This window comes from Camarhynchus parvulus, chromosome 5 (assembly GCF_901933205.1).
Source record: "Camarhynchus parvulus chromosome 5, STF_HiC, whole genome shotgun sequence".
NCBI classification, from domain to species: Eukaryota; Metazoa; Chordata; class Aves; order Passeriformes; family Thraupidae; genus Camarhynchus; species Camarhynchus parvulus.
The window spans coordinates 9,159,757-9,410,255 of NC_044575.1; the positions used below are offsets into that span (position 1 = coordinate 9,159,757).

General features: G+C 49.0%; 13 protein-coding genes across 18 annotated transcripts; 9 read left to right on the forward strand and 4 right to left on the reverse strand.

The window, feature by feature from the left end:
• Positions 1-452: 452 nt before the first annotated feature.
• Positions 453-27,070, forward strand: PAK6 (p21 (RAC1) activated kinase 6). Of its 2 annotated transcripts, XM_030949454.1 has the most exons (10): positions 453-728; positions 1,040-1,238; positions 10,540-10,748; positions 14,626-15,228; positions 18,365-18,856; positions 19,099-19,232; positions 21,893-22,019; positions 22,209-22,334; positions 23,006-23,140; positions 25,098-27,070. In XM_030949454.1, exons 2-10 carry the CDS (start codon positions 1,151-1,153, stop codon positions 25,263-25,265), a joined length of 2,082 nt encoding a protein of 693 aa, XP_030805314.1. In that variant the 5' UTR covers positions 453-728; positions 1,040-1,150; the 3' UTR covers positions 25,266-27,070. The 2 variants fall into 2 exon arrangements, with proteins under 2 accessions (XP_030805314.1, XP_030805315.1); XM_030949455.1 differs by lacking the exons at positions 453-728; positions 1,040-1,238 and adding an exon at positions 6,921-7,013.
• Positions 27,071-31,263: 4,193 nt separating this feature from the next.
• PLCB2 (phospholipase C beta 2) lies at positions 31,264-65,778 on the reverse strand. Its single transcript, XM_030949437.1, has 32 exons — positions 65,371-65,778; positions 61,764-61,841; positions 60,177-60,245; positions 52,829-52,969; positions 52,065-52,144; positions 51,725-51,778; positions 49,568-49,643; positions 49,111-49,211; positions 48,636-48,802; positions 48,283-48,429; positions 47,868-48,025; positions 45,748-45,830; positions 45,298-45,382; positions 43,984-44,155; positions 43,129-43,226; positions 42,338-42,434; positions 42,136-42,220; positions 41,741-41,865; positions 40,619-40,773; positions 40,098-40,262; positions 39,032-39,131; positions 38,666-38,770; positions 37,639-37,724; positions 37,451-37,547; positions 37,225-37,278; positions 36,494-36,704; positions 36,135-36,306; positions 35,064-35,140; positions 33,353-33,448; positions 33,005-33,062; positions 32,322-32,408; positions 31,264-32,099 (listed from the first exon to the last, which is right to left on the reverse strand). The coding sequence occupies exons 1-32, from the start codon at positions 65,452-65,454 to the stop codon at positions 31,827-31,829; spliced, it is 3,636 nt and encodes a 1,211-aa protein (XP_030805297.1). The 5' UTR covers positions 65,455-65,778; the 3' UTR covers positions 31,264-31,826.
• A 5,767-nt stretch (positions 65,779-71,545) lies between these two features.
• On the forward strand, positions 71,546-72,570 carry INAFM2 (InaF motif containing 2). The gene has a single exon (XM_030949753.1). The coding sequence runs from the start codon at positions 71,694-71,696 to the stop codon at positions 72,078-72,080; it is 387 nt and encodes a 128-aa protein (XP_030805613.1). The 5' UTR covers positions 71,546-71,693; the 3' UTR covers positions 72,081-72,570.
• An 11,413-nt stretch (positions 72,571-83,983) lies between these two features.
• Positions 83,984-103,930, reverse strand: CCDC9B (coiled-coil domain containing 9B). The gene is made up of 12 exons (XM_030949690.1): positions 103,810-103,930; positions 101,445-101,558; positions 100,939-101,043; positions 99,613-99,771; positions 96,233-96,382; positions 90,337-90,411; positions 88,339-88,523; positions 86,927-86,988; positions 86,367-86,420; positions 85,838-85,943; positions 85,206-85,263; positions 83,984-84,828 (listed from the first exon to the last, which is right to left on the reverse strand). The coding sequence occupies exons 1-12, from the start codon at positions 103,828-103,830 to the stop codon at positions 84,046-84,048; spliced, it is 1,872 nt and encodes a 623-aa protein (XP_030805550.1). The 5' UTR covers positions 103,831-103,930; the 3' UTR covers positions 83,984-84,045.
• Positions 103,931-122,299: 18,369 nt separating this feature from the next.
• Positions 122,300-134,698, forward strand: DISP2 (dispatched RND transporter family member 2). Its single transcript, XM_030949518.1, is given in 8 exon segments — positions 122,300-122,452; positions 122,455-122,936; positions 125,252-125,281; positions 127,144-127,267; positions 128,126-128,241; positions 128,509-128,627; positions 129,542-129,639; positions 130,355-134,698. Coding segments are annotated over 8 exon segments (4,542 nt in total). The 3' UTR covers positions 133,775-134,698.
• Positions 134,699-135,612: 914 nt separating this feature from the next.
• On the forward strand, positions 135,613-139,993 carry KNSTRN (kinetochore localized astrin (SPAG5) binding protein). The gene is made up of 8 exons (XM_030950138.1): positions 135,613-135,739; positions 136,678-136,810; positions 136,955-137,011; positions 137,224-137,311; positions 138,385-138,505; positions 138,812-138,864; positions 138,992-139,066; positions 139,621-139,993. The coding sequence occupies exons 1-8, from the start codon at positions 135,676-135,678 to the stop codon at positions 139,750-139,752; spliced, it is 723 nt and encodes a 240-aa protein (XP_030805998.1). The 5' UTR covers positions 135,613-135,675; the 3' UTR covers positions 139,753-139,993.
• On the forward strand, positions 139,673-154,739 carry IVD (isovaleryl-CoA dehydrogenase). 3 transcript variants are annotated; one of them, XM_030950137.1, is made up of 12 exons: positions 139,673-139,748; positions 143,107-143,196; positions 144,431-144,482; positions 147,103-147,272; positions 148,671-148,764; positions 149,000-149,136; positions 149,663-149,759; positions 150,827-150,920; positions 152,058-152,139; positions 152,606-152,710; positions 153,349-153,421; positions 153,534-154,739. In XM_030950137.1, the coding sequence occupies exons 2-12, from the start codon at positions 143,119-143,121 to the stop codon at positions 153,665-153,667; spliced, it is 1,116 nt and encodes a 371-aa protein (XP_030805997.1). In that variant the 5' UTR covers positions 139,673-139,748; positions 143,107-143,118; the 3' UTR covers positions 153,668-154,739. The 3 variants fall into 3 exon arrangements, with proteins under 3 accessions (XP_030805997.1, XP_030805995.1, XP_030805996.1); XM_030950135.1 differs by lacking the exon at positions 139,673-139,748 and adding an exon at positions 140,080-140,227; XM_030950136.1 differs by lacking the exon at positions 139,673-139,748 and adding an exon at positions 140,393-140,822.
• A 17,167-nt stretch (positions 154,740-171,906) lies between these two features.
• BAHD1 (bromo adjacent homology domain containing 1) lies at positions 171,907-207,295 on the forward strand. 2 transcript variants are annotated; one of them, XM_030950188.1, is made up of 7 exons: positions 171,907-172,190; positions 191,924-193,567; positions 196,612-196,973; positions 198,555-198,714; positions 199,676-199,752; positions 201,800-201,891; positions 204,121-207,295. In XM_030950188.1, exons 2-7 carry the CDS (start codon positions 191,941-191,943, stop codon positions 204,308-204,310), a joined length of 2,508 nt encoding a protein of 835 aa, XP_030806048.1. In that variant the 5' UTR covers positions 171,907-172,190; positions 191,924-191,940; the 3' UTR covers positions 204,311-207,295. The 2 variants fall into 2 exon arrangements, with proteins under 2 accessions (XP_030806048.1, XP_030806050.1); XM_030950190.1 differs by having other exon boundaries at positions 196,615-196,973.
• An 11,105-nt stretch (positions 207,296-218,400) lies between these two features.
• Positions 218,401-220,430, forward strand: CHST14 (carbohydrate sulfotransferase 14). The gene has a single exon (XM_030949364.1). The coding sequence runs from the start codon at positions 218,448-218,450 to the stop codon at positions 219,417-219,419; it is 972 nt and encodes a 323-aa protein (XP_030805224.1). The 5' UTR covers positions 218,401-218,447; the 3' UTR covers positions 219,420-220,430.
• A 10,201-nt stretch (positions 220,431-230,631) lies between these two features.
• On the reverse strand, positions 230,632-233,119 carry LOC115904528 (prolactin-releasing peptide receptor-like). Its single transcript, XM_030950004.1, has 2 exons — positions 232,934-233,119; positions 230,632-231,784 (listed from the first exon to the last, which is right to left on the reverse strand). The coding sequence occupies exon 2, from the start codon at positions 231,716-231,718 to the stop codon at positions 230,633-230,635; it is 1,086 nt and encodes a 361-aa protein (XP_030805864.1). The 5' UTR covers positions 231,719-231,784; positions 232,934-233,119; the 3' UTR covers position 230,632.
• A 2,844-nt stretch (positions 233,120-235,963) lies between these two features.
• CCDC32 (coiled-coil domain containing 32) lies at positions 235,964-240,568 on the reverse strand. 2 transcript variants are annotated; one of them, XM_030950068.1, is made up of 4 exons: positions 240,511-240,568; positions 240,079-240,316; positions 239,253-239,409; positions 235,964-237,630 (listed from the first exon to the last, which is right to left on the reverse strand). In XM_030950068.1, the coding sequence occupies exons 2-4, from the start codon at positions 240,305-240,307 to the stop codon at positions 237,492-237,494; spliced, it is 525 nt and encodes a 174-aa protein (XP_030805928.1). In that variant the 5' UTR covers positions 240,308-240,316; positions 240,511-240,568; the 3' UTR covers positions 235,964-237,491. The 2 variants fall into 2 exon arrangements, with proteins under 2 accessions (XP_030805928.1, XP_030805927.1); XM_030950067.1 differs by having other exon boundaries at positions 240,429-240,517.
• Positions 240,259-244,647, forward strand: LOC115904571 (protein-L-isoaspartate(D-aspartate) O-methyltransferase-like). Its single transcript, XM_030950066.1, has 9 exons — positions 240,259-240,337; positions 240,873-241,007; positions 241,741-241,845; positions 242,184-242,215; positions 242,661-242,765; positions 242,988-243,108; positions 243,233-243,318; positions 243,431-243,600; positions 243,878-244,647. Exons 2-9 carry the CDS (start codon positions 240,893-240,895, stop codon positions 243,888-243,890), a joined length of 747 nt encoding a protein of 248 aa, XP_030805926.1. The 5' UTR covers positions 240,259-240,337; positions 240,873-240,892; the 3' UTR covers positions 243,891-244,647.
• Positions 244,648-244,808: 161 nt separating this feature from the next.
• RPUSD2 (RNA pseudouridine synthase domain containing 2) lies at positions 244,809-248,865 on the forward strand. The gene is given in 4 exon segments (XM_030949588.1): positions 244,809-244,902; positions 244,905-245,279; positions 245,749-246,045; positions 246,989-248,865. Coding segments are annotated over 4 exon segments (1,485 nt in total). The 5' UTR covers positions 244,809-244,881; the 3' UTR covers positions 247,781-248,865.
• Positions 248,866-250,499: the final 1,634 nt, after the last annotated feature.

The window sequence follows — 250,499 nt, forward strand, 5'->3', positions numbered from 1 at the left end:
TCATGGTGAGGACAGGGGAAAAGTAAAAGCGCCAGGTCATGTGCTGCTCATTTGCAATGCAAATAAATGGGATGAATTCTTCTACAGCGAGCCATAAAGCAAGCAATCAAAGCTTTCCTTCCTGGAATGACAAGGGATTGGTGGCAGGTCCTGAAATGTGCAGCTAGGCGACACAGGCGGAGATGTCGGGTTTGTTAGAAGCTTCAGCAGCTCCCGGCCCCGAGGCTGTGGAGCTGAGAGAGAAGAACTGACGAGTGGAGCTTTAATAAGTCACAGTGAAGTGGGGTGTGAAAAAGGGCGGAGGGGAATAGGAGATGATCTCCCCAAAGTTCTTGCCTGAGACGTGGCACATTGGGGTGCCCAGGTGTGACTCTGAGCTCTTTCTCTCTCTCATCCCCTCTAGGGACCCAGAGAGGAGACTGTGAGAAGAAGGTGAGATGGTCCCAAGAGGCTCTGATGTTGGCATCTGTCGTTTTCTGTGGAACAGGAATCTGAGTCTTCTCTACGCTGAGTGCTCCCGTGTCCCATCTGCTACCACACCCTGAAATCAAATCGGCAGCTTAGGTGAATCAGGCACTGTACAAACATGTCAGACTTGCCTCCACCCCTTTTTCTTCTCCCGCTTTCTCCTGCCGTCTTTCTCTCTCAAGTTTATCGACGTGTCAGCGGATTCCAGTGGTGGAGCATTCTCACTTCATCTCTGGTCACGGAGCAATGAGGAGTCAGGGGTAAGCGCCCTCCCGCAGATTTGGGGATCAACATTGATTTGCTTGCTTGCTTTAAAGCCAGAACAACCGTCCTAATGGCTGCTGTTTCATGGGATTTGTTCCCTGTGTTTACGGAGGACTGGGTTTGTCAGTTTAAACTAAGTCTCTGCTTCCCAGTGGCTGTGCTGCCTCGGCTTAACCCCTTCTCGTCGGAGCTGAGCCGTGCCACTGCCATGGATTAGTGTAATGATCACACGTGTGTTGGCAGTGCCCGCCTGGGGTGAAGTGAGAGTGGAATAGTTCAGGGGGTCATACAATTTTTTTCTCTCAAGGGATGTTTCTGGAAGAGAAGAAAAACTGGGAGCTGGATTCCTCTGGGAAGGAGTTTGCTTCATCTTTACTCCTATAGCCCAGCAACACCGTCCTCCAATCGGCTTTGCTGCATGACAGTGGGAGAGTTTACCTCCAGACCCTTCTTTCTCCTCTCCCTTGGAACTGTCCACCACCAGCATTGTTGCAGCAGGACTGCCAGTAAGATCTTGTGGTTTTTACTTTCCAGGGTCTATGAGGTGGGACAACGTGTGGGGCTGAGGTCTGGCAGTTTAGCCAACTGACACTCAAGAGGATGGGGAATGTGGAGGGAAAATGCCTTGTTCAATCTTGCAGGGTGATGCTCTTAAAACCTTGGGGTGAAGAAGGGGTTAAAAATTACTCGGGATGATGCTTGAGAGAGCAGACAGCATGTCAGTAATATGCATACTCATCACCTTTACAGGAGACAGAGCAATATCTGCTCTTAAGTATCTTCTATCTGCAAGGACCCTCACCATACCTTACAGTGAGGTCTAGTGAAACCCTTCCTGTGTGTATTCCCAACCTTCTGGCAGCTGTGCTGGCCAGGATCCTTTCAGAACACCTCCTGAAGCGATGTTGGAGTACTCGTGTGGGGCTGAGTGTGTGTGTTTTGGCTGGCTTGAAAGCTGCCTAATCTTGTCCTATTTAAGTTACAATATACAGATTTATTGGGCATTTGTATTTAATTATTTTTGTCAGGTAACCAGTGCATACAGGCAGGTATTTGCAGTGACAGAAAACAGTCCTGTCTGTTAATATTTGCTTTCTTCTTTGCCAGGGCATTAATGCTTTAATGTATTTGGGGACAGAGCACTGAAAAAACAGAAGAGCAATTTGTGTCTGGTGAGTGTGAGCTCTCAGGTGAAGCTGGGGGGTATATGGAGAGTAAGAGACCTTTGGCCACTCTTTGTCTGCTTTTCTGAGTTCTCTGTTTGGGTACAACCTGTCGGCCCCTAACATAGCTGCTGGGGAAGGGAAGCTGCTGCCTTGCTCTCTCTCCAGCCCTGTCCCACGGAAAAATCTCATTCCTAATGATGTGATGAAGTTTTACATTGCTTTTAACATTCAGTGCTGCCTTGGTATGTACATCCTGCATGCTGTGTGAACAATGATTTAGGAATCTAGAAGCAAAGCTGATCAAATAGTGGAAAGCACTATCAGTAAATAGCTTGCTGGATTAGTAACTGTGCTCCCAGATGGAAAGTCTGCTCTGTGCACAGGGGCTGTTTCTGTCTAGCTGGGTGTGAGTATGGATGTACCTGGGAATGCCACCCTGGGTCCTGCTGCCAAGGCTTGCAAAGTGAGAAACAACACTTGCTTGGCCACAAAATGGTTTTCGTTCCAAGGAGAATGAAATTAAGGAGAATTCTTTAAAGTTTGCCTGTCCTGCCTCCAATCTGAAAAAAAGAGCTCTTTTTAACCTACTTCTGTAATATGCTTAGGGAAATTCACAGGCAGAGAAAAGAGCTAAAAATTTTGTAAATTGCTTTAAACAAAATTGCTTAAAGCAGCTTGGACTAGCTTAGCCCAACTGCAAGTAAAAAACACACAGCCAGGCTCTGAGCTCTGTATTGCACTTGAGGGTTTTTGGGCACCCACAGGGGTACCCCGCTGAAGTTCCATCCTGTTCAGAGCAGCACATGAGTGCTGTACCTGGACAGGACACAAGTGAGCAGGAGCAGCTGAAGGCTCACCAGGAGTTGTGCTGCTCAGCGCTGAGGGCTGCAGAGAGCCCAGCAACCTCTGACACCTTGTCAGGAGGGGGTTCTGGATTGGGGAGCAGCTTCCTTGTCTGTGGCACCAATGCTGCTCCTGCACCAGTCTCGCTGACTTTGAGTTATAATGTCACGGACTTAGTGCAATGGAGCACAAAATCAGCACTTGGCTGCTACAGGTCTTGTTTTTAAAGAATTCCTCATTATGGTTTCTTAAGCTGCAGGATTACCACGTGGTTTGAGGACTAATGCACTGCTATTCGGTCTCACCAATGGTACTGCTGTTCTTAGACTGACCTTCCATTTGTCAGGCAAAAGAGAACAGTGTGAATGGAGGGTGCCCAGAGACAAAAAGTTGGAATCTATTTCCCTCGAAAATGTCTCAGGAAATTACACTTTCCCTAGGGCTCAGCCATTTAACTTGTAGTGTTAGTAATTAGATTATTTTGTAATTAATTGATGAACGGAATGTAGCTGTAGCCAATAGCAGTCATTTATCTCGTGTTAGGAGCGCACCTCAGGTTTAACATACAGAGGGCTGTGTGAACGCTCACAGTTGTGGCAAACAGAGCAGGATAACTGATATTCCCTGGGAGAAGACTTGTCTGTTGTAATTTAAATTTGCATCTCAGTGTTGGCAGCAGTGAGCAGTAAGGCACTGAGAGTCAGGCAGGTTGTGGGGTTAAGCAAATCTGTCCTTCCGTGTTTTGGGGAGCATTGCCTGGGCTGGAGTTTTCCCATCAGTAATCCTGTGGGGACAACACAAGCAAACTGCCTTGCAGGCTGCTGACAGCAATTAAATATATTTGTACCTCTCTTTGGGAGAACATGATGAGCATAACTAGGGACTGAGATTGTTTAGTATTGGCTGGAAGGAAGTTTAACTCTTGCATCTCTATACTTGGCTCATCTGGGGAATTGCTGGGGTGTCTCTGTCAGCCCTTTGCTGTGCTACTGGAGCGAGTATGGTGATCCAGGACGGTGGTCACCAGTGCCTCTGCTGGGACAGGTCTGCTTGTGAGAATCCAGCCCTGCTCCCTGAGTGTGTGACTCTTCCTGCATTCAGTGAAATCTGTGCTGCGCCCATTTGCACATGGAGCTGCAGCTTCCCTCTTGTAGCCCTGCATGCCAGAGGCAGCTGGATCTGAGCAGTGCAAGAATGCATTGAGCTTCCAGGGCTCACATGGAGCTGCAGGATGTGGCGCCCAGTGTTGCAGCCCAGTGCCTTGGCTCCTTCCCCTGCCATGTGACCCCACATGCCAGATGTGGCCCCTTGGCTTGTCCTAATGTAACCTCTTGTCTGATATGTAAGATGTTGCTATTCTTGTGAATTTTTGGACACAGGACCTTAAACGTTCTTATTCTAATCTCAGTAGTACTTTTATGCTGGTTTTGAATGGATCTGTCACACAAGACAGTGAAGAGTGACGCCCTGAATCCATCAAGCCCTGTCTTGAAGCTCTGTGGTGCTTTAGATTAACAGCAAAATACAGCAACCTGGTTTTAACCCTGATGCATCCTTCATAGCAAAATAATGTGGGGAAATCCATATGGAACAATGCAGCTGCTCTTTGGACAGGGCTCAGGGAGGGATGTGGGTGTGAGGTGAGTGTCGGAGGTGCAGCACAGCGTGGATGGTATAGCCAGAACAGGACATGAGCCACATGAATCATGTAAAAGGTGGGGGAGAAGGGTCAGAGTTGTTGTGGCTTTGGTCTCAGCCTGGTGACCTGCAGCACACGTCCTGCTGGCTCTGTGTGCCAAGGACACGATTGGTGATCTGCCTTCCCTGGTGCTGCAGCTGTGTTTGGTGGCTGTACCCTCTCATACACTGAGCTCAAGGGGGAGAGGCTGGTCTTGTAATGAAGGCACTGCAGCTGAGGTTTGGGTGTGATTTCTGTCTGTGCTGCTTAGTCTGTCAAGCCTTCTGGACCTACATGCTGGTGTCCAGATCAAACATGTGGTCAGAGAGTGTCTTGGGGCCCTGCACCCATGTTTTCCATCCAAGCCAGGGTGTGTTGGGCCTGGATCTGGCCTTGATATAAAGCAGCCAGGAGACATACCTCGAAGATGTTGTGATCTGCTCATCTAGACATAGGTGGGAAGAAACAGGGCTAGTAATTTTTTTTTGTCTCATCTGCAAATGAGGATAATAATTCCCTTTCCTCACCTTTAGTCTGTTTAGATTAAACCTTTAGAAGGTGGGGCCTGACTTCAGAGACAGACACAATGGGATGGTGACTTCAGCTGGGATTTCTAGGGGACTGTAAATAATGGAAAACTTTGTTATTTGTTAAGGAATAAAGCCCATTAGCATTTGGTACATGCCTGTGCTGGTTTTGTAAAGTTCAAGAGGTCCTTTCTTTGCAAGTGCTTTTATATACGTCCCAGAATGAATTTGGTATGGTATAACTAAAACACATCTAAAAGTATGTAACCCAGCAGCGTCCCAAACAAGCTGAGCAAATAGGCGTTCACTGGGATTTAGTCCTAATTTATGAGCAAGGAAATGGAGCAGAGGAGAGAGAGGCAGCACCTTCAGACCCTGCTCAGTGGAGGCATGGCCAAAAATGTCAAGCCAGTTGTGCTGTTCTTCTCATTCATCAGAAATAAACCCACCAATATAACAAATATGTCTTTCCCTAAGCTTATTTCTAATGTAATATTAATCTGTGCTCTCGTGTGTGTTTGGGCAGGATTTAGAGCATTACATCAGTTTGCTGTGCTGTTGCTTTGCTCCAACATGCAGCTTTGCCATGGGGGGCTGGTGAGGGAGAAAGAAATAGAAGGAAAGGACTTGCAATGCGGAAAGAGATAGCACAGCAAGGAAATACCCACTCTTCCTTTAGGAGGAAAAAAAGTACTTCAACCAGTATTTCTAAAACTAGAATTGCAGACAAATGTAGAAGGTGTCAGGGCAGTGCTCTTAGATCCCATTTCAGATTTTGGATCGCTTGGCTTTTCTTTTTCCCTTTCACTGACCCTTGTTGCCATTCCCTGCTGTGTGAAGTCACGTTTGAGTTTGTCAGCTCTTCAGGGACCTAACCTGTCATTTCCCTTTATTTGCAAACTGCTGTGATAGTTTATGGCTTGTTATAAATACTAAGAGTGTTGGAAACCTCAGGAAGGCAAACCTGAGTATTTTAGAAGGTATGGGATGCAGTGAAATTCCATGTGTGCATATTCACACATATATTTGTGTCAACGCATGCATATGACATGCATGGATAATGGCCTAGTTAACCTGTAATCCATTTCAAATGCAGCACATGACAGTGACCTGAGTAGCAGAGTATGGAAATACATTTTTCCTTTTAATTGGTGTGTTCTCTGGGATCTTCATCTTCCCACTGCAAAATCAATCTGCATATTGCAGTTCCTCAGGTACTGTAGGAAGAGTTCTCCTTCTCTCCCTCTCCTCTTGGAGCTGGCCAGAGCAGTTTGGCAGATCAGCTGTGGGAGGACTTGGAAATTATGGGAATGGCTTTCTTGAGCCCAGGGACCAAGCGTTATCTCTCGTCCGGGGCAGGAGGAATGTAGGGAACTGCATCCAGATCTGCGATAGCGACGCAATGAGCTGATGAGCGAGTTCAGTGCTGCAGCAAGAAGGGGGAGGGAGAGCTTATTTTTAACTGGAAACTGCACAAGTGAGACTGAAGTAGCTCTGTGCTGCCGTGCTATCATCAAGTGCATGTGTGAGTGAGGGAGGGTATGAGCACGGCTCCGAACGGCGCGGTGTCCTAGTGGAACGTGTGGCTGGACGTGAGCAGGGCGGAGGCAGGTCGGGTGAAAAGGCAGTGCATGCTGCTGCTTTTGTCTGGGCGTTGGAACGAGCCACTCCTGATAACATTTATCTACTTTTTTTTTTTTTTTCTTCCCCTCCGGGTGATGTTGCTTCTTTTCTGTGCCCTCCTCCTCGGGTTGCCTGTCTCCCAACCATTCCTCTCTCCCTTACTAACACTCATTCCCCTTCCCTCCTTAATCTTCCCACCCCTTCCTCTCATCTAAGGCTGACCCCTCTCTCTTCTTGCCCCTCCTTCCCAGCTGATCCCTCCCCCTGCTCTGGATCTGCTGGCTGTGGGATTTTTTTCTCGTGCTCCCTGGCAGATGTGACAGCTTTTGGAACTGTATCATCCAGGAACAGCTATATCTGGAGTTGAAAAACCTAACGTGGTTTCCCAGGCAGCAGGAATGGATCGCTGAGAGAATTTCAATCTCCGACTGCTTTTGTCTTGTGGTAGTGACTTTTATTATTTATGTTTGTGACATTTCTTACAGTACAGTTGTCAGCACTGAATGAAAGACTAAAGTCTAGTAGATTATTATAAAATCATTGTCACAGTATTTGTGTTGTTATATTAAAGGGATGCTGTCTATGTTTAAATACAGGTTTGGCTTGATTTACAAAATCTTATATGCATAAAATGTTCTTATGAATTTCTCACTGACTTAGAAAAGGCCTGGTTTATGTGTTTTATTTAACAATAAATATTCTTTAGCTGGGCATTGGAAATATAAGTAAATAGATCTTGCATGAAAACCACAAAGTGAAAGGAGACTGGTTAAATACAGACTTCCTCAATGAGATGCAAAACCTACCAAGATTATTAGAATTCATTGGATTTCAAATAACTATTTTTAGTGTATGTATTTCATTTGATCCTAATGCAGTTTACCTTTAAACCACCTGTCTGATCTCTTTATAATCAGGGATTGATGCTGACCATGTAGAGCAAATGCCATTGGATGCCCAGGGGTGTGTTGTATTTGGAGCTGATTACATTTTGTTGTTTTTAAGCTGTCTGTTTTAAGCCAATAAGGCAGATGCAGACCATGCCAACCAGTCACTTAAAACTGACCAGGAGCTCAGTAGGTGCTCCTTTCTGGGTTTTGGAAGCATGCTTTTGGCTATGGGATCCAGCTGTAGTCCACATGTTGATTGTCAGGGATAGAGATTTTATGTAAATATACAAATGTAGTGTTGTGTTTATGAGATGATGAAATAGAGCCACTTTTCTGGTTGGGGCCAAAATATCACGTGGGCTTTAAAATTTTGCATTTTGAAATACTTAAGCCAGAATCATTCTTGTTATGAGGAAATACCTGACATGTTCAGAAAACCATTGATGCTGCAAGTGCTAATGATTGTGGCATTTGTAACACCGTGTTTTACAGGAGCCTTTGCCACATGAAGCACTTAAAAAGCAAACTTAAGACTGTCTGCTATGCCCTGGGTATCCTCTCATTATGAAGTGAAGCTGTGAGAGTAGGAGCAGAAGAAGAGGTACTAGTTGAAATAGTAAGATCCCTGGGATTGCTGTGGCTGGGTGAAGGTGGATCAAGGAGCTGTCATAACTCGCAGGTAGTCAAGGATTCAGAACGGAACCACTTGCTGTAATACTACAGAGATACTCCCTGCTTTCCTTGGAGGCTCTCAAGCTCCTCAGCAGCTCCAGCTGTTGGTTTGAGCACTACTAACACCACGAGCTATTAGAGTATCTTTCCTTTCTGGGATTGTCTGCACTTTTTTTTCCTTAAAGAATTGCCCTCTGACTTTAGTCTTCATTATTAGTTAATAAGCAGCACCTAAGGGGCCTGAGAGATGAATCACTGTGTTTGAGGAGCTGCAATACAGACCTGGAGCATAGACACCCTTCCCATAAGCTCTCCATTAAGATCTATTTGGGTTTTCATTGGAGCTTGTTCTAAGCAAAGATTATTCTGGCTGAAAAATCTCTTCTAGGCAGAGCAGTTACTTCCAGTGTCTTTTGTAAGCTTTTTGGTTTTTTCTTTTCTTTCCTAACCTTTTGTTTTCTTTTTCACCTGTGAGGTATCTTTAGTAGGCTGTTGAAATAGCCAGTGCACGTGAAGTTGGTGTTTCACCAAGGATGGATTGCATGAATGGGGGGTTAGATGGAGCAAAGTCCTTCTCTGCCATACAAACACTTCCTATCCCTGTGACTGCAGGGTCATTGTAACCAAACTGGGAGCCATTGTGTATTGGATTTTCAATCCAATCCCAGTCTAGCACCAGGGAGCAAAGTCATTGTTCAGGTGGTGGCTGCACTTTGCTCCCTAAACAAGTTTAGAGTGGGACAATCTGGGAAATATTTGACATAGATTTCACTGGGATGTGCTGATTTTGGAGACTGGTGTCCTCCAGAAGTGTGTTCATGTCTATACTGCAGTGGGTTATCTCTCTATGCGGTCTGTCTCTCTGACCCTTGTAAATATTTACTCAGCACAAATAGTTGGAAGCTGAGGTCCTGTACAGGGGAAGAGTGACTGCTACAAAGTTGAAGATTAAGTGGCAAAAATCCTAAGCCTGATGTCAGGAAGAGATGGCATTCATGGCTGTAAGCAGTGTTAGTGGGAGGCAAATGCCAATAGGAATGTTGTCTTTGGAAAAGGAAGAGCATATAAATATTGTTATTTTTGTTTATTGGCAGATGTTAATTGCTTTAAAACCTGTGCAGCTTTTTCCTAAAGCAGTAGAGTCAAAGAACATTTCAGGGGAAAAGGGACCTTGAAAGATGCAGCCCAACCCCCCTGCTCAAGGCAGGGGGCAGCTTGGAGGGTCAGGCTGGATTACTCAGGGCTTTGGCTTTGAGAGCAAACCCCTGAGAATGGAGCCTGCCCAGCCTGTCTGGGCAGGCTGCTCCAATGTTGGACTCTCCTGGTCACAGGAAAGCTTTTCTTTCTATGCTGTTGGGACCACTCCTGTTTTGATTTATGCCTGTCTGTCTCTGTCTCTCACTCCCACCACTCCCCACTGTGAAAAACCTGGCTCTCCACAGAAAATCTCCTTACCTCACCCTGTCTTCCCTATCTGGTTTTTGTGAAGAGATTGTGTCAATCCACTGCAGTCCTCCAGCTTTCCCACCTCTTGTCTGCATTCAGAACTCTGGGTCTTCCTTTTCCTTCATATCTTCCTGATTTCAGAAAGGTCCAATCTCTGAGCTTGCTGTCTAAGTATCTTCTTTTTTAGTTATAAATTTGTTTATAAATTCTTAATTCAGATTTTGAAGTCTCCTGTGTTTGGGTATATTTCAGTGTTAGGTGCTTTTGGCTTGTTGCACTTGCACTGGCTGTTCACACAAGCTGTCTCTCTCAAGCCCCCAAGGGAAAAGAATCTTAGTTTTTAATTTTAGCTTCTTCAGCTACCTGCTGACAGAGCTTGATTTCCACCTACCACCTCCTCCCTCTCTCCCGAGCCCTCTGTCTAAGCAAGAAAAACTGAGATCCAGAGTCAGTCTCTGGCAGCTCTTCCTTTGGCAACAGCTCTACTGTCTTTAAATGGGAACCAAGTAGGTATTACTTACTTGGAGTAAGCAGTGGAAAGACGACCTGAGCCCTGTTCATTGCCACCTCAAATATCAGGCTTGTGGTGGAATCAGTGCTGTTTAACTGGGTGGATTCCAAAGCCATTTAATATAGGTATAAGCAGGTAAAATATAAGTATGTATCTCGTAATTACTTTTTAAATAGTTTTATCAGGCAATATGAATTTGTAGAAATAAGGGAAGTCACTAGAAATCCCATCTGAGCCATGAACCTGCAAGGTGGCCTTGGGCAAAATCATTGCTCTCTTGGTCCCTGTTTCCTCATCTATAAAAGCAGGTGATCAACTCCTGATAAAGTGATTTTCACTGGTAAATGTTCTTAATACAACATAATTAACTCATAGAATTGATACCTGATTTTAACTGCTTGGGCACTTCAGCCCTAGACAGGCACTGACCGTGTTGCCCTCTCCCCCTCAGGCATCATGTTCCGGAAGAAGAAGAAGAAACGCCCGGAGATCTCAGCCCCGCAGAACTTTGAGCACCGTGTCCACACCTCATTTGACCCAAAGGAGGGCAAATTTGTGGGCCTGCCACCTCAATGGCAGAACATTCTGGACACACTGAGGCGCCCCAAGCCAGTGGTAGACCCTTCAAGAATCACAAGGATGCAGCTCCAGCCTATGAAGGTGAGGGAGGCAGACAGTTCTTTCCTGTTCCTCAGGGAGTTGCCTCCAAGTTGAGGCACTGCTTCTGGTGCCCCATGAATGCGACTAAGGGTGGTATCTGTATGGAATTCAGTGCATAGCAGGCTTTGATAGCCCAAGGTGATAGTAACTTCATCAGGAATAAGGACAGTAGGATCCTGACCTGTTGCTGTCGCTGTTGAAATAACCAGCTGGCTGCCTGTCACAGTGATGGGGACCTGTGAAAGCTCCTGTTGTAACTGACAGGACCCAGGATGCATTCAGCTGTTGAACAGGGAAGCCAAGAGAAGAATTTGTGGAGAGACCTGTTTTAGAAGGCTTGTCATTCTTGTGGGTGAGCAAATTTGGCTGGTAATTAAGTTGCCAGGGAAGTCTAAGTGGGAGAGAGAGAAATGTAGCACTGCCTTGCTGTTCATGGACAAGTGAGGAACACAAGGACTAAACTAGGGTCTGGGCTAAAAGGGTTAATAAACCAGCATTTTAATGGAAAGTGTGACACAGTAATGGGACAGTGTCTTTCAGTAAGGAAAAAGTGATTCCTGTAGATGGATGGGTTTCGATGGCTCTAGTACTGGCATCTGGAGCCTGTGTAAGTGACAGCAGGAACGTGCTGTGGGAAAAGGCAACTTCATGGTGACCTCTCAGGAAAGGAAATGAAAGATGATGACAGAAATATTGTGCTTAAAATCTTGCTTGCTTGGGAGAAGTTTTTGTTCCCAGTTAAAAAAAAAAATCCTGCAGGGGTCTAAAAACTGGAAGGTGTGTTGTAAAACAGAGATGTTGCTACTTGAGTTTTAGGAGGGATATAAAAAAGAGTTGGCTATCTGATGAATATATTTAGCTTTTTGTGTACAGGTGCTTAAAGCATGGGGAATAAAGGGGACTATATTTGGTTTAATGTAAGCTTCAGTACATAATCAAACCTACAAATGAAATGGCTCATCAGGATCTTTGAGCAGAATGCTGGTTTATAAAGGAAAAACTTGCTTAGGAAGAATAGGTGAAAAAAAAAAAAGACAGGAGGTACTGCCTGGTGTCCTGAATGTGCTTTGAGGTTCAAAATGTAGTAGAGGATAGGAGCACAATCCAGAGGAGAGATAAAATGTGTAATAAGAGACCAACTTGGTTAGATCAGGAGCTCTGTAATGAGCTTAAACTGCGGGAGGATTGCTCAGAAGAGTGGAAACTAGGTCAAGTTATAAAGGGCAAAGAGAAAAGAAATTCATGTAGGAGCAAAACTGGAAGGGCAATGCACAAAAAGAGATGTTATTCTCAAAGAACATAAAGGGCACTGAGGACACATCATGAGGGCAATGAGGAGGAGGAGAAGGATGAAGGAAAGAATTTGTTCACTGCGGGTTTTGGAAGAAACTTAACAGATGATACTGAGAATTCGTAAGTGTTTAATGATTTTTCTCTGGTCTTCATTAAGTGTGATCAGTGGACTGACAATTAGCATGAGGATAAAGGGATGAGAATGCAGACCAGAATAAGAAGAGAACAGGAACAGAAATGAGACTTAGCTAAGAAGTTGCATATTTTCGAGTCAGCTGGGCCTAATGAAATTCAAGGAATTGCAGATCAGTCAGAATAATTTCTATCCCCAGAAAGAGACTGGAACAAATAAGCAAGTAATCTATTTGCAGCCACTTCCAAGGAGATAGCAGGGTAATAGCTGGCAGCCAGTATGGATTTATCAAGAAAAAGAATCACATCAAGCAACCCAATTTTCATTAATCACAGGGTAGGGGGCTTTGGGTCAGGAAGAAGTGATAGCACTCCCCTGTATCTTGACTTCAGGGAGCCTCTGGGCACTGCACCGATGGCGTTTCCAGAGCAAGCCAAATTTCCTCAAGTATTAGGCAATGGATGCTCAAAAAATAGTGAGGCATCACTGTTGAAACAGAAATATGTGTGAAGAGATTTCCTGGAGTTTGCCCTGAGCCTTATTCTGGTCAGGACTTTCATGTCTGACTTACTAAACCCAAGGATGGTAAAAGCTGAAAGGAGGTGCAAATCCTTAAGAGAACAAGGACAGAATACCCAACAGGCTTTAAAAAACTAAAGAATCATCTTAAACTAACACTGTTTTTCCCAGTAATTCCAAATGCAAGCACTCTCATGGACTGCATAACAAAGCTGACTGTTTCTGGTAAACTCCATTTGAATTAACTCTGATTCAATGATACCAATCAATTAGATTTTTTTTTCTTCAAGTGCTAGTTGGCCAAGCCCTTGTATATAGTCCTGGATTAAATTACCATAGTAGTTCCGGGGTTTGTGTGTAGCTTATAAAAAGGTGCTTTTCTTGTTAGAACTTCTCAGTTTTGGTCAGTAAGGCATGTAAGAGCACTCCATATACATTTGGCTCAAATTTGGATGTTTCCTCATTAATCTGGTGCAATGCTTAAACACAGCAGCAAAGCAAGATTAACTCCCATCTTCCCTGTCTGCTGCAGCTAGGCCTGACTTCATGGGAGTGACCTGAGTCTAATTCTAGGGAGTTTTAGCTAGAAGGGGAGAAGAGCACTGCAGTGGATTTTCTGGAGGGGCCATAGCATATTGTTGGAGGCTTCTTATTTTGAGAATACCCATGTCTTTCTGGAATTACTTTTGTCCATTTTGGACAAAAAGTTCATGTCCCCAGCAGATTGTTCTGTGACAGCAGCTGGGCTGTGGAGGAAGGGGGTGTGTGTGTGGTGAGAGAGTAGGAGTGAAGACCAGAATTTCCAGCTGCAGCTGGTGTGTGTGCCATGGAATGAGTTGAGTTGTCCTTTCTTCACCCTGTTGAACAAAAATCTTCTGTTCTGCTTTTCATTCTCAGACACTGAGCAAACCAGGTGCTCGTTTGTGCACTGTGGTGGTGTTCTGTTGAAATTACTGGAGCTACTGTGTTGCACCAGCTAAGTATTAGTCTCAGTGTAATTAATTCAGCATGTTTAGAAGATCCCTGGAGCTCAGTTAGCAAACAGAAGATTGCTGTCACTCCAGGGAAGGACTTTCCTCAAGCAGAGGTTCAGGAAAGTGTAGGAGTGATCCTGTGCTGCGAATTTCTGTGGAGAAATGAAACATTTTGGTTCCCAGCACTAGAAAAGCTTCTGTAAGCTTTTCAGTTCCAGAAAAAAAACAAGGTAGAACACTACCTAATATACCAACAGCTTCAAGTGTCCTACTGTACAGAGCTGGTGCCTGTTTGGATGGAAGCCTTGTTCTTCAGTGTTTGCTTACAAGGCAGTTGTGAGCTGCTGTGACCCTTTGTTCATCATTTTTAATTATAATAGCTTGGCAGAGTAGAGCAGGGAGGCAGAGTTGGAACAGCGCAGTCTGCAGTGGTCAGGATTAGGATGTATTAGCAGAAATTGTAGAGAAGCCGACTGAGGGATGCTGGTTACAATGCTACTGAGAGTGCTTCAGGGGAGAGATGAACCTTGTGTTGGCACAGCAAAGGTGAGTTTTGCAAATGGAGCCTGCAGCATGCTAGAACTTCTGAGAACTAATATTTCAGGAGCTTGCTGAGTGCATTAGTGATGTATGTAGTGTCACACAGTTTCAGCACAAGAAAGCCAGGAGTGTTGAAATACCCCAGTTTTGCTCTAATATAGTCTTTTAGAATGTGAGCACAACAGCAGAATTGACTGTTCTGGCTGACAGCACTGCTGCTCTGACAGCAGGATGTAACCCAAGGACTTTTATTTTCCCTCAGTAAAGGACATTGAAACAAAAGACAAAAATTGGTAATTTTTCCTGAATTCCTTGAGTTGTCTTTGGCTATATGTACAAAATCTAACCTTTGGTAAGACAAATTGAGCCTTGATTCTTACAACTCTGACTTGTTTCTCACCTTCCCTGTGTTTCCCAGACTGTGGTGCGGGGCAGCACTGTGGAAGTGGAAGGCTACATCTCTGGGTTGCTCAATGACATCCAGAAGCTTTCTGCCATCAGCTCGAACACTCTGAGGGGCAGGAGCCCCACCAGCAGGAGGAGAGCCCAGTCGCTCGGGCTCCTGGGAGATGAGAGACCCCCAGACATGTACCTTCAGAGTCCTGAAGGAGACTGGGCAGACAAGTATGGGAACTACCTCAACTGCAATGGTGGGTCCAAGGTGGCCCGGAGGCAGACCATGTGGCCAGATTACAAACCCCGCCTGGAAGGGCAGTCTCATCCCAACGGGATGGTGACAAAAGCCCAGTCCCTGGGGCCATCGGAGTTCCAGGGCACCGATGGCAGCTGTCTGCAGCGCACCTCTGGGCTGCAGCACGTGCCTGCTGTGCCGGGGGAGAGCGAAATGGCCATGAAAAGCCCGGAGGAGGGCTGGCTTCAGCGCCAACCCAGCGCCAGGCCCTCGGGGGAGGGCAGCCCCAGCTCCAAATCACGGGAGAACAGCCTGAAGAGGAGGCTCTTGCGCAGCGTGTTCCCCTCGTCCAGCACCTCAAACAAGCCGGGCCCTCCCCTCCAGATCAAGGTAAGAGTTATTCATTGGACTGCAGTGTTGACTTTACAGTTCCAGAGGTTACATATGCAGCCAATTTAATTGCAAACATCGGGCAACCATCTGTTCTTGTTATGATTAATGTTGGAATCAAAATATTCCTGAGCAGAGGAAATGTGTGGTCCGCCTGAGCTCCACGAGATGCTGCAAGGCACAGCTCAGGATGGCAGCCAGATCTCCAGCAGAAGGTTTGGCGGAGCTGCAGGAGCGTGGGCTGGGAAGGACGAGGGGTCTTAGTCACTACCTTCTGTGAGGTAAAGGCATAACTGCAATGCCATTCTGCTGGCCCCAAAAAGCCTTTGCCATTTGGGAAATTGCCACGATTTACATTAGCAGTGTATTCTTCTGCCTGTGTAAACCAGAACTAACCTGGGGGAGTGTGTTGGTTATAGCTCTATCTGCCAGGCCACTACAGCAGCAGGGTTTGCAGCAGCACCCACGGTGCTGTCACACAGGAAGTCAGATTGTTGGATTTTGTAAAGGGTGGGACAGCTCATAGCTACAGCTCCCCCAGGAAAGCTGTCCTGAATGGATGACTCATTTCTTGTTAAACTGAAAATCTCTGGTTCCTGGTACTGGATAGGAAATGCAGCCATTGCTTTTTTTCCATTCTGGGCTGATCCAGCATCCGTCTTCTGTGCGTGGCTTCAAAGCTGATACTGGGCCTGGCTGATTCCCAACAGCTGTGAGCTGGGAGGATGATGACAAGAGCCACTGTCCAAACTAACCTGACTGTTCTGAAGGGTGTTGCAGGGAGGAGATGTCTCCAATCCAGTTTTTTGCAGTTTGTATAAGGACCCAGGCTCAAGGCTTTGGGCACAGTAGGTTTCCTTTCCAAAGGAGAGGAGTTTGGAAGAATGCAGTCCTTGTGTAACACAAACTGCACTTATTGCTGTCTCAGTGACTCTGGGCTGATTTACATTGCTTCGAGGCCTATCCCCTTAGTACCTAGAACTGGCCTCTTCTCTCTTCCCCAGAGTGTCTTTGCCATGCTCAGCACTTCCAGGAGCAGGAGCAGAAGTTACCAGCCAAGTGAATGTGCTTGGGAGTGTGTGAACTCCAGCTGTTTGTCAGAGGAGAGGAATAGGGAAGACCTTTAAGACTAATCTGTCTCCCTACTCCAGTGAGGGATCTGTGCCATAGTTGTTTATCCAAGATGTTTTTACCAGCCTCTGATGATGAAAACCTGGGTCTCCTGCTCTAATGGAGCTGATGGTGTGTAAGAAATGTGTAAGTGCAGATTAAAGGAACAGTAATATAACTGAATCATGGAATCCCAGACTGGTTTGGTTGGTAGAGACCTCAGTGTCCATCGGGTTCCACCCTCTGCCATGGGCAGGGACACCTTCCACTAGACCAGGCTGCTCCAACCTGGTCTTGAACACTTCCAGAGATGGTGTATCCACCACTTGGCTGGGTAGCTGGCTGAAATGAAAAGGTGGTGCCTTGAAAAGCACCATGGTAAGTTTGAATGCACCTTCCTTATGAGGGGAAGGAGTGGAAGAACCAGTGACACCTCAAAATGTCCCAAGACAGAGAACATGTACATGGGGACTGTCAGATTACAGGAGCAGGAAATAAGACTTACGTGTGGTTAAGCAAACCTGTGTGAGCTTGCATGCGTGTTGTGTGCCCTTCTGCATGCTCTGGGTTATGTAAAACGTGGTTTTTTTCTCTCTCCTGAGACAAAACAAGATTTGGGAAGTAAATTCTGTGTTACTGTGAGCATGTCAGCACAGGACTGCAGGGGTGGAGCTGGTGTACATGGAGGAAGGAGCTCCTGACAGACAGTTGTGTTTGTGCTGTGCCTGATGCTGCTAAATCGCGTATTCCAGGGCCTCTCTGTGTGTGAGGCTTATGCAGATTCTGCTCTTGACAAAAATCCTTGATTAAAACCCAAAGTGCATAGAATTAAATCCTACACAATTATTCCCTGTCTGAGACAGAGAAAATGAGTGCTCTTGTAAAAAATTCTCGATTGGCAGTTTTCAGTTCCCATGCCCATATTATTAACTTTATTAATAAACTCTCTGAATTGTGAGAGAGAAAAAGCTTTTTGCTTTGAAGTTTCTGTTTTGCCCTATAATATAAATGATGGGTTTGCTCTTTCTGAAGTTGCTTCTTTGACAGATCTACTATTATTTTGCATATATTTATATACATATAGTATGTATATTATACATATACGTATGTACGTATATAATGTATTTTGTACCTCACCTGCTAAATGTTGTTGATTTTAATTAATCAGCATTTCCAGGGTGAGTATTAGCACGACAGTGTTTATCCTTCCTGGCATGGGAATGCGTATCCTGAAGCCACATTCCCACAGGCTGTGATCTTACTACATCTTCTACACTAAATAGGGTTGGGCCTGCTTGTCATTTGAGTGGGAGGTCTCCAAAAACCTCGAGCATTGCTAATCCAAATTCACTGCAGGTTAGTTTTAAGCCAGCAAGGGGGCAGGTGGCTCTGTGTAGCTGGAGTCTTATGTTGGCTGCCTCCAGCTGTCTTGGTGCCTGGTGCTTTTCCCAAAGTGGAGAGCTAATTCCATGCCTGATCGACAGGAATGCTCTGCAGGTACCAGTGGAAAGCGCAGAGAGTGTTTTCAGTAGGCAGAGTGTAATTACCCAAAGGGAATTAGGCCAAGACTTCAAAGTGATTTACAGCCTTGGCATGAATCCCCTTTCCTTTTATACAAAGGAAGATCAGAGGCATGGAGGGATAAAGGATTTTCAAATTCTCTGCAGCACAGGTTGCCCCTGATTTTTGATGGCAAGGTTGGAATGCTTTTTAGCAGCTGGGGTTTTTTTCTGTGGGTTTTGTGTCTTGGTGTTTTTTTTAAAGCATGTTCCCTTTAAACTGGCTCGATTTGGAGGCCGCTAGAGCATAGCACCTATTCACTAAGGGATTCTTGAAGATCTGCATCTAAGGAGATCTTCATCCAAGTCATGTGTTGGGCAGACCTGGAGACAAGAACCTGAAGCTCTTGACTCCAGTCTGCTCCAAGATGTGCTAGGGCAGAGTGGGATGACATAGAACTGATTTCTCACCTCTCTGCTTGTTAATCCAACCATCACTTTGTTTTTCCTCTTTGTTCTTCTTGAAGCCTAATGCTTTCTTCAAGCCCCAGCAGTGGGGTTCCCCCCACAGCCCTGCAGCCAAAGCCCAGTCTCTCCCCCCAGACCAACCTGCCTCCGAGTTCCCCAGGATGATCTGCGAAGCTGGGACCCCCCAGAAGTCCCCAACAGCAGAGAAGGCTGTGGCAGTGCCACCAGGCCGGCCCTCCCCAGCGGGGTCCCCCAGGAACAGGCAGACCCAGACCAGTTCCAGCAACCTCCACCTGCCCCAGGACTCTGCTGGGAAGGGGCAGCCACCCAGTGAGGACCCTGGGGTTGTGACTCACGAGCAGTTCAAAGCTGCCCTCAGGATGGTTGTGGACCAGGGAGATCCCAGGACACTGCTGGAGAATTACATCAAGATTGGGGAAGGCTCCACAGGAATCGTGTGCATCGCTCGGGAGAAGCACTCGGGGCGCCAGGTGGCCGTGAAAATGATGGACCTGAGGAAGCAGCAGCGCCGGGAGCTCCTCTTCAATGAGGTGAGGGTGCTGGAGACAGGGGGATTCTGCTGTCCTCCTTGGAACCATCAGTGTGGCAAAAAGAAGGGAAGAGCAGGATCATCTTCCTTTTAGTAGTGTTATGCTCATACCAAGAACAGCTGTTGCTGGGGGGATGGAGGCTCTGTGCTGTAGTTGCAGGGCTGTGTGTACTTACTTGGTTGGATAGGATGAAGTGTGGTGAGTGATTTTGTGGTGGTCACTTGTCCTCTATGGTTTTACAGGTGGTGATAATGAGGGACTATCAACATGTCAACGTCGTGGAGATGTACAAGAGCTACCTCGTGGGAGAGGAGCTCTGGGTGCTGATGGAGTTCCTGCAGGGAGGAGCCCTCACAGACATCGTGTCTCAGATCAGGTATAAAGCAAAATCCCAGACATCAACATGGGAGAGCAAGGACAGCAGAGTGGGGATTTCTGGGACAAATTGGTTCCCTCAGAGATCTTGTGTTTGCAGTGCCTTGAAACTACTACAGTTTATAACTGTTATCAATTTTGAATATGTGATAATACTTCTGATGTAGAAGGGACTAATTTAAAGTACTGATCCCTTTAGATACCCACTAGTCATCTCCTTGATGACCTTCCCTGTAAAATACAGTACTTAAAAAAAGTGTTTACTATATCTGTTGAATCCTGGCCAGGAACTTCATTGAATAAGTATTAAAAAAATAGTTTTCAGTGATGCAACCTTAGCCACAAATTCAACCTCACTAACTCCCCTGGAGAAGTGCAGCAGAGCCTTGAGATCTGGACTCCTTCCCAAATTTCACTGCTTAAAGATAGCAACGACTGGACACTCTCCTAAATTTGTTTCATTATCTACACTGCTTGAATTCAATAGTACCCAAGGCATTTCTGTAGGGCAAATAAGTTGTTCTCAGATGGCCTCTGGTCCCTCTCAGAAGGTGGTCTGATGTTGCATTATGGTGATTGTGTCTTACCCATGACTCTGGAGCACCCTCCAGTCCTGCAAGGCTGGAAACTGGGACAGGGAATGCCAGTGGAAAGACTGACCAAGAAAGTCTGTAGGATGAGAGTTTCTTTTTGGAAGATTCAGGATCTTAACTGGATTACAGTTAGGCAGTATTGATAGTTCAATTGTATTTAGTTTTTAAAAAACCGTAGTATACCTTTAGCTCACATATGTGCTTGGCCTAGGTCCTGTGGTGGGTTTAACGCAGGTATCTTACTCTGCTTGGTGGATTTAAGGCATGTATCTTGCTCTGTTGGGTTATGAGGTTTGGAAGTACAATTTTGAGAGCATCAAGAGCCACGTTGTCCTCTGTAGCCTCCACAACCCCACTTGGAAGGAGCGCCCTAGAGACACTTACCTGGGCAAGCCCTTCCAGAATTGAGTTCAGGGGCATCTCAGGGTCTGCAAGCCAACATTTAATCCTGAGGAGTGCTCAGTTACAGCTTACAGGGCCAATGAAACTCTTGTAGTTCTTGGCTAGTACTGAATTACAGATAAAAAGTGATGAAGAGGTTTATGAAGGGTCTGTGTATTTATATCCACCAGTGAGACCTCAGCCTAGATTTGTTTAAAGAAGCTCCCTTTAAACCTGTTAGTGAATGCTTTTTTTTAACCTCATGATGGAAGAAAGATCTGTTATAACCATAACATTTATCAGAAGTAAGCTGCAAACCTTTATCAGTTTTTCCCAGGAAGAAAAATGCCATCATTGCAGTCATTAAACTTTTGCTGAGGGGGATAAGTGATTTACATCTCCAGGAGTGAGGTAATCCTCCAGTAATCTGTTTTACACTATGCAGTCACTCGACTGAAACCAAATTCCATACGTGACAGGGTGAAAATGCACCTCTTGTGATCTTTGGGAACCCCAGGGCTTTCAGGTGGATCAGCTCAGGCACTGTGAAAGGAAAACACTGTTCCTAAAGGCATTGGGTTCTGTGCTGGGAAGTGCCACAGGTAGCCTTTGTCCCTCTCCCTTTTCAGATTAAATCTTAAAGGCAGAAGTAGCCCCCTGACATCCCTCAGATTTGGTTGCCATCAGTGTGGCACAGTGCAGCTACAACCTTGTAGCTGTCCTGGTTTGGAAGAGTAAGATATGGGATGCCAGAAAAGCAGCACAAGTGTAGGTTTCTCAGCTGATGGTGTAGGAATTGTTATGGGTTTCGAAAGTACTGTTCACTGCACAGTTCTGCCTTCTGAGTGCTCTCTTCTCCTTAGGCTCACTTGCAGATCCAAATCTGAGGAGGTTTCATTTCTGTCCTCAACCAGGGGTTGTTCAGAACAACAGCTAGAGACAGGCTGAGAATCCAAAATACTCAAATTGGTACTTCAGCTATTCTTTGAAATCATTTACTTCTAGCATTGCTTAGTATAAACATGCAGAGCTGTCACTGTCCCCTGGTACAGGAGAGAATTTTCATTTCTACCATTTTCACTTGAATGTGAAGGTTTCTGTATTGCTATTCTACACAGCAACAGCTTCTAAAGAGGGGCTTCTTGTGGCTCATATTCCATGTGCCAACAGTGGTAGAAATCAGTAGTGCCTTCCCTGCTTGTAGCCTGTGCTATCTTTAGTTAGGTGTGAGTGTACCCCAAGTGTCTGCAAACACCTAAAGGATCCTAAAGGATCTCTGTATTCACTGTCAAATTATGCATTTGGATGTTTTGTGGATACAGTTGCATAATAAGCCTTGTGAATAATGTCTTTACTGTGTTTGCTTAAAAAAAGCTGTCTCACCAGTTACTGCAGCACCTTGGCATCAAGCAGCACTTCTGCCTGTCAGAACTGCTTGAAACAGCATCTTGCAGAATGAATTTAGGTACAGAACTCGAAATGCAATTTCTCGGTCTTAAACCTATGAAAACTTTAAAGTTGTCAACCATCAAATAAAAAATGTTTTCCTCAGTAACAGACGTGGAAGAGTGGTGAAGGTGAGATGGTGATTGTCACAGGGAACCAAAGTGTCTGTGTTCAAACCCCTGTGTCCCTGTGAAGGAGCACTGTGCTCTGCACAGTTTAAGTGCCCTGTCTGTAATTGCAGGCTGAACGAGGAGCAGATTGCCACAGTGTGTGAGTCGGTGCTGCAGGCTCTGTCCTATCTCCACTCTCAGGGGGTCATTCACCGAGACATCAAGAGCGACTCCATTCTTCTGACGTTGGATGGCAGGGTGTGTTTCCTCAGACAAATTGTTTCCTGTCTTCTGCTGCTGCAGCCTCTGTCCCTTACTTCCTTTCTGGTTCCCCATCCCTTGTTTTCCCCTTGTCTTTTTACTCTCTTTATCATCTTTGTCTGTGGCGTTTCCCTCTGTGTTGTTTAAGGCTTATTTTTACGGTTGGTTGCTTTTCTCTTTGTACAGGTCAAACTCTCTGATTTTGGCTTCTGTGCTCAGATCAGTAAAGATGTACCTAAAAGAAAATCCCTGGTGGGTACTCCTTATTGGATGGCTCCAGAAGTCATTGCAAGGATACCATACACCACTGAGGTAAGGGACCGCCTCCCTAATAGCAGGAGAGGAGGTAGTATTCTGAAGTGTCACAGGAAAATAACTATTGGCTTTTCTAGGAAGTCTCTAGATTCTATTTAGAAAATAAACCCAACTATGACTACAGCTTTGATGGTGATGACATCAATATTTCCTAAATCAGTAGAAAACCAGATTTTTCTGCTTCTAGGAACAGGGCATCAACTTCTATTTTTACACCTAAAGCTTGGCCTAGACTTGTGTCTGCTGTGGACTGATGTGAGCAAGGAGCAGCCTGTGACATTATAGGGATCAGTAAATCAATTCCATAAAGGGAGGCGGTGGCGGGGGGAGATGTGAGCTCTGAGAGGCTCACCTCAGGGAAGGCAGACATGGGAACTGTGGAGTTCTGGGCAGGTGGCAGCAGACTGACTAGTTTTGTTTACCATCCAGCCAGGTACAAGCAGTTACTTGCACACCTTTACATGTTGCAACACCAGCATGGCTCAGTCCTGGGTGCAAAATTGACTTTATTAAACTTCTGTAAGGAGCCCAAAAGCATTAAGGGCATCAGTGTTGGACTGTCTTGGTACCATTTGTCATGGATGGGGTGTTGTGGTCTTTGTGAAAGCAACAAAACAAAGACCTGCTCCTCTGGAGTGTGTGTATTGATATGACATTGTCTCCCACAGGTGGATATCTGGTCCCTGGGGATCATGGTGATAGAGATGGTAGATGGAGAACCCCCCTACTTTAGTGATTCTCCAGTCCAGGCAATGAAGAGACTCCGTGACAGCCCTCCTCCCAAACTGAAAAATTTCCACAGGGTGAGCATGCTGCCAAACACTTGTAAGCCTGATGGTTATCATGGGCAAATAACCATATCAGCTGTTCCCAGTAGAGCTGGCTGTGGAAATGGTCTTGCTAGGACACGTTTCTTGGGGAACAGCTTTGGCCTCGGGGTCTTAGTGGCTGCAAGCTGCTGCTGACAGCTGGTGGCTGCTTTAGGGAACAGCCCTGGCAGTGTGAGGGCACCTGGGCATAAATGGAGAGTGCAGGTTAGAGCTGCTTCAGGTGGACCCAGCAGTTGCCAGCTTACTGATGTTGATTGAGTAGCTTATCTTCCAGGGGAGGGAGCAGGAGGATCCCTGCTCTTGGGAGTTTTCAGCTTCATGGCCTTTGGGACTACAAAGGATGCATTATGGTCAGAGCAGGTGAGCTCAGGACAGATACCAGCTCATGGAGACACTGCAGTAGCTCAGAAGATGAACTTGGCTCCACGGTTTCTTAGGAAAAAGTAGCAGTGACATAAGAAATAGTGATCACCTTTCAGTGCCCACTTAAAGAAATCTTCTTTTCATTCCATGCCCAGCCTCTGAGATCAAACAGCTTCTGCAGCATCCTGAGTACCCAGCCTTTCCAATTAATCAGAGCATCTGCAGCTGCTAAAACTGAATTATTTAAGAGAGTAGACTGCTGAACTAACAGCACACATTCCAACATCAACAGCTGTTCTTTCCTTTTTGCCTTAGCAACATTAATTAAAATTTCACGGTCACATTCTGGACCCAGTGCTTGCTCTCCTTGGGCAGTGTAAAACCATCCTGGTCTGTGTCACACCTTGCTTGGTGACATGGGCATGCCACAGGCTGTGGCAGCCAGAGCTGGTTACGGTCTTGCTCTGCTCCACTTTGTACTGGGAAGCAGACTGGCTTCCAGCAGACTGATTTACAAGCTGGTGGGCATCCTCCCCAGTGTCCTGCTGGAGTGCGGCTCCAGCTGTGGATCCAGCCCTCCATTCTGGTGCTCATTCATGGCTCACTGTCGTCAGTGACTGCAGTTCTGGGGGCAGCAGGTTAAAGGGATACCACCTAGGATAATCCCTGCTGCATTGCTAAAGCATGGGCAGATTTATAGACAGGGATACAGGCTGGATCCTGGCACTCATCCTGAGCTGTGTGGTGCCTTCTCCAGCAATTCCAGGCAAAGTCATCCAAAGCACTCCTGAGATGAGCAGTTCCTCAGTGTGAACGGTATTTCAGGATCTACTGAGGGAACCAGAGCTGGGGAAATGCCCCCAGTCTAAGCTGGATGTAATTATCAGCATTACAGTAAATAAATATATGCCAAGATCATTTTTTAATTCCATTTTAATGATGAAGAGGATTAAACCAGTCAGAGATGTGCAGGGTCATGAAGTGATGCCTGGGGCTGGCTACTACCAGGCTTTTACACTTCTTTCAAAGGACAAACCTGTGAGGTCGTTCAGCTTTTTGGTACTGGTGCTGGTGCTGCAGCTTCTTCATCTTCTTGTACTATTAGCATGAGGGTTTTTCAGGCTCTCAGAACCTAGGAGAGGACTCTATTTACTACCTTTCCATAATCTGTGACCAGTAAAAGAATGGATTGGTGCCCCCTTCCCACCCAAGTGATGTGCCCAGGTAGCAGGAGTCCTGCAGAGTTTTTGAGCTGAAATCCAGGAAAGTTTAAGTAACAAAATGAGAAGCAGAAGTAACTCAAATGGAAGGATGTGGCAGGTAGTCTTAGTTTAATTGACTGTATCCCATTCAAAAGAAAACAACCTAAGTGTTGTGCCTAGCAGTGACAGAAAGTTATGTCCATAGCATAAAAAGCATGTGACCTGTGTCACATTGCTGGAAAAACAGGGATACAGATTGAGAATGTGCAGGATCCTTTTAACCACACCCACCTTGGCAGCCTGGTGTTGCATGAGCTGTGCCTGGTCCCTTTGCAGGGTTGACTTGGTTGGTTGCTTTTTCACAGACCTCTCCAGTTCTGAGAGACTTCTTGGAGAGGATGTTGACACGAGATCCATTGGAAAGAGCAACAGCACAAGAACTTCTGGATCACCCCTTTTTGCTCCAGACGGGACTTCCAGAGTGCTTGGTGCCCCTTATCCAACAGTACAGGAAACGCACCTCCACCTGCTGACTTTATATGAGGGGAAACTCTAGGGAAAAGGAATGTTTATTCAAAAAATATATAGAAAAAATTAAGAGCCCAGGCAGTCTCAACCTGTGAATGGTGCTTGGAACTTGCCAGTGATTGTTTTGGAGGACAAATGTGAATCCTGTCCATGCATCCTCAGCCTCCTGTGGCTTCTTCTTTGCTGAAGACAATCAATACAGACTGGATCTGAGTGAGACCAAGTCTGTCTCAAGGATAAAGCGGGTATTCCATGGCTTGCGGATCACTGCTGCCGAAGGATGGCGTTCAAAACTGGAGTCTGAAGTTGTGTTTCCGAATGTCTGTGGGTTTCTGCACACCCAGGCTGCTGACTACTGAGCTGGAACGATATTTCCCACTTAGAAATGTGATCTTTGTTTCCTTCATTGTGCACTGGAGCCATGAGCTGACTCACTTTGGGGCACAGACCCCTTTAAACTGTCAATGCACAAAGACTTTTTTTTTTTCCTCTGAGACTTTTTCACAGATTATTTTAATTTCCCTTGGTTAAATATGGACCTAGAAACCTGCACACACTTCCTTAGGGAGCAGATGTGATATGTATATATTCGTTTCTAAGTGGCTCTCTTGCATCAACATGCTTCTCTTTTGCTGCAGAATGTGTATGGTTTAGTGGTCAATCTTGAATCCATTTCATGATTTTAAACTTTTGGAGGGGGAACCCCTTGGATATGGTCCTCAAAGTGGACTCTATGAAGACCAGGTGCTCTTACCACCAGGATCTTATGGTTAAAAATTCACCATTTGCAACACCTTGTGTGCTGGTTGGAATGTGAACAGCATGCTCCTGTGGCTTGCTTTTCCAGTCCTTTCTCTCTGGAGAGGCTGAGAAGTGCTGCCCCGGGGCAGTTATTGGGTAGCATTTTGGGGATGCTGTAGGAGACCAAATGGAAATATTTGAGCTGTCCTGCATATCCCAGGACTGATTTTTTGTGTTTGTGTGCTGCTGTCTGGCTATTGGTCTGCCCTTCCCCATCAGCCCTTTAATCTGGAAGGTTTCTGGTTGTCTTAAACAGTTCTTTCAGTTATTTTGACGTAGTTTTAGGTATTTTGTATGCTGCACTCTCTGATCAGTGAGATCCTCAAGGTAATTGGCCTCTAGGTCAGGATTAACATTGTACAGTGATGGTGTGTGTTGTTGTGAGGTCTCAAGAATATATTTGTAGATGTGGAGCTGGGATCTTGTTTTGAAACTCCAGATACCAAGATTTTGGACTTTTAGTTATTCTCAGGACAGTCCTGCTGTCTCAGAAACTGACCTCAGAACTGCGTTTTCTTCAGAAGATGTTAATAACCTCTGTCCTCTGCTATTTGCTCCAGCTACAGATCCTGCTTCAAAATTGAAGCCATGGTTGATTACTTGAAGTAATTTGGGATGGAATTCATCTGCACTGCTGCCAACCATCAAAGGGTGGGCACCCAGTCTGCGGAATGTGTAGGTTGGCTCTGTAGCCCATGGGGAGAGGAACACCCCTGGGGGAACAACTCCAGAGGTGGTTCATCCCCTTGGTTCAGACACCTGCTGAAGGACAAAATCGCTCTCTCTCTCCCCCATGGCAGGTAGAGAGGTCATAGGGGGTTTCTGTAGACTGGATGTCTAAGTTTGGGCTGATGGAGTTGGTTGAAATTAATTCATTAAGCTCCTCCTTAGCTGCACTGGAAAATTTTTGATGTAAAATGTTTCTGTATTCCAGATATATTGCTTTTTTTTAATGCGAAAAAAGCAGGGCTTGGAAAAGATTTATAATTTGAAACAAACAGTCCTGCTCGTCTTTAGTTGTGAATCCTTTGCACTTGTGTTTTAAATTAAAGTAGTTCTTGATTTATTCATAAGTCTGTTACAGTGTTGAGATGCTTAAAATTGTGTCTGTAGTTCAGAGATGCGAGTGTGAACCTTGGAGTCTGCTCTAACTTCCCTGTTCTGTGGCTATATGGCTTCTAAAATTAGCGAGACTGGGGCAGGAACATTGATCCTGAGTCCTGAAACAAAGGCTTCTGGGAGACAGGGATGACAGGTTTAGCATTTAACACCATTTTATACTTTAGCCCAAATCTGACTAAACACAGTGAGGGAAGGTCCTGGAAAAATTGCCTTCAAGTATCTTATAAAATTTTAAATTCTCATTACCATATTTCTGAGGAATGCAGAAAGGATCCATCTTCTTGTGCAGTGTAGAATTAAATTCCTGCTTCTTATGTTTCTCTCTTTGCAGTTCATGCATGGCCCAGCACCAATTAACTGCTCCATTACTTAGATGAGTGTGGAATCAAACATAAATCCTAAAATAAGTCTAGATTAGCTGAGAGATTGAAGCTCCGTCTCCAGGGCCAACAGCTCCTTCCCCAGGAACCAGGCAGCCAGGATGAATGAGGATGGAGAGCAGGTTTGGAATTTGTATTGCAGTAGTGTTCAGGTCAGGATTTCACGTATGCTTGCTTACATCTGATTGTACAACAAGGTGTAGCCTCTTCTCTGACGAGCTCAGAGCCTACTCAGTGGGTAATTATGCTCAGAGATGCTGTTTTCTCTGAGTATCTTTCCTTTTCTACAAGGATGCACTCATGTCTCAGGGTTTGCTGCTGTTCTGTCATGTTTCCCCTGAATCCTTCCCTTTTATTTTCCTTCCTGTCAGCTTTGCTGGTATAGAGCCTTTTTCCTTGCTGGCATAGCTCTGGCAATCAGCATCCAGGAGGCCTTTGAAGATGGCACATGGTATTTATATGAACAATTTGCTGAATCAAACAGGGAGTCTGTCAGTGCTGTCACATCCCAATTGCACTGGTTTATCTATAATGGTGCCTGTCTCCCTCCAACAGGCCTCTGATGCTGGATGCAGCAGCTTATTGTCCCATTTATTTTGGAACAGAACAAATCTCTGTGTAGAGGCCCCTGTTTTTTAACCAGTGGCAACAGAAGGACCCTGGTTTAAATGAGGTTCCTGAATTTGATATTGTTCAGTTTGGTTTGAGTCAAGTGCCATCCTTCCCCTGCAGACTGGGGAGAGCTGCTGGCTGTGCCCAGGTTATAAATGGGATAACAAGTAATAATCTAGATAATCTTGGGGAATCTTGACATGTGAGATACATGTGGGGCAGTGAGAGTATCTCTAAAATGGAATAGATAACTGTGCAGCAGCTCCTTCTCTGAGTGCCTTAGGCACATCAGCAGTACCTTTGCTATGGAGATAAAAAGGACTGGGGTCATCTAGGTACAGTGTCTCCTGTTTGTGTCCCTTGCTGGGGTTGGAGTTGTCCTCTGCTTTAGACATACCCATTATCTAATTTTTAATTATCTACTAAAAAGCTTAGCCTCACTTAAATATTTTGGGTGCAGGATGAGATCTAGAATATGCCATTTGAAAGATGAAAATCTGGAAAGGATCAGAGATTGTACCTGAATCTGCTGCTGTTTAGTGTCTGACTAGATGTTATTGTCTCAATTGCCATTGAATTGGAGTTCTGTGTGTAATGACAGGCCTGATGAGAGGCCTGTCTGAGCAAAATCCCACACTGCCCTGTGCTTGGCAGGTAAGTGAAAACACAGGCAGGGCTGCACAGGAAGGAATCCTCAAGATGTCTCAATCCCGTGGGAAGAAATAGTGCTGGAAAATCAGATGGCCTCTCCCTCTGGAGTCTGTGAGTAACCAAACCATTATGTGACTGAATTGTGCTGCTGGAGGGATGGTTGGGTTCAAGATGTGCTCGGGAACCCTTGCAGTAATGTTTGGTTTAGTGCCTTTATTTATTATGATTTATTATTTATTTGTTTGTCCATTTCCCATCTTGCAGAACTTTCCCCCATTTTGTGCAGACAGACAGGGAGGTGTTGGAGGCACCACGGCACATGGGCTCAGAGGCACCCTGGGGAGAAAGGGGGTGATACAGAGTATGGTTCATGCTTCATGGGAGCCCTGGCTTTGCTTTTAGTGATGCTTCTGTGTGCACTCTGAAAAGTACATTTGGAAAGTGTTTTTTAGCACTGAGGTGAAATCTATGTAAAAGATTGCAGCTGTTTTTCATGAAATTTGGCATTAACCCCTGTGCCAGTGTTGGGTTCCATAACAGAAGGGTTGCAATGCAGAAACTGTGATGGGGTTGTGTGAGGGCACAAGTTGTTGCGGCGTTGTGTGAACCTTGCTCAGGTTTCAAACATCAGTGGACATTAATACCACGAATTCTATGTGTTGAAGTTCCCTGTGTCATAGTCCAGCTGAGCTCTGGTCAATTTTGAAATGCCCATGCCTCAAGGAACCCCCTGCAGAGCATTTTGCTCCAGTGCTGTGTCAGGCCTTGCTTTGGCCTCTGGGTTTGTGCTGTTCAGAGCTGTGGGGACACTGATGCTCTGCATGGGGAAGGGACAGAGGAGCTCAGCTTGAGGAGGGCAGAGCAATGGGTTCTGCTGGCTCTCAGATGGCTCCTGGGGGAGCAGTTGAAGCAAGGCAGGAATTAGAGGTCTCTAGGCTGGAAAGTGAAGCTGTTTGGGAATTGTGGCAGGATGGAGGGAAGGAGACTGTAGTGGTGCTGTCCAGTGTCACACCTTGTGCCGGTGCTGTTGGTAGGAGCAGCCTGTGAGATTGAACCTGGCCAGCCTGACTTGGAGTGTTTATTCTGTCATGTGCTGTGTGAAGGGACAGAGTACGTCCTGCCTGCCACTGTCCCTGTGCAACAAAATCTTTAGGGTGCAGCCCTGGAGGAAGGAAAACTCCTGCAAGCCCCGGCCCTGCCGTTGTGCCCTGGCTTTCCATGCGTCTCTCTCTGACTCAGGTTTATTCTGCAGATTCATTTCCAGAGATGCTTTGAGGGAAAAAAAACAGCCCTGAAACTTTGGCAGTCTGTGGAAAAGGGGCCACCCTGTGCCCATGTTCTGGTCTGACATTGGTGTCTGGGTTCCCTCCAGGGAGAGATGGGACAAATTTTCCTTTAAAATAACCTCTAAAAAGCTCCTCTGGAGGGGTTTGAGTGGCCAAAGCTGGTGACACACTGGTGTAGGATGCAGGGCTCAGTGCCCCTGTGCTCTGCTTTAGAACTGCCAGTGCTGCCTCTCTGGATTTAAGGTAAAATCTCCAACTGCTCCCTGGCTGCAGCTGGACCTTGTTCTCTGATGAGGAAGGGCCTCAAACACCACAGGGACAGAGACAGGTGGACAGACAACCACACAGGGACGTGGACACACAGACTCGCAGACAGATACGTGCACAGAGACACACATGGAACAGAGATACACACCCACATGGGCACACAGGGACACACACATGGACACAGCCACACAGGCCCAGACACTGTGACATTGACACGAACAGACAGATGTGGAGACACAGGGACATGGACAGACACACAGAAGATAGATGCAAAGACTGACATACACACCTGGCTACAGAGACACAGACATGCAGACACATGCACATGCTTGCAGACATGGACAGACCAGACAGACATGGACACACAGAGATGCATGGATACAAAGACAGACACAAACACGCACAGAGAAATACACAGGGACACAGCTGGATAGATGGACGCAGACAGACACATGGACACACACACAGTCCCACACTGAGACATGGATCACACACACACACACACGTGTGTGGACATACAGACACAAATGGACAGACACCAGACACACAAACACACAAATGGACACATGCAGACATACACGTACATACCTAGACACGCAGACACACACATGAACACAGGGCCATGGATACAGCTACAGAGACACCTGGACACAGACATGGAGATGGACACACACACATACACACTAACTGCAGCTAAGTAACAAGTGACCCCATTGTTTAAGAACTGCTATGTTTTATTTTTTTTTAGAAAATAAATAGCTCAGAAATGTACAATCCATAATTCCAGTACTCTGGTGACACCACAGGGGAGAGGTGGACTCTTGTTGGGTGTTCAGACTAGGCTTAGAACATGCTGTCTCATACCTGCTTGACCTGGGGTTTGGTTTGTTTATAGCAGCATTTGTAATTGTTTATTAATGCAGCTTCAGATGTAACTGTTCTCCTGTAGGACACACAGCATGGTGTGGTTTGCTGTGACTGAGCCCACTTCCCACCCCTATCCCCACCTGTGGTGTCTCTTTGTATCAGTGTTTAGGTTTGTTTATTGCTGTTTCCTTGAACCATGTGGAAGATATTAGGAGGAGTTGGGCTGATGTGAAGAGATGCATGTGAGGAATGATGAGGGAACTGACTCTAAAAACTGTTCTGAATGCAAAGTAAATATTCCTGTAGCTGCTGCTGTGATGCCAACAGGGAGTGTTGGTCTGCAGGCACACGCCCTTTCCCACTGCTGAAATACCTCAGAGCTCAGGCTGGGGAACACAGAAGGTGCAGTACCCTGAAGGGTGAGCTCTCCAGGCTGCTTCCAGATGTCTGGAATAATGTGGTACATTCCTGAAGGATTTCAGGAGCTCCCCAGAATGGAAAGGGATAGCAGTAGTTTGTGAAGCTGGTTGTTACTTCACCATATAACTTCCTGCAATCAACAGTAAGGAAGGGCCTCATCTCAGAATATGCTCTCTTCTATCTCCACATCCATTGCGGCTCCTGACGGCTCAGTCATTGCCAGTGTAAGCCTGGACACCTCTGCCACTGGGATATTTGCTTCCAGTCGATCTGTAGAGCCTTGTTCTCCCTCAGGAATGCTCTGACCTGCTTCCTTCCCAGTCTGTGGCTCTCCAGGAAAGCTGGCTTTGGTGTAGTTCTTCACGATCTCCTGAACCTCCATGTTCAGAGCTCTCAACTTCTCCTCATATTCTACCCGTACCTGCTGCTGGAGCTGTAAATGGAGAATCAGGTCATTCCCACACACTGGAGTCAAGCAGAGAGACCAGGAGCTCTGGGATGAGCTGTTGGTCCTTCTGGGGTCTGTGTGGGTTCTCTCATCCACTTTCTCACCCCCTGGGAATGGGTGGGCTGAGGGCGGCCATCAAGATTGATTCTCTGGGGGTTTGGACTTCTTGTGCCAAGGAACAGCCCTGACCCGAAATGTTGTTCTTACCTGGCTTTCCCTCTCCTTGATGGACTGAAGATTTGCTGCCTGCTTCTCCTCCAGTTTCTGCTGGAACCTGCCAGTCTTCTCTGTCATCTTTAAAAAGAATAAATTAATCCCCCTCAGGTTCCAGTTTTATAAGCAAGGGCTTTATACATCCCAAGCTCAGCCTAGCAGGGTGGGCCAGGAGCAGCAGCCTGGATTCAGGGACACCACAACAGCCTGGCAGGCTGAGTGCACGTGGGCATGTGGGACATAAGGACAGGGACACAGACATACAGGGGGACACACACAGAGATACATGGATACACACACTTGCATAAGGACAGACACCTGGACACACACAGACACAGGGATACCTGTACTCACACACAGACAATCAGGCACAGCTACACATGGACAGACACACAGATGGACATAGACACAGCTGGACACATGGCCACTCAGACACACATACATGGACACACATGGACAAATGGACTCAAATGCTGACACTCACTGACAGACAGACATGAACTGGCACTGGATCTTCAAAGGGCGCAGAGCTGGGGTCCTTGAGGTGTCTTTCCTCCCACTGGGCTTTCCCATTGTTCCCGCGTTGTGAGTTACAAATGCCCGGGACGCTGAGTTGCCCTGCCCACCCCCCCGCAGACCCCAGAGCTGCTGGGGCGGCCTGACCCCCCTGAACTCACCCGTTTGACTGTCTGCACCACTTCCTGAATGTGGGCATTGTTAATTTCTTTCTTCAACCTTTAAAGAAAATTATAAAACCCTGTAAAATCCAGCTCTTCTCCTTCCATAAAACCCATTTGTCAGGACTGATCAGTACTATACTGACCAACAGGTATGTTACATTCCCACCCTGTCCTACCACAGAGAGAAGCTGCTGTACTTCTAGAAAGGACAAATAAAACACCAAAACACCACTAAGAGTTGGCTGAGCCATAAGGCAAATAACTGGATGCAAAATTCTACTTTCACATCTTCCAAGTCAACAGGAGACCCTGCATGGGCAGAGCCAGGAACATCCACTCCCGCACCTCTCCTGAGCAGCCTTGTCACTGGTATTCCTCAGCATGGCCTGGACCCGCTCCACTCTCTTTGCCTCCATCCGCTTCTTAATGTCTTTAATGTTGCTGTGGAGAGAAGAGAGGAGATACAGCCTGGTTACCAGCCCCAGACAGCAGAGCAGTCCTCCATCCACAGCCCTTTGGAGTGTTCCACTGTCCAGAAACACCAAATGTGGGAGACTGTGCAGGAGGAGGTCTGGAGTCTCAAGGATATTTTAAGTGCTGAGTCAGGATATGTCCTAGCCCAGCAGTGGAGGCAGCACATACTAAAGGCAAGTGTAAGAAAGAACAAGTGTACAGGAAATTTTCCCTCCTCTACCTTCCCAGTTTCCAGTCTATCCTCCAGTATCTATGCAAGTATCGTGTTCCATCATGTCACTCGTACTTTAGAGTTTACCTTCACTTTTGGATTTCACAGCTCTTTGCTGTGAGAGGAACAGCACTTAATTTATACACAGTGTGACAGACATGCCCAAGACATTCACTGGATGTCCCATCCTTCCCTCCACTGAGAAACAGTGAGCAATCACTTCCCTCTTCCAGACCATTCATGACTTACACATTGCTGTCACATTCCCTCAAACATCTGTTCTCCTAGCTGTCCCATTTAATTCCTTTTTGTGCACAAATTCCTCCCCAGTGCTGGCTGTTCTTCTTGGCCTTTCAGAGACTTTATTTGTTTGAGATGGCACACTAAGAAGGGGACAGCTCTATGCAGATGGATCCTGTGGCTGACAAGGCTGACTCAATCTTTTTTTTGTTTCCCTGTACAATTCCCAAAATCCTGTTTGTCACTTTGGCCACTTCAGAGCTGGGAATGAAGAACATCCACAGCAGCTGATGATCTCTTACCTGAGTGCCAAAACCAGTGCACTGATGGGCTGTGGCCAGGGTTTTCCATTCACATTATTTTATATTCATTCCTGCTGAACTGAACTGCCATTTCATTGCCTGTTGCTGCAGATCTTGAAATCTTTCTGGAGCTTCTCCCAGCCAGGGAGATGTGACGGTACTAATGACATCCTACTGTCAGCAAACCATTACCTGGCTACTCACCTGTTTCCTTAGACTTGCCTGAATACACTGAATAGCTGAGTAAAGAGACTCTGGCTTGGGACAGGACACAAAAAGAGGCAGTTCTATATGAATTTGCAACTAAAGACTGAGACAGCATTTAATGGGAAGTAGGAATGAGTGAGGATTCCAGCTTCAGGACAAAGTTCTTGTAAGAACAAATGGATACATGTCTGGCTAGAAATTGGTCAGTTGGTTCTGTCAGTTTGTTTAAATACTGGAGCCAAGATGCTCAATTCACTTAGAAGATAGAGCACATCAGTCCCTGGAAGGGATTAATGTGAGCTCCTGACTGCAAGAGACAGAGGTGGCAGCCAGGGACTAGCAGTGTATTTCCTATCTTTCCCCATCAGTGGCTCCAGGCTGCTCACTGCAGATGGAACACTGTATCCTGCTTGGTGCCTCCTGTTCCTGGCAGGAACACTGTTCTGGGAATCACAAGAGGCATCTTCCCCCATACCACTGTGTGAGATCTCCTGTCACATCCCCCTGCCTCAATTTCTTACCATCCTCCCTCCCTGGCTGCAGAGCAGAGCTGTGAGATCCAGCAGAAAGTGCTGCTTGGAGCAGAACCTGGCATTGTTTGTGATTCCACTGCCATATTTACCTTTCCGATGTGTCCCTCAGCACCTGCAGCTCAGCTGCCTGCTTCTCCCTGGCCAGCTCCAGGATCCTGGCAACTTGCTGTTTAAGGGATGAACACAAGACCAAAAGGGAACAAAGCAGGATGAGACACTGCACCTCATCTGTATCCAGTTGCACCCAAGCCAGCTGTACACCTCCCTGCACTGAATTCCAGGAGCAGCAAATTCTGAAACCCCGAGGCTCAGTGCAAACATTGGCACAGGAGTGAGCTCAGCTCTACATGCAGCCCCACTGTGCCAGTGGACTGCACTTGTGAGACAGGAAGGTTTCATCCCTGGCTCCTCTCCCAGGCAAGAAACCTGATTCCCAGGTGAGCCAGAGCCCAAGTGTTATCTTCCCCTCAGGGTTGCACACAGCTTGCAAGAGGCCTGTCAAGCCTAAGGTGCACCAGGGAACTGAAGATTTAAGATATATCAGTGCAAATTCCTTCAGAAAACACTAATGGGAAAAGGCCTCCCAAGCCTGGAATCACTCCCCTTTCATTGGAACAGATAGCATATGCTGGATTTACCATCACCACCATCCCATGGCCTGCACTCTGTCCCCAGGCACCACCATGGCTCCTTCTGGCCTTGGCTGAGCTCAGTCTGCAGGACTCCCCTCACCTGGACTCTGACTTCCACCAAGTCAAACAGCAGAACACGCTCTGATGGTGCCACTGGTGAGCCCTCAGCCCACCCCCACATCACCCCAGCCCCCAGGCTCCTGGAGAGGTGGCACCTAGCAAGGTGTGAAGCCACTAAACACCACATTAACTCCATGCTAAGGCATCGGAAGAGCTGGAGCAGATGGAGTGTGATGTGCTCCAGGGCAATGCTACTCTTGTTTTAAAAAACAGCAGACATATAAAAATGTTTCTTCAGGATTTTTGGGCTTCTAACAAATAAGCTTCATGTCTTCATTCTCAGTTACCTGGCGTGTGCATGTGTCAGGTATGTTCTGGGCCCACATTCCCAAGCTCAGTTTAGTGAATAACTTCGGATTTTTGGGGCTGTCCCAGTACATGTTTTCAGGTGACACTCGCAGCCCTCACCTCGGTAGCATGCTGCTCTTTCTTCCTTCGGATGTGATTGTGGTGCTCCTCCCCAAGGTGGATGAGGTCCCTCTCCAGCTTCTCCCTCAGCTCCACGAGCCAGTGGCAATCAATGCTCTCTGCTGCTTTCACAGGATTTGCACTGGTACCAGCATCACTTGGGGTCACGCTCCTGCAGAACAGAAACAGGGGCCATGCTGCTTCTCGCCACGCCGATACAATCCCAACCTTCCCACCCACCCTCAGTGAGAGCAACGCAGGGACATGCACATGCCTGCACTGCTCCATCTTCCTGCAAAGAAGGGTTTCCCTGGGCATCCTTGTTTTGGTTTGGGAAGGTGATCCCAGGCTGTGGTTACCTCTTCTTCTGTGTTTTCCTTGTGCGTATTGTCCTTTTATTGCCCCCAGGGCAGGCCAGCTCCGAAAAGAGCACAGAGTATTTCTGCAGCAGCTCCTCCCTCTGTTTGCTTCCCTTCCACTCCAGCTCCCTCAGCTCCTTCTCCTGCCTCTTCAGCAGCTTCAGGAAGCGCTTCTTCTGCTGCAGCTCAGCAAGGGTGATTGTCTCAGGCTCTGAAACACAAACTGAACAATGCCAACTCCTTCCCAAGGCTTGGAGTGGGGAAACTGGAGCATACAGCTCCAATACATGTTCCTCAATCACCACATCCAAACCAGAGCCCCCTCTGCTCCACACCTTGGGATGCCTCTCCCCAGGTACACATTCTGTCCTGGCAAACCCTTTTCTTTAGGAATAACTTCTAAAAAAGCAATGTACATAACAGTAATTTGCCAACATATCCTGAACTAAACAGGTTTTCTCTTGTGCCTTCAGTTCAGTTTTGAGGCACAATTAGGCCTCATGTTTGCAGGAATTGGTATCACACTGCATTCAGGCACCCAGAAGCAGGTGAACAACATGTTGCACAGGGCGTGCAGCTGTGCCGAAGGAAACCTGTCCTGGAGCCCCAGGATTCCTAGGATTTATCTTTAGTGCTGGCTACACCAGGAAGGGTTGGGACATGTCTTTTTAATGTGGAAATATAAGATGACAGGCAGGGCCTCAGCCCAGGTGACCAGCATGAGGAGTTACCTGCCATCTGCATTACTTCTAACACAGCTTCATCCTTGGTGAACACTGCTGCTCCTGAAATTCCAAAAGAAGTTCCTGTTAATGTCCCATCTTGGATGTCCAGGTTGGAAATGGACAGAGGAGAGCTCACCAGAACACAGCCCGTGTGAAGGACGTTGGTGTCAGTACAGAAGAATTAATTAAGCTGCCAAGATGCTTAAATGCTTGGAAGCTCTTGGAAACTTACCTGTGGACCTGTTAGAGGGAGGAATGCTGGGTTTCCTAGTGGAGCCTGCCACCCCGTTAGTCTCAGCAGATGAGAGGTTTGTCTGTGTGCCAGGCTTCTAAAACAAAGATCAGAGGTAATGAAAGCTCCATTATTTCAAGCTGAATCCATGCAAGGTACTCTAGAGAACAGAACCTGGAAAAACTCACCTCCCCTGAGGTATCCTTGAGCTTCATCAAGCACTTGTCCTGCAGGTTGAAGAACTTGATGGGGTTGGAGAGGGCAATAGTGAGATCTGGAAACAGAGAGCAGGGCTTGGCTTGGATAGCAAACAACTCATGGACTCATTTCCCTGCCCAGTGCAGGACACTGTGAAGAAGGAGTAGTTTGTGTTCTCTGCTTGTAACACAGTGTCCCTGACAGCACAAGGGAGGGAGGAAGGGAACCTCCTTCACCTCAGTGCCAGTCCAAGGCCATGGCTCACAAATGATGTTCAGGGTAGCTCTGTGAAGTGATTTTGGAAACGCTGCTCCCAAAAGCAAGGGCCAGGTTAGGATTTTTCCCACCTGCACAGCTGCTTGCTCCAGTTCCAGCCCAACATTGTATAAACCTCATCTTTTTAATAAAAATGTGATAAATCAAATTTCTCAGGATTTCTCCAGTGAATAAGGTTCATTTGTATGAACATGGGGGAGGAGAGAGCAAACATGGGAAGTATTCACAAGAGCTCCTGTAGCTGATGCCACTGCACTCTGGTTTGGTCATGACAGTTGATCCCTCTGGTGAGGCTTCTGTCACATCCAGCTCTGACCCTTCTCAAAGGAAGGTCCCCATAGCTCAGTACCAGCAAGAACCTCCCTTCTCTTCCAGTAGGGAAAAGCATCACTCCTAAAATCTCCCTAAAGCCCCTGTTCTCTGCAGCCCCTGAGAGATGTCACCTATTCCTTCAAGGAAACTTCTCCCTGCCTCCAAACAAGGGTAGGGCCGAGCCATTCCACACTGGAGCCTGGTCCACCTGCACTGCACCTCAGGTGGGAACCAGGCACAGCTGCAGTGGGAGCCTCCACGCTCTTCCCAAGGCAGCGAGGCTGTGACAGGATGCTGGCATGCACTCAAGTCCCACCCTGACAAGGAAGTGAGGGTGCAGCAGGAAAGCACTTCCCATGCTGGAAAAATACTTCTGAATCAGAGTTTGGAGGAGGCCAGAAGCACCCCCCCCATTCCAGCACTCCCTACCTGCCCAAGCATCTGGCACGTAGTCCTTGATCTCCAGGAACACGAAGAGGGCAGGCATGGTCAGTGGCATGTTGCTCTCGCTGCGCAGGCACACGTGGTGGTAGCCTGGGGCACAGAGGGGAGGGAGTTGAGCTGGTGGCATCCTGTCCCTCCCTGTCTGCTCCAGCAGCCCAAGGCTCCTCTTTACAGGAGGAGCCTGTATATCATGGGATAAAGCCAAGGCTATAACAAGATGGATTTCAAGGTTCCTCTGCCTGTGGGCATGAAGATTAAGGAGCAAAGTATGCAGCTGCTTGTATGGTCTTTATGGCTCCCACTGGACAGGTCTGAAGGGCACAAAAGCTGAAGGAATTTCCACTGATTTACCTGGGTGCATTGCGATGATGGGAATGATACGCTGGCCAATGAACTTCCCTCCTTCTTCCCAAGCCACAATTTTGAGAGATGCCAACTCGGGCATCATGATCTAAGGGAAAAGCAGAGTAAGGCATCAGTATCCTCACCTCACTCTTGATAGCAGCATCCTCCTCCTTCCAACCAAACCATTCCATGTCTTCCAGGATGGCACTGCCATCCTGGAAATTGTAATCCTTGTAATTTAAGGGCACAGTTTATCATAGACATCATAGCTGAATGCCCAGAAACTCCACCAAACACAGTCTTCTCAGCCTGCCCAGGATCACAGGTTACCTAAAGACAAAAACAGGGCAACAAACCCTCCAAACCACTGCTTCCGGGAAGAACTCACTGGAATGAACTGCGATGGATAATTTAGCAAACACGGTAACATTGCTAATAAAGGCTTTTGAATCCCTCCTTCCCTGTATTCTTGTGCCATAAAATGAACTCAAAATTATTCTGCCAGGAGTGAAGCCTCAGAGTGTTTCTGAAAGGAGGATATTTTAGCCAAGTAGGCTGAAAATATCTGTAGCTTCATACTGTGCCTGACAGATGAATTGTATAATGTATACTTGACTTATCTTCCCTGTGCCCTGCAGCTGGATTGGTGATCACTGAATTCCTGGGGAGAGACAGGGCAGCTTTCCATGTTCTGGCACAACTGAAAACTGGTCCCATTACTACTCCAGCTTGGCTGTTTCTCACTGACAGTTTAACCATAGAAATTCAGTTCCTTTCTGATGCTGGAAGTTGTCCAAACTGATCAGTCTGAAGAGGTCATCATAGAGGGGAGACTTTGGATGCCTGTTATCTCCAGAACCATTCCCAGCTACCCCTTGTCTGTTCTGGGAAATACTGATGCAGAGTTGTTTTGGATATTGTTGTTTGGATGTTACCTGAGAGTGTCCAAAGCCAGGCCAGAGGTCTCCAGAGGGGAGTCCCTTCTGCTGGAACTGACCTCTGCCAAGGCAGTGCTCATGGCCATCGGGAGCTTTTAGGATTCTCTGCCTAAATTACTATCAAACATTCTCACCTTTTCAAAAACAAAAGCCTCCTCCTTCCACACAGGGTTAATGGAGTTGGCCGTGGAGGTCAATTTGGTTCTGTGTTTGCGTTTGGCATCCCTTGGCAGCCCAAGGAGTTCCACTTCCACGTAGGTCTTCACGCTGCGGTCCGAGAGGAACTGACCAGAGAGCACCTGTGAACAACACAAACGGAGTTAGCAACTGCTGGGAAGAATAGAACAGGGGGACCCACACATTCCTTCACCCTAAAGTCACTCTCCCACTCCAAAACAGCTTTTCTGCTCCAGCTCTTCTTTTACCTTCACCTCTATTTCTTGCTTCAGCACTTCCTCTCTCCCTACCAGCACAGCCTTGGCTCCCTCTGCATGGCAGATGCTCATTTTCCATTTTCATGTGATTATGATTAATTTAAAATAGCGACAAGCCTGGGAGTTGCCACAGTAACGCTTTCTCACAGGACTCCACGGGTTCATGTGGCACTAAGAGTCCCCCTGAGTGACACAGGACGGGGTCCCCAGGCTGTACTTGCCGTGACACAGACAGTAGTGGCCACCAGCCCGTCGATGCGATCCACAGAGAAGGGGTCCAACTGCTTGTCGGGGCGCCGCATGAACTCGTGCTTGAGCAGGTACCCACACTGCCCATTGAACTCAAACAGGGCCATGTTCTGCTGCATGGGGACGTCTGAGAGCAGAGCAACACAGTGAGACAGGGCTTGGGGGGACAGGCAGCCTGTGTGCTGGGAGGGAGCTGAAAGCTGCCGGAAGCTCCCAGCCCCTGCCAGCCCACAGCTCGCAAAGCCATCTTGAAAACTAATTAAGCCTCTCAGCACCCTACAGGGAAAAGTATTACAGCAGCTGTTGTAAGGAAGGGAAGTGGTTTGCTTGAGCTTGCACCTTAAGTCATGGGCAGAACTAAATTAAAACCTGCTTTAAGGAGCACCTGCTATTTTTGGGTGGGAATAAGTAACTGTCTAAGCTCCTCTACTCCTTCCCCCTTTCATTTTGGGCCTCCTCTGAGGCCATCTTCTGTCTGACACTACTGAGGACACTGCCTGGTGGTTGCTGCACCTGCCTGCACTGTCATCCTCTTCAGAATCAACCTTGCACACGCTCCCTTTTGTCTCCTATGCTTTATACATAACACAGCCCTCTGAGGAAGGACGAGGGGTAAGGTACAGCTTTCTCTCAAGTCTTTTCTTTCCTTCTTATGTTGGTTGTGCAGCAAAGAAAGACCTTTCCTCCCTGGTCAGGTCGAAATCCTGGAAATAATGGCACAGACAGGTCAGTGCTGTGGCAAGATGGAGCTCTGCCTCTGCCTTGTAGAGATAGCAACTTGGGGGATGGGAGCTGCAGGTGTCCTCATGGGATATGATTAATTGTGACACTGTGGAAAAGGACAGCCAGGGACAGTGCCCAGACACAGGGTGACAGCAGTCCATATGTGTGCCTGCCAGGTCTGTGCTGGGCATGGAAAAGTGCTGTTGGTCTGTGGGAGATCAAATCAGAGGAGAACAGCACTTTGGGAAAAGGCACATGGAGTAATGACCAGGGAAATGGCAGAAAAGGAAGAGACAGAGACCAGGAGCACCTGGGGACCAGCAGTGCCTGACCTCACCTGCTCGGAGGCTGGAGCACACCCCGACACTCACCCATGGTCTGGAAGTTGAGTGCCACCATCTGACAGCCGACATTCCAGAACATCTGGGGCTGGTAATTGGAGGAGTCCATCCGGGTGCCTTTGGGGTAAATGCGGCTCATCTGCCACTTGTTGTATCTACAGGCTCTATAGGAAACACCATTCCTGTTGTGCCTGGGGCCAGCCCACATATTCCTATTGTAAAAACTGTTGGAGCTCTGCTACCAAATGCTCAGAGCTTTCCAGACAAGACCCCAGGGAGGCTCAGGCTCCTTGTCCATACACTTTTCACTTAAGGACAAGCCTCTGGCAGCCTTGACATTGGCTACAGCAGGATGCATCCTGTCAAGCATCTCCCTCACACTCCAAGCACCCAATGGCACTGGAAAAGGGCTGCCAAAAGGATACTCTACAAACTGCACAGGGAACTTGCTCACTAGATCACAAGCCTTGGTCTCAGTGAAGGAAGAGATGACGTAACTCCGGTTCTTCTCTAGAAACAGGAGATTGCATTTAGGAGCAAGGCACGCCCAGCCCCTGTTCTGCATGGGGGCCTGGCAGAGGCAGGAAGCGCTTGGCCTGCATTCCAAAGGGACTGAGGCTGACTTACTGGCAGAGACCTCGAAGGAGTTGAATTTGATGGGCTGTATGTAGTTAACCAGGCTGGACATCTCCTCGTACGCTGTCACTTCCAGGCCAGCCGTGCCCTGAGCAGAGAACAATTCAAAAGGGAACAGATGAAGAGACCTTCCCTGGAGATGAAACAAACTGCACCAGGCCCTCCCAGTCAAAGAGCTCTGGTGGCTGCCCTGACCAGAGCGCTCCAGTTTCTCTGGCTTCCCAGACCTACAGCTCCATGGTGGGTAGGGGCACAGGATCTCCCTGTGGCTGGGCAAAAATGGAATTAAGGCACATGGAGAGGTTCCAGGGAGGATGTACAAAGCCCAGGATCTCTTTGACCCCTGAGAACATGGAGTCTGGGATAAATGGGGATATTGTTTTTCCTCCTCTCCAAAGGATACCAGGGAGATGGAAATGGGAAACAGATCTTTTATTCAAGGAAATGCTGATCTCCTCCCTCCCCCTTCAGCAGCAGCATTTTCAGTAACAACTTCTCAGACCTAGGCTACGCCTCTCCAACACCCCCAAGGCAAACAGTTATCTCCAAATCATGCACAGTCAGCAGTAACTCCTCTGCCACATTCTTTATGCTTGCAACAAAATTTTTCTTTTTCAGTTTTTACTGCAAAGGTCTTGCCCTTGGGGGATGGAAAGTCCCCCACAGATTCATTCCTCTTTGCACTTTGGGTTCATCTCTATTCAATAGGGTGAGACCCCAGAGAAAAATGGAAGCCAGCAAAAATCCAAACAGAAAAGGAAAAGAACCAACAGTGACAGTACCTCATCTGACTGCATCTTTTTAATTTCCTCTTCATCCAGATTTCTGAGCTGTTCATCCTCTTCCTCTGGCTCCTCTTCAGCAACATCACCTGCACAGACTAAGCACACAGGCCCTTATCAGTGGTATGGATCAGGAGGACACAGACAGGACCCTGCAGGCTGCTGGCAGTGGAGGGCTCTGCCAAACTTCACCACCAAGTAATGCTGGAACACTGAGGGGAAGAATCTTACAATTTTATTGGCCAAATCCAAACATTAACTGGTACACAGAGGATGAGCACACCCAAGAGACCAAACCATTCCTGCTACAGGCTCCCCTCACACTCAGGAGCAACAATCACTGGGCTGTTTCCCCTCCTAATAAATGCCCATTTCCAGGTGTTCTGCAGTGATGCTCATCTTGTCCTCACATGATATCATGTGTTCTTACTGTGACTGGGACTGTTCTACCACAGAGGCCCTGAGCCCAGGAGGTGACAGGAAGGGAGGAGAGAGGGGCTGAAGGTTTTATGAACCTCCAAGACCCTCATGGTGAAGAACTAGGCTGTGGTGAATTTGTGGTTATCAGAGAGCTACAAGCAGTAACAAATTATTCCCCCTCCCTCAACCCAAAAGCCAGAGTGTATCAGTGGATCACTAAGGGATGACCTGATGGGCAGGTAAATGATCTTCTCTTTTGGTTGGACTAAGTGTTCAAAGTATTCGGAAAATTTAATTTCTCTTCCAGTTTTCTGCTGCTGCTTGGAATAACTGATTTAATGACTAGTGCTGGCTTGTCCCAAACTCACCAGGTATTGAGTGATTTAGAAGGCTTTGCCCATCAGTTTTGTTAGTCTCCCTTCCCTTCGGACATACCAGTATCTTCAACATCCACAGAGGCTGGCTGCTCAGTGGTTTCTGGTTCCATGTTCCTCCCTTTCTTCAAAGAGCTCTGCCTCTTCCCAGACATAGATTGGTTCTTTTTGTTTTTAATCAAGATTTTCCTTAAGAGATCCTTAGGACTTGGGAGAGGTACTCCTGGCTTCAGCTGTAACAGATAAACTTCATCACAGAATTCAAACACTCACCTCTCCTGTTTCCCTGGCCAATTGCCAGTGCATAGACACATCTCTCACCCACTATATTCCTAACTTCCTCCATCTGCCAGCATATCCCACTAGATTAATGCAGAATTTTCCTAAGATTTCACCTGTGGTTTCAGACCAGCATTTTGCACCTCTCAGGCTCTGCCATGCTGCCTAGCCACCCATTCTGCTAAAAAAAACCACCTAGATGGCCTGAAGGCATCCACATACCTCTGGCTTCCCATTCCACCTACTTCTCTCATTATATCCCAGATCCTCAGTCCCTCCTCAGTACTCAGGCCACATTAAAACACTGCCTGCAGCAGATTTAAAAAAGATCCCAGAGGAGGTGGCTCAGGACAAGGACATGTGACAGACTGCACAGACAGCAAAGACCTGTAAATAGCTTAGCTGATCTCTTGAACTGTTCCCCCCCCCCCATCCCTCTGTTCCTATTTCCTGGACATGGGGCTGGACAGTGGGCAGTTGCTGCTGGCTCACTGCTTCTTTCCAGCTCTTCTTTGGGTCTCAGTGCTTTCAAACAGATGCTTGGGCCAGGTGCCTCAGCTATCCCTCCTCTGTGCACCCCAAGGATCTGCCTCGTGTCCTGCAGAACACAGATCCTGCTCAGATGTTTAAAACCATGTCTCCTGGCAGGGCAGTTGTGTCACCAGAGGTGTCACTGGGGCCACAGAAATACCTGTTGTACGGGTAAGATCAAGACTGAGGTCAAGCAGAGGGGGACTTTCCTCAGCTATTCCAAGCACATGACACTGACCTGCCCACCTGTGTCTGGAAGGGAATATTTCCAGGCTAAAAGCAGGATTAGGCCTTTGCTCCTGTTTCCAAGTGCTGACAGACAGAGCTGGACCAGTGTCACATACAGAGCACACCTGGAACCCTTGGTACATCCTTGGCCACCTAGAGCTTAGTACCCGGACCCCCTCAGGTGACAGAGTGCTAAACAAGTTTTGCACCTATCCCTATGAACCAGGATCCAGGTCCATGGCATCGTATCTGTTGTTGTGGCACCTCCCAGCACCAGGAGTGACCAAGTTTTCCAGAAAAGCCTCCCCAGTGGCCTCCTGCCCCAGCTCCCTCATACCGGGTATTTCTCCAGTGGCTCTGTCAGCAGCATGTCTCCAAAAATTGTTCGGCAGTACTCGGCCATCTTTGCCTGCTGCTTGGGCCTAAGAGAGATCAGGCAGGAGTGAAGAGGAAAGCAAATGCCCAAAATCAGAGTTTGGCATGAACAAAAGATGTCCATGTCCTCTACCCAGAAAGCCACCTCAGCTATGCAGGTGTTAAGGTCCCATTTCCAAGCCAACTCCTATGTTCATACTCTGCAACCCTTAGGTAAAAGGCTGCACAACTGTGATCACCCCACTCTACAGGTTAAGGCTCATCTTTCAGCTCTGACCCACCTTCAGTTGCTTCAAAAACCTCAATTAATGCTTCACTTCAGCTCAGCACTCACTTAAAACCCAGCAGCCCTTGCCTGTGGGTTTTCTGCTCTGGACATAGCAGCCAGTTCTCCCAGTCACCAAATACTCACGAGTCCACGTGGTTCTCGAAGGACAGGATCACAGGGTACGGAGATGTTTTAAAAGCACTTTCTGCAATGGCCTCAATGGCATCCTGAGGGAGAGGCCATGGTCAGAGAGAAGCTCAGCAGTCATTAATAACAGAGACACAGCTGACCTCCCACTGAACAGACACCATAACTGTCTCTCAGGAGCTCCTTTCAAAGTCACTAAACTTCTCCTAGTAAGAAGGTGAGAAGTGTCATCTTTTTCACACCTGCCCAGATTTCCAGCTCCAGAGGATCCATGCTGAGCTAAACTCAACAGCTTGCACCAAAAAGAAGCTGAAGATGCAACAAGGTGAGATTTTGGTTTTGCTGCACAGATCAGCGTACACATTACTGCACATGAGAGCGTGTGGCCAGAGGGACAAACCCCTGCCCCAAGCACCTTGAACTGGCGCAGAAAGGTGTGTGCAGCACCACATTAAACCACTGCAAACTCTATCCATACTTACCTCTGAACCTGCCCAATTTTCTATCATTTCTGCTACTTATAAAATCCTTTTGCCTGGCAGCAAAGAGAGCTGGAGTGTTCAGTTACCAGCTGTGCTGACATTTCAAATGCAAATACCATGGAAACCTTTTCAGCATTAATGATGTAAGAAAAAATAATATTTTCCCCAAGCCCCTGTTAAACTGCCACAAACTTTCCACTATTTTCCTTTCTGGTCCTGCTAATTGGTAAAGAAGTGCCATTTGCTCCTTTGCAATTAGACTCCCCTGATCATCTCAAATCCTGGATCAGCCATGACCTCAGCAAGGAGGGAGGCTGCCACAGCTGCTCCTCCGTGGACCACTGGGAGTCTGTCACAGAAGCCTCAAGGCTCTCAGGAGAAACCTCAGACAATGCTACTAAAAGGCCAAAGGAGTTGTAGTGGAAGGAAGGACTATGTGTTATGTAAAACCAAAACCCAGCACATGCTGTGTTAGCAGGTTATAATTTCCTTGAGGAACGGTCCCAGGCTTCAGCAGCACTCTGCAATTACAGCAGCTACAAATGCCATTATTTCTGTTCCATCTGCAGTGAACTGCTGTGCAAAAAGCAGCAGTGATACCACAGGGCTGTGGAAATAACTGAGTCTGAGGACAATACCTCTGACCTTAAGGACTGCTTTGGTTTGTTGTTTTTTTCCCCTTCACACATAAGTATTTTAGTAATAGTGAAGTGTGGGAATTGGGGGGATGATACAGAAGAAAAATAAAGAGCTGGAAAAAACCATCTAAAGCGCCTCTACCTGTTGGCAGCAGCTGTGTAAAGGAGTGCAGAAAAAGTCAATGTGATGCCTTTATTTGTAACTTGCAAGCTGTGGATAAATGCCCTGTACTGCCTGGCTTTGTGCTGTGCTTCCAAAGGCTGGGAGCTGAATCCTCAGGGAAGCCAGCTGCTCCACAAAATACATTCCAACACTCAGATCATTAGGAAGAAATTGAACCCTGTTCTTCCAAAAGCCTCCACTTGAGGCAGTCAGCCATAGAAACCTGCTGCAGACCAGAAGATTAACTCATTTTAACTGTTTTCTAAAAGTCATCCTGTTCGCTCCTCTGATGTGCCTCTGTCTATAAACCCCCCAGCCTCATGCCAGTTCTGTGCATCCATTCTGTGACACAGCCCTGTGTACACACACACCTCTGCTCAGCCGTCTCTCCATGGCTTCTGCCTGACTTCCCACATCTCCCTCATCCATCCATCCATCCATCCATCCATCCATCCATCCATCCATCCATCCATCCATCCATCCATCCATCCATCCATCCATCCATCCATCCATCCATCCATCCATCCATCCATCCATCCATCCATCCATCCATCCATCCATCCATCCATCCATCCATCCATCCATCCATCTTCATCCTTCTTCATCCATCCATCTTCATCCAGCTATCAACCTCTCTTCTACTCCTCCGATTCCAAAATTGTACAAACTCCAAGCTAGTGTTTATCTGTTCACTTTTCCTCTACCCACACATTCATTCACTTGTCACCTCACCATCAATCTTTTCCTCTCAAACATCCTCAGCCATCTGGCTCCCTCAGCAATCAGTCTAAAAGCAGGCAGGGGAAAGCATCCATGGAGAAAGCTCTTCACTACCTTGAAGAGGATCTCAGTTGTCATGGTGAAGCCGTGGGTGATGATGGGCTCCTCATCCGGGGGCCGGCCCTTCCAGCAGTCCAGCTCCACGCAGCGGCAGCCAGCCAGCAGCGTCTGCCGGTACATTTCAGGAGAGGATGTCCCAGAAAACTGCCCAGCTGCAGGAGAGAGGCTCAGTGTTAGCTACTCACACAGGACAGCTCCTGCACACACAGGGGCAACAGGAGTCTCTGCCAGCCTTCAGCAGGTGGATGCAGCAGACTGACAAGATGTTTTTGGTTGCAGGGTGACACTGCTTCATGTCACACAGCATCTGGAGTCAGCCCAGCCCTCAAATCCCCCAGGGCACACACATCTGCCAGGCTGATTGTGTCCCTCCCTGTCCCTGGGTGTGCCTGCCCTGGCACAGCCTTACCTGTCAGATAGGTGTTGTGTGAGGAATTGATGTAGTAGTGCGAGAGTGGCTGGGTCATGTCCTGATACAGCATCAGCTTGTCCAGCACTATCAGGTTGTTCTCGGGGCCACAGAGGAACCAGACCATCCCCTCTGGAGACAGCTGCCCTGTGTGGCAAACAGAGCTGTTCAGGGTCACCAAATAGAACGGTTCTGGCCCCTCTTTGGAGGTGGAAAGAGAGTTGTGGGAACAATAGGGAGTTGTGGGAAGCAGGCTGACTGCTCCCCTGGGAAGCAGGATGGCAGAGGGCACAAGATCTTCTGCTCTGTCATCCCACTTGTATAGCAAGAGCTTTGGGCTGAACAAGACTCACCTCTCTGGATGTTAAATTGACTGGGCTCATACTTCTCTATCAGACTCTGCACCTGCTCAGGTTTGGCTGGTGGGAAGAGGATGTCATTGAGGCGGGTGTCACGCTGCTTCTTGTTGATGAACTTTGCCAGGTGATCTTTGGTCATGTAGGGCTTTGCTTTTAGATGGCTGCAGTGAGAGAATCACAGAGGGGCAGAGGTAAGGCTTGGGAATTACCCCAGAAATCTTTTCACATAGGAGAGGTTGATCCTTCCTCAGGTTGATCCTCCCTCTGGGCCCATATATTTCAGGGTCCTATAGCACACTGAGGTCTCATCCTTTTTATTCAGGCCATGAGTGAAGGCATTAAGTGACCTGGGATCCTGCCCTTCTAAGGCCTAAGGCCATACAAACCCCATGACACTAAATCCCCTCCTTCCTGTCTATCTTTTGCCACAAGAGACCAAGTTCTGGCCTGTGGCTTGAGGGAAACTTACTGTGAGGTAAATATCTCATCAATCTCGGGCCGTGGACACAGATTCATGAGGAACGTCTTGTACACCGGCTCGGGGAAGTCCTCGGGGTTGATGGCATCATTCTGAGAATGCAATGAAGATGTGTCAGGACCACAAACCCGGGACAGCTCTTACCTGTCATGAACACCCACAGCTCAGCACTTGGCTGTGACAACCCCAGTAATGACTGGAACATCTGGCCAGGTGTTGCTGCTCCTTGTGCCACACAGTGCACGTGCTGGAGTCACAAGTGCTACTGGAAGACACTAAGAGCTGATGCCAGCAGGCCAGAGTTAAGGCCTGGCGGTGGTAGGGTAAGGTAAACAACTGTGAGCATCTTGGCTGATGGTTTTTCACAGCCAAAGGCATCCCAGTCAGGGCAGGGAAAAAGATCCTTCTCAAGCTCATGAGACTTCTGGATACCCAGAGAAACCTTTACCTTGCCATTTGGCAGATGACAAGCTCTTAATGCTTCTTCCACCCTTTTCTTGTCTGCAGGGAACATCTGAAAAATACTGACCAGACAGGCAAACAAACACCATGGGACAAGACAGAGGTTGGGGGGCTGGAGCTGCAGGCAGTGCAGGACACTCCACATACACAGCAAGGGAGACAGGCAAGACAACTGTAAGCATGAACCAGCAAAGACAGACAGTGTTTTTCCAGGGCAGTAACTGAGGGACTGACTTTGATAAACCTACACAGCATTTTTTGACTGCTGATTTAAAGCAGAAGTTCTGTATTTCTGCAGTGGACTCTGTAAGAGCCCTGTCACTCAAAATCCCTCTCCTGTCCTTTTCTGCCCCTCTTGGAGGTGCTTCCTATGGTGCTGTGGAGAAGAAACAATAACTGAACTTCCCCTCCTTTTAGAACATCCCTGTCAGCAGCACCATGGTCTCCACCACGGATAAATCCACATGGATTTATAAGTGCACGGAGGCACTTAACAGCCTGTTAAGTTCCTGGAGTCACAGGTGCACATAGCAAACAGGAGAACAAGGAATGCCCTGTGCTGCCAGGTGGGAGTGCCTGGTGGGGACTGCAGCAGCTCATGCAAACCCTGCCCTTTGCAAGGCAAAACTACAGCAGCCTTGGTATGATTCCAGAGGGATTTACATATTTAAAGGAAAGGCAAATGCTTGTGGAATTTTCAGAATTTTAGTAGTTTTGAAAGCCTTATGTTTACCTATAGCCTTTACTGGAATTTTTTTACCCTACAGTACTGAGTATTTTTATAAACCTTGCTCTTAATGTGGACTATTTAATGGTCTGCATTTTTACCATTCTGCAAGAAATGGGCACTGAGGAGAGGTACAACCTGTATCAGATATTTTTTCCTAGCTTGTTCCAGAGGACTAAGCTGGTTTCTCCCTGCAGCAATGCTACCTTGCTTGCATTTTAAAGATTAATTCAAAGCATTCTTCCCTAGTGTGCTATTCATTATAGACCTACACATTTTTAACAGCCTTTTGATGAATATTCTGGTTTCTGACAATGAAATTCTTCTGGCTGGTGGTTTAGAAAACAAATAACAAAAATGTTTAGTGTTGAATAAAGCTCAGCCCTCCAGGAGCCCATTTAGTCAGCGTAGCCCTAATCCAGCACAGCTCTGCCTTACAAGACACCCTGGAGCCTGTATTTATTTGGGGTAATTAGTGCTCACCTCTTGTGATGCTGTAACACAGCACAGACCTAGAGCAGAGTGGTTCAGAACTTCCCAAATGCACTGTCTGCAGCTTCTTATTCTTACAACAAAAGGTAATTTATGGACCCAAAAGGGAATTCAACATGGCAGTGCTGCCTTTTGTCATTCTATGAGCTAAATCAACACAGAGGAACCACAGGACCAGCCCTGGAGCAATTTTTCTTGGGAAGACACTGAATGGCACAAAATCAATTCCAGATTCATGCCACATACTGCAGGGGAGAAGGGACAGGCTGGGCCTTGTTTCCCATTCTAATAGGAGCCCTACCTGATGCACAAGGCCAAGCTGGGGACAGGGAAGGACAAATCTCCATCTGTTCTGCTCCTAAACCAGCGCTAACACTGGCCCAGAGGCTGCTTCACTCATGCACATCCAGAGCAAAGGCTGAGGGATGGAGGAAGTGGGGTGGGACTGGAGTGCTCACACAGGGAGAAAGGAGACAAGAAAAGCAAGGGAGCCCTGCTGCAGGTGAACTGGGGAGTCCAGCAAAGAGCTCTCCAGATGGAGAACTCCTTACAGGAAAGGGAAACAATCCTACACCTCATCCACCTTTCAGCTCAGGTTTGTGAAATAATCTGTGATCAGAATTTTACCAAAGTTACTTTGTTTTGTTGTTTTTTTCTTGCAACAAGCAGGAAATTATATCTGTGCTATTTAAGCCATTTCTTGCTGTAGATGAAGGCCACAAAGTCTCCTTTCCAGACTCAAATTATGTGTCACCTATGGCAGTGCAGCAGGAGCACTTCCACTGCCTGGACACAGAGGGAAAGTTCTCCTCCTCTTAAGTGCAGGAAGAACAGACAGCTGGAGCCACTGAGCAACCATCCTCTCGGCAGGTGCTCTGCCTGTAGTCTGACTGGACACACAATGAAACAAATATCCACACTCACTTTCGGACAGGAATCTTTCCCTCTTCATTCAGTTGCAACTTCAGCTTCACTAGACTGTGAAAAAAACCCCAAACAAGATTACAAAAATGCATTTGTACCATCTTAAGAGATCCTACTAAGTGAGAGGAAAGGAAAAACATGCAATTGGGAAAATAATCGAAAAGTGAACTAAAAATCGGGGTCCTGTAGACCATCAGCTTAACCTTGGCATGACCCAGGCCTTGGTCTGGAGACTGCCAAGGGACCTGGATGGTTTGAAGTCTTTTTTTTTTTTCAAGTACTGTCAGAAAGAGCAGGACATGGACATTTCAGAGAAAAAAGTTACTCAGAAAGAACTTACATTTTCTCTAGGAAGGTGTAGCGGGGAGCATTGTACGTGAGGGGATTCCGGGCAATGGCCATAATATCTTCAGCCCAGTCCTGGAACAGACAGGACAGAGGCAGTTGGGCACTACTGAACTGCTCCAAGAAGTACACAGCAAACATGGAAAGGACACAGAATCCTGGAATCATTGGGTTGGAAGGGACCTTAAAGCCCGTCCAGTGCCACATCCTGCCATGGGCAGGGACACCTTCCATTATTCCAGGGTGCTCCAAGCCCCATCTGACCTTCAACACTTCTAGGAATGGGATAGCCACAGCTTCTCTGGGCAACCTGTGCCAGGGCCCCCCACCCTCACAGGGAAGAAATTACTCTCACATCCAATCAAAATCTACCCTCTTCCAGTTTAACACTCTTACCCCTTATTCTGTCTGAGACTTCTGGGCTTGACTCCATCACCTTCCTCCTGCCTATAAACACTAAGTGCTGAAACTTTGCTACTTCTTAGCTGCCCATTCATCCATGCAAAACACAACAATGACCAATCTTCCACAGGTCCTTCTCTGTGCAGGGCAGAAGCTTCTAGAACTTTGGAGATACCACACCTGACTGGAACATAAACCTGCTTGTTTATAACCTTGTCAGTAATGCTGAAAGAGCTCAGCATTATGTTTAAACTCTTATCTTACATTATCATGTCTCCTCCTCTCCTTTTCTGCTCCCCACTGAATGCCCCAATCCTTAGGGGTTCCCAGTACTTCCAAGACCTCAGGCCCTGATACCTTGCAAATATCCTCCTTGTAGGACACAAAGTTATGGAAAGTGAGGTCAACCATATCAGAACCAGATACAATTGTCAGGTTCTTCAGCAGGAAGGTGCTGTTAGGGTGATCCAAGTTAAAAACTTCTCGAAGCTTCAGGGACTGCAAAAGAAACAGAACACATGGGAGTAACTGGAGAATGAGGAAAAACTGTACCCAAAAAAAACACACCCCAGTACACACATTGGTTCAGATTCACAGAAAGCATCTCAAGGGTTGCAAAATTGCTTAGTGCAATCTTCCTTTCCTTGGTTTTCCTTATTTTTTATCTTTATTCTGGAGTCTGCATTACTGGATCCTCCATGGGACAAATCACCATAACTAACATCCCTGCACAAGCCTGAAAAAGTCAAAGCTGGAGACTGCTCTTAAAGAAATTTCTTCTGAAACTTCAGGGTGGACTTGCAAACAAGCAGGGGAGGGTTTGGCCTGCTTGTGCCAGAGGTGTGAAACCAGTTGATTTTATCAAAACACACACACTAGGAAGTGTATTAGTGTGACACCCAGTTTTTGGGACCCCCTGTCACTTCAGAGTTGGCTTCTTCCCCTCCAAGCCCCATTTTCTGCTGCTGTCAGTAGGTAGTAGTGTTTTTTTCCATAGCAATTCCAGTACCCTACAGCAATGGCTCACCAGAGACTTGTTTTGTTAAGTGTAAGGCTCATCCGATTAGTGGTACTTGGATTGCAGCACCATATGAAAGTATTTATAGAATGCTTTAAATTATTCATCATTTTCTGCATTCCTGTGCATGGTGTCACTAAGCCAAGGTATCCAAGGTATCCTAGAGTTTTACTGATGGTGCTATTTATAATGGGAAGATAAAAATTTCCATTCCTAGAATAAAGCACAGGAATCCCTTATCTAAAGTGCAGGACAAATCCCTGTCCAAGCAAACAGGGAGCTGTCAGAGCACCTGCTCTCCTTTAGAAACAGGGCAAATCCACAATCTAGAATTGTTAGAGCAGATCAGACTTGGAAGCTAAACTGGAGCTGGAATCTGAGAGCACCTTTAGGTTTCAGCACTTTCAGGTTTCAGCACCACATCACACACAGAGCTGAATACACATTTTATAAGGAACTGCAGAATTTTTTACTTCAATTTTCCTAATTTCTGAAGCATTTGCAATTTTGTAACAGCTGTAGCAAACAGGCATCTTTAAGGAAAACAGGACAGGGTGGGTTGTAACTCTGGATGATCTGACTGCTGTCTCTTATTTTGGAAAAGAACCTCTCCAAGGGGATAACTCTGAAACCTGTTTACTCCCAGGGCATTTGGAGGGAGGAAGGGAAGGAATATGATTTGCCTATTTTCTACAAGGGAATTTCTAAAATGGCTCCTTCTTGCCTCATGAGCCATTTTCCTTCACAGAACTTAGCATCACCAAACACCCACATCTCCGTCCCATGCTTGTGGCAACTCCTTGTTGGAGCTCAACTTTCCAGTGCCAGCAGCAAAATGTTGGGATTTGAACTCCAAACTTGATTTCATCTTGCAAATGCACCAGCATTTGTTCAGCTCCAGGGCTGTACAGGAGAGGAGACCCAAACAATGGTGAACTTGTGGTTGTGCTGAACTCATTTCCTGTATTTGTTATCCGGGGCTCCTCCCACCCCTTCCTTCTCTGCACGCTACTCTCGCTACTCTCTAGCAGACATTTGTCACCTGGCTCTCTCCAGACCTCTCTGTCCAGGCCATGTCCCCAGCAAACCAAGCAGTTTTGCTCTTATCCAGGCAGTGATACATCCAACACCCAAGGAAAATGTGGAGAGAGGACCAGAGACTGTGTGCAGGAGCTCTGAACTTGATGCCACATCCTGGCTCTTTCACAACCTGCACTCCTTAAGTGCCTTGTGCCACAGCTTCACTCTGGGATTACTCACTGTTGCCTTGCAGGTAGCCATAAAGGAAAAACAGGAATTGCTGCATGAAAAGCAGGACATGCATATTAGCCATGCAAATCAGAAGGGAAACACTCTTAGCAAATCCCCTTTAAAAAAACCCAGACAAGCAGAAAACAACCTACTAGCAGAGTGGCTGAAATATGGAGTCGGCTGGAGTTTCATGTCCCACCCTCCTGATTTCCCTAAAGTCCTCAGCTGTACAGAGATCCATAGTCCAGAGAGAAGCAAATTCTCATGCAAATATAAACAAAGAGTCAGAGACAGACACAGGACAGAGAGGGACAATCCTTTCTCTGCTTGAGAGGGGGCAAAGCCGACTGACTGCAGGACCTGTTGTGTCACTGTGCCCTGATAGAGCTGTGTCTTGTGGCACAAGGACAACAAATCCTCTCTCTTGGAGAAGAGAGCTCTTGTTTGGTTGCCAGAAAGGAAAAAGGAAGCCCCAAGATATTTGGGGGATGCCTTTGACTCTGGAGGTAACACTCCTGTCCCTGTTAGCCCTGCTGCTCCACTCTGGACATATTGGCTGTGGAATGGGGAGGGCCAATCTGTCCCTGTGCCAAGCATCTCAGGGACACAGGAATACAAAAATCCACAGTGAAGCACCCTCAGCCCTCAGTGTTTTACCTAAAGGAACTGGAAAATCAGCAGCTCAGACTCCCAGGCACAGAATAGCCCATGGTGTTCTGCAATCCAGCAGGGACACACTGCCAGGGACAGAGAAGAATGTGTCACTGTGGATGTTGTGGCCCCAGAAATCACTGCACAATGATGGCAGAAGCAGGAGGGCCCAGCGTGGCAAAGGTCATCACTCACACGTGCCCATTTATGAGTGCTCCACCACTCATAAATCCTTTGCCAGACACAGGCTGGTACTTGCCTCTCTCATGCATGCTCACAGATTGGTGCCTCCTTACAGCTCTATATGATCACTCTCCAGTTGGAGGGCTGGAGTTAGACTTAGTTCAGCTCCATCCTCGGCTCACAAGTTGCTCAATCCCAATGCCAGAGCTGGTCATCCCCTGTGCTGCAGCAGAACCACTGACCACCCACAGTGTTTACAGCCTGTGGCTCACAGCCACAGCTCAGCTCCGAGGGCACTGTAACTGTCCTGCATGGTTCCTGAACGTTCCCACTGGCTTCAACTTTATCGTCTCAAAACATGATGAGTGAAATGCTTTGGTATCATTTTCCTCTTGTACATGTGCAGTTCAGGCTGTAGCTCCAGGTTCAACACCAACAGAATGAGGACAGAGCATGAAGCTGGTTTATAATCATGACAATCAGAAAGTACAACTTTTGTTTTTATTTAAAAATATGTCTGTCTCAAAGCCAATGGCTCCTGAAACATCTAAACAAACCCCAAGACACAGCCAATAGCCACAAGTCTGGCCTAAAACATCATGTATTTTGGCCTTTATTATTATTAGATTCTCTGTCAGCATTCCAGGGTCTTGGTGCCTTAAAAAAGAAACCACAAAAAGCCCCACAAATGGAGCAGCCCTTATTGTTCCTCATTACTGAAAAGAAAACACAGACCTGATTGTAAATAACAGCCCAATCTGTATCGGCACACTGCTGAACTACAGTCAATAGCTTTTTAATCTTGTCTCTTTGCTGTTCAAAGGCACTGCTTATTCTTATCTTTATTATTCTCTTGAACACACGCCAAAGTTCGTTCTGCCTCACATTAAAAAAAACCCACAAAGAAAAGTCACGGCAGAAACGCGGAGCCGCTCTCAAAGAACCTCACAGGGGAGGGTGAGCAGGGGAGCCCTGTGTAGGAGGGGCTGGGGAAGATTCTGCTCTGTGGTGAGGCAAGGACTGGGGAAGGCAGGCAAGGGCCATTTCCATTTGGAGGCTGCTCCTATGGCTGGCAGCCCTTGGTGAGTTCCTTTCCACGCTTCACCTGCTCCCTAAGCATCCCTAACCATGGATGGGGTTCCAGCTGTGACCCGTGCTGGCAGTGCACACAGCAGCAGGTCTCTTCTCAAGCGGTTTTTCACGTGGCTGCTTTGATGTTATTATTCTTGCTGTGTGTAGAGGTTACAAAGAAAAACCCCAAACCTCTGAGCAGGCAGCAGTGGGAGTGCTACTGAAAGCAGGGAACTCTCAACACCCATAGTGACCCACCCCCTCCCAGGGAGACCTCTCAGTGCCACGGGACTGGAAAACTGAGGGCAGGTTACACCCTTGAGCCACAGCCCAAACCTGCACAGCCCCTTGCTGTGGAAAGCAGTGGCACAGATGCTCTCCATACAGCACTCTCCTTCCTCTGGACTTCCTTCAGTCACAATCCAGCAGGAAAACCAGGCCACAAGCTTTGCCTCAGAGCACCTGCAGATTGACTGGGGCATCACTTGCAGGGAAGGGGAAAGGATGTTCCTTTTATTGCTTGTGCCATCCACAGTTCTTCATACAGTTGTGATCCTGCTCTCCTTCTCCTAAACAAGGCCGATGGCTCATTTTTGCTTCACCTTCAGGCAGTGAAACAAGTTAACTCTTTGTATTAATTCCAACAGTTCTATTCTACAACCATTCCAAGCCACTATTTTGTAATGTGGCAGAAGAGCACCCATGGTCATTCTTCCACCTCTAAACAGATTTTTATTTGCTTCACCACACCAGTTTTTTATATTAACACTTTTTGTAACAACGCCCCAGACACAGCTGCCCCATGTGGAGGGTGTGGTGGTTCATGTGAAGAATTTTTCCCTGCTTTCTGCATTCCTTTGTGAACTTCTGCTCTCACATCAGCCAAATGCACACGACCCTGAGGGCTTTAAGCCAGAGGCATCAAGGATAGCAGAGCTATGTGTAAGTAACAATCTTCCAGACCCAGATGGCACATATTGGTTCAACACCCCTTCAGTGCCCACACAAGACCTCCCAGGATCCACAAGGAAAAGATGGATAAGGAGCCAATCTAGTGCATTTTACTACAGGTTATCACAGAATTCCAGAAAACTCCCTGAAACAAAAAGGGGACTTATTTCAAATGAGCCTCTGTAAAATGCAGAATTCAAAAAGCACTTGGGATTTTCACAGCAAAGGTTGTCATCAAGTGCATCACTTCTGCCCACTGAGAATATTTAATAAATCAGTCAGTGCTTGACCCTTGCTTCGTTGTTCTTCAAAAATGAGCTGCAGCCAATTCCCATGGCTCTAAAATCCCATCCCTGGCCTATTACAACAACTAGAACAGAGCAGCTCCATCCAGGTGCCTAGGGAAAAGTGCTGGAACAGGGCATACACACTGGCACTTCTTTGACACATTCCTGCAGCTCTCAGCAATCTAGGATTCAGCAGCTTCCTAACCCAGAGGCATTATCTCACATTTAATAACCCCCTAAGGGCATTCCCTTCTTGCACTGACATTTTATACTCACATTTCCATGACTGGGCAGGAAGCATCACCAATGGCATGGTGATCTGAGGTGGGACAGCAGCAGCACCTCCTGCTTGTGCCACTCCTACCTCTGGAAAATTCCACCTTATATGGAGATCCTGCACTGGAAGAAACCCTGAGAAACTGCTTCAAACCCTGAGTAAGTGCTTCATGCTCCCCTTCTCCATTCGACTGCTGATATTACAGCACTCCACATCCCATTCACCTTACTCCCTCTGCCAGAATATGGTCCCTCCTACTCAGATGCTCTGCCCCCAGCAGCCACTTCATTCCTTTGTTAATCCTGCTGCTCTTCCATACCTTTTTCAGTTCTCACTAAATTTGAGAGTACACTAGAATTGCACATAAATTTGGATCCATTTGGGGTGTACACAACAGCACAACTTCCTAATGATTTCCTTATAATCCCTAACATACAATTTACTTTTAGGAGGCAAATACTGCTGAACACTACATTGATATTTTACCATACACCCACGATGTTTTCTGAGTAGCAACAGTCAACTCAGGGCCTGTTATTACAGAAGGATGAGGGATTTTTTCTGTATGCATTGCCTGATTTTTATCTGTGTAAAATGTATCACTCATTAGATCATGCATTCAATCAGCAATTCAAGGTCTTCCTACAAACCAGCCTGATTTTATTATCCCAAATAACTCTACCATTGGCAAACTGTCTTCTCTTGGTACTCTCCAATTAGTCTTCCTTAACTAATTCTTAAAATCTAGGACATCTCCAGCCTTCTGTTACCACCAGGACATCCAGCCATGACCTCAGTGCTTCCCCCAGCAATTTATTATCTATATCAAAGATCAATTCATTTTGTCATTTCTCAATGTTTAACACCCTAGAAAAGAGTATCTCCTTTAAGTCAGCCTCTTAGTGTATCCCATCTGGAGGGCAGCACCAACTCAAACAGCCCCAAATATTTTATTCTCTCAAATCAAAATCCAACCTCTAACAGCATTTTTAAAACACAATTCCCACAAAACGAGTTGCTGACAAAGTTTTAGGCTCATTGAAAACTGAAGTATGTTCCATTCTAGTGAGCTTCTAAGGAGAAAGGCATTTCTCTCAAGGAAATATGATTTTATGATGGGTGCTGTTCTTGAGCTCTGCTGTGCCTTTAGCACCCACTTTTTAATGGTATTTTGAAAAATACTGGTCTTGGGGAGCTCTGAATAGACATCTTCAGAGCAGATTGAGAAAACAGCCACACAACTTATGCAAAAGGCTGCTTGAGGCTCAGGAGATATTGCAAAACCTTTCCCTTTTGCCTTAGAGAATCACCTAAGTCACCACATGATGCATCAGCTTTACTTCTTTGGTCTCTTTTCCACCTTTGTGCTTTACTGCAGTTTTCTGCTTGCCTTTTCCATACATGGAAAAGTCAAAAACAAACAAAGTCCCAGAAGCAAAGTCCTAACAAGGACTGCAAGAATCTTCAATTACAACTGAAATCAAGAACAAAGCCCTGATCATGTGCAAATGTAAAAATATTTGGGGGGGAAGGGGGGGGGAAGAAACAAACCACTTTTTCTGAAAATGCATTTTCTTCCCTTTAAAGTGAAAAAACCCAGCATACACTGTTGGAATGGCATTGTACCTCCAGGTTTGTGGGTACCCTGTGCATCCTTACACAAGAGCAGCTCTGGTGTCTCAGTGCAGGAGCATCAGAGTCTCCAGCATGACTTAACAGTGCAGCAGGGCACTTGGAAGGGGAATTGGTTGTCCTGGCGTTCTGACATATTCCTTCCAATGAGCCCATCTACCATAGTCTGGAAGTGCTGGTTTTGGGAGCACAGAGGGCCCCTGGGAGGTCAGGGACAAGAGTCAAGATGGCTTTTCTGTATTTACATAGCTGTGATGTAAGGAGATGAGATCCTCTCTAGCTTCTTCCTACAGAAATCCAGGACAAACTGCCTGAGCTCAGCAAAACCTCAGGCAGCCCTGCCTTCCCACTGAAACACAGGACAGAAAGAAGCTGTGGCCTCACCTTGGGCATTTTGGCAAATCGCCCTGCTCGGGTGTCTCGGATGCTGGTGATATCCAGAATTTCTCTTTCCTACAAACAGAATAAGAACAAGGAAAATGAGGAAAGACAAAGGAGGAAGGAAAGCACTCCATGGCTTAGTGTCTTTCCCTGTGGAAGAGCTCTCCCAGCAAGAACAAGGCAGGGAGGGAAGCCATTCCCACAGAGGACACTGCACAGCCTTCCCTAGCCAGCCCCTCCGTGTCCTCACTACTGGCTTGCTGTCTTGTTTGTTGTTTTAATATCCAACCTGAATTTCCTTCCTCTGTTACTAATTTTTCTTCTCACCATGGATCTGGAGAACAAATTATACTTGTTGCAGCAGATAATATTATTTTCCAAGAACACATTACAGGACAATGTGGATGCCATGTCATCTGGCTGTATCCCCATTTTATTGTTAAGCAGGAAGTAATTTTACTCCTAATCCCACTCCTTTCTGAGTCCCTAGTGCAAGAGCAGTTCAGTTTAATTTAGCTGCTAACCAACAGCATTTTCCAGGAATGTGAGACCCCTTCCAGTCTGGCTTTCCTTGTGGCAGCTGTGCTTCCTTCCCCCAGCCCCTTTCCCAGGTATCCCAATGAAGTATCTCCCTTTCCATGGTGACACCAGCTCCCCGTCTCACTTTGTGCTCCACTTCATCCTGCTGGCACCCTTAGAGCAGATATTCTACTGCCTGAGTGGACCTTGAAAGCAGAACAGAGGTGACAGAGACATCAAGGGGTGTGACAGTCCCTAGTATTGTGACACTGTTCTCAGGGGATGTGGCTGTGGCAGTGCCCGGTCCCAGCTGGCACTGGGCACAATCCCTGGAAAGGCAGAGCCCACCCAAACACACCAGGTCCCTGGCCAGGGCCTGGGCAGGACTGTCTGACTGCCATGCCATGTAGGTCTGGCAGAGGAAGTAGAGCTGAACCACAGCCTGCTCTGGAAAGCGGAAGTAAGGCCAGCCTTCCACCTACCTCCCTCTCCATCATTTGATGTACTCATCAGTGAGGAACTGAATTCTCTTTCCTCCATGTGTTATCTCTCCCTCTCCTCCAGCAGCCTGCAAACATCACCCTGAGCACAACTTGCTCTGCAGACTCCATGTAGGCCCTACATCACTACAGTCACTACTTTTTAATTAAAGTCTAAAACTCCAGTGAGTCAGTTAATGACCCCACTGTACAGGTTAGGAGAATCCTGTATCTTGCTGGGTGACAGGGATATCAGCACTGTTTTTTTACTGATATCAGTAGTATAAGTAAAACTATTCTCCATGAAGTCCTTTGAAGGACACATAATGAGCTTTGCAGGAGTCAAAAAAGGTGAAAGTGTGAAAGGCACAGAAAAGCCACACTCACACCTTCAGTTCTTGCACTTTCCTGGTGCTGTGCAGACCAACCTGCCACTGAGCAGCTCCCACTCCTTGGTGGGGTGTCCCTGCTAAAAGGAGTAAGTGTGGCAGTTTGCTCCTGAGTGCATGACTCAAGCACTTGCAAGTGTTGTCATCTCAGCCAAACCTGACCTGGCTGGCTGGAGCCCGAGCTGTGCAGCCTCAGCGCTTACCGTGCTCTGATAGGTCCAGTACACATAAAATCCCTGGGGATCCACTCGGAGAATCGCAGGGGAAGCATTTGATGTTTCCTGACAGAAAAAAAACAACAAAAGAAAGAATGTAGGCACCTTGGGTGACTTGGAGAAAACATCCTGGGACACGAGGTTCCCAGTTCAAATACAGACCCAGCAGGTGAACACCCTCTGGGATTTATGAAAATGAACCCAAGGATTTAAGGATGCCTCCGCAGTAACACCTGTGAGGCTCTGGAAGCTGAATCCTGAGTCTCACCTAACCTGTGCATTTAACAAGAACAGCTCTCTTGGAGTTTTCTACACAAAGAACTGAGATAAAGTATCTGGAAATTCAATTAATTGTTTCATTTGAAGAGTCTTCTTTGACCTGCTTCATTCTACAAGTTCAGGAGTAACCCAGGCCAGGCAGAGAAAGCATTCATCCATGGCGTCTCCCATCCAGGCGTTCATGCAGATTATCTGGGCTCCTTGTCAGGAAGGCTTCAAGAAGGGGATACATCAATGCAGCATCATTATGTTGCTTTAGAGGGGCATTCTGAAACTCCACAGACTATACACTCAGTCTCTACACTGACTATAGCAAGAAGCAGCTACACAAACACCCACACCAGAGGCAGCAATGAGATGAAATCATTTGGGGCTGATCCTGAACCCCACACAGCCATTTGTGGGAAGGCTCCAGATTCAATTCAGGAAGCTGGAACACATCACTGCTAATATGAAACCAGTAATGAAATCTGGAAGTTGTACTTATCTGCTGGCCTCAAATTCTTCAGTTTTTTACTCAACTCATACTTCATTCTAGAGTGTATCTATGTTTTCAGGGACCTCCACTTCCATACACAGTATTTGCAGTAAAGTGCTCATTGCACAGCACATTGTGTGTGGTCCTTTTACTGCCTCTTGTCTTCCCCTGCTGTGCCAGGGCCAGCACCAGCCTGCCCAGCACCATGTCCATGTTCCCAGAGCCCTTGGCTGCTCCCTGCACACATGGCCATGGAGAGCAGAACAAGCCCCACGGTACCACCACAGAGGATTGTGCCATGGTCTAGATTACCCTTATCTCCCACAAAGCAGCTTTCTGGAGGGCAAGCTGAGGCTGCAAGGAAGCTGCTGCCAGCCAGACTCCTAGGCAGGGCCAGGCCTGCCAGGGGGTGCAGGCAGCCTCTCCAATGGGGCAGCTCCTGGCAGCAAAGGAAATGGGCAACCCTACAGAAGATGGTCTTGCAGCCAACCTGGTTTCTTCTCACTCCGTGGGGCAAAAAGCAAACACTGTCTGCTAAAATCCTGTAATCCATAATCTTTCAGAGATAGGAACAATTTTGACTCTACTATGAGGACTCAGAGGCAGCACAGAGCCATACCCATCTGTCCTGCTCAAGAGGTCAGCTACTGCCTTGTGCCCTGCATGGGGTTCTGCCAGTGTTCCCAGCTGGTTCTTTAACTCAGCTACCACCCATGTAGCAGAACTCTTCAGTCTGTTTAGGAGCCCCAGCTTGCTGGATGCTGACCACAGCACTGCAGAGCTGCTCCTTACCCCAAGGTCCTGCAACTAACTCCATAGGACAGGTCAGAACAGTCCTGCCTGTCAGGGACCCATTGCTCTCTCCTCTAGACAGTGCCTTACCAAAGCTGGACAAGGTGAGGGCTCTGTAGAAAAAGTGTGGGTTTGCTTTTTTGCTGGAAGGCCCTAGTTCAGTCCCAAGCTGAACAGTGATTTAAGAGGCCAGTCTGATCTTCCTGAACTCCTTTGCCTCACTTATCCTGGAGGGAGTTCAAAACTGTTACCAACAGTACAGCCATGTCAATTGAAAGAGATACAAAAAACTCAACACTCATGAATTCTAAAGTGCAGCAGTCCTGCAGTCTGGAGCTCTCACCATCATCCTCTGCAGCCTATTCTAATCATGGATTGGGAAAGCCCAATGTGATGGAGCAATGTCACCAGAACAGCCCACTCATGGAGAAGCCTTTCTTTATTGGTGGAGATCAAGCCTGTAAACTACTTAGTTGAGGCAACCACTTAGAAATGTTTACAAATATATATAAATATATAAACCTTAAGGAAAGATCCAGATGGGAATTGAGCTCACTAATCAACAGCTACAGCAGGAAATAAACACTTGGTGGGTCTTGGAAGCCCAACTGACTCACGTTGGTTTTCAGGGGACCCTAACCCAGGAATACCCAGTGATGTACTTAACAGCTTCCAATTCTTGGGAGAATGGTCCCCAAGGACTGAACACAAAGTCATCAGCAATTTTAGACAAGTTTGGCTACTGTTATTCTGAGAAAGCAGATTTCAAATTCTGAGAAGCCCTAAGTGCACTCTGCAGGGAGTAGGCCCACAGGAAAGAGGAAGGCTGTGCTTTTCACTGTACCCCGGTGTCATCCTCCTGTTTATGTACTGCTCACAGGGGAACTGGCAGCCATATTCCAACTCCTGTTCCTCACATCCATCCTTCCTGCCAGCTGCACAGTACACTGCTCTCATTCTCAGTGCCACTGGACCGCCTCACTGATGTTGAGCACAGGTGATCCACTCCCCCACATGCTCCTTTGGGATTTAACACTCTATTCCAGTTTCACACCCACAAAAGTGCTAATCCCTCCTGCACTGCTGCTGCAGGCTCCTTCTGATCATCTCATTTGCAACACCACATGAACCATCTCCCCAGATCCCTGTGAATAACCAATAATCTGGGTTTTCCCCCTTTTATCAACATCCATGCCCAACAACAGACAGTCCATCTCCAGACAGCACAGATGGGCAGCAGCTCTCCTCCTGCTCAGGTTTGTGGGTGCTGGAGTAAGCACTCCTTTGCCTCCTTAGAAAGTGAGGAGGGGAATCCTCATATTCCAGTGAACTGCTGCTGCTCTACACTTTCTTCCCCTCACACAGAAAGGCAGTGACTGCAAAGCAGCTGTTTTGAAGGTATAGAGGACAATCAGCTGGAGAGAGCAGCAGCTTGCTGCAGCACCCTGAGGCTTCAGCCTTGTTATAGCACAGGCCCTTTGCTCTTCAGTCATTCCCAGACCCCGGGGCCAGGCAGGCGTGGGAGGCCACGGCCCACCCCCGATCCACTCAGGCAACAGGGCCATAAGAGGAAGCAACTTGGAGCCTGATTTCATCTCTATCTGAAAAGTGCAATGTGTGCTCTTTGCTCTGGAGTAGATCCTACCCTACCCCTCATGCTCCTCCAGAAAGTCCAAATGTGGTGTTTGCATATCACCCCACAGAGACTCCCAGCAGCGACCACCTTCCTGAGGCTGCATCTTATGTCCTACACCAGGGGCTGCACACACAGGCCCAGAGCACACTCACTCCATTTGTTTCCATCCTCCACTACAAGAGATGTAGAAAACATATACCCAGTCCCTTACACACACACACAACATCCCCTTAACTTCAGTCCGCAGCTTTCCTGTTCTTCCCAGTTCCCTCTCCCCATCTAGAGATCTCTGCTGTCAGGTGGGATACCACACTGAACACAGGCTCCCAGCCTCCCCACAAACCATGACCCAACCAGTGTCTCCCTGCCACCACAGGCACAGCCCAGGGAAGGAACACCCCAGTACTCACATCATCCCATTTGATGAAGCGGCCGCCCTTGCACAGGTACTCCTTCACCTTTGTGGGCTGCAGGACAGGGTTCAGCACAGACATGGTCCTGCAGACGTGCTCCTCAGCTACCAGAAGCAAGAGCAACTGCACAGTTCACTCCTCCTTAGCCCCCTCTCCTCTATCTCTGCCTCTCATGTGGCAGGGCGTTCTGCCATGGCCTCTGTTGGCATCGGAGAGCAAACAACCTCTTATATCCCAGCCCAATTTAGGAGGGGCAGGGACAGGCAGGCGAGGAGCGATGAATCTGCATTGTAAATCAACAGCTCTCCAGGCAAGCAGAGCCTCACCCAAGGTCACCCAGAGGAAGGTCGGCAATGGCTGGGGTGCCAGTGGGCACAAACACCCACCGTCCCTCCGGGTGGGATCCACTCCTTGGAGCTGTGCTGGTGAGGCACCCGGCTCAGTGAACTTCCGCAACTCAACTTCCTTAAATGCTCTCTTGACGAAGCACAGGCATTGCCAGAAATGCTCCAACTGCTTCAGCAGCTGTGGTTACGGAGCAGCTCAGCTCTAGCTACAAGCAGACTGCCCCCTTCATGTAAGAGGCCAGATGTCCCAGAAAACAAACTCCTTCCTTGCTCTGGACAGATGCCATTTCTGAAGCCACTCACTGCACTGTCCAGTCTTAAACAGTTTTCCTTTCTCTTATGGGCTCTTCTGAATGTCAGCCTCAAAGTGAGACAGACCAGCAGGGCAGCTGGAAATTCCCCAGATGAAATGAAACATTCCCAGAGTCCCAGGAACTGCACTATTCCACACACTCACTTGGCCCTGTGGCAGATACATGGGACACAGAACAGGAGAGGTGGGCAAGATGGGGATTATAGTGACAAAACAGCAGGGAAGGGACTAAAAGCAGAACAGGTCAGAGGCAAACAGGGCCAAAACAAGTCTCTGCTTCTGACCTTGGAACGAAGGAATTCCATGTGGGCAGCAGAGGAGGAAAGGAGCTCCACTGGCTGATGGGCACTGGCTAACCTGGAGAGCACCTTATGAAAAGGCCTGACATGGGCAAGATCATTTAGTCAGAGGCAGAGCCCCACAGCTAATTACAAGTGGAAATAACTGTGCTGTGATTCCCAGGCACACGGAGGTGGGATGTCATCCTCATCTCCTATCAAAGCCAAGGTTGCCATGGCTCAAAAGGGACAAGCTGCTGGCAAAAGTAGCACAGAAAAGGGGGGAACAAACGCCTCCTCCACTCTGTAAGAGGAGACAGCTGCATGTTTTGTTCCTTCCTTTCCTCCCAGCCCTGATGTGATGAGTCTGGCACTTTGGAGCAGCCTGGACAACTGGGGAATGGTCACTGAAGGAATCCTAAGGGCATTCTCAGGTGCTAGTGGCATGAGGCTGGAGAGATAAAGTGGAACTTTAGCAAGTGCTCCAACTGTAAAACAATAAAGGCAGGAATCAGAGCTCCCTGCTGCAAGAAAAGAGAACCCTGAGCAAACGCAACATCCTTTCCTTAGGGTCACTGGGATATTCCAGGCCCAGCCAAGCCAGTGTCACCAGGATCCCACACTCAGGAAAAGTGGTTACTCCCAGGCAGAGAAGCAGAAGATGATAAAGAGTGCAGTGAGAGTGAAAGTTCTACACTCACTGATCTCTTCTGCAAGCCAAAGCAGTTTCGGGTTTGCTTCCCTTTAAATTAGGGAGCAGCAATGGAGACAATAGGGAGCATTAATCTTGCTCAGAGGTGCTGCAGTCCTTCCAGCCTCTGGAACACTGACAGCACTGCAGGAAGGCCCTGGAGGTCACAGCTGCAAAGCACTGAGAGGTGGGATGAGCTTTGCCACCTGGAACTGCCAAGGGCAGGTGAGATCAGTCATAGCTACTGGATCCCATGGCTTGACTGGTACTGTCAGTTATCACAGCTTTGTGAAGCAAGTGTGCTTCCTGCCAGGGCCTCACTGAGAGGCTGCTTCTGTTCTTCTCTCACACCCGGATAATCATCAGCTTTCTCTGCCTCATGAGCAAAGTAAGCAAGAATCCTGCCACAGCTTAACTCACATGTTGCTCAAGGTCAGCTTCCCCTAAGGAATAAACCCTTAATTCAATGAATAATGAAATCATAATTAAGACTCAACCAAACACAAGAAGCATGAAGAGCTGTGCCCAAGTTGGTAGATGCCCTGCAAGGCCACATGATGTCCAACAGCAAGGGCCAAACCACCACTTGCACAAAGGTTGTCACAAAAGCTGCAGCTCCCTTCCTCTTGCCCAACCCAGCCTCCTTATCTTCCACTTCACACTCCCTGCTCTGTAGGAGCCTCTGTCCCTTGCATGCAGAGATGGCTGATGGAGCTCTGATAGGATAGAGCAGCAGTCCTGCCCTCTGCAGAGAGCTCCAACATCAGAGCAGGCACGAACAGCAGCACTTGAGCAGTATTTGTTTATCGAAAGCATCCTTTATTCTCTGTCTCCTCTAAGGCCCATCACCCAGTGCACGCTCATCCCACATCCCTGTCTCCTTGCTTTCCTCCCATACCTTCCCTGCCAGGCAACCCACCACTTGCTGCAATAGTTTTGATGTGCAAACATTTCCCTTTTTAAAATTTAATATTCTTCCTTCTCTCCCTGTGCTACCTATCCTGCAGCCAGTACCCCCCCAGGGTGCATGCAGCATCAAGGCAGGCAGCATCACCCTTCAGACAAGGTTTAGTAGACAAGGTTTCCAGACATTCATTTAAGCTACACCGTTAAACCTCCCTCCTGACTCTGACTTCCAGCAAATTACTGTAACCTCCACCCCAGCTTACTCCTGGCACAGAAAATCTGTAAGAAATCTCTCCCAGCATTGTTGCAGGAGAATTTGCCATGTGTAATGCTGTCCTCTAGTGAAGAGCTGTGACACTGCACATCAGCAATGAACTCCCAGCTCTGCAAATGCCAGCCCATCCCACTGCTCCTGTGGCTGCTCTGCCCTCAGAGCGCTGGCAATCCGGAAAGGATTAACAATACCATTAAGACCACAAAGCCAATATTTTCTTACCACCCTGGAGAGCAGAATTGCTGAGTGTGTGTACAGGGACATATCTTGTGTCCCATTTCAAGCCGAAACCACAAGGCCAAGGACTCCTGACAGCTCTCAGCATGACTCTTCAGCTTGATCTGCAAAAGTCAGAGGACAGTGGACTGTGGCACAGAGAAGTGGCCACAGATGCCACAAAACCATAAAAGCAGTGAAGTCTTGTGCAAAAAAAACCCCAAACCCCAAGAAACTGTCTGTCCAACCACCAAGACATGGTTAGGCCTGTAATTAACTGCTCACTGGGCAGTGTGTTGTGTTTACAGCACTGACAGCTTTCAGTGTGTTTCCAAGCAGTGCAGTGAGGCTGCAAGCAGGATCACATTTAAACATCCCATACCTTCCTGCAGTGCCAGGTCACTGCTGCCCAGGGCTGGCTGAACCATGCTATTCCTGACTGCTGGGAAAAGAACAAGACTTTCCAAGACAGGTCATTAACAGGAAAGGAAGCATGAGGAGCAGTGGCACACAAACATGCCCATCTCATGGTACCCTTCAGTAGCAGAGTAACAAGAAGAGAAAAGCAACTTGTACCACACCTGGAGGTGAATGCAGCCTGTTCCTGCCTGTATTCACCTCCAGTGCAAAACACTGCAGAGGAAATCAGGATACTGGGGGAGAAAGCCCCATTCTACTCTTAAGCTCATCTACATTTACTTCCCACTGCACCAGCCCAACTTACTCTGTTTGCCTACTCGGTTCATGAAACTGAACAGGTGTCAGCCATTGTCTTCCTTTCACTTCTCCACATGCTAGCCCAAAGCTCTCATTTTTGTAATATCCAGCCTCAACCTACAGCATTCTCCTCCTCCCTGCAAAGGCCTTTGCACAGCTCAGAGAGATGTCCCAGGCATCCCATCCAGTATTCTGCTACTCTCAGAAGCATGGAGAGAATCTACCTCAGGCCAGCAATCTTCCCTTAATTAAGTTTTCCCTATCCTGCAGCACTAAGAAGCTATTCACTGACTGTGATTGTGGGAAATCAATAACACAGGTTCATTTAGCTACATCCTTCAGGAGCCCTTGGAGACCAAACAAACATCCCACTGCAAGAGGTAGCAGCAGAATTCAAGCTTTCTAGTGGACCCTCAGACATGAGAAGTCAAAATTAAAGGAGCTTATAAAGAACAGGAGCCTGCAGAGCAGTTTTTGGAGTGCTGGGAGGAAGGCTGTTTAGGGACTCTGCAGCTCTCCTTCCTTGGCAGGAGTCCCTGAGGGCATCATGTACCCTTGACTTTCTCTTCAAGTGATCTCTTTTGTGCTCTTGAGGAAGAATCCTAGAGAGGGATAATTTGCAAGCTGTGTCTAGTGTCGGACATAGTCACCGACTTTACAAGACCCCAGAGCTTCAGATTTGTACCACAGGAATCCACTCAGAGCACAGCTTGGTGTTTTTGCTAAAACCCCAAGGACAAAGCAAGCACAGTACTGCAGCTCCTTTAGGGGTGGTTGTTAACAAGGAGCTCTCTTTAGGAAAGAAGGCACAGACCTGCTCACAGTTGCCTGCAGAGAAGCTCACACCCAGTTATTCATCCACAATAAAATGAAAAGCCTTCACCTGACCTTGGCAAAAGCCAAGACTTCACACTTAATGAACACAAGCCTGCTCCTACTCAAAGCCCTGACAGCAAAGGGTTGGCAGGGAGAAGAGTGCCTTAAGAATACTGAATTTCTTGAATATTACCATGGAATTGTGTCTTTTAGGAAGGGCAAGTCTCCACTGCAGCATGAGTGAGCCACAAATAAATGCAACAGGGAGGTGAGGCTGTTGGGCTGAAGGCAGAACATTGCAAGCCCATCACACTGTACATTTGCTGGGAATGTTCCAACAGTTCCCCTGCACATCCAGCCTTATCCGGTTCCTAAATAGGGACAGGTGAATACATGTTTTGAGAATGAACAGATACATCTATCATGTTGCTAATGGTATTGGTTGATATGAGTGGATACATACAACATCTGGTTGGGAGGTTCATCGAGAGGTCAGCTTTGGCCTGTTGTTCAGGCCTCAGTACTTCAACCCGACAAGCACCACGCAAAAACTGTCGAGACCTCAGTCAGCCCCAGAGGCCTTCATGGTACATGTCAACCCTCTGCCTCTTAACTGGAATTAAGCAAGAGCATAGGGAAGGGACTGTGGGAGGTAGTAACTCATCATCATTTCACCTGCTGAACCAAAAAAGAGAAGGAGCTGGAGCAAACCCACCACTGAGGGAAAACACATTGAAAAATTACTAGAAAGTCCATTTTGTAGGAATTGCTACAAATTCCCTTCCCAAGAATTACAATTATTTTAGAGCTACTCCATTTATTCCATAACATGCCTTCTTGGGGAAGCCTCTGGGTAACAGGCAGTTCTCCAGTTGCTGTAGCTTCCTCCAGATCTACAAGTCCTGGTTTATAAGAGGTTTTTTGCTGCAGCCACTACACCTGACTGACCTCAGATTGAGGGGAGGGAGAAAATTATTGCAGAAGGCACAACTACATCATTCCCAAAAGCAATTTTCTTGCACCATAAAGAAAAAAAAGCTAATTTATATCCCAGAGCAGCATTTTAGTTGCATTTTGAACAAGACAATCGAACAGTTTTGTAGGGAACTAACACCTGTGGAGTAAGGTGAAGCCTTAACTTAAGAGGAGGTTTAGATTGTATCAATAACGGGCTTGCGAAGAGCTCAATTTGGACAAAACTAAGGCAGCCTTTCCCTCTAAAAAATTGCCGCTTGGCTTGGGCACCCGTGCAGCCTCACAGTGGTGCAGGCAGCACATACCTGCATCAGGGAGAGCGCAAAATCTAACTCCCGTCGGGAAGCCAAGGCAGAGAGGAGACTCCTGACCTCCTCCAGCGCTGGGCACGTTCCAGGAGGCCGTGCCAGAAGCTTTCCTACGGCTCGGCGAGCACTGCCCATGTCCCTGAGGCACCGCTCCCCGCCCACCCCTCACTCCGGGGCCGGTAATGGGTACGGTGACACGGGCATCGGGGGAGGGGGCTCATTTTAAAGGTGGCCCAGGCTCCTCCCCCTGCCCTCCCCTCTCCTCTCCTCCCCTGCCCTCCTCCCCTCCTGTCGTTCCCACCCCTCAGGGCGGGGTTGCCCCCTACGCTCCGCCCCTCGCCCCCGGCGGGGCAGCGCGGGCAGCGGCACCGGTGGCAGCACGGGCGGTACCGGCATGTCCTGAGCGGCGGCGGCGGCCGATCCGGGCCGGAGCCAGCACGGAGGGCTCGGTGGAGCAGCGGGCCAAGGGCCGGGCCCCCATGAAGGAGAAGGAGGCGGGCGCGGAGCGGGGCAAGCCCGCCACTTACACCGGGGACAAGAAGGCGCGCATGGCGGCCAAGACCAACAAGAAGTGGGTGCGCCTGGCCACCGTGCTGGCCTACGTGCTCTCCGTCTCCCTGGCCGCCATCGTGCTCGCCGTCTACTACAGCCTCATCTGGCAGCCGGTGCGCGGCAGCGGCGGCTCCTCCAGCCCCGGCCCCGGCGCCGCCGCCACCCCCGCGCAGCTCCGCGCCGCGCCCGCCGGACCTACGGCGGGGCCTCCGCCCGCGCCGCCGCGCACCGGCCCCGGCCCCGCCGCCACCGCCCCGCCGGCCGCGTCCCCCTCGCCCGCGGCCGGGAGCGGGCCGGGCGCCGGCAGCCCCTGAGCCGGGCGGGCCGCGGGAGGCCGCGCGCCGCCGGGGATGCGGCCGCGGGGCTCGGCCGAGGATGGAGACCGATGGCTCGCCCGTCCCTGCGGCACCGTGCAGCGCCCGTGGAGACTGACTGGAGACTGACCTGGAGACTGACTCGGCCCCGTTTGGACTCGGTGGAACTGCGGTATCTTCTTTTCCCCCCGATTTTTCCTCAAAAGGGAATTTTGTGGCTTCGTTTTCTTCCTCACCAGGGCTAGCTTCTCCCTTTGAACCCGCATTGAATTCCTGCGCTGTTTATGCCAGTCTGTTACCTATACAAGGATATCGGTGTCCAAAATTCCTCGCTATTTACAGGATCAGCTGGGAACAATACGAATTTAGAGGCTGTAACCCATTGTTGAAGTAAAAACAGTTTTGTTTAACGATGAGCATAAACTTATTTAAAATATGTGGAAGGTAAATTGACTTGTTTACTATATTAAAATATTTTCCCAATATGAAAGTCTCTGTAACAAAGTATGTTCTCTTCGGTGGTGGGAGGAGGAATGCTGAACTGGAAGGGGTCTGAGTAGCAAAAATTTGGCCACTGCAATAGGCAGCTATGGTACATGATGTTGATTCATTTGTCATTGGTCTCCGTAGGTGAGGCTGGAGAAACCTCTGTATGTGGCTAATTGTGGAAATTAGGCAGTGGTGCTGGAAGGGTTTGATCTGTGCTGGCAGAGCAGGTGTTGCTGTGGCGGGGGGTGCTGGTGGGCTCTGAGCTGCGGCGTGGTTGTACCCTGGTGCTGCTGCCTGCGAGGGATGGCAGCGCTTACACATCGTCCCCGCACCTCTGGGGCATGCAGAACCAGGGTAGGTCTGGCCCAGGCAGCTCCTGGTGAGTCCTGGGAAGGCTGTCCTCCCAGCTTCATGGTTTCCTGCCCTGTGATCCTCAGAAATCTTCTGTTCCTTGATGAGCAGGGTGAAAAAATGGCCTTTAATGACTCTGGGATGTGGGATATAAACTAGGAAACCATAAGAGCCTTGTTGTTCCAAGCTGCTGCTTTCCAGATGGATGGATTCAGCTGAATCTGTGAGGCTGCCAGGCTGTGCTGCATCTCTATGAAAGAATCACAGCAGTTCAGATTCCTTCTGCTGAAGGATGCAAATGTGGTGTAATGTGGCGTACGTATTTGAGTCGTGCAGATCACAAAGGTACCATAAAATACAGCACTTGGCTGCTTGAAAAGAGCTGTTTCATATCACAATCGGAGTTTGGGACCAGGGTGGTTTGTTAAGGCTGCATCATCAGCTGGGCATTGCCTTTACAGCATCTGTGAAAGGTAGAACTAGGAGCAGAGGGTTTGCAGGGAGAAATGAGGTGAGAGTGGTTTGTGATCTTTTCACCCTCTTTTCCAGTTTTCTGGGGAGCATGCAGGGAATGCTTTGTGTTGTTGGAACAAAAAGCTGGTGGGAAGGACAAAACGATCCCGCTTAGTCACTTTAGCCAAAATCATGGGATCACTGCCACCCGCCTGCGGGGCAGGTGGAAGAGCTGGAAGCACTGTGTCAGCAGACAGGTGCCCTGCAGCTGTCACCTCCTGAGGTGCTTCTCTGCTCTCCCTGTTCATTCGCAGGAGGAAGGCTGAGTGTCCCGGAGCAGCACCGGCTCCAGGCCCCACGGGTGTCTGTTCTGTGAGTGGGGGATTGTGTTCCTTTGGTGGTTCTGCCTGCAGCATGTTGATCCCCTCTGTGGGGCTGCTCATGCCCACAGCAGTTCTGGGTCCTGGTGACATCAATGCCTTTTCCTGGCCTTGGGGTACGCCTTTGATTGTGGGGGAAAGTTCCTGCAGCTTCCAGAGGGAAGAATGAATGACAGAGAAACCAAGCTCATTGTGGTGCCAGTTGAGTTTAGTCTGCTTCTCAGCTCGGGTGGTAATGCAGAACCAGTTGGGAAGTGTCTCTGAGAAGGAGCTTGTGTTTAACTTGTAAAACCTTGGAGATACATAAAGCTGCGTGCAATGACATGGATGCTGGGATTTCTCTGCTGCTGGCCTGCAGCTTGGAGCTGGTGACTGTAGCAGCTCTGAACAGTGCATCCAATGTGCACTGAGTACCCAGGGCCTCCTGGCATCCTTCACTTTAACTACAGTTGCTCTCAGAAGACTAATAGAGCCTGGCTGTGTGGTGCAGAGGGGAGAGGAAGTGAATGGAATTAAATGGGCTGTGTGGCCCTCTTCCAACCTGTCGTGTAACTGCTGAGAGATGCCTTGTACTCAGGAGCAGGAACAACCTAAGGTTCTTTACCTGGTTTGTGGTTTTGGTAGCAAAGGATCTCTGGGACAGAGACAGTGCTCAGATCCACTGGATCAAAGGGAACAGGCCCTTTACTGATGGCTGCCTCCCCTTCTGGTGCTAAAAATAGTTGATGAGCCAGTATGAGGATGGTTGTGGCTGTCTGCATTCCTGTAGGAAAGTGCAGGCTTGGTGAGTTCCCAGACTGTGTTTTTGCATCTTCTCCTCTGCTGACAAACAGATTTCAGTGAAATGCTGCTATTTCTGTACCTATTACAACTGGCTTTGGAGCATCCTGGGGCTTCACTCCGGTTGTACTGAGTGTGCAAGGGAGGGGAAGCTGCCTGAGGAAGACGCAGAAGGGTTGTGTGCTACCGGCCTAGTGGCCAGGGAGCTTTGGTGATTGCAGCAGCCTGGTTTTCCAAATCTTCTGCACCTATTTTCTTCAGCTTTCAATCTTTTCCCCATCCTTTTCCTAGCCAGGAGTCATAGCCCTCTGGAGGCAGATGTGTTCCCATTGGGATGCTGTTGTCAGCCTGTAATGAGCCCGCTGCTGTGCTTCTTACTCTTGTCATGACAGACTGTCGAAGAAATGGGTGACTAAGTGTACTTTGCAAATACTCTAGTAACAAAAATGGCTCATCTGGACTGGTTTCTAGATGTAAGCTAACTTAAAATTCAGGGCACTAGGGATTTCTTGGGAGGTAGATTGGCTGCAACAGATACTTGGACTGGGAATTTTTGCATTATGTTGCTATCATTGTACTGAGACAGTCATCTGCATCTCAGCAGAATTGCTTTAGTGCCCTAAAATGGTGCAGTCACCAGTCTGGGGTAAAGCTGAGGTTTAAAAGGCAGATGGTTGTGTCGTCTGTTGTGTTACTTCAGCTCCAGTTCACCCTTTCCCTTCATTGCTCCTCAAAAAAATAATAAAATTCAGGTTCACTTAGTGTGATCGTATCAGGCATGACAAGGCACGGGGTTGTGTGTTGCTTCCCAGGTAGAAATTACTGTAACCTTGTGATTCAAGATGTTGATGCCTTGGAATTGCTGGGGAGGGTTATTCCCTTCACACAGCTGCTGTCCTGCATGTCACCTACCAACAGAGCTGTGCCATGTTCCCATGTGTACACATCGGTGAGGAAGGAAGATGTCTGGAAGTCAGTTGGATGAAGGAAATACTCAAATGTGAGTGAAATACCTTAAAGCTTTTTGATTTTGTGGTAGACATCTAATACCTGGCCTCTGCCTGTGCAGACTGGTCTTGTCCAAATGAGTCCAGTTTGTTCAAGGAGAGCATTTAGTGTAACTCCCATGCAGAGGGACCAGAAGGAAGGGCAGGAAAAAGAGTTACTGGAGCATGTAATGTGCTCCAGCAGCTGGCTCACGTTTCCATCTCTAAAAGCTCTTTTTTCCCTGCGCGTGTTCTCTTGCGGGCTCATCTGATGCAATGCACATCATCTTAATCCTGGATTCCTGTGCAGTATTTCTGACAGGGAATCTTGGCTTAATCCCTGAGCGTAGCTGAATAGCAGTTGTGTGGTGTAGGGATGATAACAAAACCAGTGGCTGCTTCTGGCCATCGGGGATTTCCCCCAGAGAAGTCAAAGCTGATCTTGGTGGGCTGCTCAGGGGGGTGTTACCAACGGCTGGCTCTGAGTCCTAGAGCTGCTGGAGCACACAGAGAGGGCAATGGCGTAAGAAACAATCATAGCTGAGCTGGAGCATGAAGCTAAGGGGATGAAGCTTGGCTTGTGGCTGTTCCACATGTGTTCAGAGGCAGTTTTGGGAAAACTGGCCAGATGCTGTGTCACTGCACTGGGATGGTGTGAGCAGGAATCATCCACGGACTTCCCAATGTTGCCTGCCAGTGCTGCAGAACCTGGGAGCTGGTTGAACTGTTGCTGTACAACCTTTCCAGGGAAGGCAGCAGGCTGCCTGAACTTCCCAGCAGTGCTGTATCCTTCTGTTGCTCTGGGCCTCCCACTGACTTGAAAAGCACTAATTACTGTATTATGCACTTAAAATACAAAATTGATAGCTAAGTGCCAGTGTCCTCAGTGTCCTCTGCCACTTGCAACCAGTTTATCTGGAGGGAGATAGTTGTGGAAAACCAGTGAAATTTTTTGTTATTTTTATATCTAGAGACTCTGTATTGGGCTTTACTGGTTAGTGGTCTGTGTGCATGCTCCTGCTGCAGGTATTGGACTTGTTGAGATAGGAATGGAGAGCTGAACTGCCGTCAGGATTTTGTGTTATTGCCTCCTTCAGTAAGTGCTTTGGAAACAAGTATCTCCAACTTTATCCAAATGTATTTTTGTCCTTGGCTTGAAGTTTCTTAAATTACCTTCTTTATGCAAGAGCTGACTCACTAGTCTAGGATCAATTCTGATACTTTTAGCTACAGAGTGGCTGTGTTGAAATTGATTCCCAAATTTTTAAGGAAAAGAACGCTGTCTTGTGGCCAGTTGATCTTTTGGTCTGAAGGAAAAAGCATTCTGCCTGGGAGTGTTGCTGCTTCCCTTGTGTCTGGAAAAGCTGGAAAAACTTCCACGAAATCCCTGAGCTACTGGCCACTGCTGGGAAGGAACAGGTCCTGTGCAGGCAGGTGACTCTGAACTCTGTGAGCTGTCCTTGCATTTGCTTGCAGGAAAAGTGCAGTGGTGGTGAGGTGGTGGCTCTGATGGCTCAATGAAAAAGTGATCCTCATCTTCCTGGCATTGTTGTAGGAAGCTTTTGTGGTGAGGAAGCTGAGCTAGCCCAGGAGTTCAGTGCTTCCCGAAGGAATCGGTGCTCTGAACAGGAGCTGTTGCTCTAAAAGGCAGAGATTACTGATTCCGTTTAGAAATCTCTACATGTGGAACTGAGAAATAGTAAGACACAGGAGGTTTTTCCTCATTCCAACTTTTATTTCATATAAATAATCCCTCTACATCAGATTTGTCAACTTTTCTATTTTTTCTCTCACCATAAAGAAGAAACAGCTAAGCCACAGTTGTCTGAAAAATCACAACCCAGGCACCAAACAAAGTGCATTGAGCAAAGTGTTAATGAGCAGGAAAAAATACACTTAGAACAGGCACAAGCTGTCCAGTCCCATTCCCAGAGCCTGGATCAGACTCAGTCCTTCCTGGGCATCATTACCTGCAAAGTCACTTGGAAGAAAGGAAAGAAAGGAGGGAACGGAGGACCAGTGATGGTTTTCCTTTCAGAATGGAGTCTAGGGCAGTAAGGTTTTTTATCTCGTTTCAACACAGTCCTGGACCAGGGCAATGTAAAATTCCTGCCTGGCCATGTGTCCAACTGTTCCTGGGGCACAACAGCTCTTGAGCTGAGACTGTGTGTTCCATGGACCATGAGGCAAGCTGCCTCCTGGGAAATGCTGGTAATGACTCTGTCTGACTGGACCAAGAGTCAGGTCAGAGACCTGATGTACAAAATAATAATGAATTAAAAAACTAAACAATTGCAAGCAGGTTTTTGAACCAGTCAGATAAGGAAAATCAGCCTTTAACAGTGATGGAGAAGCTCCAGGACCTGGAGCAGTTTTACAATCTTCTATTTATCTGTTTTATCTGTTGGATAAGTCCAAATAAACCCAGTCTGGGCTTTGGTGGGGTGGAGATGTTTCTACTGATAAAACACAAAAGCTGCATGCTCTGTTTCTTGATAATACCTGGTGTAATGCCAGTAAAGTCTCCTGAATTTGGCACATGGAGGAAATTCCCAGGCTTGTGCTTCACGATAGGTGTCACGGGTCTAAGTCACGTGGGAAAACAAATGTTTGTCTGTGCAAATATCAGTTTATTAAAGCAGCATAGAGTATTTCAGTCCACACGTGCCAACCTGATCTCCAGGGCAGTCTGCCAGCCCGGTCAGCCAACATCCCGCAGCACATTCCAGGCAGTCTCCACATATACCTGTCCCAGGGACGCTTACTCTGGCATCAGATTTTAGAGCAGCCTTGAAGTGAGGGTGACACCCACTCTGCGCTGTCATTCAGAAGTCAGAAATTATGTTGTGTTATTCCTTGTGCCTTCTCCTTAACTGATAGCTGTATTCCAGCTGGGCCCTAGCTTGCTATAACTGGAAAGCCAAGCAGCTAGAATTCCTGCATGTTTGTGCTTGTAAAGCTCCTCCAGATCCTCCATTTGAAAGGTATCTTTAAGGCCAGGTCAGAAGGTCTGCAGAGCAGCTTAGAGAGGATTCCTGCTCTCTTAATGAAACACAAGGCTATGGAAGGCACAATCAGGAAGGTGAAAATGTTTAATACAAAGTCTTGGACCTCCAGCTCCAGTTTGGCCTGGGTCCTGCTGCCAACTGCTTTGGGCAGTGTGGTGGGGGAGGAAGATTATTGTGCTGTCCCCCTCCTCGCTGTGCTGCAGGGATGCCCAGTTACGCTTGGAAAGGGGGCACAGAGTTAGCTGGGTTATGCACACACCTGGTCACCCAAGCAGGCACCTTCCTTGGCACAAAGCACTGTCCTGATGTGCTCCTCAACCTCTAAAAGGGGAGGACAGCTGGAGGCTCTTCAAGGAGGAGGTGCTGGCTTGATCTGTGCTTGTCAGAAGCGCTCCATCCACCCATCCATCCACCCATCCACCCATCTTGCTCATGCCCTGCAGCCCCTGCCACTACCATACACCTCTGCCAACACTTCTACCACATGCAAACCTCTAGTACAAGAGCTCTGAACAAAACTTCTTCACCCACCTACTGAACTACACCCTAACACTTCACCCCTCTGCTTTGCCAGTCACCTCTTCCTGCTGTTCCAGTTGCTGGCACAGCCCCTGGCACGTGCCTCCAGCCTTTGGGGAAAAAACAGCGTGTGTGCCCAGAAACCCAAGCCATAAGTTTAAAAAGAATTAGTCATTAAATAAAATAAAGTGCATCCAGTAGACATTTCCTTGGCTTGCCACGCAGCTGCAACATATGCCAAACAAACAGATAAGTGATGGTGTTTTCTCTCTAGGGTGGAAGTGTGTGCACCCTTCCCTGTCCTTTGACACACGGATAGGGAAGGGGGATGCCAGAACTGTGAGTGGGTGGTGATGGGGACCCCACATTGTGAATGGTGCTGAAGGGCACTGCACAGGTGCTGAAAGCTGATTTCATAGAAGGTAAAAGAGTGAGGACAAGCTTGTGCTCCTCTTCTCCTCCACTGCCTTCAGCACGTTATCCTGTGAAACAAGAGCAGAGACAGCCGCAGGATTATCAGTCTCCAGGGAACTGCTGAGCTGTAAATTAAAATGTCTGCTGAGTTCCACCCTGCCCTTCCTGCACAGCTGGGGCTGCTTGGGAGGCACCACTGGGGCATAACCCAGATACCTGCTGCCAAATCAGAATAGGAGCAGTGGAGGCTCTGCAGCCCAGGGGACGAGCTGACTACCAGTTTGGATTAAACACTCTCAGTCCTCCTTTGGGATACATCAACTTTACTCTTTCCTTATATCTCAGGAACAATCCTGATGTGTTCTTGTGTGTGCTGGTTCAGCACCTGGAGCACCAAGGCTGATTTCAGGTAGGGCTTTGTGATCCTCCGTGGTGAACCTGGCCTGGGTGTGCAGCACGTGTGAACTCCAAGGGCAGAGGCTGAATAAGCTTTTCCTAATGGAAAACTATCCTGTGAGTGGAGCCTGCTGTCCTAGAGCTGCTTCCAGACCCAGACATGCTGATTTTAATTGGGAAATGCAGACTTTTTTTTCTTTTCCAGTTACCAGATGCTTGGGTGCTGCTCAGAATTGCTGAGCTGGCATTTTCCTGCATCCATGTTTAAATTTGTAGACCAGCCTTTTGCTGATGCAGATTTCAGCACCCAAAGCTCCCAAGAAAGGTCAGGGAGAGGGATATAAAAAAGAAGAGATTAAATCCTCCGAAGGCAGGAGAGACCACAGGAAACTTGGCTTGCATAAAAAAGAAACTTCTCAAGGAATCATTTAAAGACACAGCCACATATATTTAATAAGGAACTGCACTGAAATCAGACCTGAGGTGCTGACACAACTGATGCTGTGTACAGCTGAGATGAGATTGTTGCTGGAGACTTAATTCCTTCTCCTGTCTGTGTGCAGCAGTGAGGGCTGGCTGTGTCCTGCTCCCGAGGGCTGCTCAGTGCTGTGGCAGCACACTCGGATTTAATGAGACTGGGAAGGGCCAGAAGCAGACTGTCAGTCACACTTGGTGGTCCAGATATTGTAAAGTAATGTGGTTTATGAGTCTGAGCTGACTCCAGCACGAGTTCCTCCTATTGTGGATCTATTTGATCACTGATGCTTTCAGAAGGCTCTGACTGTCTTTCAGTGCTGGGAGACAATTCCCTTTCCTGCTTTGCAGTACTATCCTTTCAATACAGACACCTTCTTCCCATGCATGAGTGACTCTTTACAGTCAAGACACTGGTGGGCTTTAAAGTCATTACTTCTCTTGGTAATTAGCCAAAGTGATTAGCCTTTCTCACATTTCCCACTGTATCCTCTTTCCCATACATAACTCCAGGGCCAGTGAAACATGGAGCAGCTGTGGGCTGGCTGTGAGCTGGGGCTCAGGGCAGCAATGCCACCGTGTACTGCCTGGGCTCTGCCACCAGAGTGGGAATTCTGTGGTGGCAGAATTCCCTCTGTGTGTTCAGTGTCACAGGAAAGGACTGTCACAGATCACTGCTGTCTGTCTCACACCTCCCAGCCTGGCTGGCTGGGAGATGTCACTGGGATGGCCTTCACAGCCAAGCCAACAGCAGGGCCTTGTGGGACCTACTGGTCAGGCCCCATGTGATGGAGGGATGTGCAAAACTCCCTGAAGCTGCAGCTGAACATAGCTGATGAAGGTCTGGGATAGCAGGAACAACTGTGGGATATGAGAGCAGCTCCATTTCTGGTGTTTGGAATGACAGCAGCTCGCCCATCAGAGCCCTGAGTTATGTTTAGACGTGTTAAGCTCCAGTAAGTGGCCCTCAGGATTCAGCCATGGCGAGCTTCCAAGTGCTCTGGAAGCCACCTTTTCCTTATTTTCCCATATTTATTCTTGGGCTTCTCCGATACATTGGTCCCTGCCCCAGCATTGTGTTCTGGCTTGGATGTTTCTTCCCCTTTGCTGATGCTCGCTACCCACATATCTACAGAGATCACAATTCCACTGCTTTCTGCCTTCATTTTCCTAGACTAAACAACATTCCCTCAACAGCCCTGGAGCCTTCCCTGTGTGTCCCTAGTCTCTTGCACCATTCTCACAGAATCCCTGTGTTTTCCAATGTTAACACTGTCCTCCCATGTTGTGCCATCACTCCAGAGATATGGAGACAACTATGTCAAGTCCCACTCCCTGACTGCATAAAGACCGAGCTTTCCACTTAGGTAGTACTCAGAGGTGCTCTGGGAATTTAAAATGCCCATGGCATGAGGATGGCCTCCAGAGGGTGGTGTGGGCTGCAGGAAGGACCAGGGAAGCCAATGCTATTCAAGGCAAGCCCTTGACCCTGCCAATCCTAGGCCAACTCCCCAAACATACCAGCAGATGGTACCTTCCTGTCTCCTGAACCTCAAGGAAGCTGGTTGTCCTTCTGCAGCTCCACAGCTGTTTTGGGAAGTGCTGGTTTCTGCTTGTGCTGTTTCCTGCACCAACCTTGGGCACTGGTTTGCATCAGAGCCGACCTCTGCTGACCTCCTTGGTCGTGCAGCACTCAGGCCCTGCCTGCCCCACTCCTGTTTACGTCAGCCAGTGCTGCAAGGTCAGATCCCTGGAGCTGCTCTGGAAATCTACCCCCAGCTGCATTTTCTCTAAAGATGTTAAGATTAATTTTCTCAAGAGAATTCAGGGAAAAGCTTCTGTGGTTTTTGTGTATCGTTTACTTCTCTGGGACTTGTTGGACGTTCTCCAGGGATTCCAGTCCTGCACTTCGAGTAAATATTTATTCCTTGTTATTTGAAGCGAAGGATGAAAGCCCCACCACACTCTCTGCACAGCATCTCCCACTGATTTGAAGGTGCTGGAGATTTTTAGTGCCATAAATAGACGTTGGGAGGGGGAGCTGTGAAACCCACGTGGTAGCTGCACAGGGCTGCAGTTGTGCAGGAAGGGATGTGAGATCTGCATTTCATGTGAGTAGGACACAGGCCCCATGAGCCGGGCAGGGGGCCAGCACATCATTATCACTGAGTACAGATGTTTCCAGCTGTTACATATACCTGCTGAGCTCTGAAGTGGACTCAGGGCCCTATTACCAAACCATGGGAATCTCCATCGCTGAGATGAAAATGGACTACTCTAATTTATTGTTTCCTCTTAGCTGGTGTCTAATTAAAGTTATCCTGAGTGAGCAAAGTAGTCATTAATTCCTCCATCCTCTAATTTGGTGGGAATTTTGGTAGATTGGAGAGGCGTGGCTGGAGAGTAATCTCCCACTATGTCCATCCAGGTGTTTCATAACATACTCCTAAATGCTGTTGGAATTAATTTCCCTCACCTGAAGGAATTTTAGTTCAAACATAGAACCAGCTCCTGCTGGTTCTTGATGTTTTGTCTTTTTTAAATCACTGTGACGCTTGCACTTCTCCCTGCCTTTTATATGGATTGGATTATAGGGAAAGTCTTTGTTAGCAGCTTAGCCACTTCATCCCTAAGCTCATTTGTACCTCTGGGAGGAATACTGAGCAACACCGGGGGGACACATTGCTGTGTAGATTCTGCAGAAAAGCTTCTGGAATCCGGGAAAGGCACTTGGTGGGGGGATCTGCCTGCCTGGCTCTGAGCAGCTCATTGCCTCCTGTGCCTACTTATGGAACAGAGCTGCTGCCTCTGTGAAGGAGAGAGGCATAAGTGTCCTGAGAGCCACTCCTATGTTAGGCAAGCTGAACTGTGTTCTGGGAATACTCATCTCTGTTTAGTGTGATGTTCTGCTCTGTGCGACATTGCCTGGAAAAAACACAGCTTGCAAAGAGTCCCTACCCTCTCTCCTTTCCCCTTCCTCCTAATTTCTACCTTAACTTTGTGCTTGTCATCCTTTGTTCCTTCTCCTGGCTTTGCATTTGCCTTGATGGAAGAAAAATTGTTTGTGTAAAACCTGGAGCATTGCTCCATAACTGGCTCTGTCCTCCCTCCCTTCTGTTTGGTTCGTGGGCCTTTACACCAGGAATCATCTCACCCTGTGTATTTATACACTGCCCTGCACATCAGTGTTACCATGTGTAATTCAAAGTGCAGCACTCACAGACCTTCTACTGGAAGAGAATCCCACATACAATCAACCTTCTCCTGATCTCTGCCCACAAAGTGGACCGCTGTGGCTTTGCAAGTGTTTTGGGGAAGGACCACACTGACCTTGAGTTGTGATCACCCCAGAGACAGAAATAAACTCATCCCACTGAGGTTATTCCTCCCATCCTTTCTAAGGTCATAGTTTCCCAGGAATAGATCAGTATGTGCCCTAACTAATGTGTGTCATCAACCAACTTCAGCAGCCCAGTTTTCTGTCTAAATTTTTCTGTCTGACTTTGCATTCCTTCCCCACCCACTGCAGGACAGGCCTTTGTGATCCACAGATTTAATTACCTTAGAGATCCATAGCACTGCTAATGAACATTTCTAAACAGTTATCTGGTATGATGCCTTTGTACCACAGAAAATGGAGTTGTGGCCCTGTACTGTGGCTGAGAGCATTAATGAGATGACTCACCTTATGTCTCAGGCAAGCCGGGGCAATCTGCTAGTTGTGAGTGTCCCCACTGTCCTTGTCCTTGCAGTCCTCCGGCTCGTCCCCTTCCCCAGACTGGGATTTTGCCACGTCCTGTTCAGGCACAACAGCCTTGTCAGAGCTGGCTTTCCTTGGAGGCAAAGGCTCGTGGTTTTCAGTGCCTTCAGCATCTTCACTTCCTTTCAGTGCAAGTGCCTGTCCCTCAAGAGCAGCGGTTTGGGTCACTTCTTCCCCTCCTTTGCTCACCAGCTGTCCTTGGTCTGCATCCAGTCTATCTTCTGCTGCTGTGTCAAGCTTTCCTCCGTGGCTGTTGGAACAGTTCTCAGAGGACTCCTGTTGTGAAGCTGGCTGCTTCTCCAACCCAGCTCCATCTTCATTCGCTCCCACGGACAGTGACAAGGTCTCCTCACTGCCAGGCCTGGTGCCTTGCAGAGTGTTCTGAAGGCTGCTCTGTGAAGCAGCACTGTCAGTGCTCTCCTTCTCCTGGGAGACGTCAGCAGTGCCAGGCTTCCCATTGGCATCTTCCCCAACACCTTCCTTGCTTGGCTTGGGCCCTGGCTCTGAGTCCCCAGTGCTGGCCACAGACACCTCTGTGCTGCAGCCCCTCACTCCCCTCTGCTCCTCCTTCTGGCCATTCTGGGCAGGCTGGACCTTCCCACTTCGCAGCCGCTGTGAGGAGGAGGCCCCGTGATCCTGGAGGCTTGGCTGCTTCCCCTTTTCCTCCAGCTCAGCTGTGCAGTTCTCTTCCACCCCCTCGTCACCTCTGCTCTTCCGCCTGTCCATACCAAGGCTCCTCTGAGAAACAAAGGACATATTAAGTTCAGCTTATTAAAATACCAGTATATTGTATTTCTTGTCTGTGATGGTTCTGAAAACCTGAGGAAAAAAGATGTTAAAGGATATAGGTGGAGAAGTGTTCAGGAACCAGAATAGGTGAGGTGGTTGTGCTGACAGAGGGTCAGGGTAAGCAGTGAATCTGCTGTCACACTGGGCCATGTGAGGAGTGTTAGTGGTGAGTACAGTTACCCAAAACCAGCTCTGTTCCAGCTCTGGAATAGATTAGCGATTCCTTGGTCCCTTGCCAACCTTTCTTACTGCTGAGATTATCCAATATTCCTGATAGTGCATGTGTTTAGAAAACTCAGCTGCCAGCCTGCAACTCAGGAACTCACCTGGCCATCAAGGTCATCCTTCACAAGAGACATGTCCTCGCCTTCTTTTGCATCCCATCTGTCAAGAAAAAGTAATCAGAATTTAGGCCTTGAAGTTCTTACAAAGCCAGTGTCCCTTGCCTGACACCCAGACAGGGATTCCTTCCAGGGCCATGTATTTCTTGTCTGAGCCCCTTGTCCAGGCCTACCCAGAGACACTCATTTGAGATCACTAAATCTTAATGAACTGGTTGTTGTAATTCTAATTGTAATGAACACATGAACTCCATTTGCCAGAACAGACAGGTGAGTCAGACTAAGAAGATAAGAGTTTGCTTGTGCTAATGCCTGCCACAGTCTGGGCCTGCTTGTCTGACAGTGCCCAAGTGTCCCAGGTCTCCACAACAGCAGATACAGAGGCAGATACTGAAGGCTAAAATTACTTTGAAGTAGCTTGGAAGTCAGAGAGACTATTTACAAGGGCCTGCAGTAACAGGACAAGGGCCAATGGCTTTCCACTGACACAGGGAAGTGTTAGGTGGGATATGCTTCCATGTGAGTGTGGGGAGGCCCTGGCACAGGTTGCCTCTTCATAACTAGGCAGGGAGTGAGGTGTGGACACGCACATCATGGCAGCGCTGCCAGCTCCTCACCTTCTGGCTCTGCCTGTCAGTCTGTCCTTCCCCTTGGCTCGGCTGCTCACAGCAGGCACTGCCTTCGGCCCAGGGTCGCTCACATTCACTCCATGATGTCCTCCACCTAGAAAACAGGTTGGAATGCCATGCAGAAGCAGGCAGAAGCAGCTGAGGGACCACTGAACAGGCCAACACCCTTGTAATCTTGGACAGGACCTCTGAGGTGGGAAGCCTTTGAAGCTGTGTGCATAATGCACATATATTTTCTAAAGTAATGAAGACAAATCAAGAATTTAGGGTGTTTCTTTTGTGGTTTTTTTAATTCCAAATTCCAATTCTAACTTTAAATCTTATTCCTTGGATACAGTCTTACTTGTGCTGTTCTTGTAAAACTTCTCCCCTGCACATAGCTACGAGAGCAGCCATGTGGTATGTTCCAAAAGGCTCTCCAAATCTGCAAGTGTCTGGAGAGAACACTCTCCCTGAGGGATATCAGAGGTGCTGGCATTTGGTGGGGTGACATAACACAATCCTGTGGTTTACTCACCTCTCCCATCCGCAGGAAAGGACCTGTGCTGGAATTTCCTTGCATTCCTTCCCCCTGCAAGGACACAACAAAGGAAGCACCAAAGTGAGTGAGGGTCTGTAATGGACAGGCAGAAAAAACCTGATGTTCAAATAGGGTGTCATGAGGGAAAGCTTTGTTTTGCCAGTCCAGGTCCTGAGAAACAGGAATCAGGATGGACTTATGCTCATAAAGAAGCCAGCATGTGCCACAGGGATCAGAGATGATGTGCTCTGGAATAGGACTGCCTCTTAAACGAGTGTGTGGGGAAAGGAGGCAGGGCTGCGCCTCCACACTGTGTTGTACCAGCTTACAGAAGCCACTGCTCTCCCTGGGAAGGTCCAAAGCTCTAGCACCCAGCTGCTCAAATCCCATCCCCCGAGCCCTCTGCCCAGCAGGAAGGGCTGAGCCCCCAGCTCAGAGGCGTTTGCCCAGGAAAGCAGAGCTTCACAGCTGACAGCCACGACAGCTGCTGTGGCACTCGGATGCGCACGATCAGCGTTCACTAGCGTCAGGACAGAGTCTAGGTGTCCCTTGCCAACCTTTCTTACTGCTGGGATTATCCAAGGCTGGCTCCCCATCCTTAACAAAGTCCTCTTCAAACCTGCAGGTTAAAAACAGGCATTGTCAGACCTGACCATCCTCCTCCAGTGTGCAAAGTGTGGGCAGGAGCCCTTGGCACGATGCAAGCTCCAGCCTTTGGCCCTTCTGCAGCTGCCCACAGGCAAACCTGTGCAGGTTTCTCAGCAGTAGCTGAAGCAGCACGTGCTGAGGCTGTGAGGTAGTTCTACCCCAAAGAAGAACCTCTAAAACCTTTACATCAGTACCCATATGTATATATTAAATGTTATGAACCTCCTATAGATGTAGGGTGTACTACACTCAGTAGATGTATAGATGTAGTTGTACTACACTCAAATGCAGCTTCCCAAGCTTACAAATACAATCTGAAGGAGCTTCAGGATTTGTCATCTCAAATCAGACCATTTGGTTGGCTTCTAGCCCTGTTTTATATTATGGCTTTTCTCTTAAAAATGGATTTTTGGAAAAACAGTAGGGCTCAGGGCTGTCTTGACATCAACACTCAGCAGCCACTTCAGTCAATTCACCCCTAATTATTGGGGTCTCAGCGACTGAAAATTGATGTGTTTGTTTCCATTCCTCAGCCAAAGGATTGTTCCACCTACCTGTCCCGTGCAAACTGTTCTATCACCAAACCTTTGTAACAGTCTCTAATTCCACACCCTACCAGAAGCTTTTCCTGCTACAGGTGCCAAGTCATCCTCCAAAGCTCTAGCTGGTGTGACCCAGCTGAACCAGCACAGTCAGAGGGACAGTGATTAAGGCAGAGATGTGTCCAGCCCCATTCCCAGCTGTCCCACATTGCTGTTCTCAGCATTGTCCCTGTATGACACAGGTGGCCTTTTGAAGTGACCCCCTTGCCCCGCAGTGCCTGAACAGGCTCAGTTTGTGAAGTGGGGAGGATTTAGGCATGTTGGGCTCTCCTGTGCTTGAAAAGGACAAAGAAGTGGGGGCAGTTAGAGAACCTGTGGACTAGCAATGCAAGTTTGTCCATCCAGGTTTCTGGAAGAGCACCTGTACCCTCCTGCCATTGGATTTGTCTGTGTGGAAATGGAGAGGATCCTCCAGATGCAGACTGAGCCTTGGTTCATGCTCCCCTCCCGCCTACAGTCCATATCCTGATTGGACCAAAGGCAGGCAGTCTTTGTCAGCACATGGTATCCCCCCTCAGGAGAGCTCATATTAGGAAGAAAACATGAGAATCACTCTGATACCAGATCCCACTAATGGGCATGGTCTGGGGAGGAAGAGGCAGCAGTGTGGATTTGGTCAGGCACATGACAGCATGGGATTTATAAGTATCTGCACAAGATCCCACCATTGGCTTTAGGCCTGCTGCAGGCAAAACACCTTAGGACAGGGAAGGACCTACATGTGCTCCGACTTCTCCACATCCCAAGCCCGTCGCCACTCGCCCTTGGCATTCTTGTGACGTGCCAGGCGCTCCAGGTCAATCTGGTCTCGCTCCCTCTTCCAGCGGATGTACTCCGAGCGCTCCCGGCCAGTCATGGGGAAACTCGGGTCTCCAGGGCTCTTCTGGACTGGCTTCCCACCATCCTAGTGCAGGGAAAAGAGCTTCTGGTTAAAAAACTGTCTGAAACAGCTGCATTCAGGGTACTTTGTACTGTCACCGCCACAAATACTCAGGAATATTTGAAAACAACTTTGGACAAGGTCAGCTCCTTTCTCTGAAGTGCTGTGTGCACACCAGGACTCTGCTTTACCCAAAGCCTAAATACACTGGGGCTTTTTGGCTCTACAGAAGGGAAAACTGAGGCAGAAACCTTTGCTATGGTTTACTTATGGCATAGAGTCAGTTCCTGGAGTGCTTGCAACATCTCTCAACAGGGCTTGAATGATGAGTCCCCCAACCTGAAGGCTTTGGGATACATAAGTCGAAGTTATGCCTGTGAAGTCCTTCAGAGTGAGAAGGCAGGGAAGGAAGCCAGCCTTGTGTGACCACCAGGCATCCATGGGAGCCCACAGTCACAGAGCTGCGGCCAACCCTGTGCTCAAGAGCAGCATTCCCAGAGCAAAGGGGCTCTTTACCTTCACTGCTGTCAGGCTCCTGGTTTATCACTCCTCATGACAGACTGGTTAAGGGCTGACACTGCTCAAAAATTTAAAGCTTAATGGAAAGACAATTCAGAGCTGATGGAGCATGTGGGGGGGAAGTAGCCCAGCTGTCAGGTTAATGGATGAGGTGGAAGCAGGAGCCGACAGGCTGTGGTGTGTTGTCAAGCAACAGTGTGTAGGGAATAGCTTAGTGCAGAGCTGAGTCCTGGGGTGCTAATTACCAGCAGACAATTCATCACCTCATAAGCGTGTCCTTCCATCCCAGCCACTCTCACACCTTCCCCAAAGAGGAATTAACTCCTCAGCCTTGCACTGCGGGTAAGAGAAGCAGCAGGAAGAAGGGACTGAAAGCCCTGTTACCAAGGTGACTCACCTGCGTGGGCCAGAGCTGGGGTGGCACCAGTTCTCTTCCATTCCTCAGCTGGCAGGAGCTGGGGACCTGACACCGTGTCCCCAAGGAGGGAGAGATGAGGGGGTCCTGCCAGGATGGACCCTGATGCATCCATAAAGCCAAAAGCAAGGGAAGGACTGAGGCTGATGCCTGTGCTGTCTTGTGGGGTGAGGCAGAAATGGCTGGGGACCTACAGAGCAGGAGGAGTTGGTCCCTCGCCTCAATTACAGTGTAGCTGTGGTTAGCTGGACCACAGGCTATCGTGCTCCCCCTTCCTGCTCTGGGGGGCTCAGCTGGAATTAGTGTCTAAGAGCCCATCTGTGTCCTCCTAATGAATCACACTGAGGTGGGGTTATTCTATTTGTGCTCCATTAATTAAAGCATCTGCAGGCTCGAGGGAGCCAGCATGTCTCCAGGCTTTGCATTAAACAGTCAGTGGGAAGGCCTGTGCTTTAATTTACCTCCATCCTACTCAGCTCCTGCTGAAGTGAGGAGCTCTAGCTAATACAGCCTGAGCTTTTCAATCCACAAGGAAATGGTTCTGGGAGAGGAAACAGCCAAAACTGTGCTGCCACAGAGGTGAGCATGTTACCCTTCCTAACATCCCTATGGCTGTGTGAAGGGCTTGAGCAGCCATGACAAGATGTGGAGGCAGGTCCTTGTCACCTTTCCAGTGCTGCTTGCTCCAGGTGTGTCAGCTGCTCAGCAAAGCTTTGTATGATGAGAGTGATGAACGGTGGGAGCCACATCAGAGCACAAAGCTGCTTCACAGAATTACAGGATGGTTTGGGTCTCAAGAGACCTCAAAGGTCATCTTCCTTTAGGATTATGTGGGAAGGCACATTCTACTGGTTTCCTCTTCCCAGACAAGGGTCCCCACAAAGGGACCTGGGTCCCACTCACCTTCCGGCTGTGGTCACTTTCTGGGCCTCTGTCACTGTCTGATCTCCTCTTCTCTGCTGTTCTCCGCTCTTCCCCCTGCAAGAGAACAGACACAGGAATTATTTCAGGATTAAGCAAGGATTCCTCACCGGGGAATCAGCGCCTGCACCTATGCTGACCAGGACATGTAAGAACTTCTCAGAAAAGATCAGTAAAACAGGAAGGATTTTTTCTGGAGCCCCAAATCAAACTGATGTAAAAAACCAAAAAAAAAAAGAAGTCAGAAAGCAATGGGTGCATGAGAAAAGCATTCCCAGACGTTGCTCCTTCTCCCAGGCTGGAAGCAGAGTGGTGTCCTACATGGTCGTTTCTTTCCAAGGCAGACCAAGTTTCAGGTATCTTTACAGATTTGGGCCATTTTAGAATTCCCTTGTACAAGAGCTGGATAGCTACAAACAGCAGCTATCTGGTGCAGCTACGACCCAGCATGGTCACACTTGGAGTGTTTTCAGTCCCTGGCAAACATAGCATCCTTCTACCACGGTCCATCCCTGCTCCCATGGGGTTTACCCATGCTGCCACCAGACTGGCAGGCTCTGCTCTGGTGTTGATATTCCCCAGCCTGGCAGGAGGTGACAATCAGCCTCTGTTTCTTAGTGAGCTACAGGCACCAAACACGGGCCAAGCCAGGGGTTCTCTGTCCCCACACATGATGAATAATTGAAACAGAGCCATGCAGAGGCCAGGGTGAGCTTGCAGTGGGTCTTAACAAAACAGTCTGCAGAGCATAAAGATCTTTTAGGAAAGGCTTCCTGCCTGGTTGGACAGCTACAGGGCTGGGGCTGTGTGGGGCTGAGCTTGTCCTGCTGCCATTTTGCAGTGCCAAGCAGAACTGAAACACAAAGAGGAACGTGGCAGCACGAACTGCCAGCTCAGCCCTTCCAGAAAGCAGCAGCATGGTGAGGTCCAGCCCAGGCTGGAAACAGAACTTTTATTCCATGCATTCACCAGACACAGCTTCAGTTTTACAGGGAAACTTGGGATATCAGTCTTGATACCTGCAGCTCTGCCCAATCTCCTAAGGCAACAAATGCTGCTGCAGCTTGTTCTCATGTATCCCATGGAATCATGCAGGGAATGAGCTGGGGACATATTTTTGGGGGATTGCCCACACATGCTAAGTCTGAGGCAGGTGGGAAGTGTGGCCATACAGTTCATGGACTGTCACTGCACTTGGTGCATGACAGCTTCACTGGTCTGACTCGTAGCTCCAGTACAGATGGAGGTTTGTTCAAACAGATCCTTGGAAATAACAAGGAAAATTTTAGCTATATTGTCCGGGGACTTCTCTGCAAAAATTTAGGAAAAAGGCAGAGGGGTCTGTGCTCAGAGAAGCTGCCCCTCACCACATCCTGCCTGTTGCAAAAGGGGATATGGTGAAAGATGACACTGGGGATTTATTTCAAAATGTTGCTGTGAAAACTTATATAACCAAAAATGCTCCCACTAGACTCAAAATCACCTGCTCAGGCAGCCCTGTTTGAAGAACCCTGTAGTGAGAGATTGAATGACTCTCTGCAGTCCCAAACTGAGCATTTACTGAGAGATTAAACAGCAGAAATCTGGAAATTTTGCTCTCCCAGAGCCCTACATCCCAGTGGCTGTCTCATTTGGAATGGTCACTCATCAGTGCCCACCACAAACCTGGCTCACAGAGACACTGCACAACCCTTCATCCTTTTACACCCTCACTGCAAGCCAGCTGCATTTTGCCTTAGTCTGCTTCTATTTTTGCCTCTCAGGGGGCACTGTGGAAAATAGAGAAGACCACAAGAATGTAGTTCTTTTGTACCAGGACAGCAGGTCTGAGCTGTGTAGAGAACAGTCAGCTTGGCTCTTGCACTGGCTCAGGAGCAGAATTCCTGTTGTCCTGCTGTCCCAGAACTGCTCCTCCTGTTACCACACACCCAGACCAAGAGGGAGCAAAACATGTTTTTCTTTTCCTTCTCTGCTCTGCCCCCAAAATTAAGAAAAATGACATGGACATTATCATTCCTAGTGTAACTGTTCCTGCAGAGTAGGAGAAGGACACAAAAGCTTGAAGCAGTCAAGGAAGATTATGATTGTTTATCCTGAGGTTCCTGCCAAGATTTCTCAGTTTCTCAGTCCAGAATGGCCCAGGGTGGGGCCCAAGGTGGGGCAGAGCCTGCTCCAAACCAGCCCTGGGATCCCAAATGCCTTCTGCCACTGGGTCTTCCTGACTCCCTGGCACACATATTCCCAGCTAATGTCACTGTGCAGTGGTGACAGTACTGATGCCATTATCCAGCCAAGCACTGGTTTGTACTAACAGTTCTCCAGAAGCTTTGACAGGCTTCCACATCTCTGGGCTAGTTCAATGCCTTCTTTTTTTAAAGTAAGGACAATCAGATGAGTTAAACAAACCTTTTGGTACCCACCTCTCCAGGCACGTGTCAGCACCACAACTGGCATTTCTTCTTGAAGAAATGAGGAGATTTTTGTAGGAGCTTAAAGCCGTTTTTCTAGTGCTCAGATTCCCCACTGGGCAGGATTTTTGAAACTAGTACATGAGAGGATTTTTTTATAACTCTTTTGAAAAATCTGCCTCCTTAATTGTGCTGCCTGAAGGGAGCTAAAGACTTTTCAGCCACCCTCTCTGCCTATTTTCCCCTCCCATCTGCAATGTAAAAGCAAGTGTTTCTCCTGCCACAGGTTTGGTTCCTCTCCTCTGCAAGCACCAAGTCCAACTCCTCTGTGTTAGTCCCTGAAAGCAGCTTTTGTGTCTCTTGATTACAGTCATTTCTGATACACCATCCTGGGAAACTCTCTTAATAAAGGGACAATTTAAAAGCCCTGAAGCTCTATCAACTGCCCATTTAAAAGATGATTTGTAACCTGTTAATTAACCATTGTGCTCCACTGGTCCTGGGCTGCTGGCTCCCAGCTCTAATGTACTAATGAGCCTGAAACACTGCCAAAGCATGGAGTGGCTTTTTAGGGCTAAAAATGAAGGATTTTCTCCAGCCCTACATGCAGGAGAGCCCTGAGGCAGGTTTAGGGGCAGCCAGGCAGAGATGGGTCCCAGATGTGGCACTTCCAAGCCAGCAGCAGCGCTGGAGGTCATGAAGCTGCAGCAGTAGAGTGATGGACTCTGCAAGGAGACAGGATAATTTGGTCCCTTCAGCCCTGTGGGCTAACGGAGAGTGAAAGAGTCTTTCTGCTTATGGAACTGGAGCTGTCTCAGAAAAGGAGATCATGAAAGCATTTTTTTTCCCTTGCATTTCCTTTGGTAGCTTCTATCTCAGCTCTGCTGCAGTCTGGGACAGACAGCGTGGGGTTAGCCAGAAGCACCATGGGCAGCAAGAATGGGAGCAGTTTTCCTCTTTGGGGATTTTTTGTTTTGTTTTGTTTTGTTTTGTTTTGTTAGTTTGGGCTTTTTTTCTTTATTGAATTTTATCAAGAATAAAAATAGAGAAAATGTGTGGTAATGAGGACACCCATCAAATACTTTAATTGGATAAATATGACACATGCACAGAGGAGGAAGCAAATTTGACAGGGGGCAGGCTACTGGAGGGAGAGTGCTGGATGTGACTCTTTCTCCTAGGCCTTTGTGGAAACCCCTAAAGAGCAGGGAACCAGCTGGGGCACAAGGTAAAAAGGCCCAAAGGATGAACCATGCTGGGGTTAATGAGGGACTGAAAGTTAATCCTTGAATCAGGGGTCCCAGCTCAGGTCCTAACACACAGCTACCCAGCCAACGCCACTGACACCCCACCAGGCTCCCCAGCAGCTGATCTATTTGGGGATGGAAATTAACTTTCTCTTTTAACAACTGATTAAAGGATAGAAAAGAAAAAGTGGCAAGAAAATGGTGGTTTCCATGGCAGAAGATTAGCAGGAGTGTGCCACTGGAACATGTGCTGCTCAACATGCTCATAAATGGTCTGGAAAAGGAGCTGAAGAGAGGGATGACAGTTTGCTGATGATACTAAATCATCCAGGGCAAAGAATGTAATTTGCCCGGAAAGAGCTGCAAAAGATCTCTTGACATTGAATGCCTGCATCATAAAATTACAGCTGAAATTCAATATCAGTAATAGAAAATAACTCACACAGAGAAAAATGTCCCTTCTTGTATACACACACAGAGTAATGAGTCCTGAGCTATGATTAACAGTCAGGAATGAAATTTTGGTGTTACTGTGACTAGTTCTCTAAAAATGTTAGCTCAATTATTTAGGGAAAAAAAAAGCAAAGAAAATGCAAACTTGTTGGGAGAAGAATAGAGAACAAACCAGAACATTGTTATGTCATTGAGTACATCCTGGAGAGCCCGCAGCTGGAATACCATGTGCAGTTATGGTCTGCTTGTACTGAAAGAATATGGTAAAAATAACAAAGCACAAATGGGAACAATGAGAATGATCAGAAATAAAGAACAGTCCTCAGCAGACAAGTCTAAATAGGGACAATCTCTTAAGTTACGTGAGATAGCTGAAGGGAGACGTGAAACAGGTCAATAAAATCATTTGTGCTTTGGGAAGTGACCTGGGAATGATCTATTCACTACTTCCCCTGATGCAGGAACAGCAAATGGAGCTGTCAGGGAACAAGGCTGAACAAGTCTGGGATTCCAAGCTTCCATGATTCTATGGCTTTAGCCAGTGCAGCCTTAGGCCCACCTTCATATGCTCTGAATCCAGATGCTCTGAGGCCAGTATAAGCAAGGCATTGCCAAAACCACATACATGGATGCTCAGCCTCAAATTTCATATTCCATAATAAAACCAGATAAGAGATGACCTTCCAGGGCAGTCCATACACTTAAGAGATCACAGGATCTAAAGGCAAGATCCAGGCACTCCTCCTGCTTTCTCCTAGTACAGCCCCAGCCTTGATGACCTCAGAGACAAGTGTTTAAACAGGCCCAGCAGAGAGCAGAAGAAGACACTTGCCTGACACATTACAGAAGTACATTTGACAAGCTTAAGGGCAGAAACAGCACAGTCAGGTCAATCCCATTACATCCAGGAACGTTGGTGATGATGTCTGTCATGGGGACTTCTGGGGTTACCAGTGGCTCAATCAGGCAGCTCACTTGAGCTTTATGGCATTCAAAACACAGCTTGGCAGCCACAAGAAAGGAGCACCTGAACTCCTGGAGCCTAGGTAAGCCCTGGGAAGGAGGAGAAGCTGAAGATGAGCACGGGTAGTAGCAGCAAATGGTTGGCACTATTCCAGAGAGGGGCTGCAGATGTCTCCCAGCATTCCTGGGTGGTTGGTAGCTACACCAAGTGTGTTTTCCTACACAGTCTCTGACCCTGTTTGCTGCAGGCATTCTTTCTTATCTGTGAAAGCTTCCAAAGAGGAAAATAGCACATGCCTCTGTATGTGTAAAGAAAAAGGTATTTGTAAAGAAGTATTTGAAATATGTTTCAAAGATAAACAAAGTTCAGCCAGCTCATTCAGCAGGTGATGACCAGGCACAGCAGGATGTGGTTCAGAGGCAGATATAGCCCAGCTCTGTTCACATGCAGTGAGTCAGGAGGACACTGCTCCTGTCCCAGTCTGCTGTGTGGCTTCAAAGAAAAGCTGGTAAGAGGCAAGGTGAGATTCATGCCCCATATCTGGCAGTGCTTTCATCAATCCTTCCAAAGCAGCATCTGTTGATGAACTCAGTGTGTTTAGGAGGCTTCTAGCCTTTAGCTAGGATCACGGGGGAGGGAAAAGATCGTGACTTTCTTCTTTCACAGGGATGGAAGGCAGAGATATGGAGATAAGCTGCACTATTAACGTAGAGTGTCTCCCAACATCCTGTGGCTAGGCTCTCCTCATGCCAGCAGAAGTGGATGCCATGGATAGGTTACAGGCCAGTCACTAGCACTGTACTTACCTTTTCCTTGTTGTCCATGGTGATAGCAATCTGCATCCTCCTTCCCCGTCGGAAAGCCACCAAATGGTCCATCTCCTCCTCGCTCAGGTCCGGCACTCGGCCCGGGCCAGGGAAGCTCTCGGCGCGTTTCTCGCTGACGATCCTCTTGCCCTGGAAGGCACAGGCTCAGTTAAGGACACCCCCATTAGCCCTCCTAGGAGAGTGGCCATCCCAAACTGCAAAGGGTTTTGGGCCAGCAGAACAGAAACTGAGCAGAACAGTCAGACCCTTGGCTCATAAAGCTGCCACCCCACTGTAAGGGGTCTGCGATATTACAGAGGTGTGTTTAGCTGAGCACAACACCAGCATGGTGGGATTTACCCTGCTCGGATAATCTGCAGCATGAACACTGAAGGATGGTTTTATTTTAAGCTCGTGTCTGTGTCTTAGAAACAAATGTGAGGTTGTCCCCTCCCCATACAACATGTTCCAATAAAATGCAAGGCTACCTTAGAGCGTAAGCCTAGAAGGTGGAGGAGAAGGGGAACAGTGAGGTTCCTTCTCTCCAACCTTGTCCACATAGCAGTTACTCCCCTGAAGTGTATTAGCATTTGATAATTCATCGTTTCATAGTCATTGTGTATTTGTATTTCTGGAATTATTTATTCAGCAGTGGAATACTTAAGAAACCTGATATATAAGCTCCTTGAGCAAGGGCAGTTTACCCCTCTCAGATATTATTTACAGCTGTCTGTATTAGTGTCATGACTTCACTACATGGATTTACATCTGTTTCTTATTTTGTTAATGATCTTTGTTGCTGGCTGATGTCCTGCCAGTGCCCTCAGCCATCAATTCCACAAAATGAGCACATCTTTTGTACAAAAAGATACTCATACTTTTTCTCATTTAAAAGTATCATCTTTCGGGCCTGTCATGTGCCTTTTTATTTTTGCCTTACAAGGAAATGAGAGACTTAATAAGTCATATCCAACGTTATCTCTGATCTTTTTCTTTTCTCTTAATCCATATGAAGTCTGCTCAACTTCACCAAGGATGAAGGAACCTCAGCAGCTTCCCTCTCTAAAGGATGCTGCATTTTACTCTGTTTTCCACCCTGGGCTTTCACATTTACTGGAGTCTTGATTTAAAAGGTACTCAAAATCTCCAAGGAAACTTTAGTGAAACTTGGGAACTCTTTGTTGCTACGAAATTGTTTTTAAAAACAAAAAGCACACCCAGACCTCTGATTTGTAGGGAAGACTTGCAATCAGGGCCTTTGCCATGACATGTGATACCAAGAAGCCTCACATTAACCTCATTTTCCCTCGGCTCTGCCAGGAGTGCAGATGTTAGTGAGGAGAGAGCCTTCCCGTTCACAGCCTCCATCAGCATGACCTTTTTTACAGCTTCTCAGTCATCGGGCTTCCTAGCACATGATAAATGTTTTAGGAGACACTGGAGTATTTCCAGCAGCAGAACCTCAGTCTCTCGTTTATTCATCTTTCACATTTGTGTGATTTTGCTGTTTCAGCAGAGATAGTTCTTGAGTCAGCCTGATGCAGGGGAGAGGAGTGGTCTGGCTCTGCCTGTCCTGTCAGCCCCAGAGGAACAGACATGGTGGGAACCTTGTTACATATTCCCTTGGGGATTTCTAGCTCTGCTTTTGGGTTCAGTAATTCTAGGCTGTACTGCTGAGGTGAGAGCCTGAACTGGAGACTGGCCTGGCTCTGCCCTACCCAGAACACTTGTATGAGGTGTTTGGCATTCTAGTTAACATAATTTTTTTATTAAGAAAGTAAGCCCAGAGATGGTTTAGAAGGCAACAGCAAGCTATTAATCCACAAGTTGTACATCAAGCATTTATTCATCTTAAGTCAACAGCTGTTCCCTAGAGCTCTTCAATGTTTAGGTGTTGATGGCTCATTCTTTAGACATGTAAAAGGGTCAGAGATACCTCTTACCAGGGAGGTCTGGTACTGGGAGGATATTTGAAGGTGACTTCATCACTTGCTGTCTGAGAAAGTCCCTCATGAAACCCAACACAAAGAACCTTGTGCCCAAACACCTCGAGCACAACAGAAGCCTCAAAGAACATCACTGGATTACAGGAAGGTGACACCATCCCTGGGCTACTGGATGTTAAAAGGCATGGTGTGAAGGCTGGTGTGTTGGCAAAGCCTTTAACCCGGCATTTATTGAGCAGATGGCAAGGAAGACTCAGAGGAAATATAGGAAACAGCTATTTAACATAGATGTGGCAGCTAGACACATCCAGGCTGGGAGACCACCAGATTTTCTGTGTAATACCCTTTGCTCTCCCTCCCTTTACCACTACTTCCCCTCCTTTCTTCCCTCCCTCCCTCCATCCCCATTTTGCTTCTGGCTAAGCTGCCTCGCCTGAAGGCACATTCTGCTCAATGTGTCTGCTGACATGTGTCTTCTTTCCTTGTTTCCTATTTTAACAGTCTGGGTGATCTCCCAGCCTGCTTGTCCCACATTGGGAAATCCTGGTCCTTGGTGCCCCAGCTCCCAGAGTGAGAGATGTCATATGAGGAGAGCACCCATGCAGAGCCAACAGGGACAGAGAGCGGGTCTACAGCCACAGCGCCTGGCAGAGCCAACTCCTCCCCTCCACAGGGCTTGTCCTGGGTCATTCCCTGCTTGACGGAGATCTGGGACTCTGGCACCAGCTCTTTAGCTTAGTCAGAACTACACCACTCCCCATACAGAGTCACTGTAAGGTGAGATGTGCCCATCTCATGCCTGAGGCATGCCCCAGATTGCAGAGGCAGTGTTAAAAATACTCATCCGAGGTGTGCCAGGAAAAAGAACAGGGGAACAAAGGAAACCCCCAGACTTATGTCCATTTTGTGAAACTTTCCAGCCGGCTTTCCTTTGGGGCATCTTGCTTGACTATGATTTAGGTTATTGATGATTGGATGTGAGTGGTTTTCTGCACAGCCGAGGATCTCTGGTGCTGGGGCTTTGCAGTGGTCACAGGAAGGATAGTGGTGCCTCATTCAGTCACACCAGTGTCACCAAGAAAGCCCCTCTTTCCAGGCACAGCAATACAGTTTAACACCAGAGTGGCCCAGGAGGGCAATAAGGTGACTGATCCCTTAGAAAGGGAACTGGTTCTACCTGGCTGGGTGGAGGGTGTTGCTGAAGGGCCTAGCAAGGCCTGAGGGCTGATTCCTGGGAATCAGATATAGAGAGGGAAGCATGTGGTAGCTCTGAGGTTGTGCTGAAGAACTGCGAAATGAGAGGAAACAAGCAGCAAGGGAACCGTTCCCTTTGGACGTGACACGCTGGACAGAAAGCTCAAGTGAGAGGCAGAACAGAAGCTCCTTTGTAAGTCAAGAGGCTGCAATGTAAGAGCAATCCTCTTCCCTACTCACCTTTGCTTTGTTGTCCATGGTAACAGCCAGCTGCATCCTCTTCCCCATCCTGAATGTGAACATATGATCTGCTTCCTCCTCCTCTTCCTCACTGCCAATGCCAAACCCAGGGCTTGTAGGACAGGGGTTTCCCCTTTTCTCACTCACCACCCTTTTGTCCTGGAAAATGAACCACTTCTATTAGCAAATCCAGACCCTTGACTCAGGGATGTGATTCCCTTCCCCAAACACACCTGCACACAAGCGGGAAGGCAGCTACAGAACAGCCCTTGCCCCCAGGAAGTTCTCTGTGCCCGGCACACTGCTGTGACATTCCTGGGGAACAAGGGGCTTGTTGTCTGCTCAGCAGCAAAACCCACAAAGACAGCAGGGCTGAAAAATCCTTTGCACTTACAAATCTGACATTTCAGACTAAAATGCCAGAGTTATGGGAAAGAAATGCCATCCTCATCTCTTTCTGCAGCACACTGAGTTAGCTCGGGAAAGCCTAATTCCTGCTGAAGGTGGCCTTGGAAGCCAAGTGGATGGCTGAGGGTGGTGCTCACCATCGAGAGGGCTGGGCTATCTTGTCCATAGTGTTCAGTCTGGGTAATTGCATCTTTCAGGTCCTGTGTGAGAGAAAAATGTGTGCAGCAGCGCACCCCGAGAGAGGTGAGGGCCGTGGCCAGGTGGGAGGGGAGCAATGCACTGGCCTGGATCCAACAACCCGGAGTGCTGAAAGCAGGGTGGGCTGGCTCAGCAGGCTCTGCATGAGCTCTGGCAGAGAAGTTCACCAAGGGGTTAAGGCAGGACTGGCTTCCCAAGCCCCATGCTGCCAGGATGGGTGGACAGAGCTTATCAGATTTGATCCAATTAGGAAGGAAACCTGGGACTCACAGTCTCTGGCCCAGGGCCACTTGCTTTGCTCACTCCCAAAGCCTAAGGAGACCATAAGTTTTCCCAGCCTATGGCATTCTCAGAGGCACTCCTGATGCCTCCAGTGACACACACACATACACCTGATATACTGTGCCTACATATTTGCAGTGATGCTGACACCTGGGACCTGTTGATGGCCAAGTGTGCCTGTTCACACACCGAGTCATCTGCCAGTTATCTCTTTGTGCATGGGTAGAGGTGCCTGGGCATGGCTGGAAACGTATGTGCAGCACCTAAAATCACTCTGATCACACATCTCTGCAGAATTCACACACACTTTTCAGGGCTTAGGATGTATTTCCTGGGCTCAAAGAACTTTGTTGTGGATGGTCTCTCTCAGAAATGCCACTCTGCAGCAGCAGGACTGGAGTGAGAGCTGGCCCGTGGTGAAGGAGAGGCACCACTTACGTTGTGAGCTTTGGTGATGGTAATAGTGAGTCCATCCTGCTTGGGCCTCCTGGAGGTAACAGCCATTCCCTCCTGTTCCGCTCGCTTTTTGTCCTCTTCTATTTCCTGAAACACAGATACCCCTTATCACAAGCCTGTACCTGGATGTTGTTCATTTTCCTGTTTAATTCTGCTAAATGGACCCACCTCCACCTCTAAGAGGGAGTGGACCAACTTGTGTCCCAGTTATGGGATGCAGACAGAGGAAGGTGGCAGTGGGCGAGGAGATGCTGCAGCAGTGAGGCAAGTGTCAGTGTCTGTTCTCTGAAGCAACTCAAGAATTGTAGTTAAAGGCTAAGGTAAAGCCTAAGCTAAAGGCAGAGCTCTACCCACCTGCTCTGAGTGTTTCTAATACAAATATGCTATCTATGTAACACAGTCATTCTGACTGTGCTGACAATCTTCTTTACACTGTGAGTTGAGGACCCCAGATCAGAACTGGGGAAGGTAAGGACTTGCAGACTCACCTGGTATCTTCGTATCAGTGCTTCGTTTTTTTTCCGCAAAGCCAAGATTTTCTTATCAAGTTCAACATCTTTCTGCTCTTTCTTCCTTAACACAGCATCATCCACAGCAGCATCCTGGAAACACAAGGAGCAAAGCTCTTCTCAGTCATTTTACCAACAGGATGAAACCTGCTCCTTCTGTCTGGTTAGGGTGGGAAGTGAAAGAGTCTTTCCCATCACTTCTCCCTGACTTTTCCTGACAGAATTCACCTTTCCTTTTCTTACAATTTTTGTTCAGCAATGAGGTAGTTTGAGCAAAGCGCTGCTGCCCCACTTTGATGGCTGTCAGTGGGCTCCAGAGTTAACACCCTGCTTATCTGCATGCAGTACATGACCCTCACCTTCACGTGTTCTCAGGCATGGAGGAGGCGTGCTGAGTGTCAGACATCGGTGAGGGAAAGGCAGCAGAACCTGCTCATGACACAGACCGCAGCTCCTGCACCAGCCCATCTCCACTGGCGTCCCTCGTGAGGGGTATCTGATCCTACAGCCCCTGCCAAGGGCTGCTTCACCAGGACACAGGGACACGGGCACACATCTGTGTCCCGGTGGGACAACAAGAACATTTAAACTGCCTCCACACATTCTTCTGCTGGACAATGGGATTTTGTCAAGATCTGTGGGAAACAAATGGCTTTTCCATTGCCATTCATCATCGGATATGCGACAGGTGAGCAGATTGCCTTTGTGGGTGGATACAGTTCCATGGGCATTTTGCAAGGCTGATTAAAGCCAAATTCGGTGTTTACCTGAACAGAAGCTGTTCTGGGAGCACTAAATTGGCAGGTTCACTGTTTACTGAGCTCTGGGGTGTTGGCTGCTAAGGGTGGGATCAAAGTGGTGCATGCCCTCAAACACACCCCTTTCATCTTCAGATTCTTTTGAAGGAGAACTGGCAGAGCTGCCGGCTTGAGAAAAAATTTAAAATTCCTGCAGAGGTTTTATTCATGCTCTTCTCTTTTTAAAGCAAAAAATGGAAAAGGCCTGTCAGGCTGTCCTCCCTCTGCCCATTTGTCAGCATTTTGTCTACACTGCAAGACGGCTGGTATCGGGGGGAGGGAATCCTTCCATTTCCAGCTGGAAACAAGTCACTGGAAGGAAAGTTTGCTGGTGTTCAGCACTTCTCCTTCCCTTTATTAACGAAGCCATTATGGTGTTTCTCTGTGCACAACCTGTTTCAGCAAATGCTGGGAAGCTGTGGGCGGGAGGGGTCGCTCACCCGCACACCCGGGCCCCGCGGCGGAAGCGCTGGGCAGCGTGTGGAGCCCACGCTCAGCTCCCAGGGGCTCACCCATTGTACACTTCAGCCCAGTCAGCGTTTGCTCGTCAGCTGCCGCTCCCAGCCAGCCGATAACAGGGGGCCGGGCCCTGTCCTCCCTTTCTGGAACGAACCCGTTGCCCCAGCCCGTGCTAGAGCTGATGCTCAGGATGGAAGGTGGCTCCACCGTGCCCTCCCCAGAGTAAAGCTCTTCCGGGGAGCCAAGGTGCCCGTATGTCACCGCGACAGAGAGTTATAAATGGCTTTGGCAGAACAAACGTGCGATGGCTTTGAATCAGCAATCAGCTGAACCCAAAGCCTCCCCAAGAGCAAGGCATAGCCACGGAACGAGAGGCCTCATTCTACTGCAAATTAAAATGTCACAAAAGGAGAAAATTGAAAGCTATCGGCTTTAGGCTTCAGTTAAATGACGACATCCCGTTGTGTCACAGCCCCTCTCCTAAGTGGCACACACACTGGCTACGCAGCTCCTTGGGGGCTGGAGGGACACCTCGCTCCAGACTGTCTCTGCGTGAAGTGTTTTCCCACACGCTTCTACGATCGCCTGCTTCTACAGCGAGACCTCAGAGACAGCAGGGTTGGGAAAGTGTGAATGGCGGGGGGTGGGGAGGGAGAGGGGACAGGAGCGGCCCGTACTAACGTTCTTCTGCGTAAGCAAATGTATCCGCTCTTTTTAAGAAATATCCTCTTCCTTGACAGCTGCAGCTGAAGCCCTCACCAGCACAGGCACCATCCAGCACTGCCTGCGTTTCTGTTTGTTATCTGCCTGCCGAGAGGCACCTTGTTCTGAGCCAGCCGCCACAACCTGCCCCGGCAAGGGATGTAAACCCCAGCACCCAAAATGCGCTCCCCCCAGCACCCCTCCCGCGGTGCGGTGAGGCTTGTTTGCTCCCCGTGCCTGCTGGCAGCCAGGCGAGGCAAGAAAACAAAGCGACAGCCGCCGAAAGGCCACCCTGAAGGAAGCGAGTGCAAGTCCTTGCGTGGCCTTTTGGGGTGAGGGACCCCAGCGCCCCCGCCCCTCCCAGGCCCCGCGCAGGCAGCACTCACAGCTCGGTGCATGTTGGACATCGGCGGCGGAGCCCGGCGGATTCCAGAGCAGAGCTAAAATAGGAGAGCCATCAGACGGCCTTTCTCAGCACTGGTTGCACAGCATACAAGATCATGTTTTGATTACAAAAGCCTTGTCTGGGCTCCCAGCCAAGAGCACTGGCTGCCTAATATACCAAGCACAGACAGGGTTTGGAGTGCCTGTGTCCTCCTCTCCAATCTCACTCTCTTTTTAAAAGAAACACTCCCCCTTTTCCCCCCTCCTGACTCCTTTTAACTTCCTGATGCCACAAACCCTCGTTCAAAGTGGGAAAAGCCGGCTGAACAATGACGGATGGATCAGGCAAACAGCTTGGCTTCGCTGCGTGGCCATTCACGGGGTCGTGTTGTTTGTTATGCATGGCTGGCTCCACGCCTGGTGGGGCCGGGAAATATCTGGGGTCCTGCATGTCTTGTGAGTGTGAGTGTGAGTGTGCGCATGAGCCTGCATGGGAAAACGTGGGTCAGATTTGCCTTTTTCTCTTTAATTTCAGTATTCTCTGGGAATGATTTCCCCACTGTTAAAGTGGGCCTTTCTTTCAGGAAGGAACAGAAGAGTGCTGTGGGGTGGGCATCACCAGCTGGCAGCAGGACTAGCAGGAAGCACACAGCCAAAGCAGAGGAACTCCTGTAAGTCCCTATCTGAAAGCTGCCAAAACAACCCTCAGGAGAGTCACAAGTAGCAACAGGGCTTTGGGAGAACAGCATTCAGCTGCTGCATCTTGAGTCACCACATGAACCCTTACCTCACCATAGGATATCCTGGGCTGGAAGGAACCCACAGGATCATCCAGCCCAACTCCTGCCTCTGCCCAGACACCACAACAATCCCACCCTGTGTTTGAGAGCATTGTTCAAACCCTCCTTGAGCTCTGGCGGCTTTGGGGCTGTGCTCACTCCCCGGGGAGCCTGGTCAGTGCCTGACCACCCTCTGGGAGAAAGAACCTTTTCCTGATATCCAGCCTAACCCTCCCATTACACAGCTCCAGCTGTTCCCTTGGCTCCTGCTCCTGGTCACAGAGATCAGAGATCAGAGATGCCCCCCCACTGCCCCTTTGTGAGGAAGCTGCAGACCCCAATGAGTCTCCTCCAGGCTGAACAAACCTCAGCCATGTGTCCTGACCATGTGCTACATTCTCCCTCAGCACAGACTGGCTGCCCTCTCCCTCCATCCTGAGGGACACAGATCAAGTGTGAGACAAACAGGAGATGGAAGTACACCAGGGAATGTTTTGTTGCCCAAGGATTGATGCACAGCCCCCCCTTAATGTGGGCCCTTCTATGTTCATATGTTAAAAAAACCAAGCTGGTCCACTGCTGCCCACTGTCCACTCTAAGACCTTTAAGCAGTTAAACTCCTCACAAAATCCAAGAAAACTGACCTGAAACCTGCAGTAGTTGAAGGGAAATCTGCCAAAGACTTTGCAGAACTCAGAATCTGGTCCCTTCTTTGCACATGACTTGGACATCATGGCTAAGGCACTAAGGAGCTGGAAGCACAGCTTAGTAAAAGCTCTTGGAGGGACAGACTGACCTATATTAATTAGTAGGTACTCAATGATGAAGGGAAATTGAAACCATTTCCAAGGTAGTGCTTCTGGATTCAGGCTTGATGAAGGAAATGAAGACTCAGCTGTGGGCAGAAAATCGGGAAAAAGAGCTTTGCTGGAGCCCAAGTGTCTGTCAAGACATTTGTAGTGGACACAGCTGTGCAGGAGATGCAGAGTCATGTGGAGCTTTACCTTGACCTGGGAATGGAGGGGAGCTGTGGGGATGGCACTGCCTTGGTTTTCCAAGCTGGCACACTTTCTTTTGAGGGCAGAGTGATATCCCATTTAGCTGGGCTGGAGGCCACAGGGACAAGGTCACCCAGGACTGGGTTGAGTCAGGGAGTCAGTGTTCATGGAAACACTGAAGCCCTCACCAGCACAGGCACCATCCAGCACTGCCTGCGTTTCTGTTTGTTATCTGCCTCCCGAGAGGCACCTTGTCCTGACCAGCCATCACAACCTGCCCTGACGAGGGATGTAAACCCCAGCACCAAAAATGTGCCCCCCCAGCGCCCCTCCTGCAGTGCAGTATGGCTCATTTGCTCCCTGTGACTGCTGGCAGCCAGGAAAGGGAAGAAAACAAAGTGACAGCTGAAAGGTCACCCTGAAGGAAGCAAGTGCAAGTCCTTGTGTGGTCTTTTGGGGTGAGGGACTCCAGTGCATTATCCTATGCATTATCTTCTTTGTGTGGTGGTCGTGTCTCTTGCCTCAAGGACACTGCACACTATGTTGATGCTGAGGTTCAGGTTAAAACAGAAACATTACCCCAAACTCCAAGCCTGGGTTCTATGTACAGTGCTGGGTGAACACCACATGCAGCTGGGTCTATTGTGCTGCCCATGTCATGCTCAAATTATCACGGCTTAAGCCAACTGCTCACAAGGAGTTTCTCCAGACTTCCCCAGACCTCACAGCCATGGCATCCTATGTCCCTGCCATTCCTGGCCATGTGACCAAGCTCTTCCAGCAATGAGCAGTGCCATGAACAGGGGTGAAGATCCCTAAAATACCTTTGCCTTTGCTCATGTCGCTGGAGAGCTGCATTTCCCTCCAGGGCAGTCTCAGCTGCTCCTGACCTCAATACAAAGAGCTGACATGTCTCAGCTGTCCTTTACCATGTCTGAGTAGTACAAATGACAGGCACCTACTTCTGCATCATCATCTGAGATCAATGGGAATCCTCAGTGAACACTGCAGACACAGAAACCCATGGGCAAAAGGGCCCAGTCAAGGAAGCAGCTTCTGCAGCTGCAGCTGCAGCACTGGGGCAAAGCAGGCTGGTTTGGGGACCTGCCGGTGCCCTTGGGACAGTCAGAGGAGAAAACAGAACCCCATGAATGTGCCAAGATTTATAGGATTATGAATATGCATGTACATTTAATTATTCCCAGCACTGTGGCCAGAAAGGGCTGCAGTAACACCACAGCTGTCCCCAGTAAAAAGCCATCAAAACCCATGATTTTCTCTAAAGTGCAGTGTCAATCCCAAAACTGGCACTGCCTTCCAATGAGGTCTGTGACCTACGTCAAGCTAGGGGCAATCCTTCTGGACCATCATCCAGGTACCAGGGATTCCAATACCCAGAGGTTTGCTTTTGGGAAGGAGAGGAGCCAGAGAAGGTTCCTATCCTCCTGCTCTAGTGAGCGGGGTGTGCTGGATGCATGACATTTTGGGAGTCCTGCAGGACTTCAGGACACGCTGAATCCTGTTCACACCAACACTCCCACCTGGGTGGCTGCAGGACACCAATCCTACTCTCTCCAGCCATTGGTGGCAGCGCTTCCCACGTGCAGCAGCTTGACAGAGTACTTCAGACAGCAAGTGTATCCTGAATCCATGTGCAACAGGAAGGACATCTGGAGAAACCAGCCTCATTACTCACTCAGCAATTTGTACACCACACCTAGAGTTAATCTTTTTATTCTTTAAAATCCCAGAAGACCTGCTGGGATGGTCTAATTCTGGGCTCTCTTGTGCTCTGGCTGGTGCCATTTCTGAAACTGCTCAGCACAGTGGGCGCATGAAGTGTACCCAGGTTGGCTCTGTGGTTTCTGCTTCATGGATCTGTCAGCTCTTGCTAAACTCAGGCTGCCCCTGAAGGAGCAGTCCCTGGGGCGGACAGCAGCTTCCTTCAGGAAAGCCTGGAAGCTAGAGGAACCAAGAGGATATAAAGGGGTCTTTTCTGCATTGCCTTGCTGTGGCTGCGTTGCACCGGGGCTCAGCTGACTGTCCTTGAGCACAGCCTCCAGCTGCCTACTTGGAGCCCTCACTCTCCACTCGGGCCAAAGTTTGCTGGAGATTTTTCTGGGGCCAAGGAAGGAAAGTAGGGCAATGACCTCTCCATTTTGTGCTTGTGACAGTGAAATAGTCCCTTTCTCTAATTGTGTGCTGCAAGGCCTTTCAGTTTTGGCACAAAGAACCATCCCTGACAGGAGTCTGCCATCTCCCTGCTCCAGGACAGCACTCAGCATCTGGCACAAATTTTGCCCCATATTTTATCGGTAAGACTCTTGTCTCTCTGCCTTACACAAAGACTGAAGGAAAGAATCTGACTCTTCAAAAAATGCAAACTTGCCTGCCCTGAGAAGCATTCGTGGCATCCCTTCATCAGCCCTTCCACCAGCAGGAACTGCTTCAGCTTGAAATTCTCTCTCCTTTTCCTTCTGCACTCCGTGAGACTCCTCCAGAGCCACTCAGTCCCATGCTGCCACTTTTCCCAAGTGCACTTCACCCAGCCTTATCCTGGCTCCTCTCCATTTTTTGCATGACCGCTATCGAGTCAACAGATGGCACTAGGGAACTGCTGGGAGGATCTGGGAGGCAGCTGCCAAAAGCCCACTGAAGGAGCTGAAGTCTGGATGCTGTGGGAAGCTGTTTCTATATTTTGTGTCAGGACTGCAGATTAAGGCACAGGGCCGAGTCTCAAGGCACAGCTGTGTACAGCGATGTGCTGCCCGAGGCTCCTGAGCTGAACTAGCAATCCTTCTCCAGGCCTTGGATAGAGGGAGGGATGGGAACACAGTGTATCAAAGAAGAGCTCCGGGAGGCCTGGAGGCATACTTCCTACCAAACACACAATAAGGCAATTCCTCTTGCCTCCCTTGCCTCCCCCAGCTCTGGTCCTTCAAGCAGCTGCACTGCAGGATTAAAAAAGGGTTGAGGTGTTTCCTCCAGCCAGGAGAAAGGTCAGCATATTCCCTAGACTGGGAAGAGGGACCAGGCAGGAACCTTAAATGGGCTTTAGCTGGAGAGACTCATGGGAATCAAAGAGCTGCTGAGACATTTGTTTTGAAATGGATCAAAATTAAAACTATCAAAGACAGTTAAAGGATGTAATGGCAGCTTGGTCCTGCTTAAAACATTAAGGATCATAGCTGCCTGTTGGTACTTCCACAGGGATACCAATCATGGCACAGCACAGAAACATCTCAGGATGTGCAGAGCAGCCCTCTTCCCATTTGGAACAAGACATGCCCTCTTTTCCCCTTCCCTGTGCATCATTGCAGCCTGCAAGGTCCTGCCTCAAGTCCTGTGGGTGAGTTCTGTGCATACCTGTGTTTAATGCCACCTTGAAAAACCCATGATCTTGTCAGCTCTCCCAATATTTTCTGCTCCTGAAAACTTGTCATTCCAGTATAAGACCTTTGAAGTGGTCATAGGCTGAGCAAATGAAAAATTAATCTGTCCACTTAAGTTTTTCTCACTTGCAGACACTCTCAGCAGGGACAAATACAGGGTTGCTGACCTTGTTCACTACCCAGCCTTCAGATGTAGGACATAGGACCCAGCCTTGGGAGGGTGTGAGGATGTGGAAAGTAGCCGGGACAGCCAGTCAGGCAGGTTTTTTCATCTTTTATGGAAATGTAGTCCTTGGGGAAAGCATGGAACGCTGCAGACAGCAACTTGTTTGCCCTGTCATCAGCAGGGGCCCAGGGAGGTTCCCCATTCCAGCCCGTGGCTTCAGCCCAGATCTAGGAGGACACGGACAGCCCAGTGGCCTGGGCTCAAAAGCTGCAAATGAGCAGCCAGGAGCCAGCTTGCTCTTGACGTGGTCACATGCCCTTTGTGAACTCCAAAAAGTCACCATTATTACACATATGGCTGCTTTGAATGATAGTGACCCACTTTGAGACCGATGCAAGAAGAAAAAAGTGGCAAATTCGGTGCCTCTCATCCCAGCCAAACTCCATTAAAACCTAACAAACCATCTCATTTCCCTTTGCCAGCAGAACTCAAAAGCAAGCTCCAGAGACCAACCTTGGCTCCAGGGTTTGAGCTGGACTGAAGAATCTCCGTGGGCTCCAGCGGTGCCACTTCACAGGGATGCTGCATGGATTCTGACTGGGCTCAGCAGGAAGACTGGCTCTGCTTGTGCAGAGGGTCAAGGTGTGCAGCTGATTGGGAGCACAAACACAGGAAGGAACAGCCTGCACAAGGCTCAGAGGCACCTGGGAAGGGAGGAGATGAAAAGGGGAGTCAAGGTGGCAATTAAATATTAAAGGACTGGTTCAACAATAATTAGTACTTGGGTGAAGGGAAGGGGTGGAGGTACCTGGAAAATAGAATAGATCTTTCCAATAATGTTAGAGTGAATATAAAAGCAAATCTTTACTTGAAAGCTTGCAAGTACACTATATGGCAGAAATCATACGTGGTATAGTAATTCTACAATTTTTATAAGGTTAATCAATTAGTATACTTATCATATACTGTCCACTTAAAAGGTTAGTTGATTAGGTAATAATTCCTGGGGTGTCCACTGGAAGCAGTCCAGAGCTTTCTTTTGCCCCACTTTTATTATGTCTGGCCCAGATTCTGGTTGGAAAACAGAACATCCTTGTAGTTTGTTCTCTTCTTGAAATAAGACTACACAATATTTAGGTTTATAAAGTTATCCTATTGTTCCTAAATGTAGGGAAGAAAGAGAGGAAAACTACTAGAAGCTACAGCCATGCTTTAGCAATCTACAAAGCTACAAATATATTACAAATATAAAAAGCTAAAAATCTTAGGTATCACATGAAGCACTTGCAGACTTGCTGGGCTGTGCTTGGCTGCCGAGCACTTCACTCAAGTGGCAGAAAACTTTTGAAAGTGCAAATAATCCCTGCTCCAACAGGATGGAAATCATAATTCAAGAGGGTGATACCTTTCTCTGGGCAACCATTTTGGGTCCCTGAGTGAGATCCTGAACCAGGTGATTCTCCTTTGGGAATGTGTATATTTTGTTGGCCCTTCTGACTTGATCTCTGCAGAAAAGGCTGAGGGGTTGCCCAGGCCTAGAGACACTATGCAGTCCAAACACATGGGATTAGGGTGGGCTACAATATAATTAGGGTTCAGAACTGGGTTAGTAAAAAGGAAAAGTTCCATTTCCTTTCTCCCTAGAATATTTGGTTCCCTTCAGTACTTTCAGAAGGAATTGATTCAAAACACTGTTCTTTTGCCCTGTTGTTATTGAAACTTTTTTATAAGAAAGGCTTGGAACAAACATTTAAAGATGCATTTTTCTGGAAGCACCAGATGAAATACTTGGAGCATTTCTGAAGCTCGGTTACTAACCAATAAAAAAAAGCAGAAACATTTCAACAAATATGAGAAGTGTAAGCTTTCCACTCTGCTCATATATCTGCTCTTGAGCCAAAAGAACTGGTTTTCATCCCCCCAAGTCTCTGATCCTCCTGAAATGAGCTGTTTTGGCCAATTTCCTCGGCAAAATGCCAACTGGGCCATCTTTGGATGACACTGACACACTGGCCCTGGTGCCATTGGGACCTTGTTTAGGCTGTGAAGGTATTGTAACAGGCAGTTAGTCAAGGCATGTCACATATCCCAGTGCCTTCTCTGGCCTTCCCTAGGCTGAGAATTTATGTCCCAAATGTCACAGGAAGAATATTTATGTACAAAGGATGAATTAGTCTGGGATATCTCAGGATGCTTGGAGGGAACTGGCTCACTGTCAGTCACGCTTGGAAATGGTGTGAACATATGGGCGGCTTCAGAGCGAATGTGGCTCCGCTCCCAGCACACAGCACCAGGAAAAATGGGACAGTATTGCCACAGTGAGACTTCCCCTGCCAAGACAAAGTGGAATTGGGTCTCCATGGGCCTTCTGCCCCTTCAAACACACTGCAAATTCAGCACATCTCTTATTTGCTTCAGTTTGCAATGTACCAGTGCCCAGAAACATAACTGCCATGTGCCTGCAACCTTCTCACCCCTGGTACTGGGTCAACAACTATTCAGAGCTTTCCAGCACTGCAGGAGCCTTGCAGAAGCCTGAGAAAGAGAGAATGGCCCCGCATAGATCTCTCCTCTGTGTGCAGCATGTGGGCCATGCTCCAGCACACACCCTGGGCAGAAATGATGACTGACAACTAAAAACGACCTGTGAGCCTAATTCCTGAGCCCTTTTCAACTTCATGCCTTAAAATGGTGTATACTGGGGAAGATGCTTCTTATTAACACAGACAACTGCACAGATTTTGGAAGGTGATTGTTCCTCCAAGTCCATCCCAGTACAGGGTGGTCACAAACAGCACTGAACAAATAGGCACTAAATCTTATTCTTTTGGGTAGTTATACTCCTAAGAACTCAAAATTTTGTTGCACCTACGAACAAGGAAAAGGCCATAATGGACCAGTAGCAAGGAGGAAAAAGGTGGGCTCTGTGGAGTGCAAACACCTGCAGAGACACATCCTTCTGTGCACACTGACATTGCTTGTGCTGTGCTGCTGGGACAGCAGCAAATCAAATTGGCTGTGTAGAGGAGACCCAGCATCCATCTGGGCCTTTCTCTTCAGGCACCCAGCACCAATGGCTTTGGTGTAAAATGTAAACATTCAGACAAACAGCTCTGTCTCAGGTCCTGGCACTGAAACCATGACTAAAGTACTTTATATCTCTAAATTAATCCCTCCTGAAGTTTCAGGAGGTGGGCAGGTACATTCACCTGTAAAATAAGCTCTGCACAGTGAAATGACTGGGGCTCAGTTGGCTAATGCAGTGCTGCTCCTGCCAGAGAGCTGTTCTCTGGCTAAGGAAGCAATTTCAGTGGCTGAGAAAATGGGAGGTTTATGCAGCAGGAACAGCCAGGACTGCTGCTGTACCCATGGAAATCTTCCAGCACGGGAGGTGTCTGGCACACTGTCACTGGCTTCAAGCAGCAGAAATACCCTGGCTATTTCATTGCTCCAGTGAGCAGTGACAAACGAGGGTTCATAAGCTGGCTGCAGATCCATGAGCCATTGCACATTGCCTGGAAACCAGCAGTCTGCTGCAATCCGAGGCAGCTGCGCAATGATCCCCAGCCTTGCTTTGGTCATGATGACTTCAAGGGCTTGGGTGTCCATGAAACTCATGACGTGAGTGTTTTCGCACTGTGCAAAACACCATGGTGGTGTCACCACTTCAAGCTGTCAGCTTTGAGCACAGTTTGCCTGAGATTCGGAGTAGCGTTGCCTGCAGAAAAAGAGGCAAGGATGCATCCCAATCCAAAGAGACTGCTCCAGACCACTTGGCCTCCATCCTGCTGACTTACCCATCATGGTTTGCCAGGCACTGTGAAAGAAAGAGTTCCTCTGGATGAAGGATGTTCATATCTTGATGGAATTGTCTTGTGGGAAGCATTTATGTTCCTAGTTCCTAAAATAATTTGGGAACCCCATTTATGTGTCCTTCCTGCTCACCCTTAGGTTGTTTCTGTAAGGAGAGGAAATCTTGGGATCAGCACATGCCTCCTCTAGAATGACACTGAGATCTGCCCCACCAGTCTCAAGCTGGCCAAGCACAGGGAGGTCACAGAGTGGCAATATTCCAAATGACACAACACATTAAGGAGAGCATCAGCTTCTGGCTGATGGGAGAGGCAGCTCCTCCTCTGCTGCACTGCAGGGGTAGGAGCCAAGCAGGTTTGAAATAAGGGACTCCTGGATTCCCGGACTTGGCCACCACAGCCGGTCCCGCCAGCCCTGGCAGTGCAGCAGCAGCAGCCCCAGGAGGGACATGGGCAACACTGCTGCTGCCTGGGGCAGTGCTTTGCAGCCAGCAGGGAGCACAAGCCCTGCTATAGCCCCTGGCTAAGGGCAATGAAAAATAATTAATCCATGTGTTGAATACCTTGCAGCAGTACAGAGGAAACCTGCCAAGCTGTGGGAGTGGGGAAGCGTGATCACCCCCACTTACCAGACAAGGAGTTCACACCTCGGGCTGAGCCAAACTAAAGCTGTAAGATATGCCTGTCTGTCAGAAGCAGTGGGATGTTTGCAATCCAGCTAATTCCCACCATCCTTGCAGCTCCCATCTCTCTATTAATATCATTACTGTTGCAAGAATTTTTATTTAGCATCGGGAAGAATGAAAAGGAAATATCACCTATGTCCTTGTCACCACATTAATGCTAGCTAATCTTTTCAGCAGATACCAGGTTTCAGTCTTTCCTGCTGGGCCACACCAATACAAGCTGCTCTGGAGCTGCTCCTCACAGTGGATCTGATCCTACCAGGCAAGTGACATTTCTGTGGCTAGGCTCAGAAGAGCAGGCTTTTCCCTGCGGCCCTTCCCAGAAGAGAGCACCATGCTGGGCCAGCGGCGCTGCCCGCAGCCTGTCCTCAAAAATCCCTCCTGCTGGGTTCAGAGAGGTGTCAGCCTTTGGTGGGAGAGTCACCCACCCTGGCATTAGGAAAAGCTTTTTGTTCTTTAAACTGCCTCGGGCATTTAAGTCATTAAGGCAGGAAGGGCTTACTCTAAGCAGCTAGAGGATTAGTGGAAGTTATAGGATACTCTCCACTCTAATACTTTCCCTTTTTGCTTCAGCTGTTCTGTATGTGTGAAGCAAAAAGGATGCCACCCTCATAAGAAAGAGGTCACTGCCACTGTGAGGTCCACAGACATGGTTACGAGGAAGGAGAAGGTCACAGCCATTCCCACAGCCACACAAAGGATGAAGACAAGGCAGAGAAGGTCACTGTCACTCCCATGGCCATACACACAGCCACGACAAAGCCCCAGTCCCTTCCTACATGAGTCATTGGTATGGTTATTGGCATGAGAGCAGCTACAGAAGGAGCAGCCACCTTCCACCAGCTCTGTAGGAAGCTAGCCCCATGCACAAGGAGACACATGTGGCTACCACCCAGCTCAGAGCAATGTCATAGTATGGATAGACAAGGACTGAAGGATCCTGCAAGGAGGTGGACATGCCTGACCTCCTTGTGTTCTCCATGCTTTCAAATCAGTTGTTTCAAACCTACCATCTATTTCAAAAGATCATTTACCTATTTAATGCTTGTAAAAGCCAACAATTCAAAACGCTGCCCTGCACCTGCCACACAGGGCCAGGAGCACTTCTGGGAGCATTCCCAGCCCGGGCCAAGCAGGAACACAACTGCAGGGCTGAGGGAATATTTTCGCCCAAAGGATGCCCGGTGCCCCGAGCTCCTGTTCCGCACCCTTAAGCTCAGCCCCATCCCCGACAGCCAGGCTGGCCCGGGGGTTACAGTTCCCCCCGCAGCTCTCCTGGCGCCGGCGGCTGCGCCCCCGTGCCCCCCCCCCGCCCCCCCCCCCGCGCCGGGCCCGCCTCCGCGGCCGCGCAAGCGCCGCGCCAAGCCGGGCAGAGCCCAGCCGGGCAAAAGCCGAGCCGCGCCAAGCCGAGCCGAGCCGCGCCGAGGCGAGTCGAGCCTAGCCGAGCCGAGCCGGGCAAAGCCGAGCTGAGCCAGGTAGAGGGGCGCCGAATCGGGCAGAGCCGCGCCGCACCGAGTCGAGTCGAGCCGAGCTGGGCAGAGCCGGGACGCGCCGGGGCGCTACCACCACCACCGCTCCGGAGTGTTCAGCACCGCGGGCACGGACAGCGCCCGCCGCCGCCGGCCATGGAGGCCGCACCCGCCCCGCCGCCCGGGGAGCCGCGGCCCGAGGGGACGCGCCGCGGTCGCGACCCCGCCTCGCCCAGGTAGGAGCTGCGAGATCGGGACAGGGGCGCGGAGCCGGTGCCCCGGCGGGTGGGAACTGCAGCCCTGCCGCCACCACCGGCAGGGCTGTGTGTGGAAGTGGTCAGCGCCACTGGGTTTTCCTGGGACCAGGGCCCCTCAGTCCTGCCGAGGTGTGTCCCATCCTCCCACCGGGGGTGCAGACAGAATCCCTCGCAGCCTGCCCAGCTGCCCACCCGCGATTCGGGCTCTGGCGGCGTGTGCTGCCCAGCCGTGGTCCTGGTTGCTCCTGCCCTGGGGCCAGGAACACCACGCATAGCTATTCGTGCCAGGGGGGCTTCCTGGTTTGGCCTCGCGGGCAGGTTTCGATCCTGCAACATGGTGTGCTCTCCCTTCTGCAGCAACGGAGAGCTATTGTTGGGAAGCTCAGCGTGTTTCAGACAGAGCCTTATTGCAATCAGCTCTGGGCAAACATAGGTTTCAGTCCAAAGATCTCCTCCATAAACCCCCACATCCCTCATCCCCCTGTGCCACATGCTCCCTTACCTGGTGTCTTAAGCCAGGTTAGCAGCCACAATCATCAACATTTTCTGGAAACATCAACAAGCCCATAATCATGGGCAAGGAGTCATCCCATATTCACAAGTACATTGCCATTTGTTAGACCAGGGCAATCTGAAGACCTAAGCTCTTCAGATTCTGCTTGACAGAGCACACGCCGAGGTCAGCAGCACACAAATCCTTTCTGAAAGCCCAAGGGTTCCACTTGTGTCTGGCACAGGATATTCACGCTGAGGGAGCCCCACCCGCCCAGGAGCACTGACAGGGCACTCACTGCTCGTCAGACAGCTCTGATGTCCCTGGCCAGAGGCTGCCGTGCCTGGGGGTCTCAGTCTCCTGCGACCCTCACACAGTCTAGCACTGGTTTAGACCTTGCTCATTCAATGGGGGCAAAGCTGTCGCTGGAGCCATTTTCATTGCTTGCCTGAGTACTCCTTGGCTATTCAGACAGGTCTTGAAATGAACAGTGCAGCCTGCAAGAGGTAAGATACAGAGAGTTAAGCCACCTGACACAGATGCATTTCGAATTTCACCCATGCTGCTCACTCAGTCTTAGCTCTGTGGTCTCCACCTTCTGCCCTAGCCACGGCTCTTCATCATCAATGCTCACCGCATCAGCAAAAAAACACAGTTGTCAGAAAATACCACTTTCCCCCAGGCCTCTTTCAGCCTGGGACACTAAGGTGGGGATTTTCTTCTCCTTTCCCTTTTCATTTCACTTTTTTTTCCTTCAAAACAAAGCTTGGCAAATATGATTTTCCCAGTGCAGACAGAGCTGTTCTGGCACTGAAGGCTGGGTGGGAACCTGGAGCCCTCTGTCTCTGGCTCTATCCCAGCACAAACACCTGTACCCACAGCAGCAGCAGCAGCTGCCTGGTGTAAAGGTAAGGCTGTTTGCACGAGTCAATGGAAAGGTTTACAAAACTAAACTTTTCCTGGCAGACTACGTGGGAAGCAGAGTTTTGCAGTCTCATTAATTTTTCATGATGATTTAACATACTCAGGAGTCTCACTAACAAAAAAACTGTAGGTCTTCTCAAGGGTATGCACGATCCTGCTGCTAGACTGAAAAAGCAAAACAAAAGAACTCCGCAGGAATTGTTCAGTGCACAAGGATTTGCCGCAGCCAGAGGAGGAGATGGATTGCTCAGGAATGCCTGTCTCTCCCTGTCAGGGAGACAGGGAGCGAGATAACGAGGTGACAGTGAAACTCAATGAACCCTTCCCTAATCCCAGGGAAAGGGCGTTCTTATCGGCTTAGAAAATACAAGGAAAAAAGCTCTTTTTCTCAAGAGCTCCACTGCAGTTTTGCTGGTGGTATTTTCAAAGAGAAATTTAAATTCCATTATAAAAGTACATTATTAAAAAGTCATTTACAGCTCTCCAGGAAAAAGCTATTAGTCTAGATGGAAGCTGACCTATAGCACATGGATTTAATCCAGAAAGAATTCATATTTCTTTTTCATTGGGGAACACTTGTACAGCTGATATGCAAACAAAACTCTGCTGGAGGAAGTAAAAAAAGGGGAAAGAGAAACAAACTAGCTTTTTTTTTCCCTGAATGTAATTTTGTGGCACTTAATGTCTAATTGAGCAAAGATTCTTGATGAAAAAGGGCTCTGGTTCTAGGCAAGATACAGACTTTCGCCATTTTTCTACTTGTTTTTATTCCCCCTTGAGATTCCTCTGGCAACAGGAGAAGTTGTAGTTTGAGTCAGGCATCAGACAGCTCCATTCACTCGGTAGGTGTTTCCCATCTTTCATATGCAAAGTGCTTCTTTCTTGATCCTCTCTTTAGTATGCAAAGGGGGAAATGATCTATTAAAAAAAAAAAACGGTGCTTATAGGAATGGGTTTGGTGATGAGGGTGGAATTAGGCAGAGAAAGGGGCCATTCCTGCAAAAGGCTGAATATTTTTGGCCCATTACCCTCTCAGAACCTCTCCTGCTGCTCTCCTGCTGCTGTGGCTTGGGGGGGGACAGCAAGACCAGAGAGAGCCAAAAACTGGAGATGCTTAGGAAAAGGAAGGTGATCGTATGCTACTACTTCACTGCCTGCAAAGCTTCCTCCAGCCCAGCTCGGCTCTGTGTGCTGCAGAACAAAACCATCCTGAGGGGAACGTGCTGGGAGCAAGAAGCCAACATGGCACGTTTCCAGTAAAGCACCCTGCTAGGGCCGAGTGAGCAGCGAAAGCCTAAAGCCAGGTCCTGCAGCCATTCTCTGTGGGACAGAAGGATGCTGGTCTCTGGAAGAGGGACATAATCCCTGCCAGGGGAGTGGACTGACAGCATACAGCCCTTGGCTCCTGCCACAAACCCTGTATCCCACCACTGCTCCACATCCCTGCAGACCTGGAATGGCAGAAAACTCTCCTTAGAAATCCTGACCTTCTCTTTCCTGTTTCCTTGTGGGAAGAAGCTCCAGTTCTTTTGCTGGGTCCCCCACATAATGTGGGGTGTTTATGCCCTGGTACTCATCTCAGAGAAGCACTGCTGCACTCAGAGTGGCTTGGGCAGGTCCACAAATTGGATTATTATTGTCTAGACATCTCAGGGCAAGAGACAGGGAAGCAAACAGTGAGAGCAACACAGCTCACTGGTGTGGGTAACGGGAGCAGTTAACCCTAGTCCATCCTTTCCCTTATACCCCTTCTTTTCTCCTTTCCCAGCATCTCTCTGGTTGCATCCAGCTGAGCCTGGAAAAGAAAATGGAGGCTGTCAGCTGCCTCTGTAGGCTTTTCTGCAGCCGAGACACCATTTCTGCCTGTTTAATCCCAAAGATATCAAATATCTGACACAGCCCAGAGTGGGAATGAATCTTAAAAGTAGAAGTCTTTGTCAGTGTCAGCGTGGCAAGCAGAGTCCAGTGTGGTGCTCTGCCCTTTTCTCCTCATGCCTGACAGCAAACAGACATCAAAAATCCCCAGAAACATTTTTCTAACATAGTTCAGGGTCCTGAGGGCCCAAAAAAGTAAGAGCAGCATGGTTTCAGGCAAAAAAGGAGCAGCCTATATATCTGGTGCAGACCTCAGCAGATCAAAGGTTAAGCTCACCAGCACTACAGCTAATTGGAAGTGCAGCAAGTGGAGACTCGAACTCTGCCAAGCTGCCAGCAGTGATTATCCAAACCCATCATTATTTGCAAGCTCCAGGTTTCCCTGGAGATTGTGGATAGCCAAGGTCACATCATCATGGAGTTGGAGAGGGGTGAGCATAAGGGAACTCATATCCAGAGGGTGATTGACAGAGCTGTAATTGTTTAGTCTGAGAAAGAGATAATGGAGAGAAGTCACGAGTGAATGATCCAAACTTGCCAAAGTTATTCCAGAATCTGAAGTCACTGAGCAGGTCAGGGATTGAGTTAGGAAACGATATGCGGGGGAAGAGCAGAACTTGACAGCATTTCACAGCAAAGATGGTAAACAAGGAGAGTGTGATTTTGTGTGAAATATTAGACTCAATGTTACCAACGTATGTGCAGAAAACCCGGAGGCAATCTGCAATATCCAAGAGTTTGGCATCTGCTTTCCCCACCAGGAGGTTTTGTAGCCGAGGGGTTTGTGGAGGAAGAATTTGTCATAGCATGGTCTCCTGCCTCTCCCTGACCACATTCAAAGTGTATTTTGTAAAAGCCCTTTTGTTCTGTCCAGTGTCACATATTCACCCTCAGATGAGGCAGACAGGCTAATTAAGTCATGAAAAGCCTCTGGTCCCAGATTACTGTGCAGATACAGTAGTTTAAAGGGATAAGAATTTTGCTTTTCCTTTGGAAGAAAAAAAAAATATCTGAAATATAGTACAGGTGTAGGAACACCAAAACACAAGATGTCAGTGCACCAGTGTCTTTATGAATTATTATGCACTGTAGGAGAATATCACCTATTTAAAGCGTGCAGCTAGGGAAAACAATGGGATCAAGGTCGAGGAAAAAGAGTAACTTAAAAGTAACAAAAAGGGAGTCAGAAAAGGTCTAGACCTTGTCAAAGCATAACACTACCATGACCTCAGCTCTCTGATGAAAATTCCCTGCAGTACAAAACTACAAACCACAAAGTCACTGGACACATGGGAAGAGTGGGATGATTTACACTTAAAGCTTGAGAGTGTGGCTTAAGGGACCCTCCAGGTCAGCTGTCCCAAACCACCTCTGCCCCTGCAGCTCACCAGCACTGTAGGGGACATGGTGGTTTAGCATCCTCTCCTCAGGCTGCCGCTATAATTAGTAGAGAAGTGCAATGACTGATTGAAGGTGTAATTTTATGTGTTGACTGCCACAGACCCTGACCTTTCCCTGCTCTGTCTGCAGCGCTCCTGCCCCGTGCTGCACCTGAATCCCTCCCCAGGCTCTGATGGGGCTGTAAGAACCCCAAACAAGATTTCAGATTGCATCTCCTGAGCAGCTTTGCTGGCTCTGCATTTGTAATCTCATATATGACAAGTGTGGAATCTCCTCTTGTGAGCTACCTTTACACAGAGCTCTAACACAAATCACACGCTTGAAAGGCCAGGTAATCCTGTCACTAATCCACCTGGGACAGGACAGCAAGGACTTCAAGCCTATTGTTGATGTTATTTGACAAGTTCTGTGGGTGACTGGGATATCATTGTCACAGTTCAGGAGCTTCTGCTTTGCCAGCTGCTCTCCCTCTTGCTGTTTTGAACCAGCTCAGCACCAGTACCTTGACTGCAGCTTAGAGGCAAATGAGCACTGGAACTGCTGGGGACAACCTTATCTCAACCTTATCTCACTGAGGTGAGATAAGGTGTGTGCACACACCTGTCTGCTGGTTTTCTGGCACCTGCTTCGGCACAGACACCACATCAATGATGGCTTCTGAAGTCAGGACCCAGGAATGTGCTCTCTGTGTCTGTAACTGCTGCAGCTTTCATTAGGCTTAGAAACTAAATGTAGCATTGGATGGTGGTTAATCAGGCAAGATTTCTCTGTTACTGCTCCCTGGACTAATACAATGTGCAAGTGAAGCTACGTGTGATGCCTGTGCCATGACCGTCCACATTGGCAGTGATGTAACTGCTACCACAAACATGACTCTGCTGTAATGATTTTAATGAAATTAGCCAATTTGGTACAATCATGAAATATAGTTTATCAGTGTTGATAAACTCAGCTGATGTTGGAAAGTACACAGCACAGACTGCCAAGGCCAATATGTCCTGCTTTCTGGAAAAAATAGCAATTTTCAAGCAATACTGAGCTAATAGTATTCTCCAGATTCTTTTGTCTTTAAAAATCTCATGCCAGTTAACTTTGGGTGCAATTATAGAGACATATAATCACTAAAATTCTGCCCTTTTCCAAGGCTGTGAGAAAAATATAAAAGATATCCTCCCCCAACTTTTTACCTTTTTTTCCCACATCACACCAGGTGTCTTAGGCTAAAGTTCATCTCACTGCAGTCTTGTTCCAACACTCATAATTCTTTGATGACTTGAGACATTTTGTGATTCTGGCTGGCCTGAACTGTTTGTCCTTTTTAATCCTGGACGCCAGGCACTGCAGCAAGACACATCATTCAGCTGTAAGAGACCATGGCATGTGCTCTGAACAAGGACCAGAAACTGCTGGTGTTTGCATCTCTTGGGACAGTAATTCCTAAAGCATTTTTGGGGTCATAAGGACCTCAGTCTATGGTGTGTGAAGGGGTTTTTGGTGTCACACATTCTAAGCAATCCCTCAAAGTATTATTCAAACTTTCTCAAAGCTAGCAAAACCTCTCAGGCTCCATAAATCAAGAACTATAGGAATGAAATAATGTTTTACATTCCTTGGAGGGAAGAAAGTGTATCCTGCAGAAACCTCATTACTTAGGAACTAGAGTCTGCAATGTTTTGTCTAAGTAAATTCAGCAGCCAGAGGATAGTCAAGTTTCAAAGGATCTATAGAGATCCCAGTCCATCCCCTTCCTACAAGGTAAGACCAATAAAATTTCTTGCTATCATCCTTGGGAGATGTGTGTCTAAAAAGTTCCTGAAGAGCCCAGTGGAGCATGCAGGACATGGGAGCCATTAAGGAATGTGCCAGGCTGGAGGCTGGAGGCCCTGTTAGATGTCACAGCCCCCAGGTTCACTGCTCAGCTGTGTCAGTGCCAGGGATGACTCACTCTCCTGCTGACCCAACATGGAGCAGTGCCAGTCCTCCTGCAGAGCAATCACACTAATTAATCCTCCCAAGGAGTGCAGATAATTGAGTGGCTTCTTCCTTTGCAGATTCCTTTCGTTTCTGTTTGTCCAGACCTCTGTAATTTCTCTGGGTCCTGAGTTAGGACCCTGCTGGCACAGTGAAATATCCCAGAGAATTTTTGGGTGGGATATTACCCAATTTTTCAAACTTTTGAAGCAACACACACAAAAGATGGATTACAGGGTTCTCCATCACTTGGGATCCCTGAATGAGTCATGGATGTCTTTATGAACAGCATAATCCAGTTCAGCCCTTAGGCAGACTCCTGGTAGAGGATACAGTGGGTGAGGTTTGACATTTGTGTTATGTGGGAGGTTTATGAGCATCTCCAGTTCTTGGGATGCAACTCCCCAGTGCAGCCTTTCAACTTCTCCCGTTTTACCTTTCCCTTCATTTCTCTCATAGGGAAAAACAAAATGCAGGACCCTGCCAGACCTGCCTTGCCATGCCAGAGATTGGGAATGCTGAGCTCAGCTACAGTGGCACTTCCTGGGAAAAAATCTGCCCAGTCCATCACTGCCCCATTCCTGCATCCCCTGGGCTGGGAGAAGACAACCTGCCCTCCTCCAGCCACACGCTTGGGCCAGTCTCCACCCAGTCCAACGGCCAGGTGCCAGCCAGCTCCCAGGACTCACAGCAGCACCACCCGTACTACCCCTGCAACCAGGAGGAGTCCCGAGGCAGCTACGGCCTGCCCTCGCTCCCTGGGCACGGCGAGAGGCCTGTGCTGTGTTCCCACCTCTCCAGTGGTGATCTTGTGCCAGCCTCCCACCCCGAGGCCTCGGAAACTCCCTGGAAGCAGTGGTCCCCTGGGCAGCGGCGGCCGGTGCAACATCACGTTGTCACAGTCAGGTAAGAGGCACAGGGAGGGCGGCTCGAAAGAGCATCTTCCAGACTTGGTGGGGGGAACTGGGAGGGATGAGCAGGGTCTGAGCTGTGATGGATGAAATGTGGGTTTGCTCTTCAGCTTGGGGCAGCAGCTGCTCCAAAACACACGGAAGGGTCCAGTTTGCTCTCTACCTCTGTGTGGGCGTACAGAGAGCTGCCATTCCCATGCCAGGGAGAGGTGGGATTTCCTTCTCAAGGGAGTGGCTGGCTAAAGCCAAGGTCACTCAGTCACTCCTAGGTCATGCAGCTGTGAATAGGCCCATCTTCCTTTACCTCTGTATTTTCTCCCTTTGCACTCCAAGCCACCCAGCTGCCAGTCCTTTATCTTGGCAGAATTCTTAGTGGTGGGAATAGAGTTTGTTCTTTTCCTGCCCCCACAGAAGCTGCTGCCAGTGCTGGGAGGGAGTGGCAGCAGAGGGTAATAAGCGCTGGCTACAGCTGAGCAGTGAGAGATACAAAAGGGGGGAACATTATTTGGCTTTCTAGGTTGGGCAGCAACCAGTGTATGAATTCTTTGTTGTCCATGACAGAATCCATTTGTGTGCAGTGCCTGGGTAACAAGAGCCTGAGCTACAACCTCTGCTCCTTCCAGCCAGCACCATCCTTCCTCCTGAGTGTGCCTTTTAGGGTCCACTTTTGGCACAAGAGATCGTGATCCCTTCACTCCTGTAGCCATAGCCACTGAATCCTGATAAAAGATGGCACAGGATTCCATTCTTGCCTGTGTACAGCATTGCAGTGTTAGGCACAAAGGCCCTTCAGAGTCTCATTTTCCAGCCATTTACACAGGATTTAATTTGCTTGTGTTTGTGTAGAGGAACTGCAGTCAAAGGAGCCTAGGTCCTTTTTCTGAATCATTTTCCTGGATCCTTTTTCTGGATCCTTTTTCACTCATGTGCTATCAACAAAATTGCCAACCACATCCTCTGGAACAGCTTATTTAAGTAGGAAGCACAACTGGACTGTAAATCCCTGGCAGAGTGTGCAGCACCAGCAGTCAGAAAAGTGATAATATAATAATGCCAGAATGACGTTTTTAATCCAAGCAAATCTGCTTGAAGAGCTATTGTGAGGGAATTAGCACAGGACGGGCAGTGTACTGCTGGAGAGAGACCTCGCTTTGATAATCTGGGGAGGCTTTTGCTCTGCTCCTCTCTGCCCCGAATCTACAGAGCATTAGTGTGACAAGCAAAACACAGAATCATTTATTACATGAGCCACCCAGAGTGACTCTGCCATGGGGAGCTCTCCTCCACTGCTTCTCCATTTCTCCCACTCATAACAAGGCTAGGAAGGATGAGCTGCCTCAAGGTTGGCTGCTGCAAGGAGGGGGGACCATGTGCCCAACACAGATATTGGAGTGCAGCAGGACCTTCTCCCAGGCTGAGCAGGAGTGTAGGAGGGTGAGAGGAGGAGGGAGCACTGGCTGAGCAGAGTCTGGCACAGCTGTGGAAGGAGGTGGGAGCAGTTTTCTGGAAGCTGTGACCAAGCCAAGGCCGTGCCAGACTGGGGCATGTTTCAAGGGGACGTTTCAGTGCAGAAAGAGAGAGCAGAACAAAAAGCCCTGGAGATACCTGACCCAACAAGATGCAGCTTTTCTGACAGGATGCTGGTGGAAGGCTTGTCCTCAGGCATTCATTAACAAACTTTGGATCCCCTGGGGAAGGCTTCTTTATTCCCCCTCTTAGAGGCCTTCAAGTAGGAGTGACAAATGCTCCTCTGTGAAGAAAATTCAAATATTAAATATTTTTAGCAGCTCCACTGCTTTCTGCTCTTATAGCCTGAAAAGACAGTCTTTGGAGGGACCGAGGAAACAAAGGAGAGTCACTTTTTTGGTGAGCTGAGCTAAAGAGAAAAGAAAAACTAACTATAGTTGTTGCTAGCCCAGCTCATGAGATTTGAAAAAGAGGTTTGTTTTTGTCAAGAAACACTTCAGGAAGTGCAGGAAAAGCACTTAAACCAGACAGATTTTAATGGATGAGATCTGCAATGGGATTTCTATAGGACTGCATTGCTAATGTCCAGTACTCTCTGGAAGGTTTTCTGAGAGGGACAAAAGAAGGAGTGACTACATGGCTTCCCATCCTGTTTGGTTAAAATGGAGAGGAAAAGGCTCTATTATTCATTAAACTAATTCACACAGTGACAGAACTGTGTCAGTACTGGTTCACCTTGGTGCTTAGAGCACTGCAAGGGTTAATCTGCTCAGGGATCAGCCCAGCACTGGGCTTCCCAGGAAAATAATAAATGAACACATCTTTTTTCCTTTCTGTCTGCAGACATGACAAAGCTTTCAGGATGCCAAAAAGGTATGTTTAACAGCAAAAGCTTCTTGTCCTTGTACCCTGTGATCAGTGCTCTCCTGTCCTGCTATTAGGAGAAGCAGAGTGCTACTGCTGGTGACATCCCAGCAGGCACGGCTCCAGAGGCGAGGTCAGCGCTCCTGGGGCTTTCCACTCCTTGGAAAAATCTCCATTTGCTTGTGAGATCAATTTAACCTGCATTAATGAATAGTAACACTGTCTCAGTAGCTGTTCTTGGGCAGGTGCCTGGCTCTAACCCATACAGTAGCTTTATATATATATTTATATATATATATAATAATTCTATATGTGTCTCTGTGTGTGTGCGTGTATGTGTGTATATATATATGTGTATATATGTGTGTGTGTGTGTGTGTGTGTGTGTGTGTGTGTGTGTGTGTGTAAGATTAATCAAGCTTGTCTTATCAGAGGAGCAATAAGGAAAAGAGCCCATCCATGAAATAAACTCGTCTTTTCAAAAGATAGAAAATTTTAAATACATTTATCAAAATTAAAATAATTTTATTGCCTTCTACTTCTTTTTAAAATCTGACCTTTGTACACTATTGCTTCTGGATGGTTTGGATAAGCACCTTCTGACATCAGCGACTGCAGCTGATTTTTTTTGTTCTTTTTTCTGGTAATTGGACATGGAAATATGCAAAATAGCCTCCAGAAATTAGGTACTCTAATGAGTAAAGAGCAGTTTTGTTCATTTTTATAGTAAAGACTTCATCTATGAAAACAAACTTGATAAGGCAATTGTAAATTGAAAAAAAAAAAGCAAAATAACAAAAAAATCAAAAGTCATGTGAAAAGCTGCTTGAAGTGCTTGTAATGACTTCTAATTCTGAAACAGCTGCGGTGGAGTCCCAGGCAAAAGGGCAAGCAAGGAGAAACATTCCATCTCAAATAAAGTTCATAACTATTTCACTTGCCTTCACAAATATTTGTCAGCTAGTTTTGAACAAAGAATTTCTTATATTTCAGAAGTACATCAGAACACAAAAGAACTAGCCTGCCAAACCAGAGCAGGAACCATTCTGCTGTCTTACATCTCAACTGATATTTCTGAGAAAGACAAAGATCTTGACACAGTAAAACTTGCACTCGTAAAAAATGTGGCAGAGTAACTTTCATAGATCATCCTATATGTGAGACAGTTTGTCTCAAAGGAAAAAGAGAACTTGGATAGAAAATTTTACACAAGCTCCTTAAGAACAAAAGTAACTGACAAATAATACTCGGGCCAGAGTAAGCTGCTTCCCTGGAAGGGTTTTGATGTCATCAAAATGTTGTGATAGATCATTAAAATTGAATGTATTCTAGTGAATATGTATGAATTTAGAGCAGTGTCTAAATACACTAATTTAGACCAATGACAGTGGGCTTGCTTGGGTCAGTTACCTTCAAGGACTCTTCAGAATTATCCAAAGATTTCTCAGGGTCCAGTTTGGAAATCTGTAGCCTAAACTGTTGCAGCCACCAGCTGACATTGCACAATCTGGAGGAAATTAAGAGGCTCTTTCTAAATGCAATCTTTGAACTTAAATGTTTAAAGCTTCATTTTGCTTGAGGATACAAGAGTCTGGTTTTTATTATTTCTGATTGAAAGCTGGAAAACGCAGAGAGGCAAAATGTAATTACCCAAGTTAATTAGAGCTGCTGCAAAAATCCAGTTAGAGGTGTAATATGTTCATTAATAGCTGCACTAGAGCCTCCAAGCTTCACAGTAAATAACTGTGCAAACCAGAGACCCTGGTTTTTTCCTTCCAGTTACTCACAGCTCACTGGCTCAACAGCAGGTTTTGTGCTCAGAGCAGAAGCATCTTTACCAGCTGCATTTTTTCTCCTCCTGTTGACTGCAGTTACTCGCAGCTGATCGCAGAGTGGCCGCTGGCCGTGCTGGTGCTGTGCTCCGTGGCAGCAGCAATCTGCACCGTGGCTGGGCTGCTGGTTGGGAACCTGCCTGACTTTTCAGAGCCCCTAATGGTAAGTGTCTACAGCTCAGGGATCAATAGGAATGTAAGGAAAATCCACGCCCAACCAGTGATATCAATCATCCTTCCAAGACGAGCAGAATGTGCCAGTCCTGCACAGCTGCCCCTGACACACAGGAAGAACACAGCCCATGCTCATCCCTCAGCCGTGCTGTGCATTCCCACCAGTGCTCTCACTCCACTGTGGAGACACTGCCAACACAAACTGGGATTGCTCCCTTTGCTCCCTTTCCAAGGTTGGAAGGCTGGGATTGCCCACAGTGAATAGCTGGGCTTGGCAGAGACTGGATAGAGGAGCTGGCTTTGGCTCCTACAGTCTGTGCATGAGGCTTTTGGAGAGCATGCCCTGTTCTGAGCACTATGCACATGGAATGTTTTCCATGAGGAATGCCACATTCCCTAAAATCATCCCTGCCTTTGGCTCATGGAGGAATCTTGAGAAAATAAGAATACACTAGAGTTTGTCCACAAAAAGGAAAATTAGTGCCATTTCTGTAAGGAACTACTACACTTAAAAAGGATCAATTCTTAGTAGATCAGGGAGAGGTAATTGTAGCCATTCTTGATGGGAAGGGAAAGAGAAGTGGAAAGGAAAGGGAAAGGGAAAGGGAAAGGGAAAGGGAAAGGGAAAGGGAAAGGGAAAGGGAAAGGGAAAGGGAAAGGGAAAGGGAAAGGGAAAAGGTTCATATTTTTTGTCTTATCTCTGGGATGCAGTATTTCCAGGGAAAGTTCAATTTGTGTATCTCTCCAAGATGCAGTAATAGTCTCATACAGTTTCCATGTGTTGGAGGAGGCCTAAGGACAGCTGAGCTGAAGTGGAGCTGTGACAAAGCCTTTTTCCTTGGTGCAGGGTTTCGAGCCACGGGACACTGACATTGGCAGGAAGCTCATTGTGTGGAGGAATATCGAGAGCCATACAGGCTACAAGAAGACCCTTTCCCTTTCTCCCTACGCCAAGAAGAAAAGGTATTTGGGCTTGGTTTGGGGGATTTGAGGAACATGTTGGTTATAAAGTCACATATTCAATATTCCAAAATATCTATGTGAATTCCATACATCCTATGCTTAAAAGCAACTGAGGCATTGGAGACTTTGAAGTCCTTGTGCCTGCAATAGATTTAGGCTCCCTATTGCTATGTCTGGCACCAGAGCCTTGTCAGTTTATGTAACTCCCAGCCAGACACTCTCTTGTTAATAATGAAAGTTATTAATAACAATCTGTCCTCTTGCTAGCTATGATGACCTCGGCATTGGCCGAGGACAGAAGGCTGCTCACAGAGAACAAGCAGCGAGGACACGGAGAATGGTGGAAACCAGCTATGGAGCAGATGGATTCTTCTGTGGTCCCCCAGGTGACTGCAATCTTGATGAGGCAGTAAATACTGCGCACTCAGAACTCAATTGACAGAACTGTCAGAGCTCAGGACACAGGGAATACTCTGAATTTGCTCTAAGCAAGCAGTGTGTGCAATTCCACTTGTGAGAGCTCTGACAGTGCCCTCCCAGCACTTCATACTTCAGTGGTCACAAAAGCCTGGTTCAGAAATTCTGAAGAGCTGTTTCTCCTTCTTTACTCTTTGCCATATTTGTTGTTTTCCCTTTAGAAATATACCTTGCAAACACATATTAAAGGATCAATATTTTCACCATTTACCCATATCAAAAGTGAATACTCTGAAAAAACAGCGTATGCCCTGCTTGCTGTCTGCTCCCTTCCCTTGTCTGCTCCCTCTCCCTCTCTGTTCCTTCCTTCTTTTCTTCTTGAAAAATGTACATGGCAGTAAAATCTGGAGAGAAAAACAGAAAACTCCAACACCCCCCAGATTTGTCCCAAAATGGGCACTAGTAAGTAGAAAGAAGAACAGCATTAAGATATTTTTGTTCTCTTCCCTGCCTTCTATCCACCTCTGGATACAAGTCACACACCAAACCCACAGCTCCTTGGGGGTTTTTGGCTGAGCTCAAGCTCCTCCTTTGTTCAGGGATGCAGAACCAGATGCCAGCAGTCACTAAAGGCAAGCTGACATTTGATTTTGAAAATGCCTTGATGCTGCTGACCTATTTCAAGGGGCAGGGGTGAGGTCACACAAGGCACATGCTCTCTACTGTCTTGTGACCTGTTTCCCTCCAGTGAGCCTCCAGAGCAGTCCTATGGACAGAGATATATATTTATTTTTTGTGTGAAGACAGAGTCTACTCCAAACAGCCTGGCTGATTCATCTTCATTACCTCATTTTATGTTTTTTTTTCTTCTTCTTTATTTCAGAAAAGAGCTATTCCCAGCTGGTATTTATGTCCACAACTGCTGGGAGCTTATGGAACTTGCAAGCAATTCAGTCTATGTGTCAAATGGAACAAGACAAGGTCAGTGATGGCAGGAAGAACACATGTACAGGCTGTCTCTTTTCTGTCTGCTGCAATCTATGATGTCTTGGTGAGAGGATGCCAGACAAAAAACAGGCTATGCAACAGGTTTCACCTGGAGGATTCCAAAACATTTCACCTACTTGGCAATACAGGGATGATCCCACCTGCCAGTTGCAAATTAAACAAGAATAAATGGAGATTGAACAGGAGCTGGTCCAGAAGCCAAAGGTGTCCATCAGAAGCTGCTGTGGATTTTGGGCAGCAGAACATAATTAGAGAAATTGAGCTACCAGCCTGGAGACTGGTGGCAAGTTTTACAAGTGGGAAGTTTAATTGGATGAGCTGTATTTGCTATAGGAGCCAAAATTTCAAATCTGCAGTTATAAAATATAAATAATGGATAGGATTTAATTTTTGCAAAAGGCTACCAACTTTCCAAAACTTTGGTGTTTGGGATTTGTCCCTGGGAGGATGGCCAGGGATGAGTGGTACACCTTGGATAAAGGGGAAAGAGGAAAAAGAAGGAAAAGAGGGAAAAGAGGGAAAAGAGGGAAAAGAGGAGAGGAGAGGAGAGGAGAGGAGAGGAGAGGAGAGGAGAGGAGAGGAGAGGAGAGGAGAGGACAAAGGACAGGACAGGAGAATTACTGCAGTGAGTAAGGAACACTGAGGCTGCAAGAGAAGGTCTGACCTGATGCCCCCTCGTGTTTTTCAGATACGCTCCCACGTGCATTTTAGAGACCTCTGCCAGCGCACTGAAGCCAATGAATGCTGCCCGAGCTGGTCCCTGGGGAACTACATTGCTGTCCTGTACAACAGGTCTTCGTGTCTGGAGATAACCCAAGGGGACATCTCCCACACCCTGGCCCTGCTCCGTGCCTGTGCTCCAGACTACCACCGAGGTGTCCTCACTCCCTCCTGCATAGGCCCCGAAGCTGCCAGACAGAAACACTCTCAGTGTGCCCAAGTCCCAGAAAAATGTACCCGCTTCAACGCCATCTACCAGCTGCTTCACTTCCTGGTTGACAGGGACTTTCTCAGTCCCCAGACAATGGAGTACCAAGTGCCCTCTCTCAAATACAGCCTGCTTTTCCTGCCTACAAGAAAAGGTGCATCTATGATGGGGATCTACTTAGACAACCTTGAAACCTGGGATCTGTTTGATAACTACACATCTATCACTGGAATGGACCTGGGCCTTAAACAGAAACTATTCCAGCACTACCTTTTACTCGATACTAAGTATCCAGTCCTGGCAATATTAGCTATTTTTCTAAGCATTTCTTTTTATTTACGCTCAGTGTTTATTACCCTGATGGTCTTGCTTGCTGTTGTCAGTTCTTTGATGATCTCCTACTTCTTGTACAAGGTGGCCTTCAGATTCACCTATTTCCCTTTTGTAAACCTGACAGCAGTCATCATTCTCAGCAGCATTTGTGCCAACCACACTTTTGTCTTCTTCGACCTGTGGAACCTGAGCAAGAGCCAGAACCCTTCTGCTGGGCTTGCTCAGTGGGTGAGTCAAACCATGCACCATTTTGCCTATCTCATGCTGGCCTCGTGCTTCACAACCGGTGCTGCCTTCTACGCCAGCTACATCAGCAACATCACAGCCATCCGCTGCTTCGCTGTCTACATGGGCACCTCGGTGCTGGTGAACCTGGTTTTCATGATGACCTGGCTGCCCTCTTCGGCCGTGCTCTACGAGCGCTACATCACAACAACCTGCGTTTACAAGCCAGAAGCCTACTGGAACAACAGCAGCCACAAGAGAGTGGCTCTCTCAGTCCATTACATCCTCCGGGCTCTTCAGAACACACTGTCTGAAACCTCCAAGCTGCTCTTTGAAAAGCTTCTGCCTTGTGGGGTCATCAAGTTTCGGTACATCTGGATCTGCTGGTTTGCTGCCTTAGCCATAGGAGGTGCCTACATTTCCTGTTCCAATCCCAGACTCAAACTCCCGAATCTGGAGACATCGTCCGTCCAAGTGTTCAGGCTGAGCCATCCCTTTGAGAGGTATGATTCCGAGTACTGCCACCAGTTCATGTTTGAGAGGCTGGAGCACGGAGAAGGGCAGCGTATGCCTGTCACCATAGTCTGGGGCATTCTGCCTGTGGATAATGGGGACCATTTCAATCCAAAAAGCAACGGCACCCTAGTGACAGACACCACCTTCACCATCCAAAACCCTGATGCCCAGAAGTGGCTCCTCGAATTCTGCCAAAAAGTGAAGAACAAAACTTTCTATTACCCTGATGCAGAACAGAAATCTACTGTGTGCTTCATGGAGGAGTTCCTCAGGTGGATGAACAGTCGCCAGTGCTCCCAGCGAGACCATAGCTTCAACCTTTGCTGTAACCAGTTCTCCTTCCCTTACAGAAGCGAAGTCTTCCTGCACTGCATCAAAATGATGCTCCTGGAAGAGGGCAGGGAAGGGGCAGAAACATATGATATGGGCCTCAGGTTTGATGGGGAGGGAAATGTTGCTGCCTTGGTGCTGCAGTTTCAAACTATCTATCACTATACTTTCAACTACAGCAGAGCCAAACAATTCTATGAGGAAATCAGCCTCTGGATAACAGAGGAAATGAAAACTGCCCCTGTGGGGCTTCAGAATGGATGGTTTACGAGTAAACTAGAGCTGTACAACCTCCAGCACAGTCTCAGCACAGAAACCATGGTGGTCATGGGGCTCTCCATAGCCATTTCCTTCGTGGTGCTGCTGCTTACGACCTGGAATGTTCTCCTTAGCGTTTTCTCTGTTACTGCCATTGCAGGCACCGTCCTGGTAACCACTGGCCTCTTGGTCCTCTTGGAGTGGCAGCTCAATGCAGTGGAGTCTCTCTTCATTTCAGCTGCAGTAGGTCTCTCTGTTGACTTCACTGTCAACTACTGCATCTCCTATCACCTGTGCCCCCATTCCGACCGCCTGAGCCGAGTGGCCTTTTCCCTGAAGCAGATGAGCTGTGCCACAGCCATGGCAGCTTCTGCTCTCTTCTCTGCAGGGGTCATTATGTTGCCTGCCACGGTCCTGGCGTACAGGAAGCTGGGCATATTCATCATGATGATCAATTGTATCAGCTGTGGGTTTGCCAGCCTCTTCTTCCAGTCGCTCTGCTGCTTCTTCGGCCCAGAGAAGAATTGTGGGCAGATCCTCTGGCCTTGTGCCCACACCATGAAAGACTACTCTGACGACTCCGGGCCGAATGGAAACTTTGCCTGTGGGGGCAGCGAGAAGCAAAACCGGTTGCGGAAGGTCCAGGAGTCCAACACTGCAAATGAGCAATACGAGCTCCAACCCTTGTCCAGGAAACTCAGTGACAGTTTTGACAACAGCACTTCCACAAGCAAGCTGTCCAACCGGCCCTCTGTGCTCTCTGAAGACATACAGGTTGAAGACAACAGATGCCCTCGAGTGGGAACGCACCCCTCCCTGGAAAGAGAGAGACAGAGTCTGCAGGACACGCTCGGAGACCAGCAGGTCAGCCTGTGCCAGTGTCCCGCCTTGCAAACTTCCTCTCCTTACAAGCACAGCACCTCAGAAACAGAAATTCACAGGGAGAGACTCTGCCGAGATTGCCGCTGTCAAAAGTATGGTCTGAAAGCATGGGATAGGTCTGGGCTGGACCACATCCAGCCAGCTGGCATGAAAGAAGAAGGGCAGCTCAATAAATCCCAGTGCTCCAGTGACATTGCCCAGCAGCAGTCAGATTATACCTCAGACCACAGCCCTCTCCCTGCTGCTGACATCTACAAAATTCACAGATGCCTTTGTTCTCTTGGCAGCTCTTTTGATATGCTCAACATCTCCAGCGAGACATCAATCAGCGATTTCGAGCAAGGCCTGAAGCTCGCTGAATCAGCCAGTTCCTGTCCCGATGCCTTAGAGCTGTCTGACTCCTACAGTAACGCGGAGCGAGGTTACCTGAACGGGAAGAGAGATACCCTGCGGCTGGACCTGAGGGAGACTGTCTTTGATGTCTCTCCAGCTGCATCACAGCAGAACAGCTCTTCGTGGAAAAATCGGTTTGGATTGGGGAACGAAGGGCCAGTCGTGCTGCCCAACAGCCAGCCAGACATGCCTGATGTTTGGATCAAAAGATCCAGTGCACAAAGTTCTGGTTACAACAGCTGAGACCTCGCAGAAAGCAAAACTGCTGCCAGGGAAAGCCTGAATGTCCTTAGAGCTGTAAATATCAATTTTTTCCTCCCATCTCTCCTAGAGCTGAGACTGAGACTATTTCTTAGTATTTCAGCTGTGCAAACCGTGTGTTTTCACAGGAATCAGCAGATCTGATGCCAGTGAGGATGTGAGAGCCACCGTGATGGACTACAAGCCCTTTGACTACCAGTGTGTGGTGCCATGTTCACAGGACTTACCGAGTACACCTGGTTTGTCATTTCCTGCAAGGTGATTAGGTTTTGTTTGCTTGAGATAAATAATGAGGTGAAGCTCCCCAGGTATTTAATGATAGAGAAAGAGAGCTCATGTTAAAAAAAAAAAATTAAAAAAATCCCAAAACTGAACTACTGAAAATCTAGGTATCAAGTGAAGTGTATTGTGAATAATAAAAAATAAAGTATTTAATTTTCTATTTTATGCAAAGTCCAGATTTACAGACCCCAGCAAAATAGCTCAGATATTACAAAAAGTCCTGTCAAGACTTCTGAGTTGACACAGCCTCTTCCTGACCGTGGAGGAGGCTGCAGAATCCAGCCCAAATCTATTTCCAGTAACAACTTCTGCTTGTTTTATCTGAAGGAATTCTAATACTGCCAAAGATTTTCAATGTGAATTTCCTCCTTGAGGGATTAAGTCCTTGTCCCCCCCAGACTCAGGTGCCTTGTTGTGTCCTCTTTACAGAGTGTTTCCACTCAAGGCATTCCTCTCAAACATGTAACTTTTTAAAATTCACATTATCTGGTGAATCTTGAATTTTAGGGTTCTTCCCCCCTCTACCAGAAACAAACAGGAAAACAAACATTTATTTGCCCTTATTTGTTGAAAAATAAAACATTCTCTCTACAAGTTGACATACAATAAATGCTTATAACAACCTTTCCTAAAATCTGTGTGATGCTTCATTGTCACCAAGAGCACTGTGCTTATTCATCTTTTAAGTGCCCAATATATTTTCCAAAGAGAAGTATACATCTTTAAAATACTTATTCTTCTGACATCCACGAGTTATCCCTGTGCTGTGGGAGACAGACAGCAACTCCCTGATATCCATTAGGGACATGGACTTTTAAAGCTAATACCAGAGTTTGAAACATGTCAAACATGTCAGTTACGTGGTTCTGTATTTTTCACGTTTCAGTTTTAGGGTTTTATCCTGAAGTTGTCATAGTGAATGTTCAGGTGGGTATTTAGGCAGCCAAAGCCACCCTCGGGTTGGAACTGCAGCATCCTTCTCAAGGAGCTGCTCCCCTTTGCTCTCGGGAGAGATTGCCCACCCATTAAGAAAACCATGTTAGCAATCATTGCAAAAATGTCTTTAAGTCGGGAAACATTTTATACAGAAGCCTCATTTCACCTTGTGGCATTAGAGCACAATTTTAGTACCTCACACACCAGCAGCACCGGCACCCTCACAGCTTTTGACTCCTGCACGTCCTGCACAGACGGCCACAAACCCCTTGATCTTCGGGCTTCGAGTGCCCAAACCACAGGGTGAGGCGGTGAGAGGCAGTGGGAAGCAGTGAAGGAAGGAGAGAAGGAAAGAAAGAAGGAAGGAAGAAACTGCGCTCCGCCTTTCCCCGAGGGCAGGAGCCTCGCGCGCGGCTGTTGCCCCCGTAATGGCCGCCAACGCCTCCCTTGAGGGAGGGGGCGCGAGGCAGAAACGGCGCGAAGCACAGGGGGCGCGAGCGAGAAGCGGCGCGCGCGCCCACGCCCTCAATCCCCGCCCGCGCGCGCCTCCCCACCCCGTCCCGCCCCGTGCGCTCGCTGCCTGCGCCGCGCCCCCGCGCATGCGCGGGCCCGCCCAACCGTCCCGGCGCGCTTCTGTTTGAACTCCTGAGGGGAGCGCGGCCGCCATGGACGGGCGGCTCTCCCGCATCCCCGTGCACTCCCGGCTCCACCGCCCCGAGCCGTCCGCAGGTGAGGGCGGGGCACGGACGGGCACCCGGGGGGCACGGCTGGCGGGATTCGGCCGAGGGGTGCAGCGGAGCGCCGGCATTAGGGAGCTCCATCGCTGCCTGGCTACGTGGTGGCTGTTCCAAAATCTAATTAGAAGCTTTATTCCACTGTTTGGTCCCTGTTTAGGACCTAAGTTAGCGCTCGGCCTGCTGTGTGTACCCTCCACCGGCAAAAGGCAGCGGCCCCTTGATGCAAAAGATGCTTCATTCACAGTCTCTTACTTTTCTAAATCTTCAAATGCTGCTTACAGCACTTTATAGCATTTTATAATTGGAAGGCACCCAGAATTAGCGTTAAAAACTTGGGAGCTGGGCTGTATCGGTGGAAACTCTGCGTTGCTCTAATGTAAATGTGTGCATGGGTGTTTAATTTGAAAAATACTTAACTTGAGGGAGAAAAAGCAACTTCCTAAACTCACTGATTGAACAAAGCTTTATATACTTAAACAGTTGTGATTTAAGAGAAATAAACTCTACATAAAAAGCTAGTTATCTATGTTATTTTAGTAGCTATTCACTCGTAGCAAAATATGGAGGTCTCTTAACATAATTTCATGTGGGCTGTGTTTGTTTTGCTTCCAGCATTGAACAACAACCTTGTGGCACGATGTCTGCTTGATGTTGAGACTTTCTTTATTGTGTATTATCATTTCAAATTCTCATTAGTGCTAACCTGGTGATTGTATTTTAACACTGTCTACATCGGACCTGTTTCTGGCTTATTCTGGACCCTTGGTCCTGGGTAAAACTTGAAGTCTACTCTTAGTTACTTCTACCTCTACTTCTATCTAGAAGTCTCCATTCTAGCCAGATATAACTGCTTTACCTTAAAGGCGTAAGAGACCTTAAAGGAGGTTACTTCTTGTCTGTGGTGTTTTCACAGCTGTCTTTTTCTCACAGAATTGCAAATGAATTATCCTTCAAAGAGAAAATGTGTCAGCACAACATCAGAGCCAGAGCTCAGCGTGGTTCCCAGTCTTCACTTTGCCTCAAACGTTCCAGCAGACAGTGTCTTCAAGCCTGCAAACCAAGGGTAAATCAAAGCAAAATATTTATGGATTTATTTGGCAGATGTCCTAAAGATGGCTCATTTTGCACATTTTGTCAAACTAACAGGCTTGGTGATCTGCAAGAACGTTGTAGTCTTCTGGTAATTTTATTTTATCTCTCTTTTAAGGTTGCCTAAGTCTGAGAAGAAAGTGGAACCAGTTTCAAAGAAGATAGTGGCAAGACGGTATGTGCGTCCCATCTCTGCCAGTTGTCCTTGTGCTGTGGTGTTCTCCTGTGAAGGCTGGTGATGAGCTCTCACCCATGTGCAGCTTTCCTGCCAAGTTTGCTAATTAAATCTGTTGGTCAGAACAAATGCTTTAAAAAGGACAAAGGGAAATTAGGAGGTGTGCAACACTGGTATTTTTGCCCCTGAGTCTTTGCTCTTTAACTCCACAGCCCTCTCAGCAGATACCAACTAGAAGCAGAGCTAAAAAACAAGAATCAGTTGGTGGAAACACTCAAACAACAACTAGCAAGAGCAGAGGTAAGGATAGGAGAGAAAAATAAATAAATCTTTGAGTAACTTCTGTATTCTGATCCATACAGGGTCATGTTAAGGATTGTCTTGCTTGTTTTCTTGTCTTCATCAGAATGTCTTTGTATTCTTCTGGACAAGTTGTTTGAGTTGTTTGTATCTTCTGCAAGTTGTTTTCCCATCTGCTCAGCTCTGGGGAGGCCAAACTGGGAATATTTTGTCTGGTTCTGGGCTCCTGGTACAAAAGAGATATGGATGTACTGGACAGAGTCCAAGAAAGGGCCACAGAGATGGTTAAGGGACTGGAGGAAAGGCTGAGAGAGCTGGGACTCTTCAGGGACTTGTGTTTCAAACAGAACTGATTTTGTGGAATCTGGTTTAGAGTAGAATTGGCACTTCATTATTCCCTGGCTCTCAGAGGTATCTCTAGGACGTGCTTAGTACCACTTTTGTCACGTACAGGAGGCCCACCTAGTAACGTACAGCTGTAAAATCTCACTTTATTTTCCAGTTCTCAGTCTGTGGGATGATCATTCCTCTCATCTCACAGCTTGATTTTCTTAAGAGCCTCTGAGAGTTCCTATGAAATGTTCCCAAAGCTTCTGACACTATCAGGCAGATCACCCTAATCCACGTGCTTATTGATCCTCTTGGAGAATCGCATTCAACTTGGGAGGTTGATCAGCTTATCCAATTGCCTGGTAATATCTGGATTGTGTAGGGAATAATGCTGTGGCTTAAAGACCTGAGACACCCTTTTCTTCACAATGTTTATATGCTCCTCAGTGCGTGCATTGTTTACATAAATGAGAGGGAGCACAAGATAGATTGTCTAAAAGGAATTTGCCCATGATCAGATGTTTCTAGTAATTGCTCTGGTGTGTGGATGTAATAAATTTTACTCCTGTCAAGAAGCAGGAGCAAGGACCTGCAACAGCCTCATTTGCTGTGGTGGTAGAGACAGAAGGCAATGTCTGATTCTTGGTGCCAAGTGCAGTATTGTGAAGTTGTTAGTGTCAGAATTACTTAGGAGAAGAAAATCTCCTTGGGAACTTGCCTCACTTACAACCTGTGTTATCCAGGGCACTCTCAAGTTAAGGGAGTTAAAGAAGGAGAACGAGAGGCTTGTCCATGAGGTTGAGAATCTCAAGAAAATTCAGGAGACTTGCATGACGATTTTAGAAAGCAGAAACATCAATCCTGGTAAGGAGTTTGCACTTTGCTTACATCCTGGTAGTCCTTCTCCAGCATGTTTTTTTTTTTCCTTCTGTTGTGACTATTCATAAGAAATTTGGACTGTACTTCCTTTTTTAGGGAATACTGCTGGAATTCCAGGGTTTGGGGGAGTTTTTTGTGGCTTAAGTGAAGAACTGCTTCCTGTAGTAAGCCCTGGCCTGGATAAACTCTCTTAGTATTTCTTGCTGTAGAAAGTCACTTTGAAAAGCTGTTTGTTCTCAGAGTTATGTGTATATTAGAGGTTCACTAGTGCACCTCCTGAATTCCTTACAGGCAGCAACATAGAGGAGGAGAAAGAGATGCGTGCGTGCCGGGAAAAGACAACAGTAAGAAAAGCTTGAACTGGGCTTTGAGGGGTCTGTGTGCCCCCACCCTTCTCTCCTGATGCTAAAACAGCTGAGACTCGCATTTATTTGCATCATATTAAAAGTCATTTTCCTTTTGACTCTTCAGATGCTAACTAACAAGGTCACAGAAGAATTGATGCTATTTTGTCACAGAGCTGCAAAAGAGAAGGAGATGCTTGAGGTAAGACTGACTCAACCTGGCAGTGAGCGCCAGGCCCTCAGGGAGGTTATTTTGCCCCCCCCCAATTCTCTTTTATTCCACACGAGCCAGACGAAAACCTGCAGTATTCCTCTTTTAATATAAACACACTTATTAAGGAAACTGTTACTCCCCTTTTAAGTAGAGGGATCTGCCAGCCTGGTTGTTATTCCGGAGGCCAGATAATTGATTTAAATTGGAAACTGTTGCAGAGCAGTGAGCCTGGCTAATCTGTGGGGAAACTGAGAAGTGTGCAAGCACAAGTGGCTTCAATAATTACCGATATAGAGACCAAAAAAGTCATTAAATTTCAGTTCTACAATTCTTAAGAAGACCTAGAGCTAAAATATAATTGTTATAGTAGACTTCCTAAATTTTGGCCATAGATAAATTTACATTTTCCACAAGCGATCAAGGTAAAAGTAATCCCAGATTTATCTTAGTTTAGGAGGAACAGCTCAGATGCTTTAGGACTTGGCTTTTCTGTTCCTTACTCTGGTGTTAGTGAAACGTGCTGTGCACTGACTTCTCCACAGACAGCCATGGCCAAGTGGAAATCAGCACAAGAGGAGAACCAGCACGCCCTGGAGAAGCATTCCGACTTCCAAGCTCAAATTAAGGAATGGAAAACCAAACTTGAAGCGCTGGGGAAGCTCCTGGCAATGTGAGGCACGAGGATGGACTGGGATTTTTGCTCTTTCACCCCTAGTTCACTGGTCCCTGTTTGTCAAGCCCGGTTCCTGCGTTTGGTGATCCAAACGCCGAGCTGGTGGCTGCTCCCCGGCGGGGTAGGGACGGACGGGGGGCTGAGGCAGCAGCGATGGCCGGTCAGCCTTGTGTCGGGCGTTCGCCGCTCTGCTCCGGTGTCCGGTGTTCGTGGGATTTAGTTCAATAAAGGCGCTCCAAGGACGTGGGCTCAGCCGCGGCCGCGCCGGGAGGCGGGCGCCGGGGCGGGGCGGGGCGCTCCGGGGCCGTGCCGCGCTGCGCGCGGGGCTGCGGCGGGGAGCGGCCATGGCGGCGGCGGTGCTGGGGCGCGCGGCGGGCGGGGCGCGGCGGTGGCGGGCGCTGGCGGTGCCGCGGCGCGGCGGCGCGGGGCTGGCGGTGGACGACACGGTGAACGGGCTGAGCGCCGAGCAGCGCCAGGTACGGCCGCGCCGCTCCGTACCGCGCCGCGCGCGGGGGTGTGGCGGGGCGGGCGGGCGCCGATTGGCCGCGACCGGGCCGGGCCGCCCAATCCCCGCGCGCGCGGCGGGGGCGCGACGCGGCCCGCAGCAGTGACCGGCCCGCGGCCTCGCCACGGAACGCCGCACTGCCTAAGGGAACGGCGCCGGCCTCCGCCTGTGGCCTGTTGGATAGGCGATAACCGGCAGAAACGTGATCGTCAAAGGAACATTTCGGTGGGGTCGCGGCACATCCTCCCAACAGGAGTGTTGCAGCTCTCCCAGCTTGCTCTCCTGCCCAATGGGGCACTTAAAGGTTTAGGATAATTCTTGGAACTCGCTGCAGGTTGCGGCTTTGCTGCAAGGGGACATGCAGGGCAGCACATCTCTGTTCTGGTGACCAGTGATGGGAACCAGGGAAGGGCAAGAGCTGGGTCAGGGGAGGTTTAGGCTGGGTATTGGGAAAAGGCTCTTCCTCCAGAGAGTGGTCAGGCACTGAAACAGCTCCCCAGGGAATCATCACAGCCCTAAAGCTACCAGAGCTCAAGGAGCATTTGGACAACGCTCTCAGGCACAGGGTGAGATTGTTGGGGTTTCCTGTACAGGGCTGGGAGTTGGACGTTTTACTGAAAACCTCTGAAAACACTGGGAAAAACAAGACTCTTACACTGTTTTTAGTGTTAGTGTGTAAGGCATCACTTTATTCTTGTCCACGACGTGTCTGTGTGGCTGACAAAGTTCTGACTTCCACTCAATCCCAAGACACAAAACTTTTTCACTTACACATATTTAGCAAACAAAAGTTTATTGGTTCTGAGTTGCATCATTCTCTTTATTAATTAGTGTTCTGTCCTCTATTGGTTATTGATTTCTCACTCTTCATGCTTATCTGGCCGACTTTTTTTAGTCCTTTTATCATTTTTTCTCAAATTGGGAGTTTCCAGCTTTCTAGGTTTCAGTCTTGTCTGTGTCTTCTGGTTTCTTCAACACGTCTTTGAAGGGCCATAAATTTAAGATCCCAGGCGTCCAATCTTCAACTTCCTTAGGCTTTATTTATTGGAGTTTCTCAGGATTAGTTTTAGCAAACCTAAGGTTTCAGTGATTTAATGATCAAAGTAAGTGTGTGTGAAAAAGGAACGTAACTAATGCTGATTACAAGTGGGCATGCTTACAATTAATTAAAACAGCTAATGAGACATTAGTTAGGAAAGTTAGATAATTTCCAGCAGACTGATGATCCTTGTGGGTCCTTTGCAGCTCAGTGTTCTATGATCCTTAGCTTTGCTGTGTTCTGTGTGCAGCAGCAGCCAAGTGCTGACCATTCCAGATGTATTCCCTTCTGCCCCAGGGCTTGGAGTGAAGAGCAGTGTCTTCCCAGGACTGTTCCACACAGGCTCCTGCTAGTGGAACACTGGAACGACAGCCTCACTTTCCAGACAATTCTGATGATGCAAGCATATGGATGTGCAAAATAAACTTAGTTGTTCTTCTTTCTTGCTGCAGAATTATTCCTTACCATGATTGTGTTCGTGTTTATGGCCTTATCAGCTCAAACTGACATTTCTTTGTACTATTATTTTCAGCAGATGTAAAAAGATGCAAAATATTCATCTTATTCCTATCTGTCTGATGGAAAAGCTAAAAAGAAAAAAAAACCATCAGAAATAATCTTCAGTAATATTAGTGAAATTGTGAATTAAAGGCAATATAACTGTTATAAACTGGCTTAGGATGTCAGAGCTGCCTGTCTGACTTCATCCTCAATCTCTAGTTGATTAAGACTTTTTTTTATTATGGTTTTAAGCTTGTCTTAATTTATTTTAAGCTCTTTGCCCAGGTGTAATGCAGTCAGCTTTGTCACAGTGGAAAGATATCTAATGTCTTTTGGGGCTCTTTTTAGGTTTATAAATCTAGCAATGGAGAAAAAGCTTGTTTGCTAGTACTGGAATCCAGGGTCTTTGTGACTTTGGAAATTTAACATATCTTCTCAGTTGTAAAAAGGAGGATGCTTAGGTTTTGGTGGTCAGAGAAAGACAGAGGAGTGTGGGCATATTCTGGTTTGTTGTTCCTGCCCCTTATACAGGTTCTGGTTTAACAGCTCAGGGTTTCAGTCTCTAAAACTGTTGCTTCATCAGAATTAATATGTGGGAATAAAGAACCAAAAAGAAAAGAAAAGCATTGTTCAATTTGACCATAAAAATCAAGACCAAGTTTTTAAATCTTCCTGTTAAAAGCATGTAAGATACTATATACATTTTGTTAGTATGCTTATAGACTTCTGTAGCATACATGTAAGTGTTCAGAGTATAAAATTTAGAAAAATATTTTGAGTTTTTAACACTTGGATTAATGAACATTCCTGGCTGTATCAAATTTCCCCACTGTAGAAGGTAGTAAGGTAGGTAATGTAGTTCTAGTTTGGCACACAAACATGTTTTAATTAGTATCCCTGCTTATTGCAGGCATCTGCACGCCATTAAATGATGCTGTAAGCAGCTGTGGGATGGGTTAGCACATTATAAACTCAGTTCATCAGCTTCCAAAGTTCCCTGCCCAAAGATATGCCTGAAACCCCAGTGCAGGCAGGAGTTCAGGAACATTCTCTCATGTCAGGGTACAGTTAAGGTTAAATGCTGAGAGGGACTAAAGTACATGAAGTCCTTTTTAAAAGGCTAAAGCAATTACCCTCTGAAGTGGTATTTCAGCCAGTTACCTGAACCATGGATTTCCTTATGGTCTTGTGCTTCTGGGTTTGGGATGCTGGAGCAGCCTCATGAGGGAATGTTGACAGGACCAGGGGAAGAAGATGACAATATATTGCTGAGATGTAATGGATGTGTTTTTCCTCCCCTCTTTTCCCAGCTTAGACAGACCATGACAAAGTTCTGCCAAGAGCATTTAGCTCCAAAGGCCCAACAGATTGACCAGGAAAACGAATTCAAAGGCATGCGGGCAAGTATTTCATGTGTGGTTCTGAAAGCCTCTCTGGGCTTTGATCTCTGCATTAGTCCAGACAATCCCAAGCCACACCACAGGAACATGTGCATTAACTTTTCAAACTTAAAAGCCACAGAGAAAACCTTTTTTTGATTTCCTGTTTTAGCATTTGTTACCAACTTTCAGCAGCCTGGGGCAGAACCCAGCAATAATCATAATAGATTGATAATGGTCTCGTTGGGATTCTTATCATTGGATTCCTGCCTGTCTGTTCTGGCTCCTTCCCCCAGTGTGCTTTGTGTACTCCTGGCTCAGTCCCTTTCTTGGACATGAATTTCCTCTTCAGATTTGCTGTGAAAATATTGTGTACAAATGCTGAAACTTGCCTTTCTAATAAACTCAACAAATCCTGTGCCACAGGGTGCTTTGATTGATGGAAATGAGAGATCTGACTATTGGTTTTTATAAGCTCCGCAAGACTCAAAAAGCTCTAAACATCTGCCAGCATTTCTTAGAGCTCTGATGTTGACATTTCCAGGGATGTATGTGCAGCTTTGAAGTGAAGTGTATAAATTTAGCCTGGCATTCCAGATGTCATCCAGAGCTATTGTATGATACTTTTTGAAGTCTCTGATAATTATGGCCGGACACCAAGGTCACGTGAGGAGCACTCACCTATGTGTCCACCACATAGCAGAGGAAAGAGGCAGCAGGGAGATGGCCCCACCAGGACACATGTGGGCCTCCCTGGTGCCAACATCCTTTGCTACTGCATTTGTCATGGCTGTGGCATTCCCATTTTTTTAATCTCCCCTGAGGATGCTTCCTTGGCTTTAGTTGCCAGCTCCTGTTTTACTGGAAGAGTTTTAAAGTGCCATCTCATAGCTTCATATTTCCAGGGTTTTGGTAATGGATAGTTTATGCTGTTACACAAAAATTTTCATTGGAGTGGGCAAAGAGTTAAATCTTAGGAGGTGTCCTTCCAGATTTAAATTTAGGCATGTGAATTTTCACTGAATTCCACAAACTCCTCCCATGTGTAGCATAACTACTGTCCTTAAATCTGTGTGGTTTCTCAGTTCCAAGGATGGAGCTGCACTGGGGGAGGAACAGGAATTAGGGTTGTATTTGCCTCATTCTTGTGATATCTGGCAGATAAATGCATGTGTCCAGTGAACTCCCTGGGGAAACTTGTTATGCTGATGCCCAGACTGCCAGTTTGGGCTGATTGCTTGTTCTGTGTTCGTAGGACTTTTGGAAGAAACTTGGAGAACTGGGAGTTCTGGGAATCACAGCCCCTGGTAAGTTTCTTGCGATCTTTTGCCTTCTGATCGGTGATACTTCAAACAAATGAGAACCACTAAAACTCTCACTTTCCAGTTCACAACAGCCTTCCTTGTCTGTGGTATAGCATCCATTTTGTCCTATCTTTGCATTTAAAAAAGCTTTTTCTCAACCATTTTTTTTCTTCTCTGACTTTGGATCCTTTTTCACTGTTAGACAAAATGCCTTTCACAATTTAAAAGCACTGCTCAGAAATAGTTTCTCCAGATGTAACATATGTAGTTCAGACGTATTTGTGCCTTTCTAATATGAAGGAAGTTTTGAAGAATGAGAGCTAGAGATAAAAGTATCCCAGAACAAACATCCATCTGTAATGGGAGAAGTTAAAGGCTCTAAAATAATGCCCTGAAAATCTGTGATAACTAATGGGGAGTGACCACAGCCAACCAGTCGGAAAAAAATCAGGGGAAATCTTATTCAGCCTTGTGCAGGTTAGTGAAAAGTGTTGTGATGAGTGTTACAGATGAGTGTGATCGTGCTGAATGCACCAAGGAAGGGTAGTGAGGAGAAGCCCTTAGTGGAGAAAAGCGGCTGATGGGGCCTTTCTTTCCCCATGGAAAAGTCTGTTTTCTGGATGTGGCTGTGCAAAGGCTCTGCAGAATCCAGCTGAATAGCAATGCCTCAGAATAATGCCTCTGCCTCGCTTTCAGCGCTGAAAGACTCTGCATTTCTGCTTTCTCTCTCTCCTCTTCTCCATTTACTGCTGCTCCTGTTTTTCCTCACTCTTACCTTCTTTCTTCTTTGATGTTGTGCCTGAGGCTTACAGCAGTTTCCCACACTATAAATAAGCCATCCCCTCACGAGTCCTGTCCTTCTTGATTTCCTCAAAGGTTTACCTCTCAAACCCTCCTATGCCCAGGATTTTTCACTTTATTTTGGATTATGGAGTTGTATGTTTCTTTATTGATGTTGATTTTATTGGAGGAGAGTGAGATCTAGGATGTAAAGATCGTGTGGAATCTTAGGAGGGTGTACACAATTAAATGGCATGTTTGGGTGCCAGTGCATCAAGTCTATTAAGGGAACATTGTGAATAACAGTGCTGTTTGTTTTCTTCCTAAAACTAAGATAACTGTGGTGTTTGTAACTTTCCATTTGTTTTATAAAGTGCAAAGTGAGGAAATGTAAATATATTGTTTCCATGGAATGATATTACAGTCATATAATGTACAAAGAGTAGAAACCACAGCATCATTTGAACACACCATGGTTTGTGTTATATGAGGAGGTGTCTGGCAGGATCATTTTCCTGTTCCTCTTGCAGTGCAAAGCAATCCTGGATTTGTGCTGCTAACAGTTACCTCACCTTTCTTGAGGCCAAAGCACCAAACCCAACAATTATATAGGAATTCATAAAAACTTTCTTGTTTTGGCATACATGAGAAATGGTTAAGCCCATCTTTTATGATACTGATAGCAAACCCTTAAACCTGGGTTTGTGGTAGGGAGAGATTTTAGAGGATAAAGTGCCCTGCAGATAAAAACAGGAGTCAAAATGAGGGACATGGGAGGAAAGGCTGTGTGTGATGCCAGTGGCTGTGGTGTTAATTTGAGGAATTTGGGACAGCAGCCCCTTGGAGCTGTGCCCTTTGGTCACTCTGAGCACAGACAGAGGTTTGCTCTTACCTTGTTGCTCTTGCTTGCAGCCTCCACATTGATGACAAGTAAGTGCTCCCACCTTATCTCCCCAGCTGCTTCTTGGTGTTCATGTCCCGTCGTAGTGCTTCTCTTAGCAGTACAACCACTTGCTTCCTACCTGGAGAACAGAGCTTTTAGGTTGGGAGGTGACTGTATTTGTGTGTCTATAAATGTGTTTAGAGGGACATGTGTGTATGTTTATGTAGGCTGTTGGCTCCTCAAGGCTGTTACGTATTTCTCAGCCTTCTCTTTTTACCTGCCATCTCCCTCCCTGTTCTACTGTGTGATTTTAATCTTTACTATTAGTTTTAGGCTCAACTCCATGTGCCTAGCTGGGGTCTCAGTGCTGCTCTCTCACTTCATCCTCTCTTGAAATCTACGTGCTTGTCACTGACAAATTACATTTATGGATCATTCTCATTCTCAGTTGGCCACTCATCAAAATTCTGGTGTCCTGCACATTTGTAGGCTTAGAAAAGTCCTTAGTGTCACATTTTTGAGCAGTTTGAGAATTTCTCATTTGTTTAGGGGCAAACATACATGGATTTTACAAACCTTGCCTGTGTTCCTTTGTTCTCGCCTTAAGGAAGTTGCAACTTGGTGATTTAATCTTTGTGACAATACGAAGGTTGATGAGAAGGACTCATTATTACTCAATGTCAGTAGCATGTTCAAGATGTGTCCTTGTGCATGTTCTACAAATAAACTACGTTATACGAGTGAATTATAGATTATGCTGAAGACAAAATATCCCTGTGACTTTAAGATGAGAAAAATGAAATTCAGAAAGGATGGGGAAAGCTAGAAGTGCCCAGCTCAGGGATGGCAACAGTCAAATCCAGAAGCATTCTCAGTGTCTTGGATTTCATTGGAGACTGAGCCCAGCCCTGGGATCTTGTGCATGTGGTGGGTAACGTGAGCTTTTTCCTCTCTTCCCAGCGGAGTACGGTGGCTCTGCCCTGGGGTACCTGGACCACGTGCTGGTGATGGAGGAGATCTCCCGAGCCTCAGCGTCCGTGGGGCTCAGTTACGGGGCCCACTCCAACCTGTGCATCAACCAGCTCGTGCGCAACGGCAACGAGGCCCAGAAGCACAAGTACCTGCCCAAGGTATGTGGCTGGAGGAGGGGCAGCACTGCAAAGCATTTGGGTCCTGGCTGCAAGGATGGCATCTTAAGCACCAGCAGATTTCAGTGACCAAACCTTAGGAAATACTGAATGTGCCAAACTTGCCCTTCTCTGGCTTGTCAGTTTTTATCCTATTAATCCATACTGACCTCATCCCATGCCTGTGTCCTTGTCTACAGGCAGCACAGCCCAGCTCTCTGGAGTTGTGTTACTAAGGGAGGCTTTGAGGTGATACTGGAGAATATTCTTTCAAATTCCCAAATCACTTTGAGATCTCTGAATGAAAGTCACTGCTTTCCTATTTTATATTTTCCATTTCTCACTGCCCAAATGCTTGGTTTGGCTGTTAATTAACCATATGTGAAACTTCATCATCATTTGGGGCATTGATGTTGCAACTCAGAAGTGCATTAATTAGATTTCTGTTTTTAAATGCATATAAAAACAATGAGCACATTGAATCCCAGCTACTGAGATTATCAGTGAAATTATCAGCACAAGAAACTTGATTTAAACAACGTGCAAAGTACAGTGTGAGTTCCTCAAAGCACTGTGCAGCCTGAATTGTCCTCCTTCCTCAGGTGTATTTTCATGCTTCATTCTCTGCCTTTCAATGAGATGTGAAGTCACTTCAGGTCTGACTTGTTTTGGCTCCTGACAGAGCACTTAAATGTGCTTAAATAGATTTGAGCACTTCATGTGGACTTCTGTAGCAGTGCACTGATGGATTGAATTGGTTGAACATATCTTAAGCATTGAGCCTTCTTTTTAAAAAAAAATAGAGATCAAAAGGAGGACAAGATAGATGAAAGTACACAGGGAGGGGAAAAAAGGCAAGGAGAAAAGGGCAGGATGAAATAACAGTGAAGCAGAAGCAACAGCTCTGCCAGACCCTGGTGTGAACAGGCACAGGAGGAGGGTCCATCTGCTGTTGTGGGGCAAGTGTGGGAGGACTGGGCCATGAGAACATTGCAGAGAACTTTCCCATCCCTTTTCACCCCCTCGTTGGCCTTTTGTGTTCACCAGCTCCTGTTTGTGTAAAAGGGCAGCGAAAGCCCAGGCAGGAGCAGGGGACAGGCATATGGCTGCCTGCATGTTCCTTGGCACCTTCCTCATGTGTTGTGCAAGCAGGGCTGTGCTTGTGTAGCTGAGACAGAGCTGAGTCACCCTTCTCATCCCTCTGGGATTTGCTGTTCCTTCGTGCAGCACAAGGGAGCTCCTTGCTCAGGCTGTGCCGGGAGCAGCAGCTCTTGTTTGAGTTCCTGTGGAGAACAGTGACTGTGGAGGTGCAGTGCAGGAAAACAGGCCAGGGGGCTAAAGAGGGAACACAAACCATGCTGCTGGTCTTCATCTTTTGCTAATATTTGTCCTTTCTTCCAGCTAATCAGTGGGGAGCACATTGGAGCCTTAGCCATGAGCGAGCCAAATGCTGGCTCTGATGTTGTGTCCATGAAGCTGAAAGCAGACAAGAAAGGTAAAGCCTGTCCTGTGCTGCCCAGGGATGTGCTGGAGGCCACATCTCTGGAGGTGTTAAAAAAGTGTGTGGCCATGACACTCCACGCTCTGGTCTGGTTCACAAGGTTGGACTTGATGATCTTGGAGGTCTTTTCCAACCTAAGTGATTATGGGAAGCCTGTTAGGGAATAAGTGGAGTGGGAAATACCAGCGTTGCTGTCATGAGCTAACACATTTCATCTCTTGGCTTCCAGGAGACTTCTTTGTTTTGAATGGGAACAAATTCTGGATCACCAACGGGCCGGATGCGGATGTTCTCATTGTCTACGCTAAAACTGACATGAACGCTGTCCCAGCATCCCAAGGCATAACCGCCTTCATCGTGGAGAGGGTAGGGTCTGTCATTCCCACAGGGTTTTAAAGCAGAATCCTTCACCTTAACAACCTCATTTGGAAGTCAGCTGGTTTTCCTTCCATAGCTGCCAGCCTCTTCCTCAAAGACAAACTACTTTCTGCCTTTCAGGCAGGAAAGGAACATTTAATAAAACAGAATCTGAGATCAGTAAACCTTCTGATGGACATAACTTCTTTATTAGAACAATTCAGTTCGTGGCAGAGCTTCCAACCCTTGCTGTAGGAGAGCCTGTGTTGGCAGCTGTGCAAATAACTTACTTATTTGCTGTTTATGTGCATTAGAAAATGGGTGCACAGGGTTCATATGTGTGTGTTTCTCTGTCCATTTGCTTTCTCTGCACTTGCACTTAGACCTGGTCTTGTTCTTAGGTCACTTTGTCTCCCTCCTGGCACCCTACACATGTTCCTGTGGTCAGGGGAATTTCACAGATCTCTCATGATTTTTTTTTTAAGTCTGTTGGAACTGAGATGTGAAATGTATTTTTACTGCTTTGACTTTGCAGGGAATGCCAGGTTTCAGGACAGCCCAGAAGCTGGATAAGCTGGGAATGAGAGGGTCTAATACCTGTGAATTGATCTTTGAAGACTGCAAGGTCCCGGGTGAGTTGGGTTCAAATCATGGTGGTTTCCTGTGTTCTTGATCAGGTAAATTGGATCACTAATTACACACATGTTCAGCCTGTGACCTGGAGGGCTTTGCAGATGCTTATCTCTCTCTGGCAGCCTCTGAGGGAGCTGATGGAACTGGAAAAGTGCAATCTGCTGGATTGCAGGGAGGGAGCACATCGTTTGTCAGGTCACTGCTCTTTCACCCTCATGGACCTAGTTGTTAACCACAGCTTCTCCAAAGCCTTGCTGAAGCTTCCCAAGAAACTTGTTTCCATTAGAGCTCCTGTCTTGTATGGTGCTGAGCTACTTTGCCCTAAAGGTTTTTTCACTGGAGACTTTCCAACACTTGTAACACTTCTGAGTTCTTTTGGGGCCAGGGCCTGAAAATGGATGTCCTTTCCCCTGTTAGTTAGCACTACAGAGGCCTCTGTAATAGCAGTATTTGTTATTCCAGTGGCAATTTTTATTGATAGAAAAATTGCAGCCTTTTTAGAGCAAATGGAGAAGATGTCTTATTATAAAAATTCTGATTGCACATTTGCAGAGCAAGGAGCTCTCCTGCTCCCCATATACACTTTCAGAAGCTAAAGTGGAAGAGTTTCAGCTGAAACCTAACATTTCTAACTGTATTGAATCCCTCCACCCTGAAATAATAAAGGCCAGTGCCCCGGTGCTCTGATCATGTCCCAGGAGTCCTCCACAGGGAACATCATGTTCTTGTGGAAAGAGGATGATGACATGGAGAAGCACATCACTGCAGTGTTGGAAGTTAATGCACTTGGCACTCTGGCCATTCATGCTCCTTCTAATCTTTGGCTTTGGAAGTTGAAACAGTTTTTTCCAGGAAATTTTTCAGGCTATTCAGTCATTTTTCATAGAATCCCAGGATGGTTTGGGCTGGAAGGAACCTTAAGCTCATCCAGTCCCACCCCCTGCTGTGGGCAGGGACACTTTCCACTGGCCCAGGTTGCTCCTCTCCCCACTGAACACAGGTCCTCAGTGAGCAGCTTGTCTGAGTTTTACACATAAATAAATCACTTTTTCTTTGCTCTTTGCAGCTGAAAATGTCTTGGGGACACTGAGCAAAGGAGTCTATGTTCTGATGAGTGGATTGGACCTGGAGAGGCTCGTGTTGTCCGGGGGCCCCCTGGGGTAAGGTTTTGTCATCTTTTGTAGGTTGTAAGGCCAGAAGGGTCCTTGGTGATTGCCAAGCCGGTGGGGATCCCTTGGGGCCTGCAGCTCTTGGTAGGATGGATCCTGGATGGAGAACTGGGTTACTGGGGCAGCAGAAGAGAAGAGGCTAGGTCAGATATGGGAACGAAGCAAGGTGCAAGGAGGTCCCGTGGCTGCTGAGTGTCCCAGTCAAAACCAGCACAGAACTCCAGCACCAGCACAGCTGCTCAACTGGGCTGTCCTGAAGGTCCTCAGGACCCTCTCAGCAGCCACTGCTCACTCAAATGTGCTCTGAGCTCTCATCCTTGAGCTCTCAGCTCCTCATGCAGTGATTTTCCAATCTGAAAGCATTTCTGTGGAGCCCCATGTGAGGGGCAAGGGATGAGAGAAGCAATGCCAGAAAGAATGTTTGCAAGTCTGCCTGCAAATGTCCACTGACCCTCCAGAGCAGGCTTTGGAAATTAACAGTCTTGATAAAAAAATTTCCAGAGGTATAAATGTGCTTCAGTCCCCAGTGGCTGGCTTGTGTATCCCTGCATTATTACTCAGGGAATAACCAGCACATTTGTATTATCAATTCCTTAGAATCTAACACATTATCCAGAGACTCACAAACTGTTTCGTTCTTCATTTATTCAATCCTTAAGCTCCCCAGTAATTATTGGCACCCCATGGTCCTTTTGTCCTCCTGAGTGGTCTCTCTGGGCTAATCCTCTTGTAGAAAGATCAACTTCCACAAAGCATGAGGAGGATTTTTCCCCCTCCTTATTCTTACCTGTGCTTTTTTTTATGGTGTTGGCTGTTATTCCTTGAGTTGAGGGCCTCTGGAGGTAAGAGGAGCACAAACTGTCATGGCTGTGGTTGTGAGAAAGCTCTTCAAATCTCAATCCCCTGAATTAAAAGGTCAGACCTTCCCACAGGATGTCCCAAATGAGCACTGGGGAGAAATATGGGATCTTTGGATTTTATTCTTGGCCTTGTTTGAGTGGAGCTGTAGAAAGATAGCAGGATATCACTTTAGCTATGAGAACCTTTTTGCCTTGGGTTACATTTCCAAAGGTAAATCATTATTAATTAATAGTTCCACTGTTTCCCTTTTCCCCCTTCTCTTCTTAGGCTCATGCAAGCTGTTCTTGACCACGCAATTCCATACCTGCATGTCAGAGAAGCATTTGGACAGAAAATTGGTCACTTCCAGGTGAGGCAGAAAAGGAATTGGGACTTTTTGTCCTCTTTTCTCTTTAAAACTAAGAAGACTGAGAGCTTTGTTGTGGTGGGGGCTTTGCATGGAGGAGGTCACCTGCTGTTTATGCTGAGGCTGCATGATGTGGTAATGAGCAGCCTGGGGTAGTGGAAGATTCCTGCTCATGCAAGGAGATGGAATTGGATGAACTTTAAGGTCCCTTCCAACTCAAGGAATCCTGGGATGCTATGATCTGGTGAGAAGGTGGAAAGACCTCTGAGCCTGCTCCCCTGAGATCGCTGTTGGTGGGTGTGGGACTGTAGCTGATATCTAGGGGTCTGTGGCTTAACAGAACCTCCTGCTCCCTCATGTCTGCTGGGTCCATGTCTCCTCCCATGTCTGGTTCCTCTGAGGTATTTTAGGGAATGGGTGGTTCCCCTCACCCCTGTTAATTCATGTCCCTTGTCTTTGGGCCGTGCAGCTCATGCAGGGCAAGATGGCAGACATGTACACGCGGCTCATGGCCTGCCGGCAGTATGTCTACAACGTGGCCAAAGCCTGTGACCAGGGCCACTTCAATGCCAAGGTGAGCTCAACTCCTCCCTGGGCTGTGTGTCCTGGGGCAATTCCTCCAGTCCCAGAGCCTCAGCTGGGGGGAGCCTCTGTACAACAAGTCCCCACAGCCCAAAGGGTCCTTTTTTCACACGTAAAGTACCTTTTTTCACTCACAAATTAAAAGCAAGCCTCCTTTTACAAGGCAGGAGATTTAGCAGCATCAATAGGTGTTTATTAGAAGCCCAGACAGATGTCCTGGTTGTTGTAAGGGCTGTAGCAGTTGTTAGAGGTGTTGTCACCTCCACCTGTCACCATGCCTCTGTTGGAGGAGGATGTTGAGTGTTTAACAGTGGGAGCACAGATCTGTGCATCCCAAAGCAAATCATGTTGGTCTCCTGGGCGATTGATGGGCCTTTGTGAGAGAGCCATCTTTTCTGGTGCACTTTTAATTTTTTTTCTTCTTCTGTCTTCATGTGGCCTTTACAGACCTGCTGTGTGTTCTATAGTAACAGGGACACTGCTGGAGCTCCCTGTCCCTGTGCTTTGTGATCAAGTAGTTCAGGGTTCTTACCAGGTGTCTGTAGAGTGATGGCAGCATGAGGGCAGCACAGGGACTGGAGATGGGCAGGCGACACCTTTCCTGACTGTCCCTTTGTGACTGTCCCATAGGACTGTGCTGGAGTGATCCTGTACTCAGCAGAGTGTGCGACACAGGTGGCCCTGGATGGGATCCAGTGCCTGGGTGAGTCACTGATGGCTGGACAGAGCCCAGCACAGTGCAGGAACATTTCCCTCTGCTGTCCCACCCTGAAATCAGGGACAAGGAGTGACTTGTGGCTTCTTTTGTGTGGCAGGTGGGAATGGTTACATCAATGACTACCCCATGGGGCGCTTCCTGCGCGACGCCAAGCTCTACGAGATCGGGGCGGGCACCAGCGAGGTGCGCAGGCTCGTCATCGGCAGGGCCTTCAACGCCACCTTCAAGTAATGCCACCACTGCAGAGGCAGCACCACAACCACCATGAGGCCTTGACTGTGAGGCTGGAGCGCACAACTCGGCTTCTTCCTGCCTGCCATTCCAGCTTTGTCACTTGTGGAGTCCCCTCTGCCTGCTCTGGGAACAGATGCTGCTGGACTGGCTTGGACAAAATGAATCAGAGGGTACATGGAAGAAGAAGTGTTTTTTCTCTTTTGTGATCATCCTGATTCATGGTGTTCATGAGCTGTTGATTCTCAGTTTTGCAAGGCAGATGTCCATCCCCCCACCAGGCAGGCTGGCAAGGGGTGTGCAGCCGCTGCACACAGAAAGTCAATCCAAACCCACCTAAATGGACAACAAGGGAACAACTTTGTTCTTACCAAAAAGGTCTGAGTGCCATTAAACAGTTAGAATTTAGCAGATTGCCATTGGAAGGTGAAACTTCCTGCTGTGACCTTCCAATGGGACTATACCTTCCATTTTGGAAACCTGACACCAACCACATTGTGGGGTTGCCATCATGAACGCTTAAAGTCATCTGTGCCCAAGCAGCGTTTTAGGTGCTGATTCCTAAAACCTCCTTAAATCCCATGTGTGTTACTTTGCAGAATTCCTTTCCTATTTGCAGCTTTCCTATTCTGGCTGCTTCTGGAATTATTTGGGTGCAGGCCCAAGTCCTTGCTGCGCTGGCTGACTGCTCCCACCAGGTCATTCTCTCAGAGTCGTCACCATCCATCACTCTGGGGACAAGTTAACACATCAGAGCTGTGTTGTTACATCTGTGAATGAAGCAGGCAGAAGGAGCTGATTTCTTTGGGGTTTGGTTCCCTCTGAAGGTTGTTGTTTTGGCCAAGCCTGTCCTCACACTCCAACTCTGGGCAGCTGAGCAATGTGTTTGTGAGTGATCTCAGTGCATCTTGTATCCAGCAAATCGGGGCTTATCCAGCTTTTTAAAGGAAATTGTCTAGCATCCTGACAGCCTTTAAGTGTGAATCACAAATGGAAATGGGCTGCTGGAAATGTGATTGAACAGTTAATTAAACCGTTGCCGTGTAGGCAGCTCCCAGCAGTTTTAACAAAACTCACCTTCAACTGTGTATATTTTTTTGGTTATAGTTGACTCCTGTCTATACCAGATGACAGTAGACTAGAATTTTACAATGCTACAGATTGAAGACAGTTCACTTTTCTGGATTGCCAGGTAGGTCACCAAGAGTTTATAAAAGTCACAAAGAGTCAGAAAGAGCTTCTGAAGTCCTGGTGGTAGCACCTTCCTCCAAAGCTTCATATTTATTCAGCCTCAGTGGGTGGTTGTCACTCAGGAAGTGCCCCAGGGTTTAATTTTCAGCCTAAATCTCTGGATAGAGGGTGGACAGAGGTGCTTTGTCAGGAATATTTTGTTGAGCTGCATCTGAAAATGCTGAGGAAGTGAATCTTGAGGTGCACTTCATACAGGAGATACTCAGTGCATTGCTGTCCATGGATGTGAGAATTTAGTTATGTGACCAGACATTTATGTTTTGTCACAAAATGATTCCTGGATCACTGTTAAGATCCATTCCTGCCAGAGCAATTTTTCTAGGGAGTGTCAGAACCTTGACAGGATGGTGTGAAATTCAGATTGTGTTCCTTCCACCTTAGAAAACCTAATTTTAACAAAGATTTTTAAACCTGTCCTTCAGCATTGGAGAGGTCTGGTTTTAATACACATAATAAATAATGCCTTCACTTTCCAGGCTGATCAGCACCTTGGAGTTGAAGGTAAAATGAATCAATATCTAACAGATCTTGGGACAGGGGCAGGGACAGATTCATAAATCCTCAGCAGGGTTGTGTTATTCAAATCTCATTCCCTTCCACAGCAGCTGCCTTAGGAAAGGGATGGGAGAGCTTTTTTGGGGAAAAGAGGGTTAATCTTTATACTATACTAATAAAATAGGCTTTTGCTGTGGCCTGTGCTCTTGGGGGGGCCCCAGCAGAGGGGAAGTAAAGGCTCTGCTGCCCACCAAAGCACATCCAGGCTGGCAGCAGCAACAGCCATGGTGTTGCTTTCCCTGCCTATCCTTCTGTCTTCCCAACCACAGCTTTTCCCCATAATTCTCATTTAAAAGACATACATTTACAGAGATCATGCAGGCTGTGCTTTAGCTCCTCAGGAGAGCAGCAGAGCTAACAGGGGAAACACAGGGGGCTGTGCTGCTGGATATCATCTGAATGGTTTCTGCTGTGGATATGTGATGGAAATTGTCCTGGCCTGACAGCCTTTGGCTGGTGGCAGGGCTGGATGTGCTGCATCTTCCCTGTTTTTCAAGATCCTTGCCCTGTTTGCAGCTGGCTGGCCACTGAGCAGAGAAGTGGGGGGAATTATTCATGAAGATATGCAGTGGGTTGACCCTGGCTGGGTGCCAGGCACCCACCAAAGCTTATCACTGCCCTCCACAGCTGGACAGGGACAGAAAATATAATAAAGGTTCATGGGTTGAGATAAGGACTTGGAGAGATCCCTCACCCAAAACTGTCAGGTAAAACTGACTCAAATTAGAGATGTTAATTGAATTTATTACTAACAAAATCAGAGCACGATAATGAGAGGTAAAAAAACCCTCAAAAACATCTTCCCTCCTTCCCTTTTCTAACTCCTCCCCCCACAGCAGCGCAGGGAGACGGAAATGGTGGTTACAGTCAGTTCATCACAAGTTGTTTCTGCTACCGCTCAGGAGAGGAGTCCTTCCCGTGCTCCAGCTTGGGGTCCCTCCCACAGGAGACAGCTCTCCATGAACTTCTCCAATGTGAGTCCATCCCACGGGCAGCAGCTCTCCATGTACTGCTGCATTGTGGGTCATTCTTCCACAGAACAATGGGGTCAGACCTTCAGACTCAGCCTGCTCCAAGGTGGATCCCCCATGGTTCACAAGTCCTACCAAGAAACCTGCTCCAGCGTGGGCTCCTGTCTCCATGGGTCTGCAGGTCCCTGGACAGGCATGGGCTTCCTACAGGCCCACAGCCTCCTCTCAGGCATCCCCCTCCTCCAGTGTGGGGTCCTCCACAGGCTGCAGGTGGATCTCTACACACCCATGGCCCTCTGTGGGCTGCAGGGGGACAACATGCTGCACCATGCTCTGTACCACAGGCTGTAGAGGAATCTCAGCTTGCACCTGGAGCAGCTCCTGCTCTTCCTTCTGCACCACACCTTGCGGTCTGCAGGGCTGTTCCTCTCACCCTGCTCCTCTCTAGACCCAATTCTATCTGCCTAATAAGTTTCTTTTTCTTCTTCTTAAATATGTCATCCCAGAGATGTCACCACCATTCCTGATTTGCTCAGCCTTGGCCAGCAGCACATCCATCTTGGAGCTGCCTAGAATGGGCTCTGCTGGATGTGGGGAAACCTCCTGGCAGCTTCTCACAGAAGCCACCCCTGTACCCCTCTGGCTACCAAAACCTGGCCATGCAAACTCAGTACAAGGTAACAGAGAGTTTATTTCAGCAGTGTGGGATTTGGGATGAGGTTCTGTTAGTGACAGGAAGAGAAGGTTTAGCCTCAAGCTGCACCAGGGAATTTCAGGTGGGATATAAAAAAGAATTTCTTTACAGAAAGAGTGGTCAGGTAGTGAAGGGGGCTGTCCAGGTAGGTGGAGTCCCCATCCTTGGAGGTGTCCAAGGAGTGACTAGATGGGGTACTCAGTGCCCTGGGCTGGGTGACAAGGTGGGGATTGAGCACAGGTTGGACTCAGTGATCAGCTTGTGGTAGAAAAGCTGGGCTCACACTGAGCTGGGGCACTGCTAGTGGTTGATCCAGAAACTCAAGGGAAAAGTGGAAGATAAGTGGGGAAGATGGGCTTGGACATCTCCAGTGTTCTGCCTCATGCTTCCCAGGCCAGAAGGGACCACATCTTCCAGTTTTGGACAGAGCTTGAGTTTAAACAGAGGCTGTGTTTGAGGGGCTGCCCACAGTATATGAGGGACCTGTTTGCTTTATGCACACACAAGGGACATGGTGTTAAAATCAGTTTGTGAGGTAAAACTGCTGCAGGGGGTCTGTGGGGCCAGCTGGGCTTACGGCCCCTTTGCCCTGGGAGCCATGGCCCCGTCATGGGGCTGGGCTGTGGTTAAAGCAAATCTTGCCTTGTCAGGCGAGGTCAAACCACAGCAAGAGGTACAGGATGTGGGAGAGGAACTCGTGTTTGCACAGCACCTCAGGCAAAGCAGTGGCTCTCCCCGATCCTCCACAGGGACCTGACTACAGTGGTTTACATCCCAAAAAAGATGGGAAATCCCAAAAGCCCGCTGGGGCTGCCAGATGGGATTCCCAGGCTACTGTATTGCTGTGGCACCACTGTCTCCCTCTCAGCAGCTCTCTGGAAAGCCCCTCTGTCCCCTGCTCTGTCCCACTGCCTGTCCCCTCCCGCTTTCAGGGCAGTGAAGAGTGCGTGCGCTTGTGTGTATGTGTGACAGAGGATGTGGTTTCTTGCCTGTGGAGCTGGTCCATGAGCAGAAGGGAGGCTTTGGTAGCCTGTGGGAAGGATGATATTTCCCTCCCGTGCTGGGCTTTGAGCAATTTCGGTACAGGGTGACACATAACAAAAGTGTCATTGCGTCCTGATTTCACTGTACAGAGATGTGCTGAAGCCAAGCCCTACGGTGGTGCTTCATCCCTGTTCACGAGCCTCCCTCCTGCTCCTGCCTCCCTCCTGCAGCCCAACACGATGTGTTATTCAAAATCCCTGTGTGTTTAGATTCCCGCTCGCCTCAGCCTCCCGGGGCTCTGAGCAGCACTCTCTGCGGTTCAACGCCGCTGCCGGAGCAGGGACCTGCTGCTGTGTCACCTCCGTGCTGCTCATGTGGGTGATGAGTCGGTTTCTTTCCCAAGCTGGAGTGAGAGCCCACGGAGCCACGCGTATCCGCTGTCACGGATGCAGGCAGAGAGGACGCGATCCCTGCGTCCCGGCCGCTCTGTCCCTGCGTCCTGGCCGGCAGCTGCCCACTTCTCCCGCACAGCTGTGCCGGCCACGCTCCCTTCGCAGCGAGGCACCCGCTCCTCCCAGCCACGGCACCGCAGGAAGATTAGAAAGAGATTTCTTTTCAATCTATACAAGAATTCACAACTGTGAAGGGGAGACAAAAACATTCTTGAGCCCAGGGCACAATATTGTGCGAGGGAGGCCCGGGGGGGCTGCGGGATTACTGTAGCGCAGCCCAGGGTCGCCCCGCTTGCACCTGCTGTTTGCTGAAAGGCTGATGCTGAGCAACAAGCAGCTGATGCTGAGGCCCAGTTGTCAGCCTGAATGGGGGAAAAAAAGGCTGGAGCAGCGTGCTCGCCAAAGGGAAATGGCAGGCGGCCCAGTGCCAGCGGGAGGAGGGAGCCGCCAGTGGGGGGACGGCAGCCGGCTCCCCCTTGGCACGTGGAGCTCCGGGCAGAGCCGGAGGTGTGGGTCTGCCTGAGGAGCTGTCATTCCAAAGGAATCCAGGAGAAGGGGAATGATCCTGAACCTCTGAAGAGGCTGAGGATGTCGGGAGCATGAGCTCTCCCCAAACCACCCTGCTGGCTGCAGCGCTAATCTGCCACAATGGGCAGGAGACGGATGTCCCCACCAAACCCGAAACTGAAGAAGCGCTGCTGCAGAGCACCCTGCCCTTGGCCACTGCTGTTCCCCAGGAAGGAGGAAAGGTACTTTTCAGGAAGAATTTCTTCATGGAAAGGGCTATCCAGAATTGTAATGGGCTCCCCATGGAAGTGGTGGAGTCACCACCCCTGTAGGTGTTCAAGGAACAACTGGACGTGGCACTCAGTGCTCTGGTCTGCTTGACAATGTGGGGATTGGTCACCTGTTGAACTGGATGATCTTTGACATCTTTTTCAGCCTAAATAATTCTGGGATTCTCTGATCCTGCTGTTTCTGCTCACAGCCCCTGGTCTGGCAGGGACAATGACAGTCAGATAGATGTGCCCTGCAGCATGAGGGTCAGAGTGGCACTTGGATCACTCAGCATTGTCACCCAGAGGTGCTGAGGCACCTTGATCTCTCTGGGCTCTACAATGAGCACTGAATCACCCTGCTCAGCTCATCCATGGAACATCACTTCTGTCCTCTGCACTGTCCACATGGGGCAGGGCAGAGAGAGAACAGGGAGTTTCTGAAGGGTGTCTCAGTGGGCTGAGGGGCTCAGCACATGCACAGCTCCCTCCTGTGTGCGGCTGTCTGGTGGCAGAGCTGGGACTGACCAGAGGAGGATTTTCCAGCCCTCTGCTGCAGCTGCCTCCCAGAAGAGAGCGCAGGAGTGAGTGTATTTTCCTGCAGCTGTTAGCAAGATGAAGATAATCCACGTGCCCTGTAGTAGACTCCATGGACATAGGTAAAGCCCCATGGAGAATTGAATAATAGGAATGCTGAGACTGCAACATTAGTTCCTGTCTCCCTGACCCCCGCCCCACAGCTTATGTCTGTAACCCCATAGGCTATGTTACTTTAACCCTTACTATTGGTCAAATCTGGATTCCCCCTAACCCTATAAAAGAGGCATATTTTAGCCCATTCGGCAGAAGAAGAGCTGCCACCAGGACCCTTCACAGAACTCCCCAATGAAGCCATCTCTGTGGAACCAGCCAGCGCCTCCTCCTTCTCCTCTCTCACTGTCTGCCACAGCCTCAGCCTGGGAGCACCCCTGCCTAGCAAGCAAGAGCTGAAATCCTAAGAGCTTGCAATCACTATAAGAGCTGATAACCACCATGCTTGCTAGAGGGTAGCCCCGCGGCGTTGGCCTGAGCTAAGCCTGGCAATTCGGGCACCCAGTCTCCCTGGGGACTGGACTCCCGAGCTAATAAGGCAGAACAGAGGCTTTATTATAGTGCCCTGGGTGTCTGCAGGATGAAGGGGGCTGTATTGGATCGATATTCTCCCATGAGGCAATCTGTGCCAGGGGCATGAGGAAACAGCCTGTGTCCTCTCTGTGCCTTGTTGCAGAGCTTGGAGCTTCTCTGGAGGGACAGCAAGCCCAGTGTTGGTTTGAAGGAACAGAAAGAGTGGTAGCTGCCTGCTCAGTGCAATGCAGAGGAAAAAAGCAAATGGTTATTTTTGCAGCCCAGCAGAGTTCCTGTGATTTAGCACCTGGGTACTCCTGCTGGCATGAGGAGAGGGAGCTGCAGAGAGGGGGTGGCATGGCCCCATCCCTGCTGAGCAGACACGCTTTGGAAATTCCCAGGGATGATTTTTTTTGCTTGGGCATAGCTGAAGCTTCCAGCACAGGGAGTCTCCGTGCAGCTCCCCCTGGCCCCACATCCCGAAGGAGCTGGCATCACGTCAGCGCTGAACACGCTCACCCAGGCCTGGTGTTCCCAAGAGCCAGAGTTTCCAACACGGCTCTGCGGAGCTCCCTCGTGGGACCATGATGGTGTGTGGAACTGGAGGCTGGTAAGGTCTTTCCTGGATCTTTATGGGGATCATCTCCTGCTCTGGGGGTAGCCCTGGCTCTCACATCCCTGCAGAGATGGGACATCACTCCCTTTGCTGGGATCACTGTGTCCACAGGAGTAGCCACTGTCTGCCTGGGACTTGGCACTGGTTTCTGCATCGCAGCAGGCAGGAGGAGCACCCACCCTCCTGTGTACCTACTCAGCATGTCTTGGAAAAGTGGAAGTCTTCCTGCAGCTTCCACAGGCTGCTTTTGTTCTTAGAAAACCTCCTTCATCTCTATTTTCTCCATGGCAGCATCTCCCAGGAGTCATAAGCAGGATCGAGCCCTTTTTGCCTGGTGTCCTTTCCATACAGATCAGAACCTCAGTACCCCTGAGTGCCCCAAAACTGCTGCTGGCAGCACACTGGATCCCCCTTCTTCTGCCACCAGTCCCAGGTCTGGCTGGAAGTGAACATCCTCAGAGGCAGGAATCCTTCCCTTCCTGCTTTTTGCTGGATTTGCCTTTGCTCCCAAGCCAGGGTGCACCTGGAGAGAAGCTGTGCTCTGGCTTGGAGCTCATGCCAGGAAGCTGCCAGGAGCCACAGACAGGCAGATGATTGAAAAGCCAACACATTCCAGCCAGGCTTGTCTGAGTTGGAAAAAACCTAGTTTTGGTGAAATGCAAAAAATGCTGCAAGTTCAGGCAGGTCCCACTCCTGGGCTGTGGTTTGTGAGAGCATGGGTGGCACTGAGCCCCCAAAACTTAGCTCCTTGGAAGGGCACAGAGCAGAACCAGCCACAGCATCCCTGGGATGAGAGGGCTCATGGATTAGCAAGATCTTGGAATTCCAGGGAATCCTTACCTCCATGGCAGCTATGGGTTTGCCAGGGGAATTTATTTACCCCTGCCAGGTGAGCAACTTCCCCTCCAGAAGGACTGGGCCATGCTAAGGGGTTGAGTAATTTGCCCAAGGTTGCCAGGGTTGTCTGTAGCAGAGAAGAGCAAAAATCCTGTGGGCTCCTGAGTCACCATCACTTTTCATCCATCTTGTGATTAAAAAATACAGTTTGGTCTAGGTCTGGATTTCATGTCCAGCCATCAATGATTATTACACCTTTCTCTGTGGAATTAAAATGCATTTTAAAGGTTCAACATATTCCCTTCCCTCCCAAAGCCCCAGGATAACCAAAAGAGGCTCATTTCAACTATAGGTGGGCCAAGATCAAAATCAGCCTCATTTTTCTCTCCCTGCCTGATATTGAGGTGGGATAAAGAGGTAGAAAAGCCACAGAACAGCCAAAAAGGAAAGGCTGAGCACAGTCTGCACGGAGGCAAGTCACTGCTGCTCAGACCAGTGTCTTTAATTGCTGCATCTCTTCTGCCTGTTCCCAAGGAGCTGATCCCAGGTGACTCCAGCAGACAATGTCATTTAAATCAATTATCTCCCTATTTGGAGCCATCCACCCTCTCCCTCCTTCACCATACAGCCACAAGCCCCATAATTTATTCATCCTCGGCTGCACTTAAACATCTGCTCCACTGCCATTTGAGTTTGGCAGAGCATTAGCTTTAAAATTTCATGAAACATAGTGCAGGTGGCAAAATCAGAAATTAAGGATTATAATCATGGCAAAGCTGGGTTTGTGAGCCGACTCCAGCCCAGGACAAGAGACACGAGGAGAACTCCTGGGGATTTAATGCCCCTCAGGTGTTCAAATCCCATTTTATTCCCTTTTCCCAAAGCTTGGGAGGATTTTTATATCACCACTGCCCTTAGGTAGATGTTAAAGTGAGGGGACCATTTTGTGCTCATTGCTTCTTGGGTTTTGTTGCTCCACTGCTGCTACCAGAAAATTTTTCTGGACAGGGGGTTGTTTTTGAAGGCTGGTGTGTCCCCTGAAAGGTGTCTGAAGACATCTTTGCCCACCAAATTGGGATTATCAGGATTTAATGACATCCTCCACCCCAGCTGTGCTTGTGGGAAGAGTGAACCATGCTGGAACTGTGCCACAGTTCCCTCTCCAGCCCTAGGGACAGGCCACAAAGTAGGGATGAGGTGCTGGAGCAATGCTGGTTTTAAGAAAAAATCAGAAATCCATATGTCCCCAATCCCTGCTTTCACCACAGAGCCACAACCCTCTAAAACATGCTGGTTATCCGCAGTGGTTCTCTGTGTTTATAGCTAATGAAGAGAGCTTTGGAAAGAAAATATTTGCTTTAGCAATTCCTCTTTCATCTATTAACCCAGTTTTCATCGTCGCACAGAGCTGGGTTGGAGGGATAAGGGACCAGGAGGGAGGGCAGAGGGCTGGCTGGGGAGGTTGGAGAGAATTGAGAGACCCCTGTGCCTCTGGATCTAGCACTGATGATGCTGAGGAGCTTCAGGATCCAGCAATTTCTGAGCCATCAGACAGCCTGTCCCACAAAGGAGATCAACTCCCACTCCTCTTCCCAAGTGTTAAGAGGAAGACCAAGGGGATTATTTAGTGCTCAGCTGTACTTTGATGCATGGGAAGCTTCTGGAGTACGGGAGGTTTTAGATCTATTGAAGCACCTGGCAGATAACCAGGTGATAAAAGAGCCAGCATGCATTTGTCACACAGAGATCACATCAAACCCTTGAATTCCCCTCTTTGCTGAGGAAACTGGATGTGTGGATGAAGAAGCTGAAATGAGACATATCCTGACTTTAGGAAGGCTTTAGACCTCTTGTGACATTTTGGGAAGGAAACAAGGCTGTTTGGGCTGGACACAGTCCCACTGTGCTGCATGGCTTGCTGGAAAATTCTCTGCCAAAGGCACAGCCAAGCTCCAGCCTTGGCAGGGCTCTGAGGGGCTTCCCCCCACACCAGCCTCCTGTTTGGTCCCCTGTGTTCAATCTCCCTGGATCAAGGATGTTGTTTTAAAGAGAGGAACAAGTCAGCTCTCCAAATCCAGTCCCTGTGCAGCAGGAAGGACTTGCCTGGACACCACCAACTCTCAGTGCTGGGTGAGGAGGCACCAATCTGGGCAGTCCAGGGCTGCACAGATTCTAATGTGACAGAGAACAGCTCAAGGACGTTTGGTACAGAGATGATCCACTCAGACCCAAATTTAGGGCAAGGCATAGGAGTAAACATGCACTGATGAAATTTTCAGGTTATGCTTTGAAGTCTCAAGGATACGAGGAAGGGAGGAGCCATCTCCAAGGGTCTGGGGCTTCAATTTTATTTAGTTTATAGAAGGAAAACAAGTGGGGAGAAAGAGGGTGACTTTTAACCAGTTTTATCTCCACAGGTTTGGAAAAGGCTCCCATCAGGACCTACCTTGTTCCCCATTTTAGCTTTGAAACTTCCTACAGCTCTGGATTCTCACAGGGCAAACTGAACTTTATACTAAGTAACACCTTTTAGCAACTTTTCCTCCCATAACCTTGGAAAGGTGCTTTTATGGAGTGGGGCCTGGCTGGAACCTATACCAGTGTTCTGAGCAGACCAGTGCCCCAGTTCCCCCTGGTTTTGGGGATAAGGCAGGGCTGGGGCAATCTCTGACCAGAGTGGTGGAATAAGGAGGATTTATCAGGGTTGCTGCTCTCAGGTGAAGTTTGGGAAGTTCTTACCACACCAGCCACTCACACCCAAATGCATTCTCAGCAGCCCCTGGGGATTTTTGTACTTCAAAAGCCTCCACTAGATCTGGCCTAAGCCCAGGCACAGAATGGGTTCCTGGGCAGGAGCCTATTTTGGGGTGTCACATGGGTAAGGAGCTGGGCACAGCAGGATGGGACCTGGATGTGGATGGGTAATACTGGGGACGGCTCTAAATAGGACAATCACAGTGGGACTATTCGTACCTGAGGACCCCAAGGTACTGATCCAGCACTTCCATGTACCCCCAGTGAGCCAGACTTGCCCAGGGCTTCATTTCCAATTCAGAAACCAGGTCCCTGTGAGTGTGGAGCTGTCACTTTGATGGAGTGATCTGTAACTTCCCTGGCTAATTGTCAAAGCACAGCACTCAATCCAGGGCACTCTTCCCTCGGGAAAGTGGCTTCTCCTACCTGAACTGGCAGGAGAGCAGCCCCAGGAATTGGGAACATTGCATCATTCCCATGGCAACAGCCTGGGAGGCTGCGAATGGAGAATTATGACTTTGTTCCCCATTCTGGCACGAGGAGAAGCTGGGCTTTACAGGATTAAGCAGATCCCAGCTCAAACATCCAGGGTACCACTGGAGGGAATAATGAATAGTAATAGCAGAATAAATGGGTTTTGATCCAACGCTCTGTCCAAACAGTATGAACAACCCACTTTGTTTAAGTTTGGTCGGTTTCCAGGCCAAGTGTGAACCCGCTGGGGGTTTCTAAGCTGGGACACGAGCAAGGCTGTGCCACCATTCACTTCATGGACACTTCTGAGGAATAAACTGGTCATTAAATGTGAGGCCAAGAATGATCACTATCATCCAGGGTCTCCTGAATTAAAGTTCCCTTTACTTCAGGCTCCTTTGTATCTCAAAAGAACAGAAATCTTCACACTGCAGGAATACTTTGGTGGACTACAAGTCCTCATGTGAGGATCTAATGAGGATATTTGGGTTAATGACTATTTTTGCAAGGGTTGCAGCAGCCAGGACTTTGGGATAAGCCTGTGGCTATGCCCAGAGCTGTGGCCACCCGCAGCCATGGGGCCCACATCCTCCTCTGCAGCAGCTCCCCCATTGTCCAGCGCCCTTGTCATCCCTCACTCCATCCTATGGGAAGATCCTGCCATTGGACACATGGACGGGACTTCAACATCAATGGCTGTGGTAGCTCTGCCTGTTTTCCAGCTTTTTGAGCATGGCTGTTCCTCCCCTGCTATGGTGTCTCTGCACAGAGTTTTTCTCTGCTCTCCCCACAGCACCAGCACTTGCTCAATAACTGACAGCCCTGTGCAGCCCTGTCCCTCAAAACCCATCCTGTGTTTCAATGTCTGGAGGAAATGGTGCACTGACCCTTCCTTTTTTCCTTTCCTTTTTCTCTCTCACTGCTATCAAACAAGAGTGAGAAAGATGTAGGAAAGGAAATTAAGGAGGTGCTGCCACCCAGGGCACAGCATTTTCCCCAGCCAGTTGCACATCCTCCAGATCCCTCCCCAATCCAGATGACTCTCCACAGCAGCTCCAAATCCCTGAGCACTGCCTGATTTACTTCCCATAGGAGACCCCATCACCGGGCAAACCCTCCTTTGCTCCCATCTCTCCCTTTCTGAGTATTTGTTATTTTAAGCCAACCCCTCAGGGATTCAATTTCTGTGCAGAATGTGGGGATTTAGCCACACAGCCCATGTTAATGCTAATAGGATTATCATAGAATCATGGAATCATTTCGTTTGGAAAAGACCTTTAAGACCATCGAGTCCAACCGTTCCCCTGGCACTTGCAAGGCCACCACTAAACCATGTCCCTAAGAGGGAGATTTGCACAGGGGAGCTCCAAACCTTCCCACCGAGTGCCTGATGTATGGCCAACAAGGAATGGAGATGCAGCAGCTTCAGACTGTGAGTATTGAGCCCAAATTCAACCCCCAACCCCTGGGATGAAGCAGAGGATTAACAGATATATGTGTGTGTGTGTATTTTCCCCCAACACTGAGATGTTGTTATTGTCCTAATGAAGATTTTGGAGCTTTTCCTGATGTCCCACAAAAATCCCATGGAGATATCAGTTCCTCCTTCTGCTGATCTTGCCTCCAGCTGCTGAAGGTAAGCAATGAAAAACAATGCTAAGGGCTGAAAATATCTCTGAATGGGACTCTGGGTGGGCCTCAGGGTGCTGGACATCTTTGAGAGCTTGGGGACAAGGAAACAGTAAAGCATCCAGGAGTGATATTTCCTTTTCACACAGGAAATTAGGAATGTCCCTGTGTCCCTGTGCTGGCAGGAGTGTGAAGAAGCAGACACATCTCCCCCACTGAGGAATGTCCCTGTCTGCATGTCTGTGTGCTGGCACAAGCTCCCACCCACCTGAGGGACACAAAAGAGAGATGAAGATTTCCTGCTGATCCAGCTGTTTCTGGAAATGCAGATTGGCTGAGCAGTGCCTTTGGGATTTCTTATTAGGTTTTTCCTGTATTAATTCTGTGCAAGGAGTTGTACAAGCAGCCATGGGTTTGTTCCCACTGATTTTTCCAAGCAGACCACAGCTGAAGTGTTTGCCCCGGCCCAACAACTTGCAGAGGGGTGAAGGACCAGTGCTGGTTCTGCCACAGCCCATCCCACAGCACAGATGGTCCCATAATTGCTGCTTGCTTTCCCATCCTGACTTTCTGGGACATGTGTTTTGCATTGTGATCCCCTCAGCCTCCCTGGTTTTGTGAATCACACTTCATAAAAGAATGGCTACCTTGGGAACTCAAGGCAGGACATTTATTCTTCCTGTGCATGCGAGTTTGTCACTCCCTGCCAGTTTGTCACTCCCAGCCCAGCTCATAAAGCAGAGCCTTTGCTTTTAATCCTGATTTTGCAATGTACTGAAGTATACACATTCACCTCTCTCCACCATAACACTCAGGGATGTTCTTAACTCTTAGTCCTGGGATTTTCTGCTTTAATTCAATCCAGTCTCATTTCCTGACTGTGCTGGTCCCCACTGAGCTATTCTCATTGTCCCTCTGTTTTTGCCCTCCATCAATAAATTTTATATGTTATATCTATTATATATTCCTTCCTAAAGCACTTTTAAGTGTTAAGATGAGAGGTGAAATAAGAAATAGAACACAGCAATCCCCTTTCATTTGCTGAACTTCCTTGGCACTGCTTCATAGACAATATAGGATACAAACAGCATGAACTTTTCTAAAACTAAAATAAAATAAATTAAAATAAATTATAAATCAAACCTTTGTTGCAGCAACAGCACCAAAAAGCTGCAGATGGTTCCCTGAGACACCAATACAGTAATTTGGATTTTTACAGGTAGGTAATGAGATCCTGTGTGACAGCTCTGTGCTGGTAGAGCTCTCTCCTCCAGCCTGAATCCCTTCTGGCTTCTTCTGGTGGAAAAAGGGGAATATTTCACCCAGCTAAAAATGAGCAAATGCTGATGTTTAAACAGAAATCTCAGAGGAAGCTGCCTCTGTAACCACAGCTGGTTTGCTGCAGTCCTGAACACTCACAGCCAATTTGCTTTTTTGGTGTAATAGAATTCCAAGTCAGTCCATGGAGCTCCACCAGGGATTCATTTGGCCTTTTGCAGTTACTGGGTTAACCCTGGAAGGGGGAAGGAAAGGAGGGGACCACCAAAACCCATCTCTTTGCCAGCAAGCCAGTGCAGCACCAGCACCTTTTCTGTGGAGACATCAGGAGGGATGGGATCACACAGCTGGATTTGGGGATGTTTCTTTGTGGGGGATATGCCTGGAAAGGGCTGGATCCCTATGGGATGCAGCTGAGATGTGCTGAATTAAAGACTTTTTAACCCAGCCCTGTCACTGCAGCCAGACAGGGGCCACATAAAGACCCAGGGATGGGTTTATCCCCATCTGTGGCCACCAGGCTGTTTGGGAAGGTGGGGCTGGCCATCCTCCCCCTCGCAGATGTGCATGCAGCCAAGTCCTTCCCTGAGGCCCAGCCAAGGAACCAGTTGGTGCAGGATCCTCCACACTGCTGCTCTTAGTGTGTCATCTTACTCAGATTAAGGTTGTTGCTTAAGCTTCCATGCCTATTTGCAAGCTGCCAGGGCAATGGAAGCTCTCCATCAGTTTGTGGCTGTGCAGGAAGCTCAGGTGTTCCCAGGGATGCACTGCCTCCCCACCTAGATTAAAAAGAGGTGCTGCCAACCTCCTGCCATCATGGAGACTAGAGCTCCAGGTTCCCTCTCTCTGTCCTTGCAGCACTGCTGGCGGATTTTTTCTCTTGGATTTCCTGTGACTTTTTAAAACTCACCATAGTTGCTCCTGGAAGTCAGAGAGCTCTGAGTGTGCAGTGCAAACACCCTTCTGCCAGCCTGACCCACAGTGAGGTGCTGGGGCTCTTTGGCATTCTCCCATGGGACAACTAAAATTTTTACTCCTGAAACTTGAAATCAGAAAATGCAAAGATGACTTTCCCTGTTTTCCCTGTGTTAACGGTGAAATCCTCTTTTTCCTTCTTTCCTTTAGCTCTGGCTCAGCTGTGTGTACCTGTCCCACCCCAGTACCTGGAGGTAAGTCGTGCAATGAGGGACAATCTCTTAATCCCTGCTGATTCCTGGCCCAGCTCCCCCACAGCAGTGGGGCTTTAGAATCCCTTTTACCAACAGGTACTACTTCAGCAAGGTGCTGCCACAGCCCAAATTGTGAGTTGGGGACAAATATTCTGTGCTACTGTTCAGGCAGTCTATAGCCCTGGATGTTATCCCTTTCCCAAAAAACAAGCCAGAATTTGGAGTAGGAAGATCTCGTGTCAGGGCTTTGGTGGTTTGTTCTTCCCAGTTAATAAGGGGAGAAAAAGCCCAAATGCTGCATCATGGCTGTGTCACTGCTTGAGAGAGCCTGGAGCCCGGCAGACACACAGACATATTGTTCTGGAATCAGCAGTTAGCTTCCCATTTTTCCCCCTTATCCCTCTGAGAAAGGGATAAGGAAAAGCCCCACTTGAGAATAAATTAGTATCTCAAAGGAGAGGGAGCTCTGCAGATGGCTCCGTTGTGCTTCACTCTTGTGCAGCTCCGGAGCACACAGCTCTCCATCCTCAACCTGTCCGTTGTCCAGATGTTCTCCTATTCCAGACACCTGGAAGAGGGAAGGTGGCCTCACCTCCACTTTCCCCAAAAAGCAGCTGTTAAATTATATGTGTCATCAAACTTCAGCATGAATTTTGCCCAAGTGTTTCTCTCTGGAACACTGTGACACTGTCGGTTTGCTGCTTGAGTTGCAGGGGGATTTCAGAACTTTGGAATTCCCAGATTCTTCACTTTTCTGCTCAAATATCATTCTGTTTAGATATGGGAGTCTGAGGTGGGAGATTTTGGAAGTCACTTGAACACATCTAACAACTGGAGTTAAATGTGCTCTGTGTAACACCAAAATTGAACTCTGATCTCAAGAGTTCTGTGATTTCCCTCCTGTTCCTGTGGCTCACAGCAGAGGGAAAAACTCCAATAAAATATCATTTTTAGAGAACAATTTGGCAGCACCATGAGCTGCCTTCCCTTTTCAGGTGGGGAGCAGCTCTGGTCTGAGGAGACAGAAACTTTGTGCTTGTGGAGTGGCTCTTGGTCATGTCCAGCTGAATTAAACAAGAGCCTGGAAAATTTCATCCAAAGGGAGAAAGTGAAATGGGGTAGTCACAGAATATCCTGAAGTGGAAAGGATGCACAAGAATCATCCAAGTGCAACTCATAAACAATATCAGAGAGTTTTTAAGGAGAGTTGCCCCACTGCACCTTGAGGGCTTCCAAGGGTGTAGCTGTTAAGTTTGCTTATTTTTCCCTGCTCCATCACCAATGACTGGTATTTGTTTCAGGAATCAGTGTCTCCAAACAGCTGAATTTCCTCTCAAGCTTCTCCTGTGTAACATCTGGATCCTGCAATAATCATAGCAGTGCTTGATCCTGCTGTTGTTTCCAAGATCCCTGTGGACCACCGGAACAAGGCAGGAAGTATTTCAGGCTCTTAAGTCTCCTGCAGTGTAGCTGAATTTCAAGCAGATCATCAGGGTCTCACCCTCATTGTGTGTGTATTTATCTCCTGGAGCCCCATGGGTTGCTTGTTCCATGTGCCAGTTCCTTCCCAGCTGTTTCCCAAATTTAAAAGAAATAGGACAAATTTGGTACTGGAACAGGCTCCTCAGGGAAGGGGTCACAGCTCCAAGCCTGAGAGAGCTCAAGAAGTGTTTGGACAATGCTCTCAGGCACACGGTGGGATTTTGGGGCTGTCCTGTGCAGAACTAGGAGTGGGGCTCGATTCCTGTGGATCCAGCTCAGGAGATTCCATGATTCTACGGAAAAACCCCATTCTGCAACTGATGGAGAGGCTTTCGTGATCGGGACTGTGGTACTGCTAAAGGTACTGATCAAATAACTTCTGTGGCTTGCTGGGTCTGCTTTAGGGCTTTAAACTCATTTGTCCAGGAAAACATGGAGTTTTCCAGACGTTCTCATTGCTGCCATGTCTCACCTGTCGGTAAGACCATAGAAGCCATGGACACCTGAGCGTCCCAGTGAGGACAGGTTCTGTGGGGAAGCTCTGGGACACCTGAGAACTCCCTGATGGCCTTTTCCCCCCTAAAATGCAACGGGATATTCCCCTGGTGCTGACTCACAAGGCTGCTCAGGGACAGCCACCACACAGGGGGTGTCCTTGGCCTTTCCAGTGCCCATCTCGGGGTGGGAATGATGGGCGCTCAAACCCGCTCTGCATTTTGCCTCTCCTCCCTGGCAGCTCTCAGCGGAGCTCCCGCCGGACCCCTGGGACACACAACTTTCCCCGAGTTTGGATGCAGGGCTCGGTGTGAGTGTGACGGCCCCCGGGATGCGCCGGGCACACCCGCGAGGTGTGAGGGCGCCTCGGGCGCCTCTGAGGCACCCACGGGGGGGGCTCTGAGTGGCGCGCGAGGCCGCCTCACGCCCCCGTCATGTGAGGGAATCGCGGCCATCGGGGGCTACCCCAGAGCTCCGGCGGGGCGGTTATCCCGCTTTTCCCGGTTATCCCGCGCCACTGGCGAGGGGCGGCAAAGCGGGGGGCTCCGTGAGGGGAGTGGGGGGGCGCCGAGGGGGCTCGGGGCGGGGGCGGGCGCGGCGGCGATTGGCCGGCGGCGGCGGGGAGAGGCGGCCGTGATTGGCCGGTGCGGCGGGGCGAGCGGCGGGCGGCGTGCGGCGATTGGCTGCGGACGAGGAAGCAGGAAGGAGGCCGGAGGCGCTCGCGGCTTGCGGGGAGTTCGCGGCGGCGGCGGCGCCCCCGGTCCCTCCTCCGGTCCCTTCTCCGCCCCCTCCTCCGCCCCTCCCGGCCCCTCCGCCGCCCGCTCCGGCCTCCGCCCGCCCGCTCCGCGACGCCCCGCGGCCAGGGGCGGGCGGCGGCGGTGGCGCCTCGTTCCCATCCCGCAGCCGAGGAGGCGGCGGCGCTGACGCAGCAGCAGCGCGGAGCTCGGGACTCGCGGCGCTCCCGCCGCTGGATTTCTCCCCGGGGCCTGCGGCAGCCTCCCGGTGAGTCCACACGCGGTCCTCGCGGCGCCGGCTCGTCCCTCCGCCCCCGGGAACTCCGCCGGGCCGGGAGCAGGTGCCGCCGCCCCGGGGGTTTGGGGGGCGGGGGGTACGCGGGGCCACCGGGAACTTCCCGCGGCGGCGGGGAAGCGCCGGGAGGGCACGGCGGGCTCGGTGGCGGGTGGGCCGGGCCGGGCCGCCGTTACCCCGCGCGGTCCCACCGGTGCGAGGCCGGATCGGCCCCGCCGAACCCCCCCGGGCTCCTCCGCCCCTGCCGCTCGGGCAGCACAAAGGCGGCGGGGCCGGGCGGGGGGGGCCGGGGGAGTTGCGGGGCTCGTGGTCCCGGGGGGCTCCTCGCCCTCGGGGCTGCTCGCCTCGGCATCGCCGGATCGGGGGCGATTCCCAGGGAAAGCCGTCGCTGTCCTCGGCCCCTCCGGATCTCGGAGCTGAACCGGCGCTGCCCGGCCGGGAGTTGGCACAGGACGGGCTGGCTGGGGCTTGGTGTTTTGGGGCTCCCCACGCCCGAACGGGGCGACGAGCCCCTCCCCTGGGGGTTGAGCGGTTGAGTGCGTCGAGTTCCCGATGGTTTGCAGGATGTGATGCCGGGCGGGCTATGCGCCCCGTGTCCCTGTCAAGCAGGTACCATCGAGCCTCTTTGGGGGACTGCAGAGCAGTTTTCATTTCCATCGTGATTTTTCCCACTTGCCGTGCGCTCCCCGTGGCTCTGGACATCTCTCCTTTCCTGCCGGCTGCTCCGGTGGCCGACGGCTTGTTTCCTCTTCTCCTTTTGTGTAGCGGTGGCTCCTAATGGAGGCAGCTCCGCTGGCTCCCTCTTTTCCAGCTGCTTCTATAAGGCGCAGGAGCCAGCGCATGTGACTGGGCAGATCTCGGGAAGACTAGCAAGTGCTCCCCGGGCTCCTGCTCGACAGCCAGCCCTAACGCGGGGATACCCGCACCCCGATGTCCCTTTCCCTGCCCTGGCACAGGGAGACACAGGAACCCCCTCTCTTTCACAAGAGCAGCCATGAAAACTTAAAAAATACGAGCATTTGGGATCTATTCTGTTTGCCTCTCCCCCTCCCCTCTCTCTTTCCACAAAATGCTTATCTGAAAGAGGTTCTGGTTGTGTTTTGTTTTAAAGAATCCAGCTGCCCCTCGTGCTCGCTCTCCATCTGAAGTCATCATTGTCAGGAGCAGGCGAACCTCAAAGCAAGAGGCTTTGCCGGGCTTTTGCTTGCCTGGTTAATTGATCTGTCCATCAGTTTGCCACAATTAGCGAGTGCTTGCTCCACGCTGAGGGGCTCTCTGGTGTTCTGAGGGGCTCGGGGTTTTATTTTAAGGCTTCTGGTCCTCGTGGTTGTGAGAAAGAGTGACACGAGCTGCGTGATAGACTGATGCTTTTGAAATCCTAATGTGATTTAAATACCAGCACGCTGCTGATCGCTTTAACAGAAATATCCTGCTCACATATTCATCCTGGGCCATCCTTCACGTTTGTCATGTCCTGGCTACCTGAATCTTTCTCATGCTTCAGCTGTCACTGGCTAAATGTTTGCTGGTGGTAGGAAATTGTGCATTAGTGTGATTTACCAGGATGTTTTGGATTTAAACATTGATTTTTGTTTGTTTTGCTCATGAACTCAGTGCAGCATTTCCAACTGCTTTCCAGCTGGAGCAGAGCAGAGAAGTGTAGTGCTACTGATAGGTGTAAAATCAGCTGGAAAACACCAAGCCTGCAGGGAAAAAGAATTCCCTGAACTTTGTGCCAGTGGATCCTTTCTGGATGCTTTGTTTGCTGGGGGTTGATGGTGACAGTTGCACAGAACAATAAGATGCAACTTAGAAATGTGGGGTTTGGGGGAAAAACAGTCACACCCTTGTGTCTTGAGGCAGAAATGTTATTTTGGAGGCCACTGACGTGTTCTCATCCAACTGAATCATTCAGTTAAGTGTCAGTACTCTGTCCTTCTTGCCAGTTTGCATCACCTTTCTGTTTCCACTCTGGAAGCCTCAGTGTTTATTTGGCTTTTTAACCAGTATCACGGGACAGTTAGGGTTGGAAGAGCCCCTGGAGACCATCCCCACCTAGAGCAGGTGACACAGAAATGTGTCCAGGTGGGTTTGGAATGCCTCCAGAGAGGGAGGCAGCCTGAGCAGCCTGTTCCTGTGCTCTGCCACACTCATTAGAAAGTTATTCCTCCTGTTGAGGTGGAACTTGTTGTGTTTTAGGTGATGCAGGTTAATTTTGTTTGCTGTGGTGCTGTTAATCGCTGTTGTGTGACTCGGAGGCTCTGTGGGACATGTGTGCTGGTCCAGTCTGTGGAGATCCGATTTAGGGAGAGCCTGGCCGTGATTTGGGGGGAAATCCACCCTTCAGTAAAAGCTTTTCTAATGCTGCTGCAGCACTAAAAATAAGCCCTTAGCAGCAAATCTGTCCAAAGTAAACAATTGAAAAATAATTAGGAGTGGTAGGCAAAGGCATGCTCGCTGCTTGGCATCATGTTCAGATCGCAAGCGAATGAATGATGAGATCTGGCTCTGCAAAAACAGGAAGGTGTGCTCAGAGATGTGCAAATATCACATCCAGAAGGAGCTGTATGGGGCTATTTCTGCCCCATTCCAGTTGGTTGTCTCCATTTGGACATCAGGAGGGATTTCTTCCTCTAAAGTGCTGTTAGGCACTGGAAGGGGCTGACAGCAGGGAGGTGGTGGAATGCCCATCCCTGCAGGTGTTCAAGGAAGGACTGGATGTGGCATTCAGTGCTCTGGACTGGGTGACAAGGTGGTGGTTGGTCACAGGTTGGACTCGATGATCTCAGAGTTCTTTTCCAAGCTCATTGGTTCTGGGATCTCAGTTAATCAGGGGATGCAACTCATGGAGTCAGCAGCAGAACAGCCTTAGCGTCACACCCAACCAGCCAAACCAAGTCATAACTCTCATGTTGATAATAATAAATGAAGCAGTGTTCAGATGACTGGGAAATACAGGGAAAAAAAAAACAACCAAAAATAAGCAGCCCAAAGAAGTAATAAATCTGAAAATAGCTTCAAACACAAGCTGTGAGCTGGCAGGGGCTGGGGTGGCTGGGCTGTGACAGAGAGGGATGTGCTTCGATCCTGGGGGATTTCCCCCTCTGAGGGCTCTGACCGTCTGGTTTGCTCTCCTGCTTGAACTCACAGTGTGAGTGATGATTTATGTGCCTGTTTCCAGCAGCTCATAGGTGAGCTGGTTATATTCCCAGCTGCAGATTTGGGCTGTCTTGAGCTATTCTCCAAATGTGAAGTCTGGAAGGTGTCACAGTTGTGGATGCAGACAGTGTTCAAAGGGAAGAACAGGGGATGTTTTGTGGAGGATGCTCAGAAGGAATTGTTGCTTGTGCTTCAGCATGAGGTCTGGAGGCTTTGGGTCCTTCAGCCGTGATCACAGCTGTCCAGCATGGCAGCTCCTCTTTTATTGAGACCAAAGGCATGGATTTAGTGGCAGAAAATACTGAAATTCATGGCCAGATTGTTGTTCTCAGTGAATGAGTTACCTGTAAGAAGACCATCACAATTTAACTCTCTATGCTTTCACACTTGTACTGACACCTGATATCCTTGAAATGGGGAAAACACACTTAAATTTGATACTACTGGTTTTATGTCTTAAAAGACAGGAAGAAACAAGATTGTATGGGACAATGCCATAACTTTGTTCAGTTATTGCCCCGATTTGCTATTTTAGCATGGAGCTTTATTATAAATAAAGTAGAATAGAGTCACAGTAATATTTCATATGAATTTAAAAAACCCTTCCATTAGGAGAACAAGACACTGGAAAACTTTATTATGCAATAAAGTAAAAGGAGGGAGTGAAGTTACTAAAAAGAGAAGCCAAGGGTATCATTAAGAAAAACAAATATAAATCTGGTTCAAAATCAACTCATTTGGGCCCTGTCAATATTTGTGCCATTGGGGTTTAATTGATCTGTTCCATGTTATTTTTTTCTCTGGCCATGTGGGTGAAACCCCTATAAAATCAGAGTATGGAGAGCTGGCAGGATACAAGTGCGGTCAGCTGAGGGAACTGAACCTGAACCTCCTTGTGAAATCTCTGGTCTCTCAAAATTATAATTGTATAATTTCCAAAGAGTCATTTGATTTAAATCATAGTGGAAGTCCCTCAGTGGGGATGGCAGTGCTGCTGTGCTTCTGGAGAAAAGCAGCTGAAAATGAGGATGGCTGCCCTGGAGGAGCAGTTGTTTTCCCTTCACTCTGCTACTTATTGATATACATTAAATTTCAGGGCATCTTCCATAGAGGGCGGGTGGTTTATTAACTCCACATGGGTCAAAAATAATTCAAGGGACGCTGTTGATTTTGGCCTGGTTTGTGAGTGATGCTCTCATTTGGCAGTGCTGGGTTCTTGCTGGTTGATGACGGGGGAACGCATGGATGTGTCTTTCCTTGAATTAAACCGTGTGGGAATGAGCGATGGAACGCCCTGCGAGCCTGGTGGCACCGGGCAGTCCCCCCTGGGGTCTGAGCCGTGCCGGTAGCGTGCAGCTAAATAAACACTATTAAATGGGGAGGGAATGTGTGTCACTCCCCTGGGAGCACGCCGTGCTCAGGGCCCTGCCGCTGCGCTTTTCCCACGTGGCACGGCCGGGAATGCCGCTTTTATCGCCTCTTGTAGCAGCTCTGACTTAGATTAGAGGTGCATTTTCAGGAGAGGTGTTTGGCCGGACCTTGTCTGAGCCTGCTTGGAATCCCTCGGTTTGTCATTCTCCTTCCTTCACCATTTAAAATTCCCAGCGCTCGTGGAAACTTGGCAGCACGGGGTTTTGAGGGGTGTTTGCTGTCACACGTGCAGCCAGGCACCGTGACAGGAGTCTGGTGACATTGGCAGGGTGTCAGCTCATCCCATGGGATGGCACAGCCGGCACGGTGATGCTGGGAACAGGGGGGCTTTGGGATCCGTGTGTCTCGTGGCTTTCTCTTTCCTCTGCCAGAGAAGGGGATGCAGCCCAGGTGGGATTTTTCTCCTGCTGTATTCCCTGGGCTCTGCCCTGTTGTGGACAGAAGCGCTCCGGGAAAAGGCACGTGGACAGCGGGTGGGATTTGTGTTAAACGTGTGGTGCTCAGGAATAAGATGATGCTTGGGCTCAGCTGCCTGGTGCTGCATTCCTCGTGTCCCAGTTCTCCTAAACAAAGGTATGACTAAAGAAAATGATGATTTTTAGGCTTTCCCCCTTTGTAAGGCACATCACAGGAGCGCTCACTGGCACCCATTGTTCTTCTAGCAGTTTTTGAAGGGCTTTCTCGTGCTCAGCTTTGAAACTCTACAGCCCAGCAGCCTTGATTTTTTTAAATGAAAGATCTTGGCTTTTAGAGGCTGCCTGTATCTCAATATTTCAAATTATTTACGAGGCTCTTAGAAATAAAAAGCAGACGTTTTCCTCTCATTGATTGGAATAAAACTGCTTTGCTGGCAGCTGATTCTTCAGCGTCTGAATTATCATCCTTGAAATAAAATCTCAGTGCTAGGGAAGCATCGAGATCCCAGGCATTGCTTCCTACTTACACTGTGCCTGGCCTTCTATTGTTCCTGCCTGTGGCCTGTGGGAAGCACGGAAAATCGGGAGCTTCAGCCAGCCTTCCCGCAGCACAGCATTATCCGGTGCTCGTCTTCATTGTGTCTCCGGGTGCGTGCGGAATACCTGGAACAGGCTTGAATCGACAGCGGGGGAGAGCAATGGGCAGTTCCGGCATGCGAGGGAAGGGTGGCTGGGCTGAGCTGAGTTTCGGAGGCAGGAGGGAGCGGGCTGAGGAGCCGCGGGGAGCGCGGCCGAGCGGCCGCCGGCGGATGCGGCTGGAGCTGGGAGCAACCCCGCGCTCCCGGTTCCACATCCTCGCCGGGAGAGTTCGGTGAACTAACGAGCATCCTAACGGGAAACGGACCGGGGCCACGTCCCTGAAATCCCTTCGGGAGCGCTGCCTCTGTTAGGGCACTTGGCAGGTTGAGCGTGTTCCCGCTGGCTCAGGGTTGGGAATTCTGTGAAAAAGAGCAGGATTTGAGGCGGGGTGGAGAGGAGCGTTGAGGTCTCTGCTGAGGGAGGATGGAGAGGCGCCGGGGGAAATGCAGGCAATGAGGATTAAGCTGCAATAATCACATATTGATAAATATGAATGGTTTGGAAGGAGAGAAAGCAGGAAAGTGCAGGCTTGTGGAGGGAACTAGCGGACAGCAGGAGGTTTATTTTTAATGAATAAAAAACTCGTAAGAAACAGATGCAAGAGGCATGTTTGGGTTTGTTCCTTTGTTCAGCTCAGCCAAAGTCAGTGGAAGGATTCAAGGTTGGAGATGGCTCAGAGTAAGGAGACAGAGCAGCTCTCTCCAAGGTGAGCAGGATAGTAAAGGAAAAGGATTTGGCAGCTATAATCACGTGTAGACAGAGAAAAAAGAGATTTTATTAAAATCCTGGCTAAATGCCAGGTGTCAAAACAGGTACGGAAATGCTGAGTTGGACAGGTAAATCCCAACCCGGGAATTCCTTAGGTTTCAGCAAATGTCACAAGCAACAGAAGTAAACCAGTCATTTTGGGGATTTATTCCTTAAAAATTACTTGGTAACCCTGACTCTGTGGCATGTCCCTAATTCCTGGAGGTGGTGATTACCTGGAGATGGCCCCTGCAATAACCAAGCATGTGGTGGGCAGAGCTCCTGGTGAGGGGGAATATACAATGCCTGCTGGCTGCCCCTCTGTTCCTTCCCAAGAACTCTGTTATCTTGTCCTTCCTAGATGCTGGATTTCATCAGGGATCTCTAGGGATGTAGTTATGTGGGATTTCTACTGTCCTCCTTGTGTTTTGGTTGGAAGGAGGCGAATCCTTTCCAATCCTGTTAGGGTAGACAATGTGGTTGGGAAGCAATGTTTGGCCAACCTTAAAAAAAAAAAAAAAGCTATTTTCATTTTCATTTCTTCACGGTTCTGTTTCTTCTCATATGGTGGAAGAGGACCCAGGGAATAATTCCCACTTGAGAATAAATTGCCAGCTTTTGCTGGAAGTGCAGTCCTGCCACCTCTGGGGCTGTAGAGGAGTGATGCAAACCCTGTCCCTCTCGGTGTCTGCGGGTCAGGATCAGTTACCAGGAATAACTTCAGCCTAGGGATGAAGTTTGGGATGCAAGTGGCTTAATTACAGTGTGAATGGAGCATCGCTGTCTGTGCTCAGCCCACATGTGATCTGCTGCAGTTCTCCTGCCTGAAACCACTAATGAGCTTAAGAACTCCCCTGTTTTCCCAGCGCTTAACAAAAATTAAATCCTTCCCTCCCAACAAAACTGGTCGCGTGCTCAGCCCGGCTGCTTTCATCAGGAACAATGGGTGAGCGCTGACCTTCCTGAGATGCCACCTCAGAGCTCGTTACTGAATAATTAGGTGATCCTTCCCCTTCCCACAAAGCTTGGGGGCTGTTTTTTGTATTGATAACGTGATGTATCCCAAGGCTCGGCCTTGAATTTCAGGCGCTGGGCTGTTCCAAACTCCATCTGTCCACTAAGTGAATGTCAATCCAATTTAAGCTTGCATATGTTTCCAAGGAAACCATGGGAGGCAGTGGGGAGAAATGGATCATGGAGGGGCAGGGAGGCTAGCGCAGCAGCAGCGCTTTGACTTTTCACTATTTAAATATAATTAAACCCCAGTTCACTGTAATAACCCTATATAGAGCAGTGTCTGGAGGCCTTGAGGGTCAGATGGTTGATCTTGGAATAGCCTGTGTTATGTGTAAAACAAACACAGTGAATTTAAAAATAAGAAAGGAAAGTGGCTTCAGGTGCTTCCATGAGGCCTCAGTCCAGCTTGTAAAGCTCTGCACTTTCTTATGTAGATCCCAGAATCATTTGGGTTGGAAAAGATCTCCAAGATCATCAGGTTCTACCTGCGGCTGATCACCAGCTTGTCAACCAGACCAGAGCACTGAGTGCCATATCCAGTCATTCCTTAGACATCTCTAGGAATGGTGACTCCACCACTGTCCTGGGCAGCCACTTCCAATGCTTGAAATCATGGGTTTGGGTAGTGAGGTCCTAATTTTCTTTCTCTCAAGCTGGAGAGCTCATGCAGTCACATAAAAACCTATCCAGCCCTCAGCTGAACAAAGCAAACTGTGAATGAACCCAAAGGAGTCATCATATGTGTATTTAGAGCCCCACAAAAATATAAATGGAAAGTGTTTAGATAAACTGGGGACCAGTGTCCCTGTCAAGTTGAAAGGACCAGGTTGGATGAGTCTTGGAGCAGCCTAGGCCAGTGGAAGGTGTCCCTACCTATGGGGGTTGGAATGGGATGATCACTGGGGTCCCTGCCCACCCAAATCATTCCAGGATAAAGCACTTTAATGCTGCACACTGATGTGTTTGGAGAGCAGTAACTGTGATAGGCCTTGCCTGGGGAGTGGGAAAGTAGTGACCATTCAGATATTTGCTCCTGATCCCTCAGATAAGCTGCAGGTGCTGTGGCTCCCCAAAGGCTTATCCTTCACCAGAGGTGTGAGAACTTCCAGGCACAGCCCAGCTTGAGCAGAGGCATGGAAGGAATGCTGTGAGGTGACACTGAGCAGGAGGCCCCAGAGGTAATTTGGGGTCTGTTCCTTTTGCACACCCCATGTCAACCCCAGCAGAGACCTGACAGAAGTTGTGGCATCCTCTAGGAAGTGTCACTCAGCTCTGCTGGTGTTCCCATGTGTGGGGCAAAGTTGTAAGTGGGGTGGGAAGTAGCAGGGCTGTAGACTCAAACGTGGACTTTGTGCTTGGTTTCTGTTCAGAAGAAATGAGGGTTCCCCCGCCCCATTTCCAGGAATTCATCTTGAACTGAGAGTTTAAATGCTGCAGAAAGCTGGGGCTGTAAGTCTGCCTGGCTTTCTGAAGCAAAGCATGTTTCTCCCTGCTAATACAGCTGTTAAATAAAATGTTTATCTTAGTTATTGAAATGAAGAGTGAGGAGCTAGCTTTGGAGCTCTAAAATGGGATATTATCTGTCATTTTACTTTGAAGAATGCTGCTGCCTTAAAATGTTTTACTGTGACAAATAGCTGGAGCTGAAATTCTGGTGTCTGGGGATATCCTGCGTGGATACATCTCTCCTTGTGCACTGTAACTGCAATCTGAGGCAGAAACTCCTCAGCTCTGAGCTCTTTGCAGCTGTTGTCCAGCGTCGGATCCTCTTTGGATCAAATCTCCTGAGATTTGGACTACCAGCAGCAAAACTGGCCGAGGGGAGGTGTGTGCTGGGCACGGGCACTGGGAATTGTCCTTGGGCCGAGCTGTGGGATAGCAGGGGGTTCTGCCTGCTTGGGGGGGCTTTGCAGCACATTCCTCCTTATCAGCTGTTTACCCTTCCACTCTGGGCACAGCCTGGGAAAGCAGAGCTTGCTGCAGCTTGCTTGGATCTTCCAGCAGCTCCTGGAAACTTCCTACCAGCTCTCCCGACATTCGACCGGTAGCTGCGAGCGTCTCCCGCTGCCACTTTGGCTCTGCTTCAGCTGGCAGCTCATGCAGCTCAGGAATCCCTCTGGGATCGCCGCTCCCGTCGCATTTCCCGTGGTCTGGCTTCACATGTTGTCTCCTTGTGCCCCACTCCTTGGAGCCTGGTGCTCTGAGCTGTGTGCATCTTTTACCCTTGTGCTCCTGTGCAGGTGGCTGGGGTGGATGAGGACAATTTTCCCTTCCCCATTCCTCTGATCCACGCATTGAACAACTCAATGTGCAGTTAATGTTCTCAAATCCTATAGCTGATAATGAAGGGGATGATTCTGATTCTTTTTGTTGTTTCTCTGCTTGTCAGTGCTAGGAGTTCCTGAAAAGTTTTGCTGTTTTCTTCCCTATAATGAATATTCTCCTCGAGGCTGGAGGAAGCTTGTGGGGGGTGGTTTTGCAGCATCGTTTGGCAGAACAGTCCTTGTAGGACTCTTCTCCCTGCTACTCAGCACACCTGGATGTTTTGAAGCCACAGCCTGACTTCAAGGGATCTTCCTGAAAATTATTTGGAGCACCTGTGGCATTTCCATAAAACTAGGCTGCACTGTTTAAAAGCTTTGTGGTTCCCCAGAGGAAGTTGTAATTAGGCTCCTTTGCCGGAGAGCTGATGGTTTATCCTCTGGAGTTCCCACTGGCTCCATGGTGACCTGCACTTGTGGGAGAATAGAAGCATTCAGCATCCCCCCCAGAATTCAACCCAGAGCTCTTGGGACCAAGACTGTGACTTAGTCACTGCTCTTAACCATTCCTGATACTTTTAAGTTTATTTCCTTCCTGGCTGTGCAAGGTGCAGTGAAATCCAAGCAATATTTCAGTGTGATGGAGTCTATAAGACCCACCTTATTGAAGAAGTCTGATCCTAGCCCTGGCTTGGAGAGCTGAGTGTGTTTAATTGCTGCCTTTCCGAGCGGCCGAGCAGCATCACGCCCGTGTGGGTCGATAAATGCACCTTAATGAGTGCATATAAACCAGACCACTCCCAGAACGGGCTGCAAACCCTGTCCAGTCTGTTTAAAGGCGTTATTTGTTGCCTTGACTGATCAAACCTGGGGCACAGGCAAAGGTGTGTGTTTAAATACACCTCTAACGATGTGGGTAAGGGATGAAAGAGCTGGGGCAGCTCCTAATGGGAGTTAAACGGGCTCTCAGGGAAGCAGTGTTCCAGCAAGCTGGTTTTCTCCTTGTCTAAAGTGGCTGAATTGCCTGTGTTTGGCTTGTGGTTCCTGGGATTTTAGCATGTTACAACATCCAGCTTCTGCTTGAGTTTTCTCTCACCAGATTTCTGATCTGTGCCAGCTGCTGGTTCCTAGGAACGCTCCTCTGGCTCAGCTCAGGATGTTTGGCAGCACTGAGTCCCCTGCTTCCTGGGCTTAAATGATCCAATTGGACCCAAATTTAAATGATTCCTCTGCTAACACCCTAGGAATTAAGGAACTTGTTCTCCTTGGAGGCATCAGCTGTTGCAGCACCGTTCAGCAGTGCTACATTTCCTTGGACTGACCTTAATACCTGAAACCAGTTGAGTTGTGAAATTTTAAGTGGAACTTCTTCACTTACTTTGTGGGTTACTGATTTGTAAATACTGTCTCTGGCACTAATGAGAGGGAGGAAAGGGTTTAAAGCAGGTCTAGGTAGGCTTGGCAGTTCTGCCTTGGCTAAAACCGTGTCACCAGAAGATGTGTGAATATACACCAGTGTGTGTGGTGGTGATTGGTCCTGTATTTTGTGTAGGGGAAAAAAAAAGTGTATTTTCAAGCCACATCTAGACTGTTATTCTAGGAGTTCCCAAACCATTCTATGATTCATGGAATGCCAGAATGTTTTGGGTGGGAAGGGACCTTAAAGCTTATCCATTTCCACCCCCTGCCATGGACAGAGACATCTTCCACCAGCCTGTGCCAGGGCCTCACCACCCTCACAGGGAGGAATTAGATTCTCTGATTCTAGTTCAAATCCAGTAAGATTGGCTCTGGATTTAAGCTCTGCTCAGCATTCAGTGCAGCACTGTGGTTTGCTAGACATCAGGGAAGGAGAGGGTTTGGTTCCAGGAAGTGCAGTGGGAATGCAAGAGTTCTGTAAAGTCTTTCTTTGACTTGAGTTTTGGATTGGGATTGAAACTCTCAAGTGGAAAAATGCTCAGCATAACTCATCCTCTGTCACCTTTGTCCTCAGCTGGGAACATGTAGGGTTAAAGTTGGTGTTTCAAGTGATGATCAGAAAGTGAGAATAAAGAAGTAGAAAGTCTGTTTTCTTTTGAAATGTCTGTTAAACTTTGAGTAGAAAGAGGAATCAAAACCTTTGATGAAGGAAATCCCAGAGAGCTGTTTTGCTGTATGGAAAACTTGCAACTCAGCTGAGGCTGAAGTGGTGTGCTACTACTTTTTAAACCATATAGAAACAGAAGGTATTTCCAAATGCAAGATGATACTGTCTGAAGTACTTATTCTAGAACTGAAAATAATTCAGGTAGCAGTTTTAGTCTGAAGAGGTAGTTCTGGTCAGTGTATTTCAACTGGAGATGAGTCAGAACACAAGAATCCTTGAAAATACTACATGAACTTGTTTTTTAACAGAACTTAGTTTTGCCTGCTTGGGTTTAAAGCTTCTGTGAATTTAAGTTGAGGTTATAAACATGCATGTCTTACATTTTCAAATTCAGGCTGCCTTTTGCACTCCTCAGAGATGATAATTCCTAGAGTCCATACCTGGAACCATAGTGTGAAGGATTTGGACACTGAGGTGGGGCACAGGCAGTTTTGAGGGACACTGAGGTGAGGAAAATAAGATGAAGATTATTTAAAGGGAAAAAAACCATTAAAATCAAACATTTAGTTAAATGTCATGTAGAAGGAATGCCTTGCCCTTCCCTGAATTTCTTGCATTTCTTTTATCTCCCCTAAAGCCAGTTTTGAACTTGTGGAATAGGAATGTGTTGTCTTTGGATCCTGAGGGTGCCGTGCCGACAGTTCCCAGTCAGGAGAGAGTGAATGGAGACCTTTGTGGGAGAGATGTACCCGAGGGAGGAGAAGGGAAATCCACATCCAGAGATAGGATGGCAGTGACAGCTCCGTGACATGGAGAGGAGCTGGCAGGGATGCACCTGCCCTTGAAATTCCCACAGGCAGCACAGTTTGCAGCCGCACGTGTAGAACACAGAATCACGGCGCAGCTTGAATTATTTAAGCTCAGCAGCTTGAAGGAAGCTCCTAAAGCAGTCGTGGAAGGGTGTGATTATAATATATAGAAGAGCTTTAATATTTACTATAGAAAAACCTTACACCTTGTTCTTCAAAATAAAGCCTTGGGAATAATTTGTTATTCCATTTTGCCCATGGAACAGGAAGGGTGCCAGAGCTATCTGAGCAAAGTGACATGTGATTGATATTTTACCAGACTCAGCCTTCTGCCACGAAGGAATCGAGTTTGCATTTTGCATATATGAAAAATCAGATGAGCAGGGCTTGTGTGGGTTATTTTTTTAAAAACCTTGATTGGCAAAGCTTGTGCTTTTTCTATAAACACGACTGCAAAAGCTGTCCCGGAATATTTTTGACTTGGTTTTTCAAACTACTTATAGGCATGTTTTAGGGTGTTGTTGGCATAGCTGTCACATGGCAGCTTTGTACAGAACCTATTTAAAGTTGTAACAGGCAATTCTGTGTAAAGGGGTGGTATTTAATTTATAGAGTCAGAGAATCCTAGAATTATTTGGGTTGGAAGGGTCCTTTAGGGTCATCTGGTCCCACACCCTGCTACAGGCAGGGACGTCTTCCACCATCCCAGATTGCTTCAAGCTCTGTCCAGCCTGGCCTTAGACACTTCCAGGGATGGAGCAGCCACAGCTTCTCTGGGCTTCATCTGTGCCAGGGCCTTCCTACCCTCACAGGGAAGAATTTCCTCCCAATATCCTGTCTAACCCTGTGCTCTGGCAGTGGGAAGCCTTTTTCCCTTATCCTGGCACTACCTGCTCTTTCAGAAAGTCCCTTTCTTACTTGCTGCTGCTGTTCCCTGGGATATTTCAGGATTGCAATATCTGTGTAAGCTTCAGCCTTCTCGTTTTTCCAAGTGGTCTGGTGTGCACCTCCCATCCTTTCCCGTGTTTCTCTTGCCTAATCTCTGGACTCTGAATGCCTTCATTAAAAGGAAACCGTAATAACTAGTTCATTGGGGAGTGATGCAGCAAAAGCCAAGTGTCAAAGCATCTCTTTCCATCAAATTGTCAGCCTGGAGACAAGCTCAGCCTCATTTCCACCCCCACATCCTTGTACTTACCTGCAAATGCCAGGGAATTCCATTGCCCTACCCGGGCTTTCCTTTGCAGCAGCATGCTTGAGGCTGCTTATCCATGGTTCTCCATGGGTTGCTGCTGCTGCTACAGCTGGGAGGCTCCTGTGGGAAGCACAAGTGATGGATGCTGTTTGGGAATTGCCATATGCTCTATCACACTCTAGAATCCATTAATTCCAAATTTCCTTCTCCTCCTTGTGCATCCCTCCCTAACTTGTTGAAAAGCAAAGAAAATACATCCCCTCTTGAGAGTAGGAAGGTAGTCATGTTATCCATCTCTGAGCAAACTAAGGGCACAGAAACAAATCCTGGTCTCTGCTTCCAGTTTTTTCCTGGCTTTAGAGTGGGTTTGGAGTTTTGGGGAAGCACGGATAGCTTTGCCTGTAAGTACAGATTTTGCATCTCTTCTGCACAGAGTGAGTATGAAACTGTGACTGTGCTGTTGCCTCTCGAGCTCTGACCCCACTCAAGCCAATTTTGGTGGCTTTTGATGGGCTGTGAAGAGCAGAAGAGGCACCAGAGGTACCAGAGACACACAGAACAACGCTGCTTTATGTTGGGGTCACAAGCAAAAGGCTTGTGACAGCTCTTGGGATGGAAATCTGCATTTCTTCAAGGCTGTAGGAAGTGGTTTTGCCAGTGTTTTGATCATGGGTGTTCAGTGAAGGCTTTGCTTTCAGAAACTTGGGGTTTGCTTTAATGCAAGTATGTGCCAGACCCCAAAGCTTTGGGGCTCCAAACTTGGTCAGGGTTTGGTGCCTGATGTTGGAGTTGCTGAGGTCACTTATCAGTCCCCACATTCGTTTTTCACTTCATCATTTCCTGCCTATTTTGCTGCGTGGCAGCCTGTCGCTGGCAACGTGACACAGTGTTACAGCTTCGTACCGTCGGTAAAGGGGAAAGGAAAGCCGGTGCCTTTGAGAAAGAATGTGCTTTTCCCGGGGTTGTGTTAATTGCCCAAACAACCTGCCCTGTTGTGGATTTTGAGGAAATATCCTGTGACTCTCCCCCATGCTTGTACATTGTTCACTTCCACTGGTGTTTTCCCGCTTTTCCCCTTAGTTCCTCCTCTGTTTTCACCCCCATTTTCCCCTCACTTTTTCACCCCCCATTTCTTTGCACCTTCCATTTCTTTTCCCTTTCTTTTTCTCCCCCTCTTCTTTTTCCCCCCTCTGCTTTTCCCCCTATTTTTTCCCCTTTCCTCTTCCCTGAGAATGCCGCTTGCTGAGGCTGCGGAGAGTGTGAGAACAGCCAGAGAAATGTAATTTTGGCTTCCCCAGACAGTGCACTGCCACTAGGCAAGATCTGAAACCAGATAACCGAGGCTGAGCCAGACCTTCCCAAGGAATCAGCCGGGGAGCTCCTCGGGGGTGTTCCCAGCTGTGGCTCCGGGCAGCGCGGGTCAGGCTGCGCCCGGCCGGATTCGCTCCCTGTCGGACACATTCGGCGCTCGGGGTGTGGAGCCCCGGGCTCTCATTGCAGTTGTCTGTGATTTATCACGGCCACACACGGGCTGCCGAGCTCCCAGCCGGGTGGTGGAGCACACACAGGCTTTCGCAACGGGGGGATAATTACGGGCGTTGGAGCAGGGAGTGAAGCAGAGCCCAGTCCGGGACAGCTCCCAGAGATCCTCTCGGCTGTGCCAGAGTTGCCCCACATCCCTTTTTATGAGCCTTTTGGAAACTGTGGAGGCTGCGTGTTCACATGGCTTTTCAGGAGCAGCTGGCTGTGAATCATAGAATGCTGGAATGGATTGAATTGGAGGGGATCTTAAAGATCCATCCCCCTGCTGTTGGCAGGGACACCTTCCGCTATTCCAGGTTGCTCCAAGCCCCATCCATCCCTTCCAGGGATCCAGGGGCAGCCGCAGCTTCTCTGAGCAACCTGTACCAGTGCCTGAGCACCCTCACAGGGAAGAATTTCTTCCCAGTATCCCATTTAACCCTGCTCTGGTACAATGGTCAGAGCTATGCTGATGAGTGAGAGAAGCCAGCCCTTGCTGCAGCCTAATGAGCTCTGTATAAACAGTTTCCTCCAGAACATATGAATGATGGAGCTTTCAGTGAATCTCAGGAGAAAAATCAGGACTGGACCCTGGGAAGACAAATTGTAGCTTCCAACAGCTACAGATTTTCTGAATGTTTGAGAGGGAGGCGATGTTTCCACTCACAGGATGTGCATGGCATTCAAGGAACTCAGCCTGGGATACCTGATGCTACTGTGATTTATCCAGATTTCCCAAAGCTCCTGCAAGGCTTCTTCCATGCAGCACGTTCCTTAGAGCACTGGGAATTACTTGCCTGCAAAAGCAGCAGGGAGGAAGGAGCCAATCCTCCAGATACTCACAGTTGTAGGGCTGTTGTCACAGCAGAAGCTGTTCCAATGGAAATGGATAGACAGGATTCAAGTAGATGGGGCTGAGAGTCATCGGAGCGGTGCCGTGCGTGGAGAGGAGGATTGGTGTTGTCGTAACTCTTTGTGTGTTATTGAAGTGCCAAATGGATTAGGAGCTTTAAAAGCTTTAATTTCTGTGCTTTTGGCATCGTCTCTTGGAACGCGCGCGTCTCCGTAGTGAAGCTCTGGAGAGGAAATGGGGCTTGAAGGGGTAGTCCCAGACTAGTTTCTTCTAATTTCACTTGCAATCAAGTGCTGGAGAGAGAGAGACAGATGCTGCAGCTGCATGATTACAGAACATGCAGCTGTTATCCCACTTGCTTCTTTTCCTTCTAATGAGGCATCAACTCTCTCCTGAGTTTGCTGTTTGGGTAATGGTTTTATTCTAGCACGAAACTAGAAGTGGTTTTAATTTTTCTTTATTCTGATCTGGTTTGGGTTCAGCAGCTGGAAAGATGGTTTTTCAGAACTAGTCTGGTTTGAGGAAGGAGTTGCCCAGAGAAGCTGTGGCTGTCCCATTCCTGGAAGTATTCAAGGCCAGGTTGGATGGGGTTTGGAGCAACTTGGGCCAGTGGAAGGTTTCCCTACCCACAGCAGAGAGCTGGAATGGGATGAGCTTTAAGGTCCCTTCCAATCCAAACCATTCTGTGATTTGTATGATAAGGAGGCAGCAATTCCAACTACCTTTAAAGTGCTTGGTGGACTCTGCATGCAGCTGGATAGACTGAGCTGCTTGAAACTTTAATTTCCAACACCTTAATGTCTTCTCACCATTAATCCAGTTCCTCAGCCACGAGCAATAAATGGGTGGTTCTGATTTAAGTAGCTTTCAGTTCTTCACATTGTCTCGCACTTTCTTGGAGATTTCTGGGCACAGGCAGCTTTTCTGTGCTTTGTGAAGCAATACAAAGGTGGAGAGAGGATGAAGAGCTCTGCCACTCTCCCTTCCCAGCTGGCAGGAGCACAATACTCGCTGGAAGGAAGCTCGGCAGGACTCTAATTTTGAGGAATGATGCATTTGCTTGTCAGAGGGCTGAGTTTGAGCTGTGTTCAAAAGCTCTGTCTCTGTGTTGTGCCCAGGGAAGAGGAGGGATTGCTGGATCCCAGGTGAGCTGGGAGCAGGAGCATCCCCTTCACAAAGCAATCCATGCAGTGCAGGTGATTGCAGAGGTGTGGAAAACCCTCTGAGTAGTCCATACTGAGGATAGGTTTTGTTCCATAGGTGCTGGCACTGAATCATAGAATCCTGCAATGGATTGGATTGGAAGGGACCTTAAAGCTCAAACAATTCCACCCCCTGCCATGGGCAGGGAGATCTTCCACTATCCAAGATTGCTCCAAGCCCCATCTAATTTAGCCTTGGACCCTGCCAGGGATGGGGCAGGCACAGCTTCTTTGGGCAACCTGTGTCAGGGTCTCACCACTCTCACAGGGAGTTTATTCCTAATATTCATTAGGAAGCCATTCCTCCTTGTCCTGTCACTCCAGGCCCTTGTTCAAAGCCCCTCTCCAACTTTCCTGTAAGCCCCTTCAGCTACTGGAAGGGACAATTAGGTCACTGCAAAGCTTCTCCAGGCTGAACAATCCCAGTTCTCTTACACCCCCTTCCCTCAGTCTCTCCCAGCCTTTTCCTAACTTTAGAGCATCTATGGCATGAACAGTCACAGATACAGCACCCAGTTTTTAGCAGTTACTCCAACTCATGTGAGCACGAATCCCCCAGGATGTGTGGTGCTAGGCTGGATCAGGCTCCTGCCTGTGGAAACCTGAGGAGAACAAGGTGCCTGATGCTGGGTTTAAGGCAAACCATGGCTTTTTATTTTGGGATTTTCACCTCTGCCAGAGGCTCAGTCTCTCAGTAGGGACAGTAGAAAATAGGACGAAAGTTGCAAGGAAATCACTGGTCCATATAGCCTGGGAAGAGTTGTCCTCCCCAGGCCATGTTCTGCAGGACACCTGTTCTGCCTCTGCCAAATCCTGCTCTGCCTGATCCATTTTTTAAAATTGTAGTCCTCTTCCAAACTCCAGAGGTTGCATGTGGTCACTTTAGCCTTTTGTGCGAGAATAATTCAGTTTTGGAGGAAATTCTGTCTGACTTGATCCTCCTAATTCCCAGAGCCTGATTTTCTAATAAGAAAAATGCAGACATATATAAGTGTTTGTTCCCCACCACTCTCCTCCTGAGGCACCAGCCATGGGATATACCCTGTTTAACGGGGTGGAGGAACTCAGTCACCCCAAAAACACATTGCCAAGAGGATGACATCTAAAAAAGCACCATGCAAACCCCAGCGGGTTTCAATTCCTGAATTTCCCTTAGTTAATGCATATATAAGTAAGGCAATTAAAACACATTGGGCTTATTTCAAATAGATAATCTAATTATCAGCTTGATTAAACCATATCAAATGAACAGTTCTTGTAATTCGGGAGCTTTGTTCTAATCACTGCCAAAGCAGTAGGAGCTTTAATTAAAAGCCTCAAAAGTGGCAGACCAGTGTCAATTGAGGGGAGTTACAGCCTGAATCCTGATTGCAGGGAAGAACAAACCCATCCTAGGTGGATGCTGATAAAAAGATCAGCTCTTTGCTGCCAATAAATGGAATTTGACCATTTTGTAAATACCATTGAATGAAAGTAATTGTCCTTTGCTGCTGTTTCTGGTGCTCAGAGACAGACTTCATTAAATCTATTCCACTATCACTCATTTACACTGACATTTTTAATGTCTGTAGGTTGGTATCACCTAGCCATATCCTGTCTCAGCCTTGGACCTACAAGCTGCAGACTGCAAAATTTCTTAATTAAAAATTGGGTGCTGGATAACTCAGGAAGCCCAGGCTTCTTTTTCCTGCCATGAATGTGTCTTTGGGGCCTCTCTGCCCATTGTGATTTGGTGTTCAATGCCCACAATTTTTATAGAACACAGCTACAGGGAATGACAAGAGCAGTGGGCAGCCAGGTTCCAACCTGCACAGAGATTTGCATGTATTTAATTTATTAATGTTGGCAGGTCTCTGCTTAATAGCCCAGGTTTTCTTTTCACCTGAGTAGGTGGACTTTTTGTTTTTCTTTTGCCTAATTGTCTCAGAAAATGAAACTGGAACAGCCTGCTTGTATCAACATGCAGGCAGTCACAGGCCAGGGGTTATTTCTGCTCTCTGCCCTGGACCAGCCTTCAGATTTTGGAGATTTGATGGGAATTTGTAAGGTGTTAGGAACAGCATCAGTGGAAGAGGGAGCTGGGTGGACAGTTGGTTGGACAGCTCTCTGTCCAGACCCAGCTTTCCCCAGCTGCTGTGGCATTTGCCATCACCACCTTGCTTTTAATTACTGTCGTGTTCCATGGCTTAATATTAAACCACATCTAATTGCATCCTGTCTCTTAATTGGCTTAACTGGCCATCACCCAAATAGACTCTGCTGTACAGAAACAAGCTTCCCCAAATATTTCCTAATTGGCAGTTGGTGCTTTGTGAGGAGATGGGACCCTCTCAGCGATATTAATAGATGTTTTCTCCTGTTCGTTCCCAGGATTGGACATTGATCCTATGACGCATGCCCGGAAAAAACAACTTTTCCTTCTGAAACATCCAGCTGGTTCTGCTGGCCAGGCCTCGTCGCCAACAGGCAGCAGGAGGATGGACAGGGCCAACGCAGAGCAGCGGGACGGAGATGCCTCGGAGGCTCCAAAGTGTCCCAGTGGGTTTGTAGGGAATAACAAAAGCAAGAGTTTGCACGAAGTGCGAAAGACATACCCGCTGCGGAGGCGGCTGCTCCCCTCGGTGAGCAAAAAGACCTGCAAGGTCCTCCTCACCAGGCTGGAGGATGTGGCTGGCTCTCTGTCCAAACAGACCCCGAGCTGTAAAAAAAAGCACCTTGCCAGCTGGGTTGAGGGTTTGGGATCTGCTTTGTTCTCGGAACAAGTTCAGCCTGTGGGAGCGGGCAAGAGTGACTCATCCGGGGAGAAGTGCACAGTAACTTATCCCGGGCCGGAGCAGGACTTTGATCCTGCTCCCTCGGAGCCCAGGAAGCGCCGGCTGGCCTCGCTGAATGCCGAGGCGGTGAACAACCTGCTGTTCGAACGGGACGATGGCTTGTTATCCGGCAGGCGCTTCCGCAGGGACTCTGGGAAGGCTGCTGGGGACTGTACCCTCAAGGGCTTGCAGTGCAAAGCCGGTGACAACTGGCCTGCCCTGGAAAAACCAGCTGTGAAAACAGGGAAAGGAAAGAACCGGCATGAGCCCAGTCAGAAATGCAATAGCTGTGAGCATTCGCTGGATGAGGTCTTTGATGATGGGGCAAAGACGGAGGATGGTGCCATCTCCTACCATCCCACCCCAAAGAGACTGGCCAGCCTGAATGCCGTGGCCTTTCTGAAGCTGACCCACGAGAAAGATCTACCCCTGAAACAGAGGAGTAAATCGGACGGAGAAGGCAAGTCCGAGAACCACTGTTCAAAATCTACACTCAAATGGGCCAAAGCCGGACGGAAGAACTGTGTCAAATCCAAGAAGGAAGTGGCTAGCTTAAAAATGGATGGGCAGCACAGCTGGCAAGGCCAGACCCTGGGCACGTTTGGGAAAGGAGAGCAGCGGGACTCTTCCAGGCTCTATGGGACAACAGAGCCCGTCGCCTACGAGTCGCTGTCTGGCTCCTACGCCAGCACGGAGGGCTTCTACCACAGACTGCCTTTGCTCATGGGAGGACAAGCTTCCATGAAGCCAGAGTATGGAAGACCTGGAGAGAAATCCCCAACCCCCAAACAGGAATTTCATCAGCCTTCCTTTCCCGTGCAGCAGTTCCCTCCCTTGCCTGTGCCCGGGAATCACGCGGATTGTGGATGTCTCTATGAATCCTCAGATCTGACTCCGTTGAACGGGTTTTATGTTTATTATGGCCAAAGCGGATACAGTGGCTATTCCCCCTGCTCCATTTATCCCAAGGACGAGCTGTCGCAGGCTGCGACCTGCGAGGGGCTCCTGGTATCTTCCGGTTCCTTGCCATCAGGTGCTCATTTCCAGCCCCTGCACTGGTGCAGCTCTCCGTACTGCTGCGGGGAGGGAGCAGCCGTGAGCAGCTACAGTGTCTGCGGCGTGGTGCATGTGCCGGAGGGCAGGATCGGCAGCGTGCATGCGGGACGGAACAGCTACCCCTACAAAATGCCTTTTGCAGCAGGTAAGGTGCAAAGTGCACGCAAATCCCGGCCGGCGTTCCTGGGAGAAGAGGGTGGCTCGGCGCGGTGCCTGCTTGCCTGGAGGCTGGTTCCCTCTGCGAGCAGTTCTCAGCTCCACAGCCGAGCTGCGGCTTGGAAAGGATCCGCCTTCCACCTCCCCTTCCCCCGTTTTTTTGCCCAGAGGGTTTTTCCCACTGAAAGGTCTTGTTGGTGTGGAAAGCAGGGAATCGGTGAAAGGATTTTGGCAGCGAGAAGTTGACTCACGGTTTGTCATGCTGGAGCTAAGGCTGAGCTTTGATCTGTGTAAAACGAGCAGGGTTCAGTTCCTGCACGCCATCCCGCTGTGCCACGCTGAGCCGACGGTCGGGAGCACACCAGGATGAGTTACTCCCATCCCAAAGCCTCGCTCTGGGGGCTGAGGCATCCTCACATAGCCTGTGGAGAAGCTGGCATTGCCTCTGCTGTTAGACTCTAGTAGTGCCAGCTGGGGGCTGCAGGCTTTTTGGATTCCATGGATTGATCAGAGCTGGCAGGGCTGCATAGGGAGTTTCACTGTGGTGGTCTAAGTGCCAGGCACACTGTTAGTTTGGGAATTCTTGAGCCCATCTTTGCTCTCTGCCAATGAAGTGCTGGAATGAGGAGGGATGAGGGGGTATGGAAACGTTGTTACCTGCCTGGCTCTCCTCTGTCCCCGCCTGCTTTTCAGACTTCCTGCTTTATCTTGGAGCTTTGCCTCTGCCGTTGAAAAATACCTTTTTAAATATTTAAAGGTGGAGTGCTGTATGGGGGTTATCAGACACCAGTGCTGCGTGTAACGCCAGGCTGGACAGTGCTGCAAACAGTTGGTCTGTAGAGGAGGCTGCTCTCCAGCTGCTGGGAGTGCCAGCATGGGATCTTTCCACTAGCCACGTGTTCCAGCCAAGAGCTGGCACGACTTACCCACTGAGAACAGATTTTCAGGTAGGTGGATGGAGTTTTGGTTCAAGCGAGGCTTTGTCATCTCCCGTTGTAGGAAGCTGCTGAAGCTCAGGAGCGTTTGGTTGAAGTGTAATTTCTGTTTTCCCGAAATATCCCCGCTGTCATGGTGCTGCTTCCTACAGCAGCAGCCAGACAAGGTTTGCTGGTAGCTTCAGAGCTCTTGAAAGGGGAATGCTCACAAGACAACCAGCTCAGCAGTGTGTTCTTGCCTGACAGTTTCTGTGTAGTGCCCCGAGGTCATACCAGTCTCCTTTGTTCCTCAGCTTTTGCATGCTAGTGCCTCTGATTTTGTGCAGCCAGAAGGATGCAGGCAGTGCCGAGTATTTTCCAGAGATCAACCCTCCCTGTGGATTCAGTGATTTCTCCTGGTGCTGGCAAGGGCAGCAGCAGTTCCAGGAGTGGGTATTTGCTAGTGTGTCACCCCGCTACTGAGATCTCCCTTGCTGTGATTTCCTTGCTGGAAGCAACTTGGATTTAAAAACCTGTAACACCAGAATCATTGAGATTTTGGTCTGTGGATTGAAGAATATAAGGAGGTCTCAGAGAATATTGATGGGGCCTTAGGGATTGATTTTTATATAATTTTGCACCTCTGAAATATTTTCCTTCCTTAGGGTGGGGCATTTTAGTGAACTGAAGGAGCACTTTGGCTGCAAGCAGCAGGCTCCCATCAGAGAGGGATCCAGCCTGGCATGCCAAATGCTGTGTGTTATATCTGTCTAATTTGGTGTCTTCCAGGTGTTTGTAGGGAAATATGAGTGTCTGTGTGGTACAAATCCAGGGACTGGGCTGTGATCTTGGGCAGTGGTCGGGCAGTGTGGTGGAAAGGAGCTGGGACAGGCTGTGAGAGCTGCTTTAGTGCCAGTGCCGTTGGAGAGGCTGGAAGTGTGTGTGACCAAGGAAGGAATCTCAGGGGTGCCAGCAAGAGCAGTTCTGCACCAGGGCTCTGATGTTCAGGAAAGATTTTTGTGAAGCTTTATCCTGCTCTAGCTCAAGCTTAAAAGCTGCTTTTGTAAGCAAAATACCTGAGAGGTGATTCCATGCCCCATGTGTCCTGTGCCTGCCAGTGCCTGGGGTTCTCGTGGCATTTGCTACACAGGGTTGATTTGATTGATTGATTGATTGATTGATTGATTGATGAGGATGATCTGTGGCATCCCTTGCACTCACAGCTCCGCAGTGGCTTGGCTGCAGCCCTTAGGGAGGGTAAGGTGGGGAGGCAGGAGTTCCAGCAGTTCTTTGGCTGGAGCTGTGTGGCTTTGGGTGGAATTTTCCCTTCAGATTTCTAAGCTCTGGTCTGAGGCATCTCCTGGAGCCTGACTGGAGCTGTGCTTTGGTCACCCCAAAAAGCACAGTGTCCCATTTAGGGAACAGAGGTGCATGATGTATTGGTCCAGGAGCTCTTTTCCTGCTGATAGGGCATAATTACAACTGGTTCTTCCCTTGGCCTGGGTTGAGACTTGTTTGTGACTCCTGAGTGGAACAATGTATTTCTGGGATGCTCTGAGAGGCAGCGTCAGCCAAATTCCAACCTGCTGAGGTTCCTGTGTCTGCTGCAGGGACACAGTTTTGCTGAGGATGCAGCATCTTGTGGTTGTGTTCCACCCTGTTTCATCTTTCCGGACTTAATTTGGAGAATCTTCTCAATTTTCCCTGATTAGTAGAATTTGGCTTTTTGAAAGAAGCTGGCTGCTTTTGGCAGCGTGATTTAATCCTTCTCATTGTTTCGATAAGCCTTTTATTTCTTTTATACATATTGACAGACTGGAACTGCTTTGGACACTGGCCAGCCTTGTGTGTATTCCTGGCTGGCATTACTTGGGATTCAGATGGGTTTGTTGTGGTGCAGTGTCATCTGTGGAGCACTGGAACACGCAAGCTCAGAAATGGCTTTGCTTTTACAATCCAGTGACAGTGCAAAATGAAATTACAGCCTGGAGAGTCTTTACAGCTATAATGCAATAAAGGGGATTTCGGGCAAAAGCAGCCACGGTGTGGGACAGTCCCGGCTGTGTAGTTGCTTTATGTTCCACGTGAGATCCGTGACTCATTTCTTCCCTTCCCTTAGAAGGCTGCAAGTCTCTGGACCAGCTGAACCTCACAATCCCGGTGGCAGGACACCCCGCGTCGCCTGCCCACCCGCTCTCAGGATGTCCCGTGCCCAGCGTGCCACCAGCTGCAGAGCCCGTTCCTCACCTGCAGACCCCCAACTCTGACCCTCAGACCATGGCCCGAGAATGTCCTCAGAGCTCCAAGCCCCCCAGTGGCTCCAAGTCGGGGCTGCGGAATACTCCAGGCTGCCTGCACGCCTCCAACAGCAAAGCGGCGGGCGGCCATTCCCACCCCAAGCAGCAGCGGATCGGCCGGCGCAGAGCCACCAACGGCTGGATCCCCGTGGGCACGGCATGCGAGAAGGCCGTCTACGTCGTGGTACGTGTCTGAGTGCTGGGGCTGGGCGGGGACAGCCGCCTGGGAACGTCCAGGCGTGAAGGCTTGGGAGTTGTGGGGCCCTCTTCCAGCTGGAGATGGTCACTAGGTGCTGTCTAGAACCTCCCAGTGGAATTCTGATGGGAGCAGAGGCACTGCTGGCTATATTCCCTGCGTGTCCTGGTGTTACCTTGCACGGTGTGCTTTGGGAGGGGAGGAGAACCTGCTGCTCCTGTGCTGGCCTCAGCTCAAAGGTGACGGATCCTCCCAGCTCCGGCATGTACAAGGGTGGCACCTGAGGCACGTGGGAGTCCATCCTACTGGGATCATCCTCCAGCTGCTTTCTCCTGGATAGGGCAAACCTGTCTGAGAAGCTGAGGGTTGTTGTAGCCTCAATTATAAGGGGCACATCTAGAGGCAGCTGTCATAAGGTGGCTCTCACTTAGGGTGTCTGTAGCCCCACAAGAATCTCCCAGCGCACAGAGGACTGAGACAGTATAGTGGCTCCCAGGTGGAATTTTTCTAGCACCCAAAATCCCATTTCTTGTAACTTGCATGGTGGCGTGGCCAGTTGCTTCTCCAGGGATTTCCTGTCTGTACTTTCCCATTTGTTGCATTCAGGGGCAGAGACTGGTTCCTGTAAGATGGGAGATTTCCTGCCAGAGAATTCAATTAGGTCCAGTCAAGTCTGCTTCAATTGTGAGAGAAGGCAATATCCTTCATCTTATTAAAAAATAAGAGCTTGAAATGGGCCCCACGTGGTGTCTGGGAAGGTGGGACAAGACACTGATGTGCAGTAGATGTCTGGAGGAAGGAGGGCCATGGTCCAGGCAGGATCTGTGCTGCTGCTTGGTGTGGTGGCACAACCTCCTGCTGCCGGGAGCAGCAGCCAGGGCAGGTTTTGGAGCTTTAGCCTTTGGGAGTGTGTCCTGGTGCCAAGGACTGTGCCAGAATGAAGCCTGTCAAGGCCAGGGACTGGCCTTGTGCATCCACCCCTCAGGCTGTCACACCCCAAAGGAGCAGCGAGGCATTAATCTCCTTAAGGTGCTTCCAATCCTGCCTGCGAGATCTGGCAGGAGGTTAAACCATCCTGCTCAGGCATTCTGAAATGAAACTCAGAGCAAAAGCAAACTAAAACTACCTGGTTCATAGTCCCAAAAGTGATTATTTCGTACTGTCAGAGGGTACAAAGGAATCAATGGCAGTCCTGCTAAGGAAGGCTTTGTGCCACAGCCTCCCTGCCACTCCCTGCCCTGCTTTTGTCAAATATTTCATGTTTTATTAGTTTTTACCATGTTTGTATCAGAGGAACAGCATTCAAAACACAATTTTCAGTGCCTTTGAATGGGAAGAAAAAGCAGACCTCCAAGTAGGCAGGTGGAAAGGTGATTTTCCTGAAGATTATGGTTTTGCGTGCAGAATGGAAGGAGCGAGTATGTTTTCATTTGAAATCAGAGTATTAATTTCAGCAATTAGGGCTTTTGTGAGATGTGCTGTCCCCCTGGTGAGCTGCCCCTCATGGAGGAGAACCATGAAGTTGCCCTTTGCCTGTTGACTGGGTTGTTTTGGTTCCTGTGTGTGCAGAACGAGCCGGAGCCGGCCGTGCGCAAGAGCTACCAGGCTGTGGAGAGGGATGGGGAGATCATCCGGGTGCGGGACACCGTGCTCCTCAAATCTGGGCCCCGCAAGAAATCCATGCCCTACGTCGCCAAGATCTCTGCACTCTGGGAGGACCCCAAGACAGGTACTGTGCCAGCACAGCGTGTGTGTGTGCTCGACAGAGAGAGCTGGAAGCAGGGAAGGAATGGATCTAGGGAGAGCTGCAGGCTGGTTCGGGTACCAGGGTGATGGAGAGGAGATGAGTGCCATGGCTTTCATTTGGATTGTTCCAGGAACTGAAATGTTCCTTAATCACTCGTCTGGGGCTGATAAATGGAAATCTTCCTGGATATGTAAGCACAGAATATTTGCCAAGTGCCCGTCTTAGCAGCCCTCTCCTGTATTATTTCATTGCTCAAACATCGGGGGAGCTGCTGTTTGCTCCAATCCAGCATCTGGTCTGGGAGCTGTTGGGAGCAGGGCTCTTCTGCAGCAGCTCTGATGGACCCCAGTAGAGCTGGGGATGGGAGTTGTGGGGACTGATGGTGAGATCTGGTATCTGACTGGCAATCCCTGAGCCAAGGATGCTGAGCCAAATGCTTTAAAGTAGAGGTCGTGCTTAAAAAGGGGGAAAAGAAACCCCGAAAATTCTGTGTAAAAGACATAAATCGAGGCGTGGTGAGGCTCAGTGTGGCTGTGTCAGTGCAGCAGCAATTCTGCCCTGAACCGGGGAATCAGTGCTGCAGGTTCCCACCTTTGGACGAGCATCTTTTCCAGCTTGTGTGCTGAATGGATTTTTTTTGCAGGTGAAAACATTTGATTCTTGAATCTTTGGGGAGTTTTTTGTGCCTGACTTCCTTGGGATGTTGTAACCTGAGTAGAAGGAGGCGAAGGTGTAGTGGAAAAGCAATATGACCAACTCCATGCAGCTTCTTGCTGTAACAAAGGGACACCTAGTTCAACATGAAATATTTATCAGCCACAGCTGCCTCTCCGTGAGCACTGTGGGAATGAAGGGGATGGAGCAGCGGGAGGAAGCTGGGAATGAGTAGGAAAACACTCAGAGAAAGCTGAGGCTTGACTTGTTTTCATCTGTGCTGTTGCAGGGGAGCTGATGATGAGCCTCCTGTGGTATTACAGACCAGAGCACACTCAGGGAGGCCGCAACCCCAGCATGCACCAGGTGAGTCCCCACGGGGCAGGGCATCCCGGGCTCTCTGTGCTCCTGCAGGAGGAGGGGGGCACTGCCCCAACATCTCCCTGCATTCCTGGGTGGCCTCCAGCTGAGTACAGCAGAGCGCTCTTGGCTGTGATGCAGCTGTTGCCAGATGTGTTGAGTGGTGGTGTCCTATAGTTGGCCTTTTCCCCCAGATTTATTGTCCTGTGGAGAAAATCTGGGCTCTCAGAAAAGCTGCTGAGTTCCTTACATGGAGGCTGTAACGGAAACTGCTGAGTGTTGATGTTTCTCCCTTTAATCTGAGAAAACTCCACATATTAAGTAAAAAGTAATTTTGACTGTTACCTTAAGAATAAGGAAGAATAAGTTTATATTGAATCAAGATCAGACACCTTTCCAAAAGCACATTCTAATTCCTACAGGACTGCAGAGCCTGATGCAAAAGCTCCTGCTGCCATTTTGCAGGAAACTGAAGTGCCTGTGTCATGTGCTGCCTTTTAATAAATCCCTTAATCTGCTTCTTAAACTCCAAAAACGTGTTAGTTTTGTACAGAAACGTGGATGCATCATCCTTGCCCTGCCTAGATTTATGCTGAGAACTAAAGTCTGGTTTGAGGATGCTGTGCCAGGATAATGGAGTTGCTTTTTAAAGAAAAAACGTGTGAATCACTGTGACTTCACGCCTTGCTCTGCTTTGCATGGGCTTGTGTTGGGTGACAGAACAAGCTGGTTTTAACTGGGAATGAAGAATTCACTGCTGTGTTCAGCCCAATTTTAAAAACTTTCTTAATTTCCATTGCTTTTTTAAATAAAAAAGGGAGGGAGGGTTTGAGAGCAGCCAGGGAATTGTAACTGCCTCGTTTGCAGGGCACAGGTGAGTTTCTAAACCAAAATGTGGCACTTTATAAATGAAAGGTGAGTGTATCCAGTTGCATTTCAGTCCAGGGAGAATGCCAGGAGGAATTAAGCCAGGTTTTTGCAAACCCATTTGAATTACACAATTCTTCAAACAAGAGAGAGCTTGGGCTGAGGGCTGGGCCAGGCTTGCCAGAGTGACTCAGGTAGTTTTGACTCCAGGAGTAAACCAGAACCCCAAGGTGCAGAAGGCAGGTGTGGCATTCCCAGTGTCCCTGATCAACCCTGTCCCCAGATGTTCACCCTTTTGTGAGTTTTCCCTTCCAGCAAAGCAGAAATGGAGCCTGCAGGGAATGCTTCCAGACTTGTGCAGGGCATCCATGTTCCCAGAGATCATCTCTGCTGATCTAACCATACCTGAAATTCTTCTCAGTGCCTCTGTCTGGGTTACCCTGTGTATAACCAATCCTGCCTGCTGCAGAGCCAAATTTCCTAAATTACTCTGGGAAAAGTTGAAGAGAAGTTTGCTAGTAGAGGTTGTGGCTGATCCTCCTTGGATGTGTTCCAGGCCAAGTTGGATGGGGCTTGAAGCAACCTGGTCTAGGGGAAGATGTCCCTGCCCGCGGCAGACGGTGGAATGAGATAATCCTTAAGGTCCCTACCAACCCAAACCATAGCAGGATTCTCTTCCATGATTCTGAAAAAGGCTGTTGCTACTTCTCTCACTAAACCAGCCTTTTTAATTGAATTGAGAGGAGGAAGTGGTTGGATAAGAAGGGTTTCTTTAAGATATAAAGATGGATTAGAGAATCCAGGAGGAAAGGGGAGACCGAGGGGCGCAGCCAGCCATGGCCTTGCTGCTGAAGAGCTTTGTGACATTGGAAATTCATGGGATATTGAAGCACTTGGTCTCACAAAACGTGCTGGGCAGGGTGAGATGGTGGAAGAGTTGGTGCTTTTCTCACTCTTGCTGGATAAAACGTGGTGCACAGAGCACATGGCAGGTGCCTGGGTTATGTGGGACACTGGCTCTGAAGCATATTCACCATGGGCATGCTTTGGTGACTCCACATTAAGGTGATGGGTGAAGGTGCAGAGCTCCTCATTCCCTCTCTGGGTGAGGATGTGGAGCTGGCTGTGCCTCCCGGGGCTCCGGGCCAGCTGGGTGACCTGTGTGTCCCCTCCCCTCCTCGCACAGAATGAGATCTTTGCGTCGCGGCACCAGGACGAGAACAGCGTCGCCTGCATCGAGGAGAAGTGCTACGTGCTGACCTTCGCAGAGTACTGCAGGTAGGTGGAGCTCTGAACCTGCTGCACTTCCCAAACCTCCCCCTGCCTCCAGCCTCTCTCACCCTGCCCCTTCCAGCCAACCCAGCTGTCCCAGCCTGCGGGCTGTGGTGTGGCTGGAGCTGGGGTGGTGACACTGCTCTGCTGCAGGCAGGGGGCTTCTCCTGCTCCAGATCCATTGCATGTCTGGATTGTGTAGGATCATGGAATCTTTTGGGCTGGAAAAGACCCTTAAGATCATCAAGTCCAGCTGTTCCCCTGCAGCTGCCAAGGCCACCACTGACCTGTGCCCTCAAGTCCCACATCCACACAACTTTTAAATCCTTCCAGGTATGGGGACTCCATCGCAGTCTGTTCCAAGGCCTGGCCACCCTTTCCCTGAAGGAATTTTCCCAATATCCAGCCTAAATCTCCCCTGGTGCAGCTTGAGGCTGCTTCCTCTCAACCTGTCCCTTGTTCCCTGGGAGCAGAGCCTGACAGGCTCTGGCTGCACCCACCTGTCAGGGGGTTGTGGAGAGCCAGAGATCCCCTCTGAGCCTCCTTTTCTCCAGGCTGAGCCCCCCCAGCTTCCTCAGCTACTCCTGGTGCTCCAGACCCTTCCCCAGCCTCTTTGTGCTCCTCTCAAGGGATTCCCAAATATTGATGCTTGTATGACCACTGCATTTGGTTTAAGGAAGACAGGAACAGGTGTACAGGAAAACATGGAACTTGTAGCTAAAAACTAAGTGAGTTAGGAAGAGATCCTATATGTCCATCCCTTGTTGGACACAGGTGCCAGACCAAAAACCTGCTGCTACAAGTGCCAGTGTTTGTGCTGGACACCAGATCCTGGGATTTTGGCAGCAGCACCCCTTGGAGCAGTGACTTGGGCTGTTATAGTTGAGCTCTTGCTGATTGAATTGCAGCTTTGTCAGTAAGAATTTCCCAGCATCCATATTCCAGCCTACCATCCTGTGATGGATACACAGGGCTGAAGGAAAATAGGGATTGAATGGGCACAAACCCATAATGCAAACCAGTGTTTAAATCTCAGTTCTGCTGGGTGCATCTTGCAGTCTGTGCAGCCCTGCCATGGAGGAGATGCCTGAGGCCTCCTCCTCAGCCTGCTCCTTGCCCAGGGCTCTGCTCTGAGAATTTCTAAAAACAAACCGGCGTACAAACTCTTTAGAAGTTGAATTTTGATCTTGCTTTTGAGAACACTTAAAAACCCCAAACAAACAAAAACCCCAACCTAATCCCAAGAATAACAAACCAAACAAAGCCAACCAAACAAAATTCCCCATCCCCAAGCTTTGGATCAAAGCAGTTCCTTTCCATTCTAACACCCCAATCTTCTGGAACAGCTACTGGCAGGAATTCTTTCATGCTCTTGTGGGTCAGGTCACCTTTGAGAGATGTTCCCTGAAGGCATCCTGAATTCTTTGTTTTCCTAAACGTTGGTTCATAAGTATTTATTAGGGGCTAATTAGCAAAAATGAGGCCAAAGCATTAAAAACAAGGTTTTAAACCTTTTTTTTCTTTAAATTGCTATCATCTTTGGTGCTGTACGATATCCAGCAGTATGGAAATACAAACTTGTGTTGCTTCCTGCAGGAGTTCTCTTTGAACAAAGCTTTGTCCACATGCCTTCCCTTCCCCTTATCCCCCAGCAGCTGCAGTTGTGGCTCCCAGCAGGACACAGGCAGCAGGAGAGGGAATGAGTTCATGGTCTCCAGCACAGGAATGACACGGACCTGTTGGAGCGAGTCCAGAGGAGGCCATCAGGTTGATCAGAGGGATGGAGCACCTCTCCCATGAGGAAAGGCTGAGAGAATAGGGATTGTTGATCCTGAAAAAGTGAAGGCTTTGGAGTGACCTAATTTCCCCTTCCAGTATCTCAAGGGAGCCTACAGGAAAAATGGAGAAAGACTGTTTACAAGGGCCTGGAGTGCCAGGACAAGGGGGAATGGCTTCACACTGCCAAAGGGCAGGGATATATGGGATATTAGGAATAAATTCTTCCCTGTGAGGGTGGTGAGGCCCTGGCTCAGAGAAGCTCTGGCTGGACCCATCCCTGGCAGGGTCCAAAACCAGGTTGGATGGGGCTTGGAGCAACCTGAACTAGTGGAAGGTGGAACCTAGTGAAAGGTTCCTGCCCTTGGCAGGGGTGGGACTGGATGAGCCTTTATGTCCCTTCCAACCTAAAACATTCCAGGATCCTCTGATAACTCTTCCGATGTGATTGCCCTGCAGATTTTGTGCCTTGGCAAAGCGTCGAGTCGAAGGGATCCCGGGCAGGAAAACCATCATGGTTCCTCCCTCGGAGGAGTATTCCACCCCTTTGCACCGCAAGGTGCCCGAGGACACGGACCCCGAGCTGGTTTTCCTCTGTCGTCACGTCTACGACTTCAGGCACGGGCGCATCCTGAAGAACCCGCAGTAGCGCAGCCTTGGCTCGGAGCGGGCAGCACCGGAGCGCCCACCATGGCCTGGGACACCTGTGCACTGTCACCCACCTCATGCTGCTGCAGGTGGGAGCGCCCAGCGCTCCGCCTTGGGACTGGGAGCGTGCGAGGAGCGGAGCCCCTGGAGGGGGAGGCAGCAGCTGAAAGCACAGCACTTCATTAAAAGCATAAATGAAAATATATACGTTAAAAAAATAAATATATGTATATAGATATAGGGATTTGCATAAGTAAATCTATATCTATATATGTATGTAGAGCTGCATCTAATGGGAGGGTTTGCAGGGGATAAAAGCCAGGAAGCAGTGCAGAGGCATGGCTGGGGGAACGGCGCCAAGGTGCAGGAGGGATGTGTCAGTGCAGTGTTTGTGGAGTCTGGCTGGGACAGTCGGGGGTTTTCGGGCCCTGAACTGAGCCCAGTTCTTGGCAGAGCATAGGAGAGTCTCCTTGGTCCCGCAGGACAGACTCTGAGGATTTCCATGGTGAGAGCTTCAAAATGCAGCTTTGGGAGCTGCCTGGGTGTGCAGAGTGGCATTGTGTCATGCTTGGATAGGTGTTGCTCCACCAGGGGAAGAGGTGACCCCTGTTCTCCCCTGTCTTTTCCCTCCCCTCACCTCGCTGCTCTGTGATTCACCACCTAGACTGGGGCTTGGAGCCTGCTCCAGGGTGGAGCAGAGGGAGCTGGCAAGGTGGCAGGTGTCACACCACAGTGTAGGATTAGAGCTGGTCCTGTCCCAGGTGTCCTGACCGAACCCACAGGATTTTATGCCCCATTCCAATGCCCAGCACTCACCAGCCCTTGTTGCTTGGAAGCTTGGAGCTCACAAAGTGGGCTCTGCTGGGGGAAACCGTTTCCTCTTCTCTTCTGAGTGTTGCTCTTCCTCTGTTGGCTCAGGGGGCCCTGGATTTTCTCTTTCTTCCCAGTTTGTTTCCTGTAATGTCATTTACAGACCCTGCTTATCCCCGTGTGTCTGCAGTGGGAAGAAGCCAGAGGGGGAAGTGGCAAACCCTTTTCTTGCGTGTTTTTGGCTTTTTAAAATTCCTTCCCCATGTGACTGTCCTGATCCTGGGAGTGCTGTTGAAGCCATCAGCAGCCTCTCCCCCTCCAAACTCATCCCGGTGTCCGAGCAAGCTCACCAAAGTGGCTTTGTGGCTCCTGAAAGGACCTGAGCATCGGGAAAGGTTCGCATGGACCATGTGAGCCCGCAGGTCCTGCCTCTTGCCTTACCTGTACAGATCCCAGACAGACCTTAGATCCCAGACAGACCTTAGCTTATCTCAACGCTAACTTGGAGCTAATCCCAAAGCAAACCAAAGGACAGTGTCACATCCTGGGGAGTCACTGCACCAGGCTGGGAGCCCAGCCCGAGATTGCACTAACTTACAGCAAACTGACCCCGTGCCACCCACATTCCTGCTGGCTGGAGCCACTCACTGAAACAAGGGATCTGCATTTTCCCAGTCTTTTGGGGCTTCTGAACTTGCGTTCTATGGTGGGAGTGTCCATTCTGCTTTAATGTCCTGTCAGTGGAAGCACCATTCCCTGGGGACACAGGGCTTGTCACCTTGCTCCAGTGGCCACACACTTGCCCAGCCTGCAGAGAAAGCCCATGGCATCCAGTTCCTTCCATGGAATAGTTCAGGCCCACAGGAGTTCTCCAGAGATTTGCTCTATATACCAAAGAGGGGAACGTGTCCGGAGGCGATGGCTTGAGGGGATGACAAGGTCTGGCACCCACCGCAGCGGGCGGGCATCTCCCTGCAGCTGGTGGATGATTCCTGCTGGAAAATTCCTGTTTATTCCCAGCTGCATAGCCCAGGGAGAACACCCAGCTCCAAGAAGGGGGATCCCAGGTGTGCAAGCAAGAATTGTCAGGTGAAGCATCTTCTCTCACTTATACCTCAAGATACTGTTGGTGTCAAAGGGATTGCCCAGATCTCTCCTGAACAATTTGCTTGGCACTGAGGGTCTCAGTGAGAATGACGTTGTGGGGCTGCATTGGGTTGGGAAGTGGTGGCGCTGTGGGGACACTTGGATGAAGGGGTGCAAGGAGGCATTGGAGATCGTGGTCTCTGGTGCTTCTGGGGGAGGATATGAAGTGGTTTTCCCCTGTAGCAGGGAGGAAGGATGCTGGAGAAGTGGAGCTGCTCGTGCCCGTGACACGGAGGGAATGGCAGCTGCCCGGCTGTGGGGGAAGTGCAGCAGATGCACCCCACAGTGAGTGGAAGGTGATGGGAAGCCCTAAATCCACATGTTTGGTTTCATGGGGACTCCTTTGTCCCTGAACCTGAAGCAGGAGAGCTGCTGTGGCCATTTCTCCCTGGCAGTGCTTTGGACACGGAATGCTGCAAGACCCACCAGCCAGGTGAGCCTGAGCACTGCTGCAGCTGGCCCCAGGTGTGAGACCCAGCCTTGGAAACACAGTAACTCACTAAAATTCCTCCTTCTGCCCCATCTCCCCCTGCTTCCACCTTGTCCTGGCTCCTCTCCAGGTAGCAGGGAAGTTATCCTTGCCCTGGGTCCATAACGGGCTCCGGTCCAGCTCTGGAGAGGACAAACCTGAACTCTTCTCATGTTGAATCTGCTTCAGGCCATGAACATTGAGGTTCACGTGGTTGCTGATGCTGTTGTGCAAACAGCATGTAAATGAACTGAAATGTCTTATCCCTAATGAAAAGATTTCCTGCTTTTTTAATCTATTAGATATGGAAATATTTTTTGAAACTGAAAAATGCAGTCGGTAGAATTTAAATTGAAGCGTAATACATGTAAAATATATTTTAGTTGATAATTTTGTAAAATGCACTTTTTTGTGTCTCTTCCCTGGTTTCCCAGATCTGTATTTCATTGTTTACAGATGGAATGAGAACATTCCCTATTCCCTCCTTCTGTGAGAAAGATATATTAGAAGTAATTCTTAAAAAAAATAAATTTGAAAAATCGTATTGATTTAGAAAACAAACCAGTGCTGGACTGTTCTTCCCATTCCTGCATGAACTTCCCACCTGGACCTGGTGGTTGCAGGAGTTAGGAGTGCTTGGGATCAGATGTGGGTGCTCATGGTTGTGGGATGAGCAATCTGTTGGGTATTCCATGGAAATAGAGCAAGTGGCAATAGGATAGGCCAGTCTACTCTTGACAGTGGCTGTCAGTGGAGTATTTGAGTCTCTGCTGTCCAAGCAGGGCAGGTGGTGATGACAGGTCTTGTTTCAGCTGGGCTTTAGGAACCCTGAAGGAAGCATTTGGGAATGTTGCTTTGGAAAAGTGTGTCGTTTGGAATGCTCTCTCCACCAGCTTCTGCCATCTGAGTGTCAGTCCTGTGGCACCAAGTGCCACATGCACCCTGAGGACAGGTCCAATAGCTGAGCCATCTATACAGGCATCCCAAGGGACCAGAAGGATTCCAAGTGGGAGAAGAGCAGACAGGAGTCAAATAACCTGCATGAGGAGCAGGATAATGGGATTGGGAGTACCTGGTGGGAGTGTCTGCAGCCACATGCAGGTGAGAGCTGTTCAGGGGTGCTCCCAGCCAGTGACAGAGCTTGGGGTGCAAGGCTGAAGGCACAGGCATGTGCAGGGGCATTGCAGGGGCTGCTGCGCACTCATCCTCAGGGGGAGCGGCCACTCCCACACAGTCCTGAGCCGTGGCTCCTCTGGAGCTGTCCCACAGGCTCTTCCTTGACTTTCATGATTTCCATTCCATGTTGAGATGTTCTGCTGCTTCCTGGGGCTATGGCTCTTGCACACTTGGGGAGGGAGGGGTTGAGTTCTGGGAACAAAATGGGCAGAAGGAAAGAGTAATGTCTGACGTGGAATTAGTTCCTGATTTCAGAGAAGGGAGCAATGGGCACATGTTGCTTGTGGCCTCAGTGCACATTAGCTGGGCATGGCAGAACTGCATCCATAGCCCTTGGATAATCCATTGGACCCTGGCTGCATCCTTCTGAAAATTTGCAGCATCTTTCACTTCCAGGTCACCTTGAGCAGGAGATTCTGAGATGGTCCCGTTGGATGAGCTGGGGCTGCTCAGTCCCTGTTTCCCTGCAGCCCTGCTGGCATCACACCTGTTCTTAAATTCCTGATTAAATTTCTTCCTAGGATTAGGAATTTTGCTAGAGGATCCTTGCCTTTTGCTTCCTGCTCCCAGCCTTGTCAGCACAGCTTCTCTCAGAGAGTTGCCAGAAGCATGGAGCTGGAGAAGCAGATCAAACCAAGAGAATTCCTGAAAAAGGAAACCACAGTGATGAAGTGAATTCATCTGGGAATTTTCCTCCCAAGGGGAGGAAGGAGCTCATCCAGGGACATGTATGTTTGTGAGCTGCTGTGGGATTACTGAGCATGATATTCCCAACCCCATGGCCTGGGATTTGTGCTGAAGAACCAATTTGAGATTTCCCAGTTGGATTTAATGTGACCTGGTTCCTGGGAGTCATCAGTGATGTGGGTGCCAGAAATGGAACAGAAACCTGTCCCCCATGCGTGACCCATGGCCAGCTCTACCGGCTCTGGTGCTTATCCCGGTGTTGATGCTCCCTCAGAGAGGTCCTTTGGAAAGACAACCAAGAAAAAGCTTTTCCATCCCCTCTCCTCCTGCATGGTGAGCTGTCACCAGAAGGATAATCTGTGGCGGGCTGAAAAGTTGGGATTAATGTCAAACAAAATTGGATTTACTGCTGAAATCTGCTACCCGAGGGAGGTGCGCGGAGCCGTATCCGGCTCTACTGGATCTGCCATTCAGCAAACTGCTCTTGTATCATGACTGACGTTGCCAGGAATGTTCTGCTGCCACTGTGGCAGAGTCCTTTTGGTCACAGGTTGTCCTTGGAGTCCCCCATGCGTCAGGAAGGCATGGGCTCACCGACTGGAAAGCGTGAGGTGTGTGGCCATTGGAATCCCGCCCGGCTTTGGCCAGCTGGGCATCCCCTGGCAGGTTTTGATGACCAGCAGTGGTTCAGGTACCTGGCAGAGCCAACCTGCTGTGTCCCATTTCCCTCATTTCCATGTGTGGTGTCTGAAGGTGACAGAGCCTTGTGGCAATTGCAGGGAGAAGGAGGCACTTGGGGTGCTGGGAAGGAGCTGTTGGGGCTGTGGACACTTCTGGAGGCTTTGGATAAGGTTTGGGCACCACAATGAGCATGCTGAGAGGGTGAGAGCTGTTGAAAAGTGCATCCTGGCACAGCAATGTCCTGCGGATTCAGGGATGCTGGTATTGCTCTTTGTTCTGCTTTGGAGCAGCTGTTTTTTCCAGGGAAAGTGCCAGCTGGTCTCCTGATGCTGCTGTGGGAGCCTTCTTGGGGTTTCCTCACCTCACTCCCCACATGTCCCAGCCAAGCAGATCCAGAGCAGCATCCAGGACCGGCTGAAGTGTCTTCCCACCTGGAGTGAAAGCCACAAGCTCCTGCTTGTGTTTAACTGGGGCTTTAATGCTGCTAATTATAATTGGCTGTAATTGTGCCAAAATTCCTGCAAACCAAGAGACAGGAGCAGTTGGGACTGTCACATGAACGTGACAGAGTGCTCCAGCACCTGCCCAGCTCTGTCCCTGACCATGGAGGAGCTGTGCAGGGAGTGGGATTTGTCCCATCACTGGTGGCAGGAGCAGCGCTGGCAGGGTTGGTGCCACACAGGGAAAAGGGATACACATCCCCTTAACCTGGTGGCTCTGGGGACCTGAGTGTGGGCAATTTTTTGTTTTACTGTGCCCTTCTCACCCCATCCATATGGGATAAACGCTTGGCTCACCGAGCTGGAGCTTGAGGGGAGATAATGGATAACTGCTTGCTAATCCCTGCATGCCAGCATTGGCTCTTGCTGCTCCATGCTGTTCCAAATGCTGCAGTGGCAGCACAGGGAGCCCCCAGCTCCGTTGGCACAGGCTCCATCCATGGGAAAACAGACACAGCCTCGCAGAGCCGCTCTTGGAATGGCTCCTGCAATGCCTGTGTCACTTAAAGCTGAATTAAAATGAGGTTGAGCTTTTCGTGTTCTTCTCCAGCTGCTGCTCCTGCCATGGCTGCATCCCTGTGCCCAAAACCTCAGGGTCCTGGAGCAGCAGTGTGAGGAACCGTTTTTCTGGAAACATCAAGCTGGACATTCCTGGAGGCTCTTTCCTGTGATAAAGTCCTTGGCAGAAAGGTAATTCCTATCTGGCCCTTGGGAAGGAAACTGTGCTGAAGGGTCACATGGGGACTGGCTAGGACTGTACTGCTTCAGCCTCCTGCAAAACCCTAAAATCCAGCTAAATCACCCCTTTATATGTGAGTTTTCCTTAAATTCCAAATGCCAGTCTGGAGCACATGTTGAGAGCTCTGCAGGGCCACTGGGAGTGGCACTGGGCAATGAGAGAGACTGAGGCCAAAAGCAGGAAGAAAAGGAAAACAACAAGCCCAAAAATCAGGGGAACAGAGGAGGAATCAGGTGAGCACTGCCAGGTGTGCTGGGAAAGACATCCAACCTCTATCCGTGCATTCCATACGGGATGGGACTCACCGAGGCAGTGGGAAGTTGCAGCACAGCACTCAGTGCTGGCCTCAGGGTTGTAATTAATAGTGGGAGATGCTGATTAATAATTGGAGGTGGTATAAAGGGGATACCTGGACTGGGATGAAGCCGAGGGGCTGGCACGGAACGAGGGGTCTCTGGGAGCGCGGTGTTGCCATAGGGATCAAACAGCTTCTCCGTCAGAGCCTCCGGCGAGAGCAGTTAATCCATTTTTAAGAGGAAAGGATATTTAATAAAGGGAACCATTTAAACTGGATTTACAAGGCACACTGAATGGAGGCCCCATTTATTCCGTGACTTCATATTTAATTTTAATATCTCTATAAACCCCTCCAGAGTGTTCTGCACAAACAAGCTGGAGCCAGAGCGGTTCGACCGCCCAGTGATTCTTAAAAGGAAATCAATTTAACAGGGCTGGAAAAAACCTGCCTCTCCAGGAATATTCTTCCTCTCTCAGAAGTAGCACCAGAATAGCTGTATTAGAAAACAACAAACAGGCTCTTCTGGTGGAGAGGGATTTTTGAAAGGATATGATGCAAAGCGGGGTTGGGAGCTCCCACGGCGAGGCAGGTTGTTGGGACTTTGTTGCTCTGTTTTCTCTGCACTCATAAATAATGTAATTAATAATCATATAACTTCATCAATAATCCAGTTTTTTCTGGAGCCATGCTCGCTGCTATTCCCATGCTGCTGCCTGAGCAGGGATGCAGTGACTGTAAAAGTCCATACAAGAGCTGGGTTAGGGACGATGGCACCTGGCAGCATTTAGCACTCCATAAATGAGAAAAGGACAGGAAGGCAGCCAGATTTCCCACGAGGAAGCAGTTTGTGGCTGTTCCCAGAGCGTTTCTGCTTCCCACACTCGAATGTCGTGGTTTTGGAAGAATCAAGTTCTTTGGGAAGAGCTGGTGAGAAACTCCCCTCTCCCTCTGCAACAGGTAGACTCTCCTGCTCCTCAGCACCTGGCTCAGGGCACAGAGCAAATTCCCTGGGTTACTCTTTGTCCCTGGAACATCTCATTTGTATTTCTTTTTCATATGTAGAGATTGTGCTGCACAAAGCTGGCTCTGACTTCTCCTCCATCTTTTGCATGATCCCTGAACCCAGATTTAAGGAGCAGAGCAGGTGCCCCTGGCCGCCACACCCCAGTCAGCCTGTGCAGTGGTTTGTGCTCTCAGATCACAGAATGTTCCCTCACCTCCACTTAATCTCTTTTTCCCCCTCTTTTTCCTTCCACACAAATTACCTCCCTAGCAGGAAACAGCATCCTCTGCTGCCCTGGGTCATGGAGATGGATTTCTCAAGGAGCAGACTCTGGACTGCTCAGAGTGAGGGTAATTTAGCAATCAGATGTTTCTCCCTGTCCCAGGCTGGGGGATGTTTCTCCCTGTCACAGCCAAAGATCCACAAGTGGAATTGGATTCATAGCACATCAGATAATTGGTCTATAAAAAGGGAATTACATGGCATGTTAACGAGCACAGTTGAGTTTTGTTCTCACCTCCCTGTGAGATGAAGGCTGAGACTCCCCATGGGAATTGATTTCCTCAGGGGACCTCCCTGTCTCAGCAATGTGATGTCCCAAAAGCAGCCCCACAGGTTCACGGGGGTCTGGAAACCAGGATCCAGGCAGGCAGCAGTCCCCCATTTCCAGGGGCAGACCCCTTGCTCCCAACCCATTTTTTTCCTAATAGTTGAGCAAATTTTCTTGTAATTTAACTTTCCCAATTAGTTTTCTTCTAAAATCTGGAAATAATGCAGGGTTTTTTTTTAATTGATAGAGAGAGGGGGAAAAAACCACTTACATCACTCTTTAACAGAAAGCCTCAGTCTTCTATGGTCCAGAGCAAGAGGAGGCACAAATGGACTGATTCATTTCATTCTTCCTGATGTTTATTTTAAATTAATCCTGTTGGGACAGATGTCAGGCCAGAATTCTTGCTGGAGTCACTTATCTTCTTTGATCAAATTAACAATGGCTCATGTTTTATAATAACTCATTTTTCTAATAATTAATTTTTCATGAGTGATGAGATTCACTTAATCTGTGCTCTTTGCCTTCCCCTAGATCCTGCATTTCCTCCCTCATTTTTCTTCCTTTCATTTTCCAAACCACCTTGATGCTGATACATATCAGGATTGAAAACACTGGAAATAACTTTCCAAATATGCTGCATTTAGAGAAAATTTCAGATTAATTCTACATGTTTGTTCATTAAAAGCACCAGTAGGATCCTGCTGTGCACACACAGGGAGTTTAACATGGAAAAACAAATTGAGTGTGTACATAAGTGTGTGTCAGTAATAATAAAATAGGAATGATGCTGCTGTGATTCATTGACCCAGGATTTCCGACTGGAATTTACAGTGGGCTTGGATGATAAACCCTCAGACTTTCCTTGGGAAGTGCCCCTGGAATACTCAGGGAAATGCTTTTAGGGATTACACCGCAATTTAAATAACATGCTGCCTACGATGGCCTGAAGGCACAAAACCTCCCGTTCCTATAAAATCCAGGTTACAAATGGAAAACCTTATCAAGAAGAATAAGAAAAAGACCAGAATGTTGAGACGTTTTCTGCAGTACCACAACAGAAGATTGCACCTGATGATCTTGGAGGTCTTTTCCAAATTCTGGGATTCTGCAAGTCAGCCAGCCTGGACTCCACATAGATGGCACCATTCCTCCGATGTCTGACTGTCCCCTCCAGGATAAATTTGTCCATGTTTCCGTTCAGCTTATCCCCACAACTTCCCAGCAGCCATCCACCGTCAGTCTTCAATATCCCAGTCAAATACTTTCCCTGGGGCAAAGCACGTCCTTCGCAGGCCATTATCACTCCTAGCACATGGAAGGATGTTACAGACCTAAACAGGGTTCACTCAAATGGGTCCTTATCGGCCCCATTGCCTTGGGGACAATGATTGCTGGTGTCAGGGTTGAGATGCTGCAGGTTTTGGAGGTGTTGGAGCAGATTCAGTCCTCGTCCTGCTGCCTGTGAAACCACAGAAGCATTAATTGCCGACAAATTCCAGCAGGAACTTCACACACACAGAGTCACGACTTCATTACAGCCCCGCAGGAGCCGCCTGGGAGCCTCGGGAAACTCTGTGTAAAGAGCAGCAGATAGACCTGGAATGAGTTAAGAGACTCGGAGACTCTCCTGCGACACAGGTTTGGGAGCTGTGTTGGATTTAATGTGTGTTTGTACTGAGCGCTGGTGGTAAAACCCTGCTGGCTGCGACTCCGAGGATGTGTGTGTGTGCATCCCACAGCCCTGGGCTCAGAGGGATCAGAGGGATCACGGATGGGTCAGCGGGAGGATAAAGGGTGCAACAGGGGAGTTGTGGTTGTTACTGGCTTAAAATTGGACACGCTCAGCCTGGCGATGGGCTTTGTATGTCAACCTGAATTTTGGGGGAGAAGATCTGGGAGCGGGAGAATAACTGGGCGAGCTCTGCCCGCGCCGCTGTCCCCGTGGCGCTGGCGCCTGCGGCATTCCTGCTCTCTCTCCGACCTCCGGAGTGTGTGACAGGCCGGGGGGCTGCGGGTCCCTGCAGTGTCTGCCAGCCCTGCTGGTGCCTGCCCCGCAGCCTCTCCGCTGTCTGTGCCATCCCCAGTTCGCAGGATGCGCTCTGGCTCGCTCCCTGCCTCCTCACACCCCAAATCCAGAGGGGAAGAGCGAGCGGTGCCTGCTGCTTCTCCTGGCGCTAAGGAGCTGGACCTCCCTGCACGGCAGCATTGGGAAGCGATTCCACAGTGCCCAGCGGAGCAGGGAAAGCAGAACGGAGCTCAGCGTGAGGAACTGAGCAAGGATCTGAGCTCGGAGTTAAGGCACTGAGCTCAGAGCAAGGTCTTTGCAAGTCCAGCCAACTGCATATCAATGAATTTAAAACCAGATACGTCAGCACAAAGTTTACCTTGAAAACAGTGATTCTTGTGTTTGACCATCTCCTTGAAATTACTCAGTGTATTCATCCAGAGTGTTAGACTTTGTTTAAAAAGGCTCTTTCCCCAGAGATAAGAAACTCTGCCTTAATAGTGAGCTGATTGTGGAGCGGCTTCTGTGCTTATCCCCTTGGATAAGAGGCTTTATTATACCAAATTACGGGATAATCTCTGGACACGCAAACACAGCATCAGATCCCTCCTCCTTTGCTTGTTTTACTTTTTGATCCAGAGCTGCTCAAACCAATCCAGGGGGTCTCCTCTGATAGGAATCACCGTCCTGTTTCTTGTCTGGAAAGCTGGCATCGGCCCAAACTGATGTTTTTTCAATAAACCTTCTTTCTCTTGCTCAGCCTTTCCAGAGGCCTCACCCGTTTGTCCTTTTTGCGGTTCTTCAGACCAAAATAAATATCTGATCTCACCCCAAAGGCCAGCAGAGCCTTGGCAGGGCATTTGTGATGACATCAGTGTCCAGCCTCACTCCGAGCTGGAAGGACAGGGGTGTCCCTCAGTCTTTCTCTCCAGCTCCTCTGGGAATTTGTCCCCTCCTTGTCACACTGATACATATTCCTGATTTCTGACAGCCAAGGTGAGTTCTGCAGCCTTCCTTAAACCTGTGTGTGCATAAATGCTGCTGGGAGACTGGCTCAGTGTAAGGTGGTTGATATTATCATGTAAAATAATAATAATAATAATAATAATAATAATAATAATAATAATAATAATAATAAATAATGTATTTTAATGTTGTTTTTCTGCTCACGTGAGTAAACAGTGAGGAAAAGGCCCATAGATTTACTGCTCCAGTTACCCAGGGTGGAGGCTGTGGTGCTCTTAATGTGAGTATTGGGGTTTAGAGGCATTTTGAAGAGGGCTGGGAAGTACAAAAATCTTTTTATACCTGTAAGTAGGAATTTTAGGGATGAGGCTGCTGTTCCAGCCCCTGGTAGCAGATCACACAGAGGCCTAGCAGAGCATTTCCCTGGGAAGGGCCGTGTGGGTTTCCCTTCTCCCACAGAAGAGAGAACCAAACCCTTCCATCATTGCGGTGTCTTGTATAAACTTGTAGGCAAACCACAGCAGCCTGAAGTTGGGTTTCCTCGGTGACATTTTACTTGCTAAATGTGCTTTTTCTGAAGGGATGGATCTGTCTGGGAAATACATTCCCATAGTTTTGCACATTCTGAACGTGAGGTGATTTTAACTGCTTGGGAAATCAAAGTAGTGCTCACTCTGGGTGTTAATTAGGCACACCAAGTGTAACCACAATTAATTTTCCCTGGTGACACAGGGTTTAGCCCTGCAAACCAGCCCCTGAACCCTGTATTTGCTTGGCTGTGCAGTTCCTATAGAGACTCTGCATCCCACCTCATGCCTTGCTCTTCAGACCAGTCCTTAAATCCAAGTTCCCTTTGGAAAATAGCCCCTCTGATCCTGTGGGCCGTTGTCCTGCATTTCCAGAACCAGTGGACTATCCTGTATAACTGCTCCTGACCTAGAGATATTAGTGGGGAATACGAACAAAGAGGAACGAGCAGTGCCAGACTAACATGCCTTTGAAGAAATAAAAATTCCACTTGGCTGCTTTGGAGTTTGCTGCAATCAGGCTTTTTTCCCCGGGAGGAGGGATTGATTTTTGTCTCAGTGACATGGATTATATATGTTGGCACGGCTTCAGTTTGGGCTGGTGTTGAGATCGGATCAGGACCTGCCCTCTGAAATGAGAGCAGGAATCTGATAACACTTCGTGTGTGCAGCTTTGCTGGTGGCAGGTCGGATATCGGTCTCTTCCTAGAGCTAATGCTGTATTTACATCCAAATAAAACTGGGAAATGTGCAATAATCTAGCTGCAGGCTCTCACGCTGAGCTCCAAGTGCTTTGTCTGCCTTGGCTGACAAAATGCTCTTGGCTCCTGATCAAAGGAAAGTAAGTGGAAGCTGGTTTTCTCTTGATGTTAAGAAAGCTCCTGACAGAGAGTCCCTGCAAGGCTGGTTAAGAGCCCAGGCCCCGTGGTAGGCTAGGAAAACTCATTGAAGGAAAATGCGGAGAACAATGGCAGTGTGGAATGACTCGGGAAAGGGCTGTGTGAGGAAATGGCATCCTGATGGCTGGGTTAGTGCCGCAGGCAGCCAGGGGATGGCCTGGAGCAGCAGGTGAGCAGCTGGGGTCATTCACAGAGGTGCTCCGGGGGAAATGCCTGCCAAGTGTTGGGAAATCCCTCCCTCTGGCTCCGGTGTGGCACAGGCTCCTCGGCTCAGCACATAGCCAGGGTCTGCCCCTCCTCCAGGTGCTAAACCTATGCAGGAATTACAGAATTCTAGAATTCCTTTAAGTGGAGCACAATGCCTAATTATGGATAGTTTGGCCTGGTATTGTAAAAACCATCCATTATCACAGCACAAGGCCACGGAAGCGCTGGGATGTGAACTGTGCTGCCAGCAGCGCCCAGAACCTCGGAGCAAACCTGGTGAGCTGTTTGAAATGACACTTCAGTGTATTTTGGGATGAGAGCAGTGTGAAGTGTTGCTCAGGCCTGACTGACATCCCGACATGCCGAGGTGCTGGTGGAGGGATGGCTCTGGCCTCGCTCCAGAGGGATGATCAGTGGGAATAAGTGCTCTGAGGAGCAGCCCAGGGAGCTGGGGGGCTCAGCCTGGAGAAGAGGAGGCTGAGGGGGGATGTTCTCGCTCTCTGCAGCTCCCTGACAGAAAGGTACAGCCAGGTGGGTGTCAGGCTCTGCTCACAGGGAACAAGGGACAGTAGAGGAAATTACCTCAAGTTGCACCAGGGGAGGGTAAGGCTGGACATCAGGAGGAATTTTTTTTCATGTAAAGGGTTGTCGGGTGCTGGAAGGGGCTGCCCAGGGAGGTGGTGGAGTCCCCAAACCTGCAGGTGTTCAAGGAATGACTGGACATGGCACTCAGTGCTCTGGGCTGGGTGAGAATCAGTCACAGGTTGGACTCACTGGTCTGGAGGGTCTTTACCAACCTGATGATTCTGTGATTTAGTGATTAGAGGGCGGGAGCAGCTTTGCTCTGGAGACAGGCTGGGAGAGCAGGGGATGTTCAGCCTGGAGAAAACTCCAGAGTGACTTTTCCAGTGCCTAAAGGGCTCCAAGAGAGCTGGGGAAGGACTTGGGACAGGACAAGGGGGAACAGCTTCCCACTGCCAGAGGGCAGAGTTAGGCGGGAGATTGGGAAGAAGTTGTTCCCTGGGAGGGTGCTGAGGCCCTGGCACAGGTTGCCCAGAGAAGCTGTGGCTGCCCCTGGATCCCTGGAAGTGTCCAAGGCCAGGCTTGGAGCACCCCGGGCGGGTGGAAGGTGTCGCTGCCCACGGCATGGGTGGCACTGGACGGGCCCTGAGGTCCCCTCCAGTCCCGCTACTCGATCATCCCGTGACTCCGCCGTCCCCGCCGCAGGGCCCCGGGCGGGGCGGGCTCAGTGCGGGGCGGTCCCGCCGCCTCTTCCGCCCCGCGCCGTCACCGCGCCCGCCCCGCCCCGCCGAGCCCGGCTCCCCCGCAGCCCTGGCCGAGCCGGCCAGGCCCGGGAGCTCCCGGCCATGCAGTCCCGCGGCCCCGGCTCCGCCGAGCCCCGCCGGGCGGTCCCGCCGGGCCGCAGCCGGGCGCGCTCCCGGGGCGCGGCGGGCGCGGCGCTCCTGCCCTCCATGCTGATGTTCGGCGTCATCCTGGCCTCCAGCGGGCTCCTCCTCATGATCGAGCGCGGCATCCTCGCTCAGGTCGGGCCGCCGCCGCTGCACCCGCCCGCCGGGCCGTCGCGGCGGGACGGGCGGGACTCGACGGCGGAGCTGGAGCTGGAGGTGCTGCGGGACACGCGGAACCGCACGATCCGCGCCCTGTGCGGGCAGCGCTCCATGCCCCGCAGCATCTGGGAGCTGCCGCCCGGGCAGCGCCGCACGGTGCTCCGGCACCTCCTGGTCAGCGACAAGTACCGCTTCCTCTACTGCTACGTGCCCAAGGTGGCCTGCTCCAACTGGAAGCGCGTCCTGAAGGTGCTGGACGGGGCTCTGGAGAGCGTGGACGTGAAGGGCAAGATGGACCACATGAGGGACCTGGTGTTCCTGGGCGACATGAAGCCGGAGGAGATCAGCTACCGCCTGAAGCACTACTACAAGTTCATCTTCGTGCGGAACCCGATGGAGAGGCTGCTCTCGGCCTACCGCAACAAATTCGGGGAGATCAAGGAGTACCAGCAAAAGTACGGCGTGGAGATCGTCCGGCGCTACCGGAAGAACGGGGGGAACTCGGCCGGCGACGACGTGTCCTTCTCCGAGTTCCTGCAGTACCTGCTGGACGAGGACGTGGAGCGCATGAACGAGCACTGGATGCCCATTTACAACCTGTGCCAGCCCTGCGCTGTCAAGTACGACTTCATCGGCTCCTACGAGCGGCTGCACGCCGACGCCAACCACGTGCTGGAGCACATCCAGTCGCCCTCCTTCGTCCGCTTCCCGGAGCGCCAGGCCTGGTACAAGCCCGTCACGGCCGAGACGCTGCACTACTACCTGTGCAACACCCCGCGCCGCCTGATCAGAGAGCTCCTTCCCAAATACATCCTGGACTTCTCCCTCTTCGCCTACCCCCTGCCCAACATCACCAGCGAGTTCTGCAGGCAGTGAGCGGTTCCTGTCGAGAGACGGTGGGAGTTCTGCCTTGGCTACAAGGATTTGCTTGCACGGCCTTTGGTGCTGTGTGAAGCACGCTCCTCTATGCATTATTTCCTAATTTTATACTTTGCAAGCACTGTTTGTATGAAATACTCTCTACTGCCTTCACTACTTAGGATCCTTTTTGTACCTCTCTGACTTTCCCGAGTACATATGCCACTGGCTTGAGCGCAGTAGCTTTTGTATCTCTATTTTGCTCTAAATCCTTTTTTTATGCCACAACGTGGAGAATTCCTGTAAGGAATCTGAGAAATTTATATATTTTAAGTATTTATGTCCCTTTTTTGGGTTTTGTACTGAACGTTGGTTGAATTGAGATCATAACGTGTCACTTGATGCACTAAAAATTAGTGTTGTTAAACCAGTTCCGGGTGGGGTTTGGGTATAAGGTAGGAAAAAAAGGTAAACCAGGCCCCATTTATCCTTTATTTTTTCATTGTAGATGGTACTGAAATGAGGCTGGTCATTTTTTCTGTGTCAGTAGCACCTCTGGTTTGTATTTTTATTATTATTATTATTTACCATTGAAATATAATTGGGGTTAGGATAATACCCCTTTTTTGGGTGATTTTGGGAGTACAACTATTTACCCAACATCACGTATCAGATGCAATATCAAGCCATCCCATTCTGCTCTTGTCTCTGAATTGAGGCAATACAGACTTTGATCTCAAAGCCCATCCTGGTCCTTAGGATGGAAAACAAATCCCATGGGCCACTTGCCAGCTTTCAGCCTCGTGGGTCCCTGCATGGAAACCACTGTGTAAAAACCCTTTCTCCAGCCATGTTTGGAAAAAAATGGCAATTTGTGGATTGATTTTTCCTCCTTTAATAGCTGTGCACACCCTTTTTGTAGCTTTTCTATTTAATTATGGCTCTGAAATCATAGAAATTTGGGAGATAAGGCAGGATGTTGTTCCTGGGAGGCTGTCCTCGTTTCTAATAAAGTTTTTATATGAATTAGCCTGTTAGTGCTTTTCCTTGGGATTGTTTGTGTCCTTGGGGAGGCCTCTGCACCTCATGCTGAGCCACAACACAAAGGTGGGATGAATTGGTTGTTCCTGTCGTGATTAATTAATGTTTTAATTGCCAGAGCAGCACCAACACATGGAGAAGGGACACATTGAAGGTGAAGGCATAACAGGACACAGGGAAATGGGATGAAAAGCAGCAAAATGGGCTCCTAATTGCTGTGGAGGTAGTACAAAGTGATTTTGGAGCTGGCAACATCCTGGGATTCCTCTCTTAATTTTCTTTCCCCATTTTTAAGGTGCTTTCTCCAGGATTTTAACATTGTCTGAAAGAAGGGCATGGAGCGGTGTCCAAGCCCACTGTTGGGGTAAGTGGCCAAGGGCAGTTTGGGCTGAGGGATTTTTACCTTTGCTGAGGGGGCCGTGGCTGAGTATGAGGGCAATTGCTGGAATGTTCGTGGATTTGAGCTCCTGGCCATGTCCTGAATCTGTGGGCACTGATCCCAGGCCAAAAATGGGTCAAAAATTGGCTTTTCTCTCTTTGTGCCCACTCTGAAATCAGCAGCATTCCTGTCTGTCCCCAGGTGCCTGGTGCTGGAAGAACTGGAGATCTGTCCTCCAGCCAAAGGCGCCAGATCTGGCTGGGAATCGGATTTTGGGTTGTAAAACAGATGCTGCTGAGGGGGGGTGGGCTGAGCTGTAATTAAACCTGACCTCCAGGTCTCCCTAACTAGGAATAAGTTGGTGAGACTTTGCTATCTTTGCTTCTGGGAACATTTCCCGCTTGTTTGGTAATTTGGTTTTTAATTAAATGTTTATTTCTCAGTAGTTTTAAAGGTTTATGCTACTTGTTTATTTATCTGCTGCAGCTTCTGTTCTCTATATTAAATTTCTGTCTCTTGTCCCCTTAATCTAATTTACTGTGCACAGGATTTTGCTTTTCTCAGACTCTCTCTCTCCTTTTCTGAGCATCAATGATCACCCTTTTCTCTTGAAATAGAGCAATCAGGCTCCCACCTCCTTGTACCTTCCCATGAAGAGGATTTTAATTCAGGTAGAACCTGGTAGCTTGGAAAGAAGTTTGTCTGCAGGTCAGCAAAAATGAGAAATCTATCAGGTTTCCATTGTTTGGGCTTCTTTTTATCTGTGACCAATGGTACAATTATCCGTGGCAGCTTTGTACAAGTAAAGTGAAAAAAAAGTCAGCTCCCTCTGCAGCTGTATCATTTCTTTCCTTTGTCAGGTGTTTCTCCAGGGTGGAATAAATCAGGAGGAGATTCCAGAGCTGACAGCAGGCACTGGAGGTGAGAGGTGCTGAGCAGGATTCAGCCATCCCCTGGAGCACTGGGAAAGGGGTGACGGCTGCAGGAGCAGGGAGGAAAACATGAAGTTATGAACTGGTTTGGATCTGCTCCAGGCTGGCAGCTCCTTTTCCCGCCTTTCCATCCCTACGCGTGCAGTTATCCCGCAGGATCAAAAGGGAATCTTTCCTCTTTTGAATTCTATTTTGTTAATCCTCAATTCTGCACTGAATGCCCCAAGTTTCCCTGGTTTTGGCATCGGGGTTTCTCCTCTTTTTCTTGACTTGCTTATTCCAATTTTGTGCTGATAAATCTCATCCCTGACCCCGCTGCTCTCATGTTTTCCCTGTAGAACCCTGTCCAGGGATGTGGAGACAGCCCAACGGTTTCATTCCACCTCATGACACAGAAGCCTTCTGATTGCCTCTGAAGTACCATAGTGTTACTGTATTTTGTCATTAGTCACTTCTTCTCCTGCTCAGTTTTTGGAATTTGGAGCTGGTTTGGTGTTCCCCTGTGCACCAGGGAGCGAGACAGGCTAGGAACCTTTGCTGTTCCAAAAATCTCACTTCGCGTGTTATCTTCTTTACTAATTCCAACATTACACCTGCAAAGCCTCGTTCCACCCTTTCCAAACCCCAAGCTGTTAGCTTTTGGCAGTGTGACTCTGGGAAGGGGTTTGGAATATGTTCCCTTTGGTCCCCATGCTCAGCTCAGGGTCTATGTCGGTTTTTCCTTTTTCCTGTGGATCTTGTGTGGATTTTGCAGGAATAATCGACTTCCTGGCCAGGCACTGGGGCTGAAATAAACGCATTAAGGCTGCCAGTCACCAGGCTGGCTGGTAGCCATGACCCCGGATCTAGCGGGAATAAAGCTTTGGGAATGGCGGCGGGAGCGAGCGGTGCCAGGGACGGCTGCCCTGACGCCTGCAGGCAGCATCACACCAGCCTGGCTTCTGCTCCTCTTGGCTCCCAGCCTCCCTCCTGATGGACGAGGGTCACCACGGGCTGTGGACCTTGCTTGGAGCACGAACATCCTTGGGATGTTCATTCCCTCGCAGGCAGGGATTTGAAAGAGCCAAAGAAAGCGTCTCCAATGGATCTATTGTGTGTCGAGATATTTCGGTATTCATAGAATCCCGGAAATGGTTTGGGTTGGAAGAGACCTTAAAGATCGTCAAGTTCCAGCTCCCTTCCATGAGTGGGTTTGAGAGGGTGTCAGGCACATCCCTGGATGAGGCTGTTTGTAAAGCAAGGAAATGAGGAAGGCTGGGATGAAAAGCGCCGTGCCCAAGCGCTGCCCCCGCCCTGCACCCCTCGGCTTTTATCGCAGCTATTTTGCATGTGAATGAGAACTTTCCCACTTCCTTCTGGGGCTTGAATTGGCGAACGGGGAGTTGTTAAAAAATCTCCAGTCTTCAGCCCCGACAAAGGATGGTTGCCATGGAAATAATGGAAGTTGCATCGTGAGCAAAATATGTCCAGGCCCGGCGCCAGCGGGAGGGAGGAAGGAACACCTTGTCGGTCAGGAACCTTCTGCCAGGGCCCATGTGCCTCCACGTGGTGTTCCTTGTCCTTGGCAGTTTGTGCTTTGGGTTAAAAGGGGAGAAATCACAAGTGTCGTGACTGGATGGGAAGGGCTTGTAGAACTTCACCTGCTCTTTCCACAGTGCTGGTGCCACCAAATTCAGCAGAGCTGCCCCACATTCAGGATCCCAAAGGAAGCAAAGCTGGAAGCCCATCTCAGGTAACAGGCAGGAGTCTCCTGTCTCAGCTATATCCAACCTCTTCTTCGTGTCCAGGAATCTTCCAGGTGTGTTTTCCACTTGCCTATACAGACAGACAAGGTGGCTTCCTTTTCTTCTGGGGAAAAACACCTTTGGATTTTAAACTCTCCAAAAGCTTTTTCTTTGCAGACCCACAGTTATAACCTGCATTTTCTGTTGCTTTCAGCAAATCTTAATGTGATTTTGAGCCAAGAAGCTTGAGGAATTTGCTTTATACCTCTCCAAAGTGCTAATGGGAGCCTCAGAATCCTTGCTGAGCTATGAGAGGGACTAAGATAAATCTCCATCAGGGTTTATCCATGAGCTGCAGAGCTCTTTGGTGAGGCCCAGAATCAGTGAGGGAGCTGCACCTTTCAGTGGCTCTGGTAAGTGGTATTTTGCTGCTGGGAGCTTGGAATGGGGAACAACAGGGCACTCTGGGGCCTAAGCACGTCCTTCTGCTCTCCTGAAAGCACTGGGGGCTTGGGAAGAAGCTCAAAGCAACCAGCAAAATCCTGTTTATTGCTGTTGGGGAGCGTCAGGTGAGGAGGAAAACAGGGATGTGGGAGCCAGCAGCAACACACAGGTGCCTGAGGAAACCCCTGTTGAAGCTGCCACTGTTTGAAGGAATTATGAGGTGCTAGAGTGAGGAGTAAAGGACAAAGAGCGTGGCTGGGTGTAGGCTCAGATCTCTGCCACCAGCAGAGCAGAATTCAGAAGGTTCAGGCTCATTTCTAACCTGGCAAAGGGCCAAGCAAGGGGAAGCAGCAAAGGCTTGAGATTTAAAATGTGAAAACATAGTAAAAGCATATAAATATCTGGATCCCCATGCTACTATTTCTTCTGACACCTCAATCCCACCTCCTGGTCATTGGCAAGTCCAAGTGGATGTTAAGTTTCTGAGAGCCCAGCGAGGCTGACCTTTGGGGAGAATCCCAGAATGATTTTGGTGGGAACAGACCTTAAAAATCCTCCAGTCCCACCTCCTGCCACGAGCAGGGATACCTTCCACTACACCAGGTTGCTCCAAGCCCCATCCCGAATGAAGGTGTTCTGTGGGAGGCTTTTGGGGGCTGGGGCTTTGAAGGAAGCAGCAGCTGGGATGAGGAGCTGGGGACACTTGGGGTGGCCGTGGAGCCATCTGGTTTGTGGCAGAGCCCTGGCAGCAGGGCAGGGCTGGGGGATCTGTCCTGCTGAGTGCTCACAAAGAGCCCCCTGGAGCCAGGACTGCAGGACGGCAGCAAATTCCAGGCGCTGACAGGAGGATGCTGCAGAGACCCGGAGTCCGAGGGACCGCGGCCGCCCCGGGCACTCGGCTCCGCGCCGGAGCCTCCCCTGGAGCAGGAATCCACCCTCCGCTCGCTGGCTTCACACAATTCCGGATAAAACATCGCTTTCACCGAGTCTTGCAATAGCAGGGGCGAGCCCTGCAGCGTTGCAGCGGATCTTTGAAGACTGTGAGTGGTAAGTGTCCTCCGGGGGGGCTGGGGCAGCTGCCTTGGTGGGGACACGGTGCCACGGCCCCATCCCGGGCTGTCACATCCCTCCCTTCCCTGCTACAGCCTGGGATGCTCCTGCACACCCCATCCCTGCCACCCCTCTGATCTCGCAGGGCTCAGCTCCGCCTGTTTGCTCAGTGTTTAACGCAACCCCAGCCCTGCCCGTGGCTCCCGATTCCAAACCTGCCCCGTTGGAGCATTGTCTTTCCGGGGGGGGCTCTGCCAGCTGCTCCTCCCATCCACAGGCAGCCCCGGAGGGCTGGGCAGAATTCCCGGTCCCACAGGGACTGCTGGCAGGAAGCAATCTGGCAGACAACATGTTTAGAGGAGACTGATGTCTCGCAGCCACCGAACCGTTTAATTGCCAATAAACACAGCCCACATGTAAATAATTATGGAGACCCAGGAACTGTGTCGTCTTCCGTGGAAGGAGGGAGCTGTCAGCCTGGAAACACCCCATGGCAAAGGGAGAAATTAAGATTTCTTGTTAATGCAGGAGGGATGAGCATCAGTAAACCTGCCTGGGTATTTCCAGGTGTTGCTTCGGGCTCAGGGTGGCCCAGGAGGTGATGGTTCCTGATGAACTGAGAAGGACCAGGCTGTGCCTTGGGGTGAGTTTGAGGGTAAATCTTGAAAATTCATCCATTTTTCTTCACCAGGCTCTTGTTGCAACCCAGTGGGATTATTGCAATATCTCTTTTTTTGCCACATTTTTGGGATAAAGAGCTGTGAGGATCCTAGTTCAGAACTTTGGAGCTTTATCAACATCTTGCACATTCTCAGCAATGCAGACTTCCCCTTCAGAGCCCTGGTAAAATCTGCAGGGACCCTTTGTTTTCCTGCCAGGACATCCCATCCCATCCCAGCCCCTGCCTCGAGCAAGGACACTTTCCACTAGACCAGGTTGCTCCAAGCCCTGTCCAACCTGGCCTTGGACACTGCCAGGGATGGAGCAGCCACAGCTCTGGGTGATCTGTGCTAGGGCCTCAGCCCCCTCACAGGGAAGAATTTCTTCCCAATCTCCCATGCTGCCCTCTGGCAGTGGGAAGCCAATCCCCCTTGTCACTCCAGGCTCATGTCCAAAATCCCTCTGCAGATCTCTGGGAGCCCCTTTAGGCTCAGGAAAGGGCTCCAAGGTTTCCCTGGAGCCTTAGGCATCCCCACCACCATCTTTCACCCCCTGAGGCTGCCCTGGTTCCATTCCTGGAGCAGGAGGGTGTCACCACGCTGAGCCCCACACTGTCACCGCCAGAGGAGCCGCCGATCCAGTAATTTAGCTTTTCCCAGGGGGTTGATGGTTCCTATGGCAACCAAGAGCCGCTCGGCTGCGCTTCCCTGCGTGGCAATCAGCGCTCACCTCATCTGTGGAATTAGCGCGTGGCCCCGGCCCCATCCCGCTCATCACAGCCGGGACGTGGCTGGAGACACCCCTGTGTGTGGGATCTGCCTGCAGCATCACTCCCAGCTCTCTGCTGCCAGGGCTGGGGGATAACTCCATCCATCCCTGCTCCAGGAAATGTCTGTGTCTCCTTCATTGCTCCCAAAATTGAATGTTAACCTGCAGTAAAAATGAAGCTTTGAGTGGGAGGGTTTTGGGGTGTCTCCCAGGCCTGCTCTATCTTTGGCATCCTGGAGAGTCCCAGGCAGTGCCACCAAGCCAGGGATGTGTCTGTAGGTTTTTGGGGACTGGCACAAAGCACCCCATCCCTCATCATCACCTTGGGGAGCAATGGAGAACCAAGTCTGGTAAATGCCAGGTTTGTCCCCAAGCTGGGGCACGGTGACCGTGGTGTGTGACTAAGGAGATTCTTGGCAACTGCAGCAGGAGCGGGATGATGGATAAAACAGATGAATGAGGAGTAAACTGGGGTTTAGGAAATCTTGGTTAATTTGCTGCAGCGAGAGCTCGCTACGCTCACAGAAATTAAAGCGTGAGTGCTCGCAGCGACAGAGGAGGAGGAGGAGGTGGAGGAGGCACCGGGGGAATACGGCATGAGTTGGAAGTGGGTACATCCATAAATCACCTGTGGTGCTTTCAATAATTCAACAATGCTGGGAGATGCAGCAGTTCACAGAGAGGTGATGTCCATGGGAAGGTGCTCAGTGTGCCTGACCCAGTGAGATCCAGCCCCCAGGTGTGCAAGGCCAGGTTGGATGGGGCTTGGAGCAACCTGGGCTGCTGGAAGGTGTCCCTGCCCACAGCAGGGGGTGGGACTGGGTGGGATTTAAGGTCCTTTCCATCCCAAACCAGGACCCATTGTGGGTCGTTACTGTGAGCCTGAGCTGTATCAACTGTGCTTTTAGCCAAAAGAAGTGAAAATAAGCCTGATTTGCTCATGTTCGTGTCACAAACCTGCCTCTTTAACCAGAGCCAAGAGCTGGGAAGAGAATTGGCCACGGTTTGTACAGCCCATGGAATCTCCTCAGAGAAATGCAAAAGATATTTTGCGAGCCCTGTCAAGAAAATGAGAAGTGGTGGCTTGAGTCAGAATGTTATTCACAATAAACCAGGAAATAATGATAACAACAATAATAACAATTATAACAATAATAATAACAATAACAACAATAGCAACAGTAATAATAATAATAAATAATGAACCAGCAATTTCTAAGCTTTTTCCAGATCCACAAATAAAATTTGCCCCATGATCCTGGCTCAGGGGAAGAGCTTCTCTGTTCTGGATTTTTGTCATGACTGGTGACATCCAGACAGAACAAACACAGTGAGAGGGGGACTAAAAGTCAGTGGAAAATTACCAGGCTAATTTTGTTTGCTATGCCTGATTTGGAGACAGAGGAGGAAATTTCTAGGAGTACACATGAAAACAGTGTTGATCTTTTGTGTGCATTAGAGCTGATCCTCATCTCAATTCATTCTGCAGCAGGACAAAGGGCCTCATCATCCGCAGCCATGGGAGAAACTTGGATGGGGACCAAATAATGGGAATAATACCTTGCTTGTAGGTAAGCTCTTTCAAATAATCATTTCTTGAGTGCTTTTGAGAGAACGTCACTGGAATAAATTATATTATCTGCCCCTTAAAGCTGTAAACACCTGAAAAGGCTGACCAGTGTTTTCCCTTCCTGGGCTGTGTCCTGGAAGATGGGAGAGCTACAGGAACCAAATCCTGGTAGAGAAGAGAGTCACAAAATGGAATTGTTTTGGTTGGAAAAAGACTTTTAAGATCATAGAGTCCAACTGTCACCAACCATATTCCAACCAACAAGAGAGTTTGTGAGGAAGAGGCAGCCTCAGGGAGAATATTGTGCAAAGCTCTTAATAATTGAGGATGATTTAACAAAAATATCCCCTTTATACCCCCTTGTTCCTGGGAGAAAAGCTTTGAGCAGCTTCCTGAGGAAAGCTCTGCAGAATCAGCCTTCAAACATGTTTTTCTCTCTCATTTATGTGATTAATTTACTTTCATTAAGAAAACCAACCATGTTCTCCTTTATTATACCCAGTTTCTGTGAATCACAGACTGCAGCTCCAGGATTTCTGTGTTTATTCTCAGAAGTCACTCGGCTTTTAGCTCACTCTCCCGAAATAGTGTTTTCCCTTTTCCTGCAGGTAATTTGGGTAATCAGCAAAACATCTAAACAGGAGGACCTGAGGGTGGGGGTTTTCTTTCCTAGTACTCAATAACTGCAAATTCTAGTCTAGTCTGCAAACATGGAAGAGGAAACCTCATCCTCTTTGTGGATCAGTTCTCTGGAATGGATATATGGATTTTAAATGGTCCTGCAGATAAATATAGTGATGAGAATGAGTGGGTGGTGGAGTTGAAAGGAAAAAAAAGGCTAAGAAGAGTAATTTAGAGAAACTTAGGGCTTTTAATTAAGAGTGAAGTAATAGAGATTGCGATGGGATGAAATGAAGAGAGAAGGAATCAACACCAGCAGTGATAGAACAAGGGGAAATGGCTTCAGTCAGACAGAGGGCAGGGTTAAATGGGATACTGGGAAGAAATCCTTGGCTCCAAGGATGGTGAGGCCCTGGTACAGGTTGCCTAGAAAGCTGTGACTGCTCCATCCCTGGAAGTGTCCAAGGCCAGTCTGTATGGGGCTTGGAGCAACCTGGTCCAGCACTAATCCCAGCCTTACCCCCAGGGCTCTGCCACTGCCCAGGACTGGGACACAGCACATCCAAGCTGGCATCTTCCTGGGATGTGGCTGAGCTGCAGTCAAGGGTTTCTGGGTTTTGTGGGATTCACATCAACACACACACACACACACAGCCCAAGCTCTTGAAGCCTTTATTACAGGAAGGACAGACAGGGACCTTCTGCCTTGCTTGGCTCCTCTGGGATGAGCAGCCCAGGCCCAGGGGAGCTGCAGGAAGCTGAGGAGGGAGCTGCTCTGTGGGAACACGACAGAGGTCACTGGCACTACCTTGGATGGGTGTTTGTCTCTACTGGTCACCCCACAGAAGATCATGAGCCCTTCTAGGACCACCATGAGGGCCTCAGCAGGAAGGTGAGTGAGCTGGTGGGTGGGTGTAAGGGGAGTGGGTTAGGGATCCTGTTGGGGTCCAGCCAGCTGTGTCTGCCCTGGGTGCTCCCCAGCTGCTGGCAGAACTGGGGATGCTGGCCAGTGCCGTGGGCAGGTTCTGTGCAGGGCTGAGGATCTGTTGCTGGGGGTTTTGAGTCGTGTCCTTGGGCACGAGGAGCAGTGGGAGGTCACAGCTCGGCCCCACAGAGCAGGGCAGCTTGGAGCTGCCACGGCCCTGAGCTGTGGGGCCTATGGGGGTGCTGGTGCCTCTGGGCTGTTCCCAAGGGTTTCTCCTGGGAAATCAAGAGGTTGAAACCTAGATGGGAATTGGGTGTAAGGAGATGCTGCCTTCTGCATGTGCTGCTTGCACAGAGGAGCCTGAGAGGCCACAGAGGCACTTCAGACACCAAGGAGCATTGACAAGCAAACCCACCCTTCATCTGGCAGCCTGGCACTGGGATTCCCACCTCCACTGCAGGGCCCTGAACATGGACAAACACCAAGCTAAACTTCCCTAGGAGCAGAATTTAGGACACCATTCCCAGCAAACTCATCACATGAGATCTTTTGAGTCCTACTTGGCCATGAAAAGCAGTGATGACTTCGTGGATGTGCCCTGCTGCATCTGCACCTTTGGCTGGAGAAACTGGGATGCCCTGTCTGGTTATGGGGGCAGCTCCTCCAGCAGGCCAAGCAGGTTATGAAAGTCACACTCATTCCAAACAGCCATCTGCTGTCAGCAGCCACGTGTCCCCATCTGCACCTGCAGAACACACATTGTCCTACATTGTCCCCTCACCAGAAAGCCACAATTTTAAAGGATAAATGCGCAGCAATTTCATGGCTCCCTGTGCAAGTCGACCTCTTCCTGTGGCACAAAGTGCTGCCTGTTGCTTAGGAACAATCTATATCCTACTAAAATGAAGATGTTCTCCCTCCAGAGTTTATTACACAATGGGTGTTTGCCTTGCTCACTGACCGACCTCCTGCATAAACCATGGGGGGGAAGTCTCTGTGCTCCAAACGTAGCGCTGGACACCTACCATACCCAGCCAGGATTCAGGATATAGGGATATGGCCTAGCCGTGGTTTGGGATGTGGGGCTGTGCAAACCCAATCCCTCAAGGTCCTCTGGCTAAGGTAACCTGGACTGCAAAGCTATCTTGTCCGAGGCCCCGGTGGGAGCATCTGCCAGGGTGGAGCAGGTGTTGAAGCGGGAAGCCTTGCAGGACGTGCTCCTGGAGCTCTGCCTCTTGCGGTAGAAGTAGCCGCTGAGGTGGGACCAGAACTTGTCGTGGAGAGAGGCGTAGATGAAGGGGTTGTAGCAGGCGGAGCTCATGGCGATCAGGTGGCACGAGACCTGGATGACGTTGACGTACCTCTTGTCCAGGATGGTGAACTCCTCGTCGATGTCCCGGATGAAGTTGACCACCTGCAGAGGCAGCCAGCAGACGGCAAAGCAGACCACGGAGATGGTGAGCACCCGGAAGGTCTTGTGCTTGGTCCTGGTCCACTTGTCCCGGCAGTGAAAGGCGGCGCCCGGCACGTTCCTCCTGTGCAGGTGGTAGGTGATGGCGCAGAAGGAGATGGACACGGCCAGCAGCGGGAGCATGTAGGAGAGCAGCAGCATCAGGCACGAGTACAGCAGCCGCTGCCTCTCCTCGTGCTTCCAGAACTCCTCGCAGATGATCATGTCGTGGCCGATGGCGTTGAGGTCCAGGTAGTGGGTGTGCAGCGAGGTGGGCACGGAGGCCGCGATGGAGAGCAGCCAAATGCAGGCCACGAGGCCGGCGCAGGCCCTGCGGCCGATCCGCCTGCGGATGGGGTACGCCACCACCACGTAGCGGTCGATGGCGATGGCCGTGAGGGACAGCACCGACACGAAGACAGTGGCGGCCTGCAGCAGGGTGACAAAGTGGCACATGAACATGCCGAAGAGCCAGCCCCGCTCCTCGAAGGCGTAGGACACGGTGAGGGGCACGCAAGCCAGGCACATGATGAAGTCGGCCACCGCCAGGTTCCCGATCAGGAAGTTGGTGGTGCAGTGCAGCTTCTTGGTGAGGGCGATGAGGAGGATGAGGAAGAGGTTCCCGATGCACGCCACCACCACCAGCGTGGCATAGAGCGGGATGAAGAGCGGCTTCAGCTCCAGCAGCAGGTCCAGGCCGGTGAAGATCAGGGCCGAGTCGTTGTGCCAGGAGTCATTGGGCAGCTGAGCCATGGGAGCCCCTGTGGCTGATGCAGCTTCTCCACAACTCAAAGTCAAACACAGATGAGCCTGTGACCTCTGGAGGGGACACAAATACATTTTGGCTGAACTTCTGGGCAGAAGGATCTGTCTCAGGTCTGGACCTTTTGCACAGCCCTGTGCTGAGGCACTGACTGGTTTAAATTACTTGCTTAAGAGTGAAGATGCCCTGTGACAGACACAGAGGAGCTCCAGTATGGAGGAGAGTTGGGAAGCTGGCTGTGAAATAGTGAAGCAGCCAGCACAGATCTGTGGGGAGCTGACAGTTTGGGGCAGCAGGACCTAAAAATCAGCTCGAGAAACCTCATGGATAATTTCCACCTGGGAGCTGAGCTGACTTAAGGCAGAAAAAAAGGACACTCCTGCATTTCTTGCTTTTTATTTTTCCCAGTTAATTCCACCCTGACCCACCATCCCCATGCCACCTGGCTGGGCAGAGAAATGAGCATCCTTTCTATCCCCTGCACTCCTGTGTCTCTCCCAGCCAGCTCATCCCACACCAACCCATCCCACTGGGTTTTTTTATCCCCTTGGTTATATCTTCATCATCCATGGAGCTTTGGCTTCTCCTGTCTTTCCCTGTTCCAGCTGTGATGTGAGAGAGGGAAGGAGGGAGTGCCTGCTCCCTGGGCACCTCCACAAACCCACTCAGGGGGAATGAGGTAAAATGTATTCCAGCAGAAAGTGTATGGAAATTAAGAGTTCCCCTCCAGGACCCTCCTTTCAAGTTCCACACTCTCAAAAATTATTGTTTGATCCCCTTTACCAGGATCTGGACAGCCTTTTCCCCCCAGTGGAGAGTCAAATCAGCATTAATTAAGAAACCCTTGTAATTAACTGAGGGATATTGAGGTTTTCTACATCCCAGCTGCACTCACGGGGCGCACACTGTGATACCACAGCTCCAGGTCCCTGTGCCCTGCCTGGGGCAGGAGCACAAAATCCACCAGGAAACTTGCAGCTGAGGAGCCAAAATGCTCATTAACTTACAGAATGAAAATTCTGAAGCTCAATTAAATTCTTTAATTCTGCTTCATGTACCCACGAGAGTCAAACGAGCCCTTCTGTGTGTGCATCGCCAGGCTCCTGCTCCCTCTCCGATAAAAGCTGAACCCCGCGGCTCCGGCTGGGGTTTGGGGGATCCAGGGTGTGGCTGCGGGACCCCCTGTCCCGGTCCGGAGCTCTTACCTGCCGAGGGCTCCGGGGTGCTCGGGGCCGGGAGCCGCCCGCTGCCCGCCGATGTTCCCGTGAGGATGAGGAGGAGCGTTCCCTTCGCAGGGTGTTCACCGGGAGACTCCGGCACAGCCGATCTCAGCCTGGCTTTTGTGGTGTGGGGCTTTTGTTGTCTTGCTTTGTCTTTCTTTATTTTTTTTTTCCCGCTGCCTGAGCCTTTCAGTCCCGGAGGAACAGGACGTTCCCACCCCCGGCGCTCGGTGTTCCAGGTACCCGGGGGGACGCGCACATCCCACCGCAGGTGGAGCCGCATCCCGCCCCCCGGCCCGGCGGGGAGCACCGGGGGGCTGCGGGGAGCCCCTCCCTCGCCCTCGGGGCCGCATCCAGGCACATTCTCCCGGCAGGGAAGGAGGGGAAGGCGCGGAGAGGACGGGGCGGGCAGGCGCAGGGAGCCCGCGGAGCTGCCGGAGTCGGCAGCGCCCGCCCCGTCGGGGGGTCCCGGCGCGGGGGCGAGGGAAGAGGGGGATGAGGGCAGAGTGGGGTGAGGGTGGCCCAGCCGTAGGGTGACAGACACCCAGCCCCGGGGCGCTGGTGGCCCAGCTGGGGGCGCAAGTGTAGGATGGGGTGAGGGCGGTCCAGCCATTGTGAATTGCCCCAAATGAGAGGGTACCAGGGTCAGCCTTACTGTAATAAGGGAAAATTATAAATAATGATCACCCACTGGAATTTTGGGGGGATAAGAGGAATGGAAATTTGCAGAGCAGCCACAGAAAATTGAGAGTTTTGGTGTAAGAGGGTGATTAATTCATCCCAATCTGATGGAGCTGGGCTGGTTATTAAAGCTGGGTGAGCCGATCAAGAGGAGACTGCTCACCCCTGCCAAATAATCAGCAGAAAGAAAATCATCTTTGTCTCCATATCAGTGCCTGACGAGAGCTGCTGTTAATTTTAAAGAGCAGAACAATCAGATTAGGAGAGCCAGAGGCTGGTTTGAGAGGAGAGCTGGGCTTTGGAGCCGACTGCAGGATGATGAGTCCAGCCCAAGGCAGGCACAGGCTCCATCCACACCCGGATGCGCCATGGCCAGGGTGACCCGGCTGCAGCGCTGGGAGCTCTTCCCTCTACACAGGCTCATCCTGGATAAACCTTCTTTGACATCAGCTTTGCTGCTTCCAGAGCCTGCAGAATAAATCACTCATTCCCAGAGCTCGTATTGCCCCGCCCCAGGTCCTGGCTCAGGGATACAAGGATGGCTTTGAAAGCTGCAGCCCACCCTGATGGTCGAGTTGGAGACCCCTCCTGTGGCATCCTGGTGTCCCTCCCATCCCGTACAGATGATGGACAGGAATCAGTTTGCTGTGATTTTTATTCTTTTCCATGTCACCAGGGTGGTTTTTAGAAATAACCAGAGATCCCTGAGACCCTGTCAATTCCAAAGGAGGATGGAATATCTAATGGCCATAAGCTGAAGGAGGGAAGGTTTGGGTGGTTAGCAGGAAAAAAATTCTTCCCTGTGAGGGTGCTGAGGCCCTGGTACAGGGTGCCCAGAGAAGCAGTGGCTGCCCCATCCCTGGCAGTCCAGGACAGGGCTTGGAGCAGTCTGGCATAGTGGAAGTTGTCCCTGCCCACAGCGCAGGGTGGAACTGGATGAGCTTTGAGGTCCCTTCCAACCCCAAACTATCCTGCAATTCTGTGATTCTCAGCAGCACCACAGGGTGCTGCCAGCTCATGCTTCTGTGGGATCAATTCCTTTGGCTCAAGCTTGTGGAGAACCACTTTTTTTCCCATTTGGATGGGTGGAAGCCTTTCCTTGCTGCCCAGAGTGCTCTGTCAGCCCTGCCCTCCCCTTGCTCTGACAAGGCAGCAGGTGAATTGTGTTAGATACTTGATTCTGCCCCATTTTGAAAGCAAACCTCTGCCAGGCTGGGGCTGCATCACCACATGGGCTCTCCACTGGCTTCCAGGGGTGCAGAAATGCTGCTTCATGCAGAGAAAAAGGTAAAATTACGTCTTTAAAAGGTACAAAGGGGCAAGGGGCTGCTGTTTCCTTTGTGATTTACTCATTTATCCCACCTGAAAGTCATTCCCTGTATCTGCCTGTGCTTCATGGTCTGGACCTGATGCCACCAGGCACCGTGGCTGCAGATCTGCCTGTGCCTCTGAGGATGGACATCTCTGTCCCTGAGATGTCACTGATGTCCTCTCTGGCTTAATTTGCTGAAAACAGGCTGCCCAGGGCAAGGGTACATTCCCCAGCCCTGGGGGGATTTTAAAGCCATGTGGCTGTGGCACTTGGGGACATGGGTGGGCTCAGCTGTGCTGGCCTTGGATTTGATGATCCCAGAGGGTCTTTCCAGCCTCAACAATTCTCCCTCTGTGGGAGTAATTTTCACACATAGGAAGATTGGTGTTGCTGTAGAAGCAAAACCCACTCCTAGTGAGGCTGCTGCTTTTTACCAGCAAGAGTTGGTTTGGTGGAGAGGAGCTCAGCAGTCTGTTTTTCCCAAAATAAACCCTAATATTGGGAGGTAAAGCTCTTGCTACTTGAATCATGTGTGCCATCAACAAGTGCAACAACGCTGCTTGGACACATCACACTCCTATTCACAGATTCAGTGATTTTGTAAAAAAGTTTTAAAGGGTTTTTTTAATGGTGATTTAAGTACAGACTCACCCCTCAAGTCTATACTCTTGGTTATAATTTAATTATATATAATTGTATTTATGTAACCATATTTATTATATATGGGAGCGGAAAAAGTTAACTCTACATAAAGAATTCATTTAAGGACATTATTGCTCAAACTTTGCAATTATCAGTTGGATTTTCTTTTGCCCTACATGTTTCCATAGAGCAGGTCAGAGCAGCTTGGAATGTTATTATTTTTACAAGTGATATGGTAAGAGCTGTTCCCTCAGGTCCTTTCTCCAAAGGAAATGCCTGGTGATGTGGAATAATTTCAGCACAGTTCTTTTGGGTACATTTCTTCCTCAAATATGTTTAAGAACGGATAAGATAATATAAAGCATCCTCACAGTGCTTGTTACCCATAAGAAGAATTTTATTGACTGGGAAATAGGCTGGGGACAGAGAAATTGCTGCTTTCTGTCTCTGCACAAACCATTTCTGGGAACAGCTCAGAGTTCTGCAGCTTTGTTACATCAGGTGAGAGACATCTGCACAAGGACACAGACAACATAATAGAGGACAGTTAAAGGATAAATTAAAAGGGACATTTAATGAGCAAACCAGCAAGACACGAGGCTTGTGCATCACTGGCACTCAGATGATTCACCCCATTCCTCAAGGTTTAAAAAACAAGGGATTGTTTTAATGGAGAATTCTGAGTGTGACTTTTCTGGGAGGTGAGCTGGGGTGGGAGTTACACCAGGAAAGCTGATGGTGGGAACAACCTCTGAGCTGTGATGTGGTGACTAAGAGAGCAGTGCCTCTATTTGGGTACAGAGACAGGAAACTGGGAGGCTCCAGCAAAAATTTACTCCTAAAAAAGTATTTTCAAACAGGTACTTAAATGAACACGGCATGAATCCGGCGAGGATTAACTCCTAGAACCACAATTTCCCCTAAGAAGCTCTGACAGACTGTGCTGCTTCCCTCTACCGACCGCCAGTGTTGGTGCCGAGGCAGAACACACAGATCAGCGAAAAATCAGCACAATATCACAGATTCTTGGATTAGAAAAAGGAAATAACCCTTTGAAGAGTTAAGCAGGGTGAAAAAACCAATTAAATACTAAATATATTTCAAGTCGGAGAATTCTATGCAATTCTGTGATGAAAACAAATTGTTCATAGCCTCCCTGGCTACCCCTCTTGGTTTCCCAATACAGAATCTCATCTGATCTTTTTCTGGAGAGGCTGAACAGGTACAAAACGACCAACAAGAGGAAAAATACTCCCCCTACAGTCTGTAATAGATATTTTGGGCAATAAAGTGGGATATTAGGGGGTACATTACAGAGAAGAATGTGAAATAGCTACAATGTCAATGACACCTTCAATTTACTGACTACAGGGTCTCAAATTCACAGAGGTGGGAAATATCCATCTTCTTCCTGGCACAGCCTGGGGCCAAGTCAGACTGAAACAGTGAAGATCTGGAGAAAACACCAAAGTGGATTTGGCAAGAGAGTAAAAAAATGCCCAGCTGAGTAATGAAAAGGTAAAAGACAGGACCAGAGTGATTCAGTGGTTTCTCTGCTCTATTCTAGACTGTGATGTTTTCTGGTGCTTCTCCACAGCTGCTTTTGTTGTTGTTGTTGTTGTTCTCCTGATGGATTCCAAACAATCCACGTCCAGGCTGGAATGATGAGGTGGCTGCAGGCTGGACAAGATCCACGTGAGGTTTTGGTTCAGCCGCGTTACAGGCGTTCCCTCTCGTCCCTACGAGTTCTGTGGAGCTCCAGAGCTGGGATTTGGTGCCTTGGGGGTTCTTTCTTTTAAAAATTACTTCTTCAATGACTGACCATTTGCTCTGTGCCCCCCTTCCTGCTATTCCTATGGCTGGTACATCCTCCTGGGGGCTGGGACAAGAGGCAGGGCCAGGGGGCTCTCACTGCTCGGCAGCCGGAGGCTCCTCCTCGGCCTCCGGCTTCTCGGGCTGCGGCTCGGGCGGGATGAGGCACTGCACCTCCTCGGAGCTGATGGCCACCTTGTCAGGCTGCAGCCAGCGCTTCAGGTGCTCCAGCGTGCTGGGGACAGCAAAGGGACACCGTGAGACCAGGGAGGGACAGAGCCGCACGGGAACACACAGGAGAAGCGACAGGAAAAGCCTCCACAGGCAATTCCTGCCCCCTGCAGGTATTCCCGTTCCCATAGGTGAGGTCTGGCGTGGAGGGATCCTGGAGCCACAGGGACAAGCAGATCTGTCATTCTCCAAAGCCATTCCCTGCAGGTGGGCCTTTGAAAGGGTGGTTAGAACAGGTTTTATGCTCTGATTTCTGTCAGTGTAAAGGACCTGCAGAGGAGCCTTTTCAGCCCTTTCAGCCTTTACACACCTGAAGCCCTCCTCTGTCTCTGTAGCCAAAGACTCCAACTCCATCAGACAGAGGGCAGGGTTAGATGGGATATTGGGAAGAATTCCTTCCCTGTGAGGGTGCTGAGGGCCTGGCACAGGATGCCCAGAGAAGCTGTGGCTGCCCCATCCCTGGAAATGTTCAAAGCCAGGCTGGATGGGGTTTGGAGCAGCCTGGGATAGTGGAAGGTGTCCCTGCCCAGGGCAGGTGGGTGGCACTGGATGGGAAGGTCCCTTCCAGCCCAAACCAATCTGTGATTCCAGGAGTTTCCAGCTTTCTGGGCTGGAAGTAAAAAACCTCTTGTTCAAAGAAACCAAACCCCCAGCTGCCTATGGGGATGAAGATCAGGAAATATCGGGGGGAAATGGAAAGGAACAAAACCAAAGCTGGAAGAATATCTCAAAATGTGTGAGCATTAATAGCACTGGAAGGTTAAAAAAAATATAATCCTAACAGTCTAACATCATAATTCAGGGCACTTAAAAGTTAAGGCTTGTTTAATTACATCAATGGGTGAGATTCAAAACTCCAGCACCATTCAGGAGTGACCTCCAACTTCATAGTTAAATTCTAGGGACTGAAATTCTTTCATGGATAACATCCCCACCCTTTGAAAACAGTAGAAAGAGCCCATAAAAGCTTGGTTTTAAATATAAATTGCATTGAAGTTTCTTTGGGGACCAAAGAAACCATCTGAAACCTCCTTATAAACAGGGATTACTTTTCATAGTTCTGTCTTAAGTAGATTGGGAGGGAGAGAAATTATCTTCTTGTCATGCAGAAGCAATCATGAAAAATGTCAGCTGAGAAATGAGGGATTTGGAGAGCGTTCCATGTGATGGGGAATGGGAGATTGCTTAGGGAAAGGGCTCCCATCTCTACCTCTGACATCATCTGTGAGAGGGCAGGAGCACTGTAAGAGAGGCAGGGAAGGGAAATCTCATCCCAGGACTGGCACCAACCCCAAATCCCCATCCGAGGCACACTGGACATTCCCTCCTCTGCTCCATTCCTTCCCTACCCCAGGTGTGAGGAGGGAAATCACTGAGTAGGTCCCAGCTGCTCCCGTGCAGTCTGAGGGGTGCAAAGATCAGAAAGGAGCACTGGAAGCTCAAACCCTACATGCTCTGTGTTCCCTCTGGCACAACCCCAATGGGCATTCCCCAAATGCTGCAGGAATCCTGTGGCAGCCTCTCCAGGCTGCAGGGAGATGGTAGTTCTGTGTCATGTCCAGGCAAAACCTTCTTCCAGTTTTTGAGGGGTAAGTGGTGATCCCTTCCCTCTAATTTGTTTGTTACCTCTCGTCAGCATCGTGGCCCTCAACGTAACATTCTGCCTCAAACTTCTCCTGCAGGAACCTGTCCCAGCATTCCTTCTTGGCCTGGGACAGCGTGCGCAGCATGTCCTTGGAGGTCACCTCCTGGGACAGCCCTTTGATCCTCATCAGTCTTCTCTCTGTCAGGAGAACAGGGCATTTTGTTATTCTGGAAGGTGAGAAGAGAAAGATCTGGACTTCTACATCAAAACGTAAGTTAAATTAAGTTTTCAAGACTAATTTTTATTTTAAAAGTAATTTCCCCCCTGTATTTCAAGCCTGCCTGGCTTTCTTTCCTATATATACACAAGATGGTGTTTTTCAGGTGATGCTTCTGAAGGAAATAAGGTTTGTGCAGTCAGCCAGCTCTGCCTGTTTGGGGTTTTAATAACTTTCACACTTACTGCTCAGCTCCCGTGAAATCACACAGGACGGCACAGATCTCACAGGCACTGAGTTCCCACAATTTCCATGCAAATTGGAAAATAAATCACTCTCATTGCACTATTTGGTGCGCTGTGAAACAGCAACAAAGGCATGATGAAAGTTCTGGCAGAAATAAAAGCTTAAAAAGCCACTTCTGCCACCTGTTCTGTTGCTGTGTGCAGCCTCCTACTTATTGTGGAGGGTAAAAAACCAACTTTTTTCAGCTTTTGCTTTATAAAAAGTTCCTTTCTGTGCCAGAGATGAAGAAGCTCTGACTGAGCTTCACCTTTCCACTGCTGCACTTGAAGAAAATGAGTCAGTTAAATAGCTGGGAGACTTTTTGACCACCACAAAAACAGAGCTGTCACCAGGCAGACACTCACCCAGGGATGCTAAATACACCTCTGAGTCGTTCAGGGGTGCCCAGGGCTTCAGGGCAGGTTGGGAAGAGCCACCCGATCCGCTGCCCTCGGCGTAGGAATCCATGAAGGAGTCTGTGAAAGCATCGCCGGCGTCCTTGTGCTCGGGATGCGGCAGACAGGAGCAGATCTCAGCCCAGAGGTCCTCGCTGGACCGGGTCACCACGGAGTCCACGCTCTCGATCATCCTCATCGTGGGATCCTGCCACGGGGGGAACAAACGGTGAGCGCCGAGCCGCCCGCCCAGGCCTCCGCCACACCCCTGCCTCTGCCCAAGTCACGCCAGCGGACATTCCAGGGAATTCCCATCCCACCAGGACTGCCGGCCGCCCTGCAGGCAGCGATGTCCCCGCGGCTGCCCGTGAGGCGGAGGGGCCGCCCCGCTCCCGCACCCACCGGCCGCGCTGCGGGCACCGCGGCAGCTCCGCCCGCGCCTCGCCCGCCCCGGGTCCGGCCAATCACCGCCGCCACCCACCCCGACTCTGACCAATCACCGCCGCCACAGGGCCTGCCCCTGACCAATCACCGAGCACCGCCGGAGGAGCGGGGGCGCCCATTGGTCCGCAGCGTGGGGGCCGCTGACGCCGCCGCGCCGCCATGTTGGCAGAGGGCGGAAGTTGTGGCGGGCGGCGCAGGCGAGGGCGGTGTGACATCCCTGAGGCGCTGCCGCCCGTGCCGCGGTTCAGCGAGGCCGGGATGTGCCCCAGCGCCACACGGGGAGCTCCGGCGGGGCTCTGAACCACTCCCTCTCTCCGCAGGCCGCTGCCGTGTCCGTGGGATGAGCCAGCTGCCGTGCGGCGCCGTGCTGGCACTCATGGGGCTGCTCTTCGCCAGGACCATGGCCTGGACATCCAGCGGGAAAACGCACGCGGAGCTGGTGAACAACCTGTACAGTGAGTGCCAGCAGCGTCCCTTGGAATGTCAGTGCACGGATATTTAATGGCTGTGTATGGATATTTAGCGTCACGCCGTGTGACACTGCTCACTCGGAAGGGTTGGGGTTCATGTTCCTGAATTTCGGCATTTGCCCCGGCCTGAACTCGTTCTATTTATAGCTGGAAACAAGGTGTTATGCCAGGAGGGACAGGACGCCTCTCCACACCTTCCTTCCCTGCCTCTGGAAGTGTGTGGCGCCCTTTAGAGCGCTGCAGCTCGGTGTTCGAGCCCGGCGGTGCAGCCGAGTGTCCCGCACATCCAGGCTGTGCCTCCAGCTGTGCCCGAGCGCTGGAATGGTGCCCGGTGCCAGGACAGCGAGCTGGAACACACATAAAAATAGCTGTAAACTTCCCCAGAATTCCCGTAGAGAGGTGTGAAGGGATGTTGGATGGCTCTGCGGCCGTGGTCCTTGAGTTCGCTGCTGAAACCTGAACCGGAGTCTCCGTTTCCTGGTTTCCTGCCGTGAAACGTGACTCCGGCTCACTCCCGTTACACCTGGCAGTGTATTGGGCTGGTGGCTGGGCCCCAGCTGAAATGGGAAAGGCTGTCCTTCCATCAGTCTCTCAGATCCCTCATTAATACCCCCAGATCCACAAACTCCCTGAAGTGTGAACTTCCCCTTTTAAATTTCTTCTTGCTGGAATGCCCAGGATTTCAGTCCTGCCCATCTCTCTTTTCCTTGTTTCCCAGAAAAAGGGATCGTTAAGTCGCAGAGAGTCTTCGATGTGCTGTTGGCTACCGACAGAGGTCACTACATCAAGTATTTCCCATACATGGATTCTCCTCAATCCATTGGTGAGTCACTTCTAGCAAAACATCTGCTGTCAGCAGGGCACAGGGTGCCTTGGCAGGTGCTCCATGGCTGTGCTGTGGAATCCCTATCCCTGAAAGTGTCCAAGGCCAGGTTGGATGGGCCTTGGAGTAGCCTGGTCTAAGGGAAGGTGTCCCCACCCGTGGCAGGGACTGGGACTGGATGAGCTTTAAGGTCCCTTCCAACCCACATCATCCTGTGATTCTGTGAAAGGAGACAAGTGTTTTACTATTTTTGGGGGAAGGTGGGGGAGAATTAGGAACTGTTCCCATTGGCAATTTTATTCCTTGTCAAATGACTTGTGTCACCTGTTTCCTTTTAGGCTACAAGGCTACGATCAGTGCCCCGCACATGGTAAGGTGAAAACTCCTCACTTTCAACAGCAGTGGAGGGAATTGTTTATTACTCTTTTTGTATTTAATTTTTCTTCACGTAGAAAACTGAAACATCCCATGGACATGACTATCCTGCTTGTTTCTTTAGGGATTTTTCTTCTGTGGAGGAGTTACCTCTATACTCTTTCAGTTGCTTTAAAAGTGTGCTTAGATGGGAATTCCCTTTTGTTGTCCCTTTTTTTGCATGAGACCTTTTTTCCTGCTATTTCATATCTAATTCCCGAGCCTCTGCCTAAATTATGTCCTGCAAAAGATCTTCCAGGTCTGACTCTTGAGTTTTGCTCTAGAAGTGTCAGGCACGAGGCCATGTGTGCTGTGATCAAATCAGAAAACAAGAAAAGGTGTTGGAAGAGGAGACTAACCCTGGGATGTTTCCCTCTTCCTTGTCCTGGGTGTCCCTGCAGCACGCCCATGCACTGGAGCTGCTCAAGGATCAGCTGGTGGAAGGTGCCAAGGCGCTGGATGTGGGATCTGGGAGCGGATACCTCACTGCGTGCTTTGCCAGGATGGTGAGCTCATGGCACTCTATTCCCAGCCTGGAAAGCACATCCCTTAATTAGCTGCTATAACTGGGACTACTCAGCCCTAAAACCAAGGAAGGGGCACAGGGCTTGCACCTCCTCTTCTGAACCTCTGCTCTGGAGTTTCTTCCTGGACATTCCCCATTTCCCACTGAAACCTGCCCTGGCTCTTCCATACAGGAGGCATCAGGTATTTGATGTTTTTTGCAGACTGGCCCAACGGGAAAAGCTGTGGGTGTGGAGCACATCAAGGAGCTGGTGCACGAATCCATCCGGAACGTCCAAGAGGATGATCCTACGCTGCTCAGCTCCGGCCGCGTGAAGCTCGTGGGTGAGCTCCCTGCAGCCCCGGGGTTTTCCCCTTGGCTCTGCTCCTTGCAGCCCTTCCAGTTGTGTTGATGCTTTGAGTTGTTATGACACAACCCAAGTGTTCCCTGGGTGTTTTCCATCTGTAGTTGGAGATGGCAGGCAGGGATACCCCGAGGAGGCTCCTTACGATGCCATCCACGTGGGAGCGGCCGCGGCCACCGTCCCCAAGGAGGTAAGAGAGGCCGTGCTGGGTGCCCCTAGAGAAAATGAGGGAACCCCTGCAAGCTTCTCTTCTGTCTGGGGGGGTTTTTGCCCCTGCTGACTGGGGTTTCTTGGTGCTGCAGCTGCTGAAGGAGCTGAAGCCGGGCGGGCGGCTGATCGTGCCCGTGGGGCCCGAGGGGGCGAACCAGGTGCTGATGCAGTACGACAAGACCAGCGAGGGGCACATCGTGGAGACCCAGCTCATGGGCGTCATCTACGTGCCTCTCACAGACAAGGAGAAGCAGTGGCCTCGGTAAAACCTGCTCTTCCCTGAGGAACACTCCTTCCTCTCCCTCTGCCGCTCGCTCTCCTTGGCTTTGCTGACTGAGTCCTGGATCCCTGGCAGATGCTGTTTGTGGAAAAAAAAAAAAGGAGAGAACAGCTTGGCAAAGCAGGGGATACTTTCTCTTTCATAAGAGCTTGCAGAGTTTTACTTCCTCTTTTTCTGGAGCCTCTGTGTGTGCTTAAATTCCATGTGATGCTGGCACAGACCTGAGGGAGTAGTAACTGTTGGTTTTCCTTTGCCTCAGGGATGACCTCTGACACATGGATGGACATCTCTAAAGGCACCTCAGAAAGCTCATGGGAGGGACTTAGGCCTGTAGATGGTCAGTATGGTTTTGCTTTTTAATGGAAATTTCATCAATGGATAAAGGGAAGTTCTGCTTCAGAGGAGCTCGTTCTGGAGGGATGGAGAACAGGGACAGGACCAGGGGAGGCTCTTGGAGGCCGTGGCAGCTTCCAGGGAGTGGATCCAGACAGCTCCAGCTTTCCTTTCTGATAAACTCTAGATAACATCAGATGACAGAGAATTCTGACAGCAGACAGGAATACCTAGAGCTTCACTAAAACCACTTTAATATCGACTACTCTGCCTAATGCTTGTCGAAAATAAGTCACAATTAGTGTCTCGGAGCAGCAATGTACCCTGACTTGTCAGTTTTTAAAATATGGGAGCGTGTTCTCTTCCTGCCTGCACCAGCTAATTTAATGATGGCCAGCAACACTGGATTTTGAGGGTATGAAAAATGCTCGGGTTTTTTTCTGTTTGGAGTTTTGAAAAATATTCATTTCTGGACTTGACCCTCTTTGGGGTTACGAAAAATGCGCATTTCTTGGCTTTTCTGATTGGGGTTATAAAAAATGCTCATGTTTCGGCTTTTCCCTGACGCGTCCCTCCCGCAGGCAGTGACTGAGGAGGCTCACGAGGGGCAGGCGAGCTGCGGTGAGGCTCGAGGGTCATTGGTGGAGCAGTTCTGAAGGGGGAAACTGCTGGGAGGTAAAAATATAAATAAATCAATTAATAAATAAAGGCGCTCTCGCTCCTCCATCGCCTCCGCCTGACGATGCCCTGTGGGATGGGGGGAGAGGCGGGAACGGGACGGGGGCGTGGCCTGGCGGGGCCGGCCCGCGCTTATTGGCCCGCGCCGCCCGGCGCAGCGCGATGCGTCACGGCGTGCGGCGCGCGGTGTGGCCGGCGTGGGTGCGCGCGGCGGGGATCGGGGTCCGGCCGCCGCCGTTGCCCCTCGGGGACATGGCCGAGCCGGGACCCGGCACCGGCCCGGACGAACCCGGGAGGAGGAACCGGGCCCCGCCGGCAGGGAGGAGACGGCGCCGGCCCCCAAGAAGAGGCGGCTGGCGGGCGGCGAGCGGTACGTGCCGCCGCCGCGGAAGCTGAACCCCGGCGTGAGCTTCGGGGCCGAGCACTTCGCCGAGACCTCGTACTACTTCGAGGGCGGCCTGCGCAAGGTGCGCCCCTACTACTTCGACTTCCGCACCTACTGCAAGGGGCGCTGGGTGGGCCGCAGCCTCCTGCACGTCTTCGGCACCGAGTTCCGAGCGCAGCCCCTCTCCTATTACCGCGCCGCCGCCCGCGCCGGCCGCCTGCGCCTCAACGAGGAGCCCGTGCGCGACCTGGACATCGTGCTCAAGGTGGGCGGGCCCGGGGGGGATCGTGGGCTGGGGGCAGAGCCCGGCCTGCCCCAAGCCATGAGCATCACCCCGTGAGCGGTGTGGTCAGATAACACAGGGCCAGGAGTTGGACTCGATAGTCCTGATGGGTTCCTTTCAATTCGACATATTTTACGATTCTGTGAACCCTGTGGAGGGGTTTAAGGGGGAAATCGGGGCTCCCGGGGAATCCCTGCCCCACTGGATTTGGGAATGTGTAGATCCTACAGCCCACAAGTGGCCACACGGCTTCCTTGGCCCTTAGGAATGGGAATACGCTATGGGCAGGTGATGGGATTTGCGTGGTGACACACACACATGTTATCCTAAATCCGGGATCCCGGGAAAAAGGGGCTTTAATTCTTCTCCAAGATGTCAGGTCCCTGTTGTGTGTGGCCGGGTGGGTGGTCGCACGGGCTGGATTCAGGCTGACTGTCTGTACCCCTTCCAGAACAACGACTTCCTCAGGAACACGGTGCACCGGCACGAGCCGCCGGTCACTGCCCAGCCCATCCGCATCCTGGCGGAGGACGAGGAGGTGGTGGTGGTGGACAAGCCCTCGTCGCTGCCCGTGCATCCCTGCGGCAGGTTCCGGCACAACACCGTCATCTTCATCCTGGGCAAGGAGCACGGCCTGCGGGAGCTGCACACCCTGCACCGCCTGGACCGCATGACCTCGGGCGTGCTCATGTTCGCCAAGACCGCCGCCGTGTCCAAGCGCATCGACGAGCAGGTCCGGCAGAGGCAGGTGAGGGCTGCAAGCTGCTGCTGTGCTCCACAGTCAGCCTGGTTTGGGCTCTAGATGAGCTCAAGTTCCCCAGACAACTCACGGTTGTGTTGGTGTTCTTATCTGTTCAGATCTGGTGCTTCTCGTCCCTAATAGGGTAAAAACAGAGTAAAAATTGAGTTTGGTAATACTGGATTAGAAGGAGCTCCTAAAAAATTTAATTGATTTTTGGTAATCCTAGTGTGATAATATTACAATGAAAACCCTAAAAAATTAACTGCTTTTGATGTTGGATTGAAAGGGATCTCCTAAACATTTAGTTCAATGTGCTAATTTAATTTAGTAATCTTAGACTACAAGGGCTCTCCTATAAATTTATTTTAATTTGGTAATATTTAATTGTAAAGGGTCTCCTAAAAGTTTAATTGATTTTGCTAATTTTAGGTTGGAAGTTATCTCCTAAAAATTTAAATTATTTCAGTAATATTGGGTGTAAGTGGATCATCTTTCTTAAGGGATTATTCCACGGGACTGTGCAGACTTACTGGGATCATGCTGACCAGTTGGAGATGAGATTTATTTGTGAATGGACATATGTCAACTGTCCACCACTTTCGTAATTTTAAAATTCCCATTTTTCCAGAGTCTCCTGATCCAAACAGAACTTTTTCCAGGATTGGCTTCAGGGCTGTAAGCCAAAGGCTGTGAGGAGATGGCTCCTGAATTTAAAACAAGGCAAATAGGCCAAGCCTTTCTGCTCTTGATTTCCCAACTAGCTGAGGAAAATGTGAGGGGAAATTTGGCTTTAAGTAGCTGATTGAATTTTTTTCCCTTTCCTGTTGTAATAAAATGCCACCTTTGAGTATATTTTATTGAGGTGAGAGGAAGGAGGAGGAGCAAGGCTGGAGCTTGGCTGTGTTTTCCCCCTGTGTTTCCTGAACCTTCCTCTTGTGTCTCCTGGCAGCTGGAGAAGGAGTACGTGTGCCGGGTGGTGGGGGAGTTCCCGGAGCACGAGGTGGTCTGTGAGGAGCCCATCCTGGTGGTTTCCTACAAGGTGGGCGTGTGCCGCGTGGATGCCAAGGGGAAGCCATGCCAGACGCTCTTCCAGCGGCTCAGCTACAACGGCAGCAGCAGCGTGGTGCGGTGCCTGCCGCGCACGGGCCGCACGCACCAGATCCGCGTGCACCTGCAGTTCCTGGGACACCCCATCCTCAACGACCCCATCTACAACATGGAGGCCTGGGGACCGGACAGGGGCAAGGGTGGGAGGATCGGCAAGACGGATGAGGAGCTGCTGAAGGCGCTGGTAGAGGAGCATCGCTCCAAACAGAGCCTGGAGGTCTTGGGTATCGGGGAGGAGGACTTGAACTCTGCTGGTGAAAGTAAAGACTGTGGGAATTCAGGTGACTGCACAAAGTCTGCAGAGGCTGATCCTGTAAATGGGAGTTCCTGCCCTGCTGAGGATGAAAAGGATCCTGAGAGGAATGATGTAGCAGCTTGTCCACTGAACTCTGATACCAACCTGGAAACGCTTGATAAAGACAAAGAGCTCAGTTTGTGTGGGAATCAGGATGGGCAGGCGGGGGAGAAGGGTTGGGAAGAGAAGGACCCTTTGTGTGTGGAGTGCAGGACGAGCAGGCGGGACCCCTCTCCCAAGGAGCTGGTGATGTTCCTGCACGCCCTGCGCTACAAGGGCGCCGACTTTGAGTACTGCTCCAGCATGCCCGAGTGGGCCATGGAGGACTGGCAGGAGTGACCAGGACACCCAGCACCTGCAGACCCTGCTGGCCGGGACAGCGGTGTGCAGAGACCAAAGACTGACTTTGCCTTGTGGTTGAGGTGAACAAAGTGTGCCTTGAGCTGGGCTGGGAGGGATCAGTGGGGCTGGAGAACTATCCCGCTTCCCACGGGTGCTGTGAAAGATGAGCAGGGAAGCGAGGCTAAAACAGGAATTTTATGTTTCCCTTCAATGAACTAGCACTTGAGGGCACAAGGAATGAACTCTGCTTGGCACAGGCAGCTTTGCCTTCCCCTCAGTGGATTCTGGATCAATTATCCACATGGATAATGAAGTGTATGCACTAAAAGTCAAAAACTGATTTTTCTTCCAGCCTGCTGTATTCCTGTGTCTTAGAGTAAGAGCTGTGGGATGTCATGTCATAAAAAAACCCTGTTTTTATTGTATTTTGTTGTCAGATTGATTTCAAAATGACAAGATTACTCCTGAGAACACTGTGAGGTAAAACCAGGACACTGTGATCTGTTTTGTGCCTCCTGTTTGTCAGCAAGGTCCACTTGCCTTTGAAATTACCAACATTCATTCAAATAATTATCTAAGTTAGTAGTTCTGGATGCAGGTATTGGGCCTGGTTTTGGAGGTACTCTTCCCCAGATTTTGTCTTGGAGATATTTTTTAATATCTCTTCAGTATGATAGTCAGCTTTCAAGAAAAACAAAAGCAGATTTATGAAGCAGAAGACTTCTTTTGAGATAATTTTATATGAATTATTAATATCACCATAGTTCTTATTTTCATGAGTGTTTACACAGTTGATTCTTGGCTTCTGGGAGGGTTTTTTATATTAATTTTGGAGATCATAGGTTGGCCAGCCCACAGGAATTAGTTCCTTCCTCCTAAAATCACTTGATGATGTCACCAGGGTCAGGACATAACTACCAAATCACAATAAACCATTGCTTGCTTCCAGTAGCCCACAGGAGCCAAGTGGTGTCTCTCTCTGCAGGATCATCCAGCTGATGTTGAGTATTTCCATAAAAATTCACTCAGGTTTGAGCTTTGCTCTTCCACATCCTGACAGTGGTTTCGTGATTCTAACTTAATTCCAGGTATTTAGAGAGATGATGCTAAAAATCAGTATTATCAAAATTTTTGATGCATTGGAATACACTTTTCATGGAAATAAATGGAACTTGGGCACCTTCAGTGTATAATAAAGGGTGGCTGGAGCTATTACTGGATTTGGATGCAGGAGAATGGGGGTAGATTTAGGGATGACAGTTAAATTAGACTTTGATGTGTCCCACGTTATGCTGGGAGTTTTTTTGGTAAGAAATTTCTGTAACAAAAAAAGGCTCTGTCAGGCATTTTCATGACTGACACTGGGGCCAGAGGACCTGATGAGGAACTGGAGCTCAGCATTGCTTTTTCCCCTTTTCCTGGAATAATGGCTGCAACTGGCAACCTTTAATTTTCTGGTGAAGAAACCCCTGGGCTTCTGTTTCCAAGATTCTTTGAACAATGGATATTTAGGATTTATTTCACAAGGATATTAAATTTTATTTTATTTCTTTTTATTTTTAAATTTTATTTTATTTTATTTTATTATTTTCATTTTTTATTTTTAAAATTATTTTTATATTTTGTTTTAATTTTATTTTAGATTTTATTTTATTTATTTATTTCTATTTATTTTATTTATTTATTTTGAAAATTATTTGTTTTATTTTATTTATTTTATTTTGTCAAAACCGTGTTTGATGTTTTGTTAGCTGGGAAAATGTTGCTCTTGGAAATGCCCTGGGATAAATTCCCATCTGAGATTGGGTCGAGGTAAGTACTGGGTCCTGGTTGTTGGCATAAAGTTTTCCATACAAAATGTAGGTCCTGGAAGAATTCCTTTCCTTAGTACACCTTTACTTGGACATGCCTTGACAGTGCTGGGTTAGCTTTGGACTTGATCCTAGAATCCTGTAATTCTGTCCTTATCAGGAGAATGTCTTTCTCTACTGTGCTAAAGCACTTTTCCATGCAAATCAACCCTCCTGGCAAAGTTCCCTGTGCCTTGGCCTGTCCCTGCGCAGGACTGGCTGGAATCAGCCCCTGAGCACTCACCTTCCGCAGAGTAAGGAAGTGTGCTGCTTGTCCAGTTGTGCTTTACATTGTGTTTGGGAACCTTTTGTGAGGCTACACCGTTGTGATCTGGCCACTCTCTGCCCAGGATTGGATATGATCTAATTTCCAGAAGGATTTAAGTGTAGTTAAAACTTTGGCAGCGTGTGCAGGGAGGGCTCAGAGCTGTCACAGCAGAGGTGGGAGATGTCCCTTCTCCTGGGAGCTCTGAGTTTCACTAACTTCTACTTCCAGGCCTCTAATTCCAGATTTTTTTTTAAGTGAACCACGGATGGCTTAGGCAGAGAGGAAAAGTTTTCCTGTATCTTGTCAATACACTCAATTATGCTTTTTAAATTGCTGTAACTTGATGGAAGACAAAGCAGTAATTATCTGAAGAGAACTTGATGTCATTTTCAGTGGGGGGCTGGGACCTTAAAGCCCATCCAGTCGCACTCCCCTGCCATGGGCAGGGACACCTTCCACTATCCCAGCTTGCTCCAAGCCCTGTCCAAGCTGGCCTTGGACACTTCCAGGGATCCAGGGGCAGCCACGGCTTCTCTGGGCAATCTATGCCAGGGGCTCCTCACCCTCCCAGGGAAGATTTTTTCCCCAGTATCCCATC

Excerpts from the sequence above, each read along its gene's own strand:
- CCDC9B (XM_030949690.1), bottom strand. The coding sequence starts at position 103,830 with ATGTCCAACATGCACCGAGCT. Across the intron at positions 96,383-99,612 it reads CCATGGACAACAAAGCAAAG|GGCAAGAGGATCGTCAGCGA; the intron begins GTGAGTAGGGAA and ends TGTGCCTTCCAG. Across the intron at positions 85,264-85,837 it reads CTGACAGGCAGAGCCAGAAG|ATGGGATGCAAAAGAAGGCG; the intron begins GTGAGGAGCTGG and ends TTTTCTTGACAG.
- BAHD1 (XM_030950188.1), top strand. The coding sequence starts at position 191,941 with ATGACGCATGCCCGGAAAAAACAACTTTTCCTTCTGAAACATCCAGCT. Across the intron at positions 196,974-198,554 it reads AGAAGGCCGTCTACGTCGTG|AACGAGCCGGAGCCGGCCGT; the intron begins GTACGTGTCTGA and ends CTGTGTGTGCAG. Across the intron at positions 199,753-201,799 it reads GCAACCCCAGCATGCACCAG|AATGAGATCTTTGCGTCGCG; the intron begins GTGAGTCCCCAC and ends CTCCTCGCACAG.
- CCDC32 (XM_030950068.1), bottom strand. The coding sequence starts at position 240,307 with ATGAGGATGATCGAGAGCGTGGACTCCGTGGTGACCCGGTCCAGCGAG. Across the intron at positions 239,410-240,078 it reads GGTGTATTTAGCATCCCTGG|AGAGAAGACTGATGAGGATC; the intron begins GTGAGTGTCTGC and ends TTCTCCTGACAG. Across the intron at positions 237,631-239,252 it reads GGCCACGATGCTGACGAGAG|CACGCTGGAGCACCTGAAGC; the intron begins GTAACAAACAAA and ends TGCTGTCCCCAG.
- IVD (XM_030950135.1), top strand. The coding sequence starts at position 140,096 with ATGGCGGCGGCGGTGCTGGGGCGCGCGGCGGGCGGGGCGCGGCGGTGG. Across the intron at positions 149,137-149,662 it reads CCGCCTTCATCGTGGAGAGG|GGAATGCCAGGTTTCAGGAC; the intron begins GTAGGGTCTGTC and ends TTGACTTTGCAG. Across the intron at positions 152,711-153,348 it reads AGGGCCACTTCAATGCCAAG|GACTGTGCTGGAGTGATCCT; the intron begins GTGAGCTCAACT and ends ACTGTCCCATAG.
- LOC115904528 (XM_030950004.1), bottom strand. The coding sequence starts at position 231,718 with ATGGCTCAGCTGCCCAATGACTCCTGGCACAACGACTCGGCCCTGATC.
- LOC115904571 (XM_030950066.1), top strand. The coding sequence starts at position 240,893 with ATGAGCCAGCTGCCGTGCGGCGCCGTGCTGGCACTCATGGGGCTGCTC. Across the intron at positions 241,846-242,183 it reads GGATTCTCCTCAATCCATTG|GCTACAAGGCTACGATCAGT; the intron begins GTGAGTCACTTC and ends GTTTCCTTTTAG. Across the intron at positions 242,216-242,660 it reads CGATCAGTGCCCCGCACATG|CACGCCCATGCACTGGAGCT; the intron begins GTAAGGTGAAAA and ends GTGTCCCTGCAG.
- KNSTRN (XM_030950138.1), top strand. The coding sequence starts at position 135,676 with ATGGACGGGCGGCTCTCCCGCATCCCCGTGCACTCCCGGCTCCACCGC. Across the intron at positions 136,811-136,954 it reads TTCAAGCCTGCAAACCAAGG|GTTGCCTAAGTCTGAGAAGA; the intron begins GTAAATCAAAGC and ends CTCTCTTTTAAG. Across the intron at positions 138,865-138,991 it reads CGTGCCGGGAAAAGACAACA|ATGCTAACTAACAAGGTCAC; the intron begins GTAAGAAAAGCT and ends TTGACTCTTCAG.
- CHST14 (XM_030949364.1), top strand. The coding sequence starts at position 218,448 with ATGCTGATGTTCGGCGTCATCCTGGCCTCCAGCGGGCTCCTCCTCATG.
- PLCB2 (XM_030949437.1), bottom strand. The coding sequence starts at position 65,454 with ATGTCTGTGCTGAACCCTGTCCTGCAGCCCACAAAGGTGAAGGAGTAC. Across the intron at positions 42,435-43,128 it reads AAAAGATGCAGTCAGATGAG|GGCACGGCTGGCCTGGAAGT; the intron begins GTACTGTCACTG and ends TTCTCTGCTCAG. Across the intron at positions 36,705-37,224 it reads AGAAGTAATGCAGATGGCAG|AGCCTGAGACAATCACCCTT; the intron begins GTAACTCCTCAT and ends TTTGTGTTTCAG.
- INAFM2 (XM_030949753.1), top strand. The coding sequence starts at position 71,694 with ATGAAGGAGAAGGAGGCGGGCGCGGAGCGGGGCAAGCCCGCCACTTAC.
- PAK6 (XM_030949454.1), top strand. The coding sequence starts at position 1,151 with ATGACAGTGGGAGAGTTTACCTCCAGACCCTTCTTTCTCCTCTCCCTT. Across the intron at positions 10,749-14,625 it reads TGCAGCTCCAGCCTATGAAG|ACTGTGGTGCGGGGCAGCAC; the intron begins GTGAGGGAGGCA and ends TGTGTTTCCCAG. Across the intron at positions 18,857-19,098 it reads GGGAGCTCCTCTTCAATGAG|GTGGTGATAATGAGGGACTA; the intron begins GTGAGGGTGCTG and ends ATGGTTTTACAG.